The sequence below is a fragment of the Hemitrygon akajei genome, chromosome 17 (genome assembly GCF_048418815.1).
Source record: "Hemitrygon akajei chromosome 17, sHemAka1.3, whole genome shotgun sequence".
NCBI lineage: Eukaryota > Metazoa > Chordata > Chondrichthyes > Myliobatiformes > Dasyatidae > Hemitrygon > Hemitrygon akajei.
The window spans coordinates 76204055-76492412 of NC_133140.1; the positions used below are offsets into that span (position 1 = coordinate 76204055).

General features: G+C 41.9%; 1 protein-coding gene across 4 annotated transcripts; it reads right to left on the reverse strand.

Annotated features, from left to right (window-relative positions):
- Positions 1 to 104028: 104028 nt before the first annotated feature.
- Positions 104029 to 230429, reverse strand: LOC140740844 (uncharacterized). Of its 4 annotated transcripts, none has more exons than XM_073070399.1 (6): positions 230274 to 230429; positions 229051 to 229564; positions 160756 to 160932; positions 136119 to 136346; positions 108815 to 109028; positions 104029 to 104543 (listed from the first exon to the last, which is right to left on the reverse strand). In XM_073070399.1, exons 2-6 carry the CDS (start codon positions 229480 to 229482, stop codon positions 104365 to 104367), a joined length of 1230 nt encoding a protein of 409 aa, XP_072926500.1. In that variant the 5' UTR covers positions 229483 to 229564; positions 230274 to 230429; the 3' UTR covers positions 104029 to 104364. The 4 variants fall into 4 exon arrangements, with proteins under 4 accessions (XP_072926500.1, XP_072926501.1, XP_072926502.1 ...); XM_073070400.1 differs by having other exon boundaries at positions 230269 to 230425; XM_073070401.1 differs by lacking the exons at positions 136119 to 136346; positions 230274 to 230429 and having other exon boundaries at positions 229051 to 230009.
- Between the last annotated feature and the right edge of the window lie 57929 nt (positions 230430 to 288358).

Consider the following 288358-nt stretch of genomic DNA (forward strand, 5'->3'; position numbering starts at 1 on the left):
AACTTCACCAGACTAATTTCTGCATTGGGGATGTTGCCCTTTGAGAAGACATCCAGCAGATTGAGCCCGTATTGTGCTGAGTTCAGAAGAATGAGGAATTACTAAACTTGAAAGATGTAAAATCTTTACATTATTTCTTGGAGAAACCAAGAGTAGATTGAGTGAGCACTTTACAGAACTTCTTAATTTAGTCCATGCAGGTGATCCTGTGCTCCCTGTATCCTATTGCTTTCATTCTCCATCATATTTCTTCTCTGACTTCAAACTTCCTTCTGCGTTGTAGTGAATCACAACATTAGTGCAATATAAAGTATAAACCAGGGGTTCCCCACAGACTCCCTGCTTAATGGTATTGGTCCATGGCATCAAAAAAAAGTTGGGAACTCTGCAGTAGACTCACTTTCAGGAACTCTGCCTTTGTTATGTGTGGTTTTTCATGAATTCTATTGTATTTCTTTATTTTCTTGTGGGTCCCTGCAAGAAAATGAATCTCAGGTTGTATATGGTATATATAACAAATTTACTTTGAACAAACTGTGAGTGGTATGGTAGTGTAGTGGTTAGCACAACACTACTACCAGTGATCCGGGGTCAATTCCTGCCTCTGCCTGTAAGGAGTTTGTACGTTCTTCCCCCGTGACTGCGTGGGCTTCCTCTGGGTGCTCTGGTTTCCTCCCACAGTCCAAAGACTTACTGGTTGGTAGGTTAATTGGTCAGTGTAAATTTTGCCGTCAGTAGGCTAGGATTAAATCAAGGGATTGCTGTGGTTGAAGGGTGGGAAGGGCCTTTCACGCAGTATCTCAATAAATAAATTTGAACACATTATCAATTCTGAACCCAACAACTTCAGACTCCAGTATGTATCAGAACTGGTGTTTTCCTTTATTTCAAATTTCCAGCAATTGCAGTGTTCTGCCACTTAAAATTCCAGCATCATTTTCCCTTCTTCTCAGACCTCACCCACTTCTTAATTGAGGTAAACGTGTTCCAAATGAGGTGCTATAGAAATGAAAATGGTAGCCATTGTTGAGCTGGATATATGTGAAGGATTTCTTGTGGAACAACAGCAAGTTATTGTATCCTGTCCAAAAGTGCAGGAAAAATGCCATTGGGTTATCTCTCACCACTTAGAAACTTTCCGGTTTGCTTCTCTCTCTTTCTCCACCTACAACATTAAAGAGCTTCTTGTCAACAGATTCTTTTCCTCTAAAGTTATATAAAAACACACCACCAACAGCAACAGTAAAGACATTTAAGCTGTATGCCTGCCAGCTATCAGAAAATCACTCTGGATCTTACAGTATGACGGCAGACAAGAAGCCATGTGTTGCAAACTCTGGGCTAGGAAGAAATGCCAACTGATAGGCAAATGAAAGATGCCCATATTTGGTCAGAAGGAGAGAAATAGGCCCAAATGCCTGGGCCCAGGAGATCACTTTCCAATGTTGGTTTCCTCTAGTGGCTCTGATAAGATGTTTGCCCTTAATTTCTGTTCCCTGTCATCCAGTGAGTAAGTGATACAACATCTCTGTGGATATAATGATTAATGCTTAAGATGTGTCTGAAACTCGAGCTAAACATTAAACCCATGTACTTTTACCCTGCCCTTCAGGCATTTCAATTTGCGTACCAGTGACGGGATGACTTAACCCCTTCCTTTCTTCACATGTTCACCATTATGTGACCACTCAGTGGTCACTTTATTAGGTACACCTGCTCGCTAATGCAAATACCTTATCAGCCAATCATGTGGCAGCAACTCAATACATAAAAGCATGCAGACGTGGTCAAGAGTTTCAGTTGTTGTTCATGCTAAATATCAGAATGGGGAAGAAATGTGATCTAAGTGACCTTGACCATGGAATGATTGGTGGTTTGAGTATCTCAGAAACTGTTGAGCTCCTGGGATTTTCACACACAGCAGTTTCTAGAGCAGGGGATTCCCAATCTGGGGTCCACAGACCACTTGTTTAACGGTATTGGTCCATGGTATAAAAACAGTTCGGAACCCCAGCTCTAGAGTTTCCAGAGAATGGTAGAAAAAGCAAAAAAAAAATCCAGTGTGCCGCAGTTCTGCAGATGAAACTACCTTTTTAATGAGAGATGTCAGAGAACGGCCAGACTAGTTCAAATTGACAGGAACACATCAGTAACACAAATAACACGAGTGAATCTGCAGATGCTGGAAATAAATAAAAACACAAAATGCTGGCAGAACTCAGCAGGCCAGACAGCATCTATGGGAGGAGGTAGTGACAACGTTTCGAGCCGAAACTTTTGAGGGATTTCGGCCCAAAACGTCGTCACGACCTCCTCCCATAGATGTTGTCTGGCCTGCTGAGTTCTGCCAGCATTTTGTGTTTTTAGTAACACAAATAACTGTGTTAAACAGTGGTGTGCAGAAGAGCACCTCTGATTGTACAAGATGTAGAACCTTGAAATGGATGGTCTAAGAGGTATAAGACCATGAACATGCACTTAATGGCCACATTATTAGGTAGAGGACGTACCTAATAAAATGGCCACCGAGCGTATGTCCGGTTTAGGAAGCTGAAATTAGACAGGGCCCTTGAGAGAAATAGAAGAAGCAGGAAAGTACTTATACAGGGAATCAGGAGGGGTTAAAGGGGCCATGAAATGTCCTTGACCAGTAGGATCAAACAAATCCCAAGATACTTTACACATGCATTAAAAACAAGAGAGTTAAAAGGGAGAGGGGAGGACCATTCAAGCACAAAGGAAGGATTATGCCTGGAGCCAGAGGAAGTGAATAAAACACTAAACGAACTCTTTGCACCAGGCAAGAGGAATGTGGAGAATAGTGAGATTAAAGTATAATATAAAATGTATATTATCAAAGTATATATGTCACCATATACAACCTTGAGCATTCTTGTGGGCATACTAAACTATAACGGAATCAAAGAACAACTGCCAAATTAGGGCTTTCAACAAACTGTGCAAATGCATAAAGAAGAAACATTAATATAATTAAATAAACAATAAGTATTGAGAACCTGAGATGAAGAGTCCTTGAAAGTGAGTCAATTGGTTGTGGGAACATTTCAATGATGGGCAAGTGAAATTGAGTGGAGTTTGTTCAAGAGCTTGCTGTTTGAGGGGTTGTAACTGTTCCTAAACCTGGTGGTGTGAGTCCTGAGGCTCCTGTACCTTCTTCCTGATGAGAGCAGTGAGAGGAAACATGGATGGTAATTTCCTGTATCAGTGTTTCATGCAGATGTGCTCAATTTTTGGGAGGGCTGTACACATGATGAATTAAGCCATATCCACTACTTTTTGTAGGATCTTCCATTCGAGGGCATTCCATATCAGGCTGTGATTCAGTCTGTCGATATACCCTTCACCATTCATCTATAGATGTTTATCAAAGTTTTAGATGCCAAGCCGAACCTCATCAAATTCTTCAGGAAGTGGAGGTGCTGCCGTGTTTTCTTCATATCAGGAAGGATTATGCTGATATCAAGAAGAAAGAAGTGTTGGGTCTCCTGAAAAGCATTGAGGTGGATGTGTATCAAGGACCTGATGGAATCTATTAGTTATTGAGAAAGGCAAGAGAGGAGATTACAGATTTCTTTATATCATCTTTAACCACAGGTGAGATTCTGGAGGACAGGAGAATAGCCAGGATTGTTTTGTTTTTTGTTTAAGAAAGGGAATAGGGATTAATTGGGAAATGGTAAGGCAGTGAACCTTATGTCAGTGGTAGGGGAATATGCTAAAATAGATGTACTTCAACAATAAATTTACATTAACTTTGACTTGGGGAAGTTTCCTAGGAATTGCATTTACTCGAATCTGGGAAAAGTATGAACTTGTTAGAGATAGATGGAAAGACTCTGTGTGGGGAAGATGATATTTTGCAAACATGATTGAGCTCTTTGAGATAATAAATATGATTGATCAAGGCAGTTGGATGTGGTATAAATGGAATTTAAAGTTAGAGCCTTATAGGGTCATCAGGCCGGTGCTTTATGTGAAGCAACTGAGAGTACAAGACTCCCCCCACCCCAGATAGGACGCCAGTCTATCGCGAGGTTAACTCTCAGCATTTTGTCAGTACCCATTTTCAGCTGGGTGGACTGGAGCAGTGTGTGGTTAAGTGCCTTGCTCAACACACTGCCTCGGCTGGGGCTCGAACTCACGACCTTCAGATCACTAGTCCAGTGCCTTAATCACTTGGCCATGTGGAATTTAGTAAAGCTTTTAATGAGTTGGCTGGTCCAGAAGATTAAGGGATGTGGAATTCATGGAGTCTCAGTAGAAAGAATTCAATGTTGGCTTTGCCATAGAAGGCAGAGGGTAGTGGTAGAAAGCTATTATTCTGACTAGAGTTGTGTGACTAGTGGTGTTCTGCAATGATCAGTGCTGGGACCTCTGTTATTTGTGATATAATCTGAAGACAACAGGAAAATTAGTGGACGTTTCAATGGTGAAGAAGGTTTTCAAAAGATACAGCATGATATTGATGCACCATCAATAACTCTCTGAGATGTGAGGCGAGATATAGGCTTTTATTCGCTGGAAGAGAGCAGTCAGCAGCAAGTGATCACCATACGACATCCTGGAGACTGAGGGAGGAGCCGTGCCTCCAATCGCCTTGATACAGGGGTCTGTGGGAGGAGCCGGGGGGCGTGTCCAGACAGGTATATGTAGTTCACCACAGATATGCAGTTGGAAAAATGGACAGGGAACTAGCAGATGAAGTTTAATCCAGAAAACTCTGAAGTTCTATACCTTGGGAGGTCAAAATGCAATGCAGAAGTATATAAAAGGTTGCAGGGCCTTTCGGAGTCTTGGTGTACAGAGGAAGTCCATTGCTTCCTGAAAGTAGCAACACAAATAGATGGACCACTAATGAGATGTGAGTTTAAGGAGGATTTTGCAAATTAATTTTATTAGAAGCTTAAAGCCTCACATAACCTAGCTAACTTCAAGAATTCTTTGGACACTATTTCCTAATTACAACCAAAGCAGTAGTTTTGGACCGAATGTGGGTTTTGTTCCAACTGAGTAGGCTCAAAGTTCCTCACAGAGACTCAGCAATCTTCCTCAGCCATTCTTCTGTCAAGAGCATTGACATTTGCCTCTTCAGTGAGAACATTTCAAATGAAGCAATCAGAAATACGCAAAAGGTCAGTAATGAGAGTTCATCACTGCTCAGTATTAGGTAAAGGGAGACACGTGCTCGTAATAAGTCTGAGTTTTTTTGAGAGAAAGAATCCAATAGTTCTACCATAAAAATCTAAGTTAGACACTTTAATGATTACAGTGTGAGATAGAATGAATTGAATTTCTGGTTGTTTCTGACAAAGGACTCCTTGTTTTTATTGCCCTTGACTTCTTTATTCATGAGATTAAAACCTAGTTAAATCTGCCCTATCTGTCAGCTGTCTCCTTGCACAAGCAGCATGCCTTTCTTTCCTCCTTGTCTTCCCTTCCCAGGTCCACGTTTCATAGAACATAGAACACTACTGCACAGTGCAGGCTGTTTGGCCCCTGATGTTGTGCTGATCTTTTAACCTCTAAAATCAATCCAACCCTTCCCTCCTATATAACTCTTCATTTTACTACAAGCCATGTGCTAAATTAGGGACGTCTAAGAGTTTCTTAAGTGTCCCTAATGTATCTGCTTCTACCACCACCCTCAGCAGGGTGTTCCACATACCCACCGAGTGAAAAAACATACCTCTGACATTTTCTCCTATCACTTTAAAATTATGTCCCCTTGTACTAGTCACTTCTGCCCTGGGAAAAAAAGTATCTGGCTATCTATTTCATGGCTGTCTGAGGGAGGTTTTTGGATATTATTTGTACTTTGCTGTTTCCTACTTTTGAACAATGAGCGCATTTCAAATGGCAGGTCACTGGTGATTAAGCATTTTAACACAACCTAGGGCCACTGAAGACACTTTATAAGCAGAAATCATTCTTTCTTGGTAAAGGTTGAACCTGCTCCAATAAAATGTCTTCCTCTCAGTGACAAATCTGCAGCACGTTGCGGGTACTTTCCATTTTTAGAACGCAGACACTGGGTCTAAGCTCTTGCCTTCCTTCTCTAAATCCGTGCAGTCTAATCTGGCTTTAAGGGGCTGGAAGTTAAAGTGAGACAAGATATAGTGTTAACATGAATTCGGAGAGGGGAAACAGAGGGAGCTCTTCCATGGGTAAGGATCCCCTATCAAGACACAAGAATCACCCAAGGGTAACACCCAACTTTCCCCTTCCTGAATCTTAAGAGCCTTCACTCAGGCAGTTCCTTCTTCTCCCTCCGAGATCTAAAATCTCAACTATACCATAAACACAAGAGATTTTGCAGATGTTGGAAATCCAGAGCAACACACACACAAAATGTTGGAGGGACTCAGCAGATCAGGCAGTATCTATGGAGAGGGATAAACAGTCGAGCCGAGAACCTTTATCAGGACTGGAAAGGAAGAGGAAAGATGCCAGAATAAGAAGATGGGGGGGTGAGAGTGGAAGGAGTACAAGCTGGAAGATGATAGGTGAAGCAGCAAGGTGGGTGGGGAGGAAGGGATGAATTAAGAAACTGGGAGGTGATAGATGGAAAAGGTAAAGGGTTGGAGAAGAAGGAATCTGATAGAGGAGAGTACACCATGGGAGAAAGGGAAGGAGGAGAGGCACCAGGGAGGGGTTATAGGCAGGGGGTGAGAAGAGGAGGTAGGAGGCCAGAGTGAAGAATTAATGAAGAGGGAAGGGGAGGGGAAAATACCAATTGTTTACCCCTTTATTGTTCCCTTTTGCTTTACAACATCAAGACATTTAATTACTTGCCTACCACTCTATCAAGGACCTTTATTCATCCCTGACTTAGAACTAGTCAAACAGTTCATCATTTTGTACTTTTGATGTGCTTCTTCATTCAAAGTGCTTAGCAAGCTTTGGGGAGGGGAGGGTTGATAAGCCCTGATATTATGTGAAGAGGCTTTTAAAATGTAAACTCTTCTTCTTTTCCTTCCTAAATACCTTTACAATTTTCTACAGCCACATTATGCTTCAAACTGCATATTTCTAAATGTCCTTCAATTCTGAAGAATGTCATTAACAAGAAACAATTCCCTTAATAACAAGTATACTGCTTTAGATATTGTTGGGTGGAATGATCTAGTAGAGGAAAGTCACAGCAGTCAATTCTCTGACTCTGAGTCTGGTTCTGTGACTCAAAATGGAAGAGGATAGATAAGGATAGCATTAGTGACTGGGGATCCATTGGTCAGAGAAATAGACAGGAGGTTCTGTGGATGGGAATGAGATTCATGATGGTGTGCTGCCTCCCAGTACCAGGGTTAGGGACATCTCAAATCAAGTCCATAACATTCTTAAAGGAGAGGATGATCAGCCAGAGGTTGTGGTCCATGTCATTGCCAATGAAGGTGCAGGTGAGAGGACTTCAGGTTTTTGTATCATTGGGCTCTCTTTCAGGAAAGCTGGAACCAATAAAGATGGGACAGTTTGCGCTTGTACTGGAGTGGGACATATATACTTACAGAAAGGTTTGCTAATGTTGCTCCGGGAAGTTTAAATTAAAGCTGTGGGGAGATGGAAACCAGAGTGCCTGGACAGATAGGGCAGTGGTTGTGGGAAAAAATGTTGTTAAGCATAAATACAAATACAGGAATCAAAAGATTGAGCATGGTAAGGATAATTTTCCATGGTGCATCTACTTCTATGCAAGAAGTATTGTAGGAAAGACAAGTGAGCTTAGAGCATGGATCAGCATGTGTAATTATGTAATATGAAAAGAAATCTTGTCTCTTTTCCTCCCTTCACACACTATCTAACATTCAGAACTACTAGTATGTTCTGCTGAGTTAAAAAGATAATGTCAATGCCAACTTTGCAAGTAAAAATATTTGGCAACAAACCACTATCTGAGGCAGAAAGAGAAAGCATATGGAGGTGAGATGACAGGATGGGGGGAGAAATAAATACTCCTCGATGCTTCCCATCAAGAATTCTTGACAGAACCGGAGAAATCAAACATACAAGAGAACTGAAGAAGTCAAACATACAAGAGATTCTGTTGATACTGGAAATCTAGAGCAACACACATAAAATGAAGGAGAAGTCAGCAGGTCAGGATGGAGGGGAATAAACAGTTAATGTTTAATGATGTTAGTATTAATAGTGTCGGGTAACGGGCCAGTGCAGCTTGCTGCTCCACTTTGCATTGAACTAACGATCTGTGGACTGGATTGGCTTTGTGGACTTCAGCTCAAACACCATTTGCTTGCATTTATTCAGATTCAGATTCAGTTTATTGTCATTTAGAAACCACAAATGCAATGCAGTTAAAAAATGAGACAACATTCCCCCAGAATTATATCACAAAAGTATATGACAAAACAGACTACACCAGAAAACCAAATAACATTTGGCAATCCCCAATCCAGAGTCTGGAGAGGCTGCTGCGTATTAATATCGCGCTACCGTCTAGCGCATTCCCCGGAAAGGAGCTCCAAATCCACCAGACAAAAACAAGACCAAAAACTAAAGCTACAAGTCCTGCACAAAACCACATAATTACAACATATAGTTACAACAGTGCAAACAATAGCATAATTGATAAAAAACAGACTATGGGCACAGCAAAAATAGTCCAAGATGTTAAAGGACTGTAAATTCAAAAGAAATCACCACACAGTTTCCACAAGTCCCCAGGGTCCCGACAGACTTGCAATCCCACGCCGGTGGCAGAAGGGAATACCCCCACTATGGACTTCCATGGCGCCGCCTGACTCAGCCTCGCAGATGCAGCACACAACGGAAGCTCCGTTGAAACCAGCCTCACAGACACAGCACACACTGAAAGCGACCTGAGTCCCTCGAAAGGACTCCGAGTCTGTCGAACCTCCGAGCCGACGACCGTCCCCTCCGGCACAGCTTCTCTGAGCACCATCCTCTGCCAAGCGTATTAAGACGGCCCTGCCAACGGCCATCGGCAACGCGACCCCGAGGACTGGGGGCCTGTTCTTCCCAGCAGAGTCCCGGACCTCACAGCAGCAACAGCAATGAAGACGGTCTTCCTGGAATTTCCCGATGTTTCTCCATGCTTCCACGTCCGTTTTCAATCGATTATGATTGTGCACGGCACCCCACTTCACAAATAACAGATAATCAGTTCCGGAGTGGCCGCTGCAAGCTGCGTCGCGCCACCATCTTGGATGAACTATATTGTTTGCATGGTTTAGTTTTTTTTGCTCCCTGCTCATTGGGTGTTTGTTGGTCTTTTTTTAATGGATTCCTTTGTGTTTCTTTGTCTTACGGCTGACTGTAAGGAGACAAGTCTCAAGGTAGTATAATGCATACATACTTTGATAATAAATGTACTTTGAACTTTGAACTTTGTTCTGGGCAGAGGCCCTTCATCAGGGAAAGTTGCAATGAGAGGTGAGAGTGGAGAGGGTAAGAGGAAATTAAGTGATGAGGTTAGATTTAGAAAAGATTAAAATGAAACAAAGAGATACAGCTTTATAACACTTTACAACAGTGTAAAGGGCAACAAACGTAAAATCTGAGGGAAATTAGCAGGTCAGGCAGCATCTATGGAGAGGAATAGACAGTCAATGTTTCGAGCCAAGACCCTTCATCAGGACAACGCAAGAGATTCTGCAGAAAAGAAACACAAAATGTTGGAGGAACTCAGCAGCTCATGGAATATATACGGAGAGGCCTCAACCCGAAAAGTCAACTGGTTGTTCTTGCTGAGTTCCTCTAGCATTTTGTGTTTGTTGCTTTGGAATTCCAGCATCTGCAGAATCTCTTGGGTTAGGGTAAAGAGAAAGAAATAATTAGCTGAAATTATTAAATCCAATATTAAATTCTGAGGTTGTAGAATTGGTAGATGCAGGTACATAAGGGGCATTTAAGGAACTGGAATGAAATGATTGAAACAAAACTGGAGGGCAGTGTGGGAGGAAAATGCTCCGTTGATCTTGGAATAGGTTAAAAGGTCAGCATAACATTGCAGGCTGAATGGCCTATACTGTTGTCCTGTTCTATGTTCTATAATCCACATGGAACATGGTCACACATTCTGCATGGGTATATCATAATGTGATACACCAGATTAGATTAAGTATCAATAAATTCCTGCTTCAGCTGGTCTCTGGATGTCAGTAACAGATGAAGTGTAAGAGCAGATGATGCATCTCCCATGGTTGTTTGGAACAGAGCTTTGCAAAGGGAAGTGGATATTGGAGATAGAAGAATGGACCTAGGAGAAGTGTTTTAAGGGAAGTGGAGGGAATGCTGTGTCCGGTGGTGAACACCCAAAATAAAGGACCGGACCCTGGCTCCTGATCTTGATGACCATTCACACCCCCAAAATGCTTGTTAACATCTCACCATGCAAAGAGTTTGCTGGATCTCAGTATCTGAATGCCGTTTGTAGGCTTTTGGAAAAAATAAAATTCAAGACAATTATGTAACGATAAATGAAAAAATAAAGTTAGGACCAGATGGCACAACCTAATAGTACAAGGGCATCCATTCATAATAGAGGTGAAGAGGGATTTCTTTACCAGAGTGTGGTGAACCTGTGGAATTCATTGTCATGTCACTGCACACAGTACTCTGCATTGCACTGTACTGCTGCCACAAAAAAAACAAATTTCATGACATACAGTATGTGCATGATGATAAACTTGATATGGGTCTCTATTGTGGACTGAGAGTGGGAAAGGGACAGGGAGAAGGAAATCATGGCTGGGAAAAGGGGAATGGAGATAGAAAGTAGGAAGCACCTGAGAGACATTCTGTAATGATCAACACACCAATTTATTGGAATCAAGTGACCCTACCTGGAGTCTCAGGGCCGGTGTGTTTGTACCCATGCCACCCACCCCACTCTGGCACTCCTCTGCCACCTGTCCCTTTTCCCTCCTGTGGCGCACCACCATAGCCATTCCTAACATCTTCTGCTCCCACCAGATTTACAAATCTGCTCTCCGCTCCACGTTGAGAAATAGATTATTCTGCAAAAATTTTAGGCGCCCCAGCTGTGGGTATTCTGTATATATGTGCTTAAGGTGTTTGTACAAAGCTGTGTTTTTTTTAATGCTAACAGGTTCTTGATTAATAAGGACATCCAGTTCAGAAGGAAAATATACAACCATGATCCAATGCTGGAGCAGATTTGATATGCTGAAGGGCCTAATTCTGCACTTATGCCTTATGGTCTTATTAAACTAAAATAAAGCTTAGTCAGCTCCATCATAGGCACTAGTCTCTGTAGTATCAAGGCATCTTCAAGGATCAATGCCTCAAAAAGGTGGCATCCATTATTAAGGACCCCCATCACCCAGGACATGCCCTCTTCTCATCGCTAAAATGAGGAAGGAGGTACAGAAGCCTGAAGGTACACACTCAATGATTCAGGAACTGCTTCTTCTCCTCTACCGTCTGATTTCTGAATGAACATTGAACCCATGAACACTACCTCACTATTTTTATTGCTATTTTTGCACTATTTATTTAACTATTATATATATGATAGATAGATAGATACTTTATTCATCCCCATGGGGAAATTCAACATTTTTTCCAATGTCCCATACACTTATTGTAGCAAAACTAATTACATACAATACTTAACTCAGTAAAAATATGATATGCATCTAAATCACTCTCTCAAAAAGCATTAATAATAGCTTTTAAAAAGTTCTTAAGTAGTTTACTTAAATACATTGAGTCCTAACCCCGGCACTTTAACCTATCTTACTCCTGGTGGTTGAATTGTAAAGCCGAATGGCATTGGGGAGTAATGATCTCTTCATCCTGTCTGAGGAGCATTGCATCGATAGCAACCTGTCGCTGAAACTGCTTCTCTGTCTCTGGATGGTGCTATGTAGAGGATGTTCAGGGTTTTCCATAATTGACCGTAGTCTTTTTCTGTATTGCATTGCACTGCTGCCACAAAGACAAACAAATTTCATGACATATTCCGGTGATATTAAACCTGATTCTTATTCTGTTAAAGCTAAATGTTAAAAACTGGGTAGTTTCCAAATCAGCCAGTCGTAATGAACAGTCCCTCTTTTTGTATTCCAGAGAGGCAAATCCCCTGCAGAATGCTGGGACATCCTAGCTGTCCGTGGAGTCTGACCAGCAATATGGTATGGAGACAAGCTCAGAACCATTTTCTATCCACTAGTCTCCAACGTCCAGTGGGTCCCCACAAATTCCGTAAGAGCGGTTGAAAGCTATGAGGATATTGTGGCTTAGAGTGTGCGTGTCAGGGAGGCATCACCTCTTCAATGTACAGTGCTGGCAAAGTGCATTTTACATTGTAAAAAAAAAACTGCTGTATCTCTAAATTAATTCAAGATCCCTACACAGTCAAATATTCAGGTGTGAGGCATGATTTATTTCTTTTATAGTGAAGAGTCTATAGTGAAATTTTGTTTCAAGTATCTCCCTTTGAAATGATATTCCATTGTGAAGTTAGATGTGGCTACTAGGTTAGTCTTAAAATATTTATTAAAACTCTACTTGTATAATTACACACATAAAATCTTCCACAATCCAATAAAATTGGAGAGTGTATTGCAACATAATTGTTTCTATTTTCCATCATAAAATATTCCCTGACACATTTAAGAGTGCTGATTTCATGGAGCTTTTGTTTAAATAATCACAAAGAATAAACAATTTAATATGGGTGTTTGGTTCCACATCTGCGAGTCAGGTGATTTAAAATCAATTTACATGATTAAAACCAAAAAAAAATTGATTCATTTAACATTTTCAGTAGTGTACACAAGTCACTAAATTAATTCTTTCTGAATTAAACATTTTGAAACTTTTCAAATCTGGCACTTTGCAGATCTTTTAATTTCAGTAAATTGATGCACCCAGTTTTCAACATCAGAATCAGGTTTAATATCATGGGCATATTCCATGAAATTTGTTAACTTCGTGGCAGCAGTACAATGCAGTACATGATAATTTTAAAAATGTGAATCGCAGTGATTATCAAACAGCTGCCAAACAGTTAAATAAATGATGCAAAAATAGAAATGAAAAAGTGGTGAAGTATTGTTCATGGGTTCAATGTCCATTCAGAAATTGGCCGGTAGAGGGGAAGAAGCTGCTCCTGAATCAGTGAGTGTGTGACTTCAGGCTTCTGTACCTCTTTCCTGGTGGTAGCAATGAGAAGAGGGCATGTCCTGGGAAGTGGGAGGATTCTTAATGATGGACGCTACCTTTTTGAGGCACCGCTCCTTGAAGATTTCCTGGATACTATGGAGGCTAGTGCTCATGATGGAGCAGACTAATTTTACAGGTCTCTGCAGCTTAATGCAATAGTCCACTTCATTCCAGACTTTGCTGAAAATGGGTGAATTAAATCCCAAAGCAATGTGGGATTTAATTTCAACAAAGAAGGAATATATGTGTAAGTGTTGCAAAGCAGAACTCGAGCACTTTATATCTTCAATTCTCTTTTAATCAATAACTTTGCCACTTTCTACCTTCATTGCCCTCATGCTGATGGCTGATGAAATCCAGAAACTCAGGAGCATTTCTCCTACCTCCCATCTAAAACTTAACCAAAGACATCCAACAGTAGATGATTCTTGGCATGTAGGGTTGAATGTTTTTATGATTGTTCTATTATCCCGTTCAATACTGCAGCCTTGACAGCACTTACAATCATCTCACAAGCCATGCTAACAGTGCCAAAAGACATAAAATAAGTCGGGGTTTTTACATCTACATAAAACTTTGTTTTAGGACACTAATTTTAATAAATATTTGCAACGGGAATGAGTTGCATTTAGTTTGGAATGACTGCAGTCATTTAAAGTTGTCGTGTAGGCATTGAGTGATGTTACCCCGTCACTCTTGGGACCCAGGAGGCTTGAATGAAAGTCCCCTCTCTCTCACACAGCTGGTGTTTGGATGGCCTGAATCCAGCTCCCAGTGGGTGTGGATCTGTAGGGAATAATATTTAATTTGGCAGGAGTGCAGTGTCTCATTTTTTTGGGGTTAGAAAATATTGAGGCAGGTTTCAGAAATAGCAAGGAAAGAAAGTTACTCATGGATGACCCAAACATTCAACAGGCTGGCAATACAGATCAGTCTCAATGTGTATTCACATTGTTAGACTCGCTGCCCTCTTTTTTTCCCCAATGTAAGCATCAAATTTGTTCTTCCTCTGCCTAATTTAAGATCTAGTGCAGGACTACCATATACAGGTGAGAAACCCCTGATTCTGTTGTCAATACCACTCTCTCAAACATCTTTTTCGTCCCTGTGTCTCCCTCTCCACCCAGCATGGTAGCTTAGATATGTCAGTCCATGGCTTCTTCTTCTTCTGTCGCGATGAGGTTACACTCAGGTTTGAGGAGCAGCATCTTATATTCCATCTGGTTTGCCTCCAACCTGATGTCGTGAAAATCGATTTCTTGAACTTCCGGTAATTACCCCCACCTTTTCCTTCACCATCCTCATTCCCTTTTCCCTCTCTCACCTTATCTTCTTACCTGCCTATCACCTCCGTCTGATGCTTCCCCCTTCCCTTTCTCGCATGGCTTCTGTCGTCACCTATCAAATTCCCGTTCTCCGGTCCTTTATCTCCTGGTTTCATCTTATCACCTACTACCTTGTACTTGTTCTCTCCTCCCCCTCCCCCCACTTTCACACTCTGATTTTCATCTCTTTTTTTCCCAGTCCTGATGAAGGGTCTCGACCCTAAACTTCGACTGTTTACTCCTTTCCGTCGATGCTGCTTGGCCTGCAGATTTCCTCCAGCATTTTGTGTGTGTTGCGGTAGCTTGGTGGTTAGCTGATCACTACAACGTCAGCGATCAAAAATGCAATTCCCGCCACCGTCTGCAAGGAGCTGATACGTTCTCCTCATGACTGTGTGCATGCCCTGGTTTCCTCCGGCGGTCCAAAGACGTACGGGTTATGGGGAGCAATTCGTGGGCATGCTATGTTGGCGCCAGAAGCATGGCGACACTTGCAGTCAACCCAGCACAATCCGAACTGATTTGATTTGGCACAATTGGAGCATTTCACAGTGTGTTTCAATACAAGTCTAACAAATAAAATTAATCGTTCTCTTTATCGTTCGGACTAGCGCTGTTAGAAATTTAAGTTGCGTTCAGTCTGGAGAGCAAGATTGCCTAACAACCATTCAGCTTCCTCCTTTCAGCAGTGAAATCCTTGCAGTTCTCAGTTCTTTTTGGATCACTCTGTGGTGTTTTTAACCAGCATTTGGCAAAATTGAGTATTTTCAGTTGTTAACAAAAAACAGAACTTACGAGATGAATTTATTTCTATAAGGTACATGTTAAAACTTGTAATAACACTTACAAAACAAGTCAGGCTGCTCTCTCTTCCTCAATAACACCTCCATTCTTTTTAATGTAATTGTGTACGTATGTGATTTTCCATTTTATCCCCATCTGGGCATTTATTCCTTCTGTTTTTTCTGCCACTGACCAGCGCAACATATTGACAAATTGGATAAGTTGCTCAATCATCTACACAAGCACTTCCAAAGCTATTTTTAAAGCACAGCGAATGGGAAAATTAATTCTTTATACTTGACATTTATAGCCAGCACAGAGTTTTATTGCCACTATTTTCAGTTTTTTATATATTTCTAAAGTCCGTGCATGTGGGTGTGTGTGAATGAGTGTGAGAGGGAGTGCCTGAGGTGATAAAAAGTACGAGTGTGTGAGAGAGTGAGCAATTGTGTCTGAGTGTGAGAGAGCAGAAATGAGAGTGTGTGTGTGTGTGAGAGAGCTAAGTGTGTGCACGAGTGTGTGAGAAAGAGAGCGTGAGAGGGAATGTGTGCACGAGAGTGCGTGTGAGAGAGAGAGAGAGAGAGACTGACTGACTGACTGTGTGCTTTGTGTGTGTGTATGCCAGCAGCTACTACCAACAAAATGTTTTACAGGGCTGGGTATTACAGTATTAATTAATTTCAAGATCAACAGAGCTACCAAGGATTTTACTGGATGGGTCATAAAAAGTAACTGCTGAAGTGAGTTGTTAACTGTTGATACCACAAGATGCGATGGAGCTGCAGCTAGCAAACAGTTTGCAACAATGCAGCAGGCAGCAGTTTACATCTGTGGTTCCTTTCAAAATATTTACTTGGGCCAGACGGATGTTAAATGTTGACAGAAAAGCATGACGACAAGTTGTGACCACAGGAAGCGGAACAGGGTATGCTCACATACACAAATTAAGCATTATGTTTGTAACAGAGGCAGTCTTTTACCTCCTGCCTCCATAATGGCACGTTGCTTAGCTAGGCCAATGAATTTAAAGCAACCAGAGTGGCCATTCAAATCAGGATTATGCCACAATCTCTTGGTTTTAGATACTGCAATGATGTTGTGTCCAATACACACTTTCAAAACACATCACTCTGGATCTCCAGGAGGATAATACAGAGGGAGATCAGCACATTTTGTCAGTCTTCCATTACTTCTTTAAAGTCAAAGTTCAAAGTAAATTTGAAGTCAATAGGAGGTATTGATTGTGTGGATAGTCAGAGGCTTTTTCCCAGGGCTGAAATGGTTGCCACAAGAGGACACAGGTTTAAGGTGCTCGGGAGTAGGTACAGAGGAGATGTCAGGGGTAAGTTTTTTTTATGCAGAGAGTGGTGATTGTGTGGAATGGGCTGCCGGCAACAGTGGTGGAGGCGGATACGATAGGGTCTTTTAAGAGACTTTTGGGTAGGTATCTGGAGCTTAGAAAAATAGAGGGCCTAGTAAGCCTAGTAATTTCTAAGGTAGGGACATGTTTGGCAGAACTTTGTGGGCCGAAGGGCCTGTATTGTGCTGTAGGTTTTCTATGTTTCTGTGTTTCTAAATTTATTATCAAAATATGTAAATCACCACATGTTACCCTGAGAATTCATTTTCTTGCAGACATTCACAAAAGAACAATGAAATACAATAGAATCAGTGAAGAACTGCACCAAGACTGACAAACAACCAATGTGCAAAAGTCAAACTTGCAAATAAAAAAAACAATAACGAAATGATAAATAATGAACACATGAAAGTCTGCAGATGCTGGAAATCCAACACAACACATACAAAATGCTGGAGGAATTCAGCAGTTCAGGAGTATCTATGGAAATGAATAAAAAGTTCACATTTTAGGGCTGAAACTCTTCTTCAGGACTGGAAAGAAAGGAGGTTAGCCGGAAGGAGATTGGTGAAGCCAAGTGGGTAGGAAAGGAAAAGGGCTGGAGAGGAAGGAATCTGATAGGAGAGGAGAGTGAACCATAGGTGAAAGGGAAGGAGGAGGCGACCCAGGGGGAGGTGATAGACAGATAAGAAGATGTAATTAGCCAGAGTGGGGAACAGAAGAAAAGTGGAGTGGAAGGGAATATTTTTTACTGGAAGGAGAAATTGATATTCACGCTGTCAGGTCAGAGGCTATCCGGACAGTATATAAGGTGTTGCTCCTCCACCCTGAGGGTGGCCTCATCTTGTCAAAATGAGAATGGGAATTGGAATTAAAATATTTGGCCACCAGGAAATTCTGCTTTTGGCAGATGGAGCGTAGGTGCTTGATGAAACAGTCCCCTAAATTATAATGGGCCTCACCAATGTAGGGGATGTCACATCAGGGGCATAGGACACAGTAGATGACCCCAACAGTTCCACAGGTGAAGTGTTACCTCACCTGAAAGGACTGTTTGGGGCCCTGAATGAAGGAGATGGAGCAGGTGAATGGACAAGTGTAGTATTTTGGCCGCAAGCAGGGATAAGTGCCAGGAGGAAGATTAGTGGGGAGGGACGAATGGCCAAGCGAGATATTGAGGGAGCGATCCCTGTGGAAAGTGGGGGGGGGGGGAGGTAAAGATAAGTTTGAAGATAGGATCCCTTTGGAGATGACGGAAGTTTCAGAGAATGATGTGTTGGATACAGAGGCTCATGAGGTGATAGGTACAGACAAGAGGAGCTCCATCATTGTTAAGGAGGTGGAAAGATATTGTGAGCATGAATTTTTGGGCAATGGAGGAGATGTGAGTGAGGGCAGCTGCAATGTTGAAGGAAAGGAAATCTTTTCTTTGAAGGAGGAGAACACCTCTAATGTCTTAGAATGGCAAGTGTCATCCTGGAAACAGATGCAACGGAGAAAAGGAAATGAGAAAAGGGAATGACATTTTTACAGGAGACAGGGTGGAAAGAGGCATCATCAAAATAACCATGAGAATCAGTAGGTTTATATAAGGAGCAAACACGAGGAAATCTGCAGATGCTGGAAATTCAAGCAACACACACAAAATGCTGGTGGAACACAGCAGGCCAGGCAGCATCTATAGGAAGAAACACTGTCGACGTTTTGGGCCGAGACCCTTCGTCAGGTTTATATAAGATGTCAGTTAGCAGTCTGTCTCCAGAGATGTAGACAGAGAGATTGAGAAAGCAGAGGGAGGTGTCAGAAAAGGACCAAGTGAATTTAAAGTCAGAGTGGAAGTTGAAGGCAAAGCTAGTGAAATTGATAAGGTTAGCATGGGTGCGTGAAGCATTAACGGGGAAGGCTTGGAATATGGACTGTTCTACGTAGCCAAAGAAAAGACAGGCATAACTGGGGCCCACGTGTGTGCCCAAGGCTACCTCTCAAGTCTGGAGAAAGTGGGAGGTGTCAAACATTTTTGAGGGTGAGGACCAGTTCTTCCATACAAAAAGGGTAGGAGTAGAGGAGAACTGGTTGGTTCTTTTATTGAGAAGGATGCAGAGAGCTTTAAAGTCTTCTTGATGGGGGATAGGATTGTACAGGGACTGGACATCCATGGTGAAAATGAGGTGGTCAGGACCAGGTAATTGAAAGTTAGTGAGAAGATCAAGAGCTTGAGAAAGTTGTGGATGCACGTGGGAAGGGGCTGAACCAAGAGAGGAAGAATGGAGTTGAGGCATGAGGACATGAGTTCAGTGGGGCAAAAGCAAGCAGAGACAATCGGCCTACCCGGACAGTCAGGTTTGTGGATCTTGGGTAACTGAAGTTCCAATTCCAACAGCTGTGGATGCCCCACATTGCGGTCTCTGCTGCCTCCTTCTCAGACTTTGATTTGATTTGGTGCCCCCAGACAGTGGATCTTGCTGACTCCAACCCCGGCTCTAATGGTGCTGGATGCTTCCAGACCCATGACACAATTGTTGAGGTCTGCCAACCTCCAAGGCTGTTGGAACTGGAAATTGGCTCTGGGGAGTGCACTTCACTGTATATTTTGATGCACATGTGATAAACTAATGGGCTGAATCTGACTCCCTGACAGCACATTCAAATCTGCTTCGGTGAGGGACAGATCAAGCTTGCCGAATACTGAGAGCCCCTAATTGCACAGACAAGTGGGCAATGGAAACTGCTTGTTGACAAATGTTCTGCTCAATGTAACTTCACAGTCCATGAAGTGTTACTTTATTAATAACACACCTCTGTGGTAGATTGTGGCAAGCTATCACTGCAAACAGTGAAGAGGCAAGCGAAGGCAAGGCTGGCCGGAGGTTTGATCCACGCAAGCGCGAGGCAAAGTCGGACCATGGCATGTTCGACGAGAAGTGGTCAGAGTGAGGTCGAGACAGTGTCAGTGTCAGTGATGGAGTTGGAGCGGAGGAGTTTTGGAGCCCGTCCACTTAAACCGGGAGCAAGTTTCGATCGATCAAAGCGCTGAGCAGGTTTGGAAAGGTCAAGAATGGTGTCGGACTGGGCGCCGGGGTACAGATCCAGAGAATATTGCTGTGGCGCAGTCTGGGTCCTAATGTGAGGCTGACCCAGTATTTGGGACGATTTAAGTGCAGGCCATGATAGACTGAAAAGGTAGAGGGTTGGGACTAGAGATTAGGCTGGGCTGGTTCATTTCACTCTTCCACAATGTTTACTCCTCTCTCCATGGCACTGAGGCTGTGAGACTGCTCTGGCTGCTATGTGCTTCACGCGCCACTGTGATGAACTGAGACTGAGGATATGGGCCTACTTCGGCGGCTCTGGCTCTATCAACTCAATCTGATTCAGAATGCTCTTGCTTGCTTGTATTGCTTGCATGATTTGTATTTTTCCCCTCTCTTTCTTTGCGCATTGGGTGTTAGTCTTTTATTTAAATTGGGTTCTTTTGGTTTTCTTGCTTTGTGGTTGCCTGTGAGCAAATGAATCTCAAGATTCATCTTTCTTTGATAATAAATGTATTTTGAATCCTTGGATAAGGTTGGTCTGTCTTGGGGACCATCAGTAAATAGGTTGCTTCCTCCCTCTATTGAATATTGACGATCTCTTCATTCTACTTTATCTTTTTTTATTATTAAGTGCAATCGTAAACAATAGCCAAATCAGAAATGCTGATCAAGTCAACTAGTTCCCAAAGAGACCTCTGATAGGCCAGTAAGATGGTCTGCTGCTCCTTCAGCTCCTTCTCAACCTTTGGAATTTAATGGCTGTGGAAACTCTGTTGATGTTTTGCAGAGGATATTTTTTGTTTTTAAACATGAATTGTAAGCATATAAGTATTTATTTAAGCACTGAGTGTATAGCACATACATCCTTGCTAAGTCTGCAGCTCAGTGGAGATTTACTGCATTAATAAAGTATATTTTGTTGATAGCTCTATTTCTGCTATTAACATATGTGAGCAGCAATAGAAACAAGAGATTCTGAATAAGCAGGAAATCCAGAGTTACACACACAGAATGCTGGGCTGATAAAGGCTCTTGGCCTGAAACATTGACCATTTATTCCTCTCCATAGATGCTGCCTTATCTGTTGAGATCCTCCAGCATTTTGTGTGTTCCAAGCAGCAGTAAGTGTGCTTGTGTCCCCATTGAATACGAGCCTTGAACCACAGTATCACTGGGTGAGAAGAATCCTCAAGCTGTGCTAAAAGCATCTGCAGGTCTTCATGGTCTGCACTGATGCTATGATTTCTCAATGCCCAGAGGCACTACAAAGAGAAAGATCACAGATGTTTGGATTTAGAGCAACACACAACCTTCTGAAGGAACTCAGCGGGTCAGGCTTCATCTATGGAGGGCAAGGAATTTTACTTTATTTAGAGAGACAGCTCAGTAACAGGCTCTTACAGTCCAACAAGCCCACACAGCCCAATTACACTCATTGACCAATTAACCTGCTAACTCATAACTCTTAACAGATTCTTTCTTTTCCAGCCCTTGACCTTTCCCACCCACCTGGATTCATCTGTCAGCTATCTTCCTTCTCCTCCCGTCAGCTTCTATTCCGGCATCTTCTTCCTTCCCTCTCAGTCCTGAAGAAGATTTCAGCCTGTAACAGTGACTATTTACAATTTTCCGTAGATGCTGCCTGACCTGCTGAGTTCCTTCTGCATTTGGTGTGTGTTGCTAACCCATAGACCTTTGGAGTGTGGGAGGAAGCTGGAGCATCCTAAAGAAATGCACATCTTCACGAGGAGAACATACACACTCCTTATAGACAGAAGTAAGGATTGAACCTGGGTCATTGGTGCTGTAAAGGTGTTACGCTAGCAGTTACGCTACTGTGAATTGTAGACATTTGGAATCAAAACCCTTGGTCAGGAGTGACAGCAAAGAAGGGAGATGGGTCAGTATAAAGATGAGAAAGGGAGTGGTGTTTGTTGGACTGAGGAAGGATGGAGGACGCCAGGCAGGCTGTACCAGGTAGGGGAGGAGAGCGGGCTCGTGCTGGTAGACTGTAGCAGGTGGATGACAGGTGGAGGCCAACAAAGAGAGATAAATAATGATGGGAGGAAAACGGACTGAGCCGGGAGTAGGAGAGTGTAAAGATGAAGACAATTGCTGGAGGGAGATAGGCAGGAACACAAAGGGCTGCCAAGCTGGGATCTGGTAGGTAAAGGAGTTTAAAATGGGAACTATTGGAATCCTTTCTCACTACTCCCCTTCTCTTCTTGCTGTGTCCCTCGTCACGCTCAGACTGATGCAGAGTATTGACGTGGAGCATCAATTCCATTTGCCTGCCCTCCACCAGCAGATGCCTCTCAATCCACTGAGCTCCTGCAGCAGGCTGTTAATACAAGAGATTCAGTGAACCACTCGTAGTACTGCTCACAGGCCGTCCAGCCCTTCAATGAAGTCTGTCTAGTAGAATTGATGACAATAGTTGGCAGCTTTCTCTCCAAGTACTTGTAGCGGAGTGTGCACATTTCCACAAGACCACCCCAGGGTTCATCCTGTTGAACAGCTAGTTCTATTTGAGATCAAAGAATGAGTGACCCACAAATGCATCATTTGCTATTTTTACAGGACATTCAGTGTAAGTATAGCCTTGCAATCACCAAGATGGTTGGAGCACCTTCATCCATAGTGTCATATTCCCTGACACTTACATGAGGCCATGCTGGTCTTTCCCATTTTATGGAGGCATGTGTCTTATGTTCTGAGTGAGGCAACAGAATATGATGTGTTACACATGAAATGCTGGAGGGGAGGAACTCAGGTGGCCGGGCACATCTATCCACCCATTTTTCCTCCTTCCTTTCCAGTCCTGATGAAGGGTCTTGCCCCGAATAATCAACTGCTTATTCCTCTTCATAAACTCTGCTTGACCTGCTGAGATCCTCCAACATTTTGTGTGTGTACTGAGGATTTTGAGCATCTGCAGAATCTTTTGTGTTTAATACGGTGCTGCAGACAACAGAGGAGAAACTGCCATTACCATCCTGTTTTCGTTGGCAGATACTTTCGCTCAAGAATCACACCATGACCAAATCAGACTCACGTTATTAAACACAATTCCCCCACTAAACAACATTCTGCATCTCCCCTCTGAAGCTATCCTCCATGTTAACAAATTACCAAAATTCTTTTACCAGCCTGTCTGCAGGCTGAACATCAAAACATGGTGTTTGATCTAACAAAGGCTTGGACGTTGCACCTCATTGTCAGTGACTTCAGCCTCACCATAAAATTTGCCAGCTGTTTCCATATGTGATTACATATGTCAAACCTGAAGTTTTCAAAAAATTCTGATTGCACTGGGCTGAAAATTCCCTTCAAGATTTTCATTTATGAAGTGCAACCCACAGTTAACACTGCAAATAGACTCACCAACATCTCAGGCATCAGCTCCTGCCTACCAGCAACAGTGTGTCCTTTTGATACATGGGCACTTTCTGTGTCATATCTTGGGCTTTACAGTATCATTCACTCTCAGCACTATTTCTATTTATTCCATTTAAAGGGGAAATTATTGCATTGTCTACACCAGTGGTGTAGAAGCTAGTGCAACACTACTATAGCTTGGGGCATTGGAGCTCGGACTTCAATTCTGGCATCTGTAGGAAGTTTGTACATTCTCCCCATGACCGAATGGGTTTCTTCTGAGAGCTCCAGTTTCCTCCCACAGTCCAAAGCTGTACCAATTTGTAGGTTTAATGGTCATTTTGAATTGCCCTGTGATTAGGCTGGTGTTAAATAGGTGGGTTGCTGGGCAGTGTGGCTCATTAGACCAGAAGGCCCTGTTCCACACTGTGTCACTAAATAAATAAGTAAATAAATAAATAAATAAATTGCCGATTAGAGACAAATTGCCCAAACTTGCCCATACCTCACTAGCTGTCCAAGGTAATCAGCCCAGCCACTTTCTCTCATGATTACTGATTTACTCAGAAACTTCTGTCTCTATGTTCTTTGCACTTGTTGACACCCCTGCTGCCCTTTCAGGTGGTAACAGTCCAGACTCAATGTGGCATCTATGGGCTTGTTAGTATTTCTCCCTGCAAAGGCAAATATCAGAGATAAATTTCTCAACAGAGCATCCTTTATTGAAAGTAGTAAATATTCGGCTAAGTCGTGATGGCTGATCCAATAACATATCCAAGTCTTACCACATGGTACACTCAGTTCTTAAAGGGACACAGAGTAAAATGCTCCACTGGTATTAAATACCGGTCCTGTGAATAACTCACACACATACTCAATCTCTTGTGGCTTTAATCTAACAAACTGATTTGTGTTATGAATAACACATAATATTATGAATTAATAAATAAGAAATTTACTTTTTGAAAAATAAATTGCAAATGTTTAAAGAAACCACACCATATTTCTTAAAGTTCGAAGTACATATATGTTTCTATATACAACCCTGAAGATTCATTTTTTTGTGGGCATACTCAATTAATTTATAGAATAATAACCAAAACAGAATCAATGGAAGATCACCCAACTTGGGCACTCAACCAGAGTGCAGAATTCAGCAAACTGTGCAAATGCAAAAAGAAAGAAATAATAATAGTAATAAATAAACAAGCTATAAATATTGAGAACATGAGATGAAGAGTCCTTGAAAGTGAGTCCATATGTTGTGGGAACATTTCAATGATGGAGCAGGTGAAGTTGAGTGAACTTATCCCCTCTGGTTCAAGAGCCTAATGGTTGAGGAGGAATAACTGTTCCTGAACTTGGTGGTGTGAGCCCTGAGGCTTCTGTACCTTTTTCTTGATGACAAAACTGAGAAGAGAGCATAGCCTGGGTGCTGGACATCCCTGATGATGGATGCTGCTTCCCTGCGACAGTGTTTCAGTGGATGTGCTCAATGGTGTGGAGCATATATGTCAAACTCAAGGCCCGCGGGCCAAATCCGGCCCGCGGTGGAATTATCTTTGGCCTGCGAGATAATATCTAATTACTATTAAAGCTGGCCCCAGTAATCGAAGCGCCTATGGCGTATGATATGGCTAATGCTGAGTTTATTCAGGTACCAGGTTTTCAGGGTTTTTAGTGTTTATTCGGCAGCCTTGCTCGGCAGTCTTCTTCATAAGAAACGGAATTTGTAAAGTGAAACACTTTGTAGTTATAACAGAGACTGAGACACATGAGAGCAGGCTGAAAAAACGGAGGCAACGGAAGCTGCGTTCGCACGCGTCCGACTGATCCGGCCTGCATGAAGCTGCATTTTGCTCAATCCGGCCCGTGACCTAAAATGAGTTTGACGCCCCTGATGTGGAGGGATTCACCAGTGATGGACTGGGCTGCATCCATTACTTTTTGTAGGATTTTAGGTATTATTCATACCAGGCTGTCACATAGCCAGTCAATACTCTTCACTACAACAAGTGTTACAGAGAGTGATTGCTGCAACAGATTAGTGCCCCATCCACTGGCACCAATGTACCTAATGGGCCATCTGTTGGGACTTTGCATCCCAGAGGAAGCTGAAAGAAAATCTATTCTCCAAACGCACAAGTTTAAGGTGAAAGGGGATAGACCTGATGGGAAGCTGAGGGCCAACTTTTCCCACACAAGAGAGCGTATTTAGCAGCACGGTAGTGTAGTGGCAAGCACAAAGCTTTACATTATCAGCGACCGAGGTTCAATTCCCGCTGCTGCCTGTAAGGAGTTTGTATTTCTCCATTTTAGGTTTCCTCCAGATGCTCCTGTTTCCTTCCACAGTCAGAAGATATCCGGTTGGTAGGTTAATTGATAATTGTGAATTGCACGGTGATTAGGCGAGAGTTAAATTGAGAGATTGCTGGATGGCACAGCTTGAACAGCCCGTGGGTCTATTCTGTGTTGTATCTCAGTACATAATAAATAAATATATATGGGATGAGCTGTCAAAGGAAGTGGATGATGTCGGTAAAATACAACATTTTAAAGGCACATGGACAGGTTCAAAGGTCAAAGTAAATGCGTATATGTCACTATATACAACCATGAGATTAATTTTCTTGCAAACATTCTTGGAAGAACAAAGAAGCACAATAGAATCAATGAAAAACTACATACAAAGACTGACAAATATCTAACATACAAAAGTCAAACTGTGCACAAACAAATAGATAGATAAATAGATGAATAAACACCAATGAGAACATAAATTGTAGAGTCTTTGAGCCCTTGACCCTTCAGCAGCCTGAAGTGTAATAACAGTTTGTGAACCTGGTGTCTAACTCCTTCCTGATGCCAGCAGTGAGAAGAGAGCATAGATTGGATGATGGGGAGCGGGGTTTCTTTGCTGATGGATGCTGCTTTTTTGTGGCAGCACTCCTTGTAGATGTGCTCATGTGCTCAATGGTGGATACATCAGATGGGAAAGGTTTGGAAAGAAATGGATCAAGTGCAGGTAAATTAGACTATGTTTTTGTGGCCACTTTGGTTAGCACAAATCAGCTGGGCTGAAGGGACTCTTTTCAGGTTGCATGACTCTAAATGTCTGTAGTGGTGGACAATATTGGGTGGCTTGTCACTCATCAGATGATTCAACCATAAAGTCATGAAAGGTAGTACAAATTAAAATGATGTTGGAAGGTGTATGGGGGCAGTGTGCACATGGTCATTCTGGTTTCTACAGACAAGGATACAGGATTCAGTGACGGGGCGAGTGAAGTTTTCCCCTTTGGTTCAGGAGTCTGATAATGAGGGTTAGTATCTGATCCTCAGGACCCACACCAGCAGGTTCAGGAACAGTTATTACCCCTCAATTGTTAACTCTTGGACCAGAGGTGAGAACTTCTTTTCCCATCACTGAACAGTTCCCTGAGCCTATGGACTTACATTCAAAGACTCTTCTTCTCATATTCTCAATATTTATTTATTATTATTGTTTTTTTCCCTTTATTTTTGTATTTGCACAGTTTGTTGCTTTTTTTCTTTCACTGATTGTATTGTGTTTCTTCTACTTACTGTGATTGCCCGCAAGAAAATGTATCTCAGAGTTGTATATGGTGACATATAGGTACTTTGATAATGCATTACTCTGAACTTTGAACTTGAACTTTGAGTAACACTGAAAGCAAATAGCTGTAAAAAAACAACTTCTCTTTTAAAACTGTGAGTGTAGAAGTTGGAATCTATAGCTAGTACTCTCGAATACGGATTGGTGTTCTCAAAACAAGTTCAAGTTCCACCTGAGCTGTCAGATTTCCAAATAAATAATTACATTTGGAATTAAAGGAAATGACCAGTAATGTTGAATATGAACCTACCAGGTTATTGTCAACAAAACTTTTCTGGTTTAACAGTCATTTTTGTAGAAAGAAATCTGCTATTTTACTAACCTGGTCTAGTCTATCTGTGAACACAGGTCCTAAACTCTTCTCTGCAGAAAGGAAAGGCATGTGTATTTTATAGGTTTTATGTAATGTATTGCACTGTACTGCTGCCGTGATACAAAGAAGTTCATGACAGAATAACAATCCTGATGAAGGGTCTTGGTTCAAAATGTTGACACTTCATTCCTTTTCATAGATGCTGTCTGACCTTCTGAGTTCCTCCAGCACTTGTGTTACTCCAGTTTTCCAGCATCTGCAGAATCTCTTGTTTTGTTTTTAAATTTCCTGCCATATGACAGTGATAATAAACCCAATTCTGATTTTAAATCCTAATTTTAACTACGTCCACAGTCCATAAACAGTTATAACATGGCATCAAGATGGCTGTGACCACATGTAGAAAAGATACTGGGAAAATAGATGTGAGAAGCTTTAATGAATATCCATCACATTTAAATAGTAACTCTGTTGCAGTCTCTATAGATGCTGCTTAACCTGTTGGACATTTCAAGCCCAATTGGCTTTTATTTTAGATGTTCCGCATCCGCAATCGTATATTCTGTGAGTTGTGCTGGTCACCTTGGAGATGTGAGCATGGTGGGGCAGCTTGTCACTCATTGGCAATCTATTTACTTATTTATTTAGAAATACAGCCCTTTGGACCTAATAAGCTGTTAAATGGGCAGTGAAAGTAATTTCTGTTTGAGTCACATCTGGGACAGTCACATCGGATTTGCATTGTCTAGAGAAGGGGATCATAACAGAACGTACAGTATCTGTGATCTTCTTCTCTTTGGCGATGAACATGTTGGCCAAGTCAGCATAGTGCCCATTGTCTAGGTCTGGCCAAGCACCAATAAGAGCATTCATGGATGACCTGACTGTAACAACAACATCAGTGCCAGGATGCAGATGGATCCTCCAGAGTCTGCAGAATCTCAGTGCTTGGGCAAGGATGAGCTTCAATCCTAAGAAATCCAGGTCCTTAGTACTTAAGAGAGGAAAGGTGGTTGACAAATTCCTCTTTAGTCTCGGAGGCGCCCAAATTCCAAGCCTATCAGTGAAGCCAGTGAAGAGCCTTGGCAAGGTGTTTACAGTTCACTGAGGACAGAGCATCTATCAAAGCGGCTGGGGAAGAGCGCTATGGCAACGGTTGGCTGCTGAGGACAAGTCAGGGCCGCCGGGTAAATTCTCCCTCAGATCCTGTGGTGTCTGCTAGTCTATGATGCCCAACTGTCAACAGCAGGGATCTTTGAGAGAAACATCAGCCAGCATCTATGAAGGTGGCTGGGTCTGCCAAGGAGCCTAAGTAGCATCGCCTTGTACAGGAAGAAAAACAGACTGAAACTTCCCATCAGCAGTGTGAGAGCAGAGTTCATGGTCACCCGTGCAAGAGAAGTACTGCAATACCGAGCATCCAACAACCCGACGGACTCGCACGCTGGCAGTGAGGTGTGGACGGGTAGGAGATGGAGGGCACGGGATGAAGCTGAGCAAGCTGAAGCACAGCTGTGCCATGGTGTACTGGTGGGCTCAGCGGCATCGGGACGGGTGGGCTTGTGTTGCTTCCCAACAGTCCTCTACAATAAGGTGCAGGGAAGAGCGAGGTGCCAGGTGGTTCAGCTGGAGGTGTGGGCTGATCTGGAGGAGCTATGCGTCAGCAAGATTGTTGGCACGCGGCAACAAGGCGCGCGGACAAGATGGGACCAGATAACGGGGCGCAACATCTGACGGGGGGAAATTTGGCGAGCTGCACCCCACAGCATCAAGTTCCTGATCCAGTCAGTCTATGATGTCTTGCCAAGCTCAGCGAACCTCTACTCCTGGGACAAGCCCGAAACACCAGCGTGCTCCCTGTGCTGAGGGAAGGGGCCACTAGAACACATCCTCAGATGCTGCCCAAAAGCCCTGGGGGAGGAGCGTTACCGTTAGCACCACGACCAGGTGCTGAAGACAATGGTTGCCACCTTGTGCGTTGCCATCACCCAGGCCAAACACCATATTGTCCAGCAAAGCAAGCAGTTGCCTTTATCATGGCAGGGAAGGAGGCTGAAACCCAATCCCAGCCTGCTAAGAACAGCAAACAACTGGCAATTGAGAGATAACCTAGGGAAACAGCTCAGATTCCCTGAGCACATCTCCTCAACCATGCTTAGGCCAGACATGGTACTGCTGTCAGCCATCTAGACAGGTGGTCATGTTGGAGCTGACCGTTCCCCGGGAAGATTGGATGGAGGAAGCCTATGGAAGGAAAAATACCAAGTACCCAGACTTGGAGTGCTGCAGCAAGAGGTGGCGGGCACACTGTATGCTCAGGGAGGTGGGCTGCAGCAAGGGGTGGCGGGCACACTGTATGCTCAGGGAGGAGTGCTGCAGCAAGGGGTGGTGGGCACACTGTATGCTCAGGGAGGTGGGCTGCAGCAAGGGGTGGTGGGCACACTGTATGCTCAGGGAGGTGGGCTGCAGCAAGGGGTGGCGGGCACACTGTATGCTCAGGGAGGTGAGCTGCAGCAAGGGGTGGTGGGCACACTGTATGCTCATGCAGGTGGGCTGCACAGGGCTTGGTGGTCAATCCCTCTGCTGAGGCTACACCCGATGGGCATCTCAGGAGCCCAGAAGAAGAAAGCCATCAGGAGCTCCGCAGAGTCAGCAGAGCAAGCCTTGAGATGACTGTGGATTCATGGCAAAATGCTACTCGGACACAAGTTGGGGCCTGATCAACCTGGGCAAGTGTGTCTGATGTTGAAAGACCCGAAACACCCTGTGACCCTGGCTTACATCACTGATAATGTGCCTGAGTGCACTGCAAGATGTATCATTTTATCTAATATTGAGAGAAACTGCCACAAGAGCACTTTGTACTGGCAGCCCATTTCTCTTTTTTCTCATGATAATCACCCATTTAGCTACCTCCTGCAACTAAGGGGTGACCACCTTCCTGTTGCTCCTATCTATCACTTCCTCAGTTTCCCATGTGAGCCAAAGGTCATCGAGCTGCAGCTCCAGCTCCTCAACATGCCCTCTGAGGAGCTGTAGCTCAGTACACCTGGTGTCTATGTAGTTATCCGGGAGGCTGGAGGTCTCTGTGAATTCCCACATCTCACACAAAGAACAAAATACAGCCCCTGGAGCCATCCTCATTGCTCCAACTGTACCCTAATAGATGAGGAATGAATAATAAAGATGAAGAAGAAAATTACCAGATACTTACCTTGCCCAAACCTGATGGGCCAAAGGCTTCCCATTCTAACTCTGGTCCGCTCACACAATGGCCGCTCCACTTTCTCCTATCTTATTTTTATTCACCCTTTCTAACGAATCCCGTTCACTGATTGGGCACAGTCCAAACTCCAAAAACTGCTACGAAGTACTGCTTTTTGAAATCTTCAATCTTGGATGTGTGTGAAGTTGCCACTTCTTACCGTGCTCCTGTTCACTGATTGGGTGCAGTCCAAACTCCCACGCGGTGAATTAATGAATCTGAATCTGGGTTGTCAGCACCAACTGCTGTAACTTGTTTTTCCAAGTCAAAATGGTTTTTTTTTAAATGGCCTTGTAATGGTATTATGGGATAACTGTATACAAGTGCTTTTCACATTTGCCTTAAAAATCCTGCGCCTGCTATTTTAACAGGCTCACTAGTCCCATTAATTTTTAAATGGGCTAATGCCTTTGCTGAAACTGCAAGAAAGAAATTCAGGCAATCACAAGAATCCTGCAATTTAATTTCAAAGCCTCGGAGAATTAAATGATGAGTTTTTTTATATACTCCATTGATGGGGAAAAGAAAAAAAAAGTGATTGATTCAAATGAATTTGTCTAGTTTTCGCTCCTCCTCTGCTAAAGGTGCTGACACAGGTGGAGAGTACAATTCCTCAGCCAGCTGACAAATTTATTCACTCACAGATTGTGGGTGCTATACTAATGGTCAGAATTTATAGCAATTTCTTAAATGCCCTTGAATTGGGTAACTCATATATGCTTTGCAGCCAGCTCAGAACAATCCACATTCCAATACAAAGAAGGAAGACAGATTTCCTTCCTCAGAGGACTTCAGTGAATCAGATTTTTTTAAACAGTAGTTTCATACAAGCTCTTTAATTCCATAATATTTAATTAACTGATTTTAAAATTGTCTATTTGTGTCAGTCAGTTTTGAACTCATGTCTCCAATTCATGAGTCCAGAGATTATAAATAGTAAACGAGTAAAACTGGCACCAACCTTCCCGAAATCAAGGACAAATGTACAGAAAGGTGCTGGAGGAAGGACAGCAATACATTGAAGGATTCCACCCACCCTGCTCATGCACTGTATCTCCCACTCCCATCAGGGAGGAGTCTACTTATCTTCCACACCAGGACCACCAGACTCAAAACCGGTTACTTTCCCCAACTGATTAACACCTCCACCCATTAACCCACACCCTGCGCCATCACTACTTTATCATTTCCTGTCAGTCACCTTTGGTACAGACACACTTGTACCTAACATCACTTTATGTACATACGATCTATCTAATTCACATATTTAATACACAAAGTACAGTGCAGATGCTGTGGTCAAATCAACACAAACAAACACGCTGCAGGAACTCTGCAGGTCGGGCAGCATCCATGGAAACGAGCAGTCAACGTTTCGGGCCGAGACCCTTCGTCAGGACTGGTGAAGGGTCTCGGCCCGAAACGTTGACTGCTCGTTTCCATGGCTGCTGCCGTACCTGCTGAGTTCCTCCAGTGTGTTTGTTCACACATTTATATTTGTTGTGCTTTTTTATTATTGTGTTCTTTATCTTATTGTGTATTTTGTGTTGCATCAGATTCAGAGCAAAAATTATTTTATTCTCCTTTACACTTATGAACTGGAAATGAGATTTCCATCACCCCCTTCGACCTTCAACCATCAAGGGAATAACTTCAATCAACTTTACTTGCCCCATTATTAACATGTTCCCACAACCAATGAGCTCAGTTTCAAGGACTCTTCACCTCATGTTCTCAATATTTATTTCTTCCTTTTGTATTTGCAGTTTGTTGCTGTCTTCTGCACTTTGGTTGAATATCCTAGTTGGATGGTCTTTCATTGATTCTGTTGTGATTATTATTTATTGAGGGTGCCCACAAGAAAATAAATCTCAGGATTCTATATGTACTTTTGATATTCAAATTTACTTTGAACTTTGAACATTAAATAACCTTGAATGCTGAATCATGAAAACGTCCCCAACTTGAATAGCAGGTCCACACAACTATCGTAAACAGGTCACAGTAAACATTAAGTACCATAGGTAAGTGGAATTGCAAAAAAAGCAGGAAATGTTAAGAGTATTCCCGTCAGACAGCAACAGTTAGCACCTACGATCAATGCCTCTTTATTAGAGCAAGAAGGAATTAGAAAATGAAGTGTTTCGCGGAAGAGAGGTTTTGACCACACCAATGCATAGAACAAGAGGTAACCATTAGTTTGTGGGATGCCTGAAACTGTAGGTTAATGACTTTGGGTAGAGAAGGGGAGAGAAGTTGGTAGAGAGGAAGGAAAGAAAGAAAGATAGGAAGGTCAGTGGGAAGTAAAGAAATCAAGACTCTGCATTCACACAGAGGGAGCAAGCTGGAAATTAGGAAGATAGACATTCATTAAAATCCTAAGCAGAAGGGAATCTTCAGATGCTGGAAATACTGAGAAACACACAGAAAATGTTGGAGTGACTGCTTCTGCAGGGCAGGCACCAGCTATGGAGGTGGAATAAAGAGGGACATCAGGGCTGGTGCTAAAAGGTTGTGGTCTCATTCAAATCCTAGCTAATTTGACAAATGAAACTTCTTCCAGTGACCTAACCTCCAAGCCTGCTGAGATCAGGGATCTGAACTGTCACCACACCCGCTGCCATGCCTGATGAAGTATTACTGAAGTGATTATTTAAGGAATGGGAAATAAAGATTGCCTCCTTCTTTCCTATTGTGTATCCAGAAATAAAATGTGCTAAGCTCTGCTATTTCTGTTTGTAACCCACCCACAATGATGAAGTTGATAATGGTGCTACCATTCTCATTCATGTCAGCACTTACAGCACACAAGGACATAGGAATTAGGAGAGGACTAAGGCCATTTAGTCCTTTGATCTTGTTCTGCCGTTTATCAAGATCATGGAAAAACTTTTATTTCAAAACCATTTTCTGCCCCATGCCCCTCAATTCTCTTGATATTTAGAAATCTGTGGGTATAAGAGAAGGAGCAAGAGGGAAGAGTAAAGAGAGAAAATGAGAGAGAGAGAGAGAGAGAGAGTGACAAAGGGAGAGAGAGAAAATAAAATATGAACAAAGGCATATCAAGCCTTTGAGGGAGGGAGCAAAAATAACTTGGTAGAGCTTTCACATGCGCTGCAGGGTTTAGAACACTCACTACAATCTGAAACAGTCCTTCAAGGCTGCAGCAGAGAGAAATGCAGAGACTGGAAGGGTGGAGAGAGCAGAGAGAATGGTCTATCCTACCGCAGGTGAAGTTGTCAATATATTACTTTTAATAAATGACAGAAAAAGACAAATAATTTGAAACACAGAAGTGTGATTACCCCAAGTGAGAGAGAGAAAAAGGGGGAGATATAAAGAGAGCAAGAGAGAGAAGGAGAGGAAGAGAGAGAGAGGGAGAGAGACAGGGAGAGAGAGGGGGAGAAAGAAGGGGCAGAGAGGGAGAAAGAGACAAGAGGATTGAGATTAAGAGAAAGGCTATTAGATGCAATAGCCACTTTTAAATTAACAAGCATGGACAAGAAATTAGACAGACTTCAAATCTGGTTACCTTTTCATGAGACAGAAAAGCTAGAACTGTGGCAACAAAGTCCAAATCTATGTCCACGTCATGAGAGGTAGAAATGGGTAAAACAGGGCTCTGGTTAAGCTGTATCGGTCAATCCCCTGTACACTGGATACAATAATTTACAAAAACATTAACTCCAACCGTACCATCAACCTTGGCAATGGAAATGGGAGGTCATCAGTGGTCTATGCTCCACTGGGACATAAAAGCCCAATACAGTTCTGGTCACCGAATTATAGGAAAGATATCAATAAATTAGAGAGAGTGCAGAGACGATTTACTAGGATGTTACCTGGGTTTCAGCACTTAAGTTACAGAGAAAGGTTGAACAAGTTAGGTCTCTATTCATGGAGCGTAGAAGGTTGAGGGGGGATTTGATCGAGGTATTTAAAATTTTGAGAGGGATAGATAGAGTTGACGTGAATAGGCTGTTTCCATTGAGAGTAGGGGAGATTCAAACGAGAGGACATTATTTGAGAGTTAGGGAGCAAAAGTTTAAGGGAAACACGAGGGGGTATTTCTTTACTCAGAGAGTGATAGCTGTGTGGAATGAGCTTCCTGTAGAAGTAGTAGAGGCCAGTTCAGTCGTGTCATTTAAGGTAAAATTGGATAGGTATATGGACAGGAAAGGAGTGGATGGTTATGGGCTGAGTGCGGGTAGGTGGAACTAGGTGAGATTAAGAGTTCGGCACGGACTAGGAGGGCCGAGATGGCCTGTTTCCATGCTATGATTGTTATATGGTTATATAAGAAGAAGAAGAAGAGAAAGAAGTGCAAAAAATGAATTCAGCCAATAGTCAAATTCAATATCAAGTTCTGAGGGATTTAGGAGAGTAACTGTGAACTGAATGCCTGGCCAATCTGTTATCATTTTACCAAACTAAGTAATCTGCTGTTTATTCTTTACTTGTCTTAAATAAATTACTAACGGGACAGATCTGATGTAAGAGCACTGAAGTAAATGCTTCTAACAGAGTAGCACCTAGAGCTGATTGGAGTATGTCAGTCACATGTAGCACTTCTCTGGTTTAAACCCAGTCAGGAAGAGCTAACCTCTCCAGGAAGAGACTGAAGGAAGGAAACAGGCAGAGGTTGCTTTGCCTGCTCAGAAGCTTGATTCTCTCATTCCATTAGCACAATGTCAAGTCAGGCTCTCTGCAGCGTTTGGTTTCAGTGCTACTAACTCTATGATCTGAATGAAGCAGTCAGAAAGACAGCAGAAACTCTTCGTGGGCATGCAATTCTTTTGATGGTTTTCAGAAAAAAACTTGGCTACAGGTTGTGAGATTCCATTTTCAGCCATATCTAACTAATGCGGATTACCTTGGAAATTCAAGGGAATACAAGACTCACTGCACAAGGGAGATAAATTAACATTTGTAGAATAAAACTCTTCAAACTTCAAGTATGTTTATTTTCAAAGAACGTATACAATATACAACCCAGAGATTCATCTCCTTACAGGCAGTACAAAGAAAATCAATAGAACCCATTTTTTTAGAAACACCTAATGTACAGGGGGAAAAAAACAAATAGTGCAAACAATAAAATAAACAAATAACATTCAGAACTGAAGATCCCAACAGTGAGTCCACATCCATGAAACCAATCCCTGCCAATCTAGTAGTCTGTTAGTCTCAGGCCACAGTCTCAGTTCATCACAGGGATGAGTAAACCTCGCAGGGCTGTGAACTGAACATTGGCCCATCCATCACCTCCTTTTCAAGCTAGTCTGGCAGTTAATCTCGCCAAACCTTGGGTCATTCCTCACTCTTGGCCCCAGGCCCTGCTGTTTCAATATACTTATTACATAAAATGGCTGTAATCTATATTAACATTAATTTATCTCTCTTTTGCATTAGATGCCATAGCCCCTTTCAAGTTTACAGGCCCAGAAAGCAGACAGTCTTCAAATCTAATTACCTCTGCAAGAGGCAGAAAGGCTAGGACTGTGGCAATATAAGTACAATAGCAATCACTTAACCATAAATCAGAGAATAAGTTGAATGAAGAGCCTGATCCCCTTCTTCAATGAAGTAATTATTCATCTTATCTTTTGACCAAGACAAGAAAAGGCAGCCAATGTTTCAGAGGTATCTGATAAAATAAAATTCTGATCAGGAGGTTAGGCAGTTCCACTTCGAACTTCTTTAACAGCAAAAAACAGCAACAAAGAGAAATTTCACTCCTAATGTGGGGCCAGAACACAAAGGGTTCAAGGGAGCTATCCGGAGTTAATTATTTGCCTCTTATATCAGCAGTTTTCTCCAACCTAGTGCATTTTCAAGCAGACGCAGGGAATAAAACATCTGTACAGTTGCTGACTTACCTTTCCAGTGACCCATGTTCAGTGCTAGCCTCCTGTGCTGTCTGAGTGCCGTTTGCACATCCCCCGGAGGTTTCCTCCTGGGTGCTTTGGTTTCTTACTGTATCTCAACAATATATGGGTTGGCCACTGATAATTGCTCCCTAGTGTGTAAGTACTGCAACTGTTAGAAGCTGCAGAGAGATTATGAGGATACAGGGACTTCAAAATGGGATTAGTGTAGAATCAGAATCAGACTCAGGTTTATTATCGTAGACACATGTATGAAATTTGTTTTTTCACAGCAGCAGGACAGCATCTGAGGCCTCCATCAGTCAGGGTCGAACATAGATGTTGCGTCCTAGCTGTCTGGATACGTAAGCCAGGGCAGCACGATATGGAGAGAAAGCTATTGCCCACGTAGCAAGCTCCCCCTCTCCACGAATCTGATGAACTCAAAGGAATGGCAGAGACCGATACAATTTAGCACCAGCAGCATCGTGGGAGTTGCCAGTCAGCGTTGACCTCAAAGTAGGGCTGCCTTAGGGGCTCCAGCTCCAGATTTTTCCCTCAGGATATATTCCCAATGCCTTCCCTAATGAGTGGGTATAGCCACAAGGCAGTGAAGGTTTGAGTTCAGAGTTTTCCTTTTCCTAGGTGAGCTGCCAACCACGGTAGATGAGCCACATCTGCTCGAAGCGACTAGTTTTAAGGCACCGGTATCCCACCTTTGCCCCTTCTCCTGTCAGTAGAAGTGGTTCTACGGGTCTCAGTAGCTAAGCTGCACGTGAAGGTCAGGAGTTGGACTTGGTTGCCAGAGTCTATTAGAGGTGCATGTCATTGGAAGCATTTAAAGGGAGTGGGAGATTGTCCCCATTACCACCCTTGCCTATAACAACCTTAAAGGACCAGAACAGTAAAATACATAAAAATCCTAAAACGTGCAATAAGAAATATAAAATAATAATTAAGTAGTGCAAAAAGTGAGCACTAGTTCAGAAATCTGATAGTGGAGGGGAAGAAACTGTTCCTAAAACATTGAGTGTGTGTCTTTAGGCTCCGGTAACCCCTCCCTGATGGTAGCAATTAGAAAAGGATTTGTCCTGGATGTAGAGGGTCTTTAATGCTGCCTTCTAGGGTTAAATGCTTGATGATCAGTGCAGACTTGGTGGACAGCAGACCCTGTTTCTGTGCTGCGTAGCCCTGTTACTCTTTGAGAATCAAAACCCCCTTCACATTTTCGGAAAGATTTTGACAGTTACTGGGAAAGATGATAGTTTGTGAATCCAGGCTCTGCACATGCCAATGAAAGAGAAAATTCCAAACCACTCTATCTTTGATACCTCACCTTTGTCAACACATTTACAAAACCAAAATAGAGAAGTTGGGAATCCATTCTCTAATGTTGTTGAAACATCATTGATGGTCATGTAGTGGTTGTCATCACTGACTTCATCAAACACATGGACGAGTTCTTTGTATTCCAGTCAACAGTAGAGACAATCTGTTCAGACTGTTCTACTGATGTCTTGATAGTTTAATGATCACTGAATTAACAAAATCAATGGCCCTCTAGGTCAACGTTGCAATGTTTCAGTGGTCAAACATTGGATGAGTTAATAAACTGCTAATATAATTAGACCGTGACATGTCAGACAGTGATTGTTGTACTTTAGCACCCCGGCTTATTCCGTATAAAAAATATTCTGATTGAGACAACAAATGCAAATCCAGGCTTTAATCACCAGCCAATGGTCACCCCCTAGGAATTACTTATCAGACTTCTTCAAAGCCTTCTACAGCAATGCTTTGTTAATGACAGGTTTTATGCAACTTTTTCTCCTCCATAACAATCAAAAGAAAATGAGTGTCTTCTCTTACCACCATAAGACCATAAGACCAGAAGAGACTGGAACAGAATTAGGCCATTCAGCCCTTTGTCTACCCCGCCATTCTATCGTCAATTCCTCATTAATCCCTAACTCCCAGTGACAGCCCGATCCATATCAAAAATCTCCTTCTGCCTCACAGACATTCACTAAGGAAGTGGATGAAAAGTTGAGAGGCAGCACCAACATATCTCTGCTCAATATTCTCCTTCAGTTGCAGCTCCTTCCACAAGTACCCCACATCCATCGTGAGGGCAGCCCTCCCAGACACATCCTTCTTACATGTCTGGGACATCACCCAGTGGGGATGAGATGGTTGCTCCCCTCTTTGCGGACTGCAAGCTTGCAAAGGAAGTGTGGAGGGAGTTCATGCTGAGAGCAGTGTGACAGAGGATTCTCTGATCTATGGGCTATGCTGAGGGATACACACACACACACACACACAGACATTGTGCTGCTAGCAGATCACTGTTTCATGTATCAGGCGACATTTTTTGCTGTTTCCTTAGCATTCGTCTGTTTTTGGTGAGGGTGAGCTGCTAACTCAATGCTCAAGGCCGCACAGATGGAAAGCTTGCAAGGAGCCGGCTGGATTTGAACCCCAGACCGTTTGCCTCAAAGTCTGGTGCTGGTACCACCACACCACTGGCTGGCTAAGGCAGATCATTAACTCAGTGAAAAAGGCGCTTTGGTCTGCCTGAAACTCACAGGTCTGTAGGCAGGGGTTCCCACCCTGGGGCCCTCAAATCCCTTGCTCCCTTGCTTAATGGTATTGGTCCATGGCATTAAAAATGTTGGGAACCCCTGCTATAGAGTGATGCTACTGTGGTGAACTACATATACCTGTCTGGACATACCCCCTGCTGACTGCTCCTGTGGTTCCTCCCACAGACCCCGGTATAAAGGCGATTGAGGTCTGAGCCCAGCCTCTCTGTCTCCAGGATGTAGTATGGTGGTCAACCACTGCTTGTTCCTTCTTCCAGTCAATAAAAGCCGATATCTCGCCTTTACGTCTCAGAGAGAGTTATTGATGGTGCATCAGCTACCAACTGGCAGATCCCAGGCCGCAGGAGTTCATACAGAGGGATGCACTGACACTTGGTGCAGGCGCTACAAGAACTCAGTGATCCAATGTGTCATTACACTTGTCCTTCTTAGACCATCCGACCATAAGACATAAGAGGAGAATTAGGCCAGTCAGCCCATTGAGTCCACCATTCCATCATGCTGATTTATTATTCCTCTCTACCCCATTTCCTGCCTTCTCCCCATAAACTTTGATGCCCTTACTGCAGTGTGTAGGCCTCCGTTAGTCTCGATAGACCATGGATTTGCGCATTGAGAAGTTTCTGGGGAAGTTTCCATATGGAAGACTGGCAGTTGCCCATGCTGCAAGTCTCCCCTCTCCACGCCACTGATGTTGTCCAAGGGAAGGGCATTAGGACCCATACAACTTGGCACCGGTGTCGTCACAGAGCAATGTGTGGTTAAGTGCCTTGCTCAAGGACTCAGCCTCAGCCAAGGCTCAAACTAGTGACCTTCAGATCACTAGACAAACGCCTTAACCACTTGGCCATGCGCCAACACGCCCTTACTAATTGTAACCTATCAATCTCCGGTTTAAAAATACCCAATGACTTGGCCTCCACAGTCATCTATGGCAATGAATTCTACAGATTCACTACCCCCGGCTAAATAAATTCCTCCTCATCTCTGTTCTAAATGGACATTCTTCTATTCTGAGGCTGTGCCCTCTGGTATTAGTCTCCCCTACTATAGGCGCTGTACAGCATTACACTAACCACTACCCTGCACTAGTCTGCACTATTGGAAAACCTTAAGTGAGTGTTCATTTTGAAGATAATTGGTATTTGGTTTATTATTGTCACATGTTCTGAAATATAGTGAAAGCTTTCTGTTTGAACGTCATCCATAATTCCATGTATCTATATACATCGAGATAGTACCAAAGAAAACAAAACAGGATATAGGATAAATTGTTGCAGTTATTACAGTGTAGGTAGAAAATAAAGTGAAAGCGTCACAACAAGGCAGATTTAAAGATCAAAAGTTCATCTTAATCACACAACAGGTCCATTCAAAAGCCTTATTACAAGGGGATAGAAGTTGTCCTTTAGCCTGTCGGTATGTGTTCTCAAGCTTTTGTATTTCCTGCTTGATGGAAGCAGGGAGAAAAGAGAATTACTGGGACAGGAAGGGTCTTTGATTACATTGGCTGCTTTCCGGAGGCAGTGAGGAGTATAGATAGACTCAGCGTAAGGGAGGTTGGTTTTCCTGATGGACTGAGTTGTGTTCACGACTCTCTGAAATTTCTTGTGGTCTTGGTTAGAGCAGTTGCCATACCAATCTGTGATATAGCCAGTTAGGATGCTTTTTATAGTGCACGTATAAACATTGGTGCAGGTCACTGGGGACGAGCCAGCCTTTCTTAGCCTTCTGAGGAATTGGAGATGCTGGTGTTTGTTCTTGGATGTAGCCTCACTGTGGTACTCATTGGTGCCTTTCTCAGACAATGCTGGTATGAATAACTGTTCAGGGTGGTTGACTGTTTAAGGTGCCAATCAAGCAGGCTGCCCTGCCCTAGATGGTGCCATACTCAGTGAGTTTGAGCTATACAGATTTCGTCAAGAGGAGAACCTAGTAGAAAAGGTTTGAGGTGTCAAGAGGAGAGCTATTTGCCTTGGACACCTACCGTCTGTACTGCACATGCCCACTGCAAAGCAGCTGATCCCAGTCAAGCTCCGGGTCAAACTGCTCAAATTCAAAGTTCCAAGTAAATTTATTGTCAAAGCACATACAGCATATGTCACCATACACAACCCTGAGATTCATTTTCTTGTGGCATTCACATAAAAGAAATAAACAAAATAATAATTATCAATAAATAAGCTATAAATATCAAAAACATGAGGTGAAAAGTCCTTGAAACTGTGTCCATTGGTTATGGGAACAGTTCAGTGATGGGGTGAGTGAAATTGATTGAAATTATCCCCTCTTGTTCAAAGTCTTGATGGTTGAAGGGTAATAACAGCTCCTGAATCTCGTGGTGTGCATCCTGAGGCTCCTGTACCTGCTTCCCAATCGTAGCAGTGAGAAGAGATATAGCCTGGATGCTGGGTGTCCCTGACGATGTACTTGATGAAAGCAACCCATTATCTCTTTGCCAACTGAGTACCTGAGAGTCAATATAAAGCCACAAGCACAGTGCAGCCATAATCTAAAAGAAAAGTGAACAGAACCAAGAGATTCAATGATATCCACCTATCCCAAGGTTATTCTGGGACTATGCTGCCCAAGAAGTTACAACTTCCAAGCAGCCAGGTATTCTGGACCCAAACTGGTTTGGCACACTATTGATGGACACACAAAAGAGCCCTCTGTTACCATGAAAGAAAATCTGTTACATTTCCCAGTCCAATAATCTTAACTTGTCTAATACTGAGCAGCCTGTGCTAAGAGCAGCTGCACACCATCTGTTAATGAGAAGGATCAGCCATTCAGCATTCAGTGGTGAACACGACCTTGCATTGTTCCCCGTTTGTTTGCAGTAAGAGCTACTTAGATCTGTGCTGCCTGTCGTCATAAGAGACCCTAAGGATGACATTGATTGTTCCACACTATCCGTTCAGATTGGTGTTGACTACAGCACATAATAGTGCCCAGGTGCTGTTGACTGTGGTTTCAGTGTCCTCACGGGTACGCAGTACGTTGTACATACAGTATAACCAAGTCAAACCCAGGGATGGGGTGGCACAGTAATGTTACAGATCGCTTAATGCTTTGCAGCACTAGTTAAGGGCTGTGCAAGATGTCAGAATTAAAGGACAGCATACAGTACTGTGTAAAAGTCTTAGGCTCATTGATATAGCTAGGCTGCATGAGACTTTTGTACAGTACTGTAGTAATTTTAGGTATTACACTGGACTACTGCTGCAAATAAAAGGAATTTCATGACATATGTGAGTGATGATTAAACTGATTCTGATATGGATCTCTATTGTGGACTGAAAGTGAGAAGCGAGCAGGGAGAGGGGCATCATGGTTGGGAAAAGGGAAAGGGAGAGGGGAGGGAGTAAGAAACACCAGAAAGATATTCTGTGATGGTCACTAAATCAATTGTTTGGATTCAAATGACCTTGTCTGGTGTCTGGGTGTGTCTGCACTCATGCCATCTCCATCCCGGCACTCCTTCTCTGCCACCTGTCTCATACCCCTCCTGCGGCACTCCACCCTCGCCATTCCCAGCATCCTTTTCTTCCACCAGATCTACAAACTCGCTCTCCACTGAGAAAAATAGTACTGTGCACCCTGGCTATATATATCTCAAAAACTCCAGCAAATTTTTACAGATGTACAGTGGAAAGCCTACACAAAGTGCTGGATACTGACCAGTTAATCACAGGACAAGCCCTCCCCACTACTGAGTATGCTGCCTCAAGAAAACAGCATCCACCATCAAGGACCCCCACCGTCCAGGCCATGCTTCTTTTTCACTGCTGCCATCGGAGAAGAGGGGCAGGATCCTCAGGTCCCACACCACCAGATTCAGGAAGTTATTAATCCTCAACCATCAGGCTCTTGAACCAGTGCGGACAACTTCATACACCCCAACACTGAGCTGATCACTGAACACAACCTACCGACTCACTTTCAAAGACTCTGTAGCTTTTGTTCTCATTTCTTTATTTATTATTGTGTTTCTTTCGTAAGGGCAGTTTGTCAGTCTCTGTGTGCAGTTTGTCACTGATTCTATCGTACTTCTTTGTTCTACTGTGAATGCCTGCAAGAAAGTGAACGTTGCGCTGTAGTATATGTACTTTGATAATAAATATACTTTGAGCTTCGGAGGATATTCGGACAGGTTGCACCATCTCCTGGTATGGAAGCTCCAATGTGCAGCATTGCAAGAAGCTGCAGAAGGTTGTGGACTCAGTCATCTCCATCCTTCCCCTCATCAAGGACATCTTCAGAAGGTCGTGTTTCAGTATGGTGGCACCTATCTTTAAGGACCTTCAGCATTTGGGACGCACCCTCTTTTCATGTCTGCGCAAGCAGGAGGCATAAGGGCTGGTGACTCTCTGGGCACGTGAGTCTGCGTGGCTAGAGTTCGAGGCCCGGGGTTTGGGGTCCCAACGTCGGCTTGTCCGAAGCTTGAGTTCGTGACAGCCTTGTCTGGGGGTTGAAGATTGAACCCCAATGGTCAAAGGTCGAATACCTGTGTCTATGAGTCTGAGGTTTTATTGGGGCAGTCGAAGGCCCATCGTCTGCAGGTCCGCAAGTTCACTGGAGGTTGGAGGGTTGTCTCTGTGTGTGTGGGTAGGAGTGTGGGAGGGAGGAAAGTGGCCTGTTTTGCTGTTGTTGCTTTGTAGCTTGTTGCATCGTACTTCGTTGTGTTTGTCTTCTGCCGAGCATTGTGGGCATGTTATGTTGGCAAAACTTGCCCGCTGCCCCTCGCACATCTTTTGGTTCTGTTGCTTGCTAAACAAATGGTGCATTCCACTGTATGTTTCGATTTACGTGTGATAAATAAATAAATCTGAATCTGAAACTAAAGAGGCCACGGGACAGAGGCTACATGAGCAAGTAACCCGAGCAGTAGACACTGCTGAAACAGGATCGTACCTTACTGTTGGTAGAATTCAGATGCACAGGCTCAGGTCTTTGATTAAGTAGGAAGGTCAGTTGGCTGCTGAGCAGAGAAATCTCTCACTAAAAGGCTAATCATCACCATTAGAATTTCATTAGTTCGCCTAACCTGGGAGAGAGTCCAGAGCTGAATGTGCACTGAACGATGATTATACAATTTTGTCAATTTAAGAAATTTCTCTGTACACTATTTTAAAGAGCTATTATTACAAGTTATAGATCCTTTTTATAGGAACTGATATACCTTCTAAACTTGACCCCAAATGTCATTGAGAAACGAACAAGGAACAGCACAGGCTCTCTAAGGCTCAATAAAGGAAAGAAAGAAAGAGCGGGCAGGGAGGGGAGAGAGAGAGGACGGAGAGGAGAGGGAGAATGGATGAGGAGGGGAGGGAGAGAGGACAGGGAGGGAAGGGTGAGAGTGTAGGGAGGGGAGAGATAGTGGCAGGAGGGGAGGGAGAGAGGACAGGGAAGGAAGGGTGAGAGGGTAGGGAGGGGAGAGAGTAGCAGGAGGGGTGAGTATTGGGAGGAGAAAGAGAGAATATGGAGGAGAAAAAAGAGAGAGTGGGAAGGAGAGGGAGAGGGGATGGGGGAAATGGTGAGGAGAAATAGAGAAGGTGGGCAGGAGAAAAAAGAGGGGGAGAGAGAGGGTGGGAGTGTGAGGGGAAAAAGTGTGGGGGAGAACAAGAGAGAGGTTGGTGAGGAAAGAGGGTCATGAAGAGAGACAGAGGAATTGGAGGAAGATTGAGGATGTCAAGGGGAGAGAGAGGGGGTGGGGAGGAAAGAGAGGGTCATGAGGAGAGTCAGAGAATGGGGAGAAGAGAGATTAAGGGTGACGCGAGGAGAGGAAGAAGATGAGTAAGAGAGATGGGGATTGGGAGGAGCAAGAGATTGAGAATATGGAGGGGTGAGAGACAGTGAGGAGGAGAAGGAAATAAGTGGAGTAGTTGAGAATGGGAGGTAGAGGCAGAAAGGGAAAGTGAGAGAAAGAGATGGGGAGATGGTCATCAAAGTGCAGGAGTAAGGAGGAAAGAGACAGAGCAGAGGGAGTAGGAAGGAAAGAGAAGAAAGGAATGTGGGAAAGGGAGAGTGTAGGGGAAAGAGTGAAAAACTGAGACAGCAAGCAAGAGTGAGGTACACATGTAGAGAAAAAGACAGAGACAGCTGGTGGGAGAAACGGAAACCGGCATAAGATAGTTAAACGTGTAGACCACCCAAATCAGAGAAAGGGGAACAGATAGAGAGAGAAAGAAAGAGAAATGGGTAGGGAGAGAGAGAAAAAATGTTAGGATCACAGATGGAATTTTCCATCCCCGAAGATGGTGGAGGGCAGGTATTTAAGGTGGAGATAGATGCTGAGATACATTCTAGGATGTGCTGGGCCACATAATCAGTGATGTAACCTGGGGTCATTGGGTGTTTCTGGTCTTTCAACATCAGACTGCCTTGGAGATCAAGAAATTGAGGGTGATGAGGAATTGGCACAGTAGGGCAGCTGGTTCTAGTGTTGATCTGACATCACCAAACTGAATGATGGGCTGGGATATAGCTATTGTGCCTAAGACGTTTGCACAGTACTGTATTTGTTAACGTGCAGCTGAGAGCATTTATAAATCAGGTGAGAACAAAGGATGTTGGGAATGGCGAGGGTGGAGCATCACGGGAGGGGTGTGGGGCAGGTAGCAGAGGAGTGTCAGGGGTGGGGTGGCAAGGGTGCAAACACACTCAGCCCTGAGACACCAGGCAAGGACATTTGATTTCAAACAATTGGTTTATTGATGTTTCTCTGGTGCTTCCTGCTCCCACTCCTCTCCCTTTCCCTTTTTCCAACCATGATTCCCCTCTATCTGCCGACTTCTCACTCAGTCTACAATAGAGACCTAGATCAGAATCAGATTTATCATCACAAACATGAAATCAGTTTTTATTTTGCAGCAGCAGTACAGTGTAGCACGTAAAATTACTACAAAAGTATTAAGCACCCTAGCTACATGTATGTGCCAAATACGTTTGCACAGTACTGTAGAGTTTCACCACATGGAAACAGAGCACACAACCAATTTTCTTCTGTTCTGACATTTAGCTTTGCAAGCACAAAGATAAAAAGAGTAAAAAAAAGAGACAGAGAGTTTAAGAACGAGAAAAAATTAAAAGGGAAAAGTGTGGACAGAAAGAAAGAGAACTGTGTAAATATAGTGTTTCTTCTCTCGCTCTTTGGGTCACTGTGGGGATACCAAACTCTCTATTTCACGTCAAGTGACTTGGTGTGAATTGGGTGTTTTATTTATTGTGAACAGCCAATCCAAGGTTGAGTGACATCGTCGAGGGACAGGGCTCTCATTTCAGCAGCTCGCTGCCTAGGCTGGTCATGACATGTTTAATGCTGGAGATGACACATTTTAGCAGGTACTTGGATGGGTGTCATTTTATCTGTTCAATGTGGTTACAGTGAGCTATCCCCCTCTAGTGATGCGGAGAAAATTCTTCACTAGCCTGTTGAATAGGCAAAGGTTGAATAAGTTAGGGCTTTATTCCCCAAGCGCAGGAAAAGGAGGGGAGATTTTAAAAAAGTATACAAAATTATAAGACTATAAGACCGTAAGGTATGGGAGCAGCAGTAGGCTATTCGGCCCATCGAGTCTGCTCTGCCATTCAATCATGGCTGATCCAATTCTACCAGTCATCCCCACTCTTCTGCCGTCTCCCCATATACTTTGATGCCCTGGCTAATCAAGAACTTACCTATCTCTGCCTTATATGCACCCAATGACTTGTCTTCCACAGCCGCTCATGGCAACAAATTCCACAGATTTTCCATCCTCTGACTAAAGTAATTTCTCCACATTTCTGTTCTAAATGGACGTCCTTCAATCCTGAAGTTGTGACTTCTTATCCTAGACTCCTGTACCAAGGGAAATAACTTTGCCATATCTAATCTGTTCAGGCCTTTTAACATTTGGAATGTTTCTATGAGATCCCCCCTCATTCTCCTGAACTCCAGGAATACCGCCTAAGAGCTGCCAGACATTCCTCATATGGTAGCCTTTTCATTCCTGGAATCAATCTCGTGAACCTTCACTGAACCCTCTCCAATATGTGAGGAGTGTGTAGATGGTAGATATACGTAGGCTTTTCTCTCTGAGTTTGTGTGAGTTGAGAACTAGAGGCAATAGCTTTAGGGTGAAAAGTGAAATATTTAAGGGGTACCAGAAGGAGAGGTTTTTCAGTCAGATGGTGGTGCGGGTGTGGAACGATTTGCTAGCGGAGGTGGTGAATCAGTTAATTTGTAATATACAGACTCAATTTCAAAAGCTCTTTACAATTCAAGTTCTCAGGGTTAATTATTCTCTTTGCACAGATTGTCTTTTGTACATTGGTGGTTTGTCAGTCTTTGTTGATGTACAGATTTTTTTCATCAATTCTACTGTATCTCTTTACTTTTGTGTAAATGTCTGTAAGAGGTAGTGTATGGTAGTGGTTTGCATCCATCTGTCTCGAAGGACAATGGGTGATGATGATGATCATCACAAGCCTGGGCGGAAGGTACAGAGATTCTGAGATGCCCAGTCGACAAGATTCCCCTCTCGGCTCACCAGTGTATCCAAAGGAAAGCTTATGAAGCAAAACGGTTTGACACCAGCTTGACTGCAGGAACTGCCAGAGGGACCTTCAATGACATCCAGCTGCCTTAGGAGCTCCACTCCAGATTTCCTGTCTGCATTTACTCCTGTAGCCTCCATCCCTCCTGAGGCTGCCCGCAAGGCAGTGGGCCTATACATCCATTGCTGGGGATCTGGTTCTCGAGCACCAGGGCGAGTCCACGCACCGGTGGGCCTGTGTGCTACGTGTGCAGGGGCCAGACCGCCTCCCCGTCTTCTGTAGTTCAGCCCGGGTCTGAAAGGAGTTTGGTTTCTGTGTGTCCCCAGTGAGGAGACACTACGGGAGGCTTGCTGTTGGAGAGGCTACGTACTGACAGGGAGAGACCTACACATTCTGCTCTCCTTTTTCCAAAACTGCTAGCCAGCCTTAGAAGCTGAAAGTGAGAGCAACGTGCACTACCCACTACACTACCTCTCTAGCTAAGTCACAACAACCATTTTGACACTAGTATATGGTAATGTACAGAATATGTGCTTTGATAATTAATTTGACTTTGGCTTGAAGAGAAGATTGGGTAGGTACAGCACTGTGCAAAGGTTTTAGGCACATAAGTACGGCTAGATTGGCTAGGACTTCCGCACACTACTGCATTTGTCAATGTGGAACAGAGAGTGAGTTTGTAAAGCTAGTGAGAGCAAAGGATGCTGAGGATGGTGAAGGTGGAGCACCGCGAGAGGGGTGTGGGACAGGTAGCAGAGACGGAGTGCCAGGGGTGGAGGGAGGTGCAGATGTGCTATTGATCATTACAGAATGTCTCTCTGGTGCTTCCCACTCCCTCCCTTCTCCTTTCCCCCTTTTCCAACCATGATTCCCCTCTCCCTGCTCCCTCCCCACTCTCAGCCCACAATAAAGACACATATCAGACTCAGGTTTATCATCACTCACATATGTCATGACATTTGTTTGTTTTTGTTTATGGCAACAATACAATGCAATACATAAAATTACTACAGTACTGTGCTAAAGTCTTAGGCACAAAAGCAATAGGAGCAGGGATCTATTGCACTAGACAAGACCCAAGGTGCAGATTGTGCAAGGAATCAGCTGAAACCATCCAGTGCATACAGGGACAGCATACACTGAACGGCATAACCAAGTTGTAGGAATTGTGTACATGAAAATTTGCACTGAGTATGGATTGGACACTGCCAAGTCCAAATGGGAACCACCCGGAAAGGTAGTGGAGAATGACAGAGCTAAGATCCTGTGGGACTTCCAAATACAGACTGATTAGCAAGTACCGGCCAACCAACCAAACATAGTAATACTGGAAGAGGAACCGAAGAAAGCAATAGTCATAGATGTGGCAATCCCCAATGAGAGTAACATCAGGAAGAAAGAATCTGAGAAGCTGGAGAAATACCAGGGCTTGAAAGAGCAGATGGAAAGGATGTGGAAAGTTAAAGCCAGAGTAATCCCTGTGGTGGTAGGAGCACCTGGAGCTGTGACACCTGGACTGGGAGAGTGGCTCCAACAAATTCTGGGAACAACATCTGAGATCTCGGTCCAAAAGAGCATGCTACTGGGAATAGCAAGGATAATGCACTGAACCTTCAAGCTCCCAAGCCTCTGGTAGAAGACCCAAGATTGAGGGAAAAATACACATACACACCACTAATAAGGGGTGAGAGAAAAAAAAAGTATACAGAGTATATGTTCTTAAGACTTTTGCACAGTATTGTATACAGTTCCATACACATCCTCAAGATCACATCCAAGTCCTACCAATCAACCAACAGACACGAGACCGAGATAGCATATGAGCAAACATTTTAAGGGGTGGAGTTAAATGCTTAATATTGAAAGATTATTATATATCCTCCAAACGTCAGGTCTTTACCTGATTTGCACAACCCTAATCCTACCTCAGCAGTGGACCACCTCTTGCTCTGCATGCACTTGTTCAAAGTTCAAAGTAATTTTATTATGACAGAACATATATGTCACCATATACTACCCTGAGATTCATTTTCTTGTGGGCATTCACAGTAGAACAAAGAAATACAATAGATTGAATGAAAAACTACAAAGACAGACGTGTAACCAATGTGCAAAAGAAGACAAAATGTGTACAGTCAAATAAACCTGAATCTTGACTGTTATTGAGTTGCTGCTTTATCAGAACTTTCATGGGATATTGGAAATCTGCTTGGAAAGGAACACATTGCAGGGAGAGCAGAGCTGATTGACAAGGGTCCCCATGTAGCTTCATTCAGAATGTCAGGAGGCATGGGATCCAGAAAAAAAAAACTTAGCTGCATCGATTCCAAATTGATTTGCCCGCAGAAGCCCACAGGTACACAGAGCACATCAGGCCTGCAGGTCTATGATCAGTAGTGCTCCACAGGGATCTGTTCTGGGACCTCTGCTTTTTGTGATTTTTTGTGGCAGCGTTCCTTGTAGATGTGCTCAATGGTTGTCTCTGATCGTGACGTTTTTTTGTGCACTCTGGTCCTTTTCCTTCACACAGAATATTTCTTCACTCTCTTCACTGTCTTGTATAATTTATGCTCTGTTGGTTATTTGTATCTATGTGCTTCCGACGCTATTCCATGCAAGTTTCTATTGCGCCTGTACCTCACCGCACCTTGCAATAATCTCCACTTGACTGGGAAACATTATTGGTCCTGCTGTTTTGAATGGTTTTTTTTTCCCCCAGAACTGTATAATTTTAATGTAGGAGATGATATCCTCCAACGACCAGCAGGCTGAAGATGACTAAACTGTCACATCTGTTGTGAGGGGATTTAGATCACTGCAGAATCTAACTCTGGAAAACCAACACTCTCCCTCGGTAATTGATGACAAGACCCCAAGGCAGGCTGCCAATGCAACTTAATATCACACGGTGGATGTTACAGTTTGGCCTGCTACATCTCGGATGACAGGAACACAAGTAGCTGTCTGTGACCTACAGCAACCTGCCCAGCCTCAAGCTGCACCTGTTAAACGGCAGTCCACAAATCCTCAGGCACGCCAAGCTCTCCCCGCTTGGGGTCCGTGCAATGGAGTGGCTGGTGGGGGAAGTGGGAATTAAAAATAGCAGGGGCCCTGTCAGAAAGAGGGCGGTGGTCTGATTTATGAACCCCTGTCAGATTACTGATGTTTTTTCTTACGGCAGTTATGATTGGAAAGCCTTCACCTGTCAAGGGGATGGTGCGAAAATAAAAAGCACGAGATGATTAAATCCGCAGACATCAAGTCTAATAACCAGCACCAAAAACATCGATGTAGTAAACAGGTTCAGATCAAGGACATGTTTATTTATTAGTTGCTAAGTTGGGTGGAAGGGAGAGGGGCAGAGGGTCATAGAATTGTACATTGAGGGTTTTGTACAGCACAGAAATAGTTTCCTCAGCCCAGCTCATCCATGTTGACTAATATGCCTCAGATTCAGATTCAATGTCATGGCAAGGTAGCATTGTGGTTAGCACATCGCTTTTCAGTGTAGGTGACGGGGTTCAATTCCCGCCGCTGCCTGTGAGGAGTTTGTACGTTCTGCCCGTGAACACGTGCTCCGGTTTCCTCCCGCAGTTCAAAGACATACCAGTTGGCAGGTTAATCGGTCGCTGTAAATTGTCCTGTGATTGGGCGAGGAGTAAATCAGGAATTGCTGGGCAGTGTGGCTCAAAGGGCTTATTCCATGCCTGGTCTCAATAAGTAAGGAACATACAGACAAATGGCTCACTTGTGTTAACAACTGACACAACCTAAGGATATGCTGGGGGCAGCCCGCAATTCAGATCAGGATCAGGTTTAGCATCATTGCTATGTATCGTGGTTCATTATTTTGCAGCACCAGTATACAATACAGTACTGTATACAATACAGTACACCAGTACATATTAAAAATATATAAATTACAATAACAGACAATAAATTACAAAAAAGGCACCATTGTAGCTTAGCAGTTAGTGAGACACGATTACAGCTTTGGAGTGTGGAGTTCAATTCCAATATTATATATATAGCAAAGAGAAAGCAACATAAAAATTGTTGGCACAGAAGTATCAACATAGCATTCCCACAATGTTCAGCAAATCGGAGGTTATGGGGAAAGGAAGGAGAACGGTGTTGAAAGGGATAATAAATCAGCTATGATGGAATGGCAGAGCAGACTCGATGGGCCAAATGCTTAATTCTGCTCCTATGTCTTATGGCTTTACGGTCTTAACCAACATCTTGAGACGAAAAGGAGAGAGGAAGAGAAAAGGTGAGGGAGAAAGAGAGTGACAGAGAGAGAAAATAAAGCAGGAATGAAGGCATATCAAGCAAATGATTTAATGAGTGGAAGAAATGTGTGACGAATTTTGAGTCACTTTCAGTGAACTGATTTTTTTTGAGATTTTTAACTAATTTATTGGGAACAGAGTGACTGTGGTATATCAGGACTTTCAGAAGCTTTGGATAAGGTAACACATGGGAAGTTATTAAAGTCGGGATTGAGAGATTGCTGGGGATTGAAGAATGGGGAGTGGATAAGTAATGGAGAGTGAGAATAAATGAGTTATGTGTGTTTTTGAAGCTGCGAATGATGGGTGCTGTTTGGTTCAGCTCTCCATTGTCCATACCAACATGAAGTGATCCAATTTTGCAGAAAGGGAATAAAAGCAGTATTTTTAAAGGATGAGATATTGAAATGTGTTGACGCTCACATACCCTGGGTGTCCCAGCAACCAAATCACTGAGAGCTAACATGAAGATACAAGGAGAAAATAGAAAACCAAATGGCATGGTGTTCTCTATCACAACCAGGTTTGGGTACAAGTGTAACTTGTTTATTATTGTCACATAAACCATGGGACAGTAAAAACCTTTGATTTGCATGCTGTCCATACAGATCATTTCATCACAGCACTGTATTGGTAAACCAATAGCAGACTGCAGAATGAAGTGCAGCACTTACAGAGGAAATACAGTGCAGGCTGACACTATGATAGCATAGTGCTCAGCGCTTTAAAGTACCTGTGACCGGCTTCAATTCCCTCTGATGACTGTAAGGATTCTGTACGGTCTCCCTATGACTTGTGGGTTTCCCCCACTGCCCTGGTTTGCTCTCACAGTTCAAATACGTACCAGTTCGTAGGTTAATTGGTTGTAAATTGGCCCATGATGGCTAGGGTTAAATCAGGGGTTTGCTGGGTGGCATGGCTCAGGGGAACAGAGGTCCTATTCTGCACACTATCGCAATAAATAGATAGATGGATAGGTAGATGGATAGATAGATAAATAGATAGATAGATGAATATATAAATAGCTAGATACATAAATGAATAGACAAATAGCTAGCTAGCTAGATAGATAGATAAAGAAAAAAGTGCAAAGCTTTAACATGGTACATTGTGAGGTCAAGAGTTTTATCGCACTATAGGACCGTTCAATAGTCTTAGGACAGCAAGATAGAAACTGTCACTGGGCCTAGTGGTGACATGCTTTCAGGCTTGTTTATATTCTGCCTGATAGAAGGGAGAATGTCCAGAGTGAGTAGGAACTTTGGTTATGCTGGTTGCTTTGTCAAGGTGGTGGGAATTGTAGACAGGGTCCATGGAAGGAAGGTTGGTTTCTGTAATGTGCTGAGCCGTGTCCACAACTCTGTATGGTTCCTCACAGTCTTGGGCAAAACAGTTTACAAGTCAAGCCACGGTGCATCAGTACAGGACATTTCCTCGATATCCCTAAGCAATCATATAGTGCTTGGTGAAACTGCACAAAGATAAAGACCAGATCTTCCAATCTAAAGATACACTCGTGATAGGAGTGTAACAAAAGCCCACCCGGTGTCTTCCTGTGAAGGAATCATGTGCTCATCAAAGAAAGATGAGGCAATTGAGCCAATATGTTCCAACATTCAGAGGAATTATACATTAGAATATATAAATGAAACAGATTTTGCTAACCTCCTGCCTGATGGTAGCAGCGAGAGGAAAGCATGGGCTGGATGGTGGGAGCCTTTGACGATGGATGTGGCGGTATCCCACAGAAGTACTCTGAGTGCGGCACACATTCAGTGGCCACTTTATCATGTACACCTGCTCGATAATGCAAATATCTAATCAGCCCATCACGTGGCAGCAAGTCTATGCGTAAAAGCACGCAGACATGGTCTAGAGGTTCAGTTGTTGTTTAGACCAAACATCAGAATGGGGAAAACATGTGGCCTAAGTGACTTTGACTATGGAATGTTTGCTGGTACCAGACGGGGTGGTTTGAGTATCTCGGAAACTGCTGATCTTGGATTTTCTAGAGTTTACTGAGAATGGTGCGAAATTTAAGAAAAGAATACATGCAGTGAGAGATAGTTCTGTGAGAAACAATGCCTTGTTAATGAGAGAGCTCACAGGAGAATGGGCAGACTGGTTCAAACTGACAGGAAGATGACAATTTCTTCTACAGCAGTCTCTCACTCTGGAGTGTAATCTTTGGGTAGTCAGCACTGGGGCTTGACCCCTTGACCTTTCAACAATTCACTGCATCTCACTGAGCCACTCAAAATACGGTGGGGGGTTATATGGGAGGCAGGGTTTGAGGGTCGGCACAACATTGTGGGCCAAAGGGCCTGTAATGTGCTGTACTATTCTATTCTATACCTGATTCTGATAAAATATAACTTTAATGTGGCTTGGAAGGGTAAATGGAAGGACACTATTAACCCAGCTAGTATGTCCAGAACCAAGGATCATGGCCTCAAAATAAAGGATTGATTAAGATGGAGATGAGAAGAAAATTCTCCATCCAGACAGTAGTTTACCTCTGGAATTCTCTAGTCTTCGAACACATTTAAATAGTGTGGATAGATTGCTGGGAGATGAAGGCTATCAAAGGGTGGGCTTAAGGCAGGAGGATAAGTTAAGCCACAAGCTCACTGATAGATTATATAAGTTCAAAGTAAATTTATTATCAAGGTATGTATATGTTACCATTGAGATCCGTTTTCTTGCAGGCATTACAGGAAAAAAATACAATAATGTTTACGAAAAAACTATACATAAACATTTGAACATTTAAGAGAAATTTGGATAGTTCCATGGATGGAAGGGGTATGGGGGGCTATGGTCCCAGGTGTAGATCAATGGGACCAATCAGATTAATAGCTTGGCATGGACTAGATGGGCCAAAGGGCCTGTTTCAATACTGAGTCTATGATTCTATGACTCTGAAGACACAAAGACTGACAAAAAAAAACAATGTGCAAGAGGAGACAAACTGCAAATAAAAATAATACTGAGAACGTGAGTTGTAGAGTCCTTGAAAAGGAGCCTGTTGGCTGTAGAATCAGTTCGGAGTTGTGGTGATTAAAGTTATCCACACCAGTTCAGGAGTCTGATGGTTGTAGGGTAATGACAGTTCCTGAACCTCGTGGTGTGGGTCCTAAGACTTCTGTGATGGTAGCAATGAGAAGAAAGGATGGCCTAGACGTTGGGGGTCCTTGATGATGGATGCTGTTTTCTTGATGTAGTATGAAACATATGCAAGAAGCCACTATTTTATTTTTTTTCTGCAGCAGTCTTTCACTCAGGAAAATAATCCACGGTTAGTCAGCACTGGGACTTGACACCTTGATTTTCCAATTTACAGTGCAACCCACCGAGCCACTCAAAAACAATCACTTTCTTGAAGTAATTTGAATCTTGATCCAGCACTCCAACAAAGAACAGGACAATAGGGTCCCACTGCAGGGTTTTTCCTCTCCAAACTACCCACGTCTTAAAGTTCCCCCGGCGTATTGCTTGTTGCTCAAGGTTCCAGCATCTGCTGTTGCTTCTGCTTCCGAAGGACAGGGTATGCTGGGGATTCTTTTCTTTGGGACAGCAAACTGAGGAGAGATGTAACTGGGATATTTATGACCTGGATCAAGGGAAACAGAATGATCTGATTCCCTTTGCAGATAGATCATAAACTGGGGAGCATACATTTAAAGTAAGATTGGAGGAATTAAGAGGGGAGATGAGGAAAAATTATTTCAGTTCAACTTTCCATTCCCATTCTTATATTCTACCATGATGAGACCACACTTGGATTGCATGAGCAAAACTCATATTCTGTTTGGGTAGCGTCCAATCTGACAGATGAGCATCAATTTCTCTAATTTATGCTAATTTCCCCCCCCCCTCCCTCCTGATCTCTTTTTGCATTCTTCACCCTGGCTCTCCTCTTACCTCTTCTCCTGTCCATCACATCCCTCTGGTGCCCCTCCTTTCTTTCCTCCCATAGTCCACTGTACTCTCCTATCAGATTGCTTCTTCTTCAGCCCTTTACCTCTTCCATCTATCACCTTCCAGCTTCTTACTTCATTCCCTCCTCACCTCCACCCACCCATCTCCCCCCCCACCCACCCCACCTATGACCTGCCAGCTTGTACTCCTCCCTGTCACCGCACCATCTCGGTTCTGTCTTCTGCCCCTTTACTTTCCAATCCCGATGAAGAATCATAGCCTAAAATGTCAACTTTTTATTCCTTTCCATACATGCTGCCTGACCTGCTGAGTTCCTCCGACATTTTGTGTGTGTTCACGCGGAAAGTATAGGATGTCTCGAATTTGCTGCCTTAAGGGTGGAATAGTTAGAAACCCTCACCACATTTAAAGAGGACTTGGATGGACAGTATCCTTTCACAGTTGTGACCTGCAAGGCTACAGTGCCGGTTCTGGGAAGTAAGATCCTTACTGAACTGTGTAAGTTTTTATTGACCTGTACCAACTGCACGGACCAAATGGCCCTTTGTATTGTGAATATTCTACAATTCTGTGAAACCAATTTCTGTCAGATTCTGTACAAACATATCAACAAACTCAGACTTTCTCAGTTTAATAAATGGACAGCAAATGTTTTATTTAATTTTAAAACTTTTCCTATTTAAAATCCAGCGTAAGCTGCACTTTCCGGAGACCTTACAACTAAACAACACGCTCTGTGCTTTGTGAGCCTGCACTGCCCCCCAGTGGTCACCCTACCAAAATGTCAACAGAAAACTTTACAAAGCTGTGACATTCCTGCTGCGTCCCTGATTCCTACCATATGTTCTTCAGGAGTTTTCATTGCATAGTCGTCTGTCGCATTCTTCCTATCAACTGTTGTCCCAGCCTCCATTCATCATCATTATTATTCTGTATATTATATGTCGTGGATAATCACGGTCTTTCCATGACCATGATTGCTCTTGGCAAATTTTTCTACAGAAGTACTTTGCCATTCTCTTCTTCTGGGCAGTGTGCTTACAAGATGGGTGACCGCAGCCATTATCATTACTCTTCATAGAGTTTTTGCTTGGTGTCAGTGGTCATATAGATAGGATTTGTGATACGCACCAGCTGCCCATATGACCACCCACCACAATCTCCCATAGTTGTATGTTACCTTGATCGGAGCAGGGGCTAAGCAGGAGCTACACACTGCCCAAGGGTGACTTGCAGGCTACCGGACGAAAGGAGTGCTTTACACCTCCATTCCCTTGCCCAAAACAGTAATTATCCAAGATAGTTACAAGATAGTAGCTATGATTCCAAAGAAGTCAAGACTGGTGAATCCCTGGAATTTTCAAGATTGTTTAATGTCATTTACAATAGAAAAGTATAAAGGAAAATAGGAAAATGAAATTACTTGTACTCCAGATCTAGCCTAAAAACTAGATAATTGCTGGTATTGAAACATAGAATAATACAGCATAAGTACAGACCCTTTGCTTCATGATGCCTGTGTTGAACACAACACCAAATTAAACTAATTCTCTTCTGCCTGTGAAATATCGATATCCCTCCAATCCCTGCATATTCGTGTGTCTACCCTAGAGCCTCTTAAATGCTACTATTGTATCAACTTTCACCAGCACCATTGCATGAAGCAGCATCCATCATCAGGGATGTCCCACCACCACCTAGGTCATGGTCTCCTCTGACTGCTGCCATCAGGAAGAAGGTACAGGAGCCTCAGGATGCATACCACCAGATTCAGGAACAGTTATCACCCCTCAACCATCAGGCTTTTGAACCAGAGAGGATAACTTCACTCAACTTCACTCACCAGATCATTAAACTGTTCCCACAACCTATGGACTCACTTTGAAGGACTCTTCATCTCATGTTCTCAATATTTATTGCTTATTTATTTATTTATTTATTTATTATTATTTTTATTTCTTTTTTTCTTTCTTTTTGTTGTTGCACAGCTTGTTGCCTTTTACACCTTAGTTGTTCATCTCTCCTGCTGGGTGCGGTCTTTCGTTGATTTTATTCTATTTCTTGCAATTAGTGTGAATGCTGTCAAGAAAATGAATCACTTTGATAATAAATTTACTTTCACTTTGAAATCACCAACCCTGGCAGCACTTTCCAGATATCTATCATTATCTGTGCAAAATAACTACCCTGCACGTCACTTTAAACCTCTCCTTCTCATGTGGAATGCATATCCTCTAGTATTTGACATTTTTCTTCTGGGAAAAAGATTCATACTGACTATCTTATCTATGCCTAAACTTCTATCTGGTCTCCACAGAGATGGTCCAGAGAAAACAATCCAAGTTTGTCCAACCTCTCCTTTAGTTCATACTCCCTAATCCAGGGAACATCCCAATGAACCTCTTTGTATTCCTTCCAAAGCCTTCATAGTCCTCCTGTAAAGGGGTAACCAGAATTGTACACAATGACCTCGCCAACACTTTGTATAGCTGCTACATGACTTCCTTACTCTTATATTTAAAAAAAGAATTAAAAACATCTTTGAAAAATGTGAGAATTGAAGATTATGGGGAACATGGCACCATAGAAGTTAGCATAACGTTATTATAGCGCCAGCTCGGGATTCAGTGCCTGTAAGGAGCCACTTTCCTGTGACTGCCTGGGTTTCCTCCCGAGTGCTCCACTTGCCTCCCATGTTCCAAAGATTTCAGTCTGGGTTAGTGAGTTGCAGGTGCCAGAAAAGTGGAGGCAATTACAGCACAATCCGCGCTGATTTGATTTGACGCCAACGAAGCGTTTCACTCTGTGTTTCGATGTTTCACTGTACATGTGGCAAATAAAGCTAATCTTACCCTATGTAAACTAGTGCAGAAGATGTGGTTACACTCAGAGAGAACAAACATAAAGAGAAAATTCAAAGTCAGTGGAAGACCCATTACAGGGCTGATGTGCTGAAGGATCTTGGGGTCCGGGTCAATAACTCTCTGAAAGTGGCCGCACAAGTTGATGGGATGGTAAAGAAGGCATGTAGCATGCTTACCTTCATTAGTCAAGGCACTGAGTTTAAGGGTCATGAAGTCATGTTGTAGCTTTGTACAATTCTAGATAGGCCACATATTTCCCTGCATTTGGCCTATACCCCTTTATTCAATGATGTGCCTAAATTCTTTTAAACACAGCTTTCAATTATTCTTAAACAGGCTAATGTTGAGTTCTCCTCTACAGTGATATTAATACTTTTAAGCTGGAAGAATACTTAAAAATTAAAGAAAAATTAAAGAATCAATTAAAGAATAACTCCTCCCTTGTGTTCTGTGGACGGGAATCCCTTTCTGATAAGTGAAAAGCTGGATTTTCTTCGTCTTAAGCCCATTACCCCTGCTGGGACAGGGGTCGGCATCAGCAGCTCACCAGAGTCCTCTGCCCTGGGACAAAGATTGATTAGCCCTGTGGCTTTGGCTTTCACCCACAACTTCATATATCTTCTAGGTGAAGATCCTTCCTTTCCAAGGAATGAAGTCTTCAGTTTCTGTTGGCCTCTCCGAAGCACTGGGTTTTAACAGGATGGGTTTGCAAGCCCCATGCCCAACTCTTCTCCTTTCTCAGCTGAGTTTTGCCCATTCATAGTGGATTCTCTGCCAGGGCTATTTTACTGTAGGATCACGGAGGCAATTCTCCAGCAGTGGGTCTGTGCAAATTCAGAATCAGTTTCAATAAAAAATAGAAAGCAAACTGCAGATGCCAGAAATCAGAAGCTTTAATTCTGGGAATTCTCATCAAGTCAAACAGCATCAGTGGGAAGAGAAACAGAGTCAACGCTTCTGGCCAGGGACCCTTAATCAGATCTGGACTAGGACCAACTTTTCTGGAATGATACACTTTTTCAAGAAGGTGTGCCACTTTAAGTACCAAGTTACAACAAGCCCCATTCTATACTCTGCCCTGTTTACCACTGGCTGAGCTGTAAGAATATTGAAATTCTTTAATTATTAACTATTTACAATTACATGGCAAATACCCAAGTCTGTAAATGAGTCCAGCAGGGGAAGGAAAATTGTAAATAAGTAATTTTACTGTTTTATTTACGGTCAATAGATTATCTGGTATAAAAGAAGAACATAAATGATTCATCAGTGAGATTAACATGGTAGCTGTATCCTCTCTGCTGAGCTCAGTTAGAATGGGAAATGTAAAATATAAGACCATTAGACAAAGGAGTACAATTAGGCCTTTTGAGTCTGCTCCACCATTCCATCATGGATGATTTATCATCCCTCTCAACCCCATTCTTCTGCCTTCTCCCCGTAAACTTTGACTCTCTTACCGATCAAAAATATCAACTTCCGCTCAGTGACAGGGGCTCAGTTATGTTTTGTGCCTTAAGTACATTTAACTAGTCCAAAGGAAGACACAGGAGTCCGAAAATGTGGGTGTGACTTCGTCTTTTCTTTAAGTGAGGAGCACATGTATCAAGTGGTAGTGTGATGACGTATGCAATTAACATATTTATTTATATATCCTGTAATAAATCATTTAAGTGAGCAAGAATGCTTAAGCACCCAACAGATAAATACAAGACTACTCAAGTATTACTGAAATATTAAATACACAACAGGCACCTATTTATTTATTTATTTTATTTAGAGATACAGCAAGGTATCCCTTTCGACCCTCTGAGTGGCACTGCCCAGCAATCCTGGACTTAACCCTAGTCTAATCACAGCACCATTTACAGTGACCGATTAACCTCCTAACCAGTATAGCTTTGGACTGTGGGAGGAGACCAGAGCACCCTGGGAAAACACAAGCATTTCACAGGGATGTCATACAGACTCCTTACGTATGGTATAGGAATTGAACTCTGAACTCTGATGCCCTAAAATGCAATGGTGCTGGGTTAACCACGACACTACCCTAGCAATGCATTTGGCAGGTTCACCACACTCTGGCTAAAGAAATTCCTTCTCATCTCAATTCTAAAGGGACATCCTTGCGTTGTGAGGTTGTGCCCTCAGGTTCTAGACTCCCCACCATAGGAAACCTCCTCTCCACATCCAATCCATCTAGGCCTTTCGATATTTGTTAGATTTTAATGAGATCCCACCTCATTCTTCTAAACTCCCGCAAGTACAGGTCCAGAGCCATCAAACGCTCTTACATTCCCCGAATCATTCCCATGAACCTCCTCTGGCCAATGCCAGCACATCCTTTTAAACAGGAGGTCTAAAACTGCTCACAATATTCCAATTGTAGTCTGATCAATGCCTGATAAAGCCCTAGCCTTACATACTTACACTTATATTCCAGAGTTCTCAAAATGAATGATAAAATTGCATTTGCCAACAAGTCAACTTGCAAATTAACCTTTAGGGAATCCTGCACTTGGAACTACAAGTCCCTTTGCAACTATGATTTCTGAATTTGATCCATATTTAGAAAATAGCCTATGCCTTTATATTTCTGGCTCAGTTCATGACCATACACTTCCATACATTGTATTCTACCTGTCTCTTCTTTGACCATACTCCAAGTTGGTCTATATCCTTCTGAAGACTAAGTTTCCTCAACAGTATCTGTTCCTCCACCTATCTTCGTAACATCCACAAAACTGGCCACAAAACCATAAGCCCTTGGCATCGAACGTGCAGTGTAAATGTGATAATTTAACCCAATTGAAGCTGGTGTGAACATTGGCCCAGCTCAGTAGCCAGGGTTTGTCTGGCTTGATGAAGGCCCAATTAAAGTAATTGCATTGTTTTACACTGCACCTCTTGAGCAGTCAGCCACGTGCTGTGGGTCAGCATTCTGTACTCTTATAGACGGCGTTGCTTGCAAGGTTGTCCGTTTAATTTCACACTGATTATAGCTTACAATGTATATTAAGAACTGAGGACTAGTCCTTGTTTACAGGAGGAAGCTGAACAAGGAAAAAGCTGCAGAAAATTGTAAACTCAGCTAGCTCGATCATCGAGGGCATCCTTCAAAAGATGATGCCTCAAAAATAAGACGCCCTTCATTAAGAACCCATCACCTAGAGCATGCCCTTTTCTCATTGCTGCCATCAAGGAGGAGGTACAGGAGCCTAGAAACACACGCTCAAAATTTCAGGAACAGCTTCTTTCCCTCCACCACTAGATTTCTGAATGCACAATGAACCCATGTACACTGCCTCACCTTATTTTTTGATGTCTTTTTGCACTACTTACTGAATTAAATTTTTTAATATCCATCTCTTCTTGTAATTTATAGCTTTTTTTAAATTATTACTATGTATTGCAATGTACGGCTGCCACAAAAACAACAAATTTCATGAAATATGCCAATGATTTTAAACCTGTTTCTGATTCTGAACTGGAGGTTCACCACTCCTCTGGGCCCTTGGTGAGATACTATCTCAAGTATTGTATCATTTTGCTCTGTAGATGTGCTCCTGATATTGAACGTGCGGTCGGTTCTCCACAGATGATGGGCTTGTTACAGGTGCAGAGAACAAGTAAACTGAGATTGTATGGTCTTAACAGATAGAAACCCTGAGGAGAGGCCCTTGCCTTCTGGCGATTTGCATACAAGGACACCTGGATTCCAATGAACAACAAAAAATTTCCCAACTTGTCACCATTGAAAAGATGTAGTTAGTACATGAAGTAAATCGCCTCAGTCAGCTTCTCCACATCCCCTTGAATCCTCGTTGCATCCTCATCACTCCTCACTTCATTTTGTGTCATCAACAAACATTGAAACTTGAGCACAGATCATGGATATCTTTGGCCCCTAAACGCAAATTCTCATTCGCCGCAGCCTGCCAAACCAAGGAGCTGTTTCATCCCACTCTTTGCTTTCCGTTAACCAACTTTCAATCTACATGAGTACAATACCCATATTTCCACGTGCTCCAACTTTGTTCAGCTTCTTGTGTGACACCTTACGAAATCTTCCAAACATCTAAGTACGTCGTATTCACCGATCACACTTCACTTTCATACACACTAAAAGAACTTCAATGTAAATTCTCTTCAAGAAGCTACATAGAACATAGAACAGTACAACACAGGAACAGGCCTTTCGGCCTACAGAGCTGTGCCAAACCAATTAAATTAGTAATCAAATGGCCAACCAAATGAATCCCGTATTTAAGCTAATGCCCATGCCCTTCCATTTCCCTCACATTCATGTGCCTATCTAAACATGTCTTAAAAGTCCTTAATGTATTTGCTTCTACCACCACCCCTCACATCTCCTTTAAAATTACCCCCTCCCACCTTAAATGCCTGCCCTCTGGTATTAGACATTTCAACACCTTGGAAAAAGATATTCTCTGTCTACCTTATCTGCGCCTCTCATTTAGTTCAGAGTTAGCCTCTTACAAATTCTAATCCTTGGGCTTCCTGCCTTTTGACACTTATTAAGCCTTTTCATGACTGTGTTCTATTTCTCCTGTCATTAATGGTTGGACCAGCATTCCTGGTAGATTCCTGTGTCTTAAAAGGAATGCACTTTGTTGTAAATCATATTATATATTTAAATGCTAACTATTGTGTATCCTTAATCATAACCTATCATGTTATTTTCCAATGTACCTTAGTCAAAGTTCAAAGCACAAAGTAAGTTTAGTATCGAAGTATGCATACTTGTGTATCACCCTATAGTACTCAGAGGTTCATTTTCTTGCAGGCATTACACACAAACAAAGGCGGCCAATCAACCAATGTAGCAAAGGAAGACAAACTGTGCAAGTACAATAATAATAATAATAATAAATAATAATAATATTGAGAACATGAATTGTAGAGTCATTGAAAGTGAGCCCATATCAGTTTTATATTGAGATGAGTGATGTTATCAACGCCAGTTCAGGAACCTGATGGTTGAAGGGCAAGAAGTGTTTCTGAACCTGGTGGTGTGAGATCTAAGCTTCCTGCACCTTCTTCCCGATAGCAGCACCGAGAAAAGAGCACGGTCTGGATGGTGAGGGCCCTTGATCACCGATGCTGTTTTCTTGTGACAGCACTCCTTGTGGGTGTTCAATGGTGGGGAGGACTTTTCTATCTACAGTTTCCTTTCTCTAGACTGGAAATCTTGGTTCCAGGTGAAGCAACATTGAAACTTCACATGAAATTCGCAAAGTTCAAAGTAAATTTATCATCAAAGTACATATTTATTTTATTTTCATTTTATTTTATTGAGGTACCGAGTAGAATAGGCCCTTCCAACCCTTTGAACCCAACAATCCCCCGATTTAATCCCATCCTAATCACAGGACAATTTAAAATGACCAACTAACCTACCAAACGGTATGCATTTGGACTGTGGGAGGAAACCAGAGCACCCAGAGCAAACCCATCCTGTCGCAGGGAGAATGTACAAACTCCTCACAGACAGCAGCGGGAATTGAACCCAGTTAAGGCATTGTGCTGACCGTTACACTACCGTGTCGCCACCTTCCTTTTCTCCCATGGTCCATTCTTCTCTCCTATCAGATTCCTTTTCCACCTATCACCTCCTAGCTTCTTGCTTCATCCCGCCTCCCCCACTCACCTGGCTTCACCTATCACCTTCTAGCTTCTTGCTTCATCCCGCCTCCCCCACTCACCTGGCTTCACCTATCACCTCCTAGCTTCTTGCTTCATCCCGCCTCCCCCACTCACCTGGCTTCACCTATCACCTTCTAGCTTGTCCTCCTTCCTCATAGGAACACAGAAAACCCACAGCACAATACAGGCCCTTCAGCCCACAAGTTGTGCCAAACATGTCTCTACCTCAGAAATTACCAGGCTTACCTATAGCCCTCTATTTTTTCAAGCTCCATGTACCTATTCAAAACTCTCTTAAAAGACCCTAGCTTATCCGCCTCCACCACCGTTGCCAACAGCCCATTCCACGCACTCACCACTCTCTGAGTAAAAAACTTACCCCTGACATCTCCTCTGTACCTACTCCCCAGCACCTTAAACCTCTGTCCTCTAGTGGCAAACATTTCAGCCCCGGGAAAAAGCCTCTGCCTATCCACACGATCAACGCCTCTCATCATCTTATACCTCTTCCCTCAGTCTTTTCATTCTGGCACCTTTCCTTTTGCTTTCCAGTCCAGAAAAAGGGTCTTGGCCCAAAATGTCAACTGGTTATTCCTCTCCATAGATGCTGCCTGACCTGCTGAGTTCCTGGAGCCTTTTGAGCGTGCTGTTCTGGATGGGCTGGAACTACTTTTTCCCTGGAGTGAATGAGGCCGAGGGTTGACCTTATAGTGATTTACAAAATGATGGACATCAGAGATAGGCAAGATAGTGACAGTTTTTCTTCCCCCAGCAGAAGATGGTCTGAAACTAGAGGGCTTAGATTTAAGATAAGGGTTCCAACGAGCAGTCACTTTTCATGCAGAACAAACCGCCAGTGAAAGTGACAGAGGCAAGTACAATTACAATGTTCAAAAGGAATTTGGATAGGTATGTGAATAGGAAAGGTTTAAGAGAAATACTGGGTGAGGCAGGCACCCAATAATAATGTTAATAGTGACAATAGGCGCTTAGTTGATATGGACAAGTTGAGTCAAAAGGTTTATTTCTGTGCAGCATAAATCATAAATCTACATGAATCTTGTTGCAGCAAATATACTTAGAGGCCACTTTATTAGGCACCTCCTGTACCTAATAAAATGGCCACTGAGTACTGTATGTTCAGAGTCTTTTCCTGCAGTAAACCATGTACTTCAGGGTTTGACATGTTATGCATTCAGAGATGATCTTCTGCACACCACTGTTGTAATCTGTGTTTAAGTTACGGTTGCCTTCCTGTCAGCTTGAACCAGTCTGGCTATTCTCCTCTGAATTCTCTCGTTAACAAGGTGTTTTCACCCACACGACTGCCACTCACCGCATATTTTAGAGGAATTGAAAGAATGGGCAAAAATGTGGCAGATGGAATACAGTGTTGGGAAATGTACGATAATGCATTAAGGTAAAAGGAACAATAGTGCAGACTATTATCTAAATGGGGAAAAGATTCAAACATTAGAGGTGCAGAGGGGCTTGGGAATCCTCGTGCAAGACTCCCAGAAGGTTAATTTACAGGTTGAGTCTGTGGTAAAGGCGGCAAATGCAATGTTGGCATTTATTTCAAGGAGAGTAGAATTTAAAAACAAGGAGATAATGCTGAGCCTTTATAAGACACTACTCAGGCCGCACTTGGAGTATTGCCAACAGTTTTGGGCCTCGTATCTCAGAAAGAATGTGTTGGCATTGGAGAGTCCAGAGGAGGTTCATGAGGATGATTCTGGGAATGAAGGGGTTAACATACGAGGAGTGTTTTGCAGCTTTTATCCTGTACTCGCTGGAATTTAGAAGAATGCGTGGGGATCTCATTGAAACCAACCAAATGTTGAAAGGACGAGATAAGGTGGATGTGGAGAGGTTTCCTATGGTGGGGGGGTATCCAGAACTATTGAGGGGCGACCCTTTAGAACAGAGGTAGGGAGGAATTTTTATAGCCAGAGAGTAGTAAATCTGTGGAATGCTCTGCCACATACTGTGGTGGAGGCCAAGTATGTGCATATATTTAAGGCAGAACTTGATCGCCGTTTCCTGATCGGTCAGGGTATAAAGGATACAGTGAGAAGGCAGGTGTATGGGGTTGAGTGGGATTCAGGATCAACCATGATGGAATAGTGGAGCAGACTCAATGGGCTGAATGGCCTGATTCTGCTCCTATGTCTTATGGTCTTAAGGTCTGATTTCCCTACAGAGCTTCACTGTGGTGTAGGGGTTAGCATGGTACAGTTCAGGGCATCAGAGTCCTCTGTGAGCATGTATGTACGTTCCTTTCTGTGTTCCCAAAGGTTTCTTCAATGTGCTCGGGTGTCTTCCCACAGTGCAAAGTAGGTCAGTAGGTTAACTGGTCATTGTAAAGTGTCCTGTGATTAGGCTAGGGTTAAATAGGTAGTTTGCTGGATGGTATGACTCGATGGGCCGAAGGGCTAGAGGGCCTGTTCCACACTGTGCAGCTTAATTAATAAATAAATAAATAAATGAAATGAAAATCGTGACTGTCCTCCAAGAACCCGGGCAACTTAACAAAAGAGTTAGACAGAGTACAGCAATAATATATTAGGATGAGAGCAACACATAAAATACTGGAGGAATTCAGCAGGTCAGGCAGCATCTGTGTTGGGGAATAAACAGTCGATGTATCAGGCCAAGATACTTCATCATTTGAACAGGACTTGAGCTGCAGAGATAAAATCAGGAGGCTGAATGTGGTCTGCCTGGAACAAAGACAGCCGAGAGGCTATTGGATACAGATGGACCAGATCATCAGACACTTCCCATGGAACATTCAAGAGGATGGACCTTCCAGTCAACATCTACGAAACAAAGACCTTGCACCAAGCTGCCCTGCTGCAAGACCACAATGCCCATGAACAATAAAGGTTCATAACAAGATGAATCTGATAAGTACAGGAGGTGATCATGGGAACCATTACAGGAGAGGTGAAGGGCAGATGGAACCAGAGTCAGATGGAGGATGCTGGGGGTTATCAGTGGGCAAAAGATGTGGGTAGCGGTTTGGATCAAACCGGGATGGGAAAGGGAACAAGAATGTGGGCACTGGAAGAGGATTGAAAAGAGAAGTGAACCTGAGAAGTTGGAAAATTCAACGTTCAAACGTTCAGTCTCTTGTGGTTCCAACTCAGGAATGAAAAACAAAATTGCTGCACTCTCTTTAAGTACAGCACTCCTTGGGCAGTGAGGATTATGCTCTCCTTCTTCCTCTACCCAACTCCACTGGTAAATAAGGCTAACTTAACGTGAGCTTTCCTTGTTGAATGCTGAATTTACACATTAATTTAACAATTGTGACTCTAATTTTTTTTATTTAGAGATAAATCATGGACCAGTCCCATCCTACCTAACGAGCTGCACTGCCCACCATCCCAACTATTTATCCATAACTTAATTACAGGTCTTTAAAATGACCAATTAACCAACTAATTGCTACGTCTTTGTACTGTGGAAGGAAACCAGTGTACCGGAGGAAACATATATGCTCACAGAAAGAACATGCAAACTTTCATACAAAGGGTGCCAGCACTCCAAACTCGAATATCCTGAACACAAAGTGCACTGCAGATGCTGTGGTCAAATCAAGACGTACAAAAAAGCTGGATGAACTCAGCAGGTCGGGCAGCATCCGTTGAAAGAAGCAGTCAACGTTTCGGGTCGAGAAAGTCCTGACGAAGGACTTGTTGTTGTTCAGGTCAAAAATCAGAATGGGGAAAAAATGTGATCTAATTGACTTTGACCATGGAATGTTTGTTCGTGTCAGACGGGATAGTTTGAGTACCTCAGAAACTGCTGATATCCTGGGATTTTCATGCACAATAGTCTCTAGAGTTTCCAGAGAATGGTGAGAAAACAAAATAAATCCATTGAGCAGCAGTTGTGTGAGTGAAAACGCCTTGTTAGTGAGATAGATCAGAGGAGAATGGCCAGACTGGCTCAAGCTGACAGGATGGTAACCGCATGTTACAACAGTGGTGTGCAGAAGAGCATCTCTGAATGCTCAGCACGTTGAACTTTGAAATGGATGGATTACAGCGGAGAAAATCCATCCAGGTTCCACTCAAGTGCCTAGTAAACTGGCCAGGTGAGTGCAAATTACAAAATGTTTCCTTAAGAGCTGCCAGCATCTTAGAGCAAATCAGCTGTTCATTTCCACCACCTTCTCACCACCAACAAGAAAGGTTCAAATCAAGACCCTGGAAAACATGGACTTCTTCCCATATCTCAGAAGTTACTTCCATGGAGAAGGCAGACATCAGTGATGAAATCATCTTCAACGCAATGCCACAGCCTTTGGTGAAGTGAGGAAAAAAACTTACACAGTTCTGTGCAAGTGATTCCACTCTACTACAACGTTCTTAATAACTCAAACTTCTAGAGGAACTCAGCAGGTAAAGCAGCATCCATATGTATGAATAAGGAGTCAAAGTTTCATTCTGAAACAATTCATGATGTGACTAGTGGTGTCCCACAAGGATTGGTTCTGGGACCTCTACTTTTCGTGATTTTTATTAATAACCTGGATGTGGGGGTAGAAGGGTGGGTTGGCAAGTTTGCAGATGACACAAACGTTGGTGGTGTTGTGGATAGTGTAGAGGATTGTCGAAGATTGCAGAGAGACATTGATAGGATGCAGAGGTGGGCTGAGAAGTGGCCGATGGAGTTCAACCCGGAGAAGTGTGAGGTGGCACACTTTGGAAGGACAAACTCCAAGGCAGAGTACAAAGCAAATGGCAGGATACTTGGTAGTGTGGAGGAGCAGAGGGATCTGGGGATATATGTCCACAGATCCCTGAAAGTTGCCTCACAGGTAGATAGGTTAGTTAAGAAAGCTTATGGGGTGTTAGTTTTCATAAGTCGAGAGATAGAGTTTAGGAGTCGCAAGGTAATGATGCAGCTCTATAAAACTCTGGTTAGGCCACACTTGGAGTACTGTGTCCAGTTCTGGTCGCCTCACTATAGGAAGAATGTGGAGGCTTTGGAAAGGGTACAGAGGAGATTTACCAGGGTGCTGCCTGGTTTAGAAAGTATGCATTATGATCAGAGATTAAGGGAGCTAGGGCTTTACTCTTTGGAGAGAAGGAGGAGGAGAGGTCACATGATAGAGGTATACAAGATATTAAGAGGAATAGATAGAATGGACAGCCAGTGCCTCTTTCCCAGTGCACCACTGCTCAATACAAGAGGACATGGCTTTAAGGTAAGGGGTGGGAAGTTCAAGGGGGATACTAGAGGAAGGTTTTTTACTCAGAGAGTGGTTGGTGCATGGAATGCACTGCCTGAGTCAGTGGTGGAGGCAGATACACTTGTGAAATTTAAGAGACTGCTAGACAGGTATATGCAGGAATTTAAAGTGGGGGGTTATATGGAGGCAGGGTTTAAGTGTCACAACATTGTGGGCCGAAGGGCCTGTACTGTGCTGTACTGTTCTATGTTCTATAAGAACTTCAGGATCCCTGTATGAAACAGTGACTGTCTATTCCTCTCAGTCATTGCTGCCTGAATTTGTTACGTTCCTTCAGCATTTTGTGCGTGTTACTCTGGATTTCCATCATTTACAGAATTTCTTGTGCATATGAGTTGTGTTCTTAAGAAATCTCATATTATTGAAAACTGCATTATAAAATCAAAAGTGTTGGAGTTTCAGTCTTGCAATAACAAAGTTATTTCCCTGAAGGATTTTAAAAAATGCAAGTTTTTTTTAAATAGCTATAAATTTATTCAGTTACTGCAAGCTAAAGATTAAAAATGCTGTATATTAGATTGTTTAATTAAGTATCTTTGCACAACTATTGTAGAAGCGATAGTCAATTTTCAGGAATCCATTAACTTCCTGGTGAAACCAGCAGAGTCTATTCTTAAGAAACAATGGTGTCCCATTACTGAAGGGAGGTATACTGATTATTTCATACCCTGCAGACTGTTTTACTTTGTCTTGTCATTTTTAAAGTGACTCTTAAGTGGTTCCCTAATTCCCCATCAAACTCACATTATGTGCAATCTGGATGCAACGAAACAAATAGTTTTTTTTAAATTCCTCAGCCGCATTATATCCAACATACATTATTGAAAAATGTAAGCAGGACTGTACAGAGCTTCCTGCGAAGTACACTCGCTGAGAGCCATACGCATCAAACATTGGTCAATGAACCCTCGTGCACGACTTCACTAACTTTGCTCTCTTTTTGCACGGCCTATTTATCTTTTTAATAACAACACACACAAAATGCTGGTGGAACACAGCAGGCTAGGCAGCATCTATAGGGAGAAGCACTGTCGACATTTCGGGCCGAGACCCGTCATCAGGACTAACTGAAAGGAAAGATAGTAAGAGATTTGAAAGTAGTGGGGGAGGGGGAAATGCGAAATGATAGGAGAAGACCGGAGGGGGTGGGATGAAGCTAAGAGCTGGAAAGGTGATTGGCAAAAGTGATACAGAGCTGGAGAATGGAAAGGATCATGGGATGAGAGGCCTAGGGAGAAAGAAGGGGGGGGGGGAGCACCAGAGGGAGATGGAGAACAGGCAAACAACTAAATCTGTCAGGGATGGGGTAAGAAGGGGAAGAGGGGCATTAACGGAACTTAGAGAAGTCAATGTTCATGCCATCAGGTTGGAGGCTACCCAGCCGGTATATAAGGTGTTGTTCCTCCAACCTGAGTCCCCATCCTTGACATATTTAGTTGTTTGCCTGTTCTCCATCTCCCTCTGGTGCTCCCCCCCACCCTCCTTTCTTTCTCCTGAGGCCTCCCGTCCCAGGATCCTTTCCCTTCTCCAGCTCTGTATCACTTTCGCCAATCACCTTTCCAGCTGTTAGCTTCATCCCACCCCCTCCGGTCTTCTCCTATCATATCGCATTTCCCCCTTCCCCCCCACTACTTTCAAATCTCTTACTATCTTTCCTTTCAGTTAGTCCTGATGAAGGGTCTCGGCCCGAAACGTCGACAGCGCTTCTCCCTATAGATGCTGCCTGGCCTGCTGTGTTCCACCAGCATTTTGTGTGTGTTGTTGTTTGAATTTCCAGCATCTGCAGATTTCCTTCTGTTTTATCTTTTTAATATTTGTTTCTTATTATAATTTACAGTATGTTTTGTTCATTGCACTGTACTGTTACTGCAAAGCAACAAGTTTCACAAAATATATTAATAGTAATGAGCCTGATTCTCTTACACTTTCAGTGGCCAGTTTATTGGGTCCGCTCTGTACCTAATAAAGTGGCCACTGAGTGTATGTTGGCGGTCTTCTGCTGCTGCAGCCCATGCTGTTGTGTATTCAGAGATGCTCCTCTCCACGTCACGGTTGTAACATATGGTTATTTCAGTTACTGTCATTTTCCTCTCAGCTTGAACCAGTCTGGCCATTCCCCTCTGATCTCTCTCATGAGCAAGGTGTTTTCACCCACAGAACTGCCACTCACTGGATTTTTTTTTGTTTTTCGCACCATCCTCTGTAAACTCTGGGGCAGAAGTTACCACCCTGGGTCCACAGGCCTCTCAGTTAACGGTAGGGGTCCATGGCATAAAAAAGGTTGGGAACCTCTGTTCTAGAAACTGTTGTGTATGAAAATCCCAGGAGATTATCAGTTTCTGATGCCAACAATCATTCCATGATCAAATTCACATAGATCCAATATCTTTCCCATTCTGATGTTTGGTCTGAACAACAACTGAACCTCTTGACCATGAATGCATGCTTTTATGCTTTGAGTTGCTGTCATATGATTGGCTGACTAGATATTTGCATTAACGAGCACATGATCATTAATGGAGAATGTGTGGAGCAGGTTAAGACCTACAAGTATCTGGGAGTACAGTTAGACGAGAAGCTAGACTGGACTGCCAACACAGATGCCTTGTGCAGGAAGGCACAGAGTCGACTGTACTTCCTTAGAAGGTTGGCGTCATTCAATGTCTGTAGTGAGATGCTGAAGATGTTCTATAGGTCAGTTGTGGAGAGCGCCCTCTTCTTTGTGGTGGCGTGTTGGGGAGGAAGCATTAAGAAGAGGGACGCCTCACGTCTTAATAAGCTGGTAAGGAAGGTGGGCTCTGTCGTGGGCAAAGTGCTGGAGAGTTTAACATCGGTAGCTGAGCGAAGGGCGCTGAGTAGGCTACGGTCAATTATGGAAAACTCTGAACATCCTCTACATAGCACCATCCAGAGACAGAGAAGCAGTTTCAGCGACAGGTTACTATCGATGCAAAGTTCCTCAGACAGGATGAAGAGGTCAATACTCCCCAATGCCATTAGGCTTTACAATTCAACCACCAGGACTTAAGAACTTTTTAAAAGCTATTATTAATGCTTTTTGAGATAGTGATTTAGATGCATATCATATTTTTTACTGAGTTAAGTATTGTATGTAATTAGTTTTGCTACAACAAGTGTATGGGACATTGGGAAAAAAAAGTTGAATTTCCCCATGGGGATGAATAAAGTATCTATCTATCTATCTATGTACTGTTGTACCTAATAAAGTGGCCACTTAGTGATAATAAACCTGATTCTGATTCTGACATCTGCCACAAGGTGGCAGCATCGAACAGTGTTTTGAGTTAAGCTTCAGACAAATTCAGACAAAGTAATTCGCCCTGCCTATTTTTAATTAAGAACTTGTTCCTCACGGGATTAGAAAACAACTTTTGAATGGGGGACACATGGAGACAAGTCCACTTGGGTTTACTACAAGGCAGTGATTTGCCAAGGTGTGGTTACTCTTGTAACCTCAGGGTTAAATAGAGAGCAGGCCCACATGTTTTTCCGGATGCTTAAATGAAATTAGATTACAACTTTCAACTAATTTACTAGGATCTATTTTTAAACAAACACTGACAAATATTATTTATGACATTGGTGAACAATAACTCTTCCAACACTGGATAACAGATGCTCTGCATCAGAAGGCTCAGTGAATGGAGAACTGAGATTGATGTTTTCAATCATATCTTTTCAGAAAAATGCAATCTCCATATCCTCCTGAGTTGCTCACGTGATGCAATTAATTTGGCAAGTCTAGATATATTGCTGTTGTCTAATTATCCTGATTTTCAGAGCAATAAATACATAGGATGATACTGCAGGTTTGAGAGAGACACAGACGTGACAAAGAGAGAGAGAGAGCGAGAGAGAGAGAGAGAGAGAGTGAGAGAGAGAGAGAGAGAGAGAAACAGAGATTTAGAGAGAGAGGCAAAGATTCTGACACACACAGAGGCAGAGACAGACAGACATAGAGAGACAGACAGATAGACAAGCAGATACAGAGAAAGGCAGGGGCACAGACATAGAGAGAAAGAGAGAGACAGAGGCAGAGCCACCGACAGAGAGAGAGAGAGAGAAAGGCAGAGACTCAGGGAGGCACTGAGTAACTTTATTATTAAAGTACATAAATGTTACCATATATTAGCTTCAGTTTAATTTACTTGCATGTATTTACAGGAAAGTAAAGAAATGCAGTAAAATTTATGAAAAACTATACACAAAAAGACTACAGTAACATGCTACCAATGTACAAAAGAAAACAAATGATGAAAAATAAATAAATAAATAATACCGTGAACATGAAGCGGGGGGGGAGGGGGAGGGAGAGGGGAGGGGGAGAGGGGGGAGAGGGAGAGGGGGGAGAGGGAGAGAGAGAGGGGGAGAGAGAGAGAGAGAGGGGGGAGAGAGAGAGAGAGAGAGAGAGATCCTGCCCTTCCTTCAGTACGTCAGTTTGGTTTCAGAAAAGTTTAAAAAAAGAATAATTCCATCCAAGCCTGAGCTGTGAGTCACCAGAGATAGAATCCTCACAATTTTTCTCTGGCAGAATGTGAAATATTAGGGTGAAGCATTTTGAACCTGAATCAACCACCCACACTCTCCTTCATCAGTTACCTTGGCTGGATGAGCTCAATAACCAGAGATATGTAAGTAGATAAAATGATCTTAAAACTTAAGGATTTGAAATGAAATAACGTTAATTACATGTATCTGAAAACAGTCAAGGTAAAGGTCAAGTTTACTGTCATATGTACAAGTATATGTATGCACAGGTGAAATGAAAAACTTCCTTGTAGCAGGCATGTTTTAGATTGGAATTGATTTATTATTGTCATATTTACTGAGATACAGAGAAAGGAGGTTCACACAAATAATTCTGGATTGAAAGGCTTATCATATGAGGAGTGTCTGACAACTCTGAGCCTATACTCGCTGGAGTTTAAAAGAATCAGTAATGATCGCATTGAAACCTATCAGAAGTCGAGAGGCCTAGATAGAAGGGATGTGGAGAGGCTGTTTCATATAGTGGAGAGTCTAGCCCAGAGGGCACAATCTCAGAATAGAGGGATATCCATTTAGTATAGAGATGAGGAAGAATTTCTTGAGCTAGAGGGTGGTAAACTGATGGAATTCATTGCCATATGTGGCTGTGGAGGCCAGGTCATTGGATGTGTTTAAGGGGAAGGTTGACAGATTCTTGATAAGTCAGGGTATTAATGGTTATGGGGAGAAGGCAGGAGAATGAGGTTGAGAGGGAAATGGATCAGCCATGATCAAACGGCGGAGCAGACTCGATGGGCTGAATGGCCTAAATCTGCTCCTATGTCTTATAGTCCAATGGAAAAGTTTGTCTTGCATACTATTCATACAGATCAAATCATTGCACAGCGCATTGAGGAAGAACAATGTAAAGCAATAACAGAATGCAGGATAAAGTGTAACAGCTACAGAGAAAGTGTGTTGCAGGTCAACAAGAAGGTGCAAGATCCTAACCAGGAAATGTCACCGTAAGCAGCATTCTAGAGAAAAACATAGAGGAAATATCGGCCAGGTAGTTACGATGAGCCGCTCTGTAACCACCAAGGCACTATGGGTGATATTGACAAAGATGGACTTACACAGTCCAAATCCTGACAGGGATCCAGGGACCGTGCCCAGATTAGAACTGTCCCACAGACAAGCCAAGCCTGACGTCATTGTGCTCCGAGAATTATATTTCCCAGCCAACATTCCGGATTCTTCCAGTGTTTCCATTGGAAATCCAGGGCTGCCAGCGGTCAGGCCACAATGAAAGAGAGTGAGGAGGGGGGGGTGACCTGAGCATTCCTCACTTTGCCCCCGAGCCTTGTGGTTTTTCATGGCAGGAAATGTACTGATCTTCCCTTCCAGTTCAGAAACTCCCATTTAGAGAAAGAGAAAAAGAAAATGTGACCCACACAAAATGCTGAAGGAACTCAGCAGTTCAGGCAACATCTATCTGATCCTGATGAAGGGTCTCAACCCAAAACATTTCCTTCCCGTAGATGCTGCCTTACCTACTATGTCCTTCTTGCATTTTGTATGGGTTACTTGGATAGCTGGCATCTACAAAATCTCTTGTGTTTAAGAAAATGTAATATTTTGTTCTCTTTTTCCAGGGCTTGGAGGTAAGGTTATTGGCTGACAGGTTAGAACCATAAAGACACATAGTGGCTGAGGTAATTGCTTCTCTCTTACTATCAAAAGGGACATACTCCTGGATCAATCTCTGGTCCACAGGTTGCTCCAACTGCTGGTGTTTTAACTTGCTATAATAGTTCCTGTTTGGCAGGCCAAATCTTCTACATTTCCTTTAAATCCACCAATTGGCCAAGAAAATAAAAGATGGCTGAGATGGCTGGCTTCTTCTCTTTGACAAATAAACAAATGTAATTGTTTTATGGCACTGAACATAGACAGCATTTGCCAAAGGGTCTGCTCCTGTGCTATACTGCTCTGTGTTCAATAGGAGATCAAAGTTCAAAGTACATTTATTATCATAGTATGTATACTTCATACAACCTTGAGATGCATCTTCTTACAGCAGCCACAAAAAAAAGAAACCCCAAAGAACCCACTAAAATGAAGAACGTCGAACACCCAAAGTGCAGGAGAAAAACAAATCATGTAAATAATAAAAGTAAGCAAATAACATTTAGAACTGAAGTTCATGAAAGAGAGTTCACAGCCACAAAGCCAGTCACAGCTGGTCCAGGAGCCCGTTAATTGCAGGCCACAGCCTTAATTCAGCACAGAGACGAGTAATCCTTGCCAAGCAGCAAGCTGAACACAGGCCCATTCCTCTCCTTTGACCTCGACACTCTGACATTTTTAGTCTGACCTGGTGCTTAAATAGGGGCCATGACCAATATCTTTGTGTCCTCTCTAGCATTAGATGAGGTCTCGGAGGCTTGGTGAGTAGCCAGTGTTGTTTCATTATCCAAGAAGGGAGCCAAGGATAATCCTGGAAACCATAGACCAGTGAATCTCACGTCAGGAGTGGGGAAGTCACTGGAGAGAATTCTCAAGGATAGGATTTATAAGCAAATGGAAGCCATGTCTAATAAGGAGAGCCAGCATTGTCCTGCTGAGATTTTTGACAGAGTGATGAGAGTGATTGATGAAGATAGAGCTATGGATGTTGTCTACATGGATTTCAGTAAGGCATTTGACAAGGTCCTTCATAGGAGGCTCATCCAGAAGATTAAGATGCCTGGGATCAGTGGTGAATCAGATGTTTGGATTTGAACTGGCTTGCAAATGGAAGACAGAGGGTAGTGATTGAAAGGGCATATTCTAGCTGGAGGTCTATGATTAGTGTTGTTTGTGAGGAGTTTTACTGGATCTCCGCAGTTTGTGTACAAATGACCTGGATGAAAATGTAGATAGGTGGGTTTGTAAGTTTGCAGATGATACAGAGATCAGTAGTGTTCTGGATAGTGTAAATGACTGACAAAAAAAAACATTGGAATATAAATCAGTTGCAGAAATAGCCGAAGAAATGGCAGATGGAGTTTAATCCAGCCAAGTGTGATGGGTTGCACCTTACTCAGTCAACTGAAAAATGGCTATATGCTTTTAAGGGCCAGAACTTGGACCGTAGTCACGAGGAGAAGGATCTTGGGGTCCAAGTTCGTAACTCCCTGAAAGTGGCTACACAAGTTGATAGGTGGTTAAGAAGGTATATGGCATGCTTTCCTTTATTAGTCAAGGCAATGAGTTCAAAACACAGGATGTTATGTTGCAGCTTAATAAAACTCTAGTTAGGCCACATCTGGAGTGTTACATACAGCTCTAGTTGTTGAGTCTTTGGAGAGGGTGCAGAAGAGGTTGGCAAAAATGCTGTGTAGATTAGAGGGCATGTGCCTTTCTAGAGGCTGAACAAACTTGGGTTGTTTTCTTTGGAGTGCAGGAGTCTGAGGGAAGATCTGATAGAGGTTTATAAATTATGAGAGGCATAGATAGAGTTGCCAGACAGTATCTTTTACACAGGGTTGAAATGTCTAATACCAGAGAGCATGCATTGAAGGTGAAAGGGGGTAATTTCAAAAGAGATGTGAGGGGCTTCTACTACAAACAGTAGTAGATGCCTGGAATGTGCTGCCTGTAGTGGTGGTAGAGGCAGAAACATTCCAGGAGACATTTAGATAGGGGGAAATGGAAGGAAATGGCCATTGCTCAGACAAAAGGGATTAGTTTGTGGACCAACACACACAAAATGCTGGTGGAACACAGCAGGCCAGGCAGCATCTATAAGGAGAAGCACTGTCGATGTTTCGGGCCGAGACCCTTCGAAGGGTCCTGACGAAGGGTCTCGGCCCGAAACGTCGACAGTGCTTCTCCTTATAGATGCTGCCTGGCCTGCTGTGTTCCACCAGCATTTTGTGTGTGTTACTTGAATTTCCAGCATCTGCAGATTTCCTCGTGTTTGTGGACCATTTGATTACTAGTTTAATTGGTTCTGCATGACTTTTTGGACTGAAGGGTTTGTTCATGTGCTGTACTTTTCTATGTTCTGGGTTCTATGTTCTATGTAACTCATTGAAGAGAGTTTACATTAAAGGTATCACCATTAAATGTGTGTTCTGTGCAGGACTTGATGTTATAAGACCATAAAACCGTAAGATATCGGAGTAGAATTAGACCATTTGGCCCACTGAGCCTGCTCTGCCACTTCATCATGGCTGATCCATTGTTCTCCTCAGTCCCAGTCTTCTCCCTTCTCCCCATATTCCTTCATGTCCTGACTAATCAAGAATCTGTTAATCTCTGCCTTACATACTGTATAGAGCAGAACAGCCTCCACGGTAGTCTGTGGCAATGAATTCCACAGATTCACCATTCTCTGGCTAAAGAAATTGCGCCTCATCTCTGTTTTAAAAGGATGTTCCTCTATTCTGAGGCTGTGTCCTCTGGCCTTAGACCCTCCCACCACTCTATCAAGCCCTTTCGTCATTCAATAGCTTTCAATGAGGTCACACTTCATTCTACTAAATTCTAGTGAAAAGAGGCCCAGAGCCAATAAACTCTCATCAAATGACAAGCTATTTTATCCTAAAATCATTTTCATGAACTTCCATTGAACCCTTTCCAGTTTCAGCACATCCTTTCTCAGATAAGGGGCATACACAATACTCCAATTGAGGCTTCACCAGTGCTTTAGAAAGTTTTAACTTTACAGCCTTGCTTATACATTCTAGTGCTCATGAAATCAATGCTAACATTCCACTTGCCTTCTTCAAAACAGACTCAACGTACAAATTAACCTTTAAGGAATCCTGCACTAAGACTAGGTCCCTTTGCATCTCAGTATTTTGCATTTTCTCTCCATTTAGAAAACAGTCAACCCTTTCATTTCTTCTACCAAAGTGCATAATCATACATTTCCTGACACTGTATTCCATCTGCCATTTTTTTGCCCATTCTCCCCATCTGTCTAAAGTCCTTCTGTAGCCTCTCTACTTCCTCAAAACTAACTACCCCTCTACCAATCTTCAAATTGGCTGCAAACTTTGCAACAAAGCCATCAATTTCATTATCTAAATGATTGATATATAAAAAGAATTGGTCTCAACACAGATCCTTGTGGAACCCACTAGTCACCCGTAGCCAACCAGAAAAGGCTCCTTTTATTTCCACTCTTCAGAACATAGAACATAGAAAAAGAACAGTACAGCACATTACAGGCCCTTCAGCCCACAATGTTGTGCTGACTCTCAAATCCTGCCTCCCATATAACCCCCCACCTTAAATTCCTCCATATACCTGTCTAGTAGTCTCTTAAACTTCACTAGTGTATCTGCCTCCACCACTGACTCAGGCAGTGCATTCCACGCACCAACCATTCTCTGAGTGAAGATTCTTCCTCTAATATCCCCCTTGAACATCCCTCCCCTTACCTTAAAGCCATGTCCTTTTGTATTGAGCAGTGGTGCCCTGGGGAAGAGGCACTGGCTGTCTACTCTGTCTATTCCTCTTAATATCTTGTACACCTCTATCATGTCTCCTCTCATCCTCCTTCTCTCCAAAGAGTAAAGCCCTAACTCCCTTAATCTCTGATCATAATCCATACTCTCTAAACCAGGCAGCATCCTGGTAAATCTCTGTACCCTTTCCAATGCTTCCACATCCTTCCTATACTGAGGTGAACAGAACTGGACACAGTACTCCCAAGTGTGGCCTAACCAGAGTTTTATAGAGCTGCATCATTACCTTGCGACTCCTAAACTCTATCCCTTGACTTATGAAAGCTAACACCCCATAAGCTTTCTTAACTACCCTATCTACCTGTGAGGCAACTTTCAGGGATCTGTGGACATGTACCCCCAGTTCCCTCTGCTCCTCCACACTACCAAGTATCCTGCCATTTACTTTGTACTCTGCCTTGGAGTTTGTCCTTCCAAAGTGTACCACCTCACACTTCTCCGGGTTGAACTCCATCTGCCACTTCTCAGCCCACTTCTGCATCCTATCAATGTCTCTCTGCAATCTTCAACAATCCTCTACACTATCTACAACACCACCAACCTTTGTGTCATTTGCAAACTTGCCAACCCACCCTTCTACCCACACATTCAGGTCGTTAATAAAAATCACGAAAAGTAGAGGTCCCAGAACAGATCCTTGTGGGACACCACTAGTTACAACCCTCCAGTCTGAATGTTCTCCTTCCACCACGACCCTCTGCTTTCTGCAGGCAAGCCAATTCTGAATCCACCTGGCCAAACTTCCCTGGATCCCATGCCTTCTGACTTTCTGAATAAACCCACTGTGTGGAACCTTGTCAAATGCCTTACTAAAATCCATGCAGATCACATCCACTGCACTACCCTCATCTATATGCCTGGTCACCTCCTCAAAGAACTCTATCAGGCTTGTTAGGCACAATCTGCCCTTCACAAAGTCATGCTGACTGTCCCTGATCAGACCATGATTCTCTAAATGCCCATAGATCCTATCTCTAAGAATCTTTTCCAACAGCTTTCCCACCACAGACGTAAGGCTCACTGGTCTATAATTACCCGGACTATCCCTACTACATTTTTTGAACAAGGGGACAACATTCGCCTCCCTCCAATCCTCCGGTACTATTCCCGTGGACAATGAGGACATGAAGGTCCCAGCCAGAGGCTCAGCAATCTCTTCCCTTGCCTTGTGGAGCAGCCTGGGGAATATTCCATCAGGCCCCGGGGACTTAGACGTCCTAATGTATTTTAACAACTCCAACACCTCCTCTCCCTTAATATCAACATGCTTCAGAACATCAACCTCACTCATTTTGTCCTCACCGTCATCAAGTTCCCTCTCATTGGTAAATACCGAAGAGAAGTATTCATTGAGGACCTCGCTCATTTCCACAGCCTCCAGTCACATCTTCCCACTCTTCTCTCTAATCGGTCCTACCTTCACTCCTGTCATCCTTTTGTTCTTCACATAATTGAAGAATGCCTTGGGGTTTTCCTTTACCCTACTCACCAAGGCCTTCTCATGCCCCCTTCTTGCTCTTCTCAGCCCCTTCTTAAGCTCCTTTCTTGCTACCCTATATTTCTCAATAGACCCATCTGATCCTTGCTTCCTAAACCTCATGTATGCTGCCTTCTTCCACCTGACTAGATTTTCCACCTCACTTGTCACCCATGGATCCTTCACCCTACCATTCTTTATCTTCCTCACTGGGACAAATTTATCCCTAACATCCTGCAAGAAATCCCTAAGCATCGACCACATATCCATAGTACATTTCCCTGCAAAATCATCATCCCAATTCACACCCGCAAGTGCTAGCCTTATAGCCTCATAATTTGCCCTTCCCCAATTAAAAAATTTCCTGTCCTCTCTGATTCTATCCTTTTCCATGACAATGCTAAAGGCCAGGGAGTGGTGATCACTGTCCCCCAGATGCTCACCCACTGACAGATCTGTGACCTGACCCGGTTCGTTACCTAATACTAGATCGAGTATGGCATTCCCCCTAGTCGGCCTGTCAACATACTGTGACAGGAATCCATCCTGGACACACTTAACAAACTCTGCCCCATCTAAACCCTTGGAATTAATCAAGTGCCTATCAATATTAGGGAAGTTAAAGTCATCCATGATAACAACCCTGTTATTTTTGTACCTTTCCAAAATCTGCCTGCCAATCTGCTCCACGGTATCTCTGCTGCTATCAGGGGGCCTATAGAATACCCCCAGTAGAGTAACTGCTCCCTTCCTGTTCCTGACTTCCACCCATACTGACTCAAAAGAGGATCCTGCTACATTACCCACCCTTTCTGCAGCTGTAATAGTATCCCTGACCAGTAATGCCACTCCCTCCCCTTTTTCCCCACTCTCTATCCCTTTTAAAGCACTGAAATCCAGGAATATTGAGAATCCATTCCTGCCCTGGTGCCAGCCAAGTCTCCGTAATGGCCACTACATCATAATTCCATGTATGTATCCAAGCTCTCAGTTCATCACCTTTGTTCCTGATGCTTCTTGCATTGAAATACACACACTTTAGCCCTTCTACCTTACTACCTTTACACCCTTTATTCTGCTTCTCTCTCCTCAAAGCCTCTCTATATGTTAGATCTGACTTTACTCCATGCACTTCTTTCACCGCTCTATCGCTCCTGGTCCCATCCCCCTTGCAAATTAGTTTAAACCCTCCCGAACCATGCTAGCAAACCTACCAGCAAGGATATTGCTCCCCCTCGAGTGCAGGTGCAACTCATCCAATCTGTACAGGTCCCACCTTCCCCAGAAGAGATCCCAATGATCCAAAAATCTAAAACCCTGCCCCCTGCACCAACTCCTGAGCCACGCATTCAACTGCCATCTCCTCCAATTCTTACCATTGCTATCACGTGGTACTGGCAGCAATCCTGAGAACGCCACCCTTGAGGTCCTGTTCTTCAGCCTTCTGCCTAGTTCCCGAAACTCACACTTCAGGACCCCATCCCTCTTCCTGCCTATGTTGTTGGTACCAACATGTATCACAACTTCTGGATGCTTTCCCTCTCGTACCAGGATGTCATGCACCCGGTCAGAGATATCCCTGGCACCCGTGAGGCAACAAACCATGCGGTTGTCCTTCTCATGTCCACAAATCTTTGCCTCCTATCAATCAGCCACTGTTTTATTCATGCTAGAATTTTTCCTGTAATACCGTGGGCTTGTAGCTTGTTCAGCAGCATCATGTGTGGCCCCTTGACAAAGACCTTCTGAAAATCCAAGTATGCAACATCAACCGATTCCCCTTTGACTATCCTGTTTGTCATTTCTTCAAAGAATTCCAACAGATTTGTCAGACAAGATTTTCCCCTGAGAAAACATGCTAACTACCGCCTAATTTATCATGTTCCTTCAAGTACCCTGAGATCTCATCCTTAATAATTGACTTCAACATCTTCCCAACCACTGAGGTCAGACTAACTGGCCTATTGTTTACTTTTTTCTGCTTCTTTCCCTTCTTGAAGAGTGCAATGACATTTGCAATTTTCCAGTCTTCTGGAATCATTCCAGAATTTAGTGGTTATTGAAAGATCATTACTAATGTCTCCACAATATCTTCAGAGAGCTCTTTCAGAACTCTGGGGTGTAGACCATTTGATCCAGGTGATTCATCTACCTTCAGACCTTTCCATTTCCCATTAATCTTCTCTATGGTTATGGTAACTTCACACAGTTCATGCCTCCTGACACTTGGAACTTCCACCATACTGCTAGTGTCTTCCACAGTGAAGACTGATACAAAATACTTAATCAGTTCATCTGCTATTTCATTGTCCATTGTCCAGCATCGTTTTCCAGTGGTCCCATATCCACCCTCACTTCTCTTTTGCACTTTATATATCTGAAAAATCTTTTGGTATCCTCATGCTCCATTGTTAATCAAGACTGTGGCATTCACAGGCAGCGAAATTTTACACTGCAGCTGAAAATTTTAAAATAGAAAATAAATGAGAGATTTGGATTTTCAACAAAAACAGCAGCGGTGGAAGTCTCCATTGACAAGGTTCACAGAGCAATGCTGTGGGATGTCCTTATGTAACGTCACACTGTAGTTGACTCTGTTGCCTTAACTCTGTTCAGTATGTCCTTTTGAATTGTTGCATGCTTTTACAGTTGTTGACTTAACACCGAATATAAAATTAACATAATTCATTTCTTTCTCTATACTTATCATGTATTGTACTGCTGCTGCTAAGTTAACAAATTTCGCAACATATGTTGGTGATATTAAACCCGATTCTGATTCTTCTGACTTCTCCACATAACTGTTAACACTCTTACTAATCAAGGACTTATCTGTCTTACATATACCTAATGTCTTGGACTCCACAGCCATCCGTGGCAATGAATTCTTCATATTCATCAGCCTCTAGCTGAAAAGAAATTCCTCCTCATCTTTGTTTTAAAGAGATATCCTTGTATTCTGAGGCTGTGCCCTCTGGTCCTAAACACCCCCACTATGGGAAACATCCACTCCATATCCACTCTATCTAGGCTTTTCAAAATTAATAGGTTTCAATGAGATCCCACATTTTAAAACTCCAGCAAGTACAAGCCCAGAGCCACAAAATGCTCCTTTAATTCCTGAGATGGCTCTCATAAACTTTCTCTGGACCCTCTCCAATGCCAGTATATCCTTTCTTAGATAAGGCGCCCAGAACTGCTCTTAAAACTCCAAGAGCAGTCTGACCAATGCCTTATAAAGCCTCAGCATTCCATCCTTGGTTTTATATTCTGTTGTTGTTGTTCAGTTGTTAAATTGAGTCCGACTCTTTGTGACCTCATGGACCATGGGGTCCTTAGGGTTTTCATGGCAAGATACGGAAGTAATTGCCAGGCCTTTCTTCTGCACAGATGCCGCTGCTGCCCAGGTCGGGACCTGACTGGATTTAAACTCAGGACCATCTGCCTTGAAGTCCAGTGCTAATGCCTCTACACCACCAGCTCACCCAAGGGGACTATTCTCGTCCCCTTGAAATGAATACTAGTATTGTATTTGCCTTTCCTACCACCAACTCAACTTGAAAGCTAACCTTTAGGGAATCCTGCATGAGGACTCCCAAGTTCCTTTTCACCTCTCAAGGTCGGGCAGCATCCGTTGAAAGGAGCAGTCAACGTTTCGGACCGAGATCCTTCGTCAGGACTAAACGTTGACTGCTCCTTTCAACGGATGCTGCCCGACCTGCTGAGTTCTTCCAGCTTGTTTGTATGTGTTGATTTGACCACAGCATCTGCAGTGTACTTTGTGTTTTCTTTTGCACCTCTGATTTCTGAATTTTCTCCCTGTTTAGAAAATAGACTAGGTCTTTATTCCTTGAAGAGGTGATACCACTTCTTCAAGTCTGTTTGTGTGGCCTTACCAACATAACAGTGAGCAGAGAGCTGTGGGGCGTGGCAGAAATCAGGAGTGACAGTTTGTAATGACCCTGAAGCTGGAGATGTTGAGAGTGTGACCCTGATCTCTACAAACAATCAAGACACACACAGGAAACTGTATCTGAATTTATAGGAGGCAACAGATCTCAGCAAGGACACAGTTTGAAGGTCATACACTAACTAGTATTGTTTCAGGGGAAATAAGATAATTGACAGGGCAGGAAATAGGAACTGTCACTTTTTACATGAAGGAAGTTAACAAGCTCACTGCAGAGTGGAATGCCAGAGAAAAGAGCACAGCACAAATGAAAACCCCACCGAAAGGTCAGGGGCTGGATTTCCAGGTGCAACTTCATCCAGAAGTGTCCCACTGTTGAGCCCATTTCCAACTGCACAACTTTACTTTTGTTTGGGAAGAGGACACTTTTGAGCTAGCTTTTTTCTTGCATACCGCCAGCTTAATTTGGCTCAGCGATTCCAGTAGTAGAGAAAAATAGGAAAGCTATTTCAAAATTCTTTTCATAACACAATCGCCATTGTTACTAAAAGCACCATACATCTCAGACTTCAGATGCAGATGACTGATAAGACATATAGGAGCATAATCAGACCATTCAGCCCATTGAAGACTGGCAAGTAGCTGATATTGTTCCATTATTCAACTGGGGTAATAGGGATAATTCTGGCAGCACACACAAAATGCTGGAGGAACTCAGCATGGCAGACAGCATCTATGGGAAAGAGTACAGTCGACGTTTCCGGCTGCGACCCTTCAGAAGGACTGGAGAAAAAAAGATGAGTAGATTGAAAAGGTGGGTGGAGGGGAGAGGGAAACACAAGGTGACAGGTGAAACATGACAGGGGAGGGATGAAGTAAAGAATTGGAAATTTGATTGGTGAAAGAGATGCCGGGCTGGAGAAGGGGGAATCTAATAAGAGAGGATAGCAGGCCATGGAAGAAAGAAAAGGGGGGAGGAGCACCAGAAGGAGGCGATGAGTGGGCAAGGAGATAAAGTGAGAGAGGAGAAAGGGGACGGGGAATGGTGAAGTGGGGGGGCATTACCAGAAGTTCGAGAAATTTATGTTCCTGCCATCAGGTTGGAGGCTACCCAGGCAGAAAATAAGGTGTTGTTCCTCCAACCTGAGTGTGGCCTCATCGCGACAGTGGAGGAGGCCATGGATAGACATATCGGAATGGGAATGGGAAGTGGAATTAAAATGGGTGGCCACTGGGAGATCTGGCATTTTCTGGTGGACAGTGAAGCAGTCTCCCAATCTACACTGGGTCTCACCAATATACAGGAGGCCACTCGGGGAGCACCAAACACAGTATATGACCCACAACAGACTCACAGGTCAAGTGTCACCTTACCTGGAAGGACTGTTTGGGGCTTTGAATGGTAGTGAGGGTGGCAGTGAAGGGCCAGGTGTAGCACTTGTTCTGCTTGCAAGGATAAGTGCCAGGAGGGGGATCAGTGGGGAGGGATGAATGGACAAGAGAGTTGCATAGGGAGTGATCCCTGCAGAAAGCAGAAAGTAGTGGGGGAGGGAAAGATGTGCTTGGTGGTGAGATCTCGTTGGAGATGGCGGAAATTTTGGAGAATTATGTGCTGGACGCGGAGGTTGGTGGATTATAGGTGAGGACAAGAGGAACCCTATCCCTGGTGAAGTGGCAGGAGGATGGGGTGAGAGGAGGTGTGTGCAAAATGGAAGAGATGTGGTTGAGGGCAGTGTTGATGGTGGAGGAAGGGGAGCCCCTTTCTTTGAAGAAGGAGGAATTCTGGGACGCTTTGATGTGTGAGACTCATGTCAGTCAGAAGGAAGTTATCGGAGAGGATGCTTAGGGGTAAATTTATGAGCACTTGGAAAATCATGGCCTCATTAGGGACATTGGCATGGCTTTGTGTGGTGTTCAGGCTCCTGTACGCCCTCTCTGATGGTAGTAATGAGAAGCATGCCCTGGATAGTGAGGGTCCTTCATGCACTTATTGTTGGTTTAATCTGGAGTTAAATGTTATCTTGCTGCAAGTTTGAAAAACATTCCCGGCATCCTTAATATCCTAACCTACATATTGTACTTAACTTTACCTTGTGATCTGTAGCACTTTCATCTTTAATCGATATTTTGTTAATAGGAGAGCTATATTTTCAGAAAAAATCCATGCCCGTTTGTGTGGCAAATTAATTTCTAACTGGTATTTTCCTGGAATGTATGTATCAGTCATTAAGGAATGTTAGATCTGCCAACTCCAGGAAAACTAGAGTTATTGCCTAAAATGTCAAGTGTGGCCATTAAATAGGCTGGTATGGAGCTCAAGAAAATGGCCAAAGGACAAAGCATTCTTAGACATACTTTCCCATGAGAACACAGTGGAATATTAAATTGGATCTCTTGAATGAAAGCGCCAACTAACGGCATCCACAAAGCAACAAATTCCCACTGCTCACAAACCAGGGAAAATCTGCAGATGCTGTAAACCCAAGCAACACACACAAAAGCCTGGAGGAAGTCAGCAGGCCAGGCAGCGGTATTAGCCTGAAACATCGACCGTACTCTATTCCATAGAAATCCCCATTGCTTACAATTTTTTTTATGCTATGATAAAACCATTTAAACATTGAAGGAAATGAAGACAACTTAGATAAAGCAGAAACTGGTGTAACCCAAACCCTTTGCTCCTCTCCAAATGTTTCGATTTCAAATGGTTCTATTTAATATCAGGGAATGTATAGAGTATACAACCTGAAATTTTTACTTTTCACAGATATCCACATGAGAAATCCCGAAAAGTGAATGATAGAGACTTCAGAATGCTGAAGCTCTCCCTCCTCCTCCCATCACACAAGCAAATGGTCACTGCTGCCTTTAAGGCACTCCTTAAAATCTGTTCCAACAAAGCCAGCTGTAAGCATACAAACAATAAGTCATTTTCCAAACAGTCTTATTACTGTCCATAAGACAGACACTGAATTCACCAGTTACAGGTAACCCTTCTTTCCAATTTTAAATCAAAGCAACTGGTTCTGCTCGAGTAGATGTAAAATGTTCGCGTTTGTGGGCATGTGCCCACCTAAGAGCCTGGGTGGTAGGGTGGAGGTGCCAGGTGCTTCTTCCCTTCATTAGCCTGCAAGACAGCATTGGGCAAGGCGTAGCCCCTGATCAGAGTCATGTGAAGCCATGGAAGCAGGTGGTGGATGGTCATATGAACAGCTGGTGCGTATTACAAGCCCTGGTCACGCTGTAGGGTTTTGCAAATAAAAAAGAAGTGAGCAACTTTATGTTTAATGAAACCCATAACACATTTTATTGAACTCTAAAACCCAAGCACAAAAGCTCACTAAAAGTCCTTACACAACGTCATTAAGTCAGTACAGCCTCTTCAAGCGAAACCCCAAATCAATGTCGATGGTTGCGACTGATGTAGATTTCTCCCCATTACATTACTCTACATAGACCACCCCCCCCCCCCAGAATTCACTAAAACCGGCATTATGGGCCTAATCTGGAGCTCAGACAAGCTGCTCGGCTCGGGTCCTGATTTCCATGGGTGGAGGAACCGCAGGTGCCTCTGGCTCGTTCAGTGTTGACACGCTTATAGACATGGCAGTGGAATACTCCAAACCTTGCTGGACCAGTTTAAGGTGATCTACCAAAATACATTCAGGTTTACCCCTCTTGTCTATGATAAAAATCATTTCTCCCCATTCCAAAAGGCAGAACGGGCCATTGTAAGGGGGCTAAGGGGATGTTGCTGCGTGTCATGGCAGATAAAAACAAAGGGGGGGAATGTAGGTCATCAGGAACCCAGGAGTGCTGTTTGCCATGATGGGAGGCAGGAGTAGGTGAAAAGGAATTGAGTTTACCCAGGGGGGTGGAACGCTGTTGAAAGGCCGACCAGGTGGTCATGGCTTCGATAACGAAGTCACCTGGCACTCGTAATGGCTGCCCACATACCAACTCAGCTGCGGACGATGGCAGGTCCTCTTTTGGAGCGGGGTCTCAGCAGGACCCGTGGGAGACAATCATGCCAACACCCATCGGTCAGGGAAGCCCTCAGAGGAGCCTTTAATGAGCGGAGAAGCTACTTGCATAGGCCATTAGTCAACGCCGTGTTGTGATGTTGTGCCTAATGCCGAGGTTCTGGGTCATTGCAGCCCAGAGGTCCGAAATGAACTGGGGACCGCAGTCAGAAGGGGTGCCAAGTGAGCAACCCAGATGCTGATGAGCACCCGAGCCACTAGAGAGATGGTTCTACGGTCCACCATGGTAAGGTCCATGAAACCGTGGAGGCAGAGGACCAACAAAGTCAACATTGAGGTGGTCAAACTGTCACTCAAGGACATCAAAAGGTGCCAATGGCGCTTGAACATGATGGTTAATATTTGCCCCTGGCACTCCACACAGACTGCATTCCAATCACGTACATCCTTTCTGAGGCCATGTCAAACAAACTTTAGTGCAACCAGTTTCTGTGAGGCTTTCTGGCCTGGATGCGAGAGGTCAGACTGTCTCCAGTTTATGGATATGATGGGTCGAGGCCAACTGGTTGAGGCATCGCACAGGAGGGAAACCCCAGCTTCCCCAAACTTAATATCAGCCAACCGCATTCCCATAATGGCTGCTTCGTAAGCCTGGACCTCCGGGTCAGTAGCTTGGTTGGTTACCATGCTGACATGGTTAACCCCTCAATGTACAATCTCAGTAGCTGGCCGCACGAGGCAATCCGCCTCAGCATTATTTTCCCCCTTGATATGTTGTATACCTGTTGTGAACTCTGATATGTAGGCCAGGTGGCTTTGCTGCCATGCAGACCCAGGGTCTGATATTTTGGCCATTGCGTGCACAAGGGGTTTGTGGTCAATGAACGCTGTGAAATGGTGACCTTGCAGAAGAAAATGAAAATGGTTGGCAGCTAGATAGAGACTGAGAAGCTCGCAGTCAAACATGCCGTACTTCCTTTCAGGGGGTTGAAGCTGCTGACTCAAGAAGTGACTGCCACACGCCTCCAACCAACTGTTCGTGCATAGCACCCACAGCGTAGTCTGAGGCGTTAGTAGTAATGGCTATGGGTGCATTGGGGAGCAGATGTGCCAATAGGGTCACATTGGAAAGAGCTCGTTTGGTACCATCAAATGCCCTGGTCATGTCCACTGACTAGTCAAGTACTTGATTAGGGGTATTATCTTTAAGCACACTATACAGGGGTAGCATAAGTTCAGCAGCCCGCGGAATGAAGCGCTGATAGAAATTTACCATACCTAAAAACTCTTGTGGATTTCTAGTAGTGCGGGGCGGTAGGAAATCTATGATAGCGGCTACTTTCGATAGGAGGGGTTTTGCACCTTCTGCGGAGATGCGATGGCCAAGAAAGTCAATGGTTGGCAATTGAAACTGGCATTTAGCAGGGTTAATAACCAACCCGTGTTGGCTTCAGCAATCGAAAAGTGTGCAGAGAGTTGAGATACACGATCAGATTTGGATGCATCGGCAACAAGTATGTCAGCCAGGTAAAGAAAAAAGAAAATCTAAGTCTTTTAATGCAGAGTCCATCAGCTGATAAAGGTCTGTGCTGCATTTTTCAGTCCAATTTTCTCGTGCAGATACTCAAAAAGGCCAAACAGAGTTATCACAGCTGCTTTGGGGATATCCTCAGAGCACACAGGCACCTGACGGTAGCCCATAACTAAATCGACTTTGGAAAAAAGTTTACTTTCTGGCAATGTCTTGGATGTGTGACACAGGGTAACGATCGAGGGTGATGGCCTCGTTAAGGCATCGGTAATCACCAAATGGGCGGCAACCGCCACTGTATTTAGGGCATCTGGAGGATTGAAGCCCAGGGGCTACTTGACCGGTGTACAATGCCAAGACTTTCCATGTTGGCATACACAGCCCTCACCATTGCCAGCTTTTCTGGGTCCAGCCTATGTGCACAGACATGGACTGGTGAGCCGGCTGTGGGAATGTGGTGTTTGTGACTAGTGGCTTGGTGAGGTTTGGGAATTCACCCAGCAGTCAAGTTATCTCACATGCAGTGGTGCATGCACTTGACAGAGTCATTGTGGGGAACTTACTGGGGGAGCAGGGTAATGACCTAAAGACCTTGCTATCCACAAGCTGGCAGTTATTAAGATAAACTAACAGTCCTTGGGCACAGAGGAAATCTGCACCGAGCAGAGGTTTAGTGACTTTAGCCAGGACAAAGTCCCCTGTGTAACGTCACCCACTGTGTGCCGTATGTCTGGATCATTGGCAGCCTCCAGTGAGGTTCTGTCACTCTTTGCCTTCTCAACAATAGGCGATGCTGGCAGCACACTCACTTGAGCATCCGTGTCACACAGGAAGCATCACTCTGAAAGGATGTCTGTAGTGAATGGTCGACGTCTTTGACAGCTGGAACCCATGCTGGCTCACATCCCTCGGTTGCCCCAATGCGCTGGCATTGTCGAAGCTGCAAGGTGGTTAGCACTTCCACCAAAGCAAGCGTGGTAAAAACACAGGCCGGCATTGTCTGTTTTGCAGCTGCGTGCATCCTTATGTTGAAGGCCTTGCTAACCGGACGTTGAGGTAGAGAAAGGAGAAGGGATGATGCATCACTGCCTGGTTGAGTATAGACTGTCAGCCATCCTCACAAGCTCCCTATAGTCCCTCATAGGTGCATTGGCAAGGACTATACAAGAACATCAGGCATTTGCAGCATGAAGAGTTCTTCAAAAATAAAACAAGGATGGTGATATCCCTGGTGAGACAGCATGTGGTCCACTAGCTCCAATAGCTTAGCATCGCTGAGATCAAGCAAGAACAGAAACTGTTTGGCATGCGCTCAGACTCCAATAGGGCCAAAGTCTATTAAAGGTGAGCTTTCAGCGATCAGTATTTATTGTGTTCAGGTGGTTGTTCAAGCAGACTTACCATTCTCGCAGCCATGGAACTGCTGAGTAATGCTACCACGTAGTCGAATTTCCTGTGGCAGTAGAGCGAACTAGGCCTCAATTTGTTCAAACCAAGTGATGGCATTTTGCTCCCAAAACTCTGGCAGTTTCAAAGTTAGCTAACGTGCCAGCTCTGGAATTGTCCAAGAGCATCGTGGTCACTAATGTAGGTTTTAACAAATAAGACAAGGTGAGGTATTTTATCTTTAACGAAACCCAGAACACATTTTATTGAACTCCCAAACCTACACACAAAGGCTTGCTAAAACTCTTTACACAACAACGTCATCACGTCAGACCAGCCTCTTAAAACAAAACCACAACTCAATGTCAGTGGTTGTGAATTATGTGCATTTCTCCCACTTACATTACCCTACAATGCAACTACTGATGCCAGGCAAACTCTGAAGAGTATTGATAATGACTGGGCTCACCCGTCTTGTAAGGACACGGCCCAGAATAAGGCAATTGCAAACCACTTCTGGAGAAAAAAATTGCCAAGAAAAAAAACATGGTCGTGGAAAGACATCATATGGATTTGAGACAGACAAAATTTCTCAATCAATTGAATGCTAGCCCCATTAATAAAATAAGAATCTACACAATCCCTGTAACTCTGCTTTCTTTGATCTGAATGAGTTGAAGAAGCAAGCTGATGATAAACTGCAGAACTTCTGGATTGATTTCAACCTGGGAAGTCGCAGCGCAGCATGACTTTTTTTAATTAGAAGTGATGCTCAGGATGGTGAGACAGACTTCTAGGAGACAGGCGGGTTTATCATATGAAGAAGTCATAAGTTTTACTGTGCAAGAAGTTAAGAGTGCTGCAATTCTCATTATAAATTTGAAAGAGACACTGTTGGTCAATAAAACAGAAGGAAAGAAAGTGAAAATGTGTTTTGACTCTACATTTGATATCTTAAACAAAGCAAAGCTAGTGTATGGTGAAAAGATGCTGATGAATCATGGTGAAAATTCAATGCCAGTAATGAAGAACTTGACAGAAAGATTAGCCTTGGGCAACATGAAGAACAGTGATGCCACAGTGATACAGAGAGGGAGCACAAATTAAAGAATACAAACAAGTCGAAGAGATTGTCTCCTTTGGTAGCCAGCAAAAGTGGACTTCAAAATGTTTCAGATCCTGAGGGAAGCAGAAGATCAAAATACAGCGAACAATGATGATTTACAGAGTCCAGATCATGAAGAAGAGCAGATTTTTGACCAAGTTTTCACTTCTCCTCGACAATCAGCACAAAGGATATCGCTCCCTTTATGAAAATGGAACCAGAGCTGAAGCAGAAATCTCACAGTGGGTGGAGATGGAGACTTCAAGCAAGCAAGCATAACATGGTGTCAGAAGTCGGCGTGAGGTGTAAATACAGTGTGTAAATGAATACCATGAGCACTGAGAAAGACACATTGGTTCCCACGGAGAAACACTGCGACCCAGAAAGCACATTGCATCTTGAAGCAACCTCATTTCTCATCCATAATAGGAAATATTTGAAGAAAATGATGGGCTGCCACTCACGGATACATTCTCTCTTATAGCCAGGAACTCCAATGCCCGTTAGGAGTTAGAAACATGATCCTGTCCATCATCAGCATATCTATAACCATGTGTCTCTCAGGGTGGCTAACAAATTCACAGCTCCAGAAGATATTAAACACAAGGTATTCTGCAGATGCTGGAAATTCAAAGCAACATATTCAAAATGCTGGGGGAGCTGCTGACAGTTTATTCCTCTCCATTGATGTTGTCTGACCTGTTGCGTTCCTCGGGCATTTTGTGTACGCTGTTCCAAATCAGGGGTTCCCAAACTGGGGTCCACGGACCCCTCACTTTATGGTATTGGTCCATGGCATTAAAAAACTCCCTGTTCTAGGAGATAATACTGTTTTCAATTGAGAGCATCCATCTTTGTAGATATGATTCAGCAATTATGTTGTTGCGAGATCAAAGTAATGACTATTTCAATCTGTCCTTCAAGAAGCAGGACACAATCACAGGACAAATTTGCCTGCATAGTTGATATAACAAGACACTGTTCCTGGAAACATTGAGTAGGGAACATCCATTCAAAGTTAAAATTTAAAGTAAATGTATTATTAAAGTACATATATGTCACCAATTAACAAGCTGAGATTCATTTTCGTTCACAATAAATACAAGAAGCGCAATAGAATCAATGAAAGACCACACCCAATAGGACAAAAAACCATTGCGCAAAAGAAAACAAAATGCAAATATAAAAGTAAAAAAAAGTATAATAATAAATAAATAAACAATAAATATTGAGAATGTGAGATGTGGAGTCCATAGGTCGTGGGAAGAGTTCAGTGATGGCGTGAGTGAACTTGAAACAGAAATTTTCCTGACTCTCTTGACTGGTGACAATGAAGACCTATGAAGGGTAGATACAGTCATCTGAAAGCTGTTATATTCAAAATAATGAACTTGGAATTCTGCAGCAATGGAATTTATTCCTTTACAATCCAAAATACCTTGAGATGCCTCTCTAATGAATATTTTAAATTAAATCATTAAAACGTTCTTTAAGGTTGTTATAGCCGGGGGTGGTAATGGAGACAAGCTACCACTGCTTATTAAATGCTCCCAATGGCATGCACCCCAAGTAGCCTCTGCAACTAAGTCCAGCTCCTGGCCTTCAAAGTGTGGCTTAGCTGCTAAGCCCGGCACAACCATTCCTACTGACCGGGGAAGGGGCAAAGGCAGATTACTGGTCTCTTAAAACCAGTTGCTTCAGGCAGATGGGGCTCATCAGCCATGGTTGGCGGCTCACCTAGAAGGGAAACTCTGAAATCAAACCTCTGCTGACTTGTGGCTATACTCACTCAGGGGGAAGGCTTCAGGAGTAAACTCTGAGGGAAAAATCTGAAGCTACATTGAGTTCATTGCTGACTGGCAACTCCTGCGACACTGCTGGTGCAAAACTCTGTCAGTCTCTGCCATTCCTTTGGGTACTTCAGAATCATGGAGAGGGCGAGTTGCTACATGGGCAACAGCTTGCTCTCCATATTGTTATGCCCAGGCTTGTGTATCTAGACAACTAGGAACCAACATTCATGGTGGACCCTAACCAACAAAGGCCCCAGTTAGTCCAAATCATTAAAAGAATATTATGGCAGTGATGGCATTTTAATGATTACAGCTAATGATATAATTTAAAAGGGATGTTAAACTACCCTAAATTAATCCTCTAAAGCCAGTTGTCCATTTGGCTCTGGTCTCCGCCATTGAAAAGTATTGGTCTAATTTATTAGTAAACGTCTCGGACAACAACTGCACATTATGAGTGTGACAGAGGACGAGTATAAATGCCTGCTGCCATTCCAGCCTCACAGGTTTCTCTGCTCATTATAGCAAATGATATCTTTTTTAACAGACACATTTGCATGGACACTATTTATTCTCTCTCTCTCTCTCTCTGAGAAGGTGGTGGTGAGTCACCTAGAACATGCCACAGTACTGTTGGGTACGGAGTTCCGAGGATCTTGACCCAGTGATTGTGAAGGATGGTGCAAAAGGAAGAAAGTTAGTGGTGATTCCATTCACCTTGTCCTTTTTAATTCCGTGTGCATCATTTGCAGTCATTATAGTAAATGTTCAAGTATTACTTTCGCTGGAAACCTCCAATCAAATTTCCAGTGTGAAACAACATAACTCAGGTCATTTTTAGATTTAACTGTACAAGGTGATAAGAGGCATAAATTGAGTGGACTGCCAGGGGACATACAAGGGGACATACAAGGGGACATACAAGGGGACATAATTTTATGGTGATTGGAGGGAAGTATGGGAGGGGTGGAATGTCAGAGGTAATTTTTTTTTTACACAGAGAATGCTGAGTTCATGGAACACTCTGCCAGGAGTGATGGTAGGGGCATTAGGGACATATAAAAAACTCTTAATAAGTATATGGGTGACAGAAAAATGGAGGTATAAGTAAGGGGGGAGGGTTAGGTTATTAAAATACACCTTGAGATTCAGCCTTACCATTAATGTAGCAGACATTTAGCCATCAGCTTTGGTAATGTTGCCTATGTTACTGTGATAATATTATTCTGTGACTGTATATGCTACTGTATTTATATGTGATCTGTGTGACTGTATCTGCTGTGTTTTACATCTTGGCCCTGGAGGAACAATGTTTCGTTTAACTGCATACATGTGCACAGTTGAACAACAATTAACCTCGAATTTGAACTACATTGATGAGATGGATATGGAGGGCTATGGTCCAGGAGTGGGCTAATGGGACCAAGCAAAATAGCAGTTTGCAATTGCCTAGATGGGCCGTAGGGCCTGCTTTTCTGTGCTGTGGGGTTCCATGACTTTGAAAATCAGTGCAAAAGACTAACACAGTGTTAGATTACACAGCAATTCAAAACAACCCACGTTAGATTTTACTGAGCTCTGGGTTGCAGTAAATGCTTTTAATAAAAGGTAGATATACTGAATATTTAATTATCACTTTGTTGACAGTAACCTGGTTGGCAGCTCGGTGTGTACTTCTGGTGAATAACCAAGGAGCTGGTCTACTGATGTAAACTCAATTGCATGTTTGTTGGAGATGCAATATTCAATTAGATTATATAAAGGCCTTGTCCACAAACTGTTTTGATCATCATGAAATGGTTCAGGTTCACCACTGAGTTCAAAAGTCAGGAAGTGATATTGCAACTTTAATTGGTTCACACAACACATTTAGGGCCTGTTGCTGCTAAACTGTCCTACGTTCTGTCTTTTAGGGAAGGGAATAAATTCCATTTTTGTCTATTTGTAATTCCAGAATCTCCACTGTCATTGACCCAACTAATCTTCAAAGTGAACAGAGACAACTCAGGGGCAAATACCAGACTCAGGTTGGTGACGAAGGCTTTAGGCTCAACAGCACTGAGTGTAGAAGTTAGGATGCTATGTTGTTGTTGTACAAGATGTTAGTGAGGCAGTATATGGAATATTGTTTTCAGCTTTGATCACCCTGTTATGGGAAATATGTTATTAAGCTGGGGAGAGTGCAGAAAGGATTTACAATAATTTTGCTGGAGATCATAGAACTAAGTTAGGTTAAGCAATTAGGCCTTTAATCATTTGAATGAGGGGGTGATCATATAGAGATGGATAAAATCACGAGGGCATAGATGGGATGAACAGACAGTCTTTCCCCAGGGTCACAGAATGAAGAATGAGAGGGCATAGGACAAGTTTCTTTTTATTTTTTTTCAAGTCAGGTTTAAGGTGAGAGAAGACATTTAATAGGAAACCAAGGGGCAATAAGAAAACATCAGAGGTTGGTAAGTGTATGAAATGAATTGCCAGAGGAAGTGGTTGAAGCAGGTACAGTATTTGTCAACATGGGACAGAGAGCAAGTATATAAATCTGGTGGGAACAAAGTATGTTGGGCATGGCAAGGATGGAGTGCCATAGGAGTGGTGTTGTACAGGTGGCAGAGACCGTGCCAGCGGTAGGGGGGGTGATGAGGGTGTGCGGGTGCAGACACACCCAACCATGAGACACCAGGCATGGCCATTTGATTCCAAGCAAATGGTTTATTGATCATTTCAGAATGTCTCTTTGGCGCTTCCCACTCCCTCCCCTCTCCCTTACCCTTTTTCCCAACCATGATTCCCCACAATAGAGACCCATATCAGAATCAGGTTTATCATCACTCACATGTCATGAAGTTTTTTTTTTTGGCAACAGTACAGTTCAATACATAAAACTACTATAGTGCTGTGCAAAAGTCTTGGGAACTCTAGCTATACACATGACTGCAGAGCCAACCACCCGAGTAATCACATTGTCAAGTTCACCGCTGACATGACAGTGGTCGGATTTATCACCAACAGTGAGACAACCAACAGTGAGAAGGTGGAAGAGCTTGAGGCCTGCTGGCAAATAAATAACCTCTTCCTCAATGACTACAAGACAGAAGCGATGGTTATCGACTTCAGGAGAACTTGCTCCACTCACACCCCGCCGCCCCCACCCCTTTACATTGGCAGCACAGCAGTGGAAAATGGAAACAGTTTCAAACTCCTGGTAGTGTTCATCTCATGCAAACTCTCACGGTCCCAGAGTACAGTCAGGAAAGCTCATCAACGCCTTTACTTTCTGAGGAGGTTGAAGAGACCTGGGCGATGCTCATCCATACCCACGTCTTCCTTCAGATGTGCAGTAGAGAGCATCCTGACGTGCTGTGTGGTACGGAAACTGCTCTGCGGCAGACAAGAAGGCTCTGCAATCGGGGGGGGGGGGGGGGGGGGCATCAAAACTGCCTGCCATTACCTGTCATCTATGGCACATATACAGCAAAGTGCTTGAAAAAGGCCAGTAACATCATGAAGGATCCCACCCACCCTGCTCATGGACTGTTTGTCCCACTCCTGTTAAGAAGGATTCTACATATCATCTACACCAGGACCACCAGACTTAAAAACAGTTACTTTCCCCAAGCGGTAAGGCTGATCAACACCTCCACAACCCAACCACAACTACTTTATCGTTTCCTGTCAGTTACCTTATGTACAGACACTCCTATGTCTAGAGTCACTTTATAGACATACAATCAATTATGTATATAAGCTGTCTTATGTATTTATATTTATTGTGTTTTTATTATTATTATTGTATTCTGTTTTTATTCTTCTTCAGATCCCAAGTAATAATTATTTTTTTCTCCTTTACACTTGTATACAAGAAATGGCATTAAACAATCTTGAACCAAACATAATGACTGTACTTTACAGTATCAATGGTTTTTATGCTCTGGCATTTCAGTGCATAACCCTGGAATCCTTTGCTTTAAACTCTGGAAAGCAAACTGTGCTTTTCATTATGTCACGTAAACTGACTGAGTAGTTAGCTTGGTATATGTGTGTACAGTACAAGTAACCATTTTAAGCCAAGTTTCTGAAGCAGTAAACAGACCAATTTGACCAATATCGTGTTTCGCTTCTACTGATGGCAAAGATGCAGAACATTTTACCAGATCTCAGCCATGTCCAGCGAATTGACCTTCAGGCAAGGAAGTTAGCTGATTGTCCAATTCTGAATTGTACAAAACAAAATGCACTGGTTGCTGGAAATAAAGACAAAGTAAAACCGGGAATCCAATAAATGCTTGTGTCTAATATTCAGCTCTTGTGACAGAAAGTGGTGGACACTATTACAGGCAAAGTCCTCCCCACCATTGGATACATGTACATGGAGCCCTGCCATAAGAAAGTAGCATCTACAAACATATCATTGGAATCCCTCCAGCATCCAGGCCAGAATGTACACAAGCCTTAGGTCCCACACCACCAAGCTGAGAACCAGTTAAAACCCGACAACCATCAGGCTCCTGAACCAACAGGCTCACTTTCAAGGGCTCTTTACATCTACTATTCTTGGTATGAATGTTTTATTTGTAGTTTCTCTTCTTTTGCACATTGATTGTTTGTTAGTCTTTGTTTATATATAGATTTTCATAAATTCCATTGTATTTCTTCGTTTCCCTGTCAAAGCCTGTAAGTGAATGAATCTCAGGGTAGTATATGATAATATACTACTTTGACAATAAAGCGACTTTGAACTTTGAATAAACTTACTTTGAAGTTTGAACAGTAGCAAGATCTTAGGGCAGGTCACACACTTGTCTAAGCCCAGGAACTCAAAAATAATCTGTAATTCTCATCATTGAAATGACTTTGACACTCATGTTTTTTGTTTTCGTTTTCTTTTGTGGCTCTTTGTTTCGTAGCTGCCTGAAAGAAGATGAATCTCAAGGTCGTATAAACTATACATACCTTAATAATAAATGTATTTTGACTTTGAATTTATAAATGTATTAATTTGTTTTCAAATCAGTGGACCCAATTATAAAACTAAGGGATTATAAACTTACCCAAGTATCAAACATGGTTTCAGTTGATCACTATGAACCAAAGGACCCAAATGTAAATTTTTATGTTTTGTGAGGGACTTTTTCCAATACTAGTCTTTCCATCAGTGCTTTGAAAAAAAATCCCATATCTATTTACACTTACTACTGTTATGAACCAAGATGCAATGTTGAATTCAAAGCTGCATACCAAATCATTTGCTATGGAGCTAATTACCTTATCAAACTTATCTTATGGAAAAGACCTTGTAGTGAAAGGTGAAGTGTTTAAGAAGAATACGAGGGAAAACTTCTTCACTCAGATGGTTGTATTTCAACTTGGATTTCAACATTCAGAAGGCTGTAAGACTATAAGACATAGGAGCAGAATTAGGCCATCAGGCCCATCAAGTCTGCTCTGCCATTCAATCATGGCTGATCCTTTTACCTACCTCCTCAACCTCAGTTCCTTCCTGGACTTCTCCCCGTAACCTTTGATGCCACGTCCAGTCAAGAACTTACCAATCTTTGCCTTATATACACACAACGACCTGGCCTCCACAGCTGCGTGTAGCAACAAATTCCTCTTTCACCACCCTTTGGCTAAAGAAATTTCTCCATATCTCTGTTTTGAAAGGGCATCCTTCTATCCTGAGTCTGTACCCTCTTGTCCTAGACTCTCCCATCATGTGAAACATCCTTACCACATCTACCCTGTCTAGGCCTTTCAACATTCGAAAGATTTCAATGAGATCCCCCCGCATCTTTCTGAATTCCAGCAAGTACAGACCCAGAGCCATCAAACGTTCCTCGTATGATAACCCTTTCACTCCTGGAATCATCCTTGTGAACCTCCTCAAGAGAAGTTTGTATAGGTACATGAATGGGAGGAGTATGGAGGGCTATGGACTGGGTGCAGGTTGATTTGCCTAGGTATTTTAAATGGTTCAGCATGAAATAGATGGGCTGAAAGGCCTGTTGCTGTACTTTGGTTTTCTATGACTCTATGGCTCCTTGACAAATTTATGATCACTGCATCATTTACAGACTATTGTTATTTGCACAGATTTGTGCAATAACATTTGATACTTTGTACTTGACCACCAGCACTTGATGCACATGAATTTTTAGTCCTTCATGCCTGTCATCAATTGGCATCTTGTCCTTGACTCCAAATTTATTTGCATTCCCTTGGCAGAAAGCCCTCATCACTCAAGGTCTGGAATAAACTTTCTCTGAAATGGATCATGTTGAAAGATGTAAAACAACAAGTTAATGTTGAAGTCAATTTAGTGCAGACACAAGAGATTCTGCAGATGCTGGGAATCCAGAGTAACACACAAAATGCTGGAGGAACTCAAGTTGCATCCATGGAAAGGAATAAATAGTCGATATATCCGGGCAATATCCTTTATCAGGACTAGAAAGGATGGGGGAAGAAAGTATTTGAAGGTTGGGAGGGGGTGGGATAGGAGTACAAGCTGGAAGGTGATAGGTACAGGCAGGTGAAGGGATTGGGCAAATTCCTGATTACGTACTGATGAAGGGTCTCAGCCCGAATCTCAACTGTTTATTCCCCTGCCAAATTTTTGGAGTTCTTCCAGCATTTTGTAGGTACACATCAACCTCCTACTCCTCTTAGGTCTAAATACACCACTGTACAACTGGGTGTTGGGCTTCCTAACCAGCAGACCTTATATAATCAGGATGAACGACTGCACTTCCCTCCCCATCATCCTCAGCATGAGCGTCCCCCAGGGCTGTGCGCTGAGCTCGATGCTGCATACTTTGCTCACGCATGACAGTATGGTCAAACACACCAAGTTCGCCAAAGGCATGACACTGGTGGGGCTCATCACCAACAACAATGAGACAGTCTACAGAGAGGAGGTGAAAGAGTTCAAGGCCTGTTCCCAGGCAATTTCTTCCTTATTGTCAACAAAATAGATGGTTATTGATTTCAGGAGAAGTTGCACCACTCACCTCCTCTTTACATCAGCAGCAAAGAAGTTTCAAACTCCTGGGAGTGCACATCCCACAGATCCTTTCATGGTCCCAGAATTCATCCTTCACAGTCAAGAAAGCTTACCGACACCTCTACTTTCTGAGGGAGCTGAAGAGAACTGGACTTCTCACATCCATATTCACATCATTTTATAGATGTGCAGTAGAGAGCATCCTAACAAGCTGCATTACTATGTGGTACGGAAACTGCACTGCGTCGCACAGGAAGGCTCTGCAATAGATAGCCAAAACTGCCCAATGCATCAGTGGCACCAGTCTACCCAGCATCAAGGACATATATACAGAAGGTGCCAGAAAAGGGCCAGTAACATCATGAAGGATCTCACACACTGAGCTCATGGACTGCTTGTTCCACTTCCATCAGGGAGAAGGCTATGCAGCATCCATGCCAGGACCACTAGACTCAAGAACAGTTCCTTTCCCCAAGCAGCAAGGCTGATCAACACCTCCACCCACTAACTCCACCACTACTTTATTATTTCCCATTAGTCACTTAGTGTACTAACATCATTCTATGGACATACAATCAATCTATGTCTAAAAGATATCTTACGTATTTATATTTAAGTTTATTATTATTGTGTTCTCTATTTTTTGCGTCACCAGACTCAAAAGTAGTTACTTGCCCCAACCACTAAGGCTGATCACCATCTCTTCCCACAAACATACCTATCCATGTACCCAACTACCACTATTTTATCATTCCCTGCCAGTCACCTTATGTACACTCCTGTGCTTTATCATCACTTACTGGACATAACAATCTATCCTTGTTTGTAAGCTATTTTATGTATTTATATGTTTTTATTATTATTGTGTTCTTTTACTTATTCTGGGTTTTTTTTGTGCTGCATTGGATCTGCAGTAACAATTATTTCATTCTCCTTTACACTTGCATACTAAAAATGACATTAAGCAACCTTGAATCTTGAATCGAACCCCCCCCCCACCCCATTCTCCACCAGGGTTGTACACTCACGCTATCACTCCTTTAACCCTCTTCAGATACTCAGTAAAGCTTTTAACACCAAGGTCAAGTTATCCTGGGGTGACGTTCATTCTTCATGATTAACAGGCTAGGTAAATGACTATCAAGTCCTTCTGAATGGTATCAAATACAAGTATTACACTGCTGTGATTACTTGAGCTCTATAATGTCCTCTCATGCATCAAATATTAAATGTGTATTCAGTTTAAACTCGAGTATGACTTTGCCCTTTCCTTTAAAGATAGATAGATAGATAGATACTTTATTCATCCCCATGGGGAAATTCAACGAGACCCCTCTACGTATCGTCTGCCCTTTTAATTCTAATTTCTTTCAAACCCACCTTTTCCGCACAAATGCATGGGCCACCATCAATCCAAGCACCATATTGCCCTATCAGAGCCTGTGCTTATCTCTAGGGGAATAGAACGTGGAACTGCTGCCCCATGGTTCCAACCACCCTGATCAACTGAGACCTCTGCTACTGTACTTGTGGAGTTTACACATTCTTCCTATTACCACTGGGTTTCTCTGGATGCTGTTTGCACATGCCAAAGACCTGCTCATAGATTTTTTGATTGGATACCGTAAACTGTCTCTAGAATAGATGGCTGGCAGGAGTTGATAACCACATAAAATTAGACAACTGGGCAATACGTGAGGGAATGGGATTGAGAGATTTGCTGACAGCCAACAAAGGTTTGGTGGGATGATTGCCCTTCAATGTCCTAAGGAAGTGCCAAGTCTCTGCAGCATTAAGAACTGGGATGTGTCATGTGATATGATATTAGTGTTCATGAGGTGACCCTTCAAATAAAAGATTTTCTTCTTGAGCTCTGCCTGCGATACAGGAGCCGATGGAAAGTATGCTCATGAACACAAGTGATTCTGCAGCTGCTGGAGATCTTGAGCAACGCACACAAAAAGCTGGAGAAATGCTGAAAAGTAGCATGCTTGCCAAAATCACAGTCATTCAAGAATGGATCAAATTTCACATTTGCTCAGCTCAGTTTTCCCCAAGAAACTTTTGATATATTATAGATGTTCATGGTACCACACAGAATTGTTGTATTACACAGCATCTCTATGTTAGAAAAACATTACCTTATAAGTGCAAGCAATTCCATTATTCATGTGGTGATCATGGGCTTTGCCCAGAGTCTACTGAGCTTTTAATGTACCCCAGTAGCAAAACCCTGCAATCAAGTGTTTGCATCGTAAAACCATATGTTCATTTATCAAGTCTTCTAGTTATTCAATAAATTTGTTTTTTAGATACACAACAGAACTTTGAAATAAGTAACTGATACTTCAAGAACTCTTCTGACCAACCTACAAGATGGACACAAGGACTTGTGGTGGCTAATGTAACGTTGTTGATTGATCTAGTTACTGAGCATCATGAGAGACTTTCAATCGTTAATCTGCAGAGTTTTGTTTGCATTGGACCAAGCACTGATCCTCATGTGTTGAGATATTTATTTTATTGGCAAGTGGAATTATAATGTAAACAGTGAGAAATTTCATATTCAGTATATTTAAACTACTGTGACCGATAGCCTAATGTAACAGTGTGGGCATGAATAGTTCTTCAGGCTTCCCACAGCTATTTTCTTGGCTTTGTCATGTTTCCCTAAGGTTAAACCTCTGAATTTCACCCATACACCTCTGTCAAACCCACCACTTAACTCCGAGCACCAGAGGAAAGATATTTATCTGACACTCCTGGGCCCCGTGCGACGGAGTTCACAAACTGAATGACCAACGCATCTCCAAACCTCAGAAACACCGTCCCTGACAGTCTCATTGAAACATGGTCACAGTCAAGCCATTCCGGCGGAAGTCATCCGCTAGCTGCTTAGAGTGTCGGATTTTCCCAGAGAGTGCTTCAAAAACGTCATTTTGGTCAGCTGCCGTTGCTACCTTGTAAATAAATTCCTCCAAGGACTCCAAGCCATTCAGCCCAAGGTTAACTCCACAACCTGGAAGCAAGAACGAAATGACTCTAGTTAACAGAGCTGTTAACAGCATATAGGATATCAAGGACACAAAAGATTCTACAGACACTAGAAATCTTCAGCAACATGCCCGAAATGCTGATTATTTATTTCCCTCCATAGATGCTGCCCAACCTGTTGAGCTTAAAGTCAAAGTTCAAGGTAAATTTATTATCAAAGTACTGTATGTATATGTCACCATATACTACCAGAGATTGATTTTCTTGCAGGCATTCAAAGTAGAACAAAGAAATACAATAGAATCCACAAAACAACATATTCTGCATTCTCTTACTGCTTTCTTCTTGTATTACTTTAATATGCTGCTGCTGTGAAAACTGCAAAGATTTTCAAAGTTACAAAGTTTTCCCTGTACTTCAGTATGTACGACGACAAGAAACCAATTGCCAATCTTTGATGTTAACATGTGGTTGATGCCCTTGATATTCTGGGTGATAGAAGATATGAGTGTGAGTGATTATCAAGACAGATATTCCCGTTCAAATGTCCTACTTTCTGCAGTCATGTGTTGTAAAGCATTGCACAATCTTTGGCATGAATTGTGTAGACAACTTTGCCACTACCATGGTGTATTTAGCACAAGTTTGATCATGCTTTCAGTCATGTTTCTAATTACCATCAATGGGGATGACACTTCCACCTCAGAGATGAAGTGATTTGAACAGTTTGAGGAGATTAGAGGTGTTGCATTCAGAAATGGCAATGGTGAACAGTTTTAAGTTCCTGGGTGACAACACCTCAGAAAATCTATGTTTCAGTCCAACACCACCCTGAGATGTCAACTGTTTACTCTTTTCTGTAGATGCTGCCTGGCCTGCTGAGTTCCTCCAGCATTTTGTGTGTGTATTGCTTTGGATTTGCAGCATCTGCAGATTTTCTCCTTTTTCAGGTAATCTGCCCACGGCCCAGCATATTGATTCAATTACAAAGAGGGCATGCCAGAGGCTATACTCCTTTAGGGGTTTAGGAGATTTTGCATATCACTAAAGATGCTAGTAAGTTACTACAGACATGCCATAGAGACCATTCTAACTGGTTGCATCACGATCTGCTATGGAGGGGCCACTGAAAATGATCCAAAAAAGCAGCAGAAGATTATAAACTCAGAAATGGAGACTAGCCTCCCCATCATCGAGGACATCTTCAAAAAGTGATGAATCAAAAAGGAGGCATCCATCATTAAGGACCCCCACCACCCAGGACATGCCCTTTTCTCATTGTTAACATCAGAGAGGAGGTACAAGAGCCTGAAGACACACACTCTAGGAACAGCTATAGAAATATAAAGTATACATTATATATAATATATATAGTATAAATAGTACATTTATATATTGCAGTGTACTACTGCTGCAAAACAACACATTTCACCACTTGTCAGTGATATTAAACCTGATCATGATTTAATTTTGATTCTGATTCTGAGCTCAAAATGAATGATAGACAAATTCCTATCATGTACTTTAATTCAACTAAGCTCAGTACTCCATGACTAGTTATTTTCATGAACTATTCAGTGACCAGGACAATTCTAGGTTTGATATCTGTTCTAGTAGGTATCCAGGGAGTAGAGGACAATTATTGTTCGTGTTCCAGAGTTAAGAAGATGGGATAGACCGAGCAGAAATAAATCTGATCTTTCAATTCTAATTATTACCCATGTTTCATCCAAACTGAAACATATTATTGAGCTATTAGCCATGACAGTCAATTTGTAAATAATTAATGAAAAGACAAGCCTACAAAATCAAATTGTGATTTCTACTAACCACAACGATTCATAAACAATTTTTTCCAAAGATTGTGGAATACTAAAAATTTCAGCATCTGTCAAAATATCTTAAAGTTTAAGAGCCAGTCACCTACTTTAATAGTTTACATGAACTTCAGAATCAGAATTGGAATCAGCTTTAATATCACCGCCATATATTGTGAAATTTGTTGTTTTTGCAGTATATTACAACACATAATAAAAATTGAATTACAGTAAATATGTAAATATATTAAACAGTTAAATTAAGTAAGTAGTGTAAAAAGTAGTGTAATAGTGTTCATGGTTTAATATCTATTCAGAAATCTGATGGCCGAGAGGAAAAGCTGTTCCTGATTTGTTGAGTGTGTGCCTTCAGGCTTTTGTATCTCCTTCCTGATGGTAGCAATGAGAAGAGGGCATGTGTGGGGCAAGGGGATCCTTAATGGTGGGCCATCACTTCTTGAAGATGTCCTGGATGTTGTAGAAGCTAGTGCCCATGATAGAGCTGACTTGAGTTCACAACTTTCTGCAGCATCTTTCAATCCTGTGCAGTAGACACCCCATCCCCCCCCAAACTTTCAAGAGAAATAAATGATGAAGCAGCAATCTTTTCAAAATATGGTTGTAGCTTGCCTCTGAAAAATATTGATTGACATCATCTTACCTAAGACAGGAGTGCAGTGGAACAACAAATTTCATCTCACCAGTCATGTAACCTTTTGTAAAGGTTCTACCAATTTAAGAGATCTTAAGAGATTAAGAAAAAGGTCTCAACTAAACAGTTAATAGTGCACAATTTCTTGGGAAATGGTGCAGTTTGTTTTATTCCAGAATGTCTTTACAATGTTACAAGACATTATTTGCATTATCCAAGGAGAAAAAGCTAATTGTAATAACTTTGTTGATTGCCTAATCTTGAATGCTCCACACAAGTGTTTGGTGAAAGCCAAAAGCAACTTTCCATAAAAGGAAAACTCTTATATATTGACTTTACTTAGAGACGCAGCACGGAACAGGCTCTTATGACGAACGAGTCACATCACCCAGCAGTCCACCATTTAACCCTAGCCTAATTACAGGACAATTTACAATGACCAATTAGCCTACTAATCAGTACGTCTTTGGACTGTGGGAGGAAACTGGAGAACCTGGAGGAAACCGATGTGCTGATGGAAAGAACGTCCGAACTTCTTACAGATGCTGGATTTGAACTCCAAACTCTGATGCCCTGAGTTGTAATAGCATCACGCCAGCCACTACCCTACCATGGTGTCCCAAATCTTTATGCTTAAGGACGGGAAGAGCGTATTAATTAATTAGCTCTTTCAAGCAGATGGCACAGGGACAATGGGTTGAGTGGCCTTACACAGACAGAACTGGATGTTGATGAAACTGCTCTTCGTCACATTTTGATTAATTGAACCCTTATGGCTAAATAGAAGGAAGATGTGATTTTCTCTTATACAGTGAAAAGCTTGTCTTGTCTATGGTTCACACAAATCAAATAACTTAAATTAACACACACAAAATGCTGGAGGAACTCAGAAGGTCAGGTCAGGCAGCATCCATGGAAATTAGTAAAAAGTCGGTGTTTCGGGCTGAAAGCATCTTCAGGGCTGGAAAGAAAGGGGGTAGATACCAGAATTAAAAGTGTGCGGGGGGTGGGGAAGGAGGATAGCTAGAAGGTGAAAGGTGAAGCCGGGTAGGTAGGAAAGGTAAATGGTTGGAGAGGAAAGAATCTGATAGGAGATGAAAGTGGACCAAAGGAGAAAGGAAGGAGGAGGTGACCCAGGGAAAGTGATATGCAGGTGAGAAGAGGTCAGAGGCCAGAGTGGGGAATAGAAGAAGAGGGGAGGAGGAGGGAATTTTTTTTTACTGTACAGAGAAATCAATATTCATGTCATCTCGTTGGAGGCTACCCAGATGGAATATAAGGTGTTGCTCCTCCACCCTGAGGGTGGCTTCATCTTGGCACAAGAGAAGACCATAGTCTAACATGTCAGAACAGGACCGGGAATCAGAATTAAAATGTATTTACAAACGAGAGAAAATCTGCAGATGCGGGAAATCTGAGCAACACACACAAAATGTTGGAGGAACTTAGCAGGCCAGGCATCATATATAGAAAAAAGTACAGTCCACGCTTCAGACCAGAATCCTCCTTCCAAAACAGTCTTGCCGAAAGGTTTCGGCCCGAAATGTCAACTGTTCTTTCCTCCATAGATGCTACCTGGCCTGCTGAGTTCCTCCAGCATTTTGTGTGTGTTGCTTAAGACGTTTTTATATGATTTTTTTAATCAGAATTTAAATAATTTATAAATAACTCTTTTAAATGTGAGATTCTTCACTCCTGAAGCCAAGATCCATAAACTCAGGTTGACCACTGCTACTGAATGGCCGTGCATTTATCAGAAGAATGACTAACAAGCCAAACTAGAACATTTATTAGAGATATTTCCCCTTCATTGTACCAGTACGTTACCTGTATCAAAGTTTAAGACTCTAGCTGCTTCACCTTCTATGGTGACAACAACATTATCTCCTTCAATGTAAGCTGCCGTGACCCTCCTATGTGACAGCATGATTTCAAATAATCTTCGGCTGCACTGTAGAAGATGAATTGTCAGGTCATTCACCCTGGGCTCAATGTCTGTTTTGTACGCATTGAAGGATTGATGAAATATATTCTTCATTATCTGCAAGGAGAAAAGGAATTGGCAGTGAGATGCATCTCAGTACTACATCCATACATCTAGCGAGGACTTGAGCAGCTGGTAGAGTTGCTGTCTCACAGCTCCTGCGACCTGATTTCGAATTTGATCTCTGCTGCTGTCAGTGACCATATTTTTCAGATGACAAACAAGGGAAAATCTGCAGTTGCTGGAAATCCAAGCAACACACACAAAATGTTGGAGGAACTCAGCAGACCAGGCAGCATCTAAGGAGAAGAGTACACACGACACTTCGGGCCAAATCCCTTCAGGCGCTCCAGTTTCCTCCCACATCCGCAGGACATGTGGGTTTGTAGCTTAATTAGTAAATTGCCTCTAGTACGTAAAGGAGCTGATGGATATATGAGAACAAAATGGCATTAGTGCAGTTGATGGTTATTATGGACTTTGAGCTGTAGGACCTACTTCTGTATGACTCTAGGAGATGCAATTTATAGGCAAGTCACAAAGTGAAAAGAACAGCAGAAGACATCCAAAAGTTCCTACAATAGGGCTCACTACATGTCAAGAATGAGTGAGGTCAATGTCTGTTGTTAAGTTGATTGGCTAGGAATCCATGGCATAATGATTGGTAGATAAGTTCTGTTAATTAAATAAAGCTGGGAAAGTTAAAAGTGATGAGTCAGTGACCATAGAAAAACCATAAGAGGTGATCATTCAACTTACAAGCCTATTCCACCACTCAAAACCATCAGAGTTGATCCTTTATCTCTCTCCTTGTGTCTGTGTCAAGAAATATTTCAACCTCATTAAATTTATCCAGAAACTTGGTCTCCACCACCTTGTGTGTTGGAGACACCAAAGTTTCACCATCCTCTGAAGACATCTTTCTCTTAAAGACTAAATGTCTTACCCAAGACTGAAACCCTTCATTCTAGACCTCTTAACCAGGGTAAGCATCATTCCCTGCATTTGGTCTATCTAGCCCAGTCAGAATTTTCTAACCAATGAATGTGGATTATCAAAATAATTCTGCTAGTTTCATTTAGAGAAGGAAATCTGCCTCCTTATTCTCTCTGGCTTGGATGTGAACCTTGACTTTGCATTAAGGTTGATTGTTGCTGCCATCAGGAAGAAGGTACAGGAACCTCAGGACTCAGATCCCCAGGTTCAGGAACACTTAACACACCTCGACTATCAGGCTCTTGAACCAGAAAGGATAAATTCCATCAACTTCAATTGTCCTAATACTGAACTGTTCCCACAACCTTTACACTCACTTCCAAAGACTCTTCATCTCATGTTCTCAATATTTATTCTTTATTTATTATTATTAAGTCTTTTTTTCCTTTTATATTTATGCAGTTTGTTGTCTTTTGTACACTGGTCATCCACCCTGCTGAGTGCAGACTTTCATTGATTCTGTTATAGTTATTGGATTTACCGTGTATGCACACAAGGAAATGAATTTCAAGCTTGTATATGCTGACAAATATGTACTTTGATAATTAATTTACTTTGAACTTCGGACTTTAATTTCTAACTGTTCTCAAAATATTTTCATAAGCTAATGGCTCATTACCATTCAAGGTCACCTAGGGATAAGCAATGGAAATTAGGATTTACCAGAAAAATCCTACAGTACATTTGTGAGTCTCCACTGGGCTGTAAGATGTGTTAAGGTTCAGTGATCTTCTTGTCATTTTAATTCTCTACCTCACTGTGTCCATGGCCTCACATACTGAAGATAAACAGGGGATTGAGGAACACTTTACCTTCCCAACAATCACAACAAAGAGTGTTTGAACTCAATATATGCTGTTAGATTGGGGGTCATTCCTAAAGTAGCAGACTCCCATCCCCTGATTGCCCAGGCTGCTCCAACAGTCAAACTCTATTTCACTCCAATTCTTTCTAGTAACCAACTAAACTCCAGTCCTCTTCTTCCCTGACCACATTGTCCAACCCAAGCTGTTTACTGTATATTTACTAATAAATTTAACAACATCAATCCCAGCAAATTGGGAACTCAGATTCAACAAATTTATTTTTAGATTTACCAAAGTCCATACATTTCTAAATTATAGCCAGGTGAATCTAAGTTGCCAATCTGGGTACTGACAATTATATATTTTAACCAATTTTTCCATTGTTTGGAGACAAGAGTTGACGGTAACAATTCAACTTCTTTGTCATTCTAGATCAGAGTTTCTCAAACTTTTTTATACCATGGATCAATAGCATTAAGCAAGGGGTCCGTTGACCTTAGTTTGAAAATTTCTGTTCTAGACCCAACCTTTGGCCTTTATTTGGCCTCACCCTTTATTGTTTCATCTCTCCTTCTTCCAGCCAGTCATAAACTTCCCCTCATTATTTCATCCTCTCTCATCTCTGCACTTGCTTCAATCCTCTTTCTAACATCTTAATTTTTTCCAGGGTGGATTATCTATTAAGGTTAGAGTCTCAGAGTGTCATAGAGACATAGAACACAACAGCACAGAAACAGGCCCTTCAACCCATCTACTTCATGATGAATTGTTACTAATCCTAGTCACATGAACCCACACCTGGACCATCGCCCTCTATACCCCTCCCATCCATGTATTTATCCAAACTTCTCTTACATTTTGCAATCAAATCCATATCTACCGTTTCCACTAGCAGCTCGTTCCACATTCACACTATCTGTTGAATGAAGAAGTTTGCCCTGAGATTACTCTTAAGTGCACTCAGTGACACCTGTACATCTGCTTAGTAATGCAAATATGTAATCAACCAATCATGTGGCAGCAACTCAATGCAAAATAACATGCACACATTGCCCAAGAGGTTCAGTCGTTGTTCAGACCAAACATCAGAATGGGGAAGAAATGTGATCTAAGTGATTGTTGGTGCCAGATGGGGTGGTTTACGTACAGTGCTATGCAAATGTGTTAGACACACACACACACACACACACACACACACATATATATATATATATATATATATATAGAGCTAGGGTGTCAAAGACTTTTGCACAGTACTGTAAACTGTCATTTCCTGCATCAGTTAATTTTGATTAGATTTGAAGCACATATTTTTTCTTGAAACAGCAATATCTGTGAGTCTTAACTTTTTGTTAATATTGGGAAACATTTAATACAGTACCTAATAAAATATCCACTGAGTGTATTTGACTTTTCACTCTTACCCTGTGACCTCCAGTTCAAGTCTTATCCAATCTCAGTGGAAAAAACTTGCTTGTATATTTCCTTATCTACACCCATTATAAATTTGTTTACCTTCATCAAATCCCCATCCCCACTCTCCTACGCACCAGAGAATGAAGTTTTAACCTATTCACCTTTCCCCATACACAAACAAGAGAAAATCTGCAGATGCTGAAATTCCAAGCAACACACACAAAATGCTGGAGGAACTCAGCAGGTCAGGCAACATCTACGGAAAAGAGTTAACGATCGACATTTCGGGCTGAGATGTCAGTCCTGATAAAGGGTCTCGGCCTGAAATGTCGACTGCTTACGCTTTTCCATAGATGCTGCCTGGGCTCCTAAGTTCCTCCACTACTTCGTGTGTGTTGCACATTTCCCTATAATTCAGATCCTCTAGTCCCCACAACATCCTTGTAAATTTTCAAGTTTCTTTGAACAACTTTTGGTATCCTAGCCTGGTTTTCAATTCATAACTCAACAGGTTTCGCACCTTCAACCATTTGCTAAATCAATTTTTAAACAATGTAATATGCTTCAACCATCACTGACATTGACTTAGAGTTCTGGAAAACTGAGTGAAATTCTTTTCCCTCCATATCCTGTGCCACTGATTTCAAAGGTCTGCTCAAAAGATTGGCCCAAATGGAAAAAAAACTCCGTTTGCAGTTATTCAACTTGAAAGCATGTGTTACGTATTCTTTATTTCCAATTTTATCCTCTCAAACTGAACAGAGAAAATCAGCTTTGCTCCCATTGAGTTTGGTACATCATTTCTCAACAATGGAACCAGAATCATTCACAAAAGCTGGCTATAGGTTGGACAGATCTTTGTTTCTCTGCAGGCTAAAAAATAGGCTTAAAGATCCTCTTTATCAAGCAGTCCTGCTACCATTTGGTATGTGCCCGTCAACTTGCACCTCATCTGGATTTTCAAAGACAATGCTAATGTATGGCCTCACATGTAAGAAAACAAATGTGAGTTCTGTAGTTACTAAGAAGAGGTAAATTCTTCCCAAACCATCTAATCTTAAAAATATTTGACATTGGCACATTGTTGTGAATACTGGTCATCACATTAAACCACAAGCATGTGATTCATTCACCAACTCTGAAATCAAAGTTCAAAGTAAATTTATTATCAAAGTACTTGTACGTCTCCATATACAACCCTGAGATTCATTTTCTTGCGGTCAAGAAGCTAATAACTGTAATAGAATCAATGAAAGGCAACAAAGCAGACATCCAGTGTGCAAATACAAAAAATATTAATAAATAAACAATAAACATTGAGAACATGAGATGAAGAGTCCTTGAGAGTGAGTCCATAGCATGTGGAGCAATTCAATGATGGGGTGAGTGAAGTTATCCACTCTGATTCAGGAGCCTGATGGTTAACTGTTCCTGAACTAGGTGGTGTAATTCCTGAGGCTCCTGTACCTTCTTCCTGATAACTGCAGTGGGAAGAGAGCATGACCTGCATGTTGGGAGTCCCCAGTGGTGAATGCTGCTTTCCTGTGACAATGTTGCAGAGATGTGCGGAATGGCGGGGAGGCCTTTACCTGTGATGGACTGGGCCTACCCTCTACATTTTGCAGGATTTTCCATTCAAGAGCTTTTGGAACGCTGGCCTTTATAAATCAGAGCATTGAGTACAGAAGTTGGGATGTAATGTTAAAATTGTACAAGGCATTGGTAAGGCCAAATTTGGAATATTGTGTACAGTTCTGGTCACCGAATTATAGGAAAGATATCAATAAATTAGAGAGAGTGCAGAGACGATTTACTAGGATGTTACCTGGGTTTCAGCACTTAAGTTACAGAGAAAGGTTGAACAAGTTAGGTCTCTATTCATTGGAGCGTAGAAGGTTGAGGGGGGATTTGATCGAGGTATTTAAAATGTTGAGAGGGATAGATAGAGTTGACGTGAATAGGCTGTTTCCATTGAGAGTAGGGGAGATTCAAACGAGAGGACATGATTTGAGAGTTAGGGGGCAAAAGTTTAAGGGAAACACGAGGGGGTATTTCTTTACTCAGAGAGTGATAGCTGTGTGGAATGAGCTTCCTGTAGAAGTAGTAGAGGCCAGTTCAGTTGTGTCATTTAAGGTAAAATTGGATAGGTATATGGATAGGAAAGGAGTGGAGGGTTATGGGCTGAGTGCGGGTAGGTGGGACTAGGTGAGATTAAGAGTTCGGCACGGACTAGGAGGGCCGGAATGGCCTGTTTCCGTGCTGTGATTGTTATATGGTTATATGGTTATATGGTAATGGCTGCAGTGAGAAGCCATAGCTTGGGCGGTGGAGGTCCTTCAAAAATTGAGTGTTTCAAATTGTTTTCTACGAATTTACGCCTTCGTACTTTAAATCAAGTTTGTCCATTTCAAGTTTTAATTTTGGGGTTCTTTGTGATCAATGTCAGATAGAAAGTCTCGTAACTATAAATGCATTAGGATATGAAGGGTCTTAGCTCACAACATCGACTGTTTATTCCTCTCCAGAGATGCTGTCTGACCTGCCGAGTTCCTCTTGTATTTTATGTGTGTTGCTCTGGATGTCCAGCATCTGCACAATTTCTTGTGTTAATATTATCAGGAGACTCACTGCTAAAGGAGTGTGTCCACTCCTCACATTAACACTGGGCAAGGAGCAGCTTCTGTGCAATTACTTCCAGCCCTTGGGGTTTCATGGATCATTGCTCTCAAACAGAAAATGAAAACCGAAAATTGAAAAGCAAACAATTACTTGCAATATAAACCAAATGGCTGGTTCTTTCCTCCTTTTCTGTAATAATATACTGTATATGCAGAATCAGCTGACATTATTTTATCGATTTTGGACGCCCTTAATCCCATGTAAAGAAACACAAAGGTCAGTGCCATGAAAAACTGTCATCTTATCAATCCTTATTTTTTTCTCTCTTTCTCTGTCATGATTGGCAGTCAGTCCTCGAAACAGAGGGCTTGCAGGAGTGATGTGGAAGATTGCAACATCAGAACAGTGAGTTGCTGGTCTCCACTCATGTTGTTGCAGAAGCGACTTCTCTCTCCCTCGCTGGAGAGAGAGACAGCCTATCTGAGATAGCAAAGTGCTGGTTATGGGCTGTAGTTTTGATGGAATTAGAGTAACTTTTGGGTTTAGGACAATACATTTAGCAAATGACTTTGGCTACCAATCTTCACATCTGAAAATGTATTGTGTATTTAATTTCTAGTGCCGTTCTGAACAATGGGTTCCTAAAAGCTGTGAATCCCAGTCCAGACAATGCTGAGTAAAATTCATTTGGATGTCTGTGGTGTGGATGTGAATCAGGAGCTATGAAGGTTGCATGTAGTTTCAAAGAAAGCATTGTCCATACTTCGTAGATACGGAGTTGTCCTTTGATGTTTGGCACATAAAGTACCGAGCCCCACGTTGGGCCAGCAGACCTTTCCACCGAACAGATCTCCATGATGCCTGGTGTACTTAGTTTTATTAATAAAGAAGCTGCTTTGTATCTACAAGTAATTTTCTCCAGCGACTTCATTCACACAACAACAGATGGACTCTGCACCAAGGTCTCTTTGGGGTTTTTTTTGCTGTTGCTTGCACTGGGGGGGGGGGGGGTTGGAAGGGTCAGTGCTTTTGCTGGCACAAATTTCAGGGGGAGGGGGCATTGATGCTTTTGCTGCTGCTTGTGTGAAGGCTTTGAAGCTTCTATCATTCATTCTATGGGGCTTCTTCTTTCATGGCTGTCTGTGATGAGTATGAATTTCAGGTTGTATACATTCCCTGATATTAAATGAACCCACATTGCAGAATAAAGTGAAGTAAGGCTGCAGTGTAGCCTAGAAAAGTGGCACGATAAATGATTTAATTGTGTACTCTTAACATCCATGTAATTCCATTCAATCGGTCATGTTTGACTTGCTAAGTAACTTGTTATTTAAAAAAATAGTTTAGTTTCCTGCTGAAATGTCAAGATTAATCACCCACAGTACAAAATTTCACAAACTTTTGGATTAGTTTCAAGCTGCAAATTATTATAGGGATCAGAATTTGCTGAGAGATTTTTCAGAACCCTTTACCCCCCCGAAAAATGTCTTTTTTGTAGTAGAAAAACAAAAATGTCCGCATCCAGCGACTGGCTGGAGACTGGAGTTTCCTAGCACTGGCTCTGAACTATTAACATACAATTTGGAATTTTTCTAAAAACAATTTATTCCCAGACATCTGTCTACAGGGACCCAGGTCAAGATGCCCCAAACTGAGTTGGACGACCATTAAAGAACGCTTTCAGCGCTGTCTTTTTGGTTGATCTCAAATGAATAGTGTTTAGCGCATACTTCTTTTAATGTCCCATTAAATAGAATGGTCAATTTAGCACAGGGAGGGTGTTATGGATTGTTATGTGTTTTAGTGGTCACTAATTATTTAAAGCTGTTCATTGTCTTCAGTGTGCTCCATCTGTTTTCGTAGTGTTTGGGTTGAAAACATATGTGGCACATAGATACATTACACATTCTCAATCCACTTGTGGACATGGGCTTACAGAAGGAATCTGACTAATTCCAAGGCACAGAAACACACCATAAGCACTGCAAAAGGTCTACAAAAAAGTTCAGAATAGAAACTATGCAACTCAAGTGGAGCTCCAGCCATAATATTATAAAAGAGACATTCAATGAAGGGTGGGCTATCTTACGCTACATCTTAAGTACCATTAACTGCACTTAGTTGGTGAAAATTTGAGACGGAAGTTTCCTGGGTCTGATTCTTTCCCTGAGACTTCAGCCCAACTTTCTCAGCCTGATGGAGGGACTCGGCGGGTCGAACAGCATCTGTGGAGGAAAGGAATTAGTCGACATTTCGAGTTGAAACCCTGCGTCGGGACATCTAGACTGGACATTGTAGAGTGGCGCTGAGGGAATATTACACTGTTGGGGGTAACATGCCAAGACAAAGAAACTTTAGATAGATAAAAAAGATCTAACATAACCTTGATATGAGATATACAAGATGATAAGACGCCTAGATCGAGTGGACAGCCAAAGACTTTTTCCCAGGGCAGATATTGTAAATATGAGGTGGCAAACTTTAAGGTGATTGGTAAAAAGTATAGGGGGCATGTCAAATGTAGTTTTTGGTTACACAGAGAGTGGTGGTTGTGTAGAACATCTTGCCAGGTGTAGTTGTAGAAGCAAATACATCAGTGACACCTCAGAAACACTTAGGCACATGAATGATAGAAAAATAGTGGCCTAAGTATGAGAGAAGGTTAGATTGATCTTTGAGTAAGTTAAGTTGAGTAAGGGCAACACAACATCATGTACTGAAGGGCCAGTACTATGCTGTACAGTTCTACATCCTGAGGTCAGTATTCTGGGAGTTATTCCAGCAAACTCAGTTAATAGGCAACACGAGTGAATCTGCAGATGTTGGAAATAAATAAAAACACAAAATGCTAGCAGAACTCAGCAGGCCAGACAGCATCTATGGGAGGAGGTAGTGACGATGTTTCGGGCCGAAACCTGATGAAGGGTTTCAGCCCAAGACGTCGTCACTACCTCCTCCCATAGATGCTGTCTGGCTTGCTGAGTTCTGCCAGCATTTTGTGTTTTTATTAAACTCAGTTAATATTCAGCTTTTGACCAACATGCTAACCATTTTCATGTTGTTGTTTGTGGAACCTTGCTAGGGACAATTTTTGACTGCTGTGAATCTTAAGCTATATCATTGGCCCCATTTAAAAAAACATGGAACAGTACAGCACAGGATCCGGGCCCTTCTGCCCAAGATACCTGTACCGACCATGTTACCAAATTAAACTGATCCCACCTGCCTGTACATGTTCCCTGTTGCTCTATTCCCATCTGTTCAAGTTTAGGAGTTTGTGAAGATTTGAAATAATCAAAATAATCTAAAACTCTGACAAACTTCTATAGATGTGTGGTGGAGAGTATACTGACTGGCCACATCACAGCCTGGGATGGAAACACCATTGCCCATGAAGTGAAAATCCCTACACAAAGTAATGGATATTGCCCAGTCCATCACACCTCTGAGCACATCTACATGAAATGTTGTCACATGAAAGTAGCATCCATCATCAGAGACCCCTACCACCCAGCACATGCTCTCTTCTCACTGCTGTCATCATGGAAGAAGTTACAGGAGTCTCAGAACTCACTACCAGGTTCAGGAACAGTTATTACCCCTCAGTCATCAGACTCTTGAATTAAAAGGGATAATTTTGATATACCGTAGGACGCACGTTAGCGTAGTGGCTAGCACATTTAACAGTACAGGTGACCGAGTTCTACTCCCACCACTTCATATAAGGAGTTGGTACATACTCCCCGCGACCGTAAGAGATTCCTCTGGTTATTCCGATTTCCTCCCACAACCCAAAGGCATGCTGGTTGGTAGGTTAAGTTGGTCATTGTAAATTGTCCCGTGACTAGGCTAGGATCAAATTAGGGGTTGCGAGGCAGCATGGCTCGAAGGCCAGACGAGCTGACTCCATGCCCTATCTCAAAAAAAAAATCAAACTTCACTCAACTTCATTTGCCCTGTCACTGAAATGTTCCCATAACCTATGGACTCACTTTCAAGGACTTTTCATCTCATGTTCTCGACATTTATTGTTTGTTTATTTATTAATATTATTTATTTCTTTTTGGTATTTGCACAGCTTGTTGCCTTTTGCACACTGGCTGAACGCCTTTCATTGATTCTATTATGGTTATTATTCTATTACGGATTTAGTGAGTATGCTGCAAGTAGATCTATCTCAGGGTTGTACATATGGTGACATATATGTACTTTGATAATAAATTTACTTTGAACTTTCTTAAAAATCATTACCAGTTCTATCACCTACCCCCAAACCCCACCCCCAGTAGGGCATTCCAGTCATGAACAACTGCAAAAAAATGTGCCTTGCACATCTCCTTTGGAAATTCCCCTCTCTTCCTGTATTTGACATTTTTACCCGTGAGAAAAAAGCTAACCATCTACTTTATCCGAGCCTCCACTAGCTTTACGTGCTTCCATCAGGTCTCCTTTTGGGCTCTGATGTGACGAGTATTTCATCAACTGTTAAGTATTTTGTAACATTTTGTGGGGAAGTGGAAGGTACTGTGTCAATCAAGCCCCCTCTATCTCAATCAAGTAATGAGACAAAACACTTGGAAACAAGGCACTCATTAAATCTCCATTTCATGTTTACTTTAGACTCATTAACATGGGGACATTTTAGTACGTTCAGTACAAGCACTTGTGTTAGGTTACTGTACAAAATTTTCTATTTTGGGAGATGAAACAAGAACATTGACTCTGTATCAGTTCCAGTTTCCAAGTTAGTGCAATTCCTTTTGTTAAACCAGTTCTGTCCGGAGGACTTTTTAAGGCAAAGTTTTCAATTTGTCAGGCTGGGATGTTCCTTCAGTAAGTTGGATCTGCTGGAAAAATAATTAGAATCCTCTCAAGTGCAACAATAAGACAACAATTCAAACTACATGGGTCCTGGTACATCGTTTATTCATATTTGTCTATTCTATGTGGATGGAGTGTCACAGAAATTACCAAACAAGGGTAATATAGAGCCCCGCACACAAGAGTTGTGGTTGCGAAGGTGGCAGACGCGGTCACAATAGGATGTTGTCTGTGAATCTTAGATAAGTACATGGAGCTCGGAAAAATAGAGGGCTATGCAGTAGGGAAATTCTAGGCAGCTTCTAGAGTAGGTTACATGGTCAGCACAGCATTGTGGGCCGAAGAGCCTGTAATGTGCTGTAGATTTTCTATGTTTTAAGAAGCAGATCAGGCAGTACCTATAAGTGAGACCAGGTGTGGGGGGAAGATGGATGATTGCGGCGGGGGGAGGGGGGAATGAAGTAAGAGGCTGGGAGGTGATAGGTGGAAGAAATAAAGGGTTGAAGAAGGACTATTATAGGAGAGGACAGTGGACCATGGAAGGAGGAGGTGAAGAGAAGAGAATGGGAAACGGGAAGGATGGGAATGGGGAGAAATTACTGGAAGTTGGAGAAATTGATGCTCATGCCAGTAGTTTGGAGGCTACCCAAATAGAACATGAGGTACTGCTTTTCCAACCTGAGTCTTACTTTAGAGTATATTTTATGTATTGCTCTGTACAGCTGATGTAAAACATATTTCACAATGCATGTCAATGATAATAAACCTGGCTCTGTTTCTTTGAGGGGAAGAGAAAATCCCACTGACATCATTGTGTGGGCCAGTGCATTCCCAGCTTTTTCACCTTGCAGATTATCCTGGGTTTCTGTGCACTCCTGGATAGAATACTATCAAATCTTTTTTAAAAATTTAAAAAAATTTAGAAAAAAAATCTACCCTTCCCCCCCTCCCCTTAACCCCTCCCCCCTAACATCCCTATAGAAGGAAAGAAAAAGAAAAAGAAGAAAAAGTAAAGAAAGAAAGAATGCCTGGATATTGGAAGATCCCCACATGCTCCAAGGAGTTCATAATAACTTTAGTATATATATTTATTTCTTTCCCCAAATAACCAATTATTTTATCTTCGGAGCACCTATATATTTAATCCTGTCTTTTGTAAATAAGGGTGCCAAATCTTCAAAAATGTTTCATATTTATCTCTTAAATTGTAAGTAATTTTTTCAAGTGGAATACAGCTGGAAATTTCATTCTTCCAACGATCTATACTTAAGTATGAATCTGATTTCCAAGTAACTGCAATAGCATTTTTGGCTACTGCCAGTGCAATTTTTATTAATTCTTTCTGATATTTATTCAATTTGGGTTTCGGTTTTATCCCTTCAATGTCACCTAATAAAAATAATATTGGGTTATGCGGAAGTTGTGTTCCAATAATTTGTTCCAGTAAAACTCTTAAATTTGTCCAAAAAGGTTGAATTTTAGAACAAGACCAAGTAGAATGTAAAATAGTACCAATTTCTTGGTTACATCGGAAACACTGATCAGATAAATTTGGGTTTAATTTATTTATTTTTTGTGGTGTAATATATAATTGATGTAAAAAATTATATTGCACTAATCTTTATCTCTTTTTGATAATGATAAACCAGCATGGATTAGAATAGAACTAGATAAAATAGGAGAAAATATACCAGAAGATTTTATATATAAATGGGAATCTAAATGGATACGGGAAAAGAAAGAATCTCCTATATTAAAACATTTGATTGCTTTATGGAATAAGATAAATGTTGATGATGAAATAAGGAATTCTTTATTAGCAAAGAGATCTTTAATTCAAAATAGACTTATTCCTTTTACAATGGATAATCAACTTTCATATAATTGGTTTCAAAAAGGGATTAGATATATAGGAGATTGTTTTGAAGGTATATTAATGTCATTTGATCAATTAAAGAATAAATATAAAATATCAAACAACACTCTTTTTTGTTACTTCCAATTAAGGGCTTATTTAAGAGAAAAATTGGGTCAAACAATGTTATTGCCGAAATCTAATGAAATAGAAACTTTAATTCAAAAAGGAAAAACTAAAAAATTTATTTCTTGTATGTATAGTTTGATTCAAAAACAGGCAATTAAACAAGGAATCTATAAGTCAAGACAAAAATGGGAAACTGACTTGAATATTAAAATTGAAGAAACAAATTGGTCAAGACTATGTCTCGATAGTATGACAAATATGATAAATACTATCAAATCTTGATAGATTTCTTATCCAGCCCCTCAGTTTTCTAAGCTGGTCCATCAAGCATCACCACATTCATTTGAATATCTTTGCTAAACTTAATGGCAAACTTGTTTATCCTTCAGTTATGTCAGTGTTAACAAGGGAAACCCCCTTAGCAACAATAACCTGTTGGTCAACGAGAGAATCTGTATTTACTAACAAGTGCCTTTATAATCTCAACACTCTTCGGGAAGGGAGAGAGAAGAAATGAAACTATCGGCCAGTTAGTCTGACCTGAGTGGTTGGGAAGATGTTGCAGTCGATTATTAAGGATGTAGCTTTGGGATACTTGGAGGCACATGATAAAATGGGCCGTGGTTTCCTCAAAGAAAAGTCTTGCTTGACAAATCAATTAGAATTCTTTGAAGAAATAACAAGCAGGATAAACAAAGGAGTATCTATTGATGTTGTGTACTTGGATTTTCAGAAGGCCTTTGACAAGGTGCCATGCATGACGCTGCTTAACAAGCTATGAGCCCATGGTATTACAGGGAATATCCTAGTATGGAAAAAGCAGTGGCTGACTGGCAGGAGACAGAGTGGGAAAAAATGGAGCCTTTTCTGGAGGAGGCAAGACATTCGGGCTGAAAGGAAAACTGGATCAGCCATGATAAGATGGTGGAGCAGACTTGATGAGACAAATTACCTAATTCTGCTCCTATATCTCATGGTCAACGAACAAGCATGTGAATTCACGAACTAAGTAGCTGCGTACACACCTACTAGATTTCCCCAATTCTATTGAATAGTCTAAGAATAGAAAAGGTAATACCTGGGGAAAGGTAATTCTTTCTGGCCAACAACAAAAAAATGGCTGAGTTTAGATTTTAATTCCAACTTTTTAAAAGCTTTGGTTTGGGATGGAAGTTGTTAACAATGGTATTTTTGTCAAAGGTCCAATAGCAAACACATGGCCAAAGGATAAGTTACCAGATATTTCATTATCAGGTGGAGAGCTAAGAGCCCACAGATGCTGGAATCTGGAACAACAGACAATTTGCTGGAGAAATTCAATGGGTCAAACAGCATCTGTGAATAATCAGGTCCTGATGTAGGGTACCGACATGAAACGTAAACAAAATTCCTTTCCCACCACAGATACTGGACAACGCACTTAGTCCCACAAGTAGATTGTTTGTTGTTACATTTAGATGTCATATCCTGAGCTCTGCTCCCTGGAATTGCCACAACCTAGAGAAAAGCAGAACTTCTGTACTTCCCTCTGCAACTGGATCCTCAGCTTTCTCATCCGGACACCGCAGTGAGTGTGAATTGGTAATAACATCTCCACCACAATGAAAATTAACACAGGCACAACTCAAGGATGTGTGCTAGCCTACTGCTCTACTCTCTATAGACTCGAGACTGTATAGCTAAGCACAATTCAAATGGCACCTACAAATTTGCTGATGACACCATTGTTGTTGGCAGAATCCCAGCCGGCATCGAGGAGCGTACAATAGTGAGATAGGGCAGCTGGTTGAGTAGTGTCACAACAACAACCTTGCACTCAGTGTCAGTAAGACCAAAGAATTGATTGTGGACTTCAGGAAGGGGAAGTTAGGAGAACAGACACCAGTTCTCATTAGGGTTCAGCAGTAGAAATGGAGAGCAGCTTTAAAAATGAAATACAATGATGGAAATTACATGGTCATACACTATGGCAGTAGAAATAAATGTGCAGACTATTTTCTAAACAGAGAGGTAATCCAAAAATCTGAGATGCAACAGGACTTGGGAGTCCTTGTGCAGAACACCCTAAATGTTAACTGCAGGTCGAGTCGGTGGTGAGGAAGGCAAATGCCATGTTTGCATTCATTTCAAGAAGTCTGCAATACAAGAGCAAGGATGTGATGCTGTGGCTTTGAGGCACTGGTGAGGCCTCACCATGAGTATAGTGAACAGTTTTGGGCCCCTCATCTTAGAAAAGATGTGCTGGCATTGCAGAGGGGCCAGAGGAGGTTCACAAGGATGATTCCAGGAATTAAAGGGTTATCATATGAGGAATGTTTGATGACTCTGGGTCTGTACTCGCTGGCATTCAGAAGGATGAGGGGGTATCTCATTGAAACCTTTTGAATATTGAAAGACCTAGACAGAGTAGATGTGGAAAGGATGTTTCCCATGGTGGAGAGTCTAAGACAAGAGGGCACAGCCTCAGGGTAGAAGGCGCACTTTCAAAACAGAGATGCGGAGAAATTTCTTTAGCCAAAGGGTGGTGAATTTGTGGAATTTGTTGCCACTTGCAGCTATGGAGGCCAGGTCACTGGCTGTACTTAAGGCAGAGATTGATAGGTTTTTGATTGGACATGGCATCAAAGGTGATGGGGAAAAGCCCAGAGACTGGAGTTGAGGAGGAGATTAAAATAAAGGATCAGCCATGATTGAATGGCGGAGCAGACTTGATGAGCCAAATGGCCTAATTCTGCTCCTATATCTTGTGGTCTTTAAATTCCTGGATGTCAACATCTCTATGGGTCTGTCCAGGACACAATATATTGATGTAATCCTAGAGAAGACACACAAACAAACTTTACTTCATTTGGAGTTTAAGGAGATTGGGTGTATCAACAAAGGTACCTGCACATTTCTATAGATGTGTGATGAACAGCATTCTGATTGGTTGCACCACAGTATGGTACGGAGTCTCCAATGCACAGCATTGCAAGAGGCCGTAGAGGGTTGCAGAATCATCATGTACATAAGCATTTCTGCCATTGAGGACATCTTCAAGAGGCAATGCCCTTAGGAGGGAGCATCCATCACTAAGGACCCTCACCAGCCAGGACATTCCCTCTTTTCATTACCACTATCAGGGAGGAGGTAGAGGAGCCTGAACACCTACACTAAATGATTCAGGAATCTGAAGAGTCCACAAATCCATGAATGCTACCACATTATGTTTGCTTGCACTATTTCTTTGGTAATTTATCGTAATCTAATGACTTTGCATTCTACTGCTGCCACAAAACAAATTTCATGCCAAACAAGTTGGTGGTAATCAACCTGATTCTGATTGTGAATCCAGTAAAGAGTTAGAGGGACTGTGGAGTCAACGTGGCCGAGTGTGAGAAGCAATGATTGTTGCTACTATTGCACAAAGGAATTTAAACTGTGCACAAAGGGTTGTCACTTGGTTCTGGATAATTTGGATCGTACACAATCACGTTACCTCTTCCAGTTAGTTTCTGATGCAGACAATGTTATTTAACTGTATTATAAGATCGATATTAGTACATGCTATCATATAGTATATGAGAAATAGGACTCATTGATGCATATTATTTTATTTCTTTTACAGAATAAACAACAAACTGGACTTGGTAGTTTATCATCGTTAGAATAGATTCAGGCTTACGTCTGCTTAAAAACTGAGTGCACGCATGCTGTTGTCACTGGGGAAAAGATTGCACAGCACAAGATTTTTGCACATACTGTTCATTACAAATTGGAGGGAGCATTGGTGAAGAGTGGTCCAGATGGATTACAACCCAACTCTAATTATGGCAACTGCGGTTTGATCTCATTTATCATTCCACAATCGCAACATTAAGCTTCACTAATGTCAGTTGACTTTTGCTTACTTTTCTGTTGCCCTGCAGTCTGCCACATGAGGCAGGGCTGCTGACAGAGATAATCAAGGAAATTGTATCTTTTTTTTTGGGGGGGGGGGATTGTCAATTAAGGGCTAATTTATGCAGTCTGTTTCACATGGCAGACCATGGGCTGATAGAAAAGTAATCAGAAGTCAACAAGCCTCATTAGCAAAACTGAATGTTACCATTATACCTTGAAGAATGAGGCTAAGCTTTAGCTACATAACCTTATGGGGATTTCATTGAGTTAATTGAAGCATGCTGTTTTCAGTAAAATGTATCCAACAAATATTTGCAAAGGATAAAGTTTCTGCTCTATTTATTTCATATAATAACCACGTCATTTACACTCAGTGGCCACTTTATTAAGTACCTCCTCATGTATTTGATTATTTAAAGAGTGAAGAACAAGCACGTTCAGCCCAAAGAGCCCCATTGCCCAACAACTCACCTAGTTAACAAATCACAGGACAATTTATAATGACAAATAAACCTACTAACTGGTACGTCTTTGGACAGTGGGAGGAAATCGGAGCACCCGGAAGAAACCCATGTTGTCATGGGGAGAACATATAAACTCCTTACAGAGGATGCTGGAATTGAACTTTGAACTACAGCGCACCAAGCTGTAACAGTGCTGCTCAAGCCGTTACACCATCCTGATACCCCACAACCTGTAGCCCATCCACTTCAAGGTTTGAGGTGTTGTGTGTTCAGGGATGCTCTTCTGCACACCGCTGTTGTAATATGTGATTATGCGATTTACTGTTGCCTTCATGTCTCCCTGAACCAGTCTGGCCATTCTCCTCTGACCTCTCCATGAACAAAGTGTTTTTGCCCACAGAAGTACCATTGAGTAGATTTTTTTTTGTTTGTTTTTTGCATGGTTATCTGTAAATGCTAGAGACGGTTGTGCATGAAAGGTCCAGGAGATCAGCAGTTTGTGAGGTATGGGAACTTCACTCTGAAACTGTGAAATTCAATACCTAAATTTATAAGGGATGCAGATTCAGTTGACACTTTTAAACACCAGCTCGGAACCTACTTATTTAACTTTGCTTTTAATTAACATCTTTTTGTCTTTTATGTTCATGTTTATTTATATTTTTGTTTTATTTTCATATTTATACCTTTATCCCATTGTAAAGCACCTTGTAGTCTGTGCTGGTGCTGTAGTGGCATCCACACCAGGCTTCAGGGTGAGGGGTCCCAGGTTCGAATCCAGCCGGTTCCTTGCATGAGTTCCATCCGTGCTAAGTTGAACATCTCACTAGCAACTTGGCCTCATAAACCAGACAAACGCTAAAGAAGTGGCAAAGTTGCAGCCTGATGCTTCAAATGAGGTGTGGTTGGAAGTAAAGCACTTTGGATCCTCCCGTGCCTCATTTGGCGCATCAGGCTGCAACCCTGCCGTTTACTCCTTCCAAAACCCTGGAAACCCCCTGTTGCTTATTCACATGAATACTATTTTTCTACACTAAGTTCATATTAGGGAAGGATTCGGTGATTTGATTGCAGGTATAGCCTTCACCAGGATGGTTATTGCAAGGGATGGATGTCACGATCAGGCACGAGAGTGGAAAACGACCCCATGTCCAGCTCCGTTATCCCAAAGCCCGAGAGTGGAAAAAGAACCGGTTATCAGTGGAGACTACCTGCATTTGATCCATCTCCCTCCGTTCTCATTACTACCATCAAGGTGGTGGAGGGGGGTGGGGGAAGGTGTGCAAGAGTCGTTGAGTTCTGTACAACTTGGTTTCGGAGCTGTTGTTACTCTGCAGCCATCACCCGCCTCAGCACTGAACTGACTCTGCTGCTGTGACTCACCTTCAGGGTCTTTCCAGCTCAAGTTCTATGTATTATTCGCTTATTTTGCTTTTGCTATTTGCAAATTGGATGTTTGTCAGTCTTTGTTCTGTATGGTTTTTCATGGATTCTACTGTGACTGCCTGCAATAAGATGAATCTCAAGGTTGCATGTGGTAAACATAATTTAAAAATAAATTTGAACTTTGGAATTTATCCTTCTGTAACTTGCCTAGTTTGGAGCCTGTCTGAATGCCTCTTAACAGTAACCGGGTGCAACCCCTCCTCTAACCGTAAGTTCCAGATATCACCCACTCTGTGGTTAATGCTCAGCCTTCAAATCTCCTTTTAAAAATCATTACGCTCACCTTAAAACTATGTATTTTGATATCCCTACCATGGGAAAAAAGATTTTGACCATCAATACCTCTCATAATTTTATACACCTCACCTTCTTTTGTTCCAGGAAATATAAACTCAGCCTATCAAATCTCTCCCCACAGTTATAGTCCTCCAATCCAGCCAATATCCAGGTGAAACTTTATACCTCTGCATTGCACTTCTGCCGTGCAAATCAAATCAACAAATTTCATGTCATGTCAGTGATAGTAAATCTGACTCTGACTCTTTCCAGCACAAGGAAATCCTTCCATTAGTGTGTCAAGTAGAACTGCACACACTACTCCAACTGCAGCCTTTTCAGTATCTTGTAAAATTGCAACAGAACATCTTAGATCTTCTATTGTGTCCTGACCCATGAAGGAAAGCATGCCATATCCTTTCTTCCCTGAAAGTATACTCAGTGTCCGGTTTATCAGGTATCTCCTGCATGTACAGTATATTGGTGGTCTTCTGCTGCGGTAGCCCATCGAATTTCATGTAAAGTGTGTTGTGCATTCAGAGGCGCTCTTCTCACACCACTGTTGTAACGCATGTTTATTTGAGTTACTGTCACCTTCCTGTCAGATTGAACCAGTCTGGCCATTCTCCTCTGACCTCTCTCGTTAACAAGGTGTTTTTGTTCAGGGAACTATCGCCCACAGGATTTTTTTGTTTGTTTTTCATACACTGTAAATTCTGGAGATTGTGTAAAAATCCTGGGAGATCAGCGGTTTCTAAGATACTCAAACCACCCAGTCTGGCACCAACAATCATTCGATGGTCAAAGTTACATCAATTACATTTCTTCCCTATTCTGATGTTTGGTCTGAATACCAATTGAAACTCTTGACCATATCTGCATTGAGTTGCTGCCACCTGACTGGCTGATTGGATACTTACAGTTCATTGTACTCACAGGTGCACCCAATAAGGTGACCACTGAATGTAGGTTGCCATTTTCAGGTAACTATGGGCCTGGACCTCCCATCTCTTTGTTTATCGATATTCCTTAGTGTCCTACATTTATTATGTATCGTCTATCCCCCTTTGACTTATGGCAAGTTAATCACCCCTACAATATTAGGACTGATAGAATCAGGGGGCGTTGAATGTGGGACAGCATTGCGATGAGTGTAGGATTAGTGGCTGATGGTTCCTATGGACTTAGGGGGCTGAAGTTACGGCTTTGCTGCTGTACAGCTCCAAGCATCAATCAACATTGAGATAGACATCTTCTGAGGTAAATCAGATGCTGACAGCACCGTATCACATTGCTTAGCCTCCAAAAACGCCACAGGAACGTTTCAAGAGCCTCAACTCAGATTGAGCTTGGGAATCAATTGATCAATTAAACAGCCTGACAATTCCTTTCCTCTCCACATTCACCAATAATTTGCTGGCAATTTCTTAACAGCCGTGTCCTTTTCAAACTCTGCTATCTTAGAGACTGGTTGCTTTGTGGTTACTAGGTAACCAAATGCGTACACGTCCACAGCTAATATATTAATGACCCAATCAGTGAACAGTCTGCAGGCATGACATCATCAGTGTTTCTACACAAACAATAATTATATCAACATGGATGGATGAGCGGAGGCAAGCTATGCCACAGCTTCTCTATGTACGTCAGAAAATATGAAGAAAAATAATCCATAATTAATCGCCCCTTGTGTCACAATAGCTAAACAGAGTGAGGTGAAGTTTTAATTAGGCAGAATGCGCAGGGTGGCTAAGGCATAGTTCTAATGCTGATTGATCTACACTTTCTGTTACCTCCTGCAAGTTCCTTTTTATTCAGCAGATTTCCTTGCAAAAGCTAAATATTACCCAGAAGACATGGGTTTCCTGGGATTGGAGATGTCCTACATTTAAAGAGTACAGAAAACCAACTTTCACCAATTATACATTGAAGACATCGCCCCTAGGATAATGCAGCCGTTACTTTTGCAAGTCTGCTGGAGGAGACCTCTTTGGAGAGAGCTCGGTCCAGGTAGATAAAAGCAGAAAAGCAGGGGTGCAGCAAAACACAGGATCTCCCACTGGCCACCTATTTCAATGTGACTTTCTATTCCCATTCCGACATGTTTGCCCATGGCCTCTTCTAGTGCCATGATGAGGCAAAACTCAGGTTGTGGGGCACAATGATAGCATAATCGTTAGCACAACACTTTTCAGTACCAGTGACATGGGTTCAATTGCCGCCGCTGCCTGTAAGGAGTTTGTACGTTCTCCCCATGACCATATAGGTTCCCTCCCACAATCCAAAGACATACCAGTTGCTAGGTTAATTGGTCATTGTAAAATGTTCCATGGTTATGTCAGAAGGGCCAGAAGGGTCTACTCTGAGCTGAACCTCAACAAACAATAAAAAGGAATCATATTCTCTCTGGGTAGCCTCCAACATGATAGCATAAACATTGATTTTTCTAACTTCTGGTAACTACTACCCCTCCCCCTTCTCTTTTTCCATTCCCCATTCTTTTTACCTTCTCATCCCTTTTCCTCCCTCCCATTCTTCCCCTACTAGACTGGTTTACTGTCTTCCACTACTACAGTCCTTCTCTTCAGCCCTTTACCTCTTTCACCAATCACCTTTCGGTTTCTCACTTCACCTCCCCCCATCCCAGCTTCCCCTTCACCTGGTCTCACCTACCAACTTGTATTATTTCCCCTCACTTCCCACCTCCGGCTTCTGGCCCCTTCCATTCAGTTTTGATAAACAGTCTTGACACAAAACATAACTGTTTATCTCCTCCCATAGATGCAGCTTGACTTGCTGAGTTCCTCTAGCATTTTGTGTGCATTGTTCAAGATTTCCACCATCAAAATAATCTCTTGTGTTTATGAACTGCTGAAGAAACTCATCATGTTAGGCAGAATCTGTGGCATTAAACAGCTGACATATTGGATTCAGAAGCTTCATGTTAGTCAACATATTTGGCAAAACTTAGAAATGAAAGGTACTGACCCAATATATTTACAACACACCCAAAATGCTGGTGGAACGCAGCAGGCCAGGCAGCATCTATAGGAAGAAGCACTGTCGACGTTTCGGGCCAAGACCCTAGTCCTGACTAAGGGTCTTGGCCTCAAACGTCGACTGTACTTCTTCCTATAGATGCTGCCTGGCCTGCTGCATTCCACCAGCATTTTGTGTGTGTTGCTTGAATTTCCAGCATCTGCAGATTTCCTCGTGTTTGCAATATATTAACAGTTCATTTCCCTCCATAGATGCTGCCAGATCCATTGAGTTCGCCCAGCTCTTTGTCAATAATCGCTTAAGATCCATTACGTTCTGCCGGTTTTAAAGTTCCATCACTTTACCAGTCTCTGACTGAAGAAATTCCTACGGATATGTTTGAAACAGCAATCCCTATATTCTGAAGCAGTGGGCATAGGTTTTGAATTCTTCAGTGTCTGGGAACATCTTTCGTTCTTTATTTTATTTTATTTAGAGATGCAGCCCATCCCGCCCAACGAGTGGCATTGCCCATCAACCCACCCCCTTTACACAAGCCTAAACACAGGACAATTTACAATGACCAATTAACCTACTATCCTGTATGCCATTGGACTGTGGGAGGAAACTGAGCACGAGGAGGAAATCCACTCAGTCACTTAGATAACATACAATCTTCTTACAGATGGCAGCAGAATTGAACTCCGAACTCTGACGCCCCGAGTTATAATAGTGTTGTGCTAACTGCTACACCACTGTGCTTTTGTTGGGTTCTGTTGGTGTTGTTCTGTTGAATATTGTGGGTGATGGATGGTGCAGCAACACATGAGGGCTGCCCCCAGCACATCCTTGGGGATGTTGGTTGCTCACGCAAATGACACATGTCCCACATGTTGCTATATACATGTGAACAATGATAAATGCAGAAAGAGAATCTCAGTGTTGTATGTGCTGACATGTGTGTACTCTGATAATAAATTTTACTCTGATCTTTGAACTTTGAAATAAATGAACCCGAATTTTCTATCCAATCTACCTAATCCACTTTATAAATTTCAATGAGATCCACCATTATTCCTAAACTTTTAAATAGGCCCAATTGACCCAGTCCATCAGTCCTCCCATCCCAGGAAGCAGAGTGGCGAATTTCTTTGCATTCATTCAATGGTAAGAACATCATTCCTTCGATATGGAGACTAACAGCACATCAAACCCTACATGGGCACTCACTGAAACCTTATGCTGCAGCAAGAAATCCTCTCTCCTGAGCTCTAAGCCTCTTGCAATGAAGCCTAATCTTCCTAAGTGCTCACTGCAGCTCAGTGTTAGCTTTCAGTGATTAATGTACAAGGATACAAGTCTCATTACACTTCTCTTTTTCCCAATCTATCACCATTCAGGAGACCAGATAGCCCAATGGAAGGTTAGGTGGGAAATTTCAAAGGTACAAGTTATGCTTTGCTCTGAGATATTTGGCAATAATACTCGTTTTCGTCCAATTCAACGCTCTCCCTCACTTTTTTCCCCACACATTCTCGATTTTATTAATACTGCTTCCCATGCTGCTATAGAATTCAATAATACTGCTGTTGCCAGTTTCTGACCTGCTCTTTCATTCCATATCTGACTCTCCCCTTTCTTGACAGCTCCATCTCACCAGATGACTAGCAACCAGCATCCATCATAAGATGGCTGACTCCCACAGCTATCTAGACTATGGTTTCACATAACCTGCTCCCTGCAAGTACTTCATTCCTTCCATTCTCTCAGTTGCTCTGGCTCTACCATGGTAGCTACGATGATGAGACTTTTCACACCACTGCTTCCAAAGGCGTCTTTTCCTTAACCACAATTACCCATCTACCACAGCTTAAAGTTTGAAGTCAATTTGTTACCGAAGTACATACATTACCATATATTACCCTGAAATTCATTTTCTTGCAGACATTCACAATAGAACAAAGAAATACAATAGAATCAATGAAAAACTACACACAAACCAATGTGCAAAAAAAAAAGACAAACTGTGCAAATACAAAAAATAGATACAGTACTCCGCTAAAATCCTGGGTACATATATAACTAGGGTGTCTAAGACTTTTTCACAGTACTGTATTTGTCACCTTGGAGCAAAGAGTGAGTTTATAAATCTGGTGGGAGCAAAGGATGTTGGGAATAGTGAGGGCCAAGTATGTGGGAGGAGTGTGGGATAGGCGGCAGAGAAGGAGTGCCGGGCAGGAAGGTTAGGGCGGGTGCAGACGCACTAAGCCCTGGGACACCAGACAAGGTCATTTGATTCCAAACAATTTGTTTACTGATCATTACAGAATGTCTCTCTGGTGCTTCCCACTTCCCTCCCCTCTTCCTTCTCCCTTTTCTCAACCATGATTCCCCTCTCCCTGCCCCCTTCCCACTTTCAATCCACAGTAGAGACCCTAATCAGAACCAGGTTTATCAATACTCACATTTGTCATTTGTGGCAGCAGTACAGTGCAATACATAAAATCACTGCAGTACTGTGCAAAAGTCTTAGGCATCTGGGCTGTATCTATGTGCCTAAGTCTTTTGTACTATATGATAAATAGATAATATCGAGAACATGATTTGTAGAATCCTTGAAAGTGAGTTGATAGGCTGTGGAATCAGTTCAGTGTTGAGGCGACTGTAATTATCCACAATGGCTGATGGCTGTAGGATAGTGACTGCTTTTGAGCCTGATAGTGTGGGAGCTAAGTATCCTGTAACTCCTTCCCATTAGCTGTGGTAAGAAGAGAACATGGCTTGGATGCTGGTGTCCTTGATGAAGAATACTGCTTTCTTGTAGCAGCATTCCTTGTCATGGGCAGGGGTCTCAAACTCACTTTTGCCATTTCTCCCTCACTCTTGTTGTCCCCTCACCTTCCATTCCAAAAAAGAATTCCTTATCTTTCACCTCAGCAATCACATCCTTCATAACTTTTACCACCAGACACTTCCCTTTCAGAATTCCCATGGTATCATCCCCTGATTCTCTTCCATCTCCACCCACAACCATTCCCAATCCAATGTTTCTCAGAGGTACAAATGAGATCTGTCCTTTTCTTGCTTCCCTTCCCAGCTCCATAGTCCAGTCATTCCAAGTGAAGCAGTTCCTTACATATTTTCCAATGTAGTTTTCTTTTTGCATTTTTATAACATTACAGGATTTTTAAGATTAGCTTTATTGGTCACATGTACACCGAAACAGTGAAATGTGTTTTATTTGTCAACGACCAACAAGGACAGAGATATGCAGGGCGCAGCCCACAAGTGTTGCTGGTGTATATTTAATATTTCAATAATATTTAAGTAATCTTGTATATATTGTTTGATAAAGCATACTTGTTTATTTAAATAATTAATTATGGGTTATATGTAAAAATATTCAAATTCAGATTACATTTATTATCAAAGTATGCTTGCAGTATACAACCCTGAAATTCATCTTCTCCACAAATAGTCACAAAACAAAGAACCATGGAACCAACCCTTCCAAAGATAAAGCATCAAACATTGCATATGTCATCATGCTCTTATGTGATGAGTGCACACCTCATGTGAAGTAAACTCGAAGTTACACGCGTATTTCGGACTCCCATATCTTCCCATAACAGTTGCCCTGCTTCTGGTGCCAACATAACATGCCCTTAGTTACCGACTTTAATCCAAACATCTTTGGCATGTGGGAGGAAACCAAAGCACCCGGAGGAAACCCACACCGTCATGAGGAGAACTTACAAACTCCTCACAGGAAGACCGGGAATTGGACCCCAGTCTTACAGCCGGCACAGTAACGTTACACCAATGAGGACTCTGCCATGCTGCCTTATGATGCTGACAATCTTGCCTTCTTTTCATTGAACAAACCAAATGATGATTGTGTGGCTGCTCTTCAGATGATAGAGCTTCGACTTTCATTTTCAATGCCACTCCAAACATCTTACATCAGGTTTTGTTGGAGCAGAACAAATCTCATGGAACTGCACGTCTTCCAACTGATCCCTTCATACTCAGTATTGAATTCACTACTGCTTGTGTTCTAGCTATCCAGTCCTGATTCAAGATAATCCACCTGCAACATGAACTCCTTTCCCTAAACTGACTTGACCCGATAGTCGGGTACTTGCAGCAGTCTCTTGACACAGAACTCCATTCTAGCTGCTTTATTCCAGTCCACTGCCCCCATCACCCCTTCCACACCCCTCCACCCTAGACAGATCAGCCACGACATGAAGCAAAAGTTTTGAGAAAAATATCCATCTAAAAAGCTATTAAAGAGAGCCATGTTCCAAAGCAGCTTGTAAACCTCAGACATAGGAGGTTCTAATACTTTTAATGTCACTTAATCAGTAATTCAAATGACCAGTGAGGAACTATTTTGCCGACCACTCCAGCATTTCCCATGTATATACTGAATATATCAATGGCCGGCTACAAACGCACAGATCAAGAAGTTCTTCCAAAGAAGAACTTGCAGGGTTGTAGACTCAGCCTGCTCTATCATGGACACAAGCCTCCCCAACACCAAGGACATCTTCCAAAGGCTGTGCATATAGAGTAAATGCAAGCAGGCTTTTCTCTCTCAGGTTAGGCGAGGCTAGAACCAGGTTGAGGGTAAAAAGGGAAATATTTAAGTGAAGTCTGAGGGGGCACTTCTTCACTCACAGGGTGACGTGAGAGCAGAGAGAGCTGCCAGTGGAAGTGGTAGATGCATGTTGAATTGTAAAATTTAAGAGAAGTTTGGATAGACACATGGATGAAAGGGGAATGAAGGGATGTCTAGGTGTCAGTAAATAGTTCGAGGCAGAAAACCAAACAGGCACAGATTAGATAGGATGAATAGCCTGTTATAAACACAAGAAACTCTGCAGATGCTGGGGATCCAAAGCAACGCATACAAAATGTTGGAGGAATTCAGCAGGTCAGGCAGCATCTATGGAAAGCAGTAAACAGTTGATGTTTCGGACTGAGATCCTTCTTCAGAATTGAGAAGGAAGGGGGAAGATGCCAGAATGAAAAGGTGGGGGGGGGGGAATAGCTGGAAGGTGATAGTTGAAGCCAGGTGGGTGGAAAACGCCAAGGGCTGGGGAAGAAGAAATCTGATAGGAGAGGAGAGTGGACCATGGGAAAAAGGGAAGGAGGAGAGGACACAGGGAGAAGTAATAGGCAGATGAGAAGAGGTAAAAGGGAACAGAGGAAGGGAGGGAATTAACATTTGTTTACAAGAAGGAGAAATTGATATTCATGCCATGAGGTTGGAGGTTGAATGGTCTGTGTCTGTGGAGTGGTGATCTATGACTCTATACACAGATTTGCAGAGGTACTTGAGGGACTGGCTCAAGAGAGGAAATAATAAGCCAAAACCACTGCTGGAACCAACCAGGTTGCTACACAGAAAGCAATGCAAGATTACAACCCAAGTTTTTGGCTTTCTACTCACCGATGAGTTGGGAGTGTGACGCAGGAATTTGACGACCTTGGAGTCAGACATCGGGCAGGCGAGCGCCATGTAACGGTTCCGAAAGGTGCCATATATCTTCAGGTGGGAGCCCGATTTCAAAGCAGAAGGCTGCGAGCCCTGTCCTTCCTTGCTGGAAGAGGCAAACTCCAATCCATAGGCTGAAAGGTCGAAGTATAAACTGTGAGCGCGGATCTCCGGGGTGGGAACCTGCACACCGGAAAGGAGGAGTTAAATCAGGGGGGACTCTCAGGTTGCGGCTGTGTACCAAATGATTTCAAGATGGCGCCGGTGATACACTGAGCTCATGAAACAAGACCTGAAGTCATTCTTTTTGAGAGACAGAGGGCAGGTTTCTTTTTGTTGCACTGTCCTCTAAACCTCTGCAATGTATACTGTATCTGCAAAGTCAACAGATCAGTCTTTCATTATCAGTGCGGATCAGTTGTCAGAACCTGTACACAATCTGGTATCTGGCCAAATGTATGAACTCTAATGTAAGATGTATTGGACTTACAGCATCTGGACTTAAGTATAAATGGAAGCAGCATCTGTACTACATCAACTGCTTTGGACGAGGAAGGGAGGAATAAGATTATTAATCGCTCTGCTTTATCTTTGTCAGGTGGACATGCAGCCAGGAACATCACGTCCTTCAACAGCTATTGGTCAATTGCAATAGGACAATCAAGCAGCATATTTTTCCTGTGTTTTCTAAGCATTGAATCCAAATCTGAAGTTTTTCAGCCAATTTCAATAAAGTTTTTAAGGATCCTGAAGTCAAAGTCAAAGAAAATGCATTATCTAAGTATATATATGTCACATGGAGAATCATTTTCTTGCAGGCATTTGAAGGAAAATAATAATACAATAGAACTTATGAAGGACTATATATAAACAAAGACTGACAAACAACCAATGTGCAAAAGACACAGTGCAAATAATAAAAAAAACAAATACTTAAATAAATAATACTGAGAGCATGTGTTATAGAGTCTTTGAAAGTGAGTCTATAGGTTCTAGAATCAGTTCAGAGTTGAAGTAAGTGAAGTTAACAACATCGGTTCACGAGCCTGATGGTTGAAGGGTAATAATTGTTTTTGAACCTGCTGCTGTGGAACCTAAGGCTCCTGTCCCTCCTACCTGATGGTTATAGCGAGAAGAGAACATGGCCTAGATGTCGGGTGTCCTTGAAGATGGATGCTGCTCTCCTGTGGCAGCATATTGAGGTAGTTTGGGTGTATCGAAACACACACATTCCATCTCAAGATCCGCCTGTGCACTTGAGAAAATAATACAAAATAACTTTTAAGTAGCTGTGAGTAGCAACTGAGTGGATTATTAGATTTAAGAGCTTTAGTTTATCAGGCTCTCAATGGACTTGGCAGTCACAGTTTCAGTCATACTCCAGAAATTTCAGTGAGCAGCTTAAACTGATTATTCATTGTAACATCCAGGAAGCACTGGAGATTCTCAAAGTTCTTGCTTTGAAATGCAGTCATCTCATATTTATGCTGAAGATTCTACAGCACAGTTCTGAAGAATGGGGAGATCTTTCTACTGCCCACCCTCAACTTAATTCATCAATCAACTTTAAATACCAATGCCCTTGAATGGACAAGCCTATAAAAAGGATTGGTTACAACCCAGTCCTTCACAGATAAAGCCCTTCTTAACACTGAACACACCCACAAGGAGTGCTGTCACAGGAAGGCAACATCCATCATCGACGACCATTCAGAAATTTGATGGCCCAGGGGAAGAAACTGTTCCTAAAATGTTGAGTTTGGGTCTTCAGGCTCCTGTCCTCGTCTCTGATAGTAGTAGTAATAAGAGGGCATGTCATGGCTGGCAAGAGTTCTTAATGATGATGCCGCTACCTTGAGGAATTGCCTTTTAGAAGATCTCCTCGATGGAGGATGTTTGTACTTATGGAAAATTGCTGCCACAAAAAAACAAATTTCATGACATATGTGAATGATGATAAATCTGATATAGACATGGGTCTCTATTGTGGACTGAGAATGGGAAAGGGGTAGGGAGAGAGGAATTATGGTTGGGAACAGGAGTAGGAAGAAGTGAGGGAGGAAAATGCACAGAGGGATGTTCTGTAATGATCAATAAACCAATTGCTTGGTGCCTCAGAGCTAGGCATGTCTGTAGCCACACCCTTCCACCCTCACCATTCCGAACAGCTTTGCTCCTGCCAGATTTACAAACTCACACTCTGCTCCACATTGACAAATACAGTGCTGTGCAAACGTCTTAGGCATCTTAGCTATATATATTTGCCCAAGACTTTTGCACGGTACTGCAGTTTCCTCAACAGCACAGAACTTCCCAAAGTGCTTCACAAAAGGAGAGGCTCAAAGGTCATTGATAAGCTCCACATAGACCTTCACTGCTACAAGAGTTGAAGATATTTCAATGAAATCAATCAAGAAGTGTTACTGGGAGATTTATAGCAATCACAGACAATGCTGGAGGAAGTCAGCAGGTCAGTCAGCATCTAGACGAAAAAACTGAGAGATTTGTTACGTTTTCCTTTCAGGTTTTTATATACAAGCTACATTGCCTTTGCCTTGATTGCTGCAGCACCGAGATGAGGAGGAATTTCTTTAGCCAGGGGATGGTGAATCTGTGGAATTCATTGCCACAGACAGCTCAGAAAACAAGTCATTGGGTATATTTAAAGTAGAGGTTGATAGATCCTTCATTAGTAAGGGCATTAAAGGTTACAGGGAGAAGGCAGGAAAATGGGGATGAGAGGAAAATAAATCAGCTATGATTGAATGCCAGAGTAGTCTCGATAAGCTGAATGGCCTAATTGCCCTCCGATGTCATATGGTTTTATGGTCTTAAAAGTGATTGATATACTGCTTTAAATGGGTGGTTGGGTAGAGATATGTCTCTACCCAAGGAGGCGTAAGGCACCTCTTCCCTCCACTAGCTTGCAGGTCACCTTTGGGCAAGGTGTAGTACTTGCTTAACCCCTCCAATCAGGGTCACCTGACGCCATGGTGGGAGGTGGTGGATGGTCATATGAGCAGGTGGTACATATCATTAGACCTGGTTACTTAGCCACAGATGCCAGGCAGACAAACTCTAAAGAGTATTGATAATGGCTGGGGTCACCCATCTTGTAATGACACTGCCCAGATGAAGGCAATAGCAAACTACTTTGGTAGAAAAATTTGCCAAGAACAATCATGGTCATGGAAAGACTGTGATAACCCACATCATATGACATGGTACATAATGAATAAATTGCTTTAAATCCACTTAAAAATTTGGGAAAATTGATTCTATATTCAACCATTAACAATTTTGAAATTATTCAAGAAAAATATTTTCCAAAATAGCTCTGAGCAGATTAATCTTAATCTGATTAATTTGCATATTATGTATAAATGTGGGAGTCTGTAACAACATTTGTCTCAGAGAGCTTGGCAATGTACAAATGAAAAATGTCACAACACTATAAACTGGTTGAAATCTACACTTAATCCCAATCTGGACCAAAATCAAATGCTGCTAATGCGACACTTTCACCAAAAAAATTTTCTGAGTTTGACATGGCTGACATCCCACACTTTTTCCACTCACTGTTGGGAATCATACAGACCTATCTCATAGTTGAGGAACTCAAAGCTTAGTGTTCATCCCGAAGGTCAGCCAGCTGAACGAGCAGATCCAGACGTCAAGTTGGATCTTGCAGATTGTCAGTTGGAAGCTCTATGCACATTGCTTAACTAAACCCAAGAGCCTCGACTGCAAGGCAGGATATACGTAAATGAACTGGCTCTGAAAGGGCAGAAGCATGAGTCACTTATCTAGCTTCCTGATCAGAGTACCATTCACAACACAGCCCATTCAGAAATGCAAGATATCACATAGGCCAAAACTGGAAAGGATGCTATTTCATTTTTAACCCCACTACAGATCTGGTATACAACTGATTCTCTGGTTAACACTGAAAATTGATTTGCATTTTGACCATTTCATTGTCGCTGAATTTGTTTTCATCAGTTCCACAGTCTTGCCTTATCCCAACTTTCCAGAATAGGGGCACTTCTTGGTGTTCACCTAGCGGCCATTAGAGATCGTTAACAACACCAAATTTCTTGGTGTTCTCCTTATGGGGAATCTCACCTGGTCCCTCAACACCAGCTCCATAGCAAAGAAAGCCCAGCAGTGTCTCTACTTTCTGCGAAGGCTAAGGAAAGTCCATCTCCCACTCTCATCCTCATCACATTCTACAGGGTTTGTATTGAGAGCATCCTGAGCAGCTGCATCACTGCCTGGTTCAGGAATTGCACCATCTTGGATCACAAGACCCTGCAGTGGATAGTGAGGTCAGCTGAGAAGATAATCGGGGTCTCTCTTCCCGCCATCACAGACATTTACACTACATACTGCATCCGCAAAGCAAACAGCATTATGAAGGACCCCATGCACTCCTCATACAATCTCTTCTCCCTCCTGCCGTCTGGGAAAAAGCACCGAAGCATTCGGGCTCTTACGACCAGACTATGTAACAGTTTCTTCCCCCAAGCTATCAGACTCCTCAATACCCAGCACCTGGTCTGACACCTTGCCCTATTGTCCTGTTTATTATTTATTGTAATGCCTGCACTGTTTTGTGCACTTTATGCAGTCCTGGGTAGGTCTGTAGTCTAGTGTTGTTGTGTGTGCTTTTTTTTCTCTGTGTTGTTTTTTTTTGTAGTTCAGTCTAGTTTTTGTACTGTGTCGTGTAACACCATGGTCCTGAAAAACATTGTCTCATTTTTACTATGTACTGTACCAGCAGATATGGTTGAAATGACAATAAAAGTGACTTGACTTGACAGTAACATAGCAGTGTGCACAACACTACTACGGGTTGTGGTATTGGAGTTCATTGTGGTGCTCCCTGTCACGAGTTTGTGCGTTCACCCAGTTTCCTCCGGGTGCTCCAGTTTCCTCCCACAGTCCAAAGATGTACCTGTTACTAGGTCAGTTGGTCAATGTAAATTGTCCCGTGATTAGGCTAGGGTTAAATAGATGTGTTGCTGAGCAGCACAGCCCATTGGGCCAGAAGGGCTTTTTCCAGCTATATATCTCAATAAAATCAAAAATTAAAATTAAAAAAATGTTTTATCAAGGAAATCACATAATTGTGCCATCTTTGCCTTCAAGTTATTTCTAAACCTTTCATGAGAACATCTACCACCATGCCTCCCTCCTCAACAGCAACTTTTCCCTTCATCTTTTTCATCTTGCCTTCTCACTTAGATATTTTTTTCTGAACTCTGTACATATCAATTTTTGCTTTTGCATTTTGAATACATCTGTTTTCAGAATTCTAAGTGCACCATTAAAGAAGAGTTTTTATTATTATTATCCAGAAATGTCTCTCAAATTTTGCTTCTCTATCTGCTAGGATTCATTCCTGACATCTCCATCCAGTAGATGCAAGATCTCGTGTAGAAACATCTACACCTTCTGCCTGCACAGATGCTGCTTGATGCACTGAGATCTTCCAGCAATGTTGGAAGTAGGATTTCCAGACAGAAAGAAAGGAAACTGTAGGCCAGTTAGTCTGACCTCAGTGGTTGGGAAGATGACAGAGTCAATTGTTAAGAATAAGGTCTCAAGGTACTTGGAAGTACAAGATAAAATAGGCCAAAGTCAACATGTTTTCTTTAAGGGAAAATCTTGCCTGACAAATCTGTTGGAATTCTTTGAGGAAATAACAAGCAGGATAGACAAAAGAGAATCGGCAGATGTTGTGTACTGGGATTTTCAGAAAGGTCTTTGACAAGGTGCCGCACATGAGGCTGCTTAAAAAGATAGGAGCCCGTGGTATTACAGGAGAGATTCTAGCATGGATCGGGCAACACAGACAAAATGCTTGAGGAACTCATGGATAGAGGTTTGGCTGATTGGAAGACGACAAAGAGTCGGAATAGAGGGAGCCCTTTCGGGTTGGCTGCCAGTGACTAGTGGTGCTTTTCAGGGGTTGGTTTTGGGACAGCCTCTTTTTACACTGTACGTCAATGATTAGAATGATGAAATTGATGGCTTTGTGGCCATGTTTGTGGATGGTACTAAGATAGGTGGACAGACAGGTAGTTTCCCTACAGCCCTGCCTGAAAATGGACACACATTTGCTGTCCTCCTGTCAGCAAGAACTTCACTTGTGTTCAGTGAGGATTTATAAATCTCAGTTAAAGCCCTAACAATCTCTTGGCATGCCTTTTAAAATAGCCTGGGATGTATCCCACACAGGCCTGGCCTTTTATCCACCTTTAAGCCTGTTAAGGCATCAAGTACGTAGACCATTTATTGAGATTTACACTAAACCTTCACCTCCTCTTTGCTAAATTCTCCACTACAATATCTCTTTCACTCACTACACTCACTCAAGACCATTCTCATACCTTTGTGCTGAATATAGATTGCTACAGTTGTCCCTAAGGCTTTTTCCCTATTATTCTTTTGTCCTTTATATACTTATAGATTGCCTTCAGATTGACCTTGATCCTGTCCTCCAGTGATACTCTGTGATGGTTCTTTGCCTCCTTTATATGTGGTCTGATAGCAAGATACCATAATATTTAGTATCATGCTTTACCGCACCAGTCTGAGGTTCAATTTCCACCACAGTCCATAAGGACTTTGTATGTTCTCCCACTGTCCACGTAGGTTTCCTTTGGGTGCTCCAGTTTCCTCCCATGCTCCCTGTACTTGCCATATGTTTTCAATTCTTTTATCTACCGTTCAATAACCTTCAATGTTCAGAGTTCCCATAACTTGTTTCCCTGGTTTTTACTCTTACAGAATCATGGCTATCCTGAACTCCGGCTATTTCTTCTTTGAATGCTTCTCATTAGGATATAGACTTACCTGAAAGTACACAACTCCAGTCAAACTTAGCTAGGCCCCAGCTTATTTTAAAGAAAGAGATCTTTCCCCAGTTTAGGACATTTATTTCCAGTCCTTCCCAACTCTTTCTGTAACAACTATGAAATATATGGAGCTATAGTGCCAAGGGACTTTAACTGACATGAGTATTAAAGGCTCAGAGGGGACTGGTGTTTCTGACGTGTTTGATAGATTTTTGACACAATGTGTAGATGGACCAGTGAGGGAAGGTGCTCTGGGCAAGAGCTCAGGGTGGCACAGTAGCTTATAGGTTAGCACAATCTTACAGTACTGTCAATTCCAGATCAATTCTTGCACTGCCTTTAAGGAGTTTGTACCTTCTCCCCGTGACTGTGTAGGTTTCCTCCCACAGTGCAAAAACGTACCGGTTGGTAGGTGTTATGACCCCAGCCCCCTCCTTTGTGAGAATCGCAAGAGAGAGAGAGCGACGTGCTGAAATTGGACTCAGGAAAATAAGAGAGAAGCCTTAAGGTTTGGAATGTGGTCTGGCCTCTCAGCCAGACAAAAGCCATGGACATAGCCATTGTCTCTTGGAGACACCTTTGTGAAATGGGGACTGGACTATGTGCAAACCCTCAGGGCAATGTGGGCTGGGTGATGGGGAAAGATTGCCACACCCCACCCTGATTGACAGCTACAACCCTGCAAGTCCCGATAAAAAGGTGGGCTGCCGAGGCGGCCCCTCAGACGCACCAAGGAGACACACTAAGAAGACACGATAGCGTTTCCCGTCGGAGCGGGAAGCCATTTTGAAGGAAGCCACGTGCGTTAGATTCCGGATCGGGAGTCTGTGGCTGAAACCAAAGGAAAAACCGTTTTTAACTAACAACAGGGATCAGGGATTTGCTTCGCAAAGACAACGGGCAAGTGTTCCTTTCTCTCACAAATCCTCTCTCTCCAACACGTGAAATGCCAGCGGTTCCCAAACGGAAAAGCCTGCAGATTTCTGAGTGACTTTTATATTCAATTGGACTCAGTATTATCCCCTAGACAACGATAGAGCTTATTTCTGATTGATTATTACTATACCTGTGCTTTAGATTGAGTATTGATGACGTATATGATCTGAATGTTTTGTATTAACCATACGTTTGTGCCCCTTTATAAATAAAAAAACGTTTGAAAATAGTACCATCAGACTTCAGCGGACCTCTCTATCTTTGCTGGTAAGCCACCCGGTTACGGGGAACGTAACAGTAGGCTAATTGGGTATTGTAAATTGTCTCATGATAAGGCTAGGATTAAATCACGGGTTGTTGTGCAGCAGGGCTCGAAGAGCTGGAAGAAGCTTTTCAGCACTGTATTCCAGTAAAATAAAATAACATGGTCGAGTAAAGGGAGCATTAGAGATGACCATTTTGGGGATTGTGACTATCTGCTCCTTTGCTTCTTGGTGACCGTTGGGAGGTCTGTAATACATTCCTAGCAAATTGACAACACTCTCTTTGTTGCTGATCTCTACCCATATGGCCAGATTTGAGGAGGCTTCCAGACTCTCAAGTCCCCTGACAGATATCTTACAACATCCTTAGCCATGGGAGAGATGCTGGAAGACTGAAAGATAGCTAATGCCACTCTGTTGTTTTTGAAAAACACTAAGAGTAAGCCAGGAATTTATAGACTGAAGAACCTGAAGTCAGTCATACGTAAATCATTGGAAGGCGTTCTAAGGAACAACATATACAAGTATTTGGATAGACCGGGACTGAGTAAGGATAGTCAATATGATTTTGTGCATGGCACCCCATGTCTAACCAATTCTACAGAGTTTTTCTAAGGATGTTACCAAGAGGTTTGTTAAAAGGAAGGTGGCAGAGATTGTCTACAAGGAATTTAGCAAGGCATCTGACAAAGGATTCGATCATTCTACAGGACATGCCACTCAAGGACTTGGGCTATTTTTTTTTGTTACTGTTTTCCTGCTATCGTAATCATACGTGCTACTTGCTGTGTGGTGTTGGTAATGTGCTTTTCATCTTGGCTCTGGAGGAACACAGTTTCGTTTGGCTATATTCATGCATGGTTGACTAGTAACTGAACTTGAAATCCATGTGGTGTGCTGCAAGTATCGTTGCTGAACCTGCTGCTGTTTATCATCTATATGAATGATTTAGATAATAATGTGGTAAACTGGATCAGAAACCTGCAGATGACACCAAGATTGGGCAGTAAGGAAGGCTATCAGGACTTGCAATGTAATTTGGACAAGCTAGGAAAAAGGGCTGGAAAATGAGAAATGGAATTTAATTCAAACAAATGTTGGTAAAACTTACACGGTGAAGAGAGAGACACTAAAATAGCCTGGGAATATAGATCATAATTCCTTGTTATGTTGAAGATGTACAAGATGTTTGTGAGGGTAAATTTAGAGTATTATGTGCAGATCTGGTCACCTACCTACAGGGAAAATGTCATTAAGCTTGAACGAGTGCAGAGAAAATTTACAAGGATGTTGTCAAGACTTGAATTATAAGGAAAGGTTGACTAGATTAGGACTTCATTCCCTGAAGTGTAGGGGAATGAGGGGTCATTTGATAAAGATGTACAAAATATAGAGGAGTATGGATAGGGTGAATGCAAGCAGGCTAAAGTTGGGTGACACTAGAACTGGAGGTCATAGTTTTCGGGTGAAAGGTGAAATATTTAAGGGGAACCCAAGGATGAAATTCTTCACTCAGAGGTTGGCACAAATGCCAGAAGTGGTGGATGGGGATACAAATGTAAAATGTAACAGAAGTTTGGATAGGTGCATAGATAGAGTGTCGTAGGGCTATGATCTGATGCAGGTAGATGGGATTGGTAGTGGTTAGGACAACACTATTAGAGCTCAGGGCATTGGAGGTCAGAGTTCAATTCCTGAGTCCCCTGTAAGGAAGTTTGTATATTCTTCCTGTGAACTCATGGATTTCCTCTGGGAGCTCTAGCTTCCTCCCACAGTCCAAAGATGTACCAATTATTCAGTTAATTGGTCAAAGGAGTAAACATGGAATAATCTTCTGAAATCTTTTTTAGGACTATGTTTTTGTTCTAGGAAGCAATGCAAGTCATAATCACAGACTCCACCCAACCCAGATATTCTCTCTTCTCTCCTTTTCCATTGGGCAGAATATATAAATGTCTAAAGGCATGTACCTTGGGTCCTAGGGCCCTTCCCTTGGACAATATCGGTGGCGTGGAGCGGGGAAGGCTTGCAGCTTGGGCATCTACCAGTCTCCCATACAACCCTGCCCAGGCCTGCGCCCTGGAAACCTTCCAAGGCACAAATCCATGGTCTGACGAGACTAACGGATGCCTATAACATTTAGGGATTCATCATGAATCTTTGAGTCACACTGACCCCAATTCAATTCTAGCCTAATCTCCAGAAAATTTACAATGAGCAATTAACCTACCAATTGTTATGCCTTTGGATTGTGGGAGGAAACTGGTGCACCCGGAAAAAATCTACACATTCCATGGGGTGTACTCAGAGAATGAGGACGTATGGGGAGGACTTCCAAACATTCTCACAGAAGACATCAGAATTGAACTCGAAAGTTTAATAGCATCGTGCTAACCACTATGCTACTGCTCCATCACGGGGCATATGTACATATGGCGTGGTACATATGTCAAATATTACTGTATGAACTATAGGCAAGACAAGAATTTCTGTTTAAAATGTATTTGGGGATGAATAGCAAAGAAAAGGGTAAGAAAAGATATAACCCAAGGGTCATGAGGGTGTAGCTTGGTATTACAAACAATTCTTGACACCTTATCAATGAAAAGTATCACTGCAAAGGACAAATTTTACTGGGTGCATCATATCTTTATCCCACTTTGAAAACACTTTCAACTACATCATCTGAATGAAAAATGCTCGATAAATAAATTTATTATTAAAATGGCACATAGACACAAGGTAAATTGAAGTATGAAATGAGACAGAGAGTAAATGAGAAGGATTCCTCAAGTCAGAAAACAGGGTCAGATATTTAAAAGAATTTATTAAAGAATTAGAAAGGAGTTGAGGAAAAGTGTCCTCGTGCAATGTGTGGTTTCACTGCCCGAAAAGCATGGAGGTATCTGTGCAAACCATGAGGTATCTGTGTGCAGCTGCAAAGAGATGTAACCTGCAGGATGGCAGGACAAGTGTTCAAGGAAATGAACATTTTTCTTCATTTATAGGTCCCCTTTTCCAATATTTTATTTTTCATCGTAATTAATAGCAATTTATTATATACTGTATTTACAAAGCAACACATTTTACAAAGATTATCGGTGATAATAAACCTGATTCTGATTTGTAACTCTTTGCTTTAGGATGGATGCAACAGGCCATCTGATGGATAGATAGATACTTTATTCATCCCTATGGGGAAATTCAACATTTTTTCCAATGTCCCATACACTTATTGTAGCAAAACTAATTACATACAATACTTAACTCAGTAAAAATATGATATGCATCTAAAATCACCCTCTCAAAAAGCATTAATAATAGCTTTTAAAAAGTTCTTAAGTAGTTTAATTAAATACATTGAGTCCTAACCCCGGCACTTTAACATATCTTACTCCTGGCGGTTGAATTGTAAAGCCGAATGGCATTGGGGAGTATTGATCTCTTCATCCTGTCTGAGGAGCATTGCATTGATAGCAACCTGTCGCTGAAACTGCTTCTCTGTCTCTGGATGGTGCTATGTAGAGGATGTTCAGGGTTTTCCATAATTGATCGTAGCCTACTCAGCGCCCTTCGCTCTGCTACCGATGTTATACTCTCCACTACTTTGCCCACGACAGAGCCCGCCTTCCTTACCCAGCTTATTAAGACGTGAGGCGTCCCTCTTCTTAATGCTGCCTCCCCAACACGCCACCACAAAGAGGGCGCTCTCCACAACTGACCTATAGAACATCTTCAGCATCTCACTACAAACATTGAATGACGCCAACCTTCTAAGGAAGTACAGTTGACTCTGTGCCTTCCTGCACAAGGCATCTGTGTTGGCAGTCACTGTGTGGGCTTCAGTGTCAAAAAATTTTCAATGAGCCCTCAACTTCTGACTCGATTGAGTGCTCCAAACAGAAGGAAAGCTGAGTACGGCATTTTCCGTTTCTCAATCCAGGTATCAAAAGGCCTCAAAATGAAAAAGCGAATGAAAAGCAGGATAAAGTGCACTTCTTCGCTGTAAACACACATGGGAATGGGCCAAGATTGTCCAAAGTTCATAGCAACCTTTCATATAAGATAGTCATGGCCAGGGTGAAACAGGGACTATTCCATCAAAATTGAAACTAAGTCTTTGAGAGAAAAAGAAGTGTTCATGTAAAGTTATAAAACCTTCAAATCATTGTGTCCTCTATCCCATTAATTATTGGCATGAAGTACAAATATTAGCTTGAACTTTGAAGAGATTGGATAGACACAAATGTCAGTGCTTTCACTGGGGATTGGAATCTGCAGCAGAGAGCTGGGCTTTAGAACCGAGCACCGACCACAGAACAGCTGTCCTTTTTGGTTCCCAGAAACACAGTAAATTAAGCTTGGACAAACTTATAGAAAACTTGGATCATTTTAGTTGGAAATTTCAAGGGTGAAGGCAAACTGATGGAAATACAGTATACAAAATTATGATATGCTAGATAGCTGAGTAGGCTACGGTCAATTATGGATAACTCTGAACATCCTCTACATAGCACCATCCAGAGACAGAGAAGCAGTTTCAGCGACAGGTTACTATTGATGCAATGCTCCTCAGACAGGATGAAGAGGTCAATACTCCCCAATGCCATTAGGCTTTACAATTCTACTGCCAGGACTTAAGAACTTTTTAAAAGCTATTAATGCTTTTTGAGATAGTGATTTAGATGCATATCATATTTTTTACTGAGTTAAGTATTGTATGTAATTAGTTTTGCTACAACAAGTGTATGGGACATTGGAAAAAAAGTTGAATTTCCCCATGGGGATGAATAAAGTATCTATCTATCTATCTATCTAAAACATAGAACAATACAGTACAGTGCAGCCCTTTGGACCACGATGTTGTGCCAACCCAAATAAGCCCATGATGAATCTAACCATTCCCTCCTACATAGTCCATAACTCGTAACGTGTCCCTTCCCTCTGCTAGCCTGCAGGTCACTCTTGGACAAGATGTAGCACCTGTTTAGCCCCCAATCAGGGTCACATGAAGTCATTAGGAGCAGGTGGTGTTTGGTCGTATGAGCAGTTGGTGCATATCACATCCTGGTTATATGACCACTGACACCAGGTGGACAGTTTCTGAGGAGTATTGATAATGGCTGGGGTGACTCATCTTGTGAAGACACTGCCCAGAAAAACCCAACGGCAAACCACATCTGTAAAAAATTTGCCAGGACCAATCACGGTCAGACAAATGGAAGACCATGATTACCCACGTCACGAGACAAGGCACATAATGATGATGATGATGGCCACACTCTATGTAAAACTCTATCTCTAATAGGGCAGTCTTTTTTCAAACAGAATGGAAACATCAACACCAGAGACATAGGTTTAAGGTGAGAGGGGAAAGAAATTTAAGGGGAGTCACAAGTCTTTTGTTTTTAAAAGACACACACACACACACACACACACACACACACACACACACACACACACACACACACACACACACACACACACACACACACACACACACACACACACACACACACACACACACACACACACACACACACACACACAAAGTGTCTCAGCCTGAAACTTCGACTATCTATTAACTTCTTTAGATGCTGCCTGACCTGCTGAGTTCCTCCCGCATTTTGTGTGTATTGCTTCAGAGTGCTAGGGGCCTGGAATGAACTTGCCAGGACTTATGCTGGAAGCAGGTACAGTTGCAATGTTTAAAAGTATTTAGTCAGACAAATGAACAGGCAAGGGATGGAGATATATAGACCATATACAGGAAAGCGTGCATCTTAGTACTAAGGTTGACACAGACATTACGGGCCAAAGGGCCTCTTCTACGCTCATGAAACAAATCAATAGCATAAGACCTCTAAATGCGCTGTGTTGCTCCTTTAATGCAATGAAGCATCAAGAATGTTTTAAATCACAATATGAAAATGACTATTCTCGGATGATTATTAACAAATCACTGCCTTTGACCTTTGGCCAATGGGGCATTGGAGGTGGAAGATCAAAGGCATAGAACCACTTTGCCAAGGGTTGGAACCTGATTCATGCATTCATTCATTAAAATTGCAGGTAGGTGCCATTCTGTCTGGCCAGAGATTACCTGCAATTAGAAGGAGTCACATTATTCGCCAGGAAATCCTGGCTGGTAGGAGAGTCTATAACCGATAAGAATGCGAGTTTAGAAAGCCTCAGGATTTTCGGTTATTCACAGTGGAGCCATTCAACCCTTTCTGCAGGGCACAATTTAAGGATTGATGCAGGCTTTTGAACTGAAACATCAACAATTCCTTCCCCTCCCTGCACCCACAGATGCTGCTTGACCTGCTCAGTTCCTCCAGCAGATTATATTGCTGCAGAACTCGATGGAATACATTACAGGGAACTTGCACACTCTCAGAACGATATTCAAAACAAAAGCATCATATCGAAAATATGATTCAGAACACCCAGCACAAGTACAACACAACAACTGTAGCACAAGATAATTTAAAAATGGTTATCACACTTAATTGTGGAAAATAAACACACAATTTTCAATCATACAGTACTCTGCAAAAGTTTTAGGCACCCTAACTATATATATATGCACCTAAGACTTTTGCACAGTACTATATAATTAAGAGTTAGGGAACTGATGCCTTAGTTAATAAGATACCTAAATGATCTTTAATTTGTTTATTTATGCACATTCATTTGTCGATTTCATTCTTAGAAACATAGAAAACCTACAACACAATACAGGCCCTTCAGCCCACAAAGTTATGCCGAACACATCCCTACCTTAGAAACTACTAGGCTTACCTCTAGCCCTCTATTTTACTAAGCTCCATGTACTTATTTAAAAGCCTCTTAAAAGCCCCTATCAATTACTTTCCTAAGTTATTGTGTGTTATATGTCTCTTACGTGTACTACTGTGCTTTACATCCTGATCCAGAGAAACATGTCTCATTTGATGGCAATAAACCTGACTTGACAAATGCTAATGTTTTAAAGGATGAACTTGAAATTCATGTCTTTCTTCAAATAATAGCTTTCTTCAAACAGCAACTGGTTCTTTAGTAATATCATCTGGGACAACAAATGGCGAGGTACTCTTCAGCAACACCTAGAGCAAGGCGGAAGAGTGATCCTGAGTCAGTTTGAGGTGCGGAGAGCTAAACGGAGAGCACAACGGACAACAATTCCACGATGCCCTACACATGCAGCAAATGTGGCAGAGCCTACCATTCCAGGACTGGCCTCAGTAGCCACAATCGACACTGCTCAACAAAGCAGTGACTACCAGAGGCGCAGTACCCATGGTCGACTACAACCGACAGACGCCACAACAACGACAACAGCAACATCTGGGAGACTTCTGAAGACCATTCCTAAAGACCCACACTAAGCATTTTAGTAACAGCTTCTTCCCCTTGCCAACTGGTTTCTGAACATTTCATGAATTGATCATAATGATGTCACTTTTCCTCTGTACTAGTTATTTAGTTCTCGTATTGTAACTTGAAGTAACTTTTTAACGTCTTGCACTGTACTGCTACCATAAAACAGAACAATTTAAGACATATGTCAGTGATATGAAACCCAATTCTGATTCTGGACATTGTCCTGGTCCCCAATTGCTCACTATAAGATGCAAGAGGATAGTAATTGTTTCTCTAATGCCATCAATCTTTTAAAGATTATTTTTAAAAATAAATACCACAAGAGTTTGGCACCAGAATGCACTCAGTAGCCACTTTATTAAATACCTCCTGAATCTAATAAAGTGGTCAGAGTGTATTTTCAGGGCACTTTTTTGGTTGGTTTTCTCTCCTGGCACAGTTGTTCATTACCTGCAGATCAACACATAAACATTCTAGAGGAATTCAGGCAGCATCCATAGAAAGGACTGATGAAAGGCCTCAGGATGGAATGTCAACTCCCAACATTACTTCAGATTTTCAGCATCTGCAGCATTTTTTGAGTTTATCATTGCTCCCAATTTCCTGGATCATCACCAGAACCTAGCTCCTTTCTCTTCTTCCGCAGCAGTTTCCATTTATTCCCAAGTAACAGGATGTGTTTCATTCATTCATAACTCGGGAACAATTGCTCCTTAAATGCTCAGCTCCCCTCTCAAGAAGGTATAGTCTGACAAGTCAATATTGTGCCGTGTCCCTTTCATAGTGTGTAACATCACAACATAGCAAAGGGGCAGAAAGGAACACTGCTTTACATTGCATCTACATGTTTCAATGTACATAGCTCAAAAGGTAAGGTGGATGAATGGACGGTGTATTGTCTCAAGAGACAGAGACATTGTCGCCATAACAGAAACTTGGCTGAGAGAAGAGCAGGGGCTCAATGTTCTGGTGTCACAGAAAAAAAAAGGTAAGAGTCGCCTTTTTGATAATGGAGAACATTATAGAAGTACAATGTGAAGGTTGGTCTACTTGTCAGTCGAAAGATGCTTCTGCCATGCTGGTTGTTGATTGACCTGTTTGAGGGATGCTGCAGATCTTTCCCATTGGTTACCTTGTGTGTCATAGCACCAGTGTCTGGTTTCAGGTGCCATGAAGGTATAAGAATAGCACATGTGAGGGAATGGCTGTCCTTTGTCTCCAGGGGCTCATCTTCACACTGAAGTCATGACTAGTGCTGATGAACCATTGGGAAAGTTTGCTGCTGATATAGGAGGGCCCACACAGTGGTTTTATAGTTGTATAACTTGGGGAGATTTAACGGGGTACCTGATGAGTTTGAAGTGTTACTGAATGTTTAGTGTTGTAGATTTTGTAACTTATGATGGCTTAGGGGTTTGGTTGAATGATTTTTCCTGTTCGTCTGCAAATAAATGGTTAATGTGTACATTCATAATCAGTGACTTTCATCTCACTTACCAAACCCATGAACCTGCTTCCTTGTAACACGCAGTGCTCAATATTCTTCTACATTTGGGTAGAATTAGAAGTAAGAAGAGGTGGGTTATCAAGGTAGGGCTGTATAACAGACCCTCCAATAGTCAGTGGGGACTTGAGAAACACATGTCGAGAGATTGCACATAGGCTGTAAATGATAGGGCAGTGCTAGTAAGAGATTTCAATGTTCCTGGTATTGGCTCAGCTGCCCAAAGTGCAAAAGGCCTGGATGGGGTGGGATTTGTAAAGTGAGTCCAAGACAATTTTCTCACGCAATATATAAAGGAATCCACTTGGGAGGTAAGAAAACTGGACTTCCTCTTAGGGGATAAAGTGGGCCAAGTAACTGAGTTAGGGATTGCTTTGGGTCCAGCAACCTTCGTGCTATTAGTTTTTAAATAGTTATGGAGAAAGATAGGACAGGTCCACAGTTTAAAGTTCTGAAATAGAGCAGGGCCAACTTTGAGGGCAATGGGCAGAAACATAGATGGGATTGACTGTGTGACTGCATTAAAATACTGAGAGATATTGCACTGAGATATACATTTATCACTACAATGGCAGATGACCGGCCACCCTCCTCATGGAAGTTAACAGCAAATCCTCCTCATGACCATGGGAAAAATAAATTTGAACAGGGAAGTGGGGCACAAGTCCAAGATGTAGAGACCCAAACAATTCCAGCCCTACACACAAGCCAAATTGTTATATCAAAAAATTGTCTGGTCAGAAAAATCCTAAACACTTTGTTGCTTTGATAAACAAAATCACAAGTAAACCAATTAGATATATTTATTTATACTCGAAAGAAGTCCAAGATGTTAATGTTAATAGCACTTCACATCTTTATTTGCTGATTATTTTGCAAGGCTTCATGAGATCTGGCAATGGAGGAAAGACAGGATCATTTTCTCATGAGAATGATGAGCTTCAAGAGACACCAAACAATTTCCAAGCAACATAGTCACTAACAAACACCTTTAGCCGCCAGAAAAGGGTAATCACGGGGATAAGTGTTCAATTTGAAATCAGAGGCTCAGGATTTTATTTCTGAAATGGAACCTGAGTGGATGAAGTAGATGCTAAACTTTACATTTTGATTCCAAACCTCCTGAAAAGTTTACTGGAGTAATGGTTATTTTTTTTAAACTGTCTGCTTTGTAATGGAATGTCAATAGTTTTCCTACTGAACTGGCCTTTGCTTCTTGTATTTCATGATCATTGGCCTTCCTAACTGATTGTACGTTGGCTTGGTATGGAATCACCAATGCCCAAGATTGGAAAAATATAAATAAGTGGTGGTTACAGCTCCATCCATCACAGTCAAAGCCCTCGCCCACCACTGACCACACTAACAAGGAGCGCTGCCACAAAAAAGCAGAATCAATCATCGGGGTCCCCCACTATCCAAGTCATGGAACAGCCATGAAGCTCCTGACCGGATGTGGATAACTTCAGTCTGAATAACTCACCTTCAAGTACTCTTTACAAGTCATGTTCTCAGAACTTTTTTTTTATTTTCACAATTTGTCTTCCTTTGCACTTAGGTTGTTTGTCAGTCTTTCATAAATTCTATTGAATTTCTTTATTTTCCTGTAAATGCTTGCAAAAAAAAAAGAACCTAAAGGTTACATATGGTAACAAACAATATACTTTGACAATAAATTTCACTTTGACTTTGAACAGGCTTGTATCCCCAAAGAAGCAGACACAAGAGTTAACAAGTGAACCCTGCACAGTTGGAGATATCAGATTTCATAATGGATGTTAAACCAAGGGTTAATCATCTTGTTTTGGCTCAAAAAATCAACTGTTTATTTATTTCCGTAGATGCTGAGTAACCTGCTGAGTTCCTCCAGCATTTTGTGTGTGTCACTCTGGATTTCCACCATATGCGGAATCTCCTGTGTTAAAGTTTCCTTTCAGAAGATGGTTACATCACCAACTGGTATGGAGACTCCAACGTGCAGGATTGAATGAGGCTGCAATGGGTTGTAGATTCAGCATGTCCTATCATGGGTAAAATCTTCTCCACCGCTGAATACAGTACCCAGTGAGGACACTCTCCATCTGGGACATGCCCTCTTCTCATTACTACCATCGGGGAGGAGGTACAGAAGCATGAAAAGCCACATTCAACAATTCAGGAATAGTTTCTTCCCATTGGCCATTAAGATTCTAAACAATCCATAAATATTCCTCTTTCACACAATTCATTTTAACATAATAATCTTTATATCTTACGCTATACTGCTACAACAAGACACCAAATTTCAGGATATAATAAACATGATTCCATTTTTGATGCAATGAGCGTCTGAACAAAAGGAGTTCTTCCCAGTGTATAGACCAATACTGATCTCTGGGTTAATGTCACTGCAAATTATCTGGTAACTTATGTTGTTATTGTGTGAAATCTAGCTGAATGCAAAACTGAAATATTGAACATTGGTTTCTCTAATTTCCTGTAATTTCTGCCCACTTCCCCTTCTCTCTTATTCCATTCCCAATTCTGATTCCCCTTTTACCCCTTTTCTTCTCCTCACCTGTCTGTGGTTCCCTTTCTCCCATGGTCCATTGTCCTCTCATATCAGACTCCTTTTTCTTCAGCCCTTTACCTCTCCCACCTATCAACCTCCTAGCTTCTTACTTCATCCCCTTCCCCCACTCTTTCCCTTCCCCTCCACCTTCTTATTCTGGCTTCTTCCCCCTTCCTTTCCAGTCCTGATGAAGCGTCTCAGCCCAAAATTCTCCTTTATAGATGCTGCTTAACCTGCTGAGTTCCTCCAGCATTTTGTGTCAGTTGCCTTTCAACAGATATTTCTCTTTTCTACATAATAATGATGGTATTTCTAAATGCAAAACATATCCAAAGTGACATTGAAACTTTTTGCAATACAAAAGGTCAAGAGATGTTTAAATAAATCATTTTGGTAACTTGGGATTTGGATGCAAAAATCAGCAGCATGACAAGGAAGAAGTATGAGAAAGAATGTTATCTGACCACCCCTGCAGTAATTTGGTAGTCTCATTTCATTCCTTGGCTGTGATTCACATTTACCATTCAAGGAAGGAGGCCATTCAACCCATCAATTCTCTGCTGGCTAACAGAGCACATTCCCATTCTGGCTCAGTAGTGTAGTGGTTTGCACAACACTTCACAGTACCAGCGAATTGAGATCTACTCCCGCCACAGTCTATTTGAAGTTTGTGTGTTCTTCCTCTGATCACATGGGTTTCTTCCCAGTGCTCCAGTTTCTCCCCACCCACAGTCTGAAGACGTACCAGTTGGTAGGTTAATTGGTTATTATAAATTGTTCTGTCATTAGGCTAGGTTTAAATCGTGGTGTATGGTGGTGGGGCTCATAGAGCTGGAAGTGCCTATTCCTCACTGTATCTTAATAAATAAACAAACAAATAAATAAAATTCCCCGACAAGTTTCTTCTGCAACCTCATTCTCCCCATATATGGGCAGCCCAATAATGTAGTGGTTAGCGTAACACTTTGCAGCACCATCAGTCGGAAGATTGGGGTTGAATTCCTACCGCTGTTTAAAAGGACTATCTACATTTTCCCCGTTATCACACTGGTTTCCTCTGGGTGCTCCAGTTTCCTCCCACATTCATAAGACATTGAGCTAGGGTCAGTAAGCTATGAGCATGCTATGTTGCTGCCAAAACATGGTGACACTTGTGTGCTGTCCCCAGCACATCCTCAGACTATATTGGTCATTGATGAAAATGATACGTTTCACTGCATGTTCCATTGTAGATGTGACAAATAAAGTTAATATTTAATTTTCTTAAACCATCCCTCCCTCCAACATTGATCACTCATCAAATTGCATTGCATCACCAGGTGCAATTTTTTAGAGGCCAATATTGATTCCAATTGATCCACAAGCATTTAGGTTATGAGAGGAAACCCATGTGGTTGCAAAGAGAATGAGCAAACTCCACAGTTCGAAAGTCAAAGTAAATCGATTATCAAGGTACATATATGTCACTATCCTTGACATTATTATGCTAAATTTGTTTATTTGTTTTGTTTGTGTGGTGGCAAGAAAAATGACCGTGCAAATTCATTGTCTCGCAGGCATTCACAAAACAAAGAAGTACAATAGAATCAAAGAAAATCTGCACACTAAGACTGACGAACAACCAATGTGCAAAAGGCAATCTATAATACTAAACAAACAAACAATAAAATAAGTAAATAAATAATCCTCCCATATAGGCAGTGGTCAGGATTGAACCTGAGTCACTGGTGTTGGGGGGCAGCTGCTCCTTTGGCTGCACCACTCTGCTCCTGTCATTCTTCATTGCCGACCAGTATTTTATTCACACAGTTTTGACCCTTCTTGTTCCTGCTTGCAAGCCTATTCACTTGCAAGTTAACACTCAATTAATAAAAACAACTAAGTATAAATCTGACAGCTTTCCAAATGTATCAGAAGATGATCATAATGATGAAAATGTGAAGAAGGTAATGATGCATTAGAAGTACAGTGAAGCTCTGCTTGGCACTTTAGGCTAGAAGACATGCCACACGATTGGATATTTATTAACAGAATCAGAGATAAAGTATAGGAACAGGCCTTTCAGCCCATCAAGTCTGTACCAACCATTGACTACTCTATTCTCCCCACATTCCCTCCAGCATCAGGTTAGGGACAATTTACAGTCATGGATAATCATGGATAATTCACACATCTTTGGGATGTGGGAGGGCCCACAGACAAACTTGCACAGACACGAAGTGAAGTTGCAAATTCCACACAGACAGCAGCCAATGACTAGATTCAACTGGGATCTTTGGGCTCTGAGGGAATGACTCATCTAGCTGTGCAATTGTGCTAGCCTCCAAGAAAATTCAAATAGGAACTGTTTTATTATTGCCACATGTAGCGAGATAGTGAAAATCTTGTTGTGTATACTGTTCATACAGATCAGATTATTACATGATAGACTGAAGTAGAACAAGGTGAAACAACAACAATGCAAAATAAAGTATAATAGCTGCTGAAAAAGTGCAGTGATTTGACTCTTACCTGTATACTAGATTAACTTCTAAAATTTTGATTACCCCTGTAATCGGAAGGTACTTTAAGGGACTGGATATGTATAAGTATTTGGATAGACATGGACTGATCAACTATAGTCAGCATGACTTTGTGCGTGGTAGGTCTTGTCTAACCAATCTTATTGAGTTTTTGAGGAAGTTACCAGGAAAGTGGATGAGGGCAAGGCAGTGGATGTTGTCTACGTGGACTTTAACAAGGCACTTGACAAGGTCCTGCATGGGAAGCTGGTCAAGAAGGTTAAGTGGCTTGTCATTCAGGATGAGGTAGTCAATTGGATTAGACATTGGCTTTGTGGGAGAAGCCAGAGAGTGATAGTAGAGGGTTCCCTCTCTGACAGGAGGCCCATAACTAGTGGTGTGCTCAGGGATCAATGCTAGGTGAATCAGATGGATAAGATTCTATTTATATTAAAACACTTGAACAATCATTGAGAACAACTTAGTATTATAGCACTGGAAACTCTGCAGGAACCCCAAGGATATACATCCCATAGAAGGAGCACGGCAAAAAATTCACTAGATATTCAGGTTTAGCCCCTAGTAGCCGAGTATTGTATACGCTCAAACTTACTTTGAGAAGATATTGCTAAAAGATACAGGTTCGTGAGGGCTTGACAGGCTAGACAGAACCATTGAACTTTACAGAACAGAAACAGGCCTTTTGGCCCTTCTTGGCTGTGCCGAACCATTTTTCTGCCTAGTCCCACTGACCTGCACCTAGACCATATCCTTCCATACCCCTCTCATCCATGTACCTGTCCAAGTTTTTCTAAAATGTTAAAAGTGAGCCCGCATTCACCACTTCAACTGGCAGCTCATTCCACACTCCCAATACTCTGTGTGAAGAAGCTCCCCCTAATGTTCCCTTTAAACTTTTCCCTTTTCACCCTTAACCCACGTCCTCTGTTTTTTTTTCTCCCCTAGCCTCAGTGGAAAAAGCCTGCTTGCATTCTCTCTATCTATACCCATCATAATTTTATACACCTCTATCAAATCTCCCCTCATTCTTCTAAACTCCAGGGAATAAAGTCCTAACCTATTCAACCTTTCTCTGTAACTCAGTTTCCCGGCAACATCCTTGTAAGTCTTCTCCGCACTCTTTCAACCTTATTAATATCCTTCCTGTAATTAGGTGACTAACACTGCACACAATATTCCAAATTCGGCTTCACCAATGTCTTATACAACCTCACCATAACATTCCAACTCTTATACTCAGTACTTTGATTTATAAAGGCCAATGTACCAAAAGCTCTCTTTATGACCCTATCTACCTGCGACGCCACTTCTTCACAGATGGGGCAAGAATAAACACAAGCAACTCAGCAGATGCTGGAAATCCAGAGCAATACACACAAAATACTGGAGGGTCACACACAAAATGCTAGAGGAACTCAACAGGTCAGGCAGCATCTATGGAAGAGAGTAAACAGTCAATGTTTTGGGCCAAGACACTTTATCAGGACTGAAAAAAAAAGATGAGAAGTCAGGGTAAGAAGGTTGGGGAGAGGGGAGAAATAAATACAAGGTAGGAGGTGATAGGTGAAGGGGTGAAGTAAAGTGTTGTGTAGCTGATTAGTGAAAGAAATAAAGGGCTGGAGAAGGGGGAGTCTGATAGGAGAGGACAGAAGGCCATGGAAGAAATGAAAGGGGGACTAGCATAAGAGGAAGGTGATAGACTACGGTGATAAGGTGAGAGAGGGAAATTGGAATGGAGAATGGTGAAGGAAGGGCGGGGTGGGCGATTATCAAAAGTTCAAAAAAGCGATGCTTATGCCATCAGCTTGGAGATTACCCAGACGGAATATAAGGTGTTGCCCTTCGAAATGAGTGTGACCTTATAGCGGCAGTTGAGGAAGCCATGAATTGACTGATGTGTCGGAATGGGAATGGGAAGTAGAATTAAAATGGGTGACCACTGGGAGATCCTGCTTTACCTGGTGGACAGAGCGTAGGTGCTCGGCAAAGGAGTCTCCCAATCTACGTTGGGTCTCACTGATATATAGGAAGCCACACCAGGAGTACTGGATACAGTTGATGACCCCAACAGACTTGCAGGTGAAGTGTCGCCTCACCTGGAAGGACTGCTTGGGAGGAGGTGTAGGAGCAGATGTGGCACTTGCTCTGCTTGCAAGGATGAACTCAGTAGATCAGATAGCATCTAGGGAGAGGAATAAACAGCTAAGGTCTCAGGTCGAGACCCTTCATCTGGATTAGAAAAGAAGAGAGAAGAAGCTAATCATTTTAAAATTATGCCTTCTCATATTATTCATTGTCACCCTGGGGAAAGGGCGGTGGCCGGTCACTATCTAAGACTTATCATCTTATGCACCCATATCAAGTCATTTCTCATCCTCCTTCACTCCAAAGACAAACTTATACATTTAATAATAAACTCAGCTTTGACTTAGAATTAGACAATTACGGATCTGCACTACAGATTCAAAATGTGTCAGTCCGTGGGCGTCACCAGACCAGACTTTCAACCTGTGGTATCTTCACATTTCCTTCAGGACAAACAGGAAGATTATAAAGCTTCAAGGTACCTGACGCTGGTCCGCTCTTTCCAAGGCTGCGTTAGCACCATAGGCATTGCACGATTCCACAATATAGTCCGAACTGATTCCGAGTACAGAACTTGACTCGCCACAGGAGCCATCGCAAACTACAATCACGCGAGGAAATTCGCTCGCTGGAATCTTCTTCAAGTATTCTTCTGTGAACTGGGGAGAACATAGGGTGTAGGAAGGTGGAAAGGAAAAGAGATGGCCGTTAATCGCACAGTTGTAACTAGTCCAAAATAAATCAGTGGGATTAAAGTATGCTGATTCAATACATTTTTAACCAAAATGGAAATAACATGATTGGGCTTGCTGTAAAAATAAAATCAGATTTCACTACTGAAACAGGAGGTCAGACATTGAGCCAAATCTCCTTGGCAACCATACCAGAAGCATATAATATTAACATTAATCAGCATCTGCTCTGGCTTATAAGAGACAGAATCAGACAAGTTGTGCACAGTTTTGTGAAATACAGTACAAATAAGTTGTGCACAATTATGTGCTCCATGCCACAATTAAGCAAAGACAATATGGACTGCATCTAAATTTGAGAACTGTTGTAAGGTGTAGCTAGCATTTTAATTAACAAACTGAACATTTTCAAAAAGTCTGTTAACAGCAGTTTAAGGTACAAAACTTTTGGAAATGTTAAAATGAGCTCATCTCAGAAAAAAAGCCCCACAGTGTTATGCAAAGAATAGCAGTGATTCCTTCCCACTCCCCTTCATAGAGCACCTCAAAGTTCAAAGTAAAATTATTATCAATGTTATATATCAGCAGACACTACTTTGAAATTCAGTTTCTTGCAGGCATTCACAGCAGAACAAAGAAAGACAATAAAATCAATGAAAAACTACATACAAAGGCTCACAAACAGCCAATGTGCAAAAAAGATAAAATATACAAGGAAAAATAAATAAATAATACTGAGAACATGAGTTCTAGAGTCCTTGAAAGTGAGCCCATAGGTTGTGTTCAGTGATCAGTTCAGTGTGGAGATAAGTGAAGTTGCTGACTCTGATTCAGAAGCTTGCCTTGTGGTTGAAGGGTAAGAACTGCTCCTAACTGTGGTGGTGTGGAGTTATAAGGCTCCTGTACCTCCTCCCCAATTGCAACAGTGAGTAGAGAGCACAGCCCAGATGGTGGGGGTCCTTGAAGCCGGATGCTGCTTTCTTGTGGCTGTGCTCCTTGTAGATGTGCTCAGTGGTAGGGAGGGCTTTTCCTGTGGTGGGGTGGACTGTACCCACCACTTTGTGGAATGGTTTTCCATTCTTGGGCACTGGCGTTTCCATCCCAGGCCGTGATGCAACCTGCCTTCAAAACACGGTTTGACAGAACCACAGGGACATACAGTTCCAAATTTGGTCCAGGAACAGATTGAAAAGCATTTATATATATTTAAAAAATGCATATGGGAAAAATAAGATGGTGGTTTAGGAAAGGAATTCCAGAGATTGTAACACTTTGACAGCTGAAGGCAAGCTCAGAGACTAGAAGCATGGTGGTTACCAGGCTGAAGATTACAAAGTGCTTCAAAATTACAAAGCTTCAAAAGTGCTCTGGGTATCTTAAGATAACACAGGATGCTGGTTCATGTTCTCCTTTCATTCTCTGAAATGGCCCCAACCATTGAACACATCTACGTGAAACAATGTCATAGAAAAGCAGCATCCACTATCAAAGATCCTCACCGCCCAGGCCATGCTCTTTTCTTGCTGCTGCCTTCAGGTTCCTCAGGACTCGCACCACCAGGTTCAAGGACAGTTACTACCCCTCAACCATCAGGGTCTTGAACTACACTCATTCTATTTCTGGTCTTCCCACAATTGATAGTCTCACTTTAAGGACTCTTTGATTTGTTATTTCATACTCTTTATTTATTGCTACTTATTTATATTTGCAGTTCATCGCTCCTGTTTACAGTTACTGTTCACAAGATTTGCTGAGTATGCCCACAGGGTTGTACGTGGTGATATGTACGTACTCTGAATTTGAACTATGGTAATACTGTATGCATGGTCCTGCCCTTTTCCGAAGGAAAAATAAGTTAGGTTAGGTTTGAAGTACACCAAAAGACCCAATGAAAACCCTATTTAAAGGAACATTTACAATTTGGTTGGTGAAATTTACTTGGTGAACTTCTTCCTCAAGGCAAATGCACCCATCCTACAAAATAAACCACACAAATAAAGTGACATTTTAGAAACTTCTTGAACTGAGTGAAAGTCATCACACTGGTAAAGAGCATTACCTTCCTCAAGCAACTAGATTTGATTAAAAATATTCTTGGTGCCCTTTTGATACAAGAGCAAGTACTCATCCATTGCTAAACCGGACAAGGAATAAGGAAATGGACAAAATAACACCAATAACTCCAAGCAAATAAGATGCTTAGTTCAATGCTATCAAAATAATCTCAAGAAGCAGTGCCTCAAAATTAACAGCAAAAAGAGTGAGACATTGTGGTTCCATAAAGAATAGAGAGTTGGCTAAACAAGTTACATTTTGATTGGAAAATAAATTGTTGGATATCAAACAGTGTATTAGTCCCAACTTCCATTTCAGGTTAAATAATTCATTAACAACAGTTGAAGGTCTCTCTACTGCACTCTTTTTCCTTTGCAAGGTTGGTCAAAGTTTGGACTTTTCAAGACACTCAAGTACTTCACAGGTCCTTCTGCCCATCATCCTACACCTCTCCTCGATTGGCTTATCACCTACTAGCCCCTGTCGAGCGTACCAGTTAGTACAATCATTTTACAATGCCAGTGGGATCACCAATTGAGGTTCAATTCCCCCACCGCTGTCTGTAAAGAGTTTATATATTCTCCATGAGGGTTTCCGCCAGGCCATTTGGTTTACTCCCACATTACAAAGACTGAGTTTGAGTTATTGGGTTATGTGTTTTCTACTTTGGCTCCAGAAGGGAGATGGCACTTGAGAGCTGTTCCCAGCACATCACAAACTATGATGCAAACTATGCATTTCACTGCATACATGATGTTTCAACATACAGTCAATGTTTCGGGCAGTCCGGCCGAAGGTTTTCGACCTGAAAGGTTGACTATACTTTTCTCCGTAGATGCTGCCTGGACTGCTGTGTTCCTCCAGCATTTTGTGTGTGTTAATCTTTAACTTTTATATTTCTTCTCTTAACCAACTTTCTTTCCCCTCCACTCAGTCCAGATGCAAGATCCTGACCTACAAGACTGAAAATCCATTCACGGCCCCAACCATTCAGAGGCTGCTTGCCTTGTCAAATTCCTCCAGCAGTTCATTTTCAACCACACTTACAAGTTGTAAAGGTGGCTACTTCAGTTTAAATTCAACCCAACCCTAACTCGTGAACTCCAGCTTTCCTTGTACCTGGCCATTAGGAATGCATTTGGTCAAATGTGGATTACAGCCTAAATAACCAAAGGAGTTTTGGTCAAGTTGGCACTGGGCTATGGTCTCCATTGAGGTTGTGACTCACAGTTAAATGCTTTTTAAATTTATATGGATGGTTTTGGGGACACAGAGGTAGTTGGGGGTCAGGTGGGGTTTTAGGGATGGGAATTTGGAGGAGGTAAAGGTCATACTGGAGTTTAGGACCCCGCTCAATGCTCTGTGTTTGAAAGCTAGCAACGTGGACAGAAGACAAAGAACATCCAGAGTCCAGGCCTCTGTTCCATGCTCGAACTCCAGCGATGTGAACATAGGACAAGGGACATCCCAAGTCCAGAGCTGGGAGTGAGAGAGGAAAGGGGTCGGTGTTGCTGTTGCTTGTTTTGTTTCTTGTTGTGTTCTGTGTTGCTGTGCCGAATACTGTGGGCATGATATGTTGTTGCCAGAATGTGTGGTGACACTTGTGGGCTGCCCCTTACCACATGCTTAAGTTATGTTAGTTGCTAATGCAAACAACACATTTCACTGTCTGTTTTGATATACATGTGATAAATAAATCAATCTAAATCCATGACACCTCAAAACTGGATTAAACTGCTGTCTGTAAGGAGTCCGTACCTTCTCCCTGTGACTGTGAGAGTTTCCTCCAGGTGCTCCGGTTTTGTCTGCTAAAAGATTTGGATGGGCCCATACTATGTTAGCCTAGCTCTGAGCCTCTCTAACTCAGGGTGATTTCTTAGGCATTACTACATGTATTCTCTGGCTTTCATCAATATTTCATGTTTCATCTTTAGACCATCAATTTATTCATTTCCACGGATGCTGCCTGACCTGCTGAGTTCCTCTAGTGTGTTTGTACGTGTTGATCAATTTTATTCCTGCTGCACTTGGGGAAAAATAACTAGGCTCAAGTTTTAATGTTTAACTGAAGCAGACTCAAGTCAGAGCATTATCGAGCCTTACATGGAGATACCTCCTCAAATGGGTGTGCACTGATACCTAGGCCCCATGATCACCATCGGACTGCAGTGCTTTCCATCTCGCTGGCATTTGCACCAATCAATTTCTGCTTTCAATTGTCAATACTCTCCACCTCAAATATTCTGGCACTATTATCTGCCAAAAATTTTCTCAAGAATGTATTATTGGATTTCAGTAACATGTATTTACTTTAAAATTAGGAGGAGTTAGCCACCCAGCCCCTTGAATATACTCTGATTTAATGAGATCATAGATGATCCAACTGTAATCTTGTTTCCGTATTCCCGCCTCTGGGAACCTTGTACCCACTTGCTTATTAACAATCACCTGTGTGAAAAACATTCAAATATTCTACTTCCACTGCCCTCCAAGGAAGGAAAAAGTTCCAAAAATTCAGCTCTCAGAACTTACACCATCAAACATGCTGTACCTTTGGCTCCTTCATCCAAGTTCTTTATAAAAGTTAAAAATCACTTATCCAAAAATAAATTAATCCAAACTACTGCCAAGCACACACACAACAGATTCTGTACACGCTGAAAATCCAGAGCAACACACACAAAATGCTGGAGGAACTCAGCAAGTCAGGTGGTATCTATTGAGAGGAATAAATCGTCGATGTTGTGAACCAAAGAGTTGAGGAATGAAAGGGAAATGGAAAAGGAGAGAAGGGGGAGAGGGAAGAAATTACTGGAAATTAAGAGAAATCGACATTTACACCATCAGGCTGAAAGCTACCCTGATGGAATCCTCTCTTTTTTTATTTTTTATTGATTGAGATACAATGCAGAGTAGACCCTTCCAGCCCTTCAAACCATGGCACTCAGTAATCTCTTGATTTAATCTTAGCCTAATGAAGGGACAATTTACAATGACCAATTAACCTGCAAACCGATACATCTTTGAACTGTGGAAGGAAACTGGAGCACCCCAAGGAAACCCACACGCTCACACAGAGAACATACAAACTCTTTACAAGCAGCAGCAGAAATTAAACCCAGGTTACCGGTACTACAAAGTGTTGTGCTAACTACTATGCTACCATGCCACCCTCTTACCCCTTCTCTTCCCCACATCTTCCCATCATCTCCCTCTGGTGCCACTCCTCATTCCCTTTCTCCAATGGACTACTCTCCTCTCCATTCAGATTCCTCCTTCTTCAGCCCAACTTCTTATTCAGGATTCTTCCCCCTTCCTTTTTAATCCTGATGAAGGGTCTGGTCCTGAAACGTCAAATGTTAATTCCTCTCCATAGATGCTACCTGATCTCTTGGGTTCCTCTATCATTTTGTTTGTGTTACTTCCAAGCACATCTTTCCAAAGAGAAAGAGATATTACAGAAAAAAACTCCAGATGTGGAATCAATGCCCAATGCAACTAAAGGATGATGTCCCTACTTATGTATCCAATTTAATAAAAAAAATCTCATTACTTACTGCATCTTCATTGACCATTGCAAGTCATGTGTTAGGATGCCCAGGTCACTCTGAAATCATTCTCACTACTTTAATGATGTTTTCAACTTTCCCACCAAAGTAACGAAAGATATATTTTCCCAGCAAAATATTCCATTTATCAGAACTTCATTCGCTCTGTTCATAGCCCCACACTTTTCACAACTTTACCACCCAACTTTTCACCAGTTTTAGCAACTGTACCTTCGATCCCTTCACTCAAATCATTTACGCTGGTTGCACTACAGCTAAAGTCCCATTACTGACCCAAGTTGTGCAACTGCTCTGTCCCACTGTTGTAAGACTTGAATGGTAAATCAGGTGACGCCACAGTCTACCTCACCACGCCGCTTACACCTTATTGTCTGTCTGCACTGCAGCTTCTCCGTAACACTTTATTCTCCATCACTTTCTCTGGTACTACCTCAATGCAATTTATGACGAAATGACTGGTAAGGAGGATACAAAACAAGGATTTTCACGGTGACAATAATAAACTAATTTACCTCTCACTGCATTTTGACAATCAGACCCCATCATGCCCATTGTTTCCTGTAATCAGCCAGTCCAAAACTGTACTCTTAGCTTCAATACAACACACACAGATGTGTTGAAAAGAATCAGGATTTCCAGAATAACTTAATGAAAATTTCAGACATCCTAGAGCCATAAAGTACCACAGCACAGAAAGAGGCCCTTCTGCCCATCTAGTCTGGGCCAATGGGTCTTCTGCCTAGTCCCGCCCACCTGCACTTGGACCAAAGCCCTCCATACCTCTCTCATCTATGTACCTATCCAAACTTTGGGGAGAATTGGCAGCACAGCTGTTAGTGGAACACTATTAGAGCTCAGAGCTTTGGAGTTTGGAGTTCAATTCCAATGCCGTCTGATAGATAGATAGATAGATAGATACTTTATTCATCCCCATGGGGAAATTCAACTTTTTTTCCAATGTCCCATACACTTGTTGTAGCAAAACTAATTACATACAATACTTAACTCAGTAAAAAAATATGATATACATCTAAATCACCATCTCAAAAAGCATTAATAATAGCTTTTAAAAAGTTCTTAAGTCCTGGCGGTAGAATTGTAAAGCCTAATGGCATTGGGGAGTATTGACCTCTTCATCCTGTCTGAGTCTGTAAGGAGTTTCTACGTTTTTCCTTTGAATGCACGGGTTTATTCCGGGTGCTCCCATGTCTTCTGTTCCAAAGGTTAGTAGGTTAACTGGTTATTGTTGATTATGTTGTGCTTAGGCTAGGATAAATAAGTGGGTTGCTGCACAGTATGGCTCATTGGGCCAGAAGATTCTGTTCCACACTTTATCTCTAAATAGAAATAAAATAAACTTCTTTTAAATATCACAATTGAACCCACATCCACCACTTCATAAAGTCTCTGAATGAAGGAGTTCCCGCTCAGAATTTCCTCAAATATTTTATCTTTTATCCTTAACCTATGACCTTCAGTTCTAATCTCACCCAACCTTGGTGCATAAAAAAAACCAGGCTGCATTTTCCTTATCTATACCCCTCCTAATTTACAGGTTCAAGTTTATTGTCATTCAATCATACATATGTATACGAGTAAACAAAAAAACATTCCTCCAGGGCCAAGGTGCCAAACACAGAAAATGTAGTCACACACGACACACACAGTCACAAAAAAGATTTAGGACAAGTCCCTGAGCGGTCTGGCATGAAGATTGACAGGTTGATATAAAGTGCGAGGTGCACGTTCATGTAGAACAGTATCACGTTCCTATAGTAAAACAAGCAGTCATATAAATGTGAAACAACAGCATAAAAAAATGAAAGGTGACCACTGCAAGATGAGAGTGTGTCTGTAAGGTGGGGAAATGTAGGGGGATGGCATGGGCAGCAGGGCATTCAGATATGTACTCATGTTCTGAGTGGCAGGAGGGTGTTAACAAGTCTAACAGCTAAGGGGAAGTAGGTCTGGGTCTTCTGCTCTATTAAATCTCCCTTCTTTCTCCCATGTTCCAGGGAAAAAGTCCAAACCTATTTAAACTTACCCTGCAATTTTTCTCTGCATGCTTTCAAGCTGATTGTTACCTTAAACAGTAGAATCAATAGAAGACAAAGCAGATAATGTTACATGTCAGTAATCCTTCATCAGTTCTGGCCCCAAATACACTTTCTTTCTACAGATACTGCTTGACCAGCAGTATGTTTCAGAACGATTTAATTTCAGGCATCCCATGGGGAACACATTCATTCCCCCTCTATGGCAAACTATTTTATATATTTAACGGATGTTGATCAGTTATCTCAGTCTGACTTAGTCACACAAACATAGAAACACAGAATACTACAGCATAATACAGACCCTTCAGTCCAGAAAGTTGTGCCGACCTTATAACTTACTCTAGAAGCTGCCTAGAATTACCCTGCCGCAAAGCCCTCTATTTTTCCAAGCTCCATATACCTAAGAGTCTCTTAAACGACCTTAATGTATCTGCCTCTACCACTTTTGCTTGCAGTGCATTCCACGCACCCACCACTAACTCTGTGAAAAGCTTACCTCTGACATCCCGCTTGTACCTACTTCCAAGCACCTTAAAACTATGCCCCCTCATGTCAGGCCTGGGAAAAAGCCTCTGGCTATCCACACGATCAATGCCTCTCATCATTTTATGAACCTCTATCAGGTCACCTCTCATCCTTTGTCACTCCAAGGAAAAAAATGCCAAGTACACTCAACCTATTCTCATAAGGCACACTCTTCAATCCAGGCAACATCCTTGTAAATCTCCTATGCACTCTCTCTATAGTATCCACATCCTTCCTGTAATGAGGTGACCAGAACTGATCACTGTACTTCAAGTGGGGTCTAACTGAGGTTTTATTACCTCATGGCTCTTGAACTCAATCCCACAGCTGATGAAGGCCAACATACCATATGCCTTCTTAACAACACTATCAACCTGCACAGCAGTTTTGATTGTCAAATGGACATAGAACCCAATATCTTGCTGATCCTCCACACAGCTAAGAGTCTTACCTTTAATATTATAATCTGTCTTCAAATTTGACCTGCCAAAATGAACCACTTCACATTTATCCGGGTTGAACTCCATCTGCGCTTCTCAACCCAGTTCTGCATCCTACTGATGTCCCGCTGCAACCTCTGACAACTCTCCAGACTATCCACAACATCCCGAACTTTTGTGTCATCAGCAAACTTACTAACCCACCCTTCTGCTTCCTCATCCAGGTCATGATAAAAATCATAAAGAGGTCGAGCTTCAGACAGATCACTGCGGTCACCATCCTCCATGCAGAATACGAACCACCGTTTGTCTTCTGTGGTCAAGCCAGTTCTTGATCCACAAAGCAAGTCAAGCCTATTTGATCTTTCTGTTAATACCTATTCTGTCCTTCCCACTCCATTACTAATCTTGTAAACCTCAGCAAAATTTAAAGCTAGTGGTCAATATTCAAAGCAAATTTATTTTCAAAGTACATAAATATCACCATATATAACCCTGAGATTCATTTTCTTGCAGGCATACTCAATAACCCCAATAATCATAATACAATCAATGAAAGACTGCACCAACAGGGCAGATGTCCAGTGTACAAAAGACAACTAACTGTGCAAACACAAAAAAGATAAAATAAGGAAATAATAACAACAATAAATAAATATCAAGAACATGAGATGAGTTCTTGAAAGTGATTCTATAGGCTGTGGGAACATTTCAGTAATGGGGCAAGTGAAATTGAGTGAAGTTACCCACTACGGTTCAAGAGCATGATAGTAGAGGGGTCATGATTTTTCCTGAACCTATTGGTTTGAGTTCTGAGACTCCTGTATCTTCTTTTTGATGGCAGGAGTGAAAAGAGAGCATGACCCTGGTGGTGGGGGCCCCTGATGATGGATGCCGCTGTGCTCTGTGCAGATGTGTGCAATGCTGGCAAGGGCTTTCCCAGTGATGGACTGGACGTTATCCAGTACTTTTTATGGGATTTTCGGTTCAAGGATTATGTTTCCATACCAGACTATGACACAGACAGTCATTTTACTCTCCACGTGTTGGCGCGTGGCCAAGTGGTTAAGGCATTCATCTAGTTATCTGAAGGTCACTAGTTTGAGCCTTGGCTGAGGCTGCGTGTGTGTCCTTGAGCAAGGCACCTAACCACACGTTGCTCTGCAATGACACCGGTGCCAAGCTGTATGGGTCCTAATGTCCTTCCCCTGGACAACATTGGTGGCGTGGAGAGGGGAGACTTGCAGCTTGGGCAACTGCCGGTCTTCCATTAAAAAATACCTTGCCCAAGCTTCAGCCTTGGAAACTTTACAAGGTGCAAATCCATGGTCTATTGAGACCTACACACACACACACACACACACCTTTAGAAGTTTGTCAAAGTTTTAGATGTCAAGTCGAATCATCGCAAACTCCTAAAGTAGAGGCGCTGACATAGTTTCTTCATAATTGCACTTACGTGCTGTGCCGAGGACAGGTCCTCTGAAATGATAACACGGAGGAGTTTAAAGCTGAACTTTAAACTCCCAAACCTCTCCACCTCAGATCCCCCGATGAGGACTGGCTCATGAATCTCTGGTTTCCTCCACCTTAAATTAACAATCAGCTCCTTGGACTTGCTGAAATTGAGTAAGAGGCCTTTGTTGTGGCACCACTCAGCCAGTATGTTTGTGTAGACAATCCCTACACAAGTCAGCCCAGAATCAATCTTCAAAAAAATTTACAAGTTCTTTCTCAGCCTCGCACGTTAGTGTAGCAGTTAGCACAACACTATTACAGTGTCAGTGACCCAGATCAATTCCCGCCAGTCTTTGTAAAGAGTTTGTACTCCCCGTGACCGTGTGGGTTTCCTCTGGAAGGTCTGTGGTTTCCTCCCACAGTCCAAAGATATACAGGTTAGTACCTTAATGAGTCTCATGGGTACAATTGAGTGATACAAGCTGGAAGGCCTTGGCTGGAAGACCTGTTACCATGCTGCAAGTCTAAGTAAATAATTATATATATATTAACTGTATCTTTTGAATAATTGAAAAAAAAATCACTTGGACATGAAAAAGGTTAGTTGCATTATTTCAGCTACTTTCTTCCAGAGGTATGTTTATATCATGGTCTGTTATGCTCATAAGGTATGAAGATATGAACAATATACCACACCTTTTCAATTCAATGATTCTTTGGTCTCATACACCAAAACAATGAAGAAATAACTCAATGTATGACAACAATCATTTCATTCATTTTACACTAGCTAACGCTGAAGAGAAGTGACTGGTAAAAATAAACTTCAACCACTTATCACAATACAAGATGTCAAAACAATCAAGGTGGCAAGTGAATACTGAAAGTAAACACACCCTGCTTCTCTTCATGTGGCACTAGTGGCCAAAAATACTGAAGGGAGTGTTAAAAATCTTCTGCTTTTCCTTCTCTATCAGCAGCACATTAGCAACCGAGCCAGGCTGTTTGTATGGAATATCAACCTATAACATGCTTTATTGATTAAAGTTCAGATTAGCTTTATTTGTCACATATACAGTACTGTGCAAAAGTCAAAAGTCTTACATATACACACTACGTGTGTGTGTGTGTGTGTGTGTGTGTGTGTGTGTGTGTGTGTATTTTTTATATATGTAGCTAAAGTGTCTAAGACCTTTGCAAAGTACTGCAGTAATTTTATGTATTGCACTGTACTGCTGCCGCAAAAAAAATTCATGACATATGTGAGTAATGATTATCCTGATTTTGATTTGGGTCTCTATTGTGGACTGAGAGTGGGAAGGGGGCAGGGAGAGGGGAATCATGGTTGGAAAAGGGAGATGGGAGAGGGGAGGGAGTGGGAAGCACCAGAGGGACATTCTGTAATGATCAATAAACCAATTGTTTGCGTTCAAATGACTTTGTCTGGTGCCTCAGGGCTGGGTGTGTCTGCATCCCCTATCCTCCTTCTCTGCCACCTGTCCCACACTCCTCCCACAGCACTCCATCCCTGCTATTCCAACATCCTTTGCTCCTGCCAGATTTACAAATTCACTGTCCACTCCACATTGACAAATACAGTAGTGCAATTCTTAGACAACCTAGTTATGTATATGCGCCTAAGACTTTTGCACAGTCCTGTAGATCAAAACACACAGCTAAACTTGTCATTTTGAGTCAACGACCAACGACTAAGGATTGTGATGGAGGAATTTTTCAGATGTTGCCATGCTTCCAGCACCAACAGTTGTCCACAACTCATTAACCCTTGGAAAGTGGGAGGAAACCGGAGCACCAGGACAAAAACCACACAGTCTCGGTGAAAACTCCTTACAGAAAGCACCAGGTATAAAATTCTGATTGTTAATCTCTGGTGCTTTATCATGATTGCACTAAGCACTGTGCTACTGTGAACTAGTTTAAAACCTGTTAAGAGGGAAATAAAATCTCTTTACCATAAAAATATAGTGGCTAGCAAAATGCTTTACAGTAACATTGACCCGGCTTCAATCCCCGTCGCTGTCTGGAAGGAGTTTGTACGTTCTCCCCATGACCACGTGGGTTTCCTCTGGGTGCTCCGGTTTCCACCCACAGTTCAAAGACATACCAGTTGGTAAGTTAATTGTCCAGTGATTAGGCCAGGGTTAAGTTGGGGCTAGATTTGGAGATAATGTACAAGACATAGAAACATAGAAAACCTACAGCACAATACAGGCCATTCGGCCCACAAAGCCGTGGCGAACAGGACATGGTAAGTTTGCAGATGACACTAAAATGGTACCATAGTGGTTAGTGTGACTCTATTAAAACTCGAAGGGTTGCAGTTCAAATCCCGCCACTGCTCGTAATATGTTTATACGTCCTTCCTGTGAGCTAATGGGTTTCCTCTGGGTAATCTGGTTTCCACCCAGAGTCCAAAGATGTATTGGTTGGTAAGTTATTTGGACATTGTAAATTGTCCTGTGATTAGGCTAGGGTTAAATCAGGGGTTGCTAGGCAGCACAGCTCAAAGGACCAGAAGGGCATATTCCGCACTGTATCTCAATAAATAAATAAATTACTTTACACACATTAAAGATACCAAGTCTTATTTTTTTTTAAATAAAAGATCCAACTTTCTTCAGAGAGCATCTATATAAGGCATGGGCTGACTACTTCTGCCACAGTCAAGGCACAGGTGGGGTTAGGGGGAAGTATATGATCTGAATGACAGGAGGAAAAACATTGTGCAATAGGAAATTATCTATAGGCAAGAAGATGAGGGTACAATGAAGAAAAACATATTAAGTTGGCAATAAGACTACTGACATGATCATCCCATCTATAATAAAAAGAAAATGATATAAACACTCAGGGTTCAATCAATACCAATGGAAACTATTAATGCTTCAGGTCCTGTAGCCTTCTAAGGAAAATGTACCTGTGTCAAGTATTTTCACTTTCATCTACAACTACATTCGTGATCCACGTCCCATATTCCTTTTACTTACAGACCACAGAAAACTACAAGACTTAAAATTATGAGTCCAACTCGACAACGTTCTCAGCCCCACCTCTGGGCCCCTTTGGTATTCACAACAGCATGTCTGCAAGAGTTACCCATAACACAGATCAGTCAGGAGGACAGCCCAGTGTTACCTTTGTCATTAGTGATATTAATCACAGGATGAGTTTCCACATTTCCTTATATTGTAAAAAGCCATTTGTTCCATTGAGTCTAAGTTGGTTTACAGAGCATTTTTCCTTGTAACCCAATGCCCATCAGCCTTCCCCGATTCTATCTCTCACTGGACGAGAAGGAGATGGGAGATTTGGAGAGGGTGCAGAAGAGGTTTACTATGATGTTGCTTAAATGAGCATCACGAGGTTGGATAAGCTCAGACTGCTTTCTCTGGTGCGCCAAATGCCGAGGGTAACCTGACAAAAGTTCACAGAAGTATAGGTAGAGTAGTTAGTCAGATCGTCCAAGGGTTTGTTTGCTCAAGTTGTGTCATACTGTATGATCTGGGCAATTGTGGGCTTTCCATCACCATGATTGTTACTGGGAATTTTTTCTGCGGAAGTGGTTTGCCATTGCCTTCCTCTGGGCATTGCCTTTACAAGATGGGTGACCCCAGCCCTTATCAATAGTCTTCAGAGCTTGTCTACCTTGTGTTAATGGTCACATAATCAAGACTTGTGATATGCACCAGCTACTCAAACAACCATCCACCACCAGCTTCCATGATGTCACATGACCATGACGGGGGGGGGGGCTAAGCAGGTGCTACACCTTGCCCAAAGGTAACCTGCAGGCTAGCAGAGAAAAGGAGCACCTTACACCTCCTTTGGGAGAGACGCATCTCCACCCCACCACCCTTGTCCAGGGCTGGAAATCACAAATTCTAGAGGGTGAGTGGGAAAATGATTAAAAGGTTTACAAATACCTTTTTAAATATAGATAGATAGATAGATAGATAGATACTTTATTCATCCCCATGGGGAAATTCAACTTTTTTTCCAATGTCCCATACACTTGTTGTAGCAAAACTAATTACATACAATACTTAACTCAGTAAAAAATATGATATGCATCTAAATCACTATCTCAAAAAGCATTAATAATAGCTTTTAAAAAGTTCTTAAGTCCTGGCGGTAGAATTGTAAAGCCTAATGGCATTGGGGAGTATTGACCTCTTCATCCTGTCTGAGGAGCATTGCATCGATAGTAACCTGTCGCTGAAACTGCTTCTCTGTCTCTGGATGGTGCTATGTAGAGGATGTTCAGAGTTATCCATAATTGACCGTAGCCTACTCAGCGCCCTTCGCTCAGCTACCGATGTTAAACTCTCCAGTACTTTGCCCACGACAGAGCCCGCCTTCCTTACCAGCTTATTAAGACGTGAGGCGTCCCTCTTCTTAATGCTTCCTCCCCAACACGCCACCACAAAGAAGAGGGCGCTCTCCACAACTGACCTATAGAACATCTTCAGCATCTCACTACAGACATTGAATGACGCCAACCTTCTTAGGAAGTACAGTCGACTCTGTGCCTTCCTGCACAAGGCATCTGTGTTGGCAGTCCAGTCTAGCTTCTCGTCTAACTGTACTCCCAGATACTTGTAGGTCTTAACCTGCTCCACACATTCTCCATTAATGATCACTGGCTCCATATGAGGACTAGATCTCCTAAAGTCCACCACCATCTCCTTGGTCTTGGTGATATTGAGACGCAGGTAGTTTGAGTTAAATATCTACTCTTACCAGGATGCAGCTGGATTAGAAAGCACATCTTTGAACTTTGCATAGGAGAACATGTATTCTCAGGATAGATTGAACGTTCTGGGGCTTTTCTCTTTGGAGACCAGAATGAAGGGTATCTTGATAGACGTATACAAGATAAGAGGCACAGATAGAGTGGACAACCAGAGACATTTTTTCCCAGGATAGAAATGGCAAATAATAGGGGGCGTAACTTTAAGGTGTTTGGAAGAAAGTATGGGGGGGGGGGGGATGTCAGAGGTTTTTTTTAAAATTTACACAGAGTGTGGTAGGTGTTTGGACATGCTATCAGGAGTGGTGGTAGAGGCAGATACATTGGGGGCATTTAAGAGACTTTTCGATAGGCACATGAATGAAAGGAGTGCAAAGTGGGAGGGAAGAATTAGCTTAATCTTGGAGTTGGTTAAAGGGTCAACACGGCTCATGGGCTAAAGGGCCTGTGTTGTGTTGTACTGTCCTATTGTCTCAGAGTAAGCGGCATTTGGAACACAGTGCCGCAGGAGATACAATAGCAGCCTTTAGGAGAGATTTAGATGGACACATGAACAGGCAGGAGATGGAAGGAAAGAGATCACATGCAGATAGATGAGATTAAATTAAATTGGCACCCTGGTCAGCAATGACACTGTGGGCTGAAGAGCCTGCTGCTGTACTACACTGTTCCATAAGACCACAAGTTATAGGAGTCGAATTAGGCCATTTGGCCCACGAAGTGTGCTCCACCATTTCATCATGGCTGATTCATTTCCTTCTCAGCCCCAATCTCCTGCCTTTACCTGTAAATTTTCATGCCCTGACTATCAAGAATCTTTCAACTTCTGCTTTAAATATATCCAATGACTTGGCCTCTGCAGCACCTGTGGCAATGAATTCCACATATTTGCCTTTCTCTGGCTACAGAAACTCCTCATCTCCATTCTAAATGCACGTCCTCTATTCTGTGGCTGTGCCCTCTGGTTGTAGACTCCCCCACCGTAGAAAAATCACCTCCACATCCATTCTATCGAGGCTTTTCAGCATTCAATATATTTCAACGAGATCCCCCCACATTCTTCTGAATTCTAGTGAGTAGAGGCTCAGAACATCAATCAGTCCTCATACGGTAACCCTTCGAATTCCTGGAATCATTCTTGTGAACCTCCTCTGAACCCTCTCCAATGTCAGCACATCTTTTCTTAGGTAAGGGGCCTAAAACTGGTCCCAATACTCCAAATGAGGCCTCACCAGTGCCTTATCATGCCTCAACCTTAGATCAACCATATTCCGTGACACACTAGGGGAAAATTACAATAGCTAATCAAACTACCAGCCCACACATTTTTGGAATGTGAGAGAAAACTTTAACGGTCCCAGGTAGAAAATGAAAACTCCTCACAGACAACACAAGGTAACAGGACAGATCCCAACTGTATTACCAGGAGGTAGGACAAAGATAAAAGATTAACTTTATTTTGTCACATGTCAAGTCAAGTTTATTGTCATTTAACTATAAACATGCAAACCATCAAACGAGACAACATCTCTCTAGGCCAGGGTGGAAAGCAAAGTAGTACACATAACATTGATAAAACACACAGAAACTTAGGAAAGTAATGATAAAATCTACAGATGAATTATGCATAAATAATCAACATAGAGTGCATAAATTAAATATTGTAAGGTATGGAACAGGTTAACCAGTGACACTTCAAATGCGATGCAGCAGGGAGTTCAGAAGCCTAATGGGCTAAGGAAAGAAACCGTTTCCCATCCTGGTTACGTGTCAAATCAAATCAGTGAGAATTGCACTGGGTAGCCCGCAAGTTTTGCCATGTTTCCAGTGCCATCACAGTGTGCCCACAACTCATTAATCCTAACTGTACATCTTAGGATTGTGTGAGGAACTCGGAGCACCTGGAGAACTTGCAAATACCTTATAGGCAGTGGCAGGAAGTGAACTCCAACTGATGATTGCTGGCTGCCGATGTACTAACCATTATGCTGGGTGCTGCCCCGTTTTACTCTGCAGTTGCTATCTTCTCTACATCTCTGGTTTAACGCTGCTGCTGTAGCAGTTTAACATTTCATTGGTACTATATTGAGCATTACCTGGTGTGCAGAGTGCAGTTGAAACCCACATCTCCAACAGAAATGTGACCGACTGAGTCACGATGACATATTTGCCCCCACTAATATGACCCAAAGAACTGAAGTTCATTTGAGTTTGTTAATTATTTTATATTTATATATGTGGACATTCCTGTGTTTATAAAACTAAATTAAAAGCATACTTTTATAACCACGAATCCACCAACAAACTAAATGCCAATTCATGGTGAGACAGGCGTCTCTGGTTAAAGGCCACAATAGCTCACTTTATTGGAACAAGCAGTAATTGACCCATTACTACAGTCGAGTGCAATCAGGTTCCAACAGCAAATACACTGAGGTCATGCAGTCTGTCGCGTTGCATTTAGTGCGAGAATTTAAAAATACTTCATGCACCAAAGCAAAAGATTTTCTTATGCTATTCTGTGCTGCTTTTCAGGATAAGGAGCTTCGGCCCTTGATGCTAAATGAAAATAATCCTATCTGCCTGTACATGGTCTCTTTTCTTTTCTACTTACACGGTTTGTCTTCTTTTGCACATTGGTTATTTATCAGTCACTCTGTGGATTTTCATTGATTCTATTGGCAGTTTATTTCTTTGTTCTACTTTGAATGCCTACAAGAAAATGAATCTCAGGGTAGTATATGGTGAAATAAACCTACTTTTATATTAAATTCACTTTGAACTTGGAATATCTCTCCATCCCCTTCATGTGCATGTGTTTACCTCACGACCTTTTAGATGCCCCTATCATGTCTGTGCCCTGCTGAAATCAGTTTCCTGATTCTGCTTGCCTTTCATACAACTGGATCCCAAAAGATCTGGGACATCAATTGATTTTAATTCCATTCCATTTCTATTTCAAAGGTCATACTTAGAATCATATTTGGGAATGTTTCAGCTCCTCAAACTGAAGCTGGCAAACCAAGACAAAAAAACAACTTGCACATTTAATAATCCTGCACTTAACCCAAATTAAAACCAAAATAAAAGATCTGGAATAACAAATCAGCCAGTATCTTTGGAAAGAGAAAATGATCTAGTTGTGAGAACAATAAACAAACAAGTCTACTGAAGGAAAGCAGCAGGTTGAGCAACATCTGTGGGCGGGAAAAAAATTGTCAATATTTCGGGCTGAAACCTTGTATCCGAGCATTAAGACTTTGACAACTCTTTCTGCACCCACATGGATGATGCTCAAGTCAAGTCACTTTTTATCATCATTTCGACCATAACTGCTGGCACAGTACATAGTAAAAATGAGACAACTTTTTTCAGGACCAATGTGTTACACAACACAGCACAAAAACTAGACTGAACTAAATTTGCTTTGATAAATTGCGCTGACAGATGGCCAACAGCTCTGAAGGCATCACTGGCAGATGGACTCCAGTGTCAGGAAGAGTATGGTTATGCACTTTGGTAGAAGAAATGAAAGGAATGACTATTTTCTAAACTGACAGAAAATACAAAAAAAAAACTGAGTTAAAAAGGGACTTGGGAGTCCTCGTGCAGGTCTCCCTAAAGGTTAATTTGCAGGTTGAGTTTGCAGTGCGGAAGGCAAATGTGATGTTAGCATTCATTTCAAGAAGTCTGGAATATGAAAGCAAGGATGCTGAAACTTCATAAAGCACTGGTGAGGACTCAGTTGAAGTATTGTGGGCAGGTCTGGGCCCCTTAACATAGAAAGGATGTGCTGAAATTCAAGAGAGCCCAACGTCAGTGTCCTGGTGCATCCGATAAACAGCTGATCTGGTGTATTCCAAGCTCAGCTGCAGACTGTGCTGACTGAAGGCTGATATCTCATCGAGTCTGCTCCGACATTTCATCATGGCCAATCTAGTTCCTTCTCAGTCCCAAACTCTTGCCTTCTCCTCATATCCCTTTATGCCCTGACTAATCAAGAATATATCAACCTTTGCTTTAAATATACATAATAACTTGGCTTCCATAGCCACATGTGACAACAAATTCCAGAGATTCACCACTCCCTAGCTAAAGAAATTCCACCTCATCTCCATTCTAAGGTCATCTCTCTTTTCTGAGACTGTGTCCCCAGGTCTGAAAACTCCCCCACCATAGGAAAAACCTCTCCACTTCTAATCTATCGAGGTCTTTCAGCTCATCCTTTCTAACATAAGAGGCTCAAAACTGCTCATCATACTCCCAGCACCTTATAAAGCCTAAACATTACATTTCCCTCCCTTATCTCTAATTTCTCACATGAATACCAATAAAATCTTGGGGATACGTGCTGGATGGAGAATCTGTATCCAACATCTCAACTTTACACAAATGGAGCTGTCACAGTGACCCCTTCTAAGTCTCAATGTTAAATATTATTTAAAAATCACTTTTAAACACCATTGGCTATCTGATGTGTTCAAAACCCTGTACAACTGCTACTCAATGCCCTGAGACAGCTTGAGTTCTCTTGATACTTCTTACCCGACGATATAGAGAATGGGGTTGTTTGGAGTGGGAGGGTGAAGGTGGAAAATTAGCTCATCCAATTCTGTGACTCAGAAACAAGTGCCAGCAGATAAACACGTACAGCATGATGAGGCATAGATCAGTGGACAGCCAGAGATTTCTTTCCCCATGCTGGAAATGGGGAATTTGAGGGACCATAATTTTATGGATAGGAGAAAAGTATAGCGGGGATGTCAGAGGTAAGTTTTTCTGTTTACACAGAAAGTGATGGGTGGAAGAAATGCACCTCCAGGAGTAGTGGTAGAGGCAGACGCATTAGGGGCATTTAAGGGACTCCTAGATAGGCACAGGGATGATAGAAAACTGGAGGGCTATTTAGGAGGGAAAGGTTAGATCAGGGCTTCCCAACTGGGGTTCCATGGAACCCTAGAATTCTGCGAGAGATCGTGATAAAAAATTATCATGTTTGAACCTCATGCAACACATGATATGCTGGCGCTCGCACAGGCGGACAGTGATCTGTTAACAATCTCATTAGAGGTCTCTCAGCTCAATATGGCAGGGTGCAGTAGGACCGTGTTTATTTGGTTGAGTCCATCTCAGTTTTCGATGCGAGACAGGGGAGGCCATTGATAATTGGCAAGTGCTGTATTGGACAGAGGGGAGGATGAGCAGAGTGAAGAGCATTCCTGAGCATTCAATGGACTCTCCCATTCCTATGTTTTATTAACCCTTGTGTTTTACAGACACGTATGATGGTCCAGTGCTGTGATTTTTGAAATACAATCTGCTGAGTCAACTAGTGCAACAATGGACACAAAAAGGTCTGTCTTTACAGTGAAAGATACTTATAAATGTGTCTTACTGGTGATCCAAGTTGTCCTTTTCCATTGTGCCTAGTCTATAACAAACAACTTACAAAACGCAGCAAAATTGAAAACACTTAACTACAAATCAGAGCCGTATGGCACATAGAAGTGCTGATTATTTGTTACATCTACTGGAAAACAGAGTAAAGCTTTTGTTAATAAAGTCACAGTCAGTTAAAGGGTCCAGGAAGCAAGTTTTTGAATTGAATTGAATTGACTATATTACTTACATCCTACATATACAAACGTTTGTACAGAAGGAGTAAAAAATCTTTGTGTTACGCCTTCGCCTAAATGTGCAATGCACAATTTATGATAAATAGTATGTACAAGAGGACAGTCAATATAACATAGAAATACAATTGTATCAGCTGATGGAAAAAGCTGTCCTGGAGCCCATTGGTCCTGGCTTTTTTTCCCCCCAGATGGTAGTAGCTAGAACAGTTTGAGGTGGGGTGTCTTTGTAAATGTCCTGAATAGTGGGAAGCTCACATCTACAGCTGCACTGGGCAGGTCCGCACCACTCTCTGCAGAGTCCTGTGACTGAAGGAAGTACAGTTCCCATACCAGGCAATGATGCAGCCAGTCAGGATGCTCTCAATTATGCTCCTGTAGTAAGTTCTTGGGATTTGGGGGCCCATACCAAACTTCTTCAACTGTCTGAGATGAAAAAGGCGATATTGCGGGGTTTTTTTTTACCACACAGCCAGTATGTACAGACCACGAGATCCCTGGTGATGTGTATGCCAAGGAACTTAAAGCTGTTCACCCTCTCAAACCCAGACCCACTGATGTCAATAGCAGTTAGCCTGTCTTCATTCCTCCTGTAATCCACAACTAGCTCCATTGTTTTTGCAACACTGAGGGAGAGGTTGTTTTTCTTGACACCACTGTGTCAGGGTGATGACTTCTTCTCTGAAGGCTACCTCATTATTACTTGAGATAAGGCCAATCAGTGTAGTGTCATCAGCAAATTTAATCAGCAGATTGGAGCTGTCGGTGGCGACACAGTCACGGGTATACAGAGAGTAAAGGAGGAGGATTAGGACACAACCCCAAGGGACACCTGTATTGATGGTCGGAGGGGCAGAGGTGAGGGAGCCCACTCTTACCACCTGCCGGTGATCTGACAGGAAGTCCAGGATCCAACTACAGAAGGCAGGGTGAAGGTCAAGGTCTCTGAGCTTCCTGTTGATCCTGGAGTGAATTATAGTGTTGAGTGCTGAACTGTAGTCCAAGAACAGCATTCTCACATAAGTATCCTTCTTCTCCAGACAGGTAAGGACGGTGTGTAGAGTTGTGGCTATTGCATCATCTGTTGATCTGTTGTGTCGGTAGGTGAATTGTAGGGGTCCCAGTGTGGGTGGCAACATGCTGAAGATGTTGTCCTTGACCAGCGTCTCAAAGCATTTGCTTGTTACTGAGGTGAGTGAGACAGGACGCCAGTCGTTCAGACATGTTACCTTGGTCTTTTTAGGTACAGGTACAATGGTGGATGTTTTTAAACAGGAGGGCACTCTACACTGGAGTGGGAGAGACTAAAAATGTCTGTAAACACACCTGCCAGTTGTGCCGCGCACACTCTGAGTAACAGAACTTGTTACCCAGAAAGGGAAAAGTCACACCGTTGGTGAGAACCTAATAATGCCTGCATGTAAAATTATAGTGGATAAAATGCTAAGACAAGATGCAGTACGAGAAATAGAAAAGGTTTCATGCTCAGTGATGATGATGATGGCTGGTTCTTCGCTTGCGAAGATCAGGAGGGAAGAAGAGTCCTCAGGAGTGACAGCATGATTGTTGGTGACTGGAGAAGCCAATTCTGACTCTGGAGTAGCAGGGAACAGCTGGGATGTGTGTGCTTGGTTAGTAGGATCCTTCCTGCATCTCCTTTTTCTCTTCAGCAGTCGCTTCTCTGGATTCCTCAAAATTCTTGGTTCCTCCATGGATCAATGTTCCCCAGCTGCTGTCACTCGTTGACCTCGATATTTGACTGAGAGAGCTGCTGCTTATGTTGGTCTTTGTACATCTTGCATGAGGCACCATGATCTCTCTTGCCCTGAGAGAGCTCTCCATAGAGTACTGCTTTCGCCAACCTGGAGTTGTCCATGTGAGACATGTGGCCTGGCCAGCGGAACTGCTTCAGCAGCCAAGTGGCTTCAGTGCTTGGAAGTGAGCTTTCTCCATGACCTTGTTGTTGGAGACACGATCCTGCCAACTGACGCCCATGATGGAGTGGAGGCAGCGCTGATGGAAGCTCTTGAGCAACCAGATTTGCTTGCGGTGTAAGACCTTGGTTTCGGAGCTGTATAGCAGTGTTGTGGACGACTGTAGCCACGTATACCTGGATTTTACTGGACTGGCGCAGCTGGTGGTTCTCCAACATACATTTCTGGAGGTGCCCAAAGGCAGCTCAGGCTCTAGCTAATCAATTATCAACATCCCTTACTACTGTAGCGTCGCTGGAGATGACACTGCCCAGGTAAGCGAATTGCTCAACTGTGGTAAGAGGGTGGTCACCAAAGTTGATCCGTGGTGGGTTGTTAACACCACGAGTGGGGTTCTGATGGAGGATCATTGTTTTCTTCAGACTGACCATTACCTGAAAGCCCTTGCAGCCTTAGTGAACTGTGACTGCAGCCTATTGTGCGATCTCTGTGTGCACGAGAAGAGCAGAGTCATCCTCATATAATGTCTCGAGAATGGGCTCTTGCATGAGTTTTTTTCAGGCGAGAAGGTGGCCACTCTCAAACAGTACGATAAGTCGACGTATTGATGACATGTCACCTGATGCTGAAAAGGTTCTGTGTGATAAACTGAAAAACAACAGCTTCTCTATCCAGGTTGAAGAGTCAGCTGATTTTACCAATAAATGTCATGTTGTAGCATTTGTAAGATTAGTAAACAATGATGAAGTTCAAGGAAACATATTCAGTTGCAATGAACTGCTTGAAACAAGCAAAGGCCACTATATTTAATTTTTTGTCTTCATATCTGTAAACAAAAGGTCTGTCTTGAAGGAACTGCGTTGGCATCTTACTGAAGGTGCCCCATCAATGGTTGGCACCATGAGAGGTTTCATTTCTCGTTAAAAAAAAGAGAAAATCCTGACCTTGTCACAACACACTGCTTTCTTCACAGAGAGGTGCTGATGTCAAAAATACTTGGAGATGAAATGAAAAGCATTCTGGATGATGCTACAAAAATGGTTAACTTTAGTAAACAAAGACCAGTTCACTTGAGAATGTTCAAAAAAAACTGTGAGAAAACCTGGACAAAGAGCACACCAATCTCCTGCTACTTACAGAAATCTGGTGGCTTAGCAGAAGTGTTCTCCACAGGGTGTCTGAGCTGAAAGGTGAACTGCAGGAGTACTTTCAAGAGAATAGTAGGCCACATTTTGCCGAATGCTTTGAAGATGAAGAATAGCTGCAGAAACTAGCCCACTCAGCAGACATTTTTCATCACGTGAACCAGTTGAACAAGTCTCTGCAAGGCTCTCGAGAAAATATTTTGACTCCAAGTGACAAATTTCTTGGTTTTCAAAGGAAACTGAGTCTTTGGAAAAATCATGTTATAAAAGGAAATCTTGAAATGTTTCCACTGCTGCTTGGTCTTGATAATGAGGAAGGATTGGAAAATCTCGAGTTTTATTGAAAACCAACTGGAAGAACTGCAGAACAAAATTGAACAGTGTTTCTCCTCCCTTTCAACACAAGTGTACGACTGGGTGAGGGACCCTTTCTCTGAATCTTCTGCTCAGCATGAGAACTTTATTTCGAGAGAAGTGGAAAAACTTTGTGAGATGCACTCTGATTGTGCACTCAAGATGAGATTTACTGACCTGCCCATGGACAAGTTCGGGATTTCTGTGAAATCAGAGTATCCAGCCATTCATAGGAAAGCAATGGCACTTTTGCTGCAGTTTTCAACCTCTTACATGTGTGAGCAAGCTTCTTCTTGGTTAACACACATCAAAAGCAAGGATTTAAATCATCTCATTTCAGATGAAGGTGAAATCCGTGTGTGCTTATCTTAAGTTCCACCCAGAATTGTGTGTTTGTGCAGCAAAAAACAAGCACAGATTTCTCATGCTAGGCCTATATTTGAGCCTGATCATGTCACTTAGTAAGAAAATGTTTACTCAAAGCCTTGTATATAATAGTGTCTTTAGCTATATTTTCATTTATATTGCTTTGGCTTATGGTTTTTAGCAACTTTACTATTCAACATTGTCAATAAATTTTCATGTTGTATATAGCATTGATTAAAAGCAATTTACAATTTTTATTTAAATTAAATCTACCAAGCCTACCTTAGAAAAATTAAATCCCATTTTGGCTTAAGCCAGTTATTTAACAAAAAATTGTGTATGTTTTACGAGTTTTTAAAACTAATGAAATGGAAGAAAGAGATTAATTTCAAGAAAGGCAAGCTAAGCTTAACCATCTGCTTTTTTAAGGAAAGGGTGGCTAAAAATTTATTCTCTACTCAAAAGAACATTGACAATAATTTTAAAGTATTATATCTACAACTTACTGATCACACTAATGTATCTTGAGCTGCAGATATAATAATTTTCAAGCAGGAGTTCCCTGACACCTAAAATTTATTTCAATGGTTGCTCCAGGGCATAAAAGGTTGAGAAAGACTGGGCTAAATAGACCTTAGAGTATGTAAGGGCGGCACAACATCACAAGCCGAAGGGCCTATACTATGCTGTAATGTTCAACATTTTTAACCCATCTGCCATTAACTTAGTAAATGTTAGAGTCTGCCATGATCTGAGTGCAGTACTCCTGCACTAATTCAGAAGCCCCTCAGCTGATACATTCTATATTTGAGTTATAACATCTGAAACACTTTATTTTTTATTTATGCAAATTCAAACCAAAATAATAATTGTTGTTCTCCACACAAGATAGCAAGCATAGTTTTTGACCTTTTCCTTGCCAAGAAAATAGCCAAACCATGAACCACTCACTGAAAGCTAACAATGATATATAGATCAGTCTTAGTTTAAGATGCTTATGCTTAATGGTAGGAATTAAATTTAACACTGACATCTTAAATATAAAATTAGTTAAATTGAGAGCAGATGTTAAACACAGTTAAATCAGTGCAATAGTGTGTGTAGGAATGAACATGGAGTAATTACAGCAGGCACCAGACATACATAAAACTGACTGGCTGCTAGCAATACTCAAAGCTCAGTCAACACCCTACACAGGTTGAGAGTGGAGCTAACTCTGCTCATTTGTATGCAGGTTCCAGCCAGAACTGCTGAATTGACAAATCCCAGGATTATCCTTTCAGCTTGAATCTTCAGTTCACGCAGAACCTACTTAACACCAAAGCAATTCCATCAAACCTGCTTTCCCTCTCTCTTCCCTCTGTAATTGTGTCTTCAGGTTCTCACATCCCAAGGTTTTGTTGCCTATTACATCTTTACAAGCTACCTAAGTACTGTTAAATTATTCTTGTAAGTGCAGTTTTTTCTAGTTATACTGGATAAAGTTCCAAGGTAAAGGTAAACCACTGGATAATTAGCAAAAGCACAAATTGCTGGAGGATCCCAGCAGGTCAGGCAGGAGAGGAATAAACAGTCAATATTTCAGGACTGATGAAGGATCTTAGCCCAAAATATTGAATGTTTATTCCTCTTCATAGATCTGCCTGACCTGATGAGCACCTCCAGAAGCTTGTGTGTCACGCTGGATTTCCAGCATCTGCAGAATCTCTTGCGTCTATGATGGGCAAAAGCCATTGTTGCTACGTGGTTAAACACCATACAAAATCAAAGGGCCTCTTCTTTGAAGACCCTCAGCATAAAGAATGTCTTCCTTCCAATCCAATTTCGTGGAGTCGGAGGCCAGTACAGAACCACTCTCTGCCGCATTTGGATAGCTTGTGAAGTGGCTCTCCCATTCTGCTTAATTGTGCTCCCAATGCAGGGCTGCAGTCTCAAATCCTATCCCAAATGCTCCTCCTCCATTTTGGCCAGGAGCTTCCCAGGCATTAGTGGGGATGTACCATCAAATCTGAGCACATCCTTGAAACTTTTCCCTCCATTTTTCTAGTAATCCTGTTCCACAAGAAATATCAAGGTGTCTGAAGATCAATCCTGGACCCAACATAATGATATAACTGCGAAGGAAGTATGTCAGCAGCTATATTTTATTAGGAGTTTGCAGAGATTTGCTATGTCACCAAAGACTGAGAAAATCTCTACAAATGTACTGTGGTTGCATCACCATCTGACATAGAGATACCAATGCACAGGATTGGAAAAAGCTGGAAAGGGTTATAAAACTGGACCATCTCCTTCAAGGACACTAGCTTCCTCGCCATTCAGGACATCTTCAAAAGGTGATGGTGGCAGACACTTATGCAGACTTGGGTGACTTCTATGAGTTCATCCGTGAAATAATTACTTTCTTCTACTCATTTTTTTCCTTTACAAGGTGGCTGAGGTCCTGCCGGAGTCCATGATCTACAGCTGCATTCAAACTATGATCTTCATGGGCAGTGGATTCTCACTCTTCAGAACTCGCCAGGCGGCCTGCATTTTGGTATCTCTAGGAGCGGCTTAGCAGACTTGCACCTTCAGGGTGTGACCCAGTGCAGCCCTGTGGACCTGATTCCTCGCTGATGTCGCTAACTAAAGCGTCTAGGAAGATCGAAACATAGAGACAGTAGGAGCGGCTGTAGAGACCTCTGCACTCAAACAACCGCTCTCTCTCTCTCGATGGTGAGAGAGAGTCTGTTGATTCTCGAGTCGAGGTTTCTCAAAATAAGTTACACTCCAAACTGTAAATGAAACAGTGAGCTCTGGGCCTCCCCTCTCACTGTGGCAGGAATGATATCTCTCTCCCTCCTCCTTAGTGAAAGAGAGGGCCTTTTCAAAATGTCATGGTCTCTGGGGGCTTGCTTAGTGGGTGGTGGGGAGGGCTAATGCTTTTTGCTGGAACAAGTAGGGTGAGGGGGAGGGGAAAGCGTTAATGCTTTGCTGCTGCTTGCATGTGGGAAGGGGGAGAGGGGGCTTTGGGGTTCTAATGTTTTTCTGTCATTTATTCTTTTTTTCTCTGTTTCCTGGATGTCTGTGAAGAGTAAGGATTTCAGGTTGTATATTGTATATATACATTCTCTGACATTAAATGGAATTATTGAAGCATTGATTCAAGAAAATAGCATCAATCGCTAAGGACCCTACCATCCAGGACATGCCCTTTTCTCATTACTATCACCAGGGGGGAGATACAGGAGCCTGAAGACACTCACTCAACATTTTAGAAACAGCTTCCTCCCCACTGCCATCATATTGCTGAAGGGTCCTTGAACACTACTTCAATATTTTTGGTTTTCTGAACTACTTATTTATATATATTTATATCTCTTATTTGTAAGTTACAATTTTTATGCATTGTGCTGCTGCAAGAAAACAATTTTCACGACATACTTCAGTGATAATAAACCTGATGATGATCAGGAAAGAGTGACCCATTCGGAATTCAGAACGATGTGGCCAGCGCAACCCAGCTGGTTAGAACAACTCGGGCCTCACGTGCCAAGCAACGTTGGTCCGGAAGAGGGTAATGTCAAGCATTTGCTAGTTTTTCCTGTGCACTTTAATTGTGTGGACACAGAATTGGAGGCACTTTCCCAGTGCCCAAGACGCCTACTTCAGATCGTTCCGTCTCAGAAGTATTGTAGGACAGATATCGCTGTTGCCCAGTCAGTCACGGAAATGTATGGAACATCCAAGCATTAGCTTGTCAACGTTCGCCAAATTTACTGCTAATTCAAATGTGTGCAGTACTTATCGAAGAAAATGGACCTCTCTAGATATTGAAATTTACAGGAAACCAACTCACACAGATCAGTTTGACTCTCATCACCCATTAGAACATAATTTGGGGGTTATCAGAACACTATCACTGCATCGAAAATGTGCCCACCAACATTACAGCTAAAGACAAGGACCGCAGGTGTTTGAGAGAAGCCTTGAAAGCTTGTGGCAATCCTGACTGAGCCTTCATCAAGACAGCAATAAAAACTAGCAGGGACATCAGCCCAACAGACAGAGGCTAGGAGCAAATCAAACAGAAAAACACAGTCATCCCATATATAGCTGGAGTTTCAGAGAACCTTGGAGGGATTTTCAACAAACACCAAATCTTTGTTTTTTCAAGCCCACACACTCAGACAGAAACTCATCCAGTCCAAGGATGTTACATCCAAACACAGACAGAGCAATATTGACACATGGAGTTTAATTTGAGCAAGTAAGAGGCGTTGTTCCTGGAGATCAAAAGCAAGGTAAATCTGTATAGTAAATTGCAGGTTCCGTTAGACCATTGACGGGGAGTCGGATGCTGGGGATCCGTCCCAAGTGGTAACACAAGTGGTTATGGTAATAAAGACAATGCGTGTTTTGCCAGGCTTCATTGGTTGGGGCACTGGACACAAGAATTAGGAAATTATGTTGAAACTAAATAAAACTCCGTTTAGACCAAATATCAAGTATTGCATTCTGTTCTGGTCATCCCATTAAGATGATGTGGAAACTTTAGAGGATTCAAATGAGGTTTAAAATGTGCTACCTGGATTAGAGAGGATGAGCTATATGAAGAGCTTGGACAGACCTCCTCTGGAGTAGTGTAGGCCAAGGGGAGTGCTGATCAAGGTATTGAACGTGAAAGACCCAGACCGGGTATGCATTCAAAATCTTTTTATACCATATGGGGGTGTCAAGTATTAGAGAACATGGTGTTAAGGCAAGAGAGGAATAATTTAAGAGCAATATGTCAAGCACATGGTTTTTTTTTTAAAGTGGTAGGTGCATGGAACAGGCTGGCAATGCCAATAGGAAAGCAATATTTAAAAGGTAGTGGGACAGACACGTGAACATGAAGGGATATAGATCACGTCCGGGCAAATGGGATATGTTTGATTTGGCATCATGGTCAGCACAGACATCGTGGAGGAAAGGCTTGTTCTTGAACTGTATCATGTTACTTTATGGGAGCTTGCCATACACAGATTGGTCGTCACCACTCCCACATCATGACATCCCCTAGTTTGTCCATGGTCAAATAACAAAAAATGTCAATCAGATTCAGAATGTTGGCTCATTACATAAAGACAGAGGATTCCTGAGATTTACCCTCAATTTTCTTCCAGAAAGGGATGTGGAAGAAGCTGTGCCACTAATCTCAGACATCCTTGTCTTGCTTCAGGGCTCTTTTTCTAATAATATCCTATTCAAAAAAAAAAGCTTAATTTACTGGGGCTTTGAATGTAATCACATTACAAATCAGATGACAACTATTTTTGGATACATGTTTACTGTACAGAGCATTTATTTTAGGCCTGAGGGAGAACTGTTAAATAAGCATTAATTGCCATCGTGCTCCAAGTTCATTTCAAACACAGATTAGCACGCCATGCCAACAGCAGAATCTCTTCATTACTGCAAGCTAGTATTCCAACTCGTGAAATGCATCCTCACCCTGGACACACCTTCTTCTCGTTGCTACCATCAAAGAGGAGGTGCAGGACCCTGAAGGCACACACTCGATGTTTCAGGAACAGCTTCTTCTACTTCACCGTTAGATTTTGAATGGACAAAACCTCACATTTGTCCCCTTTTTCTGCACTAGTTATTTCCTTTAATTATATCTTATTGTAATTTATTGTTTTTATTATGTATTGCAATGTGTTGCCACCACAAAACAATATATTTCATGACATATATCAGTGATATTAAGCCTGACTCTGGTTCATATTGAGCTTGTACAGTGAATTCCATCTCAGAGTTCAGATTCTAAAATTCCACCAACTTGCTAAGGAATGTACTACGGACAGAGCACCAACAGTAGGAATTATGATATAATTGATCCCCAATATGTCAAAAAGCAAACAGCCCTGCGTTCTGCTGGGCTACAGCCTTCAATCATCCGGCTCCCGAACCTGCATGAATAACTTCATTCACCTCAACACTGAACTGATCCCACAAGCTTTCAACTCACTTTCAAGGATTCTGCAACTCATGTTCTCGGTATTATTCATTTACTATTTATTATTAATAGTTTTACATATATTTTGCACAGTTTGTTTCTTTTGGATGGCGAGGTGGAGGTATGCCTCAATCAAAGGAGGTGTAAGGCGCTCCTTCCCTCCGCTAGCCTACAGGTCACCCTTGGGCAAGGTATAGCACCTGCTTAGCCCTCACCCCTCTCGATCAGGGCCATGTGAACCCATGGTAGCAGCTGGTGTATATCACAAATCCTGGTTGTGCAACCGCTGATGCCAGGCAAACAATCCCTGAAGAGTACTGACAACGATGGGTTCACCCGTCTTGTAAAGACACTGCCCAGAAGAAAGCGATGGCAAATGACTTCTGTAGAAAAAGTTGACAAGAGCAGTCATGATCATAGAAAGACCATGATCGCCCATATTATGTGACATGGCACATGTTGGTGATGATGTCAACTTTTGCACATTGATAGCTTGTCATTCATTGAGCTGATTGTATTTCTTTGTTCTACTGTGAAAGTCTACAAAAAAATGAATTGCAGGGTAAAACATGGTGGCATACAACACTGTGGTAAATTACTTTGAACTTTGAAAAACTGGTCAACTATGTAAGAGACCAAATTTCAATTGATAAATTTTGATTTCTCCAGATGACATCAACCACAAACTTTTAAAAGTCCACTTTTAACCTTGGGAAGAGACTGCAAGTTAACCTATTTCTTAGCAAGTGCATCTATCTGCATTCAAACATTTGCTTTTGATCGAGAAGATCAGTGCGGAACTGGTTCTGTGGCTGTGGCCCGCAGCCGTTGACATAGCATCAAACTGAATGACTCGGTGGCTGTTGCCTGCAGCCATCAGCTCCTTAACCAGCTTCACTCACCTCGGTGACTCATGGTTGAGGACTCACTTTCCAAGACTCTGAGGTTTGATGTTTAGTGTGTTATTTGTTCACTTCTCGCTCTTGGTATGATTTGTTCTTTCTTTTCGTACGTCTGAAGGTCTTGTTGTGTGGGAGTTTTTCTTCATACGGGATTTATTGCGTTTCTTTGTCCTGTAGCTGCCAGCAAGGTGACAAATCTCAAGGCTACATTCTGTATACATACTCTGATAATAAATGTACTTTGAATCTTTGAAGTATCTGATTCTCATCATTCTTGCTGCCTCTTGTCAGGTTTATCATACAGCAGCAGAAGCCACTTCATGATAAACTTAGCATCCCAGAGGAAAGATGACATGCAGTACCTAGATGAAAATTAATTGTCCAGTGTTCATACTTGGCTGTGCTAAATCCATTCATTCAGAGAGACTTCCAGTTAAAGAGAGGATAGAGCTTGGTTGTCATGTGTTCAGTGAGCAAGTGGCTTGTTAATACTCACTATCCACTTAATTAACTGAAATTTTTGTGTATTTAATATTTCAGTAATATTTGAGTAATCTTGTGTGTGTATATATATGTATGTTTAATTCTCATTCATTTAGCTGATTCATTATTGGTTATATGTATAAATACATGAATTGCATATGTCAACGCACTCCCATGCGCTATGTACACACCTTCCTTAAACTAAAGACATTTAGACCCATACTTTCAGATTCCCATGTCTTCCTTTGAATTAGTTTAATGTTTTGAAGTACAGAACATAACAGAGATATCTGCTTTTTCTAAAACGTCCAGATCCCGTCTCCAAATGAGGCGAGAAATCAAATAAATCCAGTACAAGGAACAACCATTTCAACTTTGTAAAACGTCCGGTTCCAGCATTTGGTTTCAACAGGTGACGGAGTGGAAACTGAAAGGCAGCTCAGACACAAATCACCAATCATAATGCAGATGAGATTCAGTGCCATGTTACAATCTGCTTCTCCACACTCTCCAAATCACCGAGCTCAAATCTGCTGCCAGACTGTCATCCACACTGAGGTCAATGGCAATTATTACTCAACTCTGAATGCCACCCTTGTCGACCGTATTCATTTCAATTTAGAAAGACAGCACAGTAACATCCATACCAATGACCCCATGTGACCAATTAACCCACTAATCTGCATGTCTTCAGAATGTGGGAGGAAACCCACAGTCATGGGAAGCATTTACAGACAAAGAGTGATTGTAAACAGGTCATATTCTGCATGGAGGTGGTGACCAGTGGTGTGCCTCGGGGATCTGTCCTGGGACCCCTTCTCTTCATGATTTTTATAAATGACCTGGATGAGGAAGTGGCGAGAAGACACAAAGGTTGGGGGTGTTGTGGATAATATGGAGGGCTGTCAGAGGTTACATCTGGACATCAAAACTGGGCTGAGAAGTGGCAGATGGAGTTCAATCCAGATAAGTGTGAGATGGTTCATATTGGTAGGTCAAATATGATGGCAGAATATAGTATTAATGGTAAGACTCTTGGCAGGGTGGAGGATCAGAGGGATCTTGGGTCTGAGCCCATAGGACACTCAAAGCTGCTGTGCAGTTTTACTCTGTGGTTAAGAAGGCATATGGTGCATTGGCCTTCATCAACTGTGGGATTGAGTTTAAGAGCTGAGAGGTAATGTTACAGCTATATATGCTCCTGGTCAGGCCCCGCTTGCAGTACTGTGCTCAGTTCTGGTCGCCTCACTACAGGAAGGATGTGGAACTATAGAAAGGGTGCAGAGGAGATTTACAAGGATATTGCCTGGATTGGGGAGAATGCCTTCTGAGAATAGGTTGAATGAAATCGGCCTTTTCTCCTTGGAGTGACGGAGGATGAAAGATGATCTGACAGAGGTGTATAAGAGATGAGAGGCATTGATTGTGTGGATAGTCAGAGGCTTTTTCCCCAGGGCTGAAATGGCTGCCACAAGAGGGCACAATTTTAAAGTGCTTGGAAGTAGGTACAGAGATCATCTTAGGGGCAAGTTTTTTTTAAAAAAAACGCAGAGTGGTGAGAACATGGAATGGGCTGCTGGTGACAGTGGTGGTGGAGGATACGATTTTAAGAGACTCCTGGATAGGTACAAGAAGCTTAGAAAAATAGAGGGCTATGGGTAACCTTAGGTAATTTCTAAGTAAGTACATGTTCAGCACAGCATTGTGGGCCAAAGAGCCTTTATTGTGTTGTAGGTTTTCTATGTTTCTATGCTTCTACCTCCCAGAGGTAGAGTCTTCAGCAGAGGTGCTGAAGAATATAAACTTGTACTCTGGCACCATACTCATCCAACATGAGGTGGAGTTCAGAATCAGAATCAGACTTTAATCGCCAAGTACCTATGCACATACAAGGAATTTACTTCTGGCAGATGTTGTCTCTCTGCTCATAACAATAATAATGATAAATATAAATGAAAATATAGATTATACATACAGGTAGTGCAATCCAAGTAATAGCTAGCTGACAATTAACCGGCAGTTAACTGTTCAGCAAAGTGACCGCAGTAGGGAAAAAACTTCTCCAGTGCCTATTAGTCTTAGTCTGGAGGGATCTGAAGTGCCTACCAGACGGAAGCAGATCAAACAGTCCGTGCGCAGGATGGGAGGAGTCCTTTATGATGTTCCCCACCCTCTTCTTCAACCTGGAAGAGTACAGGTCCACAATAGAGGGCAGGGAGGCTCCAATAATGCGCTCAGCAGTCCTCACTGTGCGCTGTAGTCTGGTTCTATCCTGCTTGGTGGCGGCTCCAAACCACACAATGATGGAGGTGCACAGGACAGACTCAATGACTGCAGTGTAGAACTGCAGCAGCAATTCCTAAGGCAGACCGTATTTCCTCAAGAGCCGCAGGAAATACATCCGCTGCTGGGCCTTCTTCAGGATGGAGCTGATGTTCTGCTCCCACTTCAGATCTTGAGAGATGGTGGTTCCCAGGAACCTGAAGTTCTCCACGGTGGACACAGGGCTGCTGAGGACTGTGAGGGGAGACATAGCGGGGGGATGTCTCCTGAAATCCACTATCATCTCCTTTGTCTTGAGCGTGTTCAGCTCCAGATTGTTCCGACTGCACCAGAGCGCCAGTTGGTCCACCTGCTGTCGATATGCAGACTCATCACTATTCTGGATGAGTCCGATGACGGTAGTGTCGTCTGCAAACTTCAAAAGCTTCACATAGGGGTTGGAGGAGGTGCAGTCATTGGTGTTGAGGGAGAACAGCAGTGGAGAGAGGACACACCCCTGGGGGGCACCAGTGTTGATGATTCGAATATCCGAGGTGACCTGTCCCATCCTTACCTGCTGACTTCTGTTGGTTAGGAAGCTGTAAATCCAATCCCAGAGGTCAGGTGGCAAGTTTAGGACTTGCAGTACATGTGGCAAGTCTGGACTCTGAATTACTAACATTCTGCCACCCAAGAACGTCGATACAGAAGTAAAGGGATTTCCCAGAAAACTGACCTCAACTTTTCCCTTTGGTATTCCCAGACGACCAGCAATTTCTAATAAAACTAGAGCAGAAGAAATGCTGCAAAGATCATTTTCTTTCAATCCCAACATGCAGGAGATCAAGCTTTAGTAGAAGCGAAATGCTTCATTTGCGTCAATGGCTAACATGTTCCGACGGTGCTGCCATGCTTCCGGTACTAACACTGCATGCCCATAACTTACCAACCTTTCCACGTGGGTGGAAACCACCACACCCAGAGTCATGGGAGAGTTACAGACATACAGGTATGAACTGAACCCTAATCGCTGAGAAGCATTACGTTAACCACTACACTACCAAGCTGCCCCGCACAGGAGACACATCCTGGAAAAAAAATTAAAGGCAAGATTCCATTCTCTTTCGCACAATCCAATATTCTCAAGCTATAGATAGATAGATAGATAGATAGATACTTTATTCATCCCCATGGGGAAATTCAACTTTTTTTCCAATGTCCCATACACTTGTTGTAGCAAAACTAATTACATACAATACTTAACTCAGTAAAAAAAAATATGATATGCATCTAAATCACCATCTCAAAAAGCATTAATAATAGCTTTAAAAAGTTCTTAAGTCCTGGCGGTAGAATTGTAAAGCCTAATGGCATTGGGGAGTATTGACCTCTTCATCCTGTCTGAGGAGCATTGCATCGATAGTAACCTGTAGCTGAAACTGCTTCTCTGTCTCTGGATGGTGCTATGTAGAGGATGTTCAGAGTTATCCATAATTGACCGTAGCCTACTCAGCGCCCTTCGCTCAGCTACCGATGTTAAACTTGTTAAACTCTCCAGTACTTTGCCCACGACAGAGCCCGCCTTCCTTACCAGCTTATTAAGACGTGAGGCGTCCCTCTTCTTAATGCTTCCTCCCCAACACGCCACCACAAAGAAGAGGGCGCTCTCCACAACTGACCTATAGAACATCTTCAGCATCTCACTACAGACATTGAATGACGCCAACCTTCTTAGGAAGTTTGTACTCATACTTTTGGAACAAACACCAGGATGGAATATTTGAAGAGGTTCTACTAGTTGGGATGTGCTACCATTCTGTAAATTTACCTATACTCAATAGTTTGGTAAAGATGCGTCCCCACCCCCTATTTACCCAAGGAGGTATTAGGCCCTCTTTCCCTCTGTTAGCCTGCAGGTCACCCTTGGACAAGGTGTAGAACTTGTTTAGCCCCCCTCCCAACCCCGGAACAGGGTCACATTAAGTCATGGGGGCAGGTAGTGGGTGGTTGTATGAGCAGCTGGTGCAGATCACAAGTCCTGGTTACACGACCACTGACACCAGTCAATCTCTGAAGAGTATTGATAATGGCTCGGATTACCTGTCTCGTAAAGTCATTGCCCAGGCAAAGTCATTGGCAAACCACTCCTGTAGAAAAATTTGACAAAACCAATCATGCTTACGGATTGACCATGATCTCCCACGTCATACAACTCAGCTCATAATGATGATATTCAATATGCTAAAGTAGGTGATCACAGAAATTGAAACCATAGTTTATTTCCATTTATTGTTTATTGCTGTCTTTGTGTTGAAGTATAAAACAGCAAGTAGGAAAGTGGGTCTTGGACCCTCTCCTGTTTGCTCTGTGAATAAAGACTTTTAGATTTCCCAGTTATGTCTTCTACGCGGCTCAGGTTTCATCAGCCACACCAGAGTTTGACAGTATCTTGCAGAGAAACCAAACCAAAGCACAGTAGATTTTGTAGACTGTGCACGGTACAGCTAGTTTAGATCATCCACTTTGACAAGCTACCAAGAAAGCAGGTTGCTTTGCCACGGTGCAGTGATTCAGCCTTGAGCAGAGCTTTCAACATGCAGCATCTTTGCACCAGGAGGGTGCAAGGACTAAAACGCTGCCAAGCTGTCTGTTTGCTGCCCAATCCCCAGCTCGAACATGCGCCTGCAGCCAGATTGGGAATGAGATTGGCCTTGTTCAGGGTTTGGTCAGTGGTCATTCAAACAAAGGCTACAGATGCTGAAAATCTAAAATCAAAACAGATGCAGTGTCCATGGAGAGAGACAATTAACATTTGATAAGGGCAGCATGCTAGGGTAGTGGTTAGCATACTACTTTACAGTGCCAGCTACCTGTCTGTAAAGAGTTTGTATGTTCTCCCAGTGACCATGAGTTTCCTCTGGATACTGCAGCTTCCCCCCCCCCCCCCACCCTATTCCAAAGATCTATATGTGGGTAAGTTAATTGGCTATATGGATATAATTGGGCTTATTGGGTCTGAAAGGCCTGTTACTACTGTATATCACTAAATATGTAAATAAATTCAAACCAATGACCTTACAGAAATGGAAAGGGGAGGATGCTGGAAATCAAAGACAATGGTTTACTATGTATGGAATACGAGTGGTTCAGGGAACTGGGCAAGTCCAGTGATACCCTACACTGGGAATCTGTGATGTGAATGGAGAATATGTGCCTCTTTACTGCACACTGTAGCTTCAATGAGGTCACCCTCAGGGTGGAGCAGCAACACCTTATGTTCTGTCGGGATAGCTTCTAACCTGTTGAGAATATCAATTTCTCTTGCTAGTTTTAAAAAAGCATTTCTTCCCCCTCCTTTTATTCCCCACTGATTCCTTACCACTTCTTCCCTGCCTATTACATTTCCTCATGTCCCCTCCTCCTTTCTTCTATGGTCCATTCTACTGCCCTATCAGATTCCTTCCTCTCCAGCCCTTTACCTTTCCAACCCACCTGGCTTCACCCATCACCTTGTAGCTAGCCTCCTTCCCCTCCCCCCCCCACCTTTTTATTCCATCATTTCCCCCTTCCTTTCCAATGCTGATGAAGGGCTTCAGGCCAAAACATTGACTGTTCATTCATTTCCATAGATGCTGCCTAACCTGTTGAGTTCATTCAGCTTTTGTGTGTTGCTGTTGATAACAGCTTTGAATCTCTAGCCTGCCAGCACTCAACCAGTTGCAATTCACCCACTTTGTTTGTCCTCCTGATTTTCTGTGCACAGGATATACCTGGGCAATTCTCATCATTGTCAGTTAGTTGCTATAATTCTACTCAAGCAATCTGGTGAGGAAATCCAGCTGGTTCGAAATCATTCCACGTCAGTACAACATCCTGACTATCTTCTCGTCCAATAGAATCACCAAGGCCCAGTTATTCTGAAGGGTATATACTCAAGTGGCCACTTTATTGCGTGCTTTCTCTACCTAATAAAGTAGCCAGTGTATATTTGAATTGGTGTGCTGCGCATAAACGATGATCTTCTGCACACCACATGGTCATTTGAGTTACTGTCGCCTTCCTGTCAGCTTGAACCAGTCTAGCCATTCTCCTCTGACCTCTCTCATGACAACGTGCTCTCATCCACAGAACTTCTGCTCACTGGGAGTTTTTGGTTTCTCGCACCATTCTCTGTAAACTCTAAAGACTGTTATGCATGGACATTCCAGGAGATTAATAGTTTCTGAGACACTCAAACCACCCTGGCGGGTACCAACAATCATTTCACGGTCAAAGTCACTTAGATCACATTTCTTCCCCATTCTGACATTTGGTCTGAACAACAAGTGAACTTTTTGACCATGTCTGCATGCTTTTATGCATTGAATTCCTGCCACATGATCAGCTGATTTGATATTTGTATTATTACAAGAATCACCCCTTGTGCTAATGACCAAGTGGCACAAAGAGATCCGTGTTTACCAACAAGTAACTTCATTGTCTCAATGGAAGAAAACGTGAACTTACACAAGCAATACCTGTGTGCACACCTACTAAGTTTTCCTGACCATCCATGAATAGTCAAGCAACAGAAAAAGATATTACCAGTTAAAAAGGAGTTTCTGCTGCTGGCAATATGTTCCTTGTAATTCCGCTTTGAATCTCCACATCTGTGATAGTTGTTCTACAGAGTTACTGCTGATAGTGCACTTGAAGCATCTACTTTCATATTGATTTCTTACTAATTCAAATACGTATTACATTCCAGTGTCATTGGCTGTAGGTCATGTGTCCCATTGGCCTCTGCTGCAGTCCAGCATCCATTTATTCAACAAGTGGCAATCAGAAATGTTATGTCTTTGTTCTCAGCCTCCAGCGTGATTCGTGCAGAACAGATACTGACTCCAACAGTCAGAAAGCTGCATGCCATACCCAACCAAAGACCACCTCACAAATAACTTCCTAGTTCAGCAGATTACCTGAGGCATCACTGTGTCTACTTTAAAATGGTGATCCAAGCCAAGCGACTGATTCACAATATGGAGAACCCAGTCATAAAACGGCAGCCTCCATCTCCTCCCTCATGGCAAGAACAATGGCAATCGGTCCATCTGCTTTTACTGTCCTCAATTCATTCAGATCACTGATTTGCAGACTGTAGTTCCTTCTGGCCAGCAGTATTAATGAGCAGGTGTACCTAATAAAGAGGCTGCTATGTATATCTCGGATGAGAAGGGAGAGGTTTAATCAGAACCTGAGGGACAACTTTCTCCACCCGGAGAGCTGTCAATGTGTGTAATGAGCTGCTGGAAGTTGTTGAGACAGGTGCATTAACATTCCAAAAGAAATCATGTAGGACATGCCCTCTTCTCATTGCTACCATCAGGAAGGAGGTAAAGGAGGCTGAAGGCACACACTCAATGATTCAGGAACAGTTTCTTCCCCTCTGCTAGATTTCTGAATGGACACTGAATCCATGAACACTACCTCACTACTTTCTTTCTCTTCTTGCACTATATAAAAAAACATGCATACATTTATACATACATATTGTAATCATAATTATATATTGCAATGAACTGCAGCTACAAAACAAAAAAAATTTGCAACATATGCCAGTGACATTAAACCTGATTCTGATAAGGCTCTTGTACCTTCTGCATGATGTTACTGTTGAAAGAAACTTGAGAAGCTTGTGGAGAAGAGGGATAATGGGTTAAATGGAGGAAAACAGGACTAGTTCAAGTGGGAATCCTGGTTGTCACAGGCCAGTTGGGCTGAAGGGTCTAAACAATTCTATTTAAGGACTGAATCCATTTACTTTACAAATGCAAAGTGGATGCATACTGTATTAGCATAGTGGTTACGTCACTGGACTGAAATACAACAGCCAAGACAGGAGTGAGATCTCACACAGCAGCTAGATAATTTAAACTGGACTGAAACTGGTTTCACTGGTGCCAATCATAAACTAGTAGACTTCAACAACCATGTATCTTGTGAGAGGGATTGTGCTGTCCTTGGCCAATTCTGTACAGGGCTCCAGACCAAGCTAGGCACTCAGCACCTAATTCTCCGATGTGGCCTGCGGGAAAAAATTCAGGATGAACATTAAATTCTGTTCCAGCCAGCCACTGATAACAACATCCTGTGAAATACTGATGTTATTTAGAGATACATCATGGTTACAGACCCTTCTGTCCCACTGAGCACACACTGCCCAATTATACCCATATAACCAATTAACCTTTAAAATGTGAGAGGGAACCCACACCATCACAGGGAGAATGTACAAACTCCTTGCAGACCAGGGGTTCCCAACTTTTTTTGTGCCATGGACCAATACCATTAAGCAAGGGGTCCAGGAACCCAGTATGGGAATCGCTGTTATAGGCCGTGGCGGGAACTGAACCCAGGTTCCTGGCACTGTAAAACGTTACACAAACCACTACGCCACTGTGCTGGCCAGGTGAAATAAAATTAAATTAAGAAGGGTGGCACTCGGTATGGCAAATGGCAAGAAGGGACTTGTGGAGTATTCCAGGAAGTGCTTCTACCTTGAACTCACCGTGACTCAGCAAGCAGCATTCAGCTCTGAGAAAATCATGGGTTCAAATCCCACCCCTGGATGAAAAATCTAAACAAGCTCTTACTGATGAGATGTTAAGGAAAAGAGGCCAGTTAGTAATGAGAACAAAATTATTTTAACCCCAGGACGGAGAGCAACAGGACAATCTAGTCCAATCTCAGATATTCATGTTCCTGAAGCAATGAAAGGAAATAAACTGGAAGTACTGCAGTTCGAGTGTGCTTCTGAAGAAGGTGCACACAGATGCATAGCCAGGGTGCAGTTTATTTTAATCCAAACATCTGAACTGTTATCCTTAATTCTTATCTACCTCACGGAAGAAAGAAAACAATGATCCCACATCGGATGTACGGAATTCTGTGGTTTTGTGTACAGTGTTAGAAAACTGATTCTGGCAACATTACAAGCTGTTATCTGCCACTTCCACAGACAGCAGCTACCACCCCCCCCCCCCCCACCAACACCTCCTAAAATGGCACCAATTAAGACTTGCATTATATTTTGGAACAATGCCCAGTAATTTGCCCTGATAAGAACATTTGTTAAATCAGCAAGCATTGGTTCATGCCTCAACCAGACAGCAGAATCCATTGACTTGTGGTATGCATTCCATTTAGCATCTTAAATATAGCTACCCAATCTCATTTCACTGAAATAAAAGTCAAATCAGTCAACCCTCCCAAGCCTTCCCCCTTAAAAATACTGCATTTAGATATATATGAAGCAGCAATTTCACAACCTATGACAAAACAACTCAAGAAATTCTGCAGATGGTAAATTCCAGACCAACACACACACGCACAGAGTAGACCATAGGAGAAAGGGAAGGAGGAAGAGCACTTCCCTCTAGTTTCTCCCCCCCACCTTTCCATTTCTCCCTTGGTCCTCTATCATCTCGAATCAGATTCCTTCTTCTTCACCTCTTCACCTTTTCCACCTATTACCTTCCAGATTCTTGCGTCATCCCTCGTCTCCACCCACTGACCTTCCCCCTTACCTGGCTTCATCTATCACCAGCAAATAGCACTCTTTCCCCTCCCCCTACTTATTCTGGCTTCTTCCCCCCTTCTTTTCCTGTTTTGATAAACAGCGGCAGTCCAAAACATGGAGCCAGTGATCATTCATGGAGAATGTGTGGAGCAGGTTAAGACCTACAAGTATCTGGGAGTACAGTTGGACGAGAAGCTAGACTGGACTGCCAACACAGATGCCTTGTGCAGGAAGGCACAGAGTCGACTGTACTTCCTTAGAAGGTTGGCGTCATTCAATGTCTGCAGTGAGATGCTGAAGATGTTCTATAGGTCAGTTGTTGAGAGCGCCCTCTTCTTTGTGGTGGCGTGTTGGGGAGGAAGCATTAAGAAGAAGGACGCCTCACGTCTTAATAAGCTGATAAGGAAGGCGGGCTCTGTCGTGGGCAAAGTGCTGGAGAGTTTAACATCTGTAGCTGAGCGAAGGGCGCTGAGTAGGCTACGGTCAATTATGGAAAACCCTGAACATCCTCTACATAGCACCATCCAGAGACAGAGAAGCAGTTTCAGCGACAGGTTACTGTCGATGCAATGCTCCTCAGACAGGATGAAGAGGTCAATACTCCCCAATGCCATTAGGCTTTACAATTCAACTGCCAGGACTTAAGAACTTTTTAAAAGCTATTATTAATGCTTTTTGAGATAGTGATTTAGATGCATATCATATTATTACTGAGTTAAGTATTGTATGTAATGAGTTTTTGCTACAACAAGTGTATGGGACATTGGAAAAAATGTTGAATTTCCCCATGGGGATGAATAAAGTATCTATCTATCTATCTATTTTCTTTACTCCTGTCCATGGTACTACCTGAACTGCTGAGTTCCTCCAGAATTGTGTTAGTTACTATTACAAAATACATTTGTGTAGTAATTGGAATACAGTGTAATGCTAACTAAGAGTGTTCAATTAATACTTTAGCAAGATATCATTGATCAAAACTTCATCTACTTTGTTAGTTCAGGTAGACACCAGCAATGTTCCCTCTAACTTTTAGTAGTCAGTGTGTGCAAAAATCTTATGCTGTGCAAATTTTTTTTCCTGTGACAAAAGTATGTGCGCACTGAATGCACACATGGCACAGTTTATGTAGGTTTACAAAACACTTGACATAAAACTGCACAGAACAACAACAAAATAACATACATATTTAAGTCACAGTTACTTTTTCCTCTCTCCTGTCTTTGGCATTTACCCATTCTTTGTAAACTCTATCTAGACTAATAGAAAATTGATAGCTTTTGATTCTCATTAACATATCCAAATAACATACACCTAAACGGTTTCTCAGCTTGTTTTTGAGTTGATTCATTAGGCTAAAACCTCGCTCACAGTCCGCACTAGACGCAAGAAAGGTTTCCCCAATGTTCATCAACTGTGAAAGGTCGCAAAACCTTGTTCATTTTGAAGTACAAATGCCACTATTTGAGCAAAGTTTGAAATCAGTTTGGATTTAATTTTTTCTTGCACAGAAAATTTGAAATCATTAAACTGTCTATTACAGTATTTTCAGCTAGAAAATCATGGTATTTTAGACATAAGGTATTAACTTGTTCATCGGCAAATGTGAAGTCACAATCCGCAATTGCGGAGAAATCAAAAGCTGACCATTCTTGTACCTCATCTTCAGGAAACCTTTCTTCTAATGAACACAAAGACTATTTATAAAAGTCAACAGTGAACCTGCATCTACTGTGATGTTTTCTTCACGTTGTTGGCTTAGCAAAACTTTAACTTTGTCACTCCATGAAACATTGTTTCCCAGATATTGCTTTTTTATCTTGCTAATATTGCCTCGCGCAAAATGAAGTGAACGAATCAGTGTCAGGCCACTCTTTTGCAGAATCTTGCACGGTGCAGCCAGTTCATCAAAGACATCACTTAAAACCTGTAAAGCTACTTTGCATGTGTTGTTTATCAATTTCTTGTGACAGTATTTAGCCACAGGGTCATTCAACTGACCTTTGTAAACTTTACGATATGAACACTGTCCGCCAAAGATGGTTGCCGCCGTGATACAGGAACAGGAAAGGTGAGGTGACGTAGTGACATGCACTGTGGTATTTGAAAAACCGACTAACTAGTTAATAGAAACATTTAGCTAAAAGATTATTTTCAATAGGTATAATTATTAATTACTACATTATTTTAGGTAACTAGCCTTCTGTGCACACATTAATTTCCTTTGTGCGCTGGTTGAAAAACGTGTGCACGCGCACACAGCTTAGAAAGAACACAGGACACCAGTCTGTAAGTAACTTCAAGTTCCATAATACTGTTTATAGACTGAGAATTTGGCTGTGGTATTAACACAGATACATCTCCTTGCTGGGTATACATGGGTACATACACATACACACTCAGAGTCATGGAACTCCCAAATGCATCAAATGATTAATTCGTGAAAATCTATTGTACTCGATTGATGCCCCTCTGAGCGTTCAAAATTTGTTTCCATTGTGTGCCCTTTCTCATTGTGTGCCCTTTCTTTAAAAAAAAGGTTCTGAAGAACAAATTTTACATTATTCACCCAGCAAACTGCCTTTTCCAGAAAAACTTTGTTCTGGAAAATGCTACGGGGCTATTAAAACAAAAACTTCACACCATCTTCAAAGTTCGTTCGTCCATGCAGTTAATTTGATCTACCATTCTAGTTAGCCTGCCTCTCCTCTATTACCTCAGTCACTGTGAACACTTCAAACTACTTTTTAAAATGCTGTTTACATTGTAAATGCATGGTAGTATTTATGCATATTTTATTCCATATCTGTACTTTTAACTTTATTTTTATATAATTCTTTTTTCTGTTGAATGTTGTCCTTTTCTGTTGCACGTAGCACCAACACTCCACAGCAAACTCCTAATACATGTAAATGTAAATGGTGAATAAAGTTGATTCTTAAACCTTACTGGATAGTGTATAATGTGGTCTGGTTAAAAGGAATCTGATTGCCCAATTAAAGCAAACAACCTCAGTGTCAAAACAATAGTCTGTATACCACAAGCAGAGTCATCATCAACATTATGTGTCGTGTCGTATGACATAGACAATCACGGTCCCATGAGCATGATTATTCTTGGCAATTGTTTTCTATAAGTGTGGTTTGCCATCGCCTTCTTAGAAACATAGAAAACCTACAGCACAATACAGGCCCTTCAGCCCACAAAGTTGTGCCGAGAATGTCCCTACATCAGAAATTACTAGGTTTACCTATAGTCCTCTATTTTACTAAGCTCCATATACCTATCTAAAAGCCTCTTAAAAGACTCTACCATATCCACCTCCACCACCATTCCACGCACTCACCACTAGAGTAAAAAACTTACCCCTGACATCTCCGCTGTACCTACTCCCCAGCACCTTAAACCTGTGTCCTCTTGTGGCAACCATTTCAGCCCCGGGGAAAAGCCTCTGACGATCCACATGATCAATACCTCTCATCATCTTGTACACCTCTATCAGGTCACCTGTCATCCTCTTTCACTCCAAGGAGAAAAGGCTGAGTTCACTCAACCTAATCCCATAAGGCACGCTCCCCAATCCAGACAACATCCTTGTAAATCTCCTCTGTACCCTTTTTGTCTTCCACATCCTTCCTGTAGTGAGGCAACCAGAAAGGAGCAAGTACTCCAAGTAGGGTACGACCAGGGTCCTATACAGCTGCAACATTACCTCTCAGTTCCTAAATTCAATTCCACAATTGATGAAGGACAATACACCATACACTTTCTTAACCACACAGCTGCTTTATGTGTCCTATGGACTCAGACCCTAAGATCCCTCTGATCCTCCACACTGCAAGAGTCTTACCATTAATACTATATTCTGCCATCATATTTGACCTACCAAAATGAACCATTTCACACTTATCTGGGTTGAACTCCATCTGCCACTTCTCAGCCCAGTTTTTCATCCTATCAATGTCCCGCTGTAACCTCTGACAGCCCTCCACACTATCCACAACACCTCCAACCTTTGTGTCATCAACAAACTTACTTCATCCAGGTCACTCCACTGGTGACTGACCTCCATGCAGAATATGACCGGTCTACACCACTCTTTGCCTTCTGTGGGCAAGCCAGTTCTGGATCCACAAAGCAATGTCCCCTTGGATCCCATGCCTCCTCATTTTCTCAATAAGCCTTGCATGGGGTACCTTATCAACTGCCTTGCTGAAATCCATATACACTGCATCTACTGCTCTTTCTTCATCAATGTGTTTAGTCACATCCTCAAAAAATTCTATCAGGCTCGTAAGGCATGACCTGCCTTTCATAAAGCCATGCTGACTACTCCTAATCATATTATACCTTCCCAAATGTTCATAAATCCTTCCTCTCAGGATCTTCTCCATCAGCTTACCAGCCACTGAGGTAAGATTCACTGGTCTGTAATTTCCTGGGCTACCTCTACTCCCTTTGTTGAATAAGGGAACAACATCCGCAACCCTCCAATCCTCTGAAACCTCTCCCGTCCCCATTGTTGATGCAAAGATCCTCGCCAGAGGCTCAGCACTCTCTTCCCTCGCCTCCCACATTAGCCTAAGGTACATTTTGTTCGGTCCTGGTGACTTATCCAACTTGATGCTTTCCAAAAGCTTCAGCACATTCTCTTTCTTAATATCTGCATGCTCAAGCTCATCAGTCTGCTGCACGTCATCACTACAATCACTAAGATGCTTTTACATAGTGGCATTAAGTACCTCTGCTATTTCCTCCAGTTCCATACACACTTTCCCACTTGATAGGTCCTATTCTTTCATGTCTTATCCTCTGGCTCTTCACATACTTGTAGAATGCCTTGGGGTTTTCTTTAATCCTGCTCACTAAGGCCTTCACAAGCCCCCTTCTGGCTCTCCTAATTTCCTTCTTAAGCTCCTTCCTAGTAGCCTTATAATCTTCTAGATCTCTTAACATAGAATTATGATCACTCTCTCCAAAATGCTCTCCCACTGGGCAGTGTTTTCATAAGACAGGGATCGCGGCCATTATCAATACTCTTCAGAGATTATCTGCCTGGTGTTAGTGGTCGCATAACCAGGACTTGTGATCTGCACCAACTGCTCATATGACCATCCACCACCTGCTGCCATAGTTTCATGTGACTCTGATCAGGGGCTAAGCAGGTGCTACACCTTGCCCAAGGGTGAGCTGCAGGCTAATGGAGGGAAGGCATGCTTTACACCTCCCTTTGGCAAAGATACATCACCACCCTCTGCCCAAAAGCAGTGTTCTGGCGGTAAATACGCCGATAATGAGGGACAAAAAAAAATCAAGAGCCAAGAAATCAGCATGTCTAAAACTACCACATTCTCCCTCAGATCGCAGTATGATGAAAGGTTATATCAGTCTAATTTGAGCTGGGACCAGAATATAGGCATAGGAGTCAGTAGCCTTAAGATCAGAAATGTTACTTGAAGGCCAATTTGGTCAATGTCTTGTTCTTGACCAGTGACATACTGTACTTACAAGCCCATTACACCACCGGTATTTAGGGCAACAATAATGGTTTTACATCTCTGGTGATGTTCAGAGCTTTCTTCATCATACTAGTAGCTTCATCTTGGTTCTCACTACTGTCAGCCATGCAAGTCTCGGATGGAGACTCAGGAATGCCATCACACACACAGATGTAGAAGGGTTCTTCATTGCTGTTTCCATAGCAGTTGTATTTGACCTGTCGGGGTTTGGCAGCTCTGAGCAGAACCCCTGAACCTAGAGGATCTTAGTCTGGCCTCTACCCTTTGACTTGTTTGGCAAAGAATAAAGACCAGACTCCAGTCAACACAACTCTCTGGGTCACTGAGGTACAGAAGCCTCCAAACCATGACAAAGTTGTTGTTGTCCTTTACCAGTGAGTTTGGTATAAAAATTGTAAAAAAAAAAAACCTGCAGATGCTAGGAACCTGAAAACAAGATGTACCAGGTCATGGACCCAATGCAAAATTTAGTGTGCTGTTCCAAATACTCAGCATGCTCTAGAGCTTCTGCCTGGAGGGAAACAGTTAACATTTCAGGAGTTAAAACCATGACAGCTTCCATTTCCCAAGAATGCTGCCAGACCTGTTGAGCATTAATCGCATTTTGTTTTCATATCAGTTGAAAATCATGATGGGCAATAATTGAGGGCTTGTCACCACAGTATTGCAGGCAGCAAATAGCAACTAGACCTCAGGCATTGGAACCCAAAGCACGCCTACTGTGTCCAAACACTTCTGATCAGCAAGACTTGAAAACAGTTGTGGGGGGAGTGGGGGAGAAGGAAATGAACAGAGTTGCCCTTTGGCTTTTCTCCATTTTCCTCAATCCTTTCAGCATTAAGAAATTTGTTTACCTCTTAAGCAATACATTCAAAAAAACTGGAGAAATTCAGCAGGTCAGGCAGCATCTATGAAGGGAAATTAAAGACTCAATGTTTCAGTCCAAGACTGGAAAGGAAGGGGGTCCCTACCTTGAAAGTACTTAATGACCAGGCCTTGCTGACTACCAAGATTAGTAGACCTATTTCAATGAATGGCCCATCCGTGGTGAGTAATTCCAAGTCCTTGTAGGAAGTATGATACGCTGCGCTGCTCAACAGATAATAGAGCAAAAAGTGAATCAACGTGGAAACGGGCCACTAAATGCACACTGTTAAGCACCCAATTACATTAATGCTGTTTGATTCTTCCCCCGTTCCCAGATTCTGTCCACACATGGAACAATTTACAGTGCTTAATCAACCTACCAGCCTGCAAGACATTAGGAAGTGGAAGCAAAACAGAACACCCAGCACAAGTCCAAATAGGCAGCACCACTAATCAGCATCACATCCAGGTCACTGGCGCTGTGAGGCAGAGCATCTCAGTTAAACAAAATGGAATCTTACGCTCTCTGGATTTATCTTAGAGGATATGGGAACCATGAACAAAACTAGCAGTTGTTATCCATCCCCAACTTGCCCTGAAGGTAGCAAACGCAGGACTGGGACTTTTAGCCCAAAGAATACAAGTAGATTATGTTTTGAATGTTGATACTAAAAAAAAATCTACTCAGCAAGTAGTGGAACAGGGGTGGATCAGACTGACAGCTCAGAGTCATTTTGACTGGGTAGGGCTGGAACCATGGCAAGTTGTCTTAAGGTCGCAGGAATGGTCTTGGAGACAGAGAGACAGTTAGAGGTCAGATTAGGATTTAAGCACATGGAGGAGAAGGAGATAGAGATCACACAAAGTGCACTGCAGATGCTGTGGTCAAATCAAGATGTACAAAAAAGCTGGATGAACTCAGCTGGTCGGGCAGCATCCGTTGAAAGAAGCAGTCAACATTTCGGGTCGAAACTCTTTGTCAGGGTTTTGACCCGAAACATTGACTGCTTCTTTCAATGGAGATAGAGATCAGGCCTCTGCTCTACACTCAAACCCAACTATGTCGTCGGGTGAACAAGAACATCTAGAATCTAGGCCTCAGAGTCCAGTGACATGGACAGGTGACAAAGAACATCTGTGGATGTTACACTGTCTATTGTCGGAGAGTTCTAGAAAATGGATCACTGTGTGAGCGTGAGGAGATCAGGATCAAGTCATTGGCTAAATTGGTGTTGATACAAAAGGCAGAAACCAAAAGGTTGATGGGAAGCCTGATGGCCAAAGCCAGGAGACTGGAGGGCTGTCCTGGAGATGAAGGACTGTCCATGTATGGGTGGGTAGGAAGGAGGAAGGAAAAGGGCATGTTTTGTTGTTCTTGTTGTGTTCTGTTTTATGTTCTGTGTTGTTCTATTGTGCATCGTGGGCAATGCTACGTTGGTATGAAATGTGCAACGACAATTGTGGGCTTCCCTCAGCACATCTTTGTGTGTTGGCTCTTAAGCCAAATGACACATTTCACTGTAAGTTTACGTGTACTGTACATGTGAATGACAAATCAGTACAAGATTTCTAACTTGTTGAATATTATCAATTCTCCACGCATTTAATTCACTTAAAAATATAAAGAGTATGGAAATAAAATTCAATAATATCTCCTGGTGGGTTTGGTGTCAGAATAATGACAATTCTAAATGGTGACAGTGGTGGTGGGGGTTATTATAAGCTAGTTTATTAAAGCAACACCTCAGATTCAGTGATCAAAACCCCTCCAAGCTCACATTCAAGTGTGGCAGAGAGCAATTAGACCATAAGATATGGGAGCAGAATTGGGCCATTCAGCCCAACAAAAACAGAATTAAAATCCAACGGTTCATGACTAATGTTGCAAATGAGCGACAAAAAATTATTATAATGCACATACCAATTAAATGAAATTTGCAACAATATTAACAATCCTACTGAAAACCTGTTTTTTTGGTATCTGTTGAGGAAATAAACATTTGTTATCACACGAAGATTACTTCCTTACTCTAAATTATAGCTTGGTGAACTTCACCTTCAATACTGCAAATTATGCATTCAAATCTCGAGGTAAATTTACATAATTATCAAAATCAAAGGTCTTGATAGAACACTTTGCAGGTCACCTCTTCAGTCTGCAAGCACAAATGAGCTGAACTTCAATGTTCTATCTCACTCCATCTTCAACTTTAGTCTCATACACCTAGAAAAGCAGTTCCTGTTCAAACAGCAGGATTTCTGAACTGAGCACATCATACCTTTCCAGATTCAACAAGTAGAACATATTCAGTTAACTAGCCTTCTATTTTATTTCTTTTCCTCCCCCTTTCAGAATTTCAAATTTCTTTTGCCTCAAAGAGGATCACAATCTTGTTTGGAGGCTTGTGTGCCTCAATGACCCGGAGAGCTATACAGGCTGGAGTCAGGGCTTTAGGCTTTGGTTCATGGTAGAGTTGCTCACGCCAAACAGGTCAAAAGGTAGAGACCAGAGTAAGGGTGGTCCACCAGTTCTCCAGGTTTAGGGGTTCAGCTCAGGGCTAACAACTCTGACTGGTCAGACAAAAATACAGAAACAGAAATGAAGAATCCTTCTACACCTGAGTGCGACGGTATTTCTGAGTCTCCACCCAGGACTTGCCTGACTGACAGTAGTGAAAACCAAGAGGAAGCTACTGACATGATGAAGGATGGCCTGAAGGCTTTCATTTCTACCCTACACGCCAGCAGTGTGACGGGCATATTATACCACTCCCCTCCTTCCCAATGCTACCTAATGTCTCCACCATGCAGATTTTTCCTTTACTTTTTCCACCCTCACTACAACAATTTTCCTCTTCAAGGATTGTCTGCTTGTCACGGCGGAGAGAATTGTGCATTCTTGAGGTCCTGAGAGTGATGTTTAGTTCCTGGTAGGGTCAGCCATGGTGGTACGGTCAAGGAGGAGGTTTCAGACAAAAAGCAATCCAAACCAAGACCTTAGCGATCAAACCGGAAGAAGATGACACAAAGGCAGTGAAAGCAGAGGAAGGACGCAGCAGTGAAGGGTTCTCAGTTGTCTTGCATTCCAAGCCACTGAACTCTGACCCCAATCTGTCAAAGACCGTGTAATGACTGCCCATGCATCAGCCTCCCCACATTAAACAAAGTCTTGCACAGGCATTCTTCATTAAAGGAATAACCCCTTAGCAGATCATCATACTCAACTCAAGTGATTGCACGACCGCTAATACACAATTTTAACCTTTTAGTTTAGATGAAACTGAATCATAGCTGACATGAGCACCGCCCGACCCGAATCACTTTGGGTGTTGTCTTTTTTTAAAAATTAGGTTCTTTCAGGTTTCTTGTAAGTAGTAGGATCTCAAGATTGTATGACTTGCACATACTTTGAAAATAAATGTTCTTTGAAATGTGAACAAATTTCACAAGGAGCATTGCATTTTTTAAATGCTTGGTTCTCAATTTTAAGACTGGTGAGAGTTTGATATTCTGCACACTATCTTAACAGGTGTGCTTAGAGTTGCTGAATGAGACACTCACTACCCAGATCCTCAGACTGAAAAATTGGTTTATTATTGTCACCTGCACCAAGGTACAGTGAAAAACTTGACTTGCATAATGATCGGAATCTATTTGTTATAACATGGCATCAAGATAGTACATGGGGGGGGAAAAAAACAACAAAATGCAGAATAAAGTGTAACAGCTACAGAGAGAGTACAATGCAGATTGGCAATAAGGTGCAAGATCATATAAAGATAGATTGTGAGATCAAGAGTCCTTCTTTTCACACTACAGGACCATTCAATAGTCTTATAACAGAAACGCATCAACCACTTCAATGAGTCTTGACTCAAGACTGAGGAAACCTCTTGTATTGAAGTTACTTTCCTTCAAGGAACCCACCACCCAGGCCATGTCCTCTTCTTCTCATTGCTGACATTAGGAAGGAAGCACAGGACCTACCAAAACAGTCATAATGCATCAACCATCAGGCTCTGAACCAATGTGGATAACTTTACTCACCTCAACACTGAATCTATGTACTCCTTTCAATGGCTCCACATCTCATGTTCTCAATAGGATTTCTTTTGCATTTGCACAAAATGTCTTTTGTACATTGGTGTTTTGTCAGTTTTTGCTTGCCAGAGTTCAAAGTAAATTTTATTAACAAAGTACATCTTTATCAACGTGTACAACCCCGAGATTCATTTTCCTGTAGTCATACACAGGAAATTTATTGAATAATAACAATAACAGGATCAATGAAAGATCAACCAGAGTGCAGAAGACAACAAACTGTGCAAACATAAATAAACAGCAACAATTAACAAGAACATGAGATAAAGAGATAAGGACTCCTTAAAGTGAAATCATCAGTTGTTGGAACATCTCAATAGATGGGCAAGTTATCCCCTTTTGTTCAAGAACCTGATGGTTGAGGGGTAGTAATTGTTCTTGAACCTGGTGGCGCAAGTCCTGAGGCTCCTGTATCTTCTACCTCATGGCATCAGCGAGAAAAACGCAAGGCCAGGATGGTGATGAGTTCTGAAGATGGATACTGTTTTCCTATGACAGTATTTCATGTAGATGTGCTCAATGATTGGGAGGGCTTTACCTATGATGGACTGGGCCATATCACTGCCTTTTGTAGGATTTTTCCATTGAAGGACATTAAGGTTTTTATAACTGGCCATGAGGCAGCCAGTCAATAAACTTCCCACTACACATCTACAGAAGTTTGTCAAAAGTTTTGGATGTCATGCCAAATCTCCACAGACTCCTAAGGAAATAGAAGTACTGTTGTGCTTTCTTTGCAACTGCACTTATGTGCAGTTGTATTTCTTTGTTCTACTGTGAATGTCTGTAGGAAAATGAATCTTAGGGTAGTATATCGTGAATAATAAATTTAGTTGAACTTTGCTTTATGTTTCCCAGAAGCCTTTGGGGGATGTGGCTTATTCTGCCTGTTGAAAGTCACTTCCATTGTGATTGGTTAGTCTAGAAACTGCAGCTGCTTTTCCAATTGGTTAGCCACCTGGTGTCTAATTTCAAATATCCTGGATATAAATCAAAGCACTTGAGAGGCTTGCTCTCTCTCTCCCTTTGTTTAAGGCAAGTAGTGCTCATAAACATTGGGAAGGTATGCCCTGCGTGCACTTTTAATTAAGTATGTTTGTTGAATAATCATCTTTGTAGATTATGTAACTTGGGGAACTTGAATTTATACTGTTTGTAAATAAATGATTAATATACTTATTCACAGTCAGCGTTTTCTGTCTCACCTGCCAGGCCCACAAACTTGAATCAATGTTACACCCTTTCACCACTTTGAGATAAACCTTCCAAACATACCATCTCACCATTACTCTCACCCAAAAGCACCTTGACTGGTTTCCAATTTGCTTTAAGATATTTTGTCCAAGAGCCTGGAACACTCTGCTGAAACTAAAATGCAGAAATACAAGTAGGTAGAAATGCATTGTTGACCACACCATAGGAAGCTACACTAGAAAAATTGAAAATGCTTGATCTGTTTAGAAAGGCAAAAGAATTTTGACACTGGAAATCCGAGTCAACAATAAATGAAATGCTTGGGTTAGGTGTTGTGTATTTAATATTTCAGTAATATTGTGAATATATTGTTGATTAAGCATTCTTTGTTGTCTATACAATACATACGTATATAGACGTTATACGTATGAAGTACGTGAACAGCGGGCGTATGCCATTATGCCAGCATGTCATAAGTGACTGCCTCACTAAAGTAAAATGAAGTAGACTTATTTAACTCTAGCTCCCATGTTTTTCTTTCGATTAGGTTTTGGAGTTAGTAAGCACAGCAGTGACAAAGAGTAATTTTTAAAATGAACCCAAGACAACTACCTACTGTACATGTTGAAGCGCAGCACTTTTTTTTTCCTTCACAAGAGAAAAAGCATTTAGTTAAAAAAATAATTACAAATAATGACCAGAGTTCGTGGGTTCATAAATAGTGAGCAGTAGGTGATAATAATAAATTTTTTAAATAAGTGGCTGGGTTAATCAAAAAGCTATCTGTACAACAAATGCACAACAGATAATTGGCTAATATATACTTAATAAATTAAGCAGTATTTTAAAGCAAATGGAAAAAGTCAATTGAAATGAGTGCCAGTTTTGCTGTGCAATAAATGGAAAAGCATACAGTTTGCTCAGAAGTTTGACTGTTCCAACTAAACCAGCCGAAATGAGCTTTGCTGATATTGTGAAAGTAATGCAGGAATAGTTAGAACTGAAACAATTGTTGATTGCTGAACACTTTACCTTTCATAAATGGAATCTAAAGGAAGGGGAGTCCATTTCAGTTTATGCAGCTGAATTGAAGAAATTGTCTGAGAATTGCCAGTTCAGTAATTGGCTTAATGATGCACTGAGAGATCATTTATTTTGGAGAATCTCACAAGAAAGCATTCAAAAATGGCTAACTGAAGCACAGCTCACGTGTAAAAGAGCAGTTGCCAATGCTGTATCAATGGAAACAACAGGCAGAGACGCAATTCAGCTGCAGTCAGGAATGAAAGTGAGTGTGAACAAAATGCAAGGCCTAAACAGAAACGTACCTGGGCAGACAAATAATGTTACCATTGTAGCAGGGGCTCACGTACTTCCAAGACTGATACAGGTTTAAAGGTGAAACTTGCAGAAAATGCAACAAAGTAGGTTATGTACAATGAGTATATCAGGCACACTAAAATAAATGAACTGTACAGAAAAGAGAAAAAGATATTAAAAAGTTAAGTTGCAGTTTCAAAAACAGCACTATCTACATGATGTGAATGAAAAATCTGATAATGAGAGTGGTACTTGTCTAAGTAACCTTAAGATTTACAACGTGAAAACTAACAAGAGTCGAGCAACATGACTTACAGCAGTGTTCAAGGATGGCATTGGAAAATTCAAACATGCCAAGGTAAAATGCCACATCCAAGTTTTAAAAAGCTCATCTGGTTCCTTTTACCATCTGTGATAAAGTAACCAGTGAACTGCATTACATGGAGGCTCTAGGAATTCTTTCCAAGTTTGTGTGGAGCCCATGGGCAATACCAGTGATCCTAGTAGCCAAGTATAGGTTCTGTGACATTTTAAGGTTACCATCAACCCAGCACTGAAACTAGCTCAATATCCTCTGCACAGGATAAAAGATATATTTGCAAATGTTTCTGGTGGAAAACACTTCAGCAAAGTGGGGACTTAGCTGAGGCCTACCTACAGATGGAGACTGAAGAGGAATCCAACGTACTTCTCATTATAAATACTCAAGAAAGGGCTTTATCACTATAATAGGCTTATTTTTGGAGTAGCTTCTGCACCCACACTGCCAGAAAGCTCTGGACCAGGTGATGCAGGGCCGCCCAAACAGACAGTGTTACCTAGATGATATAACTGATACGGTGAGGATTACAAGAAATGTGTCCAAAATCTCAAGGCGGTGTTAAAATATTGGAAGAAAATGGGCTCAGAACATAATGCAACAAGTGAGAAATTTTAAAAACTAACCAGTTACTGTGGTCACAAGAATATACAAGTGTGCTGAGAAAATTCAAAGAGTGGTTAGGTGCCCCAAAGCCAAAGGACATGTCACATTTGCAGTCCTTTTAAGGATTTGTCAATTACTATGCCAGGTTTGGCAGGAACCTCTTTACTGTGCTCCACCCCTTGAGTTCATTACTATAGATGGGGAAGAAATGGCAATGGACAAAGTGTGGTGTGGTTTTCAAAAAGGTAACAAAAAGTGACATCAGACACGATACTCGCACATTATGATCTATATCATCCAGTAAAGCTTATGTATAGGTGCAGACATGTCACGGGTTATTAGTGATGGAAGTAAATTCCTCATAGACTTTGCATCGTATTCTCTTGCTGCTGCAGAGAGAAATTACGCACAGATTGATAGAAGGAGCTTGAGTGTGGTTTGGGGTATAAAATGTTCAACCTGTACTTGTACGGGAGAGAGCTTACCCTCATTAATGATCAACCACCAATAATGTCCATTTTTCTGCGCAGAAGGGTGTTCACTACCAGCAAACAGCACAAGTGCAGAGATGGGCTCTGTTTCCTGAAGGACACCATGACAAGAATGAATTCAAGAAGATAACTAATCATGGAAATGCTGACGGATTGTCCTGCTTATAAAGAAATATTTACAAGCTAAGATGCATTCTATATTGAATTGTCTATAGCTAAGCGGGGAGAATTGTTTTAATAATAGTTCAGTAATATGTGATTTGATTAAGCATTCTTTGGTGTTTACATATAACCTATAACAAATTATGTAAAAGTATGCAAATGGAGTACATCATTATGCCACCAAGTGATAAGTGCATGCCTCACTAAAGGAAAACGGAGTACTTACATTTATCATATGCTCACATTTCTCTTTTGATTAATTTTTGGAGTTATAAAACATAATATTATTTAGAATTCATCGAGTGATAAACAGTTGAGAAGTTAGTCCCAGACCTCTCAGATTTCATTTTTGTTTTAATTTGCCTGGGTTTAATTGCTATGCTACCTTCAATGATATTATCCATTTCCACACCATGAGCCATGCACCAGTAAATATATACAGTTGATTCCAGAAAATTGGGCCTTCAGTGCAACTGCTTATTTTGGACAACTCTTAAATATCAAAAACTAATCGAGAAAATAGCTGGGATTCCATTTGCTTATTTGGACCACTGCACCGCTTAGTTGGGACAAGAGACTGCTGCTGATCAGTTTCCAGCCAGTGTCAGTCAGGTGCACTTGCGTGGCTGTTGGACACAACATGCTTAAAGCAAACATTTTTTTAAATAAATAGCAACAGTTACATGTGTTTGTGTTCAAAAAGCAATGATTTTTGTCACTAAAAGTTGTCAAAAAAAAAAAGAAAGACAATTTGGAACTGTTTTGCTCACTGCAGTTTCAAGCATTTAGGCTTGGAGATGCAAGAAATGGCCAGGAGTGAAAATGAAACAACTTCACTACTTCAAGTTAGGAGCTATGAAAAACTTGAAGGTATCAACAATCATCTTGAACATTGCAATGAAAATAAAGATTTAGAGGATGCAATCATCAAAAGCATTGTGTCAAGGCTGTCCATTATTTGCACTAGGTATCTACGATGGTTTTATTTAATTGCAGTCAAACAAAAGAATGTGGCAGCATATATTGTATCAATTCCTCCATCGATAAGGACTGATTGCACTGTAGCAGTACTGGTGGTGTTCTAGTTCTTTCTGCATTTCATTTAAATACATTATTTGTTACTCAGATAAATGGTGGTTTGTCATTTTTTGTATCTTTTTAAATATTTCAATGAAATATCGGCTAATCGGTGCAGGTGCTTAATTGGGGCAAAATGTTCTGGTCCTGAAGTTTCCTAATTAACTGGAATCTACTGCACTAATTTAACTAATCCTTGGAGGATTAACCAGTTACATTCCTGAAACAATACCAGAGCTCAACCCAGCATCAACATGCTGGGAAAGTGTTCCAAGTATTTTAAACACAGGCAACTTTGTTTAGGTTGAGAAAATAGGAGGCTTAAATATGGGGCAGCTCTTTAGAGGAAAAATGTTGTTAAATAATGCAAGACTGAATTTTCCACAGTTGTTAAACTGGGGAGTTGGTGGGGGTGGAGGCTGATAAATGGGTAGAAACTGCAAGGAGTTCCACACCAAAATCCTAAAAGGAAAATTAAACATCTGATGCGAGAAAACATTTGAGTCAATAGCTCTTCCTTAAACACTAGAAGCATCGACGGGAAGCACAGCAGACGGCTTATACTTGTGATAAACAGCTTGATTATCTACAAACAAAATACTGTGTAAATGTGCCAGTCTAGGCACTTCACAAAATCTAGAATGACAGCTTAGTTCACTATTGAATTAGAACTATATTTAAGATGAAACGCAAAGCCAAAATCTGATCAGAATTTGAAATAAACCAGAGCACCTCCTCTCCCTTGTTCACCTGTACCAATACAACAGATTAACCAGACAGCTCATCAGTAAAATGCACTGCTCTGCTTTAAATAATGGTGCAGAATCTTTTCCAGCTGAGACACTGTAATTGCTCAGTGTCTTGTCTGAAGGACATTGTTTAGCATTCAAACAGCACGGATGTGGAGAGGCCGCTGTAGAATTGTGGATTTGGAGTTTAAATGCAGTGGCTGCTGTGTCATTCAGTGAGAGTAAAAGTCAGACTTGGCTCAGTGGCAGGACACTATCCCAGTTACATTGTCCAAGCAGTGCACAATATTTAGAAACATGCCTTGCTGTGGTCGGGAGTTGGAGGAACTGCATTTAGGACAGGATTCGAAGTCCAAAACCCTGATCGGAATATGCAATAGACACGCACAGCTCCCTTCTCCACACACACAGCGTAGCAACGTATTAACTGGCCACCAGGCAGCGCAGCACTCGTTATGCACAAGCCAGAGATTCTCCACAGTTCACTCACAACTGCTCATTGAACACAACCTATAGACCGAGGGCTTCCCAAACTGTTTTTATGCCATGGACCAATACCAGGGGTCCTGGGAAACTGACTTTCAAGGATTCGACAACTCATGCTCTGAATACTATTGTTACTTGCTCCTTTTTATATTTGCACTATTTGTCAGTCTTTCTTTGTGTGTAGTTTTTCTTTGACTCTTTTATACTTCTTTCTGATGTGAATGCCTGCAAGAAAATGAATCTCAGGGTAGTATTTGGTGACAAATACCATACCTTGATAATAAATTTACCTGGAACTTTGAGTATTTATTTTCAAAGCTAATTCAGTCAGCAAGGATCCTAAGAAATTGCACATTATAAATGCTTGGTGCTGGTTGCCACACATTTAAACCAAATAAACTGCATCTCATAGAAGCCACTGTGAAAGACCATTGTTAGAACAACTTGAATAAAACTGTCTCTATAAAAGTCCCACTAAATGATGGTACACTAAGTAGGACATTCTAAACTGTTCTAGTTTTATCAAAGCAGCAACACAAGTTTATAAAAACAAACATTACAGTGTGAAGTACAAGCTTTGAAGAAAACTAACAAGTTTAAACAGGAATCTATATAGTTCATAAAATGTACAGCAGAATTAGGCATTTTGATCCAGAGTCTGCCCTGCCATTTAGTCATGACTGATTTATTTTTCCTTCTCAACCCCATTCTCCTGCTTTTACATAAGAACATAAAAGATAGGAGCAGGAGTAGGCCAATCGGCCCCTTAAGCCTGCTCCGCCATTCAACAAGATCATGGCTGATCCAATCTTAACTCTTGTTTTCACCGAATCCCACAAGGCAACAGTGCCAACCAACAGGGCACCATGCCGCCCATTTTATTTTATTATTCATCCCGCCCAAACCCATGTGATCACCCGGGGGAAAAAAAACCGAGTTGCCAATTGAGGAGAAAAATCTGGAAAATTCCTCTCTGACCCATCCAGGCTATCGAAAACTGGTCCAGGAGATCACATGGCTGATCTAAACCTAGCCTCATGTCCACTTACCTGCTCGCTCACCATATCCCCCAATGCCATTTTTATCCAGGAAAATGTCTATCTCCGTTTTGAATTTATTGAGTGTAGTAGCTTCCACAGCTCTCTGGGGCAGTAAATTCCACAGCCCCACTACCCTCTGAGTGAAGAAATTTCTCTGCATCTCAGTCCTGGAACGGCATCCCCTTATTTAAAGATTATGCCCCCTACTCCTAGTTTCACCCATCATTGGGAACATTCTCCCTGCATCCACCCGATCAAGCCCCTTCACAATCTTATATGTTTCAATAAGATCGCCTCTCATTCTTCGAAACTCCAATGAGTAGAGTCCCAATCTAATCAACCTCTCATCATACATCAACCCACCCATCCCCGGAATTAACCTAGTGAACCTTCTCTGCACTGCCTCGAGAGCCAGTATGTCCTTTCTTAAATATGGACACCAGAACTGCACGCAGTACTCCAGGTGTGGTCTCACCAATACCCAGTACAACTGCAGTAAGACCTCCCTGTTCTTATACTCCATCCCCCTAGCAATAAAAGCCAGCATTCCATTGGCCTTCTTGACCACCTGCTGCACTTGCATACTAACTTTTTGTGTTTCCTGCACCAGGACCCCCAGATCCCTTTGCACAGAAGCACTTTCCAGTTTCTCTCCATTTAGATAATAACTTGCTCTATTATTTTTCCTGCCAAAGTGCAAGACCTCACACTTGTCAGTATTATATTTCATCTGCCAAATGTCTGCCCAATCAATCAGCCTACTATGTCCCCCTGCAGGGTTTCAATGTCCTCCACACTCATTACACTCCCTCCCATCTTTGTGTCATCAGCAAACTTCGATACGTTGCACTTAGTCCCTTTCTCCAAATCATTAATATAGATTGTAAAGAGTTGGGGTCCCAACACCGACCCCTGCGGAACACCACTAGTCACCAACTGCCAGTCTGAGAATAAACCATTTATCCCAACTCTCTGTTTTCTGTTAGAAAGCCAATCCTCCACCCATGCCAGGATATTATCCCCAATCCCATGATTTTTTACTTTGTAATAATCTTTGGTGTGGCACCTTGTCAAATGCCTTTTGGAAGTCCAAATACACCACATCCACTGGTTCCCCTTTATCTACCCTATATGTTATGTCCTCAAAGAACTCCAACAAATTTGTCAAACATGACTTCCCTTTTGTAAAGCCATGCTGACTTTGTCCTATTAAGCTATGTTTATCCAAATGCCCTGTAACAGTACAGTTACCGTTTCCCTGTTTTCTCCCCCATAACTTTCCCTTTACTTGTACACTTTACTCCATGCATTTTTAGCCTTGTATGTGCAATTAACTATGCCCCATGCTCCCTTCAGCTCAGAATTTCATGCAGAATGTTGAAAATAGCAGCTGAGAACAGCATGTCCGTAAGATGGATATCCAGTCCCTCTTCCCATTCTCAGACATCCCACCTCCCCCGGAAGTTCTGGGAGTCTCTCGCATATTGATAGCAGCTCCATGACACCCGCAAATTATATACAATATCCCAGAAACTGATTGTTTTGAGAGGGCGAGGAAGAGTGAGAGCAGGAGGGAGCATCCTGATAGGTCTGCTTAGCACAAAGAGAGACCAATCAGTGTTCTCTGTGGGCGGGCTTCACAGTCAACCTCAAAAATAATGACAGTGTTGCTCGCTGCACTGTTTGCAACAGTAACTTTTCTATTGCCCGTGGTGGGTTAAAATTTAAAAGACATGTTGAGGTGAGTTTAACAGGTGTCATTCATTCATTAGCATAGCTAACGTTATTTACACTAGCTGGCTGGCTGCTAAGGAGCTACTCTATTGATGTCCCACGTGATGAGGCCAAACTCCCTGTAGACTTGTTTAAAGTTGTAATAGAATTTTAAAAAATCGATTCCATGATAATATAATAAGTACATATTTAATGTCACATTTTCTGTATATACCCAACTTCGTTTACAGATTAGACAAAAAAAATCACTGAACAAAATATTACATACATCCTTGGAGGTCAACCGGTGGGGGGGGGAGGGGTGATGGCAGGGGTGCTACCGACCTGAAACAAGATTTTGCAGGGTGGGATGTAAATCACAGAGTACCCATTTGAAAATTGGTGAGACCAGAGTTTGTGGCCTAGTATTTGGGGTACCACCATCAAGTCCAGAATTCAAGGACTAGTTTTCGGTGATAGTGGGGTAGATCCCAAGGGTTGAATCAAAAGTCGAGGCCCGATCCAGAGCTCATCTGTCAATCACTGCGAGTCCACAAGGGAAGTCGAAGGCCCAATGTCTGCAAGTCATAGACAGAGTCCATTGGAGGCTGGAGGCAGATGATGTCCTGCCCTGGAGCTGGAGAACAGTCTGTGTGTGTGTGTGTGTGTGTGGGAGTGACGAAGGAATGGGGCTTGTTTTGCTGCTGTTGTGCGATTGCTCATTGTGTTCTATGTTTTGCCAAGCATTGTAGACATGCTATGTTGGTGCTGGAATGTGCACCTTGGGTGTTTTGGTTGTTAATACAAATAATGCATAGCATTCTATGTTTTGTGTATTCATGGTAAATAAATTTGAATGTTGAGTCTGGAATCTTGACACAGGAATAATGGAAATGGTGACTCAGAAACAAGAAAATCTGCAGATGCTAGAAATGCAAAAGCAACAGACACACACACACACACACACACCCCCCCCCCCCCCCCCCCGCCAGGCCAGGCAGCATCTATGGAAAAGAGTAAAACTGTCAGTGTTTTGGTCTGAGACCCTTCATCAGGACTGCATCCTCATTGGGGGAATCAGAGGTGTAGAGAGTCAATCACTTAATTCCTTGGCATTAGCATATCAGGGGACCTAACTGAGGCTCTATACACAAGTACCAACACAAAGAAGGCGCGGCAATTCTTTTACTTTCTTAGAGGTTTGCATGGACTCAGCGTGTCTCCAAAATCTTAGACAAACTTTTATAAGCACAAGAGATTCTGCAGATGGAAACAGGAGCAACACACAGAATATACTGGAGGAACTCAGCAGGTCAGACAGCGTCTATGGAGAGGAATAGCAGCCGATATTCCAGGCAGAGACTCTTCATTACAACCTTTACAGATGCACAGTGGAAGGCATCATAACTGATTGCATCACAGCCTGCTATGGGCACACCATTGCCCGGGAACAGAGGAGACTAGAAAAAAAAGTGGTGGCTATATCCCTCCCCAACAATGAGCAGGGAGTGCTGTCACAAGAAATCAGTGTTCATCAAAGACCCCCACCATCTAGGCCATGCACTCTTCCCAATCCTACCATTGTGCAGGATCTACAGAACCCTTAGGTCCCACACCACCAGGTTCAGGAACAGTTATTACCCGACAGCCATCAGGCTCCTGAACTGGTGTAGATAACTTCCCTTACTATAACTCTGAACTAATTCTATGTCTTACAGATTCACTTTCAAGGACTCTTTACATCTTATGTTCTCAGTACTATTTTATTATTTGATCTATTTGTCTTCATTTGCACCTTATAGTCTTTTTGTACAAATTCTATTGCATTTCTTCATTTTTCTGTTAATGACAGCAAGCAAATGAATCTCAAGGTAGTATACTGCGACACACTACAAATGTAGACTTTAATCATAAATTTTATCTATAACATCAATAGTGAAAGGAATCACATATAAACCTCAGAATTATTCACTAGCTACAGGAATGGCATTCCTGAATTTCAATTACCCCAAAGGTAAGAAGCCAAGTCAAGTACAGCAAGCACCCAATCAAAAAAAAATACTGCATTACACACAAATGGCAAATTCTGTAATTAGACTTAAAGTGGAACTGCTGGTGCTTGTTGACACCTGGTAGAACAAAGTGATCTGAACTACAGGTACACAATTCATTGAAAGTAGCGTAACAGGTAGATAGGGTTGTAAATAAAGTTTTTGGCACATTGGCCTTCATAAATCAATGTGTTGCGTGCAGAAGATGGGATGTTATGTTATAAAGACACTGCTGAAGTCTAATTTGGACTATTGTGTGTAGTTTTGGTCACCTACCTACAGAAAATATGTAAATAAGATTGAAAGAGTATAGAGTAAATTTACAGGGATGTTACCAGGTCTGGAGGACATGAGTTATAAGATTGAATAGGTTAAGACTGTATTCTTTAGAATGTAATTGACTGAGAGGAGATATGATAGTTATACAAAATTAAGAGGGGTATAAAAAAGGTAAATGCAAGCAAGCTTTTTCCATTGATGTTGGGTGGGACTACAACCAAAGGCCATGGCTTAAGGGTGAAAAGTGAAAAATTTAAGAGGAACATGAGGGGATACTTCTTCACTCAGTGGGTCATGAGAGTGCGGAATGAGTCACCAACACAAGTTGTCCATGCAAGCACAAATTCAACGTTTAAGAGAAGCTTGGATAGGTACATGGATAGCAGAGATATAGAGGGCTGTAGTCACAGTGCATGTGTTGTGAGTAGGCAGTTTAAATGGGTTCAGCATGGACTAGATGGGCCAAAGGGCCTGTTTCTGTGCTCTACTTCTCTATGACTATGACTCACATAAGGTTTCTTGAAACTCACATGGAGGTGGCAAAGATAGAGTGGATGTTGAGAGGATGTTTCCTATAGTGAGGGAGTCTACGACCAGAGAGAAAGCCTCAGAATAGGACATCCATTTAGAACAGAGGCAAGAAGGAACTTCTTTAGCCAGAGTGTTGTGTATCTGTGAATTCATTGCCATAGACGGCTGTGGAAGCCAAGTCATTGGGTATATTGAAATCAGAGGTTGAGAGATTCTTCATTAGTTAGAGGATCAAGGATTATAGGGAGAAGACAGAAGAATGAGATTGAGAGGGAAAATGGATCAGTCATGCTGGAATGGCCTAATTCTGCTCCTATGTCTTATGGTCATATGGTCCAAGATAGATGGGAAGTGGTGAACAGTCAACATGAGCCAATCGCAAACATAAAGCCTGTTCTGTGCCATAAATGCACATTAGTTCTTTAACATTTCCTCTACACCCCAAGCATATCCTCAACTCTGGTTCCACTTTCATTCCTGCTCACCACCCCATGAATTAATGAGCACAAGATAATAGAAAACAGTAGTGGAGGTAGTAATGAAAGCAATTGCAGTCTTCATTGCAGACATTTGGATGACTAGAAGCAGTCAATGAAGCATGAACAATTGTCTGTTGTGATGCAGAAAATAGTTATTGTACATAGCCTTCACCGACAAAGTGATAACCAAACAAATAGCTGGTGCTTTGTTTGATGTGAGTTAATATTCCTTGCTCTTAAACCTATTCCCAGGAATATGATTTACATCCACCCCACAGCAAGAAATACCATCATATAGCTATACAGCTAGGAAACAGGCCCTTTAATGTTTAAATTATGGTTTTCTTGTGAATGCTGATGATATGATGCCACTGCAAGGAAGCTTTTCATTGCACCTGTGTATACATGTATCTGTGCACATGACAATTAACCCAACTTTAAATTTTCTTTGAACCAACTTGTCCATACTGACTAAGCAAGTTGCATTTGTCTGTACTGGAGTAGTATCCCGCTGAACGTTTCCTATCAAGGTATATATCCAAATGTTTTTCAAATGTCAATTGTAGGTGCCGCTACAGCTTTCAGCCCCGAGTCCTTAATTTAACAATACACCTGAAAGACAGCATCTGTAGTAGTGTTGCATTCCACTGGTGTTTGATTAGGTCTTAAGTGAAAAACAAATCCAGGATTTTGACTTAGAAATAGCAATCTTCCTACTGAGGCAAAGCCCACAATTGAGATTTAGTTATATGTACATTGAAACATACAATGAAATGTATCTTTTGTGTTGACAAGCATCCATGCCAGAACCAGAAGACTCAAAAACAGATATTTTCCTCAAGCAGTAAAGCTGATGAACACCTCCACCCACTAACCCACCACCACTACTTTATCATTTCCTGTCACTCACCTTATGAGCAGACATTCCTGTGTCGTGTCACTTTATGGACATACAAACAATATATACAAGCCATCCTACATATTTATATTGTGTTCTTTATCTTATTGCATTCTCTTTTTGTGTCCGATCCAAAGTAACAATTATTTTGTTCTATTACACTTGTGTACTGGAAATGACATTAACCAAATCATGAATATAAATCTTGACACTAATATAGCACTCTCAATGTTCAGCAGAGTTGCAATTTTTAGCTGCTTATTTTGGATGGGCTTTGACACTAAACCTTCAGATCAAGTGATGAAAATTGAGAAACATCAGCCACAGGAAAATATGCCAGCAAAACTATCCTAACCGTCAGAGGACATCAGGGATTTGTTCCAAGACTAGACTGCAGTGGAGAGGGTGAGGCCAACAAAAAAAAAGGGGGGAAGGGGAGGGAAATAACTCAAGTTGAATTAATAAGGTCAAATGTAGGGTTAAACAGCCCTTACGCACTCCAACTAATTTGTCACTACATCAAATGAATCTGCAGATAAGGCTAACTTAAAATCCATTTCACCCACATTAACTTCTGACACACAAACATCAAGTGTTACAATATATTATTGAAACTGGTATTTAGGTCAGGAGTTAATAAATAAAGCCAGGGCAATTTGCATCATAAACTAAAGACAAATGGACAGCTGGCATAGTCTTTTAATGGTTAAAATCTAGTCCCTGAAAGAAAAGCCGCTAGAATAGCAATGATTGATCATTGAGGCAATTGGTGTAGAAAGAGTTTACATTGTTAGAATAGACCAGGGTATATGTCCTGTTACTCAGTCTCACAACTGAATGCAGTGATGTAGTGAACATATGCTCATGCTGCGACAGCGCACCAAAATTAATCTAATGTTAATGAGTAGAAAATAGTGTTTTAAGGTCTATTAATGCACAGAAAAAAATCCACTTACTTTGCAATTATATCTGTGGCCAGCATTGCTACAAGCAGGTCATTGTTTTGCCACCGAATCACTTCAGAAATAATTTGGGTTCTCAATACAAGGCAATTTTTAATACTCATGTAGAGTTTTCCAATACAGGGCTTTTTGGTAAGTATTAACTCTTTCCTACCCATCTATTCCAACAGAACCAAATGCCCATACTACAGCAGGGAAAATTGCACAAACAAAACATATATTGAATATTGAAAGTGAATGATGGTTGAAGATCCCATTTTGAAGGCTTACATTGTTGCTGAGTCATAGTATCAGAGATGCTTAGTAATGTCACAAGGTTGTGGGTTGAAATCAATTACCAGGGGGTTTCAACACATTAAGGCCAAGGGCACTAACCAAGATGCGGCCCACAGTGTTCTGTCAATAGACTGAATGCCCCTTTACCCTTCCAAGTGGGTGCTTAAGTTCTGAAAGCATTGTTCCAAGGAGGGAATACCTCGGCCAGGGGCTCCTAACCTTTTTTATGTCATAGACCCCTGCCATTAACTGAGGGATCTGTACCCCAAGTTGGAAACCCCTGATTCAGGCCAACAGTCATTATTCATTGATTTTTCTACTGGTCCTTATTCCATTGGCAAGTGGGACCTCACTATGCACATCTAGGCCATAACATTCACTGCAATACAATGAAGTGTCCTATAGTGGCAGAAGAGCCACCTTATGGATTCATTGACCAGGGAAACAGGCCCTTCAGCCCAACTAGTCAATGCCTACCAAGATGCACACTGAACATGGTTCAATTAATGAGACAGCCCCTAAATAAATTTTGCATGCCCGTTGGTTCTCACCAATTTCTAATCAAAATGCCACAGAAAGCATTCTGTCTGGATGCATAAAGGCTTGCTCTGCAGGTGACTGCAGGAAATTATGGAGTTGTGGACACAGCCACCCTTCCAGAAACGTTGTCTGTACTACTTGCTGCCTCAATAAAGCAGCCAGCATAGTCAAATATCCTACACTCTCCGGACATTCTCTCTTCCCCTTTCCCATTTGGTAGAAGATACAAAAGCCCCAGTACACCTACCACCAGGTTCAAGAGCAGCATCTATTCTGCTGTTAGAAAGCACTTGTATGGACCTCTTGTATACTATGATTGACTCTTGGTCTCAGTCTATCTCATCATGGTTTGAATGCACAGCTCATGAAGGTCGCTTTTACACTTTATTCTACATTATTACTGTTTTACCATATCCCAGCTCAAAGCACTGTGTAATATTTAATCCGCATATACGGCAAGCTCTTCACTGTATCTTGGTGACACATGACACTAACAATAAACAAATATCATTAACCTGGTATCCTTCCAAACCCGGAGACCCAAGAGACAACGGATGCTGGAACCAGGAATTACGCGCAAAACGCTGGAGGAACTCAGCGGGTCAGGCAGCAGCTGCTGATGGAAATGGACCGTCGACGTTTTAGGATGGAGTCCAATTAAAGAGTCTCGGCCCGAAACGTCGACTGTCTATTTGCCTCCACATTCGCTGCCTGACCTCCTGAGTTCCTCCAGAATTTTTTTTCTCTGCTTTGTCATCTATTTATTTGTCCAACTGCCTTTTAAAGGTTATATGGAAATGGAGGTCGTACGCTTATAAAGTATTGCCTCCAAATCATGGAGCGGGTAAATGGGATTGGAAATGGACGAAGAACCAGCCCGTCTGTGCTAGATTAATCAGGCGGCAGGGTCACCTGTCCCCACTTTACCTTAGTACCGAGGAGAATCTGAATGTCCATCTCCTGCTTCCTTTTCTCGAGTAGACTGAGCAGGTACTCCTGGAAGACCCCGACTTTGGTGAAGAAGTGCTCGTTGTGCCAGCACCCTTCCATGTTGTCAAAGTCCACACCGAGTCCCAGGAGGAAGCGGACGCTGCGGGAGTCCAGGGCGATCTGCTGCGGCCGGGAGAGGAGGGCGGTGCGATAGCGCTCCTCCAGCAGCACCAGGCGCTCCACCTTGCCGGAGCGGGCAGCGATCAGAGCCGCCGTCAGTCCCACCGGACCCGAGCCCACCACCAGCACCCTGGCCCGGGCTCTCCACTGCCGGTATCCGTCCACGCTCACCTTCAGCAGCACGTAAATCAACACCGCCACCAGGGTGCTTAGGGCTGTGTCGTACACCAAAGTCTCGTACCTTTCCATCACCGGCGTGGGTGCATTTAAACCGGGTCAGTAGCAACGCAGTTTCGGGAGTGCATGGAGAGTCCTCTCAGTGCCGATTCCACTGGAAAAAAAACACCAGGACTTGACCTCACACTTTGGAAGCAAAGGTTACTCCACAAGCCAGTGAGAACCCTTCAGCTTTATTCTCGCACTGGCTTATACACACACTCCCTCTTAAACACTCATTCAAACCAACGTTGTCTAAATTCTCTCTATCTCTCTGCACCTTGTACACTCTTTAACTCACTCTCCCTGTCTCATTACGCTCCCTCTTCACTGTCTGACTCCCGCTCTGTCTACTCCGCAAAGGTGCCATCACTCGCTGACGCGTGTTACGTTCCGAACAAACTTTCAATGGAAGACCGCCGGGTACTCCAGCTCGAGCCTCGGAACGAAACTCGCACACAATTTACAGCAATCAGCTGGCAGGCTGGAAGTAACGCTGCAAAACTACGCCTTTCCACGTCAACTGGGTCTCCAGAAACCTCGGGAAACCGTATGAGGACCAGCGAGGAATGTTAATGACAGCGCAATTTCTTTCCGCACACCCCCTTGCTTTTAAGCATTCGGCTTACTGCGTGACGGTGTTGCTTTTAATATTACGATAATTCTGAGTTCTTCAAATATCTTTCTGACTTAGTTTGAATTTTTATGGGATATATTCCCTAAGCGACGGATCCTAATAGAGACTCGGTCAACCTCGACTGCAAGGAATACATTTACACAAAACCTCCTCTGCCTGAGCAAAATATTTACACCACGCACCTTACCCAGTTTGACCAGAAATACGATGTTTGTATTAGAATTCCGATGGGGTTGTTTATAAAGAAAACAGAGTTCCACACAAATTATTGCTCAGCCAGTTTAATCCGAAATGCGGCAGCGTTCAGCACCCAGAGCCGAACTTGCTACCCTCCACTGCAGTGTGGCAGTGTGCAGTGCGATTTCCTCCGTACTTGCTTTGGAGGGGACGGTGACTGAGTCGATCCGTCTCCGGAATTTGTGTGTGTTTGCTCTGGGATCGTGTTTGTGCCAGTCTTTACTCACGCTCTCTCTTTTCACTGTCTTATATCATTTATATATTATGTATATTCTGTGTGTTGTCTGAACCCATGCTGCTACAAGTTTTCACCACGTGCACCTCATGGTCCTTGTGCACATGACAATAAACTTGACTGAGAGTCACAGGGCAAGGCCATTCGGCCCAGCAAATGCTGAACCAACCATGACACTCAAACAGGAGACCCTGTTTTCTGCGTTTGGCCAACACCCTTCTATGCTTCTCCCCCATGTACCTATCATGGAGAACACTATAATACAGTGGTTAGCACAACACTTTGCAGTACAGGTGACCAGGGTTCAATTCCTGCCGTTATCTGTAAGGAGTTTGTACTTTTCCCTGGGACCGTGATGATTTCCTCTGGGTGCTTTGGTTTCCTCCCAGTGTCCAAAGACCTACTACTTAGTAGATTAGTTGGTCATTGTAAATTGTCATATGATTAGGCTGGGGTTAAAAAAATCAAAGGATTACTGGGTGACACAGCTCAATGGGCCAGAGGGACACTGAATCACAATAAATAAATTAATTAATAAACGATACATACCTCAACTACTTTATCTGGCAGTTCATTCCTTATACTCACTAACCTCTGCCTGAAAAAGCTGCACTACATAAATCTTTCCTTTCTCACCTTAAATCTATGCCATCTAGTTTTAGAATCTCCTGTCCCAGAGAAAAGACTGTTACCGTCCACCTTATCAATGACTCTCAGAATTTTCAACATTTCTATATCCTCATCCCTCAGTCTCCTGCATTCCAAGGAATATAGACCTCGCCTGGCCAAACTCTCCCTATACAGTGCCTATAAAAAGTTTCCACCCCACCCCCAATGGAAGTTATCTTGTTTTATTATTTTACAATAAATAAAATCACAGTTGATTTAATTTTGCTTTTTTAAAAACCCTGATCAACAGAAAAAAAACTCTTCCATGTCAAAGTGAAAACAGATCTCTACAAAGTGATCTAAATTAATCACAGATATAAAGCACAAAATAATTGATTGCATAAGCATTCACCCTATTTAACCATCACTGGAGCAGCCAATTGGTTTTAGAAGTCACATAATTAGTTAAGATGTCTTAGCTATATATAAACCTGTGTGCAGTCAAGGAGTTTCAATTGATTGTAGTAAAAATACACCTGTATTTGGAAGGCTCGACTGCTGGTGAGTCACTATCCTGGCAAAGACTGCACCATGAAGGTAAAAGAACACTCTAAGCAACTTTGCATAAAGATTATTGAAAAGCTTAAGTCAGATCTGGAGCTGAACACGCTCAAGACAAAAGAGATGATAGTGGATTTCAGGAGACATCCCCCCGCTATGTCTCCCCTCACAGTCCTCAGCAGCCCTGTGTCCACCGTGGAGAACTTCAGGTTCCTGGGAACCACCATCTCTCAGGATCTGAAGTGGGAGCAGAACATCAGCTCCATCCTGAAGAAGGTCACTTTGCTGAACAGTTAACTGCCGGTTAACTGTCGGCTAACTATTACTTGGATTGCACTACCTGTATGTATAATCTATATTTTCATTTATATTTATCATTATTATTGTTATGAGCAGAGAGACAACATCTGCCGGAAGTAAATTCCTTGTATGTGCATAGGTACTTGGCGATTAAAGTCTGATTCTGATTCTGATAGGAGATGGATACAAGAAAATTTCCATCACTGAATATCCCTTGGAATACAGTTAAGTCAATTATCAAGAAAAGGAAAGAATATGGCACAGCTGTAAATCTGCCTAGAGCAGGCTCACCTCAAAAACTGAGTAACTGTGCAAAAAGGGGACTAGTGAAGGAGGCCACCAAGAGACCGATGACAACTCAGGAGGAGTTACAAGCTTCAGTGGCTTTATGTGAGAGTGGCAAAGGGAAAGCCACTGTTGTAATAAAAAAACTCTCATGAAATTTCTGCTAGAGTTTACCGGAAGGCAGGTGGGAGACATTGACGTCAGTTGGAAGAAGGGTCTATGGTCTGATTACACCAAAATTGAGCTTCTTGGCCATCAGACTAAATGCTATGTTTGGTGTAAACCAAACACTGCACATCATCAAAAACACACCATCCCTACTGTAAAGCATGGTGTTGCCTGCATCATGCTGTGGGGGTGCTACACTGCAGCAGGCCCTGGAAGGCTTGTGAAGGTAGAGGCTAAAATGAATGCAGCAGAATACAGGGAAATCCTGGAGGAAAACCTAATGCAGTCTGCAAGACAACTGTGACTTGGGAGAAGATTTGTTTTCCAGCAAGCAATGACCCCAAGCAGAAAGCCAAAGCCACACAGAAAAGGCTTAAAAACAACAAAATTAATAGCCTGAAGTGGGCAAGTCAGGGTCCAGACCTCAATCCAGTTGAGAATTTGTGGCTGGACTTGAAAGGAGATGTTCATTCATGATCCCCATGCAATCTGACAGAGCTTGAGCAGTTTTGTAAAGAAGTATGGGGGAAAATTGCAGTGTCCAGATGTGCATAGCTGATGGAGACCTATCCACACAGACTCAAGGCTGTAGTTGCTGCCAAAGATGCATCTACTAAATACTGACTTGAAGGTGGGGGGGAGGTGAATACTTATGCAATCAAATTTTTTGTGTTTGATAATTGTAATATATTTAAACTAATTTTTAGAATTTGTTTCACTTTGTCATGAAAGAGTCTTTTCTGCAAATCATTGTCAAAAAAGCCAAATTAAATCCACTGTGATTCAATGTTGTAAAACAATAAAACATGAAAACTTCTGGGGGGGGGTGATTATTTTTTTATATAGGCTCTGTAACTCAGTTCCACTCGTCCTGGTAATGCTGTTGTAAATCTCTCTGCACTCTTTCCGGTTTAACCACATTGTTCTTTTGTAGAGTGACGAAAACTGTACACAATACTTCCAGCCTAACCAATGACTTACCCAGATACAAGATAATGTAACCACTCCTATGTTCAGAGCTGTGACTGATGAAGTTTAGCGTGCTGGACTTCAATGACTTTTTCAACCTTGATCTAACTTTAATATCACTTTCAACAAACTAAGTCCATTTGTGTCATTACTTTCTCAACTGTCTTACCGTTCTTAGTATACTTAGTGGCTTCTTTATTACACACATCATGTACCTAATAAAGTGGCTACTGAGTATATTTCTATATGCTCATGGTCTTCTGCTGCTGCAGCTCATCTACTTCAGGGTTCAATGTATTCTGCATTCAGAGATGCTCTTCTGCATACCACTGTTATTTGAATTGCTGTTGCCTTCCTGTCAGCTTGAACCAGTCTGGCCATTCTTCTCTGATCCCTCTCATGGTTTTTGACCACTGAACTGCCACTCATTGGATGCTTTTTGTTTTTTGCACCCTTGTCTGTAAACTCTGTTGTGTGTGAAAATCCCATGAGATCAGCAGTTTCTGAGGCACTCAAATCTGCCCCTCCGGCACCAATAATCACTCCACAGTCAAAGTCATTTAGATCACACTTCTTTCCCATTCCGACGTTTGGTCTGAACAACAACCGATGCTCTTGACCATGTCTGCATGCTTTTATGCATGAGCTGCTGCCACATAATTGGCTGATTAGATAGTTGCATTAGCAAGAAGGTGTACAGATAACTTAATAAAGTGACCACTCCTACACTGGTTTGACTCTCCAAAATGCATCACCTCAGAATTAATGCTATTTATTGCTGCTCAGCTCACTTCCTTAACTGATTAGGATCCCCTTGTAACCTATGATAACCTGGTTCACCATCAACAACACCTCTGAGCTTCATGTCAACTGCAAACCTACCGATCAAGCCTCGTGTATTCGCATCCAAATCATTGCTCTAAATAATGAATGACTAGGGTCCCAACACTGACCACTGTGGCACACCTCTAGTCAACAGATTCCAGTCTGTGAAACAACCTTCAACCACCACGTTCTGCTTCTTACCTCAGAGGTAATTTTGAATCCATATAACAAGCTCTCCCTGGGTTCCATGGAAAGTAATCTTCCAGGTCAGCCTACCATGTGGGGCTTTATCTAAGGCCTTGCTGAAGTCTAAACAGACAACATCTACTTCCTTACTCTTATCTACCTTTTTAGTTATCTCTTCAAAGGATTTACCTAGCGTGACTTCCCACACACAAAGATTCAATATCAAGATTCAGATTTATCATGTGTACATTGAAACACAGTGAAATGCATCATTTACATTAACATCTATCACACCAAAGCTATGCTGACTCTTATATTGATTGGCTGTATCACAGCTTGATATGGAAACATCATTGCCTTTGAACAGTAATTCCTACAAAAAGTGATTATTATAGCCCAATCCATCATGGGTAAAGCCCTTTGAGCACATCTACATGAAACATTGTCATAGAAAAGTAACATCCATCATCAGTGACCCCCATCACCCAGGAAATGCTCTCTTCTCATTGCTGCCATCAGGGGGAAGGTACAGGAGTCTCAGGACTCACAGCACCAGGTTCTGGAACAGTTACTACCCCTCAACCATCAGGCTCTTAAACCAAAGTGGATAACTTCACTCAACTTCACTTGCCCCATCATTGAAATGTTCCTACAACCGATGGACTCAGCTTCAAGGACTCCTCATTTCATGTACTTAATATTTATTGCTTAGTTATGTACTACTATTATCTCTTATATTGTGTTTGCACGATATGTTGTCTTCTGCACTTTGGTTGAACACCCAAGTTAGTCTGTGTTTCAATGATTCTGTTATGGTTATTATTCTGTATATTTATTGAAGATGTCCATAAGAAAATGAATCTCATGGTTGTATATGGTGACGTATATGTACTTCGATAATAACATTTACTTTGAACTTTAATTAAACTCTGTCTATCCAAATGCTGGTAGATTCTGTCCCTCAGAAGACCCTCCAGTAATTTCTCCACTACTAATTCAGCCTGTCATGGCCTTGCTATCATTCTTATAGAATGGAATAACATTAGCCACTTTCCAGTCCTCTAGAACTTCCCCAGCAGTAAATAGTGAAACAAATATCTCCACAACGGCCTTCTTCTCAAAACTGTCATAAAGTCCGAGTATTCCCACAGTTAGGCTTTGGGGATTTATCAACCTTACTGGTTTGTAAGGCTACAGATATCTCTTCTCTGGTAAATGAATATTCTAGAAACATAAAAAACCTAGAGCACAATGAGGCCCTTCAGCTCACAATGCTGTGCCGAACATGTACTTACTTTAGAAATTACATTGGGTTACCCATAGCCCTCTGTGCTTCTAAGCTTCATGTACCTATCCAGAAGCCTCTTAAAAGACCCTATTGTATCGCCTCCACCACCACCAATGGCAGCCAATTCCACGCACTCACCACACTCTGCATAAAAAACTTACCCCTGACATCCCATTTGTACATACTTCCAAGCACCTTAAAACTGTCCCCTCTCATGTTAGCCTTTTCAGTCCTGGGAAAAAACCTCTGACTATCCACACGAACAATGCCTGTCATCATCTTGTACACCTCTATCAGGCCACCTCTCATCCTCTGTTGCTCCAAGGAGAAAAGGCCAAGTTCACTCAACCTATTCTCATAAGACATGCTCCCCAATCCAGGCAACAACCTTGTAAATCTCCTCTGCACCCTTTCTATAGATTCCACATCCTCCAAGTGGAGTCTGACCAGGGTTCTAACATTACCTCGCAACACTTAAACTCAATCCCATGGTTAATGAAGACCAATATACCGTATGCCTCCTTAACTACAGAGTCAAGCTGTGCAGCAGCTTTCAGTGTCCTATGGACATAGACCCCAAGATCCCTCTGATCCTCCACACTGCCAAGAGTCTTACTATTAATACTACATTCTGCCATCATATTTGACTTACCAAAATGAACCACCTCACACTTATCTGGGTTGAACTCCATCTGCAACTTTTCAGCCTAGTTTTGCATCCTATCGATGTCCCACTGTAACCTCTGACAGCCCTCCACAGTATCCACAATACCCCCAATTGTCATCAGCAAATTTATTAACCCATCCATCCATTTCCTCATCCAGATCATTTATAAAAATAATGAAGAGAAGGGGTTCCAGAACAGATCCCTGAGTCACACCACTGGTCACCAACTTCCATGCAGAATATGACCCATCTACAACCACTCTTTGCTTTCCGTAGGCAAGCCAATTCTGAATCCACAAAGCAAGGTCCTCTTGGATCCCATGCCTCCTTACTTTCTCAATAAGCCTTGCATGGGATAACATCAAATACCTTGCTGAAATCCATATACACTACATCTACATCAATGTGTTTAGTCACATCCTCAAAAAATTCAATCAGGCTCGTAAGGCACAACCTGCCTTTGATAAAGCCATGATGACTATTCCTAATCATATTATGCCTCTCCAAATGTTCATAAATCCTGCCTCTCAGGATCTTCTCCATGAACTTTCCAACCACTGAAGTACGACTCACTGGTCTATAACTTCCTGGGCTATCTCTACTCTCTTTCTTGAATATCTGCAACCTTCCATTCCTCAGGAACTTTCCCCATCCCAATTGATGATGCAAAGATCATTGCCAGAGGCTTAGCAATCTCCTTCCTTGCCTCCCACAGTAGCCTCGGGTATATCTCATCCAGTTCTGGTGACTTATCCAACTTGATGCTTTCCAAAAGCTCCAGCACATCCTCTTTCTTAATGTCTATATACTCAAACTTTTCAGTCTGCTGTAAGACATCCTTACAATCACCAAGGTCCTTTTCCATAGTGCGTACTGAAGCAAAGTAGTACCTCCACTATCTTCTCAAGTTCCATACACACTTTTCCACTGTCACACTTAATTGGTCCTATTCTCTCATGCCTTATCCTCTTGCTCTTCACATACTTGTGGAATGCCTTGGGGTTTTCCTTAATCCTGCTCACCAAGGTCTTCTCATGGCTCTTTCTGGCTCTCCTAATTTCCTTCTTAAGCTCCTTCCTGCTAGCCTTATAATTTTCTAGATCTCTATAATTACCTAGTTTTTTTGAACCTTTCATAAGCTTTTCTTTTCTTCTTGACTAGATTTTCAACAGCCTAAGTACACCATGGTTCCTGTACCCTACCATCACTTCCCTGTCTCATTGGAATGTACCTATGCAGAACTCCACACAAATATCCCCTGAACATTTGCCACATTTCTGCCATTTTTGCGACATATATCTCCAAAATATCTCCACTTATTTCCCTTATCATTTGAGCAACCATGATTTTCTCCTCAACAATAACTGAGGAGAAATATTTGTAAAACTATCACTCCTATCCTGCGGCTTAAGGCATTGGCAGCCCCGCTGATCTAAAGGAATCTACCATCTCTCTAGTTACCCTTTTACTCTTAATATAGCTATGGAACCTCTTGGGATTTTCCTTAACCTTGCTTGCCAGGTTCATCCCATACTTTTTGTCCGCCTGATTTCCTTGGAAAGAATATTCCTTTTTTTTTATATAATCATCAAGAAATTTACTGTACTCAACCTATGAAACCCAATGTATGCTTCCATATTTTTCAAGCCCAGCACCTCAAACAATAGAAAATCTGCAGATGCTGGAAATCAAAGCAATGAACACAAAATGCAGGACTGATGAAGGGTTGTGGCCTGAAACCCAACTGTTTACTCTTTTCCTTAGATGCTGCCTAGCCTGCTGAGTTCCAGCATTTTATGTGTATTAGCTCAATATCTCCTGTCAGACAAGCTTCGCTAAATTTGCCAGGTTTACCACTGGCCCCAACAGGAACATGCTACTCAAGGACCCCTAATAGCACTCTCTTAAAAGCCTTCCAGTGCCACAACATCTCACTCCTCATGCTCTGAATTCATCCACCTGACCTGTCAAATCTTTTGCATTGAAATAGATTAGATTAAGATTAGCTTTTTTGTCATATGTACTTTGAAACGTACGGTGAAATGTGTCATTTGCATCAATGGCCAACGCAATCCAAGGATGTGTTTGGGAGAGTCCGCAAGTGTCACTATGCTTCGAGCACCAACATAGCATGCTAACAACTTGCTAACCCTAACACTATTCTGTAAGTCTTTGGAATCTGGGAGGAAATTGCAGCACCTGGAGGAAATAGATGTGGTCACAGGGAGAACGTACAAACTCTTTACAGACAACGGTGGGAGTTGAACCCTAATCTTATGATTGCTGGTGCTGTAATATGTGATGCTAACTGCTAAGTTCAACCTGACTTTACTGTGCCCCTGGCTATCCTGATGACTAAACTGTCATCAGCTTCTGTTGCTGGCTATTGCTTTCCCCTTGATTTATTTTGATAGGGGAGAAAACCTAAGATCTACGGACAAGATGACCAACAGTAAATGTCTGGACACTCATACAGGTGGGCAGCTGAAGGAAGATGCCAATCACACACGTGAGAATATATGCGTTCCAGCTAGTTAGGGTTTCTTTGTAATAGTACTTAACTTCCTTTTGCTTCAGTGTTGTTGAGCCTGGATTGAAGCACAGCCACGACAACACTCCCGGCTTCCCTTAGTCCACATTTTGAGAAGGAAGATTAGTGATTTAGATATTCACTGTTAAAGGAGTGGTATTAATTTAGTTTTCCCTAACTGCTTTCAAGCCACAGTGATGGCATTAGCTTTTAGTTAGTCTGAGATGTTTTAGATAGCGGCCCTGTTGGCCATGTGTTTATTATTTTCGTATGTTCAGTGAGTTCTTATTAAAGCCCAGCGACCCGCTCATTCCATGTCTGTGTCTCTCCCTCAGTACTTGGGCCATCACTGAACTCTAGTCACTCCCTTGCAATGCACCTCTGTCTCTTCCACTAACGGACCGGTGAATCAATGTCATGGCAAAAATATTAAAGAAATACATGACATCAAAATGGACAATGCCGGAAATGCCCAACAAGTCAGATATGGACAGCACCCACACAGTGCTGCAGGAGCTCAGCAGGTCAGGCAGCATCGATGAAGAGGAATAAACAGTCAACACTTTGGGCCAAGGTGCTTCATCGGGACTGGAGGGGGGGGGGGGTAGAATTTATGAAAGCAGGGAAGAGGAAAGCAGTGCAAGCTACAGAGTGATAGGTGAAACAGAGAGAGGTGGAAGGAGGGTGGGATGAAGTAAGATGCTGGGAGGTGATAGGTGGAAGAGGCAAAGGACTGAAGAAGAAGGAATCTGATAGGGAATGAGGGTGAACCATGGAAGAAAAGGAAGGAGGAGGTGAACCAGATGGGCAGGTGAGGGGAAGAGAAGGGGTGAGAGGAGAATAAGAATGGCAAGTAGATAAAAGAGGAAAGGGGGAAGGGAGAGAAAGTAGCGGAAGTTAGAGAAATCGATCTATGGAAAGAGGAACAATAAATGTTTTCAGGTCCCGGTCTGTTCAGTGGATACTTGGGAGTAATGTGGAAGCAAGCTAGTTTTCAATAGCAGTAATGGTGGAGGAGGGGTAAGGAGAACAAAGGGATTATCTTTGACAGGGTGAGACCCAGTGGATGGCAGTCTCTTGGACAAGTCACACAGTTAAACCAGGAAATCAAAGGCAACTTTTTTTTTTGTGTGGGTGAAGACTGATACAAGGCAAACAGTTAGTACCTCGCCCAGGTCCCTGTTTCTATTTCAGACTTCCAGCTTCTTAATTTTAACTTACGTCTCCTGCCTCCCTTGCCTCTTTCTTCATCATCTGGTGAGCAAGTCAGAGCCTGACCTTTGGCAATGTAATGTGAAAGCTACAATTATAACACAGTGAAATTGTAACAGATTGGAATGTTGAGATAACCACTACTGAATGGCACTACTGTAATGCAGGGTCCTGTAAACGCTGAAAATAGAATCAGAATCAGGTTTATTATCACCAGCATGTATCGTGAAATTTGTTAACCTAGCAGCAGCAGTTCAATGCAATGCATGACCACATAGAAAGAAGAAAAAAAAAATTAATTACAGAAAGTAATTACAGAAAAAAGTGCAAAAACAGAAATAATATATATTTTTTTCAAAGTGAGGTAGTGTTCAAGGGTTCAATGTCCATTTAGGAATCGTACAGCAGAGCGCAAGAAACTGTTCCTGAATCAGAACACAAAACATGGAACAGTATGGCACAGGAATGGCCCTTCATACCATGATACCTGTGCCAACCATTATCCCAAATTAAGCTATTGCTGTCTGCTGGCACGTAATTCATATCCCTAATTCAGAACTAATGTTACAAACCAATGCCTGTTCTGCTGATGATTTTACTCCCAAAATCTGCCTTTTTGACAAGCATTTGACTATTTAACCTGATAAAGGTTCAGCATCAGGATCACTTCCCAGCACTGTAAAATGCCTAAGAATGTTTTGCTACGTTCAGATTAAAATACATGAAATCATATTTGATTATAACAACATTAGTGTTTGCTTGTAATCTCCTCAATGCAACAATCCTGCGTATATAGAACGGAACATTACCGCCATTGCCTGTAAGGAGTTTGTACATTCTCCCTGTGACTGTGTGGGTTTCCTCCAGATGCTCCGGTTCCTCCCACAGTCCAAAGACATACTGGTTAGTAAGTTATTTGGGCATTGTAAATTGCCCCATGATTGGGCTAGGGTTAAATTAGGGGTTGCTGGGCACTGCGGCTCGAAGGGCCAGAAGGGCCTGTTCCACGCTGTCTCTCAATAAATAGAAAAATCAATAAACAGAACAACAGAGGAACACAGCCATTAGTGGTGTTATATATCTGTGCCAACCATAATGACAAATTAAACCAAAATCCCTTCTGCCTGCACGTGGTCCACATCTCCCCATTCCCTCCATATCCATTTGCCTGTCTGAAATCCTCTCAAATGCACTTCCACCACCTCATATTTGCTTCGACTTCCCATTTCAAGCACCTAGGACTCAGTGTGTGAAAAACAAGCATACCCTGCACATACCCCCCTCTCACCTTAAGCCAGCGCTCGCTAGTATTTGACATTTCTGCCCTTGGTAAAAAAAAAGTTCTGTCTATCTACCCTTTGTATATCTCTCATAGTTCTATAAGCTTAAAAGAATAGCTTTATTTGTCACATAAACACCTAAATATACAGTGAAATGCATTGACTGTGCTAACGACCAATACAGCCCAAAGATGTGCAAGTGCCACCATGCTTCTGGCGCAAACATAGCATGCACACAGCTTACTAACTCTAACCAGTACATCTTTTCTGGAACGTAGAAGGAAACAGGAGCACCTGGAGGAAACCCATGCGGTTACAGGGAGAACGTACAAACCCCTTACAGCCAATGATAGGAATTGAACCCTGATCTTCCAATCACTGGTATTGGAAAGCATTATGCTTACTGATAAGCTTGCATGTTACCCCAACTTTACTTACTTACTTATTTATTTAGAGGACCTCCCGGGATCTTCTGGCACAATGAGCCACACTTCCCAGCAACTCACATATTTAACGCAAGTCACAGGACAATTTACAATAACCAATTACCCTACCAGCCGGTACGTCTTTGGAAAGTGGGAAGAAACTGGAGCACCCAGAGCAAACCCATGCACTCACAGGAAAGATATACAAACGTCTTACAGACAGTGTTGGAATTGAACTCCAAACTCCGATATCCTGAGCTGTAATAGTATCACACTAACCGTTACCGTGGCACCCATTCTGTCTTGTGCAGAGACTGAGCCCTTGAAGGTGATGGATAGGAAGCCGCTCAAGTGTAAATTTAAACCTGATTTTGATCGTGGTTAACATGAATATAAACATTCCCAAACCTTTTTTGTTTTTTCCATATCTGACCATCACCATAAATATAATAGCAAATATGCTGTTATAATAACACCAAAGACTGATCTGGGTCGGAGGACATAGGCCAATGCAAATTGTGTAATTCTGGTTTTTTACCTACAGAAAGGATTTCATTAAACTAGAAAGGGCCTGGGAGTGTGGAACAAGCCAATGTTTGACTGTTTTAAGCCTGGGCACTGAGTCCCAGGCAAGAATCGAGGCGGCGGGCCCAAGGCAAGAGAGCATATCGAAGCGGCAGGGCCTGGATCCAAAAACGGGGAGCAACCCACTGTTTGGACGATTTTAGCGCTGGGCCAGATTGAAAAAATAAGGCTATCGGGGCCAGAGGCGAGGGGCGGGCCAGGGGTGTTCAGTTCACTGCTCTCGGGGTTTACTCATCTCTGCCCTGAACTGAGGCTGTGGTCTGCAAATAATAGGCTCCTGGACTGGCTGCAGGGATGACTGGCTTTGTGGCTTTGAACTCACTTTGGTGAACTTCAGTTCTGAATGTTATTTGCTTAGGTTTATTGTTTGCACAGTGTTTTTTTTCTGCACATTGGGTGTTTGATGATCTTCTTTAAAGGGTTCTACTGGGTTTCTTTATTTTGCGGCTGCCTGTAAGGGGATGAATCTCAAGGATGCATATAGTACACATACTTTGATAATAAATGTACTATGAACTTTGAATAGATTCAGAAGGATGTTATTGGGTCTGGACAGATTAAGTTATAAGAAGAGACTAGATAGAACATAGAGCAGTACAACACAGTACAGACTCTTCAACCCATGTTATTGTGCCAACCCTTTAATCTACTCCAAGATCAATCTGTCACTTCCCTCCCGGAGAGCCATTCATTTTTCTTTTTTCCATTTGCCTATCTGAGAGGTTGGGGCTTTTCCCTCTGGAGTATAGGAGGCTGAGCGATGGTCATAGTTAGGGTAAATGCTTATGGTCTTTTCCCCAATGTAGGGGAGTCTTAAACTAAAGTACAGAGATTTAAATTGAACAGGGTGGAAGTTTAAAAGGGACCTGAGGGGGGAATATTTTCACACAGAGTGGAAATAGTTGCCAGAAGAAGTGGTAGTCTTTGTAGAATTACAACATACTTCAGTATTTGGACAGGTAAGTGGGCTAGCTGGTGGTGTAGTGGCATCAGCACTGGACTTCAAAGCAGATGGTCCTGAGTTCAAACCCAGCCAGGTCCCAACCTGGGCAGCAGCAGTATCTGCGCAGAAGAAAGGCCTGGCAATCTACTTCTGTATCTTGCCACGAAGAGTCAGACTCGACTTAATGAATGGTTTAGTCAGATATAGGTAAATAAGACTGGGTCAAGTAGTCAACAGTCAGCATGAATGAGTTGGGCTGAAGAGCCTATTTCCATAATTCTATAACACTGTACGAAGCACCTTCAACCAGGTAAAGTACTGAGCCAGACGAACCTTTCAGCTAGTTCATTGGATCAGTAATGATTTTATTAAATGGAAGAGAGGGGCTGAGGGACTGAGTGGCCAAAGAGCCTGTTGCTGCATTGTATTCCAAAGTTCAGACTACATATATACTACCATATGCTACTCCGAGGATCATTTTCTTGTGGGCATTCACAGTAGGTACAAAGAAACACAATGGAATTAACAAACAACTACACGTAAAGACGGGCAAACAATCGGTGTGCAAAAGAAGCCAACCTGTGTGACTACAAAAAAAAAACAATAAATAAAGAGAAAAAGAAATAGATAGGTAAATAAATAATCACATTTGTAACATGAGCTGTAAAGTCCTTGAAACTGAGCCCACAGGTTGCAGAATAGTTCAGTGTAGTGCAACTGCGCTAACTTTCTTTCCAGGAATCGACCTGATGACTATCCTCCGAACTGCCACCAATACAAGTATAACCATCCTTAAATCAGGAGGGCTACACGTTACTGATTACTTCCAGTGTGGTCGAGCCAATGCCCTGTATAATTGTGGCCAGACTTGAAGTCTGATACACCCCATCCCATTTGCAATAGAAGCGGACAGCCCATCTTCTTTCCCAATTGCAGTATGGGTGTGCCTTCCAGTCCCACACTGCATTGTCTCACTATTAAAAAGGAGAAAATGCATTATGCAATTTGTGTTCAGCAAACTCCCACAAACAGCAATGAACAGACCAATTGTTCCTGTGATGTTGACTGAGGGATAGATATTCGCCAAGATGCTTTTTTTTCCTGAATGAAGAACCAGTAGTACTGAGATTTAATTGATTTAGAACATAAAACATTATAGTACAGTATGGTACAGGTCTACAGCCCAGGATTTTGTTGACAATTTTTTTAATCTACTCTAACTTTTCCCACCTATATAGCCCTGCATTTTTCTATCATCCATTTTACTAAATGCTTCTGATGTATCTACGTACATCACAAACAGCAGAGGTTCCAGCACAGAGCCCTGGGAACTCCACTAATTACAAACCTTCAGCTCAAGTAAGTCCCTTAAACCACAACCTCCTGTCTTATATGCACAAGCCAGTTCTGAATCCAAACAGCCAATTTGGAGCAGACCGCATGCGTCTTAATCCTTTGGATTAGCCTCCATGAGGGACTTGGTCAAGCACCTTACTAAATTCCATGTAGGCTTCATCCACTGCACTACCCTCATCAGTCTCTCTTGTCACCTTGTTAAAAAAACTTAGTCAAGTTGGTAAGGCACGGCCTGCCATGCACAAAGCCATGCTGGCTCTCCCTCATTAGGTTATGGGTTTTCAAAGGCTCATATATCCTATCCCTAAGAATTTTCTCCTGCAATTTCCCTACAACTGACATGAGACTCATCGGTTTATAGTTCCCAGGATTTTCCCTTGTTTCTTTCTTCAACAGTCCTTTCTCTCACCAGTCCTCCAGGACCTCAGCTGTGGATAGAGGGGACATGAAAATACTGGTCAAGGGCCCAATAATCTCATCTTTTCCCTCCTTCAATAACCTGGGATAAATCCCATCAGGCCCTGGAGACTTCTCCACATTAATACTCATTAGGATGCCCAACACTTCCTCCTCCTTGACCTCTAAGCACCCTGAGATATTTATACACTCAGCAAGGATCTCCAGGTCCTCCATATCCTTCTCCTTGGTAAATACTGAAGCAAAGTACTCATTAATACTTCACTCACATTCTCTGCATCCAAGCAAATGTTACCCCCTTTATCCTTGAGTGGTCCCACCCTCTCCCTAGTTATCATCTTCTCTTGATGTATGTACAGAATGCCTTGGGATTCACCTTAATCCTACTTGTCAAGGCCTTTTCATGGCCCCTTTTGTTTTTCCTTCTTTCATTCTTTTCTGGCTTCTTTATACCCCTCATATGCTTTGTTTGATCCTGACTTCCGAAGCTTTACATACTTTTCCTTTCCATCCCCGTCCTTCCTTCTAACAGGAACATACCTTTCCTGTGCTCTGTGCAATTAAAAGACACCCTCCACACATCTGATGCGGACTTGCCAGAAAACAGGTGTTCCCAATTAACGCTTCTTTGTTCCTGCCTAACGCCCTCGAAATTTACCCTACTTCAATTTAAAACTCTCCTGCAGGGACCATATCCATCCTTATCTATAGCTGTCCTGAAAATTGTGGTCACAGTTCCCTATCTGTTCACCCACTGAAAGGTCAGTCACCTGGCCTGGCTCATTATGTAACACCGGGTTCATTACAGCCCCACCTCTTGTTTGATTGTCCACATATTGATTTAAGAAACCTTCCTGGATACACTTAATAAATTCTGCCCTATCTGAACCTCTTACACTATGAAGGTCCCAGTTTATATTAGGGAAGTTAGAATCCCCATGACAACAATCAAATTATTTTTTTATATTTCCTTAATCTGATTACGTATCTGTTCCTCAGTTGCCCGGTGGCTATTGGGTGGGGCGGAACACGGCCTGTAGAACAATCCCATCAGTGTGATTGCACCTTTCATATTCCTGAGTTCCACCAAAATGGACAATCAATTTGATCTTGACAGTGATTAGAGTCCATAAGTGGTGGAGTTCAGAGTATGGACTGGTGTAACTATACTCTGATTAACTGAAGATTTAAAAAAATGAAGTGTCAAATGATTTAAAAAAAAGACCACAGTCAAATTATTTGAAAATGAACAACTTCAAATGGTTTAGACCTTAAAACCATAAGACACAGGAGCCATTCAGCCCATTGAATATGCTCTGCCATTCCAACATGGCCGATTGACTATCCCTTTCAATCCCATTCTCCTGCCTTCTCCCCATTGACACCCTGACTAGAAACAATCAAGAAACTATCAACCTCTGCTTTAAATATACCAAATGACTTGGCCTCTACAACTGTCTGTTGGCAATGAATTCCACAAATTCACCACTCTCTAACTAAAGAAATTCCTCCTCATCTCCATTCTAAAGGGGCATCTTTCAATTCTGAGACTATGTGCTCTGGTCCGAGACTCCTCACTACAGGAAACATCCTCTTCATGTTTACTCAATCTAAGCATTCAATGTTTGATAGGTTTCAATAGATTTCTCCTCATTCTTTTTAACTTCGGTGAGTACAGGCCCAGAGCCATCAGTACTCCTCATACATTAACCTTTTCATTCTCAGGATCATTTTTGTGAATTTCCTTTGGATTCTCTCCAATGCTAGCACATCCTTTCTTAGATAAAAGCCCATGACTGCTCTCAGCACTCCAATTGCTGTCTGACCAATGCCTTATAAAGTCTCAGCATTATATCCTTGCTTTTATATTCTAAAAGCTTAAAAGGGGATTTATTTTAGAGCGAGATGACCTTCAAATAAGGATTAAAAAGTTGGAATACCAGCAATGAAGATCTAAGCCGACTATTTTAACAATTGAAGATTCAGGCGATATTGCTCTAAGTGAAAAAGACATTATATGCCTTCCTTTGAATTGATGTGACTGCTTTCTTCTGAGGTGCCATATCATAATTCACATCACTGACCATTATTGGGTCCAAGGACATGTGAAAAGCTCAGTGGGACTGCTTTTCATAATTTTTTTTATTAATCCCTTGATCCAGCGTAATTACAGTGGATGAAATGACTTTCTTCCATTGATCCATGGATGAAACCAGACCACCAAGAAAACCTGCTTCGCGAAAGTCTAAGAATTCATTATTATTGCAGAAGATATCAGTTTACCTGGCTCCATAGTGCATTATTGTATGTACTGTCTCTTGCATGAAATGTTCCATTTAAAACCATAATGTAATCATTCGAACAATGAGCAAAGTAATTTCATTTGCCCGTTGCGCACCATTCTGGGAAAGGGAATGTTTTCGTCCCTACATATCCTTTGTAGATATGCCAGCTTAATGGAGGCTTTAGCTCCAGTGCTGATTGATTCAAGGAATTCATCAATGATTCGTGTCCACTCCAACCACAGAGTCTTATCTATTTCGAGATAGGGTCCTTCTAGCCCGACCAGCCCTTCGAGCTGCGCTGCCTAGCAATCCCCTGATTTAATCCTAGCCTAATCACAAGACAATTTATTATATTTCACATTGTTTGTCGATGATTTAGATAATGGAATTGAAGGCTTTGTGGCAAAGTTTGTGGATGATACCAAGATAGGTGGAGCAGTAGGTAGTGCTGAGGAAGCAATGCAATTGCAGAAAGACTTAGACAAATTGGAAGAATGGGCAAAAATGTGGCAGATGGAATACAGTGTTGGGAAATGTATGATAATTCATTTTGGTAAAAGGACCAAAAGTGCAGACTATTATCTAAATGGGGAGAAATTTCAAACATCAGAGGTGCAAAGGGACTTAGGAGTCCTTGTTCAAGACTCCCAGAAGTTTAATTTACAGGTTGAGTCTGTGGTAATGAAGGCAAATGCAATGTTGGCATTTATTTCAAGGGGAATGGAATATAAAACCAAGGAAATAATGCTGAGGCTTTATATGACATCGTCAGGCCGCACTTGGAGAATTGTCAACAGTTCTGGGCCCCATGCCTCAGAAAGGATGTGTTGTCATTGGAGAGAGTCCAGAAGAGGTTCATGAGTATGATTTGGGAATGAAGGGGTTAACATATGAGGAGCATTTGACAACTTTGTGCCTGTACTCACTGGAATTTGGAAGAATGCTGGGGGGGGGGGGGGGGGGGAGGGGAACCCCATTGAAACCTACCAGATGTTGAAAGGACTAGAATAAGATGGACGTGGAGAGGACATTTCCTATGGTGGGGGTATCCAGAACTAAAAAGCAGTCTCAAAGTTGAGGCACAACCTTTTGGAACAGAGGTAAGGAAGAAATTTTTTTAGCCAGAGCATAGTAATTTGTTGAATGCTCTGCCATAGACAGTTGCGGAGTCCAAGTCCGTGGGACTATTTAAAGTGATCATTTCCTGATTGGTTATGGAATCAAAGGTTATGACCAGAAAGCAGGTGTATAGCGTGAAGTGGGTCCTGGCCATGATGAAATGGCAAAGTAGACTCGATGGGTTGAATGGCCTAATTCTTCTCCTATGTCTTATGGTGTTATGGTCTAATTTCCAGTTAACCTACCAACAGGTACATCAATGGAGTGTGGGAGAGAACAGGAGCACCCAGAGTAAACCCACGTGGTCATGGGGAAAACATACAAACTCCTTAAATGCAGTGGCAAGAATTGTATTATAAAAAAAGTACCTGCTCTAAATTTCTTACATCTTGTACTTATTTCATTTTGGGGTGAGAAGTGATTCAGTTTGACAATATTCATGGATTTCACACTTAGTGAATAGGAAGACCCACAGAGCCATAGAGCAGCACAACACAAAAACAGGCCCTTTGGCCCTCTAGTTCATGCTAAACTATTATTCTGGACCATCGCCCTCCATATCCCACCCATTCATGTACTTATCCAAACTGAATAGAAAAATTCTCTTCCGAGTTGAAAGAGCAGAATCAAGCTGGAGGCGTATGACAGCCATTGTGAACAAAGCCAGCTCAGGGAACAGCCTGCGCTGGAAATACTGAACCACTCCTAATATGCCCCAAAGCAAAGAGGAGAAAAGCATCACGGCTGACCATTTGGACACCTCAAGTCAAGTCAAGTCGCTTTTATTGTCATTTCAACCATAACTACTGATACAGTACACAGTAAAAATGAAACAACGTTCCTCCAGGACCATGGTGTGACATGAAACAACACAAAACTACACGAGACTATGTGAAACGACATAAAACTACATTAGACTTCGGACCTACACGGGGCTACATAAAGTGTACAAAACAGTGCAAGACAATACAATAATTAATAAACAAGACAATAGGCACAGTAAAGGGTAAATTACAATATAATAATAAATGATGAAAATGTAAACAATGTAAACAATGTTTTAGCAGGAATTGAGAAGGAAATGAGCAAAAATTGCAAAGGGATTTACAAATACCTCAAAGCTATTTACAAATACTGAGGTACTTTAAGAGTATTCCTACTTTAATATGTGGAAAGCAGGCAGCAAACGGCAGTTACTAATCTCTACTCGGAAAAAAGCAGCTTAATCAGAGACTGGAGCAAGACATTTGACAGCCAGATGTGACAATGAGTCAAGTCTTCATTCTCTGTTCTGTGAAATTTCAGTGGATTTGACGTAATTACTAATTTAAGCTTTGTCATGGATGAATAGGACTGTACGTCAAGCTGCACATCAGAGCCTCACTCGAGCAAGAATTAACCCCGTAAACCACACAGACAATTGAGCCATTTTAAAGAAAGCTGAGCTCGGAACATCTTGTCAATATCAACAATCTGCATTTACACAGTACTTCTGCAAGAAGCTGAGAGTAAGAATAAACAGATCTATTTTGCTGGGTGTCAGGCATTGCTTGGGCCACTGCTACGCACAATCCATATCAACAAAATATTGCCCAGTTTGCAGACAACACACAAAGGATGTTATTCCACAAGGGATCTCGGAAGACAGTGGTGTTCAAGTAAGGACTAAGTTTTCATTATTTTTTAAGTCCATCTGAAATTAATAGTCAACACTAATACATTTTGCAGCTAAATCCTGACGGGCTGGTTTTTAAATTGTTTGCAGATTCAGGAATGGACATAGACAGGGTGCTTCGAGTAGGGATTGCTTTGTAAATACACTCAGTGCTCACTTTATTAGATACAGGAGATATCTAATAAAATGGCCACTGAGAGTATTGCTATATGTTCATGGTCTTCTGTTGCTGTAGCCCATTTACTTCCCATTTTGACATCTACATTCAGAGATGCTGTTGTAACACGTGGTTATTTGAGTTCTTGTCGCCTTCCTGTCAGTTTGAATCAGTCTGACCATTCTCCTCTGACCTCTCTCATTACAATGCATTATTGCCCACAGAAATATCACTCACTGGATTCTTATATTTGTTTTTTTTTAAAGCACTATTCACTATAAAATCTAGAGACTGTTGTACATGAAAATCCCAGATCAACTGTTTCTGAGATACTTGAACTGCCCCATCTGACACTAGCAATCATTTCACAGTCAGTCACCTAAATCACCTTTCTTCATATGTTTGGTCTGAACAATGACTGAACACCTTGAACACGTCTGCATGCTTTTATGCATTGAGTTGCTGCTACATGATTGGCTAATTAGAGATCTGCATTAATGAGCAGGTGTACAGTTGTACCTAATAAAGTGACCACTGAGTGTGTAATAACTGTCCTTCCAATTGAAGTCAATTAATTTCAGCTGACTGGACTAAAGCCATCTGGGGAGGCAGAGAAACAATCGTTTGGGCTTCTTAGTGTATTCGGTGGGGTGCAGTGATATCAAAGTAAAGGCTTTGATGTGTGAAGGAGCTTCGGTAGGAAAGGTCTGTGGGATCCTCACATCACTGGCCTTTGGTTGGACAATATGACACTAGTACCAGTTAAGTAGGAGGTTGGTGAATATTTCTACTTTCTTATCGTTCACATGAAGTTATGGAAACAGGTTATACCAAATATTTAGGGAATGCGTTCCAAATTAAAAAACCCTGTAGGTGAGTTCAGCATTTTTGGAACAACCTCTTCCCCTCCACTGTCAGGTTTATGACTAGTCCATGAACTTATGATTACTACTTCACTATTTGCTCTCTTTTTACACTACTTATTAATTTTTAAATATTTATTATTCAAAGATAAGGATCAACTTTATTCATCATATAAATTTACATGTAGTAGGAATTTGCTCTGTTGTGTTGGTATGGTATGCCACAAAAACAGCATTCAGCAATTATACAGAATAAATAATTATATAAAATATAAATTTAGGGATTATTGTGACTTACTGTCATTTTCAAATGCATTGCATGATACTACTGCAAAATAACAAATTTCACAATGTATGTTAGTGATAATAAACCTGATTCTGATTCTCAGCCCTGTGTATTGTATCTTGCCTATAGAGGAGTCCTGAGGTGCTCCCTGTAATATGGTTGCCTCCAGCTTCGTCAAACTAAGAGCCAAGTTTTGGAACTTGAGCGCTGACTGGAGGCACTATGGTGCATCTGTGAGGATGAACATTATATGGATAGCATGGCTTTAGAGGTGGCCAACTCACAGATTCTTCCAAGAGAACCACAACCTTGCTGTGGTTTGGAGACTCGCGAGCCTCAATGACCCAGAGAGCTACGTTGGTTGGAGTCAAAGCTTTAAGGTTTGACTCTTGGTAGGGTCACCCATGCCAAACAGGTCAAAGGGCAGAGGCCAGACTAAGACTGGCCCACCGGTCCTTTAGGTTTGGGGGTTCAGCCCAGGGCTAACAACCATGTAAAACAAAATTGTTACAGAAACAGCAATGAAGAGTCCTTTCACGTCTGAGTGGCCAATGACAGACAGAGATGGATGGATGGCTGCCCTAAATTCCAGCAGTGTAAAGGGCACCAAATACCCCACAAATTAGGGAAAGGTGGAGAGAGGGGGTAAGGGACAGACAGAAGAAGAGATTTAGGTATATAATCAGAGAACCTTAGCTATATACTGTACTACAACAAACCTACTGGAAAATGATGGAGGGAAATGTATCTCTGAAAGTCCAGGTAAAGTCAAGATTTCCACGTTGTGGGGGGCTCAGTGGCACTAGGATAGGGAGGGTGATAAGAGTCCAGCAGGAAAAGAGGTAGGAAACTTGAGGGTGAGGAGAAGACATGAATCCAGGATGATGTGGTGGCTCCCTTGTGCTAGGGTAAGAGCTGTCATCAAATAGTGGCAGGGTATTCCAAAGAGGGATGGTCAACAAGCACAGGTTGTGGGCCAAGATAGGTAAATAATGGTAAAATAGTTCATTTTTTTATATATATAGAGAGACAGCGTGGAACAGACCCTCCCAGCCCCCTGAGCCACACAGCCCAGCAACCCATTGATTTAACCCTAGCCTAATCACCAGACAATTTATAATGAGTAATTAATCTACTAACCATTGTGTCTTTGGACTGTGGGAGGAATCTAGAGTACTCAGAGGAATCCCATGTTCTGAACTGAAGTTCACCAAGAAAGTCCAAGATCCATAGTTCAGTGCAGAGAGGTGTAAGTGTCACGAAGCAGCAAGCCGAACCAGCCCATACCTCGTATCGGGCCCCGACACCCCGAACTTTTCGATCTGGCCTGGCACCTAAATCAACGTCCAAAGATTGTCTTCAATTGCCTCGATTCCCTCTGGGGCCTGGACCCTGCTGTCTTGATTCAGCCTTGTAATCTTGAGTGTTTACATGAAATTCTTATCACTGACATTTGGTGTGAAATGCGTTGTTTTGCAACTGCAATACGAAAGACATTGAAATCTACAAATTACAGAAGTGCAAAAGAGAAGTAACTAGTGTTGTGGGTACATGGACCATTCAAATATCTGAACCCCTCCCTAAATCATTGCGCATGGATCCCCTGGCTCTGGTATCTCCTCATTGATGTTTGTAGTCGGAAGATAATAAGGATTCTTGTGATGGATGTCACTTCCTTGAGCACTCCCTCTTATAGATGTCCTTGATGATGGGGAGAGTTGTGTCCAGGATGGAAACTGAGTCTACAATCCTCCGCAGTCTCCTGTGATTCTGTGCATTAGAGCCTCAGCAGGAAGATGTTTAAGAAGCATGTAAATCTGGGGTTCCCATCCTTTTTTATGCAATAGACCAATACCATTAAGCAAGGGGTCCATGGACCCACAGGCTGTGAATCCTTGGTTTAGATGAACACCTGATGAACACTTCATTTGCCAGTGCATAGAAAAATATGGGCCAAGTACTGGTAAAGGGTTTTTTGTCCTAAAAGGTATGAAAAGATCAATGAGGCCATTGGGGACCTTGGTAGCTGATTTTGTACTGTATATCTCTAAAATTCTATACCTTTTTGTGATACAAAGCTATTTAGGAATGTGGGGGAAGTGAGCTGTAAGAAGGCTGTAAAAAAGCTCCAATGTGATGTAGAAGGTTGGGTGAGAGAGCAGTTACATAAAAAAGTATATCATGAATAAAGGTGAGGTAACCCAGCTGGGTTCCAAAACCAGAAGGACCTGATGACTATCTGTATGGTTATCAGAAAGGGGAGTTGAACGAAAGTCTAGGTACCTTATACCTCCTGACCTCCTGAGCAAGAGTTCAGATGTAATGAGCAGCTGGGAAAGCAGCTGGGGTGTTAGCCTTTATTGGAAGAGAATTGAGTAGAAGAACAAGGATGAAAGCAAGATTTCAGATGTAATGAGCATTTGGGAAAACTAATGGTATGTTGGCCTTCATTGTAAGAGGACTGAGTAGACGAACTGGGATGAAAGCAAAATTTCAGATGTAATGAGCAGTTGGGAAAACAAATCGTGTGTTGGCCTTCGTTGTAAGAGATCTGAGTATAAGAACTGGGATGAAGTAGCACAGTTGTGTGGGGATTTGTTGAGACCCATCTACAGTTCTATGTAGAGTTTTAATTCCTTCATGTGATGAAGGATATTGTGTCATGGGGGGAGGACAGTAGAACTTCACTGGACTGATTAATGGAATGGCTTGACTGATAAGACCATAAGACTTAGGAGCATATTTAGGCCATTTGGATTATCAAGTCTGTTCTGCCATTCAATTGTGGTGAATTTATTTTTCCACTCAACCCCATTCTCCTGCCTTTTCCCTGTAATGTTTGATACCTTGACTAATCAAGAATCTTTCAACCTCTGCTTTAAATATACCCAATGACTAGGTCTTCATGGCACTCTGTGGCAATGAACTCCACAGATTCACCAACCTCTAGCTAAAGAAATTCCTCCTGTACTGTGATGTACAATATGAGGAGAGATTGGGTTAGTTGTACATATATTCACTGGAGTAAAGAGATGGGAGACTATCTCATGGAAATCTATACAATTTTAACAGCACTAGACAGACTAGATACAAGGATGTGGAACTGATGACAGGGGAGTCAAGAACCAGGGTCACAGCCTCAGGATATGAAGTGAAACACTTGGACTAAGATCAGGAGAAATTTTGCCACCCAGAAGATGATAAACTTGATGAATTCACATTCAATGAGGTGGTCGATATCTTAAATGTAAAGGGACCAAGAGATATGAGGTACAAGTGGGAACAGAGCACAGAAGTAGATGATTAGGCATGATCTAGTTCAGGGGTCCAACCTTCTTTATGCCATTGATCTCCACCGTTAACCAAGGGATCCATGGATCCCAAGTTAAGAAGCCCTGATCTAGTTTAATGGTGGAGCAAGGCTGAAAGGAAGAATAGTCTGCTTCTAAGTTTCTATGTTAATAAGGAAAGCATCTGAAGGCGAGCTTTAACAAATAACATAATGCTGGGCCAAGGAAGGAGTTATCAGTACAGGCAAGAATGACCCATACTCATGGCCTGGTTATCTTGACCTCCCAACTATAGAAATCTTCATTGGATGACTTTTCACTGCAAAGGAGATGGATTCATTGGCTTGCATTGAAAAGAGTGAATGTTATTCATGCTGTGTTAGAGAAGCTTTGGTTCCCTCAAAGACTGATTCAACGGTTCCTTTTTATTAATGGATTCAAGGCATCGCAAGTTTCTCATACAGAGACCGAGCATGCTTTGTTTGTCTTTGACAAGTGCACGGGAGGACATACCAACATACCAATATATTTATGAATTGATTCAGTTTTTTGAAACTAACATTGAAGCAAACAGTGGTTATTGGTTTTGGGGCATTTCAGAGTTTTTTTTTGTGTGTATCCCTTTGAAAGAGTTCAAAAGTAACATGCAAAAACAATTTAAATTTATTGTGTCCAAGCCCTTGGATCCATATAACTAGAAGCTGAAATGGACAGATAGTGAGGGTGTTCAGGATAGCATGGAATCAAATGGACTGAATGTTTGTCTTCATCCAAGTCTTATTTTGTAAAATGAACCAGGTAACAGAGAATAGCCTTTGTGTTTCCGCAGTGTAGCCATCTGCATAAACTGTTACATGAACTTTTCAATGTGTAATACCACACTACTCTACGTAACAATATGTTTAATTTTTAGTATATCATAAAGGCTTTACAAGTACACTTTGTCCATTGCATTGTAAATTTCTTGCCAAAGAACAGAGAACAGTGAAGCACAGGAAAGGGCTCTTTAGTAAACCATCTCTGCAATGACCATGATGACAAGCCAAACTAATCCCATGCGCCTACACATGGCCTGAATCTCTCTATTCCTGCCAGTTTGTGTATCTTTCTAAATGCCTCTTAATCTTTGCTGTTGTATCTGCTTCTGCAATCTCCCCTGGCAATCTGCTTCAGAAGTCTATCTATTCCACCCTGGGAAAAATACTCTGCCTTATCTGTGCCTCTCATGATTTTATATACTTGTAACAGGTGGATCCTCAGCTTCTGTTGCTCTAGAGAAGACAATCCAAGGTTGTCCAATCTCTTATAGCTGGAAATTTCCAGTCTGGTCAGCATCCTGCACCTCCACATTCTTACTAGTCTGTGATGACTCAAAATCCACTCAACAGTCAAAATGTGGTTAAACCAAACTTATATACAGCTACGCTGCAACATGAAATCACAAGATTTTTTCATATTAGGGAGATGGAAACCAGATTAATCACAATGAAACCTAACCATTAATGAATCTAGTTACATATATAAACAATGTGAATGATAAACACTTCAGAATCAGAATCAGGTTTGTAGTCACTGACATTAGTCGTGAGATTTGTAGCTTCCTGGCAGCAGGGCAACGCAGGAATAACAAATTACAGTAAGTTACAATAAAAAAAATAATATTAAAAACATCAGAAAGTCTGTAGATACTGTAGATCCTAATCAACACCCACACTGAGTGCTGGAGGAACTCAGCAGATCAGGCAGCATCTACGGAAATGGAAGGATAGTTGACGGTTCCAGCCTGAGAAAGAAGGAAGATACTAAAATAAAAAAGTAGGGGTAGGGGAAGGAGGCAAGCTGAAAGGTGATAGGTGAAGCCAGGTGGGTGGGATAGGCCAAGGGCTGGAGAAGAAGGTATCTGATAGGAGAGGAGAGTGGACTATAGGAGAAAGGGAAGGAGGAGGGGACCCAGGGGGAAGTGATAGACAGAAAAGAAGTGTAAAAGGTCAGAGTGGGGAATAAAGAAAGTAGGATGGGGAATTTGTTTACGGGAAGGAGTAATTAATATTCATGCCATCAGTTTGTATAAATAATATTGCAAAAGCGGAATAGCAAAATAGTCTTCATGGATTGTTCTAAATTCCGATGGCCAAAGGGTAGAAGCTGTTACTGAATTACTGAGTGTGTACCTTCTGGCTTCTGCACCTCTTCCCTGATGGTAGTAATGAGAATGGAACATGTCCTGGAGGGTGGGGGTCCTTAATGATGGATATCTGCCTTCTTGAGGCCACACCGTTTGAATATGCCCTCCGTGGTGGAGAGGCTAGTGCCCGTGATGGAGCTGGCTGAGTTTACAATGTTCTGAAGTCTCTTACAATACTGTGTATTTGTACCTTCGCTGCAGATGGAGGTGCAACCAGTCAGAATGCTCTCCAGAGTGCATCTGTCAAAAATTGTGAGAGTCTTTGGCAATGGACCAAATTTCCCAAACTCCTAATTAAGCATATCCACTGCCATCCCTTCATTATGATTAAATCAATATGGTAGGCTCTGAAGTGTTTTACAATCAATGAAATGCTTTTAACTGATACAATTATTAAAATATACGGAGCCTGACAATTCAAACTTTTTCAATGGCAGTTTTTGTATACCTTCACACGACATCAGCAATATCGATTTATAAATATTGGCCAGGGTTAGCAGAAAAAACTCCCTTACCCTTTTTCAAAATAGTGTTAGCATCATACCAGTTAGTGTGATGCTATTACAGCTCAGGGAGTTCTAGTATTTGGTGTTCAATGCCAGGTGTCAACTGTAAGGAGTTTGTATGTTCTCCCCATGAACCGCGGGGTTTCCTTTGGGTGCTCCAGTTTCCTCCCACAGTCCAAAGATGTATTGGTTAGTAGGTTAATTGGTCATTTTAAGTTGTCATGTGATTAGGTTAGGGTTAAATTGGTATGTTGTTGAGCTGTACAGCTAGCAGGATCTCTAAATAAACATTTAACATACAAATATATTCAGTAGCCACCTTATTAGATACCTCCTGTACCTAATGAAGTAGTGACTGTGCATATGTTCATTGTCTTCCTCTGCTCAAGCCTATCCTCTTCAAGGTTCAACTTTATTATGTATCCAGAGATGCTCTTCTGCACACCACTGTTGTAACAAATGTGTTGATTTGGTTATTTGTGATACAGTCGCCATCCTATCAGCTTGAACCAGTCAGGCCATTCGCCTCTGACGTCTCTCATTAACAAGGTGCTTTTGCCTACAGAACTGCCATTCACTGCATATTTATTTTGTATTTTGCAAGCAATCTCTGTAAACTCTAGAGTCTGTTGTGTGTGATCCAGGAGATTAGCAGCTTCTGAGATACTCAAACCACCACATCAGGCACCAACAAATATTCTACGGTCAACATCATTTAGATTACTTTTCTTCCCCATTCTGATAGTTGGAATGAACAACAACTGAACCATTTGACCTTGTATGCATGCTTTTCTGAAATGATTTGCTACCACATGATTGGTTGATTAGATATTTGCATTAATGAGCAGGTGCACAGGTGTACATTATATAGCAGCCACAGAGTGTCTGAAGTCTTTTCTGAAAGGCAGAGCCTCCAAGAATATGGAATTGCCTTTGTACCATATATAAGACCATATGGCGAAAAGACACAGGAGCAAAATTAGGCCATTAAGCCCATCAAGTCTGCTCTGCCATTCTATCAAGCCTGAGTTATTACCCCTCTCACACCCATTCTCCTGCCTTCTCCCTGTAATCTCTGATGCCTTGACTAATCAAGAACCGATGACTTGTACACTGAGTGGCCACTTTATTAGGAACACCCGGTCACCTGCTCATCAATGCAAATATCTAATCAGCCAATCATGTGGCAGCAAATCAATGCAGAAAAGCATGCAGACATGGTCAAGTGGTCAAGAAGTTGTTCTGTTCGAACAACAGAATGGGAAGGAAATGTGTTTTAAGTGACTTCCTCTGTGGAATAACAGACAGGGTGGTTTGAGTGTCTCAGAAACTGCTGATCTGCTGGGATTTTCACACACAATAGTGCCTAGAGTTTACAGAGAATTGTGTGAAGAACAAAAATAGAATGCATCCAGTGAGTGGCAGCTCCGTGGGCGAAAGTGCCTTGTTAACGAGAGAGGCCAGAGGAGAATGATATGACTGGTTCAAGCTGACTACAAGGTGACAGTAACTTAAATAACCACGCCTTACAACAGTGGTGTGCAGAAAAGCATCCCTGAATGCACAACACATCAAACTTTGAAGTGGATGGGCTACAGCAGCAGAAGACCATGCAGGAATGGCCAATGAGTGTATAAAGCAAGTATCGACCCAACAGAGATTTGGAAGATATCTTGGCAATTTTAGCTTGGATTTGGTTCACACTGTTTAAAGAGAAAGTACAATTTCATCCCCATAACCTTCATACAGTTACAAAGTGAATGTAAGCAGTTAGTGGCATTGTGATTTATTTAATGCCAGATTTTATTTTAGTTCATTTTCTAGAATGTTTCTGTTACTATATCTGATCTTTACTGTCCTGTTGGATTTAGTGTCTACAGAGCAGCCAGTTAGAATGCCCAGGATTCCAATGAACTTTGTATTAATACTAAATTAGTTATTATTAGATTGCTATAATTGTTCCAATGTTATATAAATAGACTGTTATATGTGTCAGATTAATTACTCACCTTGAAGGGCTAAGTCATATAGGGTGAGCTGTCTTGATAGTTCAGTGGTATTTCTCTTTCTCTTCAGTCACAGGCCTTGATTTCTCTACCAAAATATATTCTACATTTATTAAATCTTTTAAAGAAAATGAAGACCTTTTTTATAACATCTCTTCTCCAGCTCTTAATCAAATGTAGTGGTAGTTGTACAAAGTCTGAAAGAAAACCACTATCACACAGTGGGACAAAAAAGGATAAAATCTTGAACTCTGAGAGTCTGAACCATCCAGAGAGAAATGAACATACTACACAGATTCATAGGCTATCCTCTCATTTAAGACTTCTTCATAGCTTATGTTCTGAAAAGGCAATGGTAAATGTTTGTATTTTACTGGGACTTTTGGAACTGGTCCTAAATAAAGGTTAAATTAGTTTGTGCATGTGTGTGTTCCAAAAATAAGCTCAAAGTAATGTTATATCTAACGACAAAGTATGCTATCAAATTGGCCAAGACCATTCCCTTGCCACTATTTTCTCTCCCCCATTGCTTCTCCTAATAACCATAGTCCCAGCCCAACTTTTTATAAGGAGGCAGGATTTAATGGAATTCTGCCCTATGCAGGTCTGTACAAGCAAATCAACAGAGGGGAGGGTGGGAAAGAAATTGTAATAACAAATTAGATCTGTTCCAATGGAGAGATTGAAGCTGCTAAATAAACACATCTGGGTTAAAATTAAAGAGATAACCACGCATTTGAGAATCAAAGTTCAAATTGCATTTATTATCAAAATATGTATACTATATACAACCTTGAGATTTGTCTCCTTATGAGCAGCCACAAAACAAAGAAACCCAATACAACCCATTAAAAAAGACCCTCAAACACCCAATGTGCAAAAAAAAGAACAAATCATGCAAAACAATAAAAAGTAAGTGAATAACATTCAGAACTAACGTTCACAAAAGTGAGTTCACAGCTACAAAGCAAATCATCACTGCAGCCAGACCAGGAGCCTATTAGTTGCAGGCCACACCCTCAGTTCAGTGCAGAGATGAGTAAACCTTGTGGAGAAGTGAGCTGAAAACCAGCTCGTGTGTCGTCTCCAGCCCTGGCACCTTGAACTTCTCAATCTGGCCCGGAGCTTAAATCAGCCAAACATCAGCTCATTCCTCACAATTGGACCCGGGCTCTGTTATTTTGACATGCTCTTGGGCCCAGAGCTCTGTACGTGGCTGTGAAGATTTAGAAACAAGTAAGATTGATGGTGATGGCCGACAGCCAAAACCTTTGTTTTAGTGATGGTGTTTGGTGGATACAAATTGACCAGGAGAATTCTCCTATTGTTCCCCCACTATTGTAATAGTAATCTCCAGCTAATAAAGCAGATGCATGCTAAATTTAATTCATCAGCTTTAACTACATCCACTCAGCACTCAGTATCAAACTGAAATCTCCACCTATTTCTCTGAACTGATGAAGTATCCAACAAATATCATTAGCAAAAATTTCATTAAAATGCTGTGAGATTTGAAAGGAGTAAAGGGTAAACTAAATTTTTAGATCATCTGAGAAAGGATATACCGGCATTGGAAAAGGTCTAGAAAATGTTCATGAGAATAATCCTGGGAATTAAAGGGTTAATGTATGAGGAGCGTTTGATGGCTTTGGGCCTAAACTCATTGGAGTTTAGTGGAATGAGAAGGGATCTCATTGAAATCTACTGAATATTGAAAGACCGAGATAGGATGGACGTGGATAGGATATTTCCAATTTTGGGAAAGCCTAGGACGAGGAAACACAGCCTCAGAATAGAAAGACTATCCTTTAGAACTGAGATGCGGAGGAATTTCTTCAGCCAGAGGATGGTGAATCTATGGAATTCATTGCCACAGATGGCTGTGGAGTCATTGGGTATATTTAAAGTAGAGGCTGATATGTTCTTGATTAGTAAGGGTGTCAACAGTTATGGAGAGAAGGCAGGAGAATGGGGTTGAGAGGGATAATAAATTGGCTATGATGAAATGGCAGAGCATACTTAATGGGCCAAATGGCCTAATTCTGTTCCTATGTCTTATGGTCTTCTGGTATGAGCAAAAATTTTTTTGGGAATAAATAATTAGTATCTGATTGCATTTACCACCATTACATGGAACTAGTTAATTATTTAATGATAGATGGAATAATACTTTGGCAGAAATGCAATAGAGTTAATGGATTAGTTAAATAGGACAAAGTGTGAAGATGTGATGGCAAACTTTCAAGGATCATAATGATGTGGTTAAATACTTTTGACAGTGGTAATTATCAATAAGAAATAATTTCCCAATCAATCATGGTAAATAAGATATACACCATTACAGACAACATCAAATTTACTTTGCTGGACCTTTGTTTTAACCAATGTGTGACACAACAGACATGCAAGGTTATAATGATGAAGAATGGCACAGTTGAAGTTTGTTCAATATGATTTTATGCAAAAGGATGAGTAGCTGTTCCACTACCTTCCATTAGTAAGGAGCAAGATCTACCTCAAGGCTTGTTAAGCAGATTGGAAGGTTTTAGAGCAGATACATCAAATGGAATGTAACCAACCCACATAAAACTCAGCCCCTGAATTTATTTCTATTTACATACGTTACTAGTTAATACTGTGCTGAGCCCTGCGGCTTTCCACGGAGCATTGAGTTTCTAGGGTTGTTCAACACCCAGAATATCATTTCATAACTAGAGTTGATATGCCCTTGTGTTTTTTTCTGTTTTAACCTTGTCAAGTTAATCGTGGCCGGCACATATTTCCTGCATTCTGTGATTATTTAAAGAGGACTCTCATTCAGTGCCTGAGGAGGGGTTATTGTGTTGGAAAGATTGAATTATCTCATGGTGTCACTCAGTTGCTCCTCCAAGTTCTGTTGGTATTCCATTGTCTAACCTTCTGTTCCTGTATCTTCCTGGAGATCGTGCCATTCCTCCGCATCTGGGTCCAGTCCTCATTAGTGCACCATGACACAATAAAACCCCCTAACCACCCTATGGACACAATGAAGGTTCTGAGTTTCTCTAGTCTATGTTCAAGATCTTTTCCAAGGTTCTCTGGGCCAACATGGTTCGTAAGGCCTTCCATTTTATGTTTTTTTTTGTGTTATATGCTATGTTTCCGAGTCAAATGCAATGTTTCCAAGTTATATGCTTTATTTCTTAGTCAAATGCAATGCTTCTGAGCTATATGATCTGTTCTGGATTGTTTCAGCACTGCCTTGAGCTCCAGGTCTGCCTGTGTTTTTTCAGACCTGCCTCGAGAGCTTCCTGAGCTGTCAGGAGCCGGCCTTAGTGGAGGAAGTACTGTCATGAGCCCTGTGATTTGCCATAGATCATTGAGCTTCTAGCGTTTTAGAGCACCTGTATTTACTAATCAATATTGTAGCTACTGTTGATAAACCCATGAATTTTCAGTTTAATTTTGTCAAGTTAATTGTGGCTGGCACAGGTTTCCTGCATTCTATGATTATTTAAAGAGGACTCTCATTCAATGCCTTGGGGTGGGGTTAATGTGTTGGAGAGAATGGATTGTCACATGGTTTCGCTCTGTCACTCTTCTGAGGCTCTGTTGGTATTCTGATGCCTCACCTCTTGTTTCTGTCTCTTTCTGCTGATCCTGCCGTTCCTCTGCACCTGGGTCCAGTCCTTCATGAGCAAACCGTGATAAGTACTCTGTAAGTGAAACTTATGCTGCAATAAGTGTCACATTGTTGCAATATTGTTTTTCCATAGTGGACTTAAATTCATTTTGTAAGGACTCTCTCTTGAATCAAAGGGGATAAGTTGACTCAACTTCACATGCCCCATCATTGAAATGTTCCCACAAACTATGGACTCACTTTCAAGGACTCTTCATCTCATGTTCTTGATATTTATTGCTTATTTATTTATTAATATTATTTCTTTCTTTTTGTATTTGCACAGCTTGTTCTCTTTTGCACATTGGTTGAACACCCAAGTTGGTGTGGTCTTTCATTGATGTTATTATGGTTCAGGATTTATTGAGTATGCCCACAAGAAAATAGATCTCAGGGTTGTATATGGTGACATAGATGCACTTGGATAATAAATTCTCTTTGAACTTGATATGCACAGTGACTATGAAGTATTTCTGCCTGTATTCATATACATCCAACTGTGCATGACTATACAATAAACAACACACACAAAATGCTGGTGGAACTCAGCAGGCCAGGCAGCATCTATAGGAAGAAGCAATGTCAACGTTTCGGGCCGAGACCCTTCGTCCAAAATGCGTTCCACCAGCACTTTGTGTGTGTTGCTTGAATTTCCAGCATCTGCAGATTTCCTCGTGTTTGATGGCAATACATCATTTCATGAATCCAACCAATTGTGTGTAAAAATCCTGAGAGTTCACTCACTTTGACTGCACCTGTCAATGCACAATCTTACTCTTATATCCACCATCACTACAACCATTATCAACATTGTCCCATCATTTTTCTTTCCCAATTTCTTCAGCTCTTTTTCAACTGAGCTCCTCAGGAAAACAAAGACTGGCCTTGCTTAGCAGTAGAGCAGTTTGACACTAGTTTGAAACAATTTACAGTATATGCTTATATCCAATGGTTCCTGTGCAGGCATCTTTGAAAGTAGAACATGATGTGTGTTGATGTTAACACTAAATATGTATTCAACTTTCAATTTTGCAAGCCAATAGCTGCTATGATAGTATACCCTACAATGCATATGTCTTAAAACTTTCAAAGCTGCTTGCTGAATCTTCAACATGTGAAATTCTGCAGGTGTTGGAAATCTGTAAGACCATAAGACTATAAGACATCAGATCAAAACTAGGCCATTTGGCCCATCGAGACTGCTCTGCCATTTCATCATGGCGGATCCATTTTTCCTCTCAGCCCAAATGGTTTGCCTTCTCCCTGTAACCCTTCATGCCCTGACCAATCCAGGATCGATCAACCTCTGCCTTAAATATACATACAGACTTGGCCTCCGCAGTTGCTGTTTGCAACAAATTCCACAAATTCATCACTCTCTGGCTAAAAAAACTCCTCCTCACCTCCATTCTAAAAGGACTCTGAGACTCTCATACTCTGAGACTATGTCCTCTGCTCTTAGACTCTCTCACCGTAGGAAATACCCTCTCCACATCCACTCTATCGATGCCTTTCACCATCCAATTGGTTTCAATGAATTCACCCATCATTCTTCTGAATTCCAGTGAAAACAGGCCGACAGCCATCAAATGCTGTTCATAGGACCAGCTGTTCAAATCCAAAACAACACACAAAATGCTAGAGGAACTCAGCGGGTCTGGCAGCATCCATGGAAATGAAGAAACAGATGACATTTTGAGCCACAATCCTTCTTTAGGACTAAATCTTGAGGCAGAGCTTTCACTTATTACAATGGGATTGTCATAAACATCTAGATCTAGATCTGTTCATTTCTGTCACTTGCCTCCAGTCAGGATTGTAACCTTAAAGTCCTGTTTTACCACAAAATGTTTGTGGCATTGATGTCAAATTTGTCATCAGTTATAGTAATAACAGATTTCCTTCCTTGTGATTTCTAATCAAGAAACTATTCTCTCTGTACGCTTATCTGCTGACTTGATTTTTAAGTTGCTGTTTGTGTCCTTTCCTCTGCAACGTATAGTGCTTTATCTGTAAAAAATATTGCACAAAAAAATTGTGCAAATACTTAAAGCACTGGCTTGTGCCAATTATGACAGCATGTTTCAGGATCCAAACTTTGGAATTTGTCCTTTGACTATACTGTTGAGATCTGGACCAGTGGAATAGTGGTTAACATAGCACTATTACAAGGCCAGCTGTAAGATCGGGATTTGAATCCTACTGCTGTCTGAGCTGGTACTGGCAAAATTCCGGACCACGACGCAAAATTTCACCACACAGTCAATCAGCATTGCGGTTTCCTCCTCACGTCACAAACGAGCTTTCAAATTACATTGAGTCAGCTGACTGAGAAATATATAAAGTATATATTACTTTAAAGAGCTTGAATGGGTGCAAGTATTTTCACTACGTTCAAAACAGGGCCTTACAATTCAAGCAAGATTTCTTAGTGTTGAAGGATAATAATCCAGAAATCTCCCCTGAGTAAACAGTTGAACAGGAGGTAAATAGAAGATTTCAAACATGAGGCACAGAGATAAGGCCTGGGTTATCAGTATCATAGTAAGGTAAGTTCAGACAACAATGTAGTCTGCAGATACCAGAGCAACACACACAAAACATTGGAGGAACGGAGCAGCGTCAATGGAAACAAATCAAGTGTTGCTGTTTTGGGCCAAGGCCGTTCATCAGGACTCAAGATGAAGGATCTCAGCCTGAGGGTCGGTATTGGAACTTTAGAAAGTTTTCAGTTTATACCCTGATTAAGGTTAATGATTAAAGATTTGCTTGTATGTCCGAACATAAAGCAAAATGCATCATTTGTGTCAAATCAAATCATCAAGGGTTGTGCTGGGCAGCCAGCAAGTATTGCCACCAGACTTCCGGTGACAATATATTATGCGCTCAACTCACTAACAGTAACTCATACATCTTTGGAACATGAGGAAAAGCCATTTGTTTCCATAGATACTGCCTAACTTGCTGAGTTCTTCCAAGATAAATTAAGATTTCCAATAACAAAAATTCAATTTGTATAGAAATTACTTGAAAGGTTGAAAGGCCTTCTCCATCTCTTATGTTCAACACTAATTAACTTATCTAGCATCCAGGCAATTCCAGTGGTGAATGTTATTTTCAATCCATATTTAAAATGTGGGGCTCTATCTTATACCAGAATGTCAGAAGGATAAAAGGGGTTGCATTTAATATACAACTGATCCATTAAAATCAATGCGTAAACATATTTGTTGGAAAAAATAGGTCTTTCACAATGCTATGTACGAAACTGTCCAGTTCAAAATGTATCATTTCCTGGCCCAGTGGCTTTTAGGACTTCATCAGAAGCAGATGCTTGGCAAATGTCCGTCACAGTAATGGGACAGATGTTATACATTTGTAGAATATTGGTTTACTGTGTGTAAATATAAACAAGCATATTAAACTGCTGAGGTGGTTGAAATGTAAATACTAGTCCCACACAAAGAATTGTTACGCAATAATGATTTAACAGAAGCAGAGAAATAAATGAGTTCCACTTAAGACTTGCATTACCACGTGGTCGTGGCCTAACACTGAACTCATTAATTATGGTCTGTAAGTGAGCTACTCTCTTTAGCTTTTATATATTAAGGGAATCATGGAATATTGTGTGAGGCTTCTGTCAGTCAGGGTTGATCAGGGATGTTGCATCCCAGCTGTCTAGATATGCAAGCCTGGGCAGTATGATACGGAGAGCAAGCTGTTGCCCATGTAGCAAGCTCTCCCTCTCCACGCATCTGACGAACCCAAAGGAACGGCAGAGCCTGATACATTTTGGTACCAGCAGCATCGTAGGAGTTGCCAGTCAGTGTTGAATGCAACTGCCCTAGGTGCTCCAGCTCCAGATTTTTTCCTCAGGGTTTCCTGCTGAAGCCGTCACCATGAGTGGGTATACCTGCAAGACAGCGGAGGTTTGAGATCAGAGTTTCCCTTCTTCTAGATGAGCTGCCAACCTCAGCTGATGAGCCCCATCTGCCTGAAGAAACTGGTTTTAAGGCTATTTAAGGCCATGCCATTGGGAGGATTTAATAGGTAGTGGGAGCTTGTCCCCATTAACATCTCCAGCTATAACAACCTTAAGGAGCCATGGAATATAGTGTTAACCCAATAAATTGGCACTGAGATATAAGGTCAGCTATCTGGCCCATCAAGTCTGCTCCACCATTCAATTAGATCCTTGCTGATCTGACCATCCACCAAGAGGACCAAGCTTGTCCTGGTTTTGAGGCTTACATGCTTCAATGACCCAGAGAGCTATGTTGGCTGGAGTCAGGGCTTTATGCTTTGGTTCTTGGTAGGGTCACCCATGCCAAGCAGGTCAAAGGGTAGAGGCCAGACTAAGGGTTCTCCACCAGTCCTCCAGGTTCAGGGGTTCAGCTCAGGGCTAACAACCCTGAATGGTGAAACAGTGATAAAGAATTCTTCTACATTTGAGGGCAACAGTATTCCCGAGTCTTTACCCAGGACTTGAATGATTGACAGTAGTGAAAAATGAGAGGAAGCTATTAACGTGATGAAGGAATCCCTGAACACTGCCAGAGATGGAGGACCTTCATTGCTGCCCTAAATGCCAGCAGTGTAACGAGCAATAAGTCACCTGGCCATGGACTCAGGTCCACCTACCTACCTTTTCTCAATAACCCTTCAATCCTCAGCTGTGTAATAACCTATCTAATTGTACCTTAACTATATTTAAGAGGTAGCTATTGCTTCCTTGGGAAGTGGAATTCCACAGATTCAGTACTCTCTGGGAAAAGCAGTTTCTCCTCATTTCTGTCCTCAGTCTATTCCCCTGAATCCTGTAGCTATGTTGCCTAGTTTTGGTCTCAGTTAATAGTAATAATAATGTTAACTATTAATAAAGTACAGAATAGCCGGCTGGTGGTGTAGTGGCATCAACGCTGGACTCCAGGGTGAATGGTCCCGAGTTTGAATCCAGCCGGCTCCCTTGCACGCTTTCCATCCGTACTGGGTTGAGCGTCGAGCTAGCAACCTGACCTCATTAAAAAAAACTGGAGAATGCTACAGAAACGCTATACAATGAGCAATCACCAAAATGATCGGTACAAAAAAATTGTCATGATAGGACCCTGATGACTCCACCAGGAGGTAAGGGCATGCTTCTTCTTCTTCTTCTTCTTCTTCTTCAGAATAATAATATACCAGATCTTATTGAATGACAAATTTGGCAGAAGGGCTGAATGGCCTTTTCCTGTCTCTGCTATTTCTGCTTTCTCTGTAGAGTTGTGAGTCTTCGTTCTTCCTGCTTACGTAGCAAAATAGTTCAGCAGCCATGGTGATGGATCCCAGTTCATCAGTGACCAATCTAGATGAATATACCACACATCTTGCCAAAATGTTCTTGTTCTTGGATTAATGTGAAATTTTGTATCAGATTTTTTTCCCAACTGCAGATAAGGACAAGTTAATTGCTTCAGAGAGCAATTAATTGACCATTCAGCAATTTATTAAATTCAAAAAGTGGAATGTGGTGGGTGCTTACAAGAATTGTCATCTCCACCATCCCCTCCCTCCCAACTTGAATGCCTTCCCCCTCAGTGGACTTGCGAATCTCTACAAGTCCACTGAGTAAGCCCAACAATGTTTGCAAGTCCAAGTCCATTAGAGGCTGGAGCTTGGATGTCTATCCTCAGCATGAAGGACTCTTTATGTGTATGAGTGGGAGGGAGGGACAGGGCTTGTTTTGCTGTTGTTTTGTTGCTTGTTGTGTTCTGTATTGTTGTGCTGAGCATCGTGCACATGTTATGTTGGCGCTGTATTATGTGGTGACACTTGCGGGCTGCCCTCAGCACACATTCGGATGTTCCAGTTGTTAATGCAAATGATGCATTCTTCAATGTACGCAAGACAAATAAATCTTCACTTTGATTGAGTTAGCCTTTATAAGAACTTTCATGGGGTATTGGAAATCTGCTTCGAAAGGAACACATTGCTGGGAGAGCAGAGGAGATTGACAAAGGTCCCCATGGTGGGCTCATTCAGAAAGTCAGGTGGCATGGGATCGGGGAAAACTTGGCTGTGTGGATTCAGAATTGGCTCGCCCACAGAAGGCAGAGGTTGGCAGTACACGGCGCATATTCTGTCTGGAGGTTCGTGACTAGTGGTGCGCCACGGAGGATCTGTTCTGGGACCTCTGCTTCTTGTGATGTTTATAAATGACATGGATGAGGAAGAGGAAGAGTGGGCTCATAAGATTGCAGATGACACAAAGCTTGGTGGTGTTGTGGATGGTGAAGAAGATTGTCATAGGTTACATGGGATGCAATGCTGGGCTAAGAAGCACAGATAGATTTCAATCTGGAAAGGTGTGAAGTCAGTCACTTTGGAAGGTCAAACTTGAAGCCAGAAGGGATAATGGCAGGATTCTTAACCGTGTGAAGGAGCAGAGGGATCCTGGTGTCCACGTCCATAGGTACCTCAAAGTTGCTGTGCAATTTGATAGGGCAGTTAAGAAGACATATGATTTGTTGGCCTTCATTAGTTGCGGGATTGAGTTCAAGAGCCATGAGGTAATGTTGCTCCATAAAACTCTAGTTAGTCACACTTGGAGTATTGTGTTCAGTTCTGGTCACCTCATCATAGGAAAAATGTAGAAGTTTTAGAGAAGGTGAGGAGGAGATTTACCAGGATACTGTCTCGATTAGAGAGCAAATCTTATGAGAATAGTTTAAGTGAGCTATGGCTTTTCTCTTTGGAGCAAAGGATGATGACAGGTAACTTGACAGACATGTACAATATCTACCACCATGTAAGCAGATTTTTCTTCCAAAGGCAGGGAAACAGAAGGTTTGCATCTATCTACACTGAGGCTTCCATGGGTGGGTATATCAGCCAGGGCTGATATGCTTAAACATCAATTTCAACACAATGATTTAAGAATAGTGGGGGTGTAGAAGAAAATGTTTGGGTGAAAACTGTCAGGCAGTTTGTACAAGAAATATTAGCTATGCTTAGAGTGTATAATCGACTGTTTCAGTTGGCTTATACCATGACTGTGTGCCACAGAATTCCAATCTTCCGAGTATTTACTGTCAGTTTAGCACTGGAAGTGGATGAGGTTTTGGAAAATCTGATCAGCAAAGGAATTTGCGACACAGATATACAGCAAGTAGAGCTGATGCTCCACAGCTCTCTTGGCCTAAGTTCACTCCGGACCTCTGGGTGCTGCGCCTATGCTGAGTTTGCATGTTCTCCCTGTGACTCCATGCCTTTCCTCTGGGAGTTCTGCTTTCCTCTCCCGCCCAAAAGATGTGCAGGCCAGTAGGTTAATTGTTAATGTATTGTTACTTCTTCCTTCTGTGAATTACAGCTTACCAACAAACACTAAACAAAAGGCCATTCTTTCTGTACACTCAGTGGCCAATTATTAGGTACACCTGCACACCTGCTCATTAATGCAAATATCTAATCAGCCAATCATGTGGCAGCAACTCAGTGCATAAAAGCATGCAGACATGGTCAAGAGATTCAGTTGATGGTCAAAACAAACATCAGAATGGAGAAGAAATGTGATCCGAGTGATTTTGACCATGGAATGATTGTTGGTGCCAGATGGAGTAGTTTGAGTATCTCAGTTCAAAGTATATTTATTATCAAAGTATGCACACATTATACAGCCTTGGGATACATCTCCTTACAGGCAGCCACAAAACAAAAAAAACCAAAAGAACCCATCTAAAAAGACATCAAAACACCAGCGAGAGAGAGTGAGATTGATTGATTCAGAATAGCATTCAGAACAAAACTGAGTCCTTGTACACAGAACCCAGAGCAGCCGGAGCAGGCCACAGTCTCAGCCTCAGTTCCTCACTTCAGCGTAGAGCTAAATAAACATCACGGAGCAGTGAGCAGAACCAAACCAACCCTTGCCTTTTATCCCAAAACTCTGCATTTTCAATCCATCTGGTCCAGCTTTTAAATTGTCCAAACATTGGGTCATTCCTTGCACTAGAACTCAGGCCCTCTCATATAGACATGCTCTGGGCTTGGACACCGCTGCCACGTTTCAGCCCATACCCGAAGTTTCTAAATCAGCCTTGCACTTACCTCGCTGATCTCCTGAGATTTTCATGCACATCCGTCTCTAGGGTTTACAGAGGATGGCGCGAGAAACAAAAAACATCTACGGAGCAGCAATTCTGTGGCAAAAAACACCTTGTTAGTGAGAGAGGTCAGAGGACAATGCAGACTGGTTCAAGCTGACAGGAAGGTGACAGTAACTCAAGTAACCACATTTTACGACAGCAGTGCGCAGAAGAGCATCTCTGAATGCACGCAATATGTCGAACCTTGAAGTGAATGGGCTACAACAGCAGAAATTCACACCGGGTTTCACTCCTGTTCCAAATAAAGTGGCCACATGAATGTTTGACCCATAATATTTGACTAGGAGGGTTATCATTGTTATACCTGATGCATAAGACACTGACGACTGTTCTAGGGCATGGTCTTTTGCAATGAAAGTTCAATTAACTAAGTATTAACAAGAAAGAATCTGGACTCCTCTGCACATTCAGATACACCCTCGCAAAGAGCCTTGTGATATTCCACATTAAAGGCTCAGTATAAACATTTGCTTCACTTGTTTTAATAAGACATGACAGTACCAGGGAACTTATTGGGATGAGATGTGAGTGTACTTCCAAAAGGCATTCTGCCACTTGGCAATGATTTAAAGAACTGCGGCTGCCTGCAGTCTTTCCTGATCAGAACTTTGGCCCCGTCCAGGATTGTCAAGGAAATGCAATTTATATTTAAATTGTAATTTCCTGGGATTAAGGGAATGTACCTCATAGAAATCAACTAATCCCCTTCCACTGCCAGAGTTGGAAAACTTTTGTGAAGATATTCAGCAAAAGTGCTAGACATCAGGAGGAGGAATGTGTGTTAATTACTACAGCTGTTTTCTTTGTGTTTTCGGAGCATAGACCATAAGAAAAAAGAGCAGAAATAGGTCATTTGGCCCATTGAGTCTGCTCCACCATCCAATCAAGGCTATTTATTATCACTCACAAACCTACTTTCCTGGCCCCCCCCCCCATAACTTTTGACAATCTTCCCAATCAAAAACCTAGCAACCTCCACTTTAAATATACCCAATGACTTTGTCTTTGCAGATGTCCGTGGCAATGAATTCCTCTTCATCTCTGTTCTAAAGGGACATCTTTCTATTCTGAGGATGTTCCCTCTGGTCCTAGATTCCTCAACTATTGGAAACATCCTCTTCATGCCCACTCTATCTAGCCCTGTCGATTTTCGATGTTTCAACGAGAACCCCTTTATTCTTCTAAATTCTACATATACAGGTCCAGAGCCAACAGGCGCTTGTCATATGTTAACTTTCACAATCCCAGGATCAGTCTTGTGACCCTCTCCAATCCCAGCATATCTTTTCCTAGATAAAGAGCCCAAAATTGACCGCAATACTCCAAGAGCTGTCTGGCCAATGACTTATAAACAAACAAATGAGTTTGGAACACAGAGAAAAACTGCAGATGCTGGAAATCAGAATCCACATTGCCCAAGTTGGAGAACATGTCTTATGAGAACAGGCTGAGCAGTCTAGGGCTTTTCTTTTTGGAATAAATGAGGATGAGAGGTGTCTGGACAGAGGTGAACTAAACGATGTGGCCCCTTTATTTCCATGCCAGCCATAGCTAATATGAAATAGGATGATTTTGAGGTGATTGGGGGAAAGCTGAACATCGTGGAAGTGCTATATTGTCAATGGAATATGGAATATTTGCTGGCTGCCCCCAGCACATCCTTAGGTAGTGTTGGTTGTTAACAGCAGTGACGCCTTTCACTGTATGTGATAAATAAGTAAATCTGAAAGCACAGGAGGGATGTTAGAGGTGTGTGTTTTTACACAGAGTGGGAGCATGGAGCACACTGTCAGGAGTGGTGGTAGAGGCACTTACAGAAGGGGCATTTAACCGAATCTCAAATAAGCTCATGAATAAAAGAAAAAAATAGAAGGCTATGTGGGAGGAAAGAGTTTAATTGATCTTGTAGTAGGTTAAAAGGCCCTGTACTGTGCTGTACTGTTCTATGTTGTATGTTTTATGAAGGAAGCTCAATATATGTTATTAAGACAAAAAGTAGTGTCATAGAGGGGAAACTGCAGAAGCTGATGTTCTATGTCATTCTAAAATTGAAAAGAATTAGCCATGGTCTTTTAGAATAGTGTAACAGGGCTCACTGGCTCCATTTTTGTTTGTATGCTTTTATCCAAGTCTGTATCTAAGCCTGGTAGCACTAAACAAACAACAGTTGTAGTCACTGAAATCACTGAATGAGGTTGTTAACTGGGAAATGGCCACAAACTGGAGAGTAAAACAAAATGACAATGTGACAGATAAAATCTTGTCCAATTGTCATGTGATTGACCATTTAGCAGTGTTGTTTTCTGGGAGGGATGATGTAGGCTCCACTGATACATGAAGCCGCTCTTAGCAACCACCAGGTAAGGAGGCAAAGTCCAAATCTCCAAGGTGAATAGTGTTTACCTTTTGATGGAAAAAGAGCCATTCTAGAATTGATTCACTTTATGCTGCACCAGGTAACTGTCCATTTCTGAGAACCATTCTTTGCTGATTGCAAAAGCACTCTGCATGCAGCCGTTATTTTCCCCGAATCTGCCTCTTAGGATAAAGAAATCTCAATAGCTAATAAAACTGCATGTACACAAAGGAAAATGCTTTCCTGATTTTCTTGAACAAAGTGGTCCCATTAGTTGAGGGATCAAGGATGATAGGAGGTCACAGTTATAAACTGAAAGGGAAGAGAATTAAGAGTGACATTAGAATAAACCTTACACTCAGCATGTGTTTAGAAGCTGGCATGCATGACCTGCAGGTCTGACGGAGGCAGATTATATTGTGGTCTTCAAGAAGAAATTGGATAATGTAATGAAGTGGAAAAAAAATGCACGGTGTTGAAGAAGGGGCCAGGGGTATAATGTGTGCGTGTTCTGAAAGAAATTTTATTAAAGTTCAAAGTACATTTATTATCAAAATATGAACACATTATACAACCTTAAGATTTGTCTCCTGACAGCCACAAAGCAAAGAAACTCCCCCCAAAAATTTAAAAGTCTGTCGAGCACCCAATGTGCCAAGAGTGGCAAACAATAGACCCAAGCAGATAGCATTCTGAACTGAAGTTCACAAAAAATTTGTCCACAGTTCCTTAGTTCAGCACAGAGATGAGTAAGCGTTGCAGAGCAGTGAGCCAAACTGGCCCACCCCTCTCCTTGGGTCCCAACACCCTACCCTTTTCAATCTGGCGCAGACCCTATATTGTCATCCAAACATTGGGTTCAGTCGCTTCAATACACTCTGGGGACTGGACACCGCTGTCTCGATTCGGCTTGTACCATGGTGCAGTCTTAATGAGACGAGTGGCCTCATTTTGTGCTGTAACCATTGAAGTAGAATTGGTTTATTATTGTCACATGTACCGAAATACATTGAGCATAGAACTTAGAACAGTACAGCCCAATACGGTCTATAATGTATACAGCCTATAATGTTGCACTGACCTTTTAACTTATTCTAAGATCAATCTAACTCTTCACCACCCCCCACAGCTCTCCATTTTTCTTTCATCCATGTGCCTATCTAAGGGCATCTTAATTGTCCCCAATGTATCTGCCTCTACCACTACCCTGACAGTGTGTTCCATACACATACTACTCCGTGTAAAAACATCTCTGACTTCCCCTCTATGCTTTCTTCCAGTCACCTTCAAATTAAGGCCTCTTTTATTAGTTACTGCCACCATAAGAAAAAGGTGTTAGCTATCCACTCGATCTATGAATCTTGTCATCTTATACACTTCTATCAAGTTACCTCTCATCCTCCTTTGCTCCAAAGGGAAAAGCCCTAGCTTGCTCAACCTATCGTCATAGAACATGCTCTCTAATCCAGGCGGCATCCTGTTAAATCTGCTCTGCACCCTCTCTAAAGCTTCCACATACTTTCTATAATGAGATTACCAGAACTAAACACAATGCTTCCAGAGTTGTCTAACCAGTGTTTTATAAAACTGTGACATTACCTCACAGCTCTTGAACTTAATTCCTCCATTAATAAAGGCCATATGGGTTCTCAACTACTCTATCAATTTGTGAGGCAACTTAAAGGGATCTGTGGATATGGACCCCAAGGTCTCTCTGATCCTCCACACTGCTGGTGCAGCCACAGGAGCCTTAGGTCCCTCATCTAGCAGGTTCAGGAACAGTTATTACCTTACAGCCATCGGGCTCTTGAACTTCACTCACCTCAAACTGATTATACAACCTACAGGCTCAATTTCAAGGGCTCTACAATTCACGTTCTTGAATTTTTTAAAATATTTTCACACTTTGTCTTCTTTAGTACATTGGTTGGTTATATACAGTTTTCATAAATTCTATCGTATTTCTTTATTTTTCTGTAATTGCCTGCAAGAAAATGAATCTCAAGGTTGTATATGGTAACATCTTTGAATTTTGATAATAAATTTATGTTGCCTTTGATGTTCATTTCTCAGAAGACTTTAACACATCCTGTGGTGCTTGTTCAAGAAAGAACATGAGACTTATCTACAACATGTCAACCAGCATCATTAAGTTATTTGGCATCATTTCATTGCAGGAGATTCTCGCAAATAACAGTATCATGGTGGTCACATTACTATGTCAAAGTTCATAAAGTTATAAAGTTCAAGGTAAATTTATAACTAAAGTACGTATATGTCACCATGTAAGACCATAATGGCTGATCCATTTTCCCTTTCAGCCCCAATCTACTGCCATCTCTCTGTATCCTTTCATGCCCAGACTAGTAAGAATCTATAACCTCCGCCTTAAATATGCTCAGTGACTTGGCCTCCCCAGCCACCTGTAGCAACAAATTCCACAGATTCACCACGACTGAGCTTAAGAAATTCCTCCTCATCTCCATTTTCTAAGGACGCTGCTCTATTCTGAGGCTGTGTCCTCTGGTCTTAGACTCCCGCACCATAGGAAACATCCTTTTCACATCCGCTCTTTCAAGGCCCTTCAACATTCAATAGGTTTCAACGAGGTCACCCCTCATTCTTCTGAGTTCCAGTGAGTACAGGACCAGGGCCATCAAACCCTCATCATATGCCAAGCCTTTCAATCGTGAAATCATTTTCATAAACATCCTTTGAACCATCTCCAATGGCAACACATCCTTTCTTAGATAAGGGGCATAAACTACTCTCAATATTCCAAGTGAGGCCTCAACAGTGCTTTATTAAGCCTCAATATTACATCCTATTATATTCTAGTCCTCTTGAAATGAATGCTAATATTGCATTTGCCTTCCTTACCACCGACACAGCCTGCAATTTAACCTTTAGGGAATCCTACACAAGGACTCCCAAGTCCCGTTGCACCTCAGATTTTTTAATTTTCTATCCTGATTTTTGAATATCCTACTCTGAGATTCATTTTTTTGCAGGCATTCACAGTAGAACAAAAAAATACAATCGAATCAATGAAAAATACTATACACAAACAAGGACTGACAAACAACAAATGTGAAAAAGAGGGGAACCTGTAAAAATATAATAAATAAACATATAAATAATACTGAGAACCTGAGTTGTAGAGTCCTTGAAAGTGAGTTCATGCATTGTGGAGCAGGCCAATGTTGATGTGAATGATGTTATCCATGCTGCTTCAGGAGCCTGATGGTTGAAGCATAATAACTGTTCCTGAACATAGTGATGTGGGTCTAAGGCTCCTTCTTGAGAGAGCATGAACGGGATGATGGGGGTGGGCACAGTCCCTGATAATAGATGCTGCTTTACCGTGGCAATGTACTTTGAAGATGTTCTCCGTGTTGGGAAGGGCTTTTCCTGTGATAGACAACCCTGTACCCACCACCCTTTTTCCAATCTTGGGCATTGGCGCTTCCATACCAGGCCATGATTCAACCAGTCAGGATACTCTCCTCTGTGCATCTATGGAAGTCTGTTTATTAAAGTTTGAGATCAGGTACATGGTGAGCAGAACCACTGAAATAGAGGTACAAGTTCAAATCTCAGCCTAGCAGTTGATGGAAATGGGGCACAAGAAACTACAGATTCTGGAATCTTGAACCAAAAAACAAATGGCTGGAGGAACTCAGCAGGTCAGGTTGCATCTGTGGGGGAGAAAATGGATGATGAATGTTTCAGTCTAAGACACATCACCGGGACTGGCAAAGATTTGCTTCACTTGTCACGTGTACGTACATTGAAATATAAAATGGGATGCGCCATTTGTATCAAACCAAAATAGCAAGATTGTGCTAGGGGGCAGTCTGCCAGTGACATCACACTTCGGGCACCAGTGTAGCATGTCCACAACTCACTAGCCTTAACCCAGACATCTCTGGAATGTGGGAGGAAGCCAGATCACCTAGAGGAAACCCATTGGGTAATGTGGAGAACATACCAACTCTTTACAGACAGTGGAGGAAATCGAACACCGATCTTTGTAAAATGTTGTGCTAACCGTTACGCTACTGTCACCCATAGAAATCTAGATGAAGGGACTCAACCCGAAATGTCAGCTGTACTTTTCCCTCTACAGGTACTGCCTGCCCTGCTGAGTTCCTCCAGCAGTTTGGCAGTTAGTGATGTAAGCTACATAAATAAGTAAAATTAGTGTAAATCAATTTGGTGGTGATCAAGCTGTTAGTCTATATAAAACCTTATTTATTGTTCCCTAACAATCTTCAGAAAAAGAAATTTGGTAAAAGTTGCTTACCACTGTTTAGAGTGAAAGGCGCTTGAGATCCTTTCAATTATTTGAGATGCGGAACTGAAGGCAGACAGCTCAGTTTGTGCAGTATTATTGATTGTAATCCTTGCCAACAATTAAAAGGAGCAATATCAGAAGGTAACAGACTAAGCTTGTGGAAACCAAGGCCACTCAGTTAATTAAAGCATGATAAACAACCAAAGGATAATTAATGTCTGTATCATCAAGCAGATAAAGATAGAAATATACTGTAAAAGCCAGGATGTTATGTTGTAACTGTAGTAGTATTAGTATCAATTTGTGGTTCTTTAAGGTTGTTATAGCCAGGAATGGTTGTGGGGATAAGCTACCACAACCTATTAAATGCTCCCAATGACATGCATCTCAAATAGCCTCTGATAACTAAGCCCAGCTCCCAGCCTTCATGTGTGGCTTAGCTAATAGGCCTGGCTGAAACTTTTCTAATACTTGGAGAAGGGAAAAAGACGGGTTACTGGTCGCTTTAGACAGATGGGACTCATCAGCTGGGGTTAGCAGCTCATTCCGGAGAAGGAAAACTCTGATCTCGAAGCTCTGCTGCCTTGCGGCTACACCCACTCGTGGAGAAGGCTCTGGGAGTAATCCTCAAGGGAAAATCCGCAGCTGAGTCCCCAAGGCAGTCCTACATCGAGTTCAACGCTGACTGGCAACTCCTGTGACGTCGCTGGTACCAAACTGTATCAGCCTCTGCCGTTCCTTTGGATTCATCAGCTGCATGGAGATGGGGAGCCTGCTGCGTGGGCAACATGTCATACTGCTCTGCCTTGTGTAGTGGTTTGCATATTGTTAGACAGCTGGAACGCAATATCCATGTTTGACCTCAACCAACGGAGGGCTTCAAAGAGTAGTGTGATCACTCGAGTCAAGTATAATGTTCTCCAAAGGGGTTATCTGTTGGTGAGTCTCTGTGATTGTGGTGTGTCACCATCTTCACCATTGAGCTCCGCCATTGAGGTCTTGGCTCAACTGTATAAAATACTAGTTAGACTGCATCTAGAGTGGGATAAGCACTTCTGGTCACCACACTATAGGAAGGATGTGTATGTACTGGAGAGTGCAGAGAAGATTCATCTGCTTTAGTTATTGGGAGCCATTGAACAGGCTGAGATTGTTGGTTGCTTGAACTGAAGGAGGATAATAGACGTATGTAAATTTAGAAGAGGAATAAATAGGGTAGATAGTCAGAAAATTTTCTCTATGGTAGAGATACAGACATCAACAGAATATTGGTTTAAAGTGATCTTAAAGGCGATTTGAGGTGATGTTTTTATTAATACTGAGAGGTTGGTATGTAGAACTCACAGTCAAAGAAGGTGAGTCAGATACAATCATCATGTTTAAGAGACATTTAGTCAGGAACTTAGACAGACAAGGCCTAAATGAGTGTGGAGATCATGCAGGTAAGTGGGATTAGTGTAGATAGGGGAAAATGTCAGTATGGACATAGTGAGTCAAATGACTTCAATATGTTAGTAAAGTGCTATCATAACCATTATGATCAAAGTCAGTGGACCAAACAGATTCTAGTCAATCAGTTTCCAACAGATCACCATGACCTTCTCAGGGCAGTTAAAGATTAATGATAAATATTGCCAGCGATATCTGTGAGATATTACTCTTTGCAAACTGGCTGCTGCAATCCCTGCATTATAATAGTGATAATACTCAGAAGGTTGTGAAATCGTTTGGGTTGCCCTGAGATTTAAAAAAAAACATTCTTTATTTAATTCATTATCTAAATTGCCAGTATTTATGGTTGTTCATGTAAAGTGAAAAGATGGCTGGTGGTGCAGTGGCCTCAGCACCGGACTTCGAGGCAAATGGGCTTGAATCCATCCGGCTCCTTGAGCACTTTCCACCTGTGCTGGGTTGAGCTAGCAACTCAGCCTAACAGTCAAGTGCTATGGAATCTGATGCGCCACAAGGCACAAAAGGGAACAACAACAATGTAAAATGAATCCTCAAGGTACGGAGACAATCAGTGTTGGTGGTAAAATGAGGAATACATTTCCTTCTAACATTATGTCATAGTTTCATTAGTCAGCCGTTCTACAGAGAACAACAACATACTGTACATTGTGTCTAGTGGATACATTGTACGTGAATGGTCAGCCAAGTCTCAGCTTCCTTGCCATTTCTCCTTCGTCTCAGTGACCCTGCACCATTTTGTTGTTGTGTGAAACATATAATCAATAAGTTTTGTCATAAATTTTCATGATTTAATCCCACAGAAGCAAAATTCAGAATGCCAGTGGTAATGAGCCTATGGTAAAAACAAAATAAGGGAAAATGATAAACACAAGTGACTCTGTAGATGCTGGAAGAACTCTGAAAGTCAGGCAATATCTAGGGGCCAAGACCATTCACCAGGACAACACTCACTGCTCAACCAATATCCTGATGAAAGGTCTCAGCCAGAAATGTTGACTGCTCATTTTCCACTCCATGGATGTTGGGGGGAGGGTGTGTGTGTGTGTGTGTGTGTGTGTGTGTGTGTGTGTGTGTGTGTGTGTGTGTGTGTGTGTGTGTGTGTGTGTGTGTGTGTGTGTGTGTGTGTGTGTGTGTGTGTGTGTGTGTGTGTGGCTCAGGAAGATTCTAACTTTAGATCTTAGGATTTAAGTCACCTATTTTAACACCATCATTAGAACAAAACAACTTTGACATCAATAATCTCAGAAAATAAACTGACAATTATGAAGTATTTTCATGTCAAATCACAAACCGATAACAAGAATCTGCTTTAGCTACCACCTACAATGCTAAGAACAATTCATGGTGACGTTAACAAAATGAAGCTAAGCATGTCACCTTTAGTTGGAACCAAGTAACTAGACACAGCATCATGGAAGATGGCTGTCTGGAACACAGCAAAACTAAAGCATCGGTTCCTTATTGTGCTGGTCACTTTGTCAGACAAGCAATGGCTAGAGCATGGAAAGAAATCATTTTGTCTCACAAAGTTCACACAGACTCTCTGCAAGAGGATTCTACCTTGTTTTTCTCCTGTCCTTTCCCATTGAAATGCTCTACAAATTGGTTTCATTTAGATATAGTACTTATCCAGCTCCCTTTTGAATGCTAAAACTGAATCCATCCCCATCACCAGCTCAGATTCCAGCCATTCAGTTCTACTCCGTGTCATTTCTGATTATTTTGCTAAGCACTTTTAAACGATGTTGCCCAGTTTTTGAGCCTTCTACTAAGAGCCTACCTGGCCGATGAAGGAATGAATGGGTCAAGAGCTTACAGTCATAAATTTATCGTGGTTGCTTCAAATACTTTGAGGTACTGACATTTTGAAAACATCAAAGTGATGGGCAAATTAATTGGTTCCAGCACTGAAAAATTCATGAATTCTAAACAGTTTAAAGAAAATTACCAAGGAGCATGATCACTCACCAAAAAATAAAGCCTTTAGCAATCATGCTCAAAGAAGATAAATATCCAAAGAGAAAAGGGCTGGGCCAGAATTTACATGCTCCAAGGTAATTAGTAATTGGTAATTAGATTGTTGTCACATGTACCTAGATAGAATAAAAAGCTTTTGTTTGCGTACCAGCTGGATGGATCATTACAGACATGCAGTAAACATACTGAGGTGGTGCAAAAGGATAAAAGAAATGGAATAAAGAATATGACTTAAAATGGCTTAATTTCACAGGATATTTTGAGGTTATGACCTCTATGATGTACCTTTCAGTTTCATCATTGAATCTCCAAGTTCAAAGGAACACCTGCCTGTTATTTGGCAATGAGACAAGGATACCAGGATAATTAGAGCAATTCTTCAAAACAAGTTTTATTCATGCAGGCTCTGCTTGAAAGGAATATTGAATCTTAGATTCAAGATATTCATACCTTATGGTGTGTCCGGGACAGTCGATCAACTTTGATGACATCAGAAAATGTTAACATGGCTTCTTTGTCACCAACACCCTGTAGCTTATGGACTATGGACAATTGCCATGTTAAGAGTTGATTGGTATTTTGTATCTTCTCTCTGAACTTCAGGGAGACCTATGGTGAGAATAAGCTAACAATCAATAAATTCAGGCGAGGGTGGAATTTGCAAAGGTATTGAAAATATTGCGATTCATGAGTGCTATGTGTGAATGACCTGTTACAAGAAGATCGAACTGAACGTGTCAATGATTTGAAATACTTGATAAATTCAGTTTGAAATCATCAACTTAGCCAGTAAAGGTGCCTTTGAATTTGAGAAGGCTGATGAGGTGGTGTGTCTGCAGAATTGTTGATTGAGGATTAATGCAGCTAGAACTACTTCAAAGCAATAGAGTAGAACAAACTGTTGAAATTCCAGCTACTCAGATATCAACAACAGAACAGCTTCTGGTGAAAATCTGCTCTCTCAATGTCCTTCAGAGAAGGAAGTCCTATATGTAGCTTCAGCATGCCCACTGTTAATTCAGCTGTCCGCTCAGTTTAAGATAATAAAACATAGGAGCAGAATTAGGCCATTCAACACATCAAACTCAAATGGCCAAATGTTCTAATTCTGCTTCTATGTCTTATGGTATTATGGCCTCTTAAGTTTAGGATAAGTGGGGAGGATTTAAAGGAGATCTGGGGACAAGTCTTTTTAAACAGACAATGGCTGAATTCTGTATGACACAGCTTGCTGGGGAATGGAAGGAGGTATTTCAGAACATTCAAGAATTACCTAGATGAGAAATGGAATGGCCAAGGCATAGAATACTATGATTCAAATGTTTGTAATTGGAATTGGTGCAAGTAGGGTACATTGTGGTCAACATGAACTTGATAGCCAAAAGGGCCTATGCCTGTTCTAGAACATAGAACAGTACAGCACAGCACACTATGGCCCACTATGTTATACTGGCCATTCAATTTACTCTAAAATCTAACACTTCCCTCCCACATTAGCCTCCATTTGTTTTTCATCCATGTGTCTAAGTGTCTCTTAAATGTCCATAATGTATCTGCCTCTACCATGACCACAGGCAGTGCGCCCTCTGCGTAAAAAATGGACCTCTGAATCTCCTTATACTTTGCTCCAATCAACTTAAAATTATACTCCCCTGTATTCCATGGGACTCCACAACTGGACATTTTCAAAAGGGAACTGGCCAAAGCTCTGGCAAGGAAATTAGCAAAGGTAGAGAGCAGTGAACTGGTCAAACTGATTAGTTCTTTCAACAAAGTATTTATTGACATAAGTCTATTAGCCAATGAGTTGGAGTTCAGGCAGAGAGTCAACCCTATTGCAATCAGTTGAATTATGCAACAAAGTCAATTTGCTCAGAATGGAGTCTGCCTCAAGAGCAAACATTACAGAAACTACAGGAGCTTCTCTCTATAAAGGCATGGAAATCTGATAAGTAAATGACAATTACATATCAGTTATGCACATAAAATCAACCACAGTTAGATATGGAAATGTAGCCACCATACATTACTGACGGCTGGAATTACACAATCATCTTCACTTGCTTTACCACTCTACATAGCCGTCTTTCAAAGAGCTGTTGCAACAAATTCAGCAGAAAAACCTCAGAAGGTCAGAGCCATACAACATCGAGACAGATTTTTTAGGTTCAAATCCATGCTGATCAGGGAGCTACCTGAGTTAGTCCCACTTGCCTGCATTTGGCCCGTAACTGTCTAAACCAAGGGTTCCCATCCTGGGGTCCACGCACCCCTTGGTTAAAGCTAAGGTCCATGGCATAAAAAAGGTTGGGAACCCCTGTTCTAAATCGTTCCTATCCATGTACCCATCTAAATGTCTTTTGAATATCATAATTATTTCTGCCGCTTCCTCCAGAGATTCTCACAAGCTGCTGTGTAAAAATTTTGTTCCCTTTAAACCTTTCACCTATTGTTCTGAAGTTTTATGATAGATTCTATGGATTTTTGAATTGTCAAAGGCATAAAGGCTCCAAAATCATCTTCCATTTGGAAGAAGATGTCCTAGAATGTTTTATAAAACATAGAACACTATTGCAAAGATCCAGGCTTTTGGATGATGATGATGATGATGATGATGATAATAATAATAATAATAATAATAATAATAATAATAATAATAATAATAATAATAATAATAATAATAACTGAAACCACTCACACAGTTAAGAGAAGAAAGACACACATGAAATGGTCATTAGAAGCAGAATGTATTTATAATGTGTGTACACTACCAAGTAATGGAACTTGAGACTGATATGACAGGATACAGGTACAAACTCCATCAACAGTTTATAGTATTATATTCCTCCATGCAAGTAAATGCACAATGAATAGCAGATCAACGTAGAGTGATAGTAAGAAAAATAACTTAATCTCTATAGACATGTTAAACCAACTAAAGCATGAAGTTGCACAAGAGCTAGAAATAATCCAACCTAAAGACCATGACAAGACTACACAAGAAAATAATGAAGATGCAACCCACCAAAGCACTGATGAAGACAAAATACATCATCATGAAAATACAATTATTTCAACTGTTTGACAGTTGGGTATTAACAGAAACAACACAGGTCCAAAGCCCCTGCAGGGTGCTGATGATGAAGCTGAGCTTAAAGACAAAATTATCCTAATATTTAAAACCACACTAACAGAATATATAGGCATTAACCCAACAAAAAGACCCTACATATCAAAACAAAATATGTCATTAAAATTTGCAAAAATTATTAATGCTCTCCACAATATGATATTACCACAATGTTTAGGAAAACGTAAAACATTTGAAGAACTACACACAATAACATACTTTTCAGTATTAATGGAAGTGCAGTGCATTGACTTCAAAATAAAATCGCTCATAAATAGAAACTCAAAACTGAGTAATGAAATGAGAACATTGAAATGGCAAAAGAGATTAAAAAACAAAACTGAAACATTTTTGTTTCACTCACCACCACAATATACTTACGGAAGAGCAGAAAAGATGATGTAAGGGAATCAAAGGATATAAATAAAACCCCACAGTTCCCCTTGGCTGAGTAAGTCTAGGGAATACACTTTCCTGTCCCACTGAACCTGTGAGATTCAGACGGCTCTCCCACCTCAAACCCCAGCTTGTGTGGATGCTGCGTAATTTGCTACCCTGTTACAATTCAGTGCCAAGAAATAACAGACAGCAAAGTGCATACTCTAGAAATCTCTAGAGTATCAAAAATCTCTAGAGGGTCTAGAAATCGTGGACGCATTGGTAATCATTTTCCAATGTTCTGTAGATTCAGGAACAGTTCCTGCTGATTGGAGAGTGGCTAATGTCCCACTTTTCAAGAAAGGAGGGAGAGAGAAAACAGGGAATTATAGACCGGTTTGCCTGATGTCAGTGGTGGGAAAGATGCTGGAGTCAATTATAAAAAAGGAAATTACGACACATTTGGATAGCAGTAGAAGCATCAATCTGAGTCAGCATGGATTTATGAAGGGAAAATCATGCTTGACTAATCTTCTGGAGTTTTTTGAGGATGTAACTATGAAAAAGGACAAGGGAGAGCCAGTGGATGTAGTGTACCTGGACTTCCAGAAAGCTTTTGATAAAGTCCCACATAGGAGATTAGTGGGCAAAATTAGGGCACATGGTATTGGGGGCAGAATACTGACATGGACTGAAAATTGGCTGGCTGACAGGAAACAAAGAGTAGCGATTAACGAGTCCCTTTCGGAATGGCAGGCTGTGACCAGTGGGGTACCACAAGGTTCAGTGCTGGGACCGCAGCTGTTTACAATATACATTAATGATTTAGATGAAGAGATTAAAAGTAACATTAGCAAATTTGCCAATGACACAAAGCTGGGTGGCAGTGTGAAATGTCAGGAGGATGTTATGAGAATGCAGGGTGACTTGGACAGGTTGGGTGTGTGGGCAAATGTATGGCAGATGCAGTTTAATGTGGATAAATGTGAGGTTATCCACTTTGGTGGCAAGAACAGGAAGGCCGATTACTATCTAAATGGAGTCAAGTTAGGAAAAGGGGAAGTACAACAAGATCTAGGTGTTCTTGTACATCAGTCAATGAAAGCAAGCATGCAGGTACAGCAGGCAGTGAAGAAAGCTAATGGCATGCTGGCCTTTATAACAAGAGGAATTGAGTAAAGAGGTCCTTCTGCAGCTGTACAGGGCCATGGTGAGACCCCACCTGGAGTATTGTGTGTAGTTTTGGTCTCCAAATTTGAGGAAGGACATTCTTGCTATTGAGGGAGTGCAGTGTAGGTTCACAAGGTTAATTCCCGGAATGGCGGGACTGTCATATGTTGAAAGGTTGGAGCAACTGGGCTTGTATACACTGGAATTTAGAAGGATGAGAGGGGATCTGATTGAAACATATAAGATTATTAAGAGATTGGACACGCTGGAGGCTGGAAGCATGTTCCCGCTGATGAGTGAGTCCAGAACTAGAGGCCACAGTTTAAGAATAAGAGGTAGGCCTAACTTATCGACTTTCGTAGTAGCTTGGGTAATCTTTTTAAAATTCTCCGTGTTGCTATGTGTCTCCCCACCCCACCCCCCCCCCCCCCCCCCCCGATTGTCCAGGCAAAGAAAGAAAGATGAAAGAAAAATAGATTATAAAGAAAAAAAATAACAAAATACCCCCCACTAATGTTATGAATAAAAAAAACATTACCCCCCTCCGTTGTATGGGTCATGGCAATCGCCATGATTACACATGTGAATCCCGTAGCAATCGATCCGAAGTTCCCCCAGTTCCCCCGTAACATAAAAAAGTATATATAAGAGAAGAAAAAATATTATCACTACTCTCGATTAATATTTCTCAAATTTTTACCTTTCTCCCCCTGTATCATATAATTAAGAATATATTTAAATATTCTTCTGTCCTTAAACGTCCATCAACTCCATTCACTGTTCCTGTCTGCATCTTTAATCTGTTTCACTTTTAAATCTTTGGCTGCGGTTAGTGAATATTTGGGAGTTCTTGTGCAAATTCTTCCGCATCCCGATAATCAGTAAAAAATCTTCTTTTTCCGTCATCCAAAAAAATTATCAGGGTTGCCGGGTGGTGCAATATAAATTTATAACCCTTTTCCCATAAAACTTTTTTCGCTGGGTTAAATTCCTTCTTTCTCTTCAAAAGGTCATAACTTATATCAGGATAGAAAAGAACTGTTTTCCCTTCTATCATCAATGGCCCGTTTCTCTTTCTGGCACGTTGGGCAGCCGCCTTCAGGATCTTTTCTTTATCTTGATATCTTAAGCATTTTATCAAGATTGATCGTGGGTTTTGATCAACTTGAGGTCTTGATCTTAAGGCTCTGTGAGCCCTTTCAATTTCAATTAACTGGGTTCCTTCTTCCATTTCCAAAATTTCTGGAATACATTTTTGAAAAAAATTTATTGGATCCTGTCCCTCTATACCTTCTTTAAGTCCAACAATCTTAATATTATTTCGTCTGCTAAAATTTTCAAGTACATCCACTTTTTCCAAGAACCGTTTTCTTTCTGATGTCCAGGCAGAAATATTATCTTCCATTTTATTCACTCTATCAATGGTGTCTCCCGTTGTTTCTTCCAAGTTTTTAATTTTCTTGTCTATTTTGTCCTGTCTTTTCATCATTTTATCAAACATAATCTTCATATTTTTGATATCTTTTTTATTACTTTTAATGCTTTTAATTCATGCATTATTTGCACCAAAGTTTTTTTTATGTCTCCAATATCACCTCCAACCTCTTCCTGTTGCTCTTCTTTGTTTGTTTCTTCATCTTTGCCTGATTTATCCAGAGAATCTGATTCCACCTCATATTCACTTTCACTTTCAGTTCCAATCATAGCTGGGATTTGTAGTTTGGTTTGCTCTTGTTTGCGCATGCCCCTTCCTTCACGCATACGCAATTCCTGTTGCTCTTTTGTTTTGGAAATGGTTGATGTTGCCGCAGTTTCCTGTTCTGTATCACCAGATGTAAATTGCACTTGAGCCCGAGGCTCTTTCATGGCGGCCGGCCTTGATTCTTTTTCAACTTGTGTTGTCTTCAAAGTAGTAGTTTTCTTCTGCTTCTGTTTAGGAGACATATCTTAAGACAATCCTGAGTAGTTTATAAGTAATTTTAAAAAAGTATTTACTAACTTTTCTTCACTTAAACATTATTTTACTGGTTTTTTACGGGAGAGCAGGATTTCCACGTCTCGATCCTACGTCATCACGTGACGTACTACGAAAGTTGAAAAGTTAGGTATTACTATAGACTGGAGTAAACCTGTTAAAAATAATGACTAATTTACTGAATTTTTTAAGTTTTAATGTTAATGGGCTTAATGGACCGGTGAAAAGAAAAAGAATGTTAACATACATTAAGAAAGT

What these genes read in the sequence shown, in the direction of transcription:
- LOC140740844 (XM_073070399.1), bottom strand. Translation starts at nt 229,482, where the DNA reads ATGGAAAGGTACGAGACTTTGGTGTACGACACAGCCCTAAGCACCCTG. An exon ending in AGATTCTCCTCGGTACTAAG is followed by an intron (nt 160,933 to 229,050) that starts GTAAAGTGGGGA and finishes TGTTCTCCCCAG; the next exon opens with TTCACAGAAGAATACTTGAA. An exon ending in AGTCTTAAACTTTGATACAG is followed by an intron (nt 104,544 to 108,814) that starts GTAACGTACTGG and finishes TCTTGCTTCCAG; the next exon opens with GTTGTGGAGTTAACCTTGGG.